At 47.4% G+C, this 288,358-nt stretch overlaps 1 protein-coding gene and 1 non-coding gene across 2 annotated transcripts; one reads left to right on the top strand and one right to left on the bottom strand.

Annotated features, from left to right (window-relative positions):
- Nucleotides 1–15,990: 15,990 nt before the first annotated feature.
- Nucleotides 15,991–16,064, bottom strand: trnan-guu (transfer RNA asparagine (anticodon GUU)). The gene has a single exon. It is a non-coding gene; the product is annotated as a tRNA-Asn (tRNA).
- Nucleotides 16,065–118,016: 101,952 nt separating this feature from the next.
- LOC144485964 (POU domain, class 2, transcription factor 2-like) lies at nt 118,017–278,211 on the top strand. The gene is made up of 16 exons (XM_078204038.1): nt 118,017–118,160; nt 150,809–150,874; nt 153,788–153,822; nt 156,706–156,768; nt 211,047–211,160; nt 217,136–217,327; nt 219,086–219,203; nt 219,574–219,665; nt 221,093–221,278; nt 259,432–259,573; nt 260,523–260,671; nt 261,343–261,522; nt 269,249–269,315; nt 272,215–272,362; nt 274,011–274,084; nt 277,943–278,211. Exons 2-16 carry the CDS (start codon nt 150,817–150,819, stop codon nt 278,209–278,211), a joined length of 1,887 nt encoding a protein of 628 aa, XP_078060164.1. The 5' UTR covers nt 118,017–118,160; nt 150,809–150,816.
- The last annotated feature ends 10,147 nt before the right edge of the window (nt 278,212–288,358 follow it).

Raw genomic sequence — 288,358 nt, 5'->3', positions numbered from 1 at the left:
TCTAAAAATTCCAGATCAACAGCTTCAAAGCCCTGCAAACTTTATCCTTTTTTAAATTACTTCTTTTCCAACCGCCCATCTTCCACAGACCCTATGTTTGTGTCTGTGTGTCTGTCTGTCAGTGTGTGTGTCCGTGTATATGTGTGTGCACGTGCACGCGCGGCCGTGTGTATTTGTGTATGTGTGTGTGCGAGTGCGCGTATATGTGTGTGTGAGACTGAGTGTGTGTTTGTCTGTATGTGTGTGAGTGTATGTGTGTGTGTATGTGAAAGTGTGTGTGTGATGGTATGTGTATATGCATGCTTGTGTGTGTATATGTGTCTGTGTGTGTGTGTGTGTTACTGTGTGGCACAGTGGCTCGTATTGCTGCCTCACTGCGCTATCGACCTGGGTTCGATTCCAGCCTTGGGTGACTGTGTGGAGTTTGCATGTTCTCCTTGTGTCTGCGTGGGTTTTCTCTTGGAGTTCCGGTTTCCTCCCGCACACCTAAGATGTGCAGCTTAGGTGGATTGGCCATGCTAAATTACCCCTTAGTGCCCCAGCAGGTGTAGGTTAAATAGATTAGTCATGGTAAATGTGTGGGGCTACGGGGATAAGATGGGGGAACGGGCATGATTAAGATGCTCTGTCAGAGAGAGTCAACACAGTAAGAAGTTTAACAACACCAGGTTAAAGTCCAACAGGTTTATTTGGTAGCAAAACCCACAAGCCTTCGGAGCGCTGCTCCTTCGTCAGGTGAGTGGGAATTCTGTTCACAAACAGGGCATATAAAGACACAGACTCAATTTACAGAATAATGGTTGGAATGCTGTAAGTATTCGCATTCCAACCATTATTCTGTAAATTGAGTCTGTGTCTTTATATGCCCTGTTTGTGAACAGAATTCCCACTCACCCGACGAAGGAGCAGCGATCCGAACACTTGTGGCTTTTGCTACCAAATAAACCTGTTGGACTTTAACCTGGTGTTGTTAAACTTCTTACTGTGTTTACCCCAGTCCAACGCCGGCATCTCCACATCAGAGAGAGTCAATGCAGACTTGATGGGCCAAATGGCCTCCTTCTGCTCTGTTGCTTTTGTTGGGATTCAATGTGTGTGTGTGTGTCTGAGTGTTTGTGTGTGTGTGTGAGTTTGGCTATGTCTGAGTGTTTGTGTGTGTGTTAGAGTGTTTATGTGTGAGTGTTTGTGTGTGTGTGTGAGTGAGTCAGTGTGAGTATTTCTGTGTGTGTGCATATATGAGTGTTTCTGTGTGTGTGTGTATGTGAGTGTTTGTGTGTATGTCTGTTTGTGTGTATGTCTGTGTATATGAGTATGTGTGTGTATATGTGCTGCGGTATTTTAAAAGTTGTAGGTAGTTATACTTTCAGAATACAAATTGTGTGTTAACCATTTCTTACAACTTGTTTTAAAAATAACATCCCATAAAGCCTGAGTCTGCCGGGACACACACGATGGGCCAAATGGCCTCCTCCTGCGTCATAACAATCTGTGATTGTGTAATAAATCAGTAATTCTGAGATTATTGAAAGCAGCTTGGTTAAAGTCTCCTTTATTTTGCGTCCAACAGCAGCGGAGGTAAATAATTGGCCATTTTGGTGAGTGAATTAAACTTTTAAACCAACGGGGTCTGCTGAGCAGTAGGGGGATGGGAGAGACTGCACACTCCCCCATTCCAGTCTGGTTTATGGTCACTTCAAAATGAGGGTCCCCATACTCTGGGGAATGGTTAGGGGAAAACCTGGGGCTCTTGAGTCTCCCATGCGCTGGTGGTTTGTATCCTCGGAGTGCCTGAGCCACTCTGGGGCTGGATGCAGAGGCCCACCTCAGTATCAGAGCAACGTGCAGCATTGCCATCTATAGAGGAAAGGGCTTGAGCCATCTGCTCCTCTGTCCCTTCAGGACCCTATCTCCCACCTTCTATTCCCCCACCCTCCAATAACGGCCCTGCTTTCCGAGAGTGGTTCAGCTCCAGCCAATGTAAAGTTTGGCCACCATTGCCCAGAGGCCTTAGGGCAGAGGCAATGAAGATACATATACATTAGGAGCAGGAGTAGGCCACTCGGCCCCTTGGGCCTGCTCTGCCATTCAATAAGATCATGGCCATCCAATTGTGGGTTGAACTTCACATTCCCCACACCCCGTCCCGCCCCCTCGGCCTTAAACATACTCCCTGGTCTGCACCCGCTCGGTGCGAAAGAGTTCCACAAACTCAAAGAACAAACAAAGAACAAAGAACAGTACAGCACAGGAAACAGGCCCTTCGGCCCTCCAAGCCTGTGCCGCTCATTGGTCCAACTAGACCATTCGTTTGTATCCCTCCATTCCCAGACTGCTCATGTGACTATCCAGGTGAGTCTTAAACGATGTCAGCGTGCCTGCCTCCACCACCCTACTTGGCAGCGCATTCCAGGCCCCCACCACCCTCTGTGTAAAAAACGTCCCTCTGATATCTGAGTTATACCTCGCCCCTCTCACCTTGAGCCCGTGACTCCTCATGATCGTCACCTCCGACCTGGGAAAAAGCTTCCCACTGTTCACCCTATCTATACCCTTCATAATTTTATACACCTCTATTAGGTCTCCCCTCATTCTCCGTCTTTCCAGGGAGAACAAGCCCAGTTTATCCAATCTCTCCTCATAGCTAAGACCCTCCATACCAGGCAACATCCTGGTAAACCTTCTCTGCACTCTCTCTAAAGCCTCCACGTCCTTCTGGTAGTGCGGCGACCAGAACTGGACGCAGTACTCCAAATGTGGCCGAACCAGCTTCTATACAGCTGCAACATCAGACTCCAGCTTTTATACTCTATACCCCGTCCTATAAAGGCAAGCATACCATATGCCTTCTTCACCACCTTCTCCACCTGTGCTGCCACCTTCAAGGATTTGTGGACTTGCACACCTCGGTCCCTCTGTGTTTCTATACTCTTGATGGCTCTGCCATTTAACTCCCCCCTACATGGGTTCTTCCAAAATGCATCACTTCGCATTTATCTGGATTAAATTCCATCTGCCATTTCTCCACCCAATTTTCCAGCCTATCTATATCCTGCTGTATTGTCCGACAATGTTCATCGCTATCCGCAAGCCCAGCCATCTTCATGTCATCTGCAAACTTGCTGATAACAATAGTTACACCTTCTTCCAAATCATTTATATATATCACAAGTAGCAGAGGTCCCAGTACAGAGCCCTGCGGAACACCACTGGTCACAGACCTCCAGCCGGAAAAAGGCCCTTCGACTGTTACCCTCTGTCTCCTGTGGCCAAGCCAGTTTTCTACCCATCTAGCCACCTCTCCTTGTATCCCATGAGCCTTAACCTTCTTAACCAACCTGCCATGAGGGACTTTGTCAAATGCCTTACTGAAATCCATATAGACGACATCCATGGCCCTTTCTTCGTCAACCGTTTTTGTCACTTCCTCAAAAAACTCCACCAAATTTGTAAGGCACGACCTCCCTCTTACAAAACCCTGCTGTCTGTCACTAATGAGATTGTTCCGTTCTAAATGCGCATACATCCTGTCTCTAAGAATCCTCTCCAACAACTTCCCCACCACGGACGTCAAGCTCACTGGCCTATAATAACCTACGTTATCCCTGGTACCCTTCTTAAATAACGGTACCACATTCACTATCCTCCAATCCTCAGGGACCTCACCTGTGTCCAATGAAGAGACAAAGATTTCCGTCAGAGGCCCAGCAATTACATCTCTTGTCTCCCTGAGCAGTCTGGGATAGATGCCATCAGGCCCTGGGGATTTGTCAGTTTTAATGTTGCCTAAAAAACCTAACACTTCCTCCCTTGTAATGGAGATTCTCTCTAACAGGTCAACACCTCCCTCTGAGACACTCCCAGTCAACAAGTCCCTCTCCTTTGTGAATACCGATGCAAAGTATTCATTTAGGATCTCCCCTATTCCCTTGGATTCTAAGCATAATTCCCCTCCTTTGTCCCTAAGAGGTCGACTTTTTCCCTGACAACTCTTTTGTTCCTAACATATGAATAAAATGCCTTAGGATTCTCCTTAATCCTATCTGCCAAGAACATTTCGTGACCTCTTTTTGCCCTTCTAACTCCCCGTTTGAGTTCTTTCCTACTCTCTCTGTATTCCTCCAGAGCTGCATCTGTTTTCAGTTGCCTGGACCTAACGTACGCCTCTCTTTTCTTTGTGATCAGATCCTCAATTTCCCTGGTTATCCACGGCTCTCGAATCCTTCCTTTCCTATCCTTCCTTTTTACAGGCACATGCCTGTCCTGCAGCCTTATCAACTGTTCCTTAAAAGACTCCCACATGCATGACGCGGACTTACCCCCGAACAGCCTCTCCCAATCAACGGCCACCAATTCCTGCCTAATCCGGCTATAGTTAGCCTTCCCCCAATTTAGCACCCTACCCTTAGGATAACACTCGTCCTTGTCCATTACTATCCTAAAGTTAACAGAGTTGTGGTCACTATTTGCCACATGTTCCCCTACCGAAACTTTGACAACCTGACCGGGCTCATTTCCCAGAACTAGATCCAGTATAGCCCCCTCTCTTGTTGGGCTATCTACATACTGTTCCAAAGAATCTTCGAGTACGCATTTTACAAATTCCTCCCCGTCCAGACCCCCAGTCCTAAGCACTTTCCAGTCTATACCAGGGAAATTGAAGTCTCCCACTACAACAACCCTATTTTTTCTGCACATATCCAGAATCTCCTGACATATCCGTTCCTCCACTTCCCGTGGGCTGTTGGGTGGCCTGTAGTAATACCCCAGCATAGTGATTTCATGGCACGGTAGCACGGTGGTTGGCACTGCTGCTTCACAGCGCCAGGGTTCGATTCCCGGCTTGGGTCACTGTCTGTGTGGAGTTTGCACATTCTCCTCGTGTCTGCGTGGGTTTCCTCCGGGTGCTCCAGTTTCCTCCCACAGTCCAAAGATGTGCGGGTTAGGTTGATTGGCTATGCTAAAAATTGCCCTTAGTGTGCTGAGATGCGTAGGTTAGAGGGATTAGTGGGTAAATATGTAGGGATATGGGGGTAGGGCCTGGGTGGGATTGTGGTCGGTGCAGACTCGATGGGCCGAATGGCCTCTTTCTGTACTGTAGGGTTTCTATGATTTCCCGTTTCTGAGCTCCACCCACAGCAACTCATTACATGACCCCTCTAAATTGTCCACCCTCTGCACCGCTGTAATATGCTCCCTAACTAATACCGCTACTCCCCCACCTTTTTTAGCCCCTCCTCTGTCTCCCCTAAAACACTTATACCCCGGAATATTCAGCTGCCAGTCCTGTCCTTCTTTTAACCATGTCTCCGTCACCACAACCACATTCAAATTCCACGTAAGCATTAAGGCCCTAAGTTCGTCTGTCTTACCCGTTACGCTCCTCGCATTGAAGCAGATGCACTCCAGACCTCCAGGCCCACTCAGGTCATCCTGCTCCAGAATGCTCTTCTTATCTAGCCTTGCCCTGGCCCCCAGCTCGACCCCAGCCTCAGTACTTACTGACTTACTGTTTTGATCCCCACCCCCTGCCACACTAGTTTAAACCCTGCTGAAACACTCTAGCAAAACTCCCAGCCAGGATATTTGTGCCCTTCCAGTTAAGGTGTAACCCATCCTTTCCGTACAGGTGCCATCTCTCATGAAGACTTCCCAATGATCTATGAATTTGAAACCCTCCCTCTTGCACCAGTCCTTTAGCCATGTGTTCAATTGTAGAATCTTCCTGTTCCTGGCCTCACTAGCACTAGGCACTGGGAGCAGTCCAGAGATTACTACCCTAGAGGCCTTATTTTTTAGCCTAGCACCCATCTCCCTGAATTGCTCTCGTATGACCCCCCTGCTCTTTCTACCTACGTCATTTTCACCAATGTGTACAATTGCATCTGTTTGATTACCTTCCCTTTTTAATATGCTTCCTACCCTCTTGGAGACATCCAGTACCCTGGTACCAGGGAGGCAGACTACTGTCCTGGAGTCTCGTTCGCGCCCGCAGAACCGCCTGTCCGTGCCTCTAACCATCGCATCCCCCACCACTATTTCTCTCCTAGTCCCCTTCTTTCCCTTCTGGGCCACTGAGCCTGTCTATGTGCACGCGATCTGGTCTTCGTGGCTTACCCCTGGAGGGTCATCTCCCTCTACAGAATCCAAAACAATATACCTATTTTGGAGGGCAACCACAGGGAATCCCTCCACTGACTGCTCAGTCCCCCTCTCCCATCTGTTGCCCAGCCCTTACTATTATGGGAGACTGCCACTGGGGTACTTTCTGGTACATGACCCTTATGACTTTTACCCTTCCTAACTGTGACCCACTTGTCTTCCTTCTGAGGCCCCGGTGTGACTACCTGCTTATAACTTCTATCTATTATTTTCTCATTTTCCCTGACTAAACTGAGGTCATCGAGCCGCAGCTCCAGCTCCCTTACACGGTCCCTCAGGAGTTGCAGTTCCATGCATCTGGCACAGATATGGACGTCCGGGAGGCAAGTCGTCTCCAGGAACTCCCACATCCCACACCGAATGCAGCGAACTGGCCTCTCACTCATACCTGCCATTTCCTTTATAGTTTTAGGAAAAAAAACAACAACCTTCCTTGCCCCCGCCTGTTTTCACCGAAGCCCTGTGAGCCAAAGCCCTTATAGCTCTCACTCTGCTCCCTGCTCACTCCGCTGCCCGCTACAACGCTGCCTGCTCAAAAGTGCGACCTGCTTTTAAACCCACCAAAAACCTTCCCAGGCCTCTCCTGGGCCTACTTCCGGTTTCAGAAAAAACCTCCGATTTTAAACCCAAAAATCACAGAAAAATAAATAAATCAAGTCTAGAAACAAACTCTCTTACCCTCAGCCTGCTCCTGTGGAACAATGAGGCTGAAACCTCCAAGGTAAGCCCTTTTTAAATCCACCAAAAACCTTCCCAGGCCTCTCCTGAGCCTCACGACGCTCTGTGAGAAATAAGTTCTCCTCATCTGTCTTAAATGGGAGAGCTATTTTGAAGCTGTGTCCCCTGGTTCTGGTCTCTCCTACAGGGGGGACACATCTTCTCAGTTTCCGCCTGTTTTCCAGGCTCTTACCTGTCTCAATATGGTCACCTCTCATTCTCCCAAATTCCAATGGACACAGGCTTAACCTGCTTAACCTATCCTCACATAACCGACGGCGGAGAGATACGATTGGAGCTCCTTCAACCAATCCCTGGTGCCTCTGATGGTCAGCGAGGCGCCCAGTGGTGGTGAATGCCTACCGCAGATGTGGTCCAGGGGATGTTGGCCATCACCATGGCTGCCACGACTGTCTCCTTCTCGATGCCATGACCCATCTGATTCCCCTGCTAAAGGGCAATTTGTCCCACGTCAGTGTGCCGGGATCAGCGGTGGAATTGTGTGTGATGAAGTGAGAGTATCTCCCGCCCTCCACCCAGCCCGCCCCACACAACCGCTGTCTTCAACCTGCCAGAAATTCAGAAGTGGCAGCTGTGCTTGAACTGCTAGCACTAGGCCCTGCCCTCAATGGGCAGGATCCTCCATCCCAGTCACAAGACAGCAGTGTATGGGTCCTTTGACTGTGTATTGTGCTTGCGTACAGCAACCAGCCATGACTAAAGTGGATAATGCCCTAACCCCCTGTACCTCCTCCCCCGTGCCCACCCCCTGCTCCCCCACCATGCCCCCTACCCCCTAGCATCTCGCTATGAAGATGTTTGGGGGGTGTGCTAAGAAGCTGAGACAAATCAATGTCCTGGGGGGTTACCATTGACCAGAAACTGAACTGGACCCAGCCATAAATACTGTGCCTGCCAGAGCAGGTCAGAGGCTAGGAATCCTGTGGAGAGTATCTCACCTCCTGATTCCCCAAAACCTGTTCACCATCTATTAGGCACAACTCAGAAATGTGATGGAATGCTGTCCACTTTCCTGGATGAGTGCAGCTCTAACAACATTCAAGAAGCTCAACACCATCCAGAACAAATCAGTCCTGCTTGATTGACACCCCATTCACAAACATTCACTCTCTCCACCACCAACAGTGGCAGCTGTGTGTATTATCTACAAGACGCATTGCAGCAACTCACCAAGGCTCCTTAGGCAGCACCTTCCAAACCCACAACCACTACCATCTAGAAGGACAAAAGCAGCAGATACCTGGGAACACCATCAACTGGAGGTTCCCCTCCAAAACCACTCAACACCCTGACTTGGAAATATATCGGCAGTTCCTTCACTGTCACTGGTTCAAAATCCTGGAACTCCCTCCCTAACAGCACTGTGGGTGTACCTATACCTCAGGGACTGCCGCAGTTTCAGAAGGCGGCTCACCCATCATCTTTTCAAGGCTCAATGAGGGATGGGGAATAGATTTTGGGCCTAGCCAGTGATGCTCATGTCCCGTCAAAGAATTTTTTGTTAATCAGTGTGGTGAGCTGAGGAACGAAGTGAGGTTGGCAGCGATGGCCATCTGTTCAGCAGGGCACGCTGCCTCGGAATGGCCAATCCTCTCCCTGTCCTGCTCACTCCTCACCAGGCTGACCCTGCCAACTCCCAGAGCTGAGCCACCCATTGCCAGGTCTCACCTCAATCCCGGTGACAAATGGGGAACAGCTGGGAAGGAATCCAGAATTCCTCAGCCAGGATGTAGCTGGTGTGGGGGAAGGTGGGACTGGCGTAGCCTGGTGGGCGGGCGGGTCCCGAGTGATTAAACCGCTGGAGCTGCTGATGAAATGCCAATGCCCAATGGCAATTCCTGTAGGCCATGTCTTTTGGGGATGTGGGCATGGAAAGCTCTATGTGCTGGCCATGGCATTGGAGAGACGGCTGTGGCCCAGCGGAGTGAATCTTCACCTGGGAACTGGATTGTGACTGAAATTGGGAAACCCGCAGGGATTGGCGACAGTGGCAGGAAAGGGAGGTAAATTGGTCAGACTCTTTAATAGAGGCAGTGGTCTAGTGGTCAGTGGGCTGGTAATCCAGAGTCAGGATCCTGGTTTGGGGACCTAGGACACTAATGTCCCCTTTAGGGAAGAAAATCTACCCTCCTTACCTGTAATCTGGTTGATTCTTAACTGCCCCTCTGAAATGGCTGAGAAAGACTCTTGGTTCAAGAGGCAATTAGGGATGAGCAATAAACGCCAGACCAGCCAGAGACACCCACATTGCGTGAAAAAAATATGGAGAGGGAGAAGAGGAACATAGAAACTGGGACTTTACTGTGTAATGGAGAAAGATTGATGTCCATCCAAGTTCAGGATGTGATTGCACTAGAAAGGGTACAAAGGAGATTCACTTGAATGTTGAGTGAGCAGAAGCATTTCAGCTATGAGGAGAGCCTGGTTAGGCTGGGGTTGTTTTCCTTAGAGCAGAGAAGGCTGAGGGGGGTCCTGATCGAGTGTACAAAATTATGCGGGACATTGATAGGGTAGATAAGAAGGAACTGTCCTTTTCTCTCTGGGACTAGGTATCACAGTGTGTTAGATAAACTGTCCTTTCCCTCTCTAGGACTGGGTGTTACAGTGCATCGAATACACTGTCTTTTCCTGCTCTGGGACTGGGTGTCACAGTGCATTGGATTCCGTTCATCCTCTGGGACCGGGTTTCACAGTGTGTTGGATACACACTCCTCTCCCTCCCTGGGACTGGATGTCACAGTGTGTTGGATACACCTAAGATATGTAGGTTAGGTGAATTGGCCATGGTAAAATACCCCTTTTTATTCCAGGATGTGGAGGTTAGGTAGATTAGCGGGGTAAATTCATGGGGTCATGGGGATAGGACCTAGGTGAGATGCTCTGTCAGAGAGTCGGTGCACATTCAGTTGGCCAAATGGCCTCCTTCTGCACTCAAGGGATTCTATAAGGTATGCAATCATGAAGGGAAAGTCATGTTTGACTAATTTACTGGAATGTTTTGAGGATATAACAAGTGCGGTTGACAGAGGGGAACCGGTGGATGTGGTGTATTTAGATTTCCAGAAGGCATTCGATAAGGTGCCTCACAAAAGGTTGCTGCATAAGATAAAGGTACACGGAGTTGGGGGTAAAGTGTTAGCGTGGATTGAGGATTGGCTATCTAACAGAAAGCAGAGAGTCGGAATAAATGGGTGTTTTTCCGGTTGACAATCAGTGACGAGTGGCGTGCTGCAGGGATCGGTGCTGGGGCCTCAACTATTTACCATGTACATAGACGATCTGGAGGAGGGGACCGAGTGTAGGGTAACAAAGTTTGCGGATGACACAAAGATGAGTGGGAAAGCAAATTGCGTGGAGGACACAGAGAGTCCGCAGAGAGATTTGGATAGGCTACGTGAGTGGGCAAGGATCTGGCAGATGGAGTATAACGTGGGTAATTGTGAGGTTATCCACTTTGGAAGGAATAATAGTAAAATGGACTATTATTTAAATGGTGAAAAATTACAACATGCTACTGAGCAGAGGGACCTGGGGGTCCTTGTGCATGAATCACAAAAACTCAGTTTGCAGGTGCAGCAGGTAATCAAGAAGGCAAATGGAATGTTGGCCTTTATCGCGAGAGGGATGGAGTATAAAAGCAGGGAGGTCATGCTGCAACTGTACAGGGTACTGGTTAGGCCGCACCTCGAGTACTGTGTACAATTTTGGTCCCCTTATTTAAGAAAGGATATATTAGCTTTGGAGGGGGTACAGAGAAGGTTCACCAGGTTGATTCCGGAGATGAGGGGCTTAGCTTATGAGGAGAGATTGAGTAGACTGGGCCTGTACTCATTGGAGTTTAAAAGGTTGAGGGGAGATCTTATAGAGACATATAAGATAATGAAGGGGCGAGACAGGGTAGAAGCAGTGAGGTTATTTCCACTTACAATGGAAACAAGAACTAGGGAGCATAGCCTCAAAATACGGGGGAGTCAATTTAGAACAGAGTTGTGGAGGAACTTCACAGTGAATCTTTGGAATTCTCTGCCCAATCAAGCAGTAGAGGCTACCTCGTTAAATCTGTTTAAGTCACAGATAGATAGATTTTTAACCATTAAGGGAATTAAGGGTTATGGGGAGCGGGCGGGTAAGAGGAACTGAACCCACTATCAGATCAGCCATGATCTTATTGAATGGCGAAGCAGGCTTGAGGGGCTAGATGGCCTACTCCTACTCCTATTTCTTATGTTCTTATGCTACCCTGGCCTAGGCGAGAGAAGAGGTAACTGGTATAATCAAGGAATTTAGAGTTGAGAAGGAGGAGGTGTTTGAAAGGATATGTTGATAAGGTACCAGGACTGGATGAGATACATTCATGGATACCGAGGGAGGTGACCTTGGGAATTACAGAGACACTGGTGATTATCGCCCATTCTTCCTCAGACACAGAGCTGGTGCTGGTGGACTGGGGAATTGTGAATGATATCCCTTTTTCCAAAAGGGGGTTCAAGGATAAAGCTGGAGGCTACAGAGCAGTCAATTTGACAGGCAAGGAAACTTCTGGAAACGATAGTTCAGGGCAAAATCAATAGTCACTTACACAAGTGCATGAATTCTAAGGGAAGCCAGCATGAATTCATTAAGGGAGCACCATACTTGAGGATGGGTGTTGGAGGCATTGGAGACAGTACAGAGGAGATTGACAAGAATGATTCCAGGGATAAAGGACTGCAGCTATGAGAATAGATTGGAGAGATTGGGACTGTTTTCCTTGAAGAAAAGAAGGCCAAGAGTAGACTCGATAGAGTTATTGAAGGACCAGAGGGGTATGGAATGGTAAGCAATGAGAAACTTTTCCCTCTTGAGAGCAACAAGATCTAGAGAGCACAGAGCCAAAATAATGGGAAAAATGAGTAGAAGTGTTTGGCTGGAGTCTGGAACAAGCTTCTTGAGAGGGTGACGGAGGCAGGTTCGATCGAGGTTTTCAAAAGGGAACTGGATTGCTATCTGAAAAGAGAGAATGTGCAAGTTATAGGCAGAGGAATGGGATGAGGCAGAATGTTCCTCCAGAGAGTCAGTGCCTACTTGATGGGCCCGATGGCCCCCTTTTGCACTTTAGACGTTCTGTGATTCTGTGAAAGGATTTTAGAGTATAAAAGTTGGCATTTGATGTTGCAGTTATATAGAATGTTGGTTAGGCCACATTTGGAATACTGCATCCAGTTCTGGTCGCCACACTACCAGAAGGACGTGGAGGCTTTGGAGAGAGTGCAGAAAAGGTTTACCAGGATGTTGCCTGGTTTGAAGGGTATTAGCTATGAGATGAGATTGAGTAAACTAGGGTTGTTCTCCCTGAAAAGACGGAGGTTGAGGGGCGACCTAATAGAAGTTTATAAAATTATGAAGGGCATAGATAGGGTGAACAGTTGGAAGCTTTTTCCTAGATTGGAAATGACAAACACAAGGGGTCACAAGTTCAAGGTAAGGGGGGCAAGGTTCAATACAGATATGCGGGGGACGTATTTTACACAGAGGGTGGTGGGGGCCTGGAATGCACTACCAAGCAAGGTGGTTGAGGCAGACATGCTAGGATCATTTAAGACTTATCTAGATAGCCACATGAACAGACTGGGAATAGAGGGATACAAAAGGATGGTCTAGTTAGGAACACATGATCGGTGCAGGCTTGGAGGGCCGAAGGGCCTGTTCCTGTGCTGTATTGTTCCTTGTTCTTTGAGTGGATACAGAGAGAGACTGCTTCCTCTAACAATGGAAGAGCAGAATCAGACATGCCAATATAAGATGGATACCCAGAAACCCAGTGAGAAATTCAGGAGAAACCGCTTCACCCAGAGGGAGAATGTGGACCTCACTCCAACAGGGAGTGGGGAGAATGTGGAGAATGAGGAAATCCATGTCGACACAGAGAGAATGGGCAAACTCCACACAGATTCGAACTGAGGTCCCTGGTGCTGCCAGACAGCAGTGCTAACCACTGCCTGTTTTTGTCCCAGTGCAAACAGCCCTTCCCCCTCAGGGCCATATGTGACTTGTTCTCCAGTTTTGCTTTCATTGAGCATTGACTTTTGTTCTCCTGTTAACGAATTCTGCTACCTTGACTGTCTGCCGCTATTAGCACCTTCTTTAGTCCTTAACACTACAATTAACACTTCCTTTGTCTTGTGTCCATGACATCTCTGTCAATCTCTCCACAGCTTCCACCGATCCCTGACCTGCTATCCTACCCCATCTTCTCCACCTTCCTCTCCAATGGTAGAACCTGTCACATTTCTACCCCTCTCCAGTTCTGTAAAAGAGTCAGACAGTCTCGGAATGTTAACTCTGTTTCTCTCTTTCTGTGCAGTTGCTGCCTGACCGGCTGGGCGCGTCCAGCATTTTCTGTTTTTATTTCAAATTTCTGGCCATATTTCATTTTTATTTCCGTGTTTCACACAGTTCCAGCGGCCAGCTCTCACATTCGAGGGTAAATTATAAATAGAAGGGTTGGGTCTACTCAGCAAGTTAGTTTGAGCGCAGCCGTACAGGCTGTTTCAGGAATTGAGTCTGGGTTTCCCCAAAGGTGTTTGTGGGATTTGAACCCCCTCTCTCCCTTTCTCTGGGGCATTAGTGCGGGGGCCAGGGTGGCTCGCACAATGATGTTGCCGCCATGCTGCTGTACTGCTGTATGGGGGCAGCCCTGCAGTGTCCATTCCTGATGCAGGATCTGCTCCTGTATTGCTGTTCAGCCCCCTGGCCAGCTTCCCCTGCCCCTCCACCCCGCCCTGCCCTGATGTCACCAGCCTATGGTGGGGAGGGTCCGGTGGCATCGAGCCTTCTCCATGACGGAGACCGGAGTTGGAGACAGAGCGCCCACTTCATACTGTTCTCATGGTGAGCTCCGGGCTCGAGTGGGGTGGCCAGGTTCATTCTACAAAGCTGGAGATTTTTTGCTGTTCCTGCGATTCATTTCAGTGCAACAGATGGGGAGTGGGGGGGGGGGAGGGGGGGTAATTGGGGAATGGAGGGAGGGTGGGGGAGTGATTGGGGACTGGGGGTTGATTGGAGAGTGGGGGGGTTATTGGGGGGGGGTGGGTAATGGGGGGTAGGTAGTCGGGGGCGATTGGGGAGTGGGGATTGATTGAGGGTGGGGGGTTGATTGGGAAGAGGGGGGTGATTGGGGAGCGGGGAGGGGTTGATTGGGGAATGGAGGCAGGTTGAGGAGGGACTGGGGAGGCATGTGGAGTGTAGCTGGTTAGGGTGCGTGTTGTGGGCGACTGCCATTGGATGGAGTAATGGAGTGCAGTCGGGTTTGACCCTCAACCTCAGCGCCCCCCCCCCCCCCAACCCCCCAACCCACCTCCCCCAGTTCCCAACTGTTCTAGCACTGTTCCAAGTGACTGTCTCTGTGTGTGATGCAGTCAATTTGTTGAGCTGCCAATATGTGGTTCGTGTTGACCCTGGTGTCTGTGCGTAGCTCTCTCTCTCTCTCTCTCAGCTTGCACACTCTGTGTTATAGAGATTCAGCTCTGAGCTGGCATTTCCTTGAGATGATAGTGAGGGTCCCCCTTGGAACCCTCCCTGTCGCCGGCTGGTACTAATATTGATGTTGTTGTAATGTTGTTGGGATGTTGCGTATTACACGCTCCTAATTGTTTTGACTGCGGATTGGAAAGACGATTAAAGGTCATTGATTTTTCAATCCTAACTGCATTGATTTTTAAATTTGCTATTGACTCCTGCTTTAAATCTCTCGCAACTAGAGCTCAAACCACAGATGACAAGGGCTGATTAAACGTGTTAACTGCGGACACGTGTAGACGATTGAAGCTGGGGATTTGAGTTCGGATTTAACCCCATGCGTGCCGGACGAGAGAGCAGGGCCATCCCCCATGGGAATTGGCTGTTTCTCAGCCTGCCCTGACTGGGCCCTGGCACAGGCATGCTCACCGTTGTGATCTCTGGTTTACCAGCTGTCTGACGGGCATCGCAAGCTGTTCCTGTCAGGCCATCCAAAGAATGGCACGACGGAAATTGGGAGGATGAGGGACAGAGAGAATTGGGTTCTAGCTGGCTCTGCTCTCTGGGCACTGGGATTCCAGCTGCCACTGGCACTGGGATTCCTGCTGTCCCTGCCCACTGGACACTGGGATTCTGGCTGTCTATGCTCTCAACTGCCTGATCACGGGATCTTACTGATAACACGCATTGTAGGGGAGAGAGAGAGACGGCTGGACTCCCAGTGCCCAGTGGGCAGAGACAGTTGGAATCACAATGTCTAGTGCCCAGAGCCAGCTGGAACACCAGTGCCCAGAGCTAGCTGGAATCCCTGTGCCCAGGGACAGCTGGGATTCCAGTGCCCAGGAAGCAGAGACAGCTGGAATCCCAGTGCCCAGAGTCAGCTGGAATCCTGTTGCCCAGAGAGCAGAGGCAACTGGAATCCCAGTGCCCAAAGGCAGCTGGAATCCTAGTGTCCAGAGCGCAGAGGCAGCTTGAACCTAGTGCCCAGTGACAGCTGGAATCCCTGTGCCCAGTGACAGCTGGAGTCCCAGTGCCCAGAGCCAGCTGGAATTCCAATGTCCAGAGAACATGTGTTTCCTCCCTTTTCCATGGCCACTCAGTCCCCCTGTAGTCCTTCTATCTCCCTGTAGTCACTCTATCCCTGTGATCACTGTCCCTGTGGTCACTCTACTTTGTTGTGGAATTAATTCATATTTGTCTTTCCTGTTCGTTTGCAAACATTGAGGTTTGGGTTGTTCTTAGAATCTTAGAAACCCTACAGCACAGAAAGAGGCCATTCGGCCCATCGAGTCTGCACCGACCACAATCCCACCCAGGCTCTACTCCCATGTCCCTACATATTTAACCAACTAATCCCTCTAACCTACGAATCCCAGGACACTAAGGGCAATTTAGCATGGCCAATCAACCTAACCTGCACATCTTTGGACTGTGGGAGGAAACCGGAGCACCCGGAGGAAACCCACGCAGACACAAGGAGAATGTGCAAACTCCACACAGACAGTGACCCAAGCCGGGAATCGAACCCAGGTCCCTGGAGCTGTGAAGCAGCAGTGCTAACCACTGTGCTACCGTGCTGCCCCAAAGCGAAAGCCCCGTCCCTGGATGGTCTTGAACCATCAACCTTTCAGTTAACAGCCGAACGCGCTAACCAATTGCGCCACAGAGACTGTTGTTCGGGGAATTCTGCAGGGAATATTCCCGACCAGTTCCTGTGTGCCTGGGAGTGTAGTCTGGACATCTGGAGTTACATAGGAAGGGAAGCTGTGTGGGAGACACAAAGACACTGCAAAGAGATATAGGGATGGGTTAAGAGAGTGGGCAAAAACGTGGCTGATGGAATATAAAGCGGTGGAGTGTCAAGTTTCCCAATAGAGTTGACCAGAGTGAAAAATAACAAGAATTGTTTTTGAACTCGTGCAAGGCAGGGTTTGTTGACATTGGGAGGGTTCCAGATGTCCTTGTGTCCAAAGCAGAGAAAGTTAACAAGCAAGTTCAACGAGCAATTTGAAAGCTAATGCTCTGTTAATTCACCTTTATGACGAAGGGATTGGTGTATGAAGGAAGGGACATCCTCCGACAATGATATAGCGAGTCCACCCCGGAATACTGTGTACCGTCACGTTACACTAAGGGTATACTTTCCCCGAGAGAGAGGGTGCAAGTATGGTTGACCAACTCCGGGGATGAAGGGGATTGTCCGCTGAAGAGGAATTGAGGAGATTGGGCTTACATTCACTAGTGATATGGTGTCCAGGTCTAGGTGCAGGGTGCTGAAGGCATTGGAGAGAGAATGGGTTCAGGAATGAAGGACATCAGTGACGGGGATAGATTGGAGAATTTGGGACTGTTCTGCTTGGAGGAGAGAAGGGTTGAGAGGAGATTTAATCGCGGTGTTCAAAATCATCCGCCGTTCATTTTTGTTAATTTGAAGGTCACCATCAACCATTGCCTGGATTACTAGCCCAGTGACAATACCATTATGCCACCAATGTCTTCACCGAGGAGAGCGAACTCTCATAAGGAGTCCCACCATTTTGCGCATGAGGGTAAATGTCTTCACTCAAAGTATTGGGAATCTTTGAAATTTACTATCCCAGGAGCAGTTTGATTTAAGTCTGTGAGTGTATTCATCAGTGAGTTGGATAGGGATTTTGGACATTGAGGGTGAAGGATATTGTGAATCGTAGGAACAGGGATTTTTTTATTCTTTCTTGGGATGTAGGCGTCACTGGCTATGCCCAGCATTTATTGCCCATTCCTAATTGGTCCTTGAGAAGATGGTGGGTGAGCTCCCTTCTTGATCCGCTGCATTCCCAGAGACGTGGGATGTTGGGGAGGGAGTTCCAGGATTTTGACCCAGCGACAGTGAAGGAATGGCCGATATATTTCCTAGTCAGGATGGTGTGCAACTTGGAGGGGAACCTCCAGTTGGTGGTGTTCCCAAGTATCTGCTCTTGTCCTTCTAGATGGTTGTGGCCGTGGGTTTGAGAGGTGCTGTCTAAGGAACCTTGGTGAGTTGCTGAAGTGCACCTTGTAGATGGTACACAACTACTGGCATTGTGCATAGTGGTAGAGGGAGTGAATGTTTGTGGATTGGATGGCTAATCAAGTGGGGCTGCCTTGTTCTGGATGGTGTCGAGCTTCTTGAGTGTTGTTGGAGCTGCCCTCATCCAGACAAGTGGAGAGTATTCCATCACACTGCTGCCTTGTGTCCTTGTAGATGGTGGACAGGTTTTGGGGAGTCAGGAGATGTATTACTCACCACAGGATTCCCAACCTCTCACCTGTTCTTGTTGCCACAGTAATTACGTGTTCAGTTTCTGGTCAATGGTAACCCCCAGGTTTTGAAAGTGGGAGATTCAGCAATGGTAATGTTATTGAATGTCAAGGGACCATAGTTCAATTCTCGTTGGAGATGGTCATTGCCTGGCACTTGTGTGGCATGAATGTGACATGCCATTTTTAAAAATTCATTCGTGGGACATGGGTGTTGCTGCCTGGCCAGCATTTATTGCCAGTCCCTAGTTGCCTTTGAGAAGGTGGTGGTGAGCCGCCTTCTTGAATCACTGCAGTCCATGTGCTGTGGGTTGACCCACAATGCCACTAGGGAGGGAATTCCAGGATTTTGACCCAGAGACTGTGAAGGAACAGGGATATAGTTCCAAGTCAGGATGGTGAGTGGCTTGGAGGGGAACTTGCAGGTGGTGGTGTTCCCCATGTACCTGCTGCCCTTGTCCTTTTAGATGGAAGTGGTCGTGGGTTTGGAAGTGCTGTCTAAGGATCTTTGGTGAATTGCTGCAGTGCATCTTGTAGATAGAACACACTGCGGCTACTGAGCGTCGGTAGTGGAGGGAGTGGATGTTCATAGATGCTAATCAGGTGGGCTGCTTTGATCTGGATGGTGTCAAGCTTCTTGAGTGTTGTTGGAGCTGCACCCATCTGGGCAAGTGGGGAGTGAAACTCCTGACTTGTGCCTTGTAGATGGTGGACAGGCTTTGGGAATTCAGGAGGTGAGTTACTCGCCACGATATCCCTAGCCTCTGATCTGCTCTTGCAGCCACTGTGTTAATGTGGTGAGTCCAGTTGAGTGTCTGATCAATGGTAACCCAAGGATGTTGATTTTGGAGGATTCAGTGATGGTAACACAATTGAATGTCAAGGGGCAGTGGTTAGAGCGTCTCTTATTGGTGATGACCGAAGCCTAGATATTGCCTATGTCTTGCTATATTTGGGCATGGACTGCTTCAGTATCTCAGATGTCGCAAATGCTACTGAACATTGTGCAGCCATCAGTGAACATCCACACTTCTGGCCTTATGAGGGACGGGAGGTTATTGATGAAGAAGCTGAAGACGGTTGGGCCTAGGACACTACCCAGAGGAACTCCTGCAGTGATGCCCTGGAGCTGAGATGATTGACCTCCAACCACCACAACCATCTTCCTTTGTGTCAGGTATAACTCCAACCAGTGGAGAGTTTGTCCCCTGACTCCCATTGATCCCAGTTTTGCTAGGGCTCCTTGATGCTACACTCGGTCGAATGTGGCCTTGATGTCAAGGGCTGTCACTCTCAGCTCACCTCTGGAGTTCAACTCTTTTGTCCATGTTTGAACCAAGGCTGCAATGATGTCAGGAGCTGACTGACCCTGACAGAACCCAAACTGGGTGTCACTGAGCAGGTTATTGCTGAGCAGATGCTGCTTGATAGCACTATCGATGACCCCTTCCATCACTTTACTGATGATCGAGTGCAGACTGATGTGGTAATTGGCTGGCTTAGATTTGTTATGCTTTTTTTGTACAGGACACATTTAGGCAGTTTCTCACATTGCTGGGAAGATGCCAGTGTTGTGGCTGTACTGGAACAGCTTCGCTAGGGGCGCGGCAAGTTCTGGAGCAAATGTCTTCACTACTATTGCAGGAATATTGTCAGGGCCCATAGTCTTTGCAGTATTGAGTGCCTCCAACCGTCTCTTGATATCAGGTGGAGTGAAATGACATTGACACTGAAGACTTGTGCTCCAGGACTAACTGCGGTGGAATGTTAGCCATGATTATCGATTTGTGGGGCAGATTCGTAGGGCTGAGTGGCCTACTCGTGTTCTTTCTCATGTGCTGGTAAATGTGACTGTAACACGCCATCTTCTAGCACAGATCCCTTGGCATTGTGGGAGAATGTTTGTATGATCGCCAATCGCCAAGCTGATGCAACCACCAACCCACCACCCCCGCAGCCAGGGAGCTCAATACCCCCACCCTCTCCCCGAACCTCTCCCAGCTCCTCAGAATGAGGCGGTCAGGACCCTGCGCTGTTCTACGCGCTCATTCGCCCAGCGGAGAGAAAAGTTGCCAAGGGCATTCCAATCTGAAATTTCAATTCGAGCCCACAATCCTGGCCTGTCTTTCCCATTCCGTGGATTCTTCGATCTGCAGGAGTGGGCAGTAGAGCACAGGAAAATAACGATTTGTATCTAATGTGAATGCTCTCAAGCTTCCAGCTGATACCCAGCCTATCTCTGCCAGCTGTCCGCTTTGAACACACTTGAGTTCCGGGATCTTTCTCTGTGAAATCTAAATTTGCCACCCATCGATTGAACGGGGATTCCTGTTATACACCAGTTCATCACTTCATCAGGGAGTGCGGGTGTTCTCCAAAAATACTTTCTGCTTTGTGTGACTGTGTGCGTCTGTGTGTGTGTGTGTGTGTGTGTGTGTGTGTGTGTGTGTGTGTGTGTGTGTGTGTGTGTGTGTGTGTGTGTGTGTGTGAGAGTGTGTGTGTGAGAGTGTGTGTGTAAGAGAGAGAGACTGTGTGTGTGTGTGTGAGAGTGTGTGTGAGAGTGTGTGTGAGTATGTGTGTAAGAGAGAGAGACTGTGTGTGTGAGAGAGTGTGTGTGAGAGAAAGTCTGTGTGAGTGTGTATGTGTGTGTGAGAGAGAGTGTGTGTGAGAGAGTGTGAGAGAAAGTGTGTGCATGAGTGTGTCTGAGAGTATGTGTAAGTATGTGTGAGGGAGAGTGTGTGTGCGACAGAGTGTGTGCGTGTGAGTGTCTATATGTGAGTTTGTGTGTGTGTGATTTCCTTTATTTATTTGTGGGTCATGGGTGTCGCTGGCTGGCCAGCATTTAGTCGCCTTGTCCATAGGGCAGTTGAGAGTCAATCACATTGCTGTGGCTCTGGAGCCACATGTAGGCCAGACAGGGTAAGGACAGCAGATTTTCTTCCCTAAGGGACATTAGTGAACCAGATGGGTTTATACGACAATCAACAATGGTTTCATAGTCATCAGTAGATTCATAATTCCAGATATCTTTATCTGCCGTGGTGGGAGTGTGTGCGTGTGTGTGTCCGTGTGTGTCCGTGTGTGTGTGTGTTACACCATATCAAATGTTTTTTGAAAGTCCAAATATACAACATCTCCAGCAAAACCCACGACCACTGCCTGTGTCACCTCATTAAAGAACCCAATTACGTTTGTGAGACATGACTTGCCCTTGACAAAGCCATGTTGATTGTCTAATATTAACTTATTTTTCTCTGAGTGTAAATTTATCTTACCCAGAATTATGGCCTCCATCAGTTTTCTCACGATTGATGTCAAGCTGACAACTCTGTAATTTCCTGGATTATCCTTTGCCCCTTTCTTAAACAATGATGTCACATTTGCAATCCTCTAGTCCCCCGGGAACTAATCCTGTGTTCAGAGAGGCCTGAAAAACTTTCGTCAAATGCTCCGCAATTTGCTTCCTTCGTAATCAAGGATGCATCCCATCCGGGCCTGGCGATTTCTCCACCTGGGGTGCTGCCAGCCTTTTTAGCACCTCTTCTTTATCTATCACTGTACTGCTCCCACATTTTCAACTGAGCCATTACCACCATCTTCTACTTTGGTAAAGACAGAAGCAAAGTACTCATTTAGTACCTCTGCCATCCCCTCCGCTTCAGTGAGCAGTTTACCCTCTTGTCCCTGATTGGGCCCCACCCTACCCATCACTAATCTTTTACCATTAATATGTTTGGATAACATTTTACTTTTTGTTTTAGCACAGCCTGCTATCCGATCCTCATACTTCCTCTTAGACTTCCTTATTCCAGCCTTAGCCTCTCTGTTGCATTTGAGATACTCTTCCTGATTGCTAAGACTATTATTATTCCGGCATGCATCATATGCCTATTTTTTCTTCCTTATTTTTCCATCAATATCCTTAATCATTCAGGGTTCTCAAGCTTTGGACACCCCATATTTATTTCTCACAGGTATGTTACCTGGCTTGCACCCTATTCATCTCTCCTTTGAAAGTCTCCCATTTTGCATCCACTATTTTATCCACCAAAGTGCATTTTCAATCAACCTGCTCCAGTTCAACTTTTAAACCATGCAATTTGCCCTTTTTCAGTCTGGGATCTTAATCCGTGACTGATTTTTAACTTAATATTGAATCGTATTATATTATGATCGCTATTTCCCAGCTGCTCCCCCACTTTGACATTCTCCACCTGGCAAACCTTCCTCCCTGGTAGGACTGGAAGAGTATTGTTCCAGAAAGTTCTGTATGGTGTGTGTGTGTTGTGTGTATATACGTGTGTATCTGTGTGTCTCTGTGAGAGTGTGTGTGGCTATGTAAGTGTGTGTGCTTGTGTGTGTGTACGTGAGTGAATGTGTGATGGTGTGTGTGTGTGATAGTGTGTGTGAGTGTGCATGTGTGAGAGTATGTGTAGTGTGCATGTGTGAGAATGTGTGTGTCTGAGAGTGTGTGATTTTGTCTGTGTGAGAGTGTATGCATCTGAGTTTGAATGTATGTATGAGGGAGAAAGTGTGTGAATGTGTGTGAATGTGTGTATGTGTCTGGATTTGAGTGTGCATCTGTGTAAGAATGTGTGAGAGTTTGTGTGTGTAAGAGTGTGTGTTTTGTCTGTGAGTGTGTGTCTCTGTGAGAATCTGTGTGTGTATGTGTGAGTGTGTCTGAGAGTGTGTGATAGTGTGTGTGTGAGTGTATATGTGCGTGTGAGAATCTGAGTGAATGTGAGTGTGATAGTGTATTTGTGTGTGTCGGTATGTGTGAGTGTGTGAGAATGTGTGAGTCTGGGATAATGTGTGTGTTTGATAGCGTATATGGTGTGTGTGCGTGATTGTGTGTGTGATAGTGTGTGAGATCATGTGTGTGAGTGTATGATAGTGTGATAGTGTGTGTTTGTGTAAGTGTGTGAAATAGTTGTGATAGTGTGGGTGTGTCTGCATAAGTGTGTGTGATAGTGTGTGTGTGATATGTGTGGGTATATGAGTGTGTCTATGTCATTGTGTGTGATAGTGTGTGTCTGTATGTCAGTGTGTGTAATAGTGTGTATGAGTGTGGGTATGTGAGTGTGTGGTGTATGACAATGTGTATGTCAGTGTGTGTGATAGTGTGTGCGTGTGGGTATGAGTGTGTGTATGTATATCAGTGTGTGCATCTGTATGTCAACGTGGGTATGATTGTGTGTGTGTGTGTGTGTGTGTTGTGCCTGGTTCGAGGCAGAGCTGTGGGGAGGCTGGTTGCTATGGGCTGCAGTGTGGGGAGGAGGGGAAGGGGGGAGGTGTGATTTTGGTGTGTTGTGGACGTTGGAACATTGTACCTTCGGAATAATTGCTTTTGTGTGCAAAGGGCTGAGGGGGGGTGTTGTGGTGTGGGGGCTCCTCCGAGGGGGGAGCGAGAGGGGACGGCTAGTGCGTTCCCTGGAAATTGGCCATCAGCTGTCAAACTGGGGAAGAGTATGAAAGAGAGAGGGAGAATGATAGTAGCAGACAATACAGGAAGATTAGGTTGAATGGGGAGGGGGGGAGGGGGGCGCGAGTCTATTGTTCCCAACAGTGATGCCCCGATGCATTTACACCGGGTATGAATTGGTAGTTTAACAGCATTAATCGAAGAGACAAAGGGGATATCCTTGTCCCTCTGTGTGTGTGTGTGTGTGGGGGGTGAGTGTGTGTGTGCGTGTGTGTGTGTCTGTGTGTATTTTAATACATAGACACATAATTCTGTGCACAAATTGCTGTCACTGTCCAAATCATCAGCCCCAACATTTTATTCTCTCGTTGAAGGCACAGAGACACACACTCACACACACTCACACTCACACTCACACACACACACACATACACACGCCAACTTGGGTCCCTGGAATGCAAGCTCCGAAATCTGCCTCTCATCAGCCTTGCTATGTTTGTTCCACTGCCTCTTCCCCTCATATTTCAGCGCAGCACATCTGACAACACATGGACGCTGAAATCGACCCTGGGACTGCGAGCATCTGACGGTAAGCTGACGAGAATGAGAGAGAGGGAGAGAGTGGGAGAGAGAGAGAGAGCGAGAGGGAGAGAAGCCAGGAGAGAGAGAGAGAGGAAAAGGCTTCTTTTTATTCATGCAGTATTGATCTGAATGTCACTATGTGGATCGAGCGGTCGAAGCTGGAAAGCCGGTCGATAGAGCAAAAGGCGTCGGGGATTACTGAGGCTGCTGTTAGGAGGGAGAGGCTGTGTGAGGAGAGAGAGAGAGAGAGAGAATGTAGAGAATAATGTGGAGATAAGCAAAGTGATTGTTTGTCAATAGGTAAATAATTTATGCTTATTAGTTGGAATAAAAGCCAGAGGCTTGTCTGGGTTACCCTTCCTGCTGTGGGATTTATCCAGCGAATTTGTCCAACTGTGTGATATCCAGAGACAGCAGACCCCACAGCCTTATCTTGTCACCAACTGAGGGGCTGCTGGGCCTTTGTGTCCAGTCTCTCTATCTCTTTCTCTCTCTCTCTCTCTCTCTGACTCTCTCTCTCTGTGACTCTCTCTGTCTCTCTATCTCTCTGTCTCTCTCTGTGACTCTTCCTTTCTCTCAGTCTCTCTCTGTCTCTATCTCTCTCTCTTTCTCGCTGTGTCTGCCTCTGTCTCTCCATCTGCCTGTCTCTCTCCCTTGATTGTTTTTTTTGTCCCCTATGTCAACCACTTTCCCCTTGCTGTCACACTATTTAGCACACTCAAACTGCTTTAGCTCTTTATTTTCTCTCATTCTCCAGCTCCTTCATTTCTTCCCCAATTTGTGTTCTGCACCCCCCCCCACCCCGCCCCCCACCCCCCACTCCCTCACTGGTCCCCGCTACCCCCACCAAACCCCACCATCTCCTGTGGATTCCTTTCAGTCCCTTTTTCCACCAGCAATTCTTTGTCTCTGCTTCTGTGCCTGGTGGCAGATACTTTATCTGAACCTGTTTTCTCAACCCCTTCCCAACCGTTCAGCTTTCCCCTCATCCCTCTCTCTCTGACCCCCTCGTCCCTCTTTCTATCCTCCCCTCCAATCCCCTCATCCCTTTCTCTGTCCTTCTCTCTTTCTCTGATCCCCTCATCCCTTTCTTTATCCCTCTTTCTCCAATCCCCTCATCTCTCTCTCTCTCTCGCTTCCTCATCCCTTTCTCTCCCTCTCTCTCTCTCCCTCTCTCTCTGACCACCTCATCCCTCGCTCTGTCCTTTTTCTCTCTCTCCGATCCCTTCATCCCTCTCTCTGTCTCTCTTTCTCCAATCCCTTTATCCCTCTCCTGTTGCTGTGTCCTCCTGTATACCTGTCTTTTCATGGAGTCGGGTTTGTGCCTCTCGACCCCTTCCTGACCCCCTTGGGGTTTCAAATGTCCTGCAGCTTGTGACCCTCCAGACTAACCACCCACCCCCCCCCCACCATCCGCTCGAGCCCCCAATGCAGTCCTTTTGCAGCCCCCCCCCCCCCCCCAGCCCCCCCCCCCCCCCCCAGCGCGCCCCCCCCCCCCCCCCCCCCTCCCCGCAGCCCCCCCAACCCCCCCTGCTGGTCTGGGGGCATTATTCGTATGTCGAGTGTGTTTTATTCTGCTTGAGGGGTAAATGGACCTGGAGGTGATGGATGGGCTATTCCAGTTGTTTGGTGATGGTGGGAGGGCGGGTGATGGGGAGAAGAGGTGAGGGGAGGCAGACGTGAGAGGGGAAGAGGGGGGGGGGGGGGGCAGGAGTAATGGTTCCCAGCTGTGGGGGTTGAGCATTGTGTGATTGTGGGCTTCGACAAACAGAGGAGCTGCCCCTTGCCTCGCCAACAACCCCCACCCTCGCCCTGGTTCTGGGCAGACAGACCTTGCCGTATGGCTATTGTCTGCGATGCCCACACTCGCCGTCTTTTGATGCCCCACGCTGTGACCCGTTGTCAGGTCTCCCCACGGTCACTTGGGTCGAATTCAGCAGTTTTTGAAACATTTCCCACAACTTTCTACCAAAGCCAGCTCAGTGCACATTTCCCAAGCTGCAGTGGTCTGATGAGGGAGTGGGGAGATCACCGATAGTCCTTGCTCGTCCCGTGCTGAACGATCATTTGCCCATCTTTCTCAAGATGTTCTCCCCATTGCTGTGGATGACAGGGACGCTCCCCCTTGGATTAGAGGCTCGCGCGAGCGCGGGAACATTTCAGAACTCCCAGCGGCCTGGATATCCCGACGGCCATCGTGGGTAGACCTCTGGACAATGCACGCCCCTCAATCTGGAGGGTGGTCTTTCTTCCCCAGTCACTAAGCCATTGGTGCGTAGTTCGGGGGTGGTTGGGGCTGTGGGAGGGCTGTGCTACCCAGGTCACTGGTCATCATTGGTGATTCTGCCACCTGCCCCTGTGCGCCCCCACCGGCTTGGAGGCACCTGTGTGGAATTTTGCCGCTGGATGGTCTTTTTGGCCAAATATTTTTAACTGGCCAATCCGATGGGGATTCCTGGGAATCTGGGCCGCCTCCATGCCCGATCGCCAGCGGAGATATCGACGTGCTAGCATCAGCAAAAAGGGAGTTCGGAACATGCATTGGCAGTGAAGTTTTGCCGCACCCAACCCCCCGCCCCCCCTTCCCCACCCCCTCCCCACACCCTCCGCCACCTGTAAAGGTTTGGTAACTGTTGTCTGGAAAGAAGTGTGGTGGCATGGTCGAGCAGTCTAAGGTGTTGGATTAAAGCTCCAGTCCCTGTTGGTGTTCCTACATTTGTGGGGTGGCATGGTGGTACAGTGGTTAGCACTGCTGCCTCATAGTGCCAAGGACAGGGGTTCAATTCCGGGCTCGGGTGACTGCATGAAGTTTGCACATTCTTCCCTTGTCTGTGTGGGCTTTCTCTAGGTGGATGGACCATGGTAAATTGCCCCTTAGTGTCCGAAGTTGTGCAGATTAGGTGGATTGGCCATGGTAAATTGTCCATTAGTGTCAAAAGATGTACAGGTTAGGTGGATTAGCCATGGTAAATTGTCCCTTAGTGTCAAAAGATGTGTAAATTCGGAGAATTGGCCATGATAAATGCGTGAGGGTACATGGATGGAGCTGTGAGTGGACCTGGATAAGGTGCTATGTCAGGAGTTTGTTCAGACTCGATGGGCTGAATGGCCTCCTTCTGCATTGTAGGGATTCCACCATTTTATGATTCTATGAATTGTAATTACCAGTCTGGAGGTTCTGTGAAGGGCCTCTGTGGGCCAGTGCTAACGGTGACAGGAATGACTGCAACCTTCGGGTGCCATATCTGTACAATGTTTCACAGCTGCTCCCCCCTCTCTACCCCCACCTGGGGCCTATGATTTCTATGATTTCTATGATTCTATGGATAAATTTCGGTGGCGTTCTCGCCAAATTCGCCACCTTTACCGAATGGGCTTATTTGCGCACTTGCAAACAGCATCTCAGCTCTGCCCTTTGAACTTTTGGCACCTGACCTTTGGAGCAATTTGAGATCAGCTGTCCCTCTGTCGAAAAAAACCCCTTCTGCTCGGAGTTACATTATTTGGATGCAGGTACTCCACTGCGGAGCTCTTTTGTAGGGTGGATGTGGGGGGCTGGGAGGGAACTAAGTGATACTGCGCTAAGTGTTCACAAGGGTGAGTGAAGGGCTAGGGTTAGAAAGAGAGGAAGGCAGAAAATAGGATACTTTTGACCACTTAGCTTAACGTCCGTTGTTATGAAATTGTTAGAATCCATTACTAAGGAAAAAAAAGCAGGACGTTTAGAAAGTCAAAGCACAATACATCAGAGTCAGCATGGTTTTATGAAGGAGAAATCATGGTTTGACTAACTTACTGGAGTTCTTCAAAGATTTAACAAGCAAGGTGGATAATGGGGTCCTGTAGATATAGTACCAGGAACTACCAGGAACATTTGATATGGTGTCGCACAATAGGTTAATACACAAGGTAAAGTCACGTGGGATTAGGGATAATTTATTAACTTGGATAGAGGATTGACTAACCAACAGAAAGCAGAGAGTTGGGATAAAGGGATCTTTTTCTAAGTTGGCAAGACGTAACTAGTGGGGTGCCACAGGGTTCAGTCCTTGGGCTATTTACAATCTGTCTTAATGACTTGGATGCAGGGTTTGTAGGTATCATTGCCAAATTTGCAGATGACACTAAAGTAGGTGGGATAGTAAGTTGCGATAATGAAATAAGAAATTTACAAATAGATATGGATAGGTTAGGCGAGTGGGCCAGAATGTGGCAAATGGAGTTTGACATTGATAAGTGTGAGATTATCCATTTTGGTATGAAAAATACAAGGCAAATTATTATCAAAATTGAGAGAAACTTCGGAGTGTTTGCAGAGGGATCTGGGTGTCCTCATACATGAATCACAGAAACCAGGCTGCAGCAGGTAACAAGGAAGGCAAAAGAAATCTCGGCATTTATTGCTAAAGGATTAGAATATTAAAGTAGGGAAGTGTTGCTGCAACAGAACAAAGCATTGGTGAGACCACACTTAGAATATTGTTTACAGTTTTGGTCCCCTTACTTGAGGAGGATAAAGTTGCATTGGAGACGATTTAAAGGAGTTTCACTAGATTGATTCCAGAGATGAGGGGTTTGCCTTACGAAGAAAGATGGGCAGTTTAGGCCTGCATTCCCTGAAGTTTAGGAAAATGAGAGCATATCGAATTGAGGTATACAAGATGATAAAGGGGTTGACAGGCTAGACATGAAAAGAAGATATGGGGACATCGAGAATGAGAGGACATAGTTTTAGGATAAGGGCTGGCAGATTTAAAATGGAGATGAAGAGAAATTCTCTCAAAAGGTGTGAATCTGTGGAATTCACTACGTCAGTATATAGTGGATGCTGGGACATTGAGTAAATTTAAGGGGTAGATGGACAGTTTTCTGATGAAGAATGGGTTGAATGGTTGTGGGGAGCAGGCAGGAAGCTGAAGATGAGGCAGAGATTGGATCAGCCATGATCCTATTGAATGGTGGAGCAGGCCTGAGGGACTACTCCGGCTCCTAAATCTGATGCTCTAACCCTGAATTTGACTGAGATAGATCTAGTGAGTCCTGGCCTGGTCTTGGGCTGGACCCTGAGCTGAAATCCATATCCTCTTCCCCCACAACCTCCCATCAACTTTCCCCCACAACCTCCCATCATATTGCCTGCTCCTCCCTGGCTGACTCTGTGTTTATAACCTCCAGACTCAACTCGACCAATGTCCTGCTGGTCACCCTCTCAACCTGCGTGAGTGGTGGGAGACATGGTGGTAATGCCACTAGACCAGAACCCCAGCTTCATAGTCATTGAGATTTACAGCACAGAAGGAGACCCTTCGGCCCATCATGTCTGTGGAGCCATCAAGCACCTACCTCTACTAATCCCATTTCCCAGCACTTGGACCTTAGCCTTTACGCTATGATATTTCAAGTGCTCATTTAAACACTTCAATGTTCTTGGGGGAGGTGTGGAGGGCAGCTGCGTGGAATTGAAATCAATTCATAAAAACTAGAATTAGAAGCTAGGATGATTGATTGTCATACAAACCGCATCTGGGTCACTAATGTCTCCTTTAGGGAAGAAAGTCTGTGGTCCTTAGCTGGTCTGTCCGACATGTGACTCCAGACCCAAAGCAATGTGGGTGACTTTTAATTGCCCCTCCGAAATGGCTGAGCGACACACTCAGTTCAAAGGGCAATTAGGATTAGGATGGATAATAAATGCTGGGCTCAGCCAGAGACACCTACAGCCCATGAAAGAGTAGAGGAAAAACTTACCCAATTCTCAACTGACGCAAAATTTACCTATTTGTGTGTTATCCCCACACTGTCTCCAATTAAGATCTTCATCCCCTTTATTTATATGGGCCAAATGGCCTTCTTCTGCAATGTAGGGATTCTATGATTCCATTGTATCCTTCTTTGTACTTTATCCAGTCTCAATAATGCCCTCGCTCCCTCAACGAAGTCTCTTGTCCTCCCAGGGTTGACTTTTCCTGAACCCTCTAGCTATGTCATGTTTTCCCCAGTCTTCAGTTGCATTGACCAAGTCGCCGTCTGAGTAAAGGCCTCTTGTTGATTTTGAGCGGGGCATTTGAGGGGTGAAGGGAGGGTTGGTTGACAGATTGGATTCTAAGAGGATGTGTCCCTACCTATTGGAAGCACGGGGGGTGGGGGAGTCGGGACCGGAGAAAGGGTACAATTTCAAAATAGGATACAATTTCAAGGGGGTCGAAAGGTTATGAAGGGGGTTGCGGCGGGACACATCAGGAAAGTGGAATTAACACCACAATCAGATCAGCCGGAATCTTGCTAAGTAACGGAGCAGGCTCCAGAGGCTGAATGGCCTCTCCTGCCCCGTATTCTTCTGATCTTGTGTGTTCTCTCCTCCTTTCAGTCCCAGTTTTCATAGAATCATAATATTCCTACAGTGCAGAAGGAGGCCATTTGGTCCATTGAGTCTGCACTGACCACAATCCCACCCAAACCCTATTCCTGTAACACCACACGTTTACCCTGTTAATCCCCTGACACTAGGGTCAATATAGCATGGCCAATCAATCTAACCCGCACATCTCTGGAATGTGGGAGGAAACCGGAGCACATGGAGGAAACCCATACAGGGAGAACGTGCAAACTCTACACAAACAGTGACCCGAGGCTGGAATTGAACCTGGGTCCCTGGCGCTGTGAGGCAGCAGTGCGAACCACTGTGCCACCGTGCCGCCCCTAAAATCAAAGTGGAGAATGTGGGCATTGAATCCACTACCTCTCACATGCAAAGCGAGCGCCCTACCATTTGAGCTAATTCTCCCTGGCAATTTGTCTTATTAATTTCTTCATTCACAAGATATGGATGTCACTGGTTAGACCAGCGTTCATTTTCCTGCCCCTCGAGGGGGGAGGGGATGGGGGTGGGGTAGTTAGGAATTGGCAATAATCGCTGGCCTACCCATCCCCTGAATGAGTAGACAGAAATTAAACCCCACCTGATTGACCCAGACTTTACACAATCTTACCTCATTAACCACCCGTTAGAAATGTTTCTCAAACGTTCTTTGGTAAAACAAATCTAAATTGTTGTAAATCAAAATGTTACTCTCTGTGATCGACTCCGAATGCGCATGGAGATGTTTTGTGCTGTTGTCGACTGCCCACGTTACTCAGAGTATGATTTTCTTTGTGTGTAGTAACCCCTGGATTTGGTCTTCCTGTGATGTGTCTTGCTTCATTGTTAGGGAATAGGCCTCACTGACAAGAGCGGCATTAAGTGCCCATTCCCCATTATAATTTAGCAGGCGGCAAGACCTCTTAACAGGACAGTTAAGTATTAATCATGCATCTCTGGGTCTGGAGTTACATACAAACCCAACAGCTTTCCCTCCCTCAAGAACAACACCGAAATAGAGCATTTAAAAAAAATTCTGTGACATCCGTCAACATCAAAGAACAAAGAACAAAGAAAATTATAGCACAGGAACAGGCCCTTCAGTCCTCCAAGCCTGCACCGACCATGCTGCCCACTTAACTAAAACCCCCGACCCTTCCGGGGACCATATCCCTCTATTCCCATCCTATTCATGTACTTGTCAAGATGCTCTTTAAAAGTCACCAGCGTATCCGCTTCACCTCCTCCCCCGGCAACGAGTTCCAGGCACCCACTACTCTCTGTGTAAAAAATCTGCCTCGTACATCTCCTTTAAACCTTGCCCCTCACACCTTAAACCTATGCCCCTAGTAATTGACTCTTCCACCCTGGGAAAAAGCTTCTGACTATCCACTCTGTCCATGCCTCTCATAATTTTGTAGACTCCTATCAGGTCTCCCCTCAACCTCTGTCACTCCAGTGAGAACAAACCGAGTTTCTCCAACCTCTCCTCATAGCTAATGCTCTCCATACCAGGCAACATCCTGGTAAATCTTTTCTGTACCCTCTCCAAAGCCACCACATCCTTGTGGTAGTGTGGCGACCAGAATTGAACACTATATTTGAAGTGTGGCCTAAGTAAGGTTCTATAAAGCTGCAACATAACTTGCCAATTTTTAAACTCAATACTCCGACCGATGAAGGCAAGCATGCCTTATGCCTTCTTGACTACCTTCTTCACCTGCATTGCCATTTTCAGTGACCTGTGTACCTGTACACACAGATCCCTTTGCCTATCAATACTCTTAAGGGTTCTGCCATTTACTGTATATTTTCTATCTGTATTAGACCTTCCAAAATGCATTACCTCACGTTTGTCCGGATTAAACTCTATCTGCCATCTCTCCGCCCAAGTCTCCAACTGATCTATATCCTGCTGTATCCTCTGATGGTCCTCATCGCTATCTGCAAATCCACCAACCTTTGTGTCATCTGCAAACTTACTAATCAATCCAGTTACATTTTCTTCCAAATCATTTATATATATTACAAACAGCAAAGGTCCCAGCACTGATCCCTGAGAAACACCACTTGTCACAGCCCTCCATTCAGAAACGCACCCTTCCACTGCTACCCTCTGTCTTCTTTGACCGAGCCAGTTTTGTATCCACCTTGCTAGCTCACCTCTGATCCCATGCGTCTTCACCTTCTGCATCAATCTGCCATGAGGGACCTTGTCAAAGGCCTTACTGAAGCCCATGTAGACAACATCTACCCTCATCAACCATCTTCGTCACTTCCTCGAAAAACTTGATCAAATTCGTGAGACACGACCTCCCCTTCACAAAACCATGTTGTCTCTCACTAATACGTCCACTTATTTCCAAGTGGGAATAAATCTTGTCTCGAAGAATCCTCTCCAATAATTTCCCTACCACTGATGTAAGGCTCACCGGCCTGTAATTACCTGGATTATTCTTGCTACCCTTCTTAAACAAAGGAACAACATTGGCTCTTCTCCAATTTCCTCCCTTGCCTCTCTCAGTATTCTGGGGTATATCCCATCAGGCCCTGGGGACTTGTCTACCTATCATTTGGAGTTCCCCAGGTACACACACATCTGGCAAAGACCCCCTCCCCTTCACAGCTGGGATTGTGCTAACAAGTGGCTGGGTAACATATGGACCACACGAACGTCGAGTGGTGACAAAGTGAGTAACTCACCTCCTGACTCTGCTAAAGCCTGTCCACCATCTACAAGGACACAAGTCAGGACTGTAATGGAATAATATCCACTTGCCTGGATGAATGCAGCCCAACAACACCCAAGAAGCTCAACACCATCCAGTACAATGCAGCCCCATTTGATCAGCACCCCCTCCACAAACATTAACTTCCTCCAACACTGATGCACAGTGGCAGCCGTGTGTACCATCTACAAGATGCACGGCAGGGACTCACCAATCTCTTTGCATAGCACTTTCCAAAACCCGAAAGCTACCATCTATAAAGACAAGGGCAGCAGATACCTCGGAACAACACCACCTGGAGGTTCCTCTCCAACAGTAACTGGGATTTACGTGGCATACTTAGTGTAGAAATAGGTGCTTCACAGGAGCTTTTTCACACAAGGTTGAACACAAAGGCAAATGGAGCACAAATATCTAAGATATCGGTGTAAGGATGGTAGAGAGATTTAAGGAGCAAATTTCAGAACTTAGACCAAGATTGCAATGAGCTGATCCTGTGGATGGTATCACTGGTTACAGTGTGAGATTCAGTGAATTGAGTCACTGGTTACAGTGTGAGATTTGGTGATTGGGTCTCTGGTTACAGTGAGATTCAGTGGTTGGATCACTGGTTATAGTGTGAGATTGAGATTCGATGGATTTAATCTCTGGTTACAGTTTGAGTTTGGGAGGATTGAGTCACTGGTTGCAGTGAGTCTTTCAGTGGATTGAGTCACTGGCTACAGTGTCAGATTAGTGGTTTGATGTTCAATGGATTGAGTCACTGGTTACAGTGTGATATTCAATGTGTTGAGTCCATGGTCACAGTGAGATTCTGTGAATTGAGTCACTGGTTACAGTGTGAGATTTGTATGATTGAATCACTGGTTCAGTGTGATATCCACAGGATATCGCCAGTGAAAAATCCATCAAATCTCACACTGTAATCAGTGACCCAATCCACTGAATCTCACTGTAACCAGTGACCCAATCGACCAAATCTTACATTACAACTAGAGATTCAATCCACCGAATCTCACACTGTAATCAGTGGTTCAATCCAGTGAATCTGACGCTGTAACCAGTTTCTAAATCCACTAAATTTCATTGTAACCAGTGAAAAATCCATCAAATCTCACACGAACTACTGGTTACGGTGTGAGATTCAGTGGATTGATTCACTGGTTCCAGTGTGAGATTTGGTGCATTGAATCAATGGTTACAGTGTGAGATTCACTGGATTGAACCACTGATTACAGTGTGGGATTTGGTGGATTGAATCACTGGTTGCAGTGAGGTTTGGTGTTTGGGTCACTGGTTATAGTGAGATTAAATGGATTGAGTCACTGGTTACAGTGTGAGATTTGATGGATTTCTCACTGATTACAGTGAAATTCAGTGGATTGAATCACTGGTTACAGTGTGAGATTCAGTGGATTGAGTCACTGGTCACCGTGTGACATTTGGTGGATTGCGTCACTGGTTACTGCGTGAGTTTAGGTGGATTGAGTCAATGGTTACAGTGTTAAATCCTTTTGTTGAGTTCTTGTTTACAGTGAGATTCAGTGTATTGAGTCACTGATTACAGTGTGAGATTCACTGGAGTGAACCACTGATTAGAGTTTAGATTCAGTGGATTGAATCAGTGGTTGTAATGTGAGATTCAGTCGATTGAGTCACTGGTTACAGTGAGATTCAGTGGATTGTGTCACTGGTTACAGTGAGATTCAGTGGATTGTGTCACTGGTTGCAGTGAGATTTAGTGGATTCAATCACTGGTCACCATTTGTGTATGGTGGATTGAGTCACTGATTATAGTGTGAGATCCGATTGTTGAATCCGTGGTCACAGTGAGGTTCAATGGATTGCATCACTGGTTACAGTGAGATTTTGTGAATTGAGTCACTGGTTACAGTGTGTGATTTGATGGATTTTTCACTAGTTACATGAGATTCACTGGATTGAGTCGCTGGTTACAGTGTGAGTTTTGGCGGATTGAGTCACTGGTTATAGTGTGAGATCCAGTTGTTGAGTCCCTTGTCACAGTGAGGTTCAATGAATTGAGTCACTGGTTACAGTGTGATATTCAATGTATTGAGTCCATAGTCACAGTGAGATTCTGTGGATTGAGTCCTGGTTACAGTGAGATTGAGTGGATTGATTCACTGGTTACAGTGTGGGATTCGGTAGATTGAGTCACTGGTTACAGTGTGAGATTTGAATGATTGAATCACTGGTTGCAGTGTGATATCCACTGGACATCACCAGTGAAAAATCCATCAAATCTCAACTGTAATCAGTGACCCAATCCACTGAATCTCACTGTAACCAGTGACCCAATCCACTGAATCTCACTGTAACCAGTGACTCAATCGACCGTATCTTACATTACAACTAGAGATTCAATCCACTGAATCTCACACTGCAATCAGTGGTTCAATCCAGTGAATCTCACACTGTAACCATTGTAACCAGTGACTCAATCCACCGAGGAGGAAAGGCTGAGGGGCTTGAGGTTTTTTTCATTAGAGAGAAGAAGGTTAAGAGATGACTTAAAAGAGGCATACAAGATGATCAGAGGATTAGATAGGGTGGATAGTGAGAGCCTTTTTCCTCGGATGGTGATGGCTAGCACGAGGGGACATAGCTTTAAATTGAGCGGTGAGAGATATAGGACAGATGTTAGAGGTAGGTTCTTTACTCAGAGAGTAGTAAGGGCGTGGAATGACCTGCCTGCAGCAGTAGTGGATTCGTCAACATTATGAGCATTCAAATGGTTATTGGATAAACATATGGATGATATTGGAATAGTGTAGATTAGAGGGGCTTTAGATTGGTTCCACTGGTCGGCGCAACATCGAGGGCCGAAGGGCCTGTACTGCGCTGTAATGTTCTATGTTCTATGAATCACATACTGTAACCTGTGACTCAATCCACTGAATCTCACAATGTAACCAGTGGCTAAATCCACTAAATTTCACTGTAACCAGTGAAATATCCATCAAATCGCACACCAACTACTGGTTACGGTGTGAGATTCAGTGGATTGATTCACTGGTTACAATGGTTAAAGTGTGAGATTCAGTGAATTGAGTCACTGGTTACAGTGTGAGATTTGGTGGATTGAGTCAATGGTTACCGTGTGAGATTCGATAGACTGAACCACTGATTACAGTGTGAGATTCGCTGGATTGAATCACTGGTTGCAGTGAGTTTCGGTGATTGGGTCACTGGTTACAGTGAGATTCAATGGATTGAGTCACTGGTTACAGTGTGAGATTTGATGGATTTCTCACTGGTTACAGTGAAGTTCAGTGGATTGAGTCACTAGTTACAGTATGCGATTCAGTGGATTGTGTCCCTGGTTACTGTGTGAGATTTGGTGGATTGAGTCCCCGTTTCCCGTGAGATTCAATGGATTGAGTCACTGGTTACAGAGAGATTTAGTGGATTGAATCATTGGTTGTAATGTGAGATTTGGTCGATTGAGTCACTGGTTATAGTGTGAGATCCAGTGTTGAGTTCCTGGTTACAGTGAGATTCAGTGGATTGAATCACTGGTCACCGTTTGTGTTTGGTGGATTGAGTCACTGGTTACAGTGAGATCCAATTGTTGAATCTATGGTCACAAGTGAGGTTCAGTGGCTTGCATCACTGGTTACAGTGAGATTTTGTGAATTGAGTCACTAGTTACAGTGTGTGATTTGATGGATTTTTCACTGGTTACAGTGAGATTCACTGGATTGAGTCGCTGGTTACAGTGTGAGGTTTGGTGGATTGAGTCACTGTTACAGTGTGAGATTCAGTGGATTGAATCACTGGTCACCATTTATGTTTGCTGGATTGAGTCACTGGTTACAGTGTGAGATCCAGTTGTTGAATCCATGGTCACAGTGAGGCTCAGTGGATTGATTCACTGGTTACAGTGTTAGAGTCAGTGGATTGATTCACTGGTTACAGTGTGAGAATTTGTGGATTGAATCAATGGTTACAGTGTGATATTCGCTGGATTGAATCACTGATCACAGTGTGAGATTCGCTGGATTGAATCACTGGTTACAATGAGTTTTGGTGATTGGGTCACTGGTTACAGTGAGATTCAATGGATTGAGTCACTGGTTGCAGTGTGAGATTTGATGGATTTCTCACTAGTTACCATGTGAGATTCAATGGACTGAGTCACTGGTCACCATGTGAGATTTGGTGGATTGTGTCACTGGTTACAGTGTGAGATCCAATTGTTGAGTCTCTGGTTACTGTGAGATTTAGTGGATTGGGTCTCTGGTTACAGTGAGACTCAGTGGATTGAGTCCCTGGTTACAGGGTGAGATTCTGTGGATTATGTCACCGGTTATCGTGTGCGATTTGGTGGATTGAGTCACTGGTTACTATGTGTGTTTAAGTGGATTAAGTCACTGGCGACAGTGTGAGATCCAGCATTGAGTTCTGGTTACAGTGTGGTTCAATGGATTGTGTCACTGGTTACAGTGTGAAATCCTGTTGAGTTCCTGGTTACAGTGTGAGATTCAGTGGATTGAATAACTGGTTGTAATGTGAGATTCGGTCGATTGAGTCACTGGTTACAGTGTGAGATCCAGTTGCTGAGTACCTGGTTACAGTGAGATTCAGTGGATTGAGTCACTGGTTACAGTGTGAGATTTGAATGATTGAATCACTGGTTGCAGTGTGATATCCACTGGACATCACCAGTGAAAAATCCATCAAATCTCAACTGTAATCAGTGACCCAATCCACTGAATCTCACTGTAACCAGTGACCCAATCCACTGAATCTCACTGTAACCAGTGACTCAATCGACCGTATCTTACATTACAACTAGAGATTCAATCCACTGAATCTCACACTGCAATCAGTGGTTCAATCCAGTGAATCTCACACTGTAACCATTGTAACCAGTGACTCAATCCACCGAGGAGGAAAGGCTGAGGGGCTTGAGGTTTTTTTCATTAGAGAGAAGAAGGTTAAGAGATGACTTAAAAGAGGCATACAAGATGATCAGAGGATTAGATAGGGTGGATAGTGAGAGCCTTTTTCCTCGGATGGTGATGGCTAGCACGAGGGGACATAGCTTTAAATTGAGCGGTGAGAGATATAGGACAGATGTTAGAGGTAGGTTCTTTACTCAGAGAGTAGTAAGGGCGTGGAATGACCTGCCTGCAGCAGTAGTGGATTCGTCAACATTATGAGCATTCAAATGGTTATTGGATAAACATATGGATGATATTGGAATAGTGTAGATTAGAGGGGCTTTAGATTGGTTCCACTGGTCGGCGCAACATCGAGGGCCGAAGGGCCTGTACTGCGCTGTAATGTTCTATGTTCTATGAATCACATACTGTAACCTGTGACTCAATCCACTGAATCTCACAATGTAACCAGTGGCTAAATCCACTAAATTTCACTGTAACCAGTGAAATATCCATCAAATCGCACACCAACTACTGGTTACGGTGTGAGATTCAGTGGATTGATTCACTGGTTACAATGGTTAAAGTGTGAGATTCAGTGAATTGAGTCACTGGTTACAGTGTGAGATTTGGTGGATTGAGTCAATGGTTACCGTGTGAGATTCGATAGACTGAACCACTGATTACAGTGTGAGATTCGCTGGATTGAATCACTGGTTGCAGTGAGTTTCGGTGATTGGGTCACTGGTTACAGTGAGATTCAATGGATTGAGTCACTGGTTACAGTGTGAGATTTGATGGATTTCTCACTGGTTACAGTGAAGTTCAGTGGATTGAGTCACTAGTTACAGTATGCGATTCAGTGGATTGTGTCCCTGGTTACTGTGTGAGATTTGGTGGATTGAGTCCCCGTTTCCCGTGAGATTCAATGGATTGAGTCACTGGTTACAGAGAGATTTAGTGGATTGAATCATTGGTTGTAATGTGAGATTTGGTCGATTGAGTCACTGGTTATAGTGTGAGATCCAGTGTTGAGTTCCTGGTTACAGTGAGATTCAGTGGATTGAATCACTGGTCACCGTTTGTGTTTGGTGGATTGAGTCACTGGTTACAGTGAGATCCAATTGTTGAATCTATGGTCACAAGTGAGGTTCAGTGGCTTGCATCACTGGTTACAGTGAGATTTTGTGAATTGAGTCACTAGTTACAGTGTGTGATTTGATGGATTTTTCACTGGTTACAGTGAGATTCACTGGATTGAGTCGCTGGTTACAGTGTGAGGTTTGGTGGATTGAGTCACTGTTACAGTGTGAGATTCAGTGGATTGAATCACTGGTCACCATTTATGTTTGCTGGATTGAGTCACTGGTTACAGTGTGAGATCCAGTTGTTGAATCCATGGTCACAGTGAGGCTCAGTGGATTGATTCACTGGTTACAGTGTTAGAGTCAGTGGATTGATTCACTGGTTACAGTGTGAGAATTTGTGGATTGAATCAATGGTTACAGTGTGATATTCGCTGGATTGAATCACTGATCACAGTGTGAGATTCGCTGGATTGAATCACTGGTTACAATGAGTTTTGGTGATTGGGTCACTGGTTACAGTGAGATTCAATGGATTGAGTCACTGGTTGCAGTGTGAGATTTGATGGATTTCTCACTAGTTACCATGTGAGATTCAATGGACTGAGTCACTGGTCACCATGTGAGATTTGGTGGATTGTGTCACTGGTTACAGTGTGAGATCCAATTGTTGAGTCTCTGGTTACTGTGAGATTTAGTGGATTGGGTCTCTGGTTACAGTGAGACTCAGTGGATTGAGTCCCTGGTTACAGGGTGAGATTCTGTGGATTATGTCACCGGTTATCGTGTGCGATTTGGTGGATTGAGTCACTGGTTACTATGTGTGTTTAAGTGGATTAAGTCACTGGCGACAGTGTGAGATCCAGCATTGAGTTCTGGTTACAGTGTGGTTCAATGGATTGTGTCACTGGTTACAGTGTGAAATCCTGTTGAGTTCCTGGTTACAGTGTGAGATTCAGTGGATTGAATAACTGGTTGTAATGTGAGATTCGGTCGATTGAGTCACTGGTTACAGTGTGAGATCCAGTTGCTGAGTACCTGGTTACAGTGAGATTCAGTGGATTGAGTCACTGGTTACAGTGAGATTCAGTGGATTGAGCCACTGGTCGCAGTGTGAGATACAGTGGATTGAGTCACTGGTTACAGTGTGAGATTTGATGGATTGACTCAATGGTTACAGTGTGAGATTCACTGGATTGAACCACTGTTTACAGTGTGAGATTCGGTTGATTGAGTCACTGGTTACAGTGAGATTCAGTGGATTGGGTCACTGGTTATAGTGTGAGATTCAGTGGATTGAGTCACTGGTTATAGTGTGAGATTCAGCGAATTGAGTCACTGGTTACCGTGTGTGATTTGGTGGATTGAGCCACTGGTTACAGTGAGAGATTTGGTGGATTGAGTCACTGGTCACAGCAAGATACAGTGGAAGAGTCACTGGTTACAGTGTGAGATCCAGTTGTTGAGTCCGTGGTTACCGTGAGGTTCAATGGATTGAGTCACTGGTTACGGTGAGATTCAGTGGGTTGATTCACTGGTTACAGTGAGATTCAGTGGGTTGATTCACTGGTTACAGTGAGATTCAGTGGGTTGATTCGCTGGTTACAGTGAGATTCAGTGGATTGGGTCACAGGTTACAGTGAGATTCAGTGGATTGAGTCACTGGTTACAGTGTGGGATTCAGCGGATTGGGTCACAGGTTACAGTGGGATTCAGGGGATTGGGTCACAGGTTACAGTGAGATTCAGGGGATTGAGTCACTGGTTACAGTGTGGGATTCAGTGGATTGGGTCACTGGTTACAGTGTGAGATTTAGTGGATTGAGTCACTGGTCACAGTGTGGGATTCAGTGGATTGAGTCACAGGTTACAGTGAGATTCAGTGGATTGGGTAACTGGTTACAGTGTGGGATTCAGTGGATTGAGTCACTGGTTACAGTGTGGGATTCAGTGGATTGGGTCACTGGTTACAGTGTGGGATTTAATGGATTGAGTCGCGGGTTACAGTGTGGGATTCAGTAGATTGAGGCACTGGTTACAGTGGGATTCAGTGGATTGAGTTACGGCTTACAGTGTGGGATTCAGTGGATTGGGCCACTGGTTACAGTCAGATTCAGTGGATTGAATCACTGGTTACAGTGTGGGATTCAGTGGATTGGGTCACAGGTTACAGTGGGATTCAGTGGATTGGGTCACAGGTTACTGTGGGATTCAGTGGATTGAGTCACTGGTTACAGTGTGAGATTTAGTGGATTGGGTCACTGGTTACAGTGTGGGATTCAGTGGATTGGGTCACAGGTTACAGTGAGAGTCAGTGGATTGAGTCACTGGTTACAGTGTGGGATTCAGTGGATTGGGTCACAGGTTACAGTGTGGGATTCAGTGGATTGGGTCACAGGTTACAGTGTGGGATTCAGTGGATTGGGTCACTGGTTACAGTGTGGGATTTAATGGATTGAGTCGCGGGTTACAGTGTGGGATTCAGTAGATTGAGGCACTGGTTACAGTGGGATTCAGTGGATTGAGTTACGGGTTACAGTGTGGGATTCAGTGGATTGGGCCACTGGTTACAGTGAGATTCAGTGGATTGAATCACTGGTTACATTGTGGGATTCAGTGGATTGGGTCACTGGTTACAGTTTGGGATTTAATGGATTGAGTCGCGGGTTACAGTGGGATTCAGTGGATTGGGTCACAGGTTACAGTGGGATTCAGTAGATTGAGGCACTGGTTACAGTGAGATTCAGTGGATTGAGTTACGGGTTACAGTGTGGGATTCAGTGGATTGGGTCACTGGTTACAGTGTGAGATTCAGTGGATTGAATCACTGGTTACAGTGATATTTGTTGGATTGAGTCACTGTTTACAGTGTGAGATTCAGTGAATTGAGTCACTGATGTGATGGTAATTGTTGGTATAAATACATATATTATATATATACATACATGTGTTTAAGGAGAATACTTCAAAATGATTTTCCAAGTAGTCAGTATGTTTGTCGGGAATGCAGCTCAGGTGCTGAAAGATCAGGACAATTACCCATTTTAACCATGTAGTTTTTACTTAGGAGAGAGTTAATGGACTTTAGTTTACAAAAAGAATAGGTGCCCTGGGCTTTTCGATTCTCAGCTTAGATCACTGTCTGTGCGGAGTCTGCTTGTATTCCCCGTGTCTGCATGCTCCAGTTTCCCCCCACAGTCTGCAAGACGTGCTTGTTAGGTGCATTGGCCATGCTGCATTTTCCTTCAGTGTACTCGAACAGATTCCCGAGTGTGGCAACTCAGGGATTTTCACAATAACTTCATTGCAGTGTTAATGTAAGTCTACTTGTGATACTAATAACTAAGCTTTAAACTAAAGGAATTGGAGTTGGTTTTAGATTGACTGTCATGTGCTAATGTAGTTAGTGGGAGGAGCTAGGTATGTAGCAGAGAACAAAAAGTTTCCAGTTCGGGCTGGGGTTTGTTTAAAGAGGTTTTTTTAAGCTGCTTTCTCCACAAAATCTCTTGAAAGCTTCAAAGCTGTTTAGACTCATTATAACAAGTATATTTACAGTTGCTAATTGTATTTAAAAGAGTTTTTGAGTTTTTCGGAAGAATGTTACTTATTTGGAACTGAATCAATGATAAGTTAGAAGTGGGAGTTGTTTCTTTTCTTGTCTGATTATTGTTCAATGTGTAATAGCTAGGATGCTTCATTTGTTCGAGTTATAGTTGTATTGTGTTATTAAATAGCATTCCTTTTTATTAGAAATGATCCTTAATTTGTCAGCAGAATTATTTCTGGAGTGAAGTATCCTATCTGCACATTTATGCCAAAATCAAAACATTATTGTGGTGTAGCCTGGCTTCCTATTGTAAGTTGGGGTTCTGGTTCAGAACTATACAGTTACAGTGAGATTCGGTGGATCAAATAATTGGTTACAGTGAAGTACGATGGATTAATCGCTGGCTACAGTGAGATGTGGTGGATTGGGTCACTAGTTACAGTGAGATAGACATAGAAACATAGAAAATTACAGCACAAAACAGGTCCTTCGGCCCCACAAGTTGTGCCGAACATATCTCTACCTTTTAGGCCTACCTATAACTCTCCATCCTATTAAGTCCCATGTAGTCATCCAGGAGTCTCTTAAAAGACCCTATTGAGTTTGCCTCCACCGCCACTGACAGCAGCTGATTCCACTCGCCCACCACCCTCTGTGTGAAAAACTTCCCCCCAACATTTCCCCTGTACCTACACCCCAGCACCTTAAACCTGTGTCCTCTTGGAGCAGCTATTTCCACCCTGGGAAAAAGCCACTGAGAGTCCACCTGATCTATGCCTCTCAACATCTTATATACCTCTATTAGGTCTCCTCTCATCCTACGTCTCTCCAAGGAGAAAAGACCGAGCTCCCTCAGCCTATCCTCATAAGGCATGCCACTCAATCTAGGCAACATCCTTGTAAATTTCCTCTGCACCCTTTCAATCTTTTCCACATCCTTCCTGTAATGAGGCGACCAGAACTCCAAGTGGGGTCTGACGAGGGTCTTATATAGTTGCATCATTATCCCCGGACTCCTAAACTCAATCCCTCGATTGATAAAGGCCAGCACACCATACGCCTTCTTAACCATCTCCTCCACCTGCGGGGCTGATTTTAGAGTCCTATGGACCCGGACCCCAAGGTCCTTCTGATCCTCTACAGTACTAAGAGTCTTTCCCTTTATATTGTACTCCTTCATCCCATTTGACCTGCCAAAATGGACCACTATGCATTTATCTGGGTTGAAGTCCATCTGCCACTTGTCGGCTCAGTCTTGCATCCTATCTATGTCCCTCTGTAGCTTCTGACATCCCTCCAGACTATCCACAATCCCACCAACCTTCGTGTCGTCGGCAAACTTACCAACCCATCCCTCCACTTCCTCATCCAGGTCATTTATGAAAATGTCAAACAGCAAGGGTCCCAGAACAGATCCCTGGGGCACACCACTGGTGACCGACCTCCATTTAGAAAAAGACCTATCTATACACACTCTCTGCCTCCTTTGGGCAAACACAGTAAGAAGTTTAACAACACCAGGTTAAAGTCCAACAGGTTTATTTGGTAGCAAAAGCCACACAAGCTTTCAGAGCTCCAAGCCCCTTCTTCAGGTGAGTGGGAATTCTGTTCACAAACAGGGCATATAAAGACACAGACTCAATTTACATGAATAATGGTTGGAATGCGAATACTTACAGCTAATCAAGTCTTTAAGAAACAAAACAACGTGAGTGGAGAGAGCATCAAGACTGGCTAAAAAGGTGTGTATTGTCTCCAGACAAGACAGCCAGTGAAACTCTGCAGGTCCAGGCAAGCTGTGGGGGTTACAGACAGTGTGACATGAACTCAATATCCCGGTTGAGGCCGTCCTCGTGTGTGCGGAACTTGGCTATCAGTTTCTGCTCAGCGACTCTGCGCCGTCGTGTGACGCGAAGGCCGCCTTGGAGAACGCTTACCTGAATATCAGAGGCCGAATGCCCGTGACTGCTGAAGTGCTCCCCACCAGGAAGAGAACAGTCTTGCCTGGTGATTGTCGAGCGGTGTTCATTCATCTGTTGTCGCAGTGTCTGCATGGTTTCCCCAAAGTAACATGCCTCGGGACATCCTTTCCTGCAGCGTATCAGGTAGACAACGCTGCAGGAAAGGATGCCCCGAGGCATGGTACATTTGGGATACTGCAGACGCTGCGACAACAGATGAATGAACACCGCTCGACAATGACCAGGCAAGACTGTTCTCTTCCTGTTGGGGAGCACTTCAGCAGTCACGGGCATTCGGCCTCTGATATTCGGGTAAGCGTTCTCCAAGGCGGCCTTCGCGTCACACGACGGCGCAGAGTCGCTGAGCAGAAACTGATAGCCAAGTTCCGCACACACGAGGACGGCCTCAACCGGGATATTGGGTTCATGTCACACTATTTGTAACCCCCACAGTTGCCTGGACCTGCAGAGTTTCACTGGCTGTCTTGTCTGGAGACAATACACATCTTTTTAGCCTGTCTTGATGCTCTCTCCACTCACGTTGTTTTGTTTCTTAAAGACTTGATTAGCTGTAAGTATTCGCATTCCAACCATTATTCTGTAAATTGAGTCTGTGTCTTTATATGCCCTGTTGGTGAACAGAATTCCCACTCACCTGAAGAAGGGGCGTGGAGCTCCGAAAGCTTGTGTGGCTTTTGCTACCAAATAAACCTGTTGGACTTTAACCTGGTGTTGTTAAACTTCTTACTGTGTTTACCCCAGTCCAACGCCGGCATCTCCACATCATGACTACCATCCTTTGGGCAAGCCAGTTCTGGATCCACAGGGCAGCAGCCCCTTGGATCCCATGCCCTCTCACTTTTTCTAGAAGCCTTGCATGGGGGACCTTATCGAATGCCTTGCTAAAATCCATATAAACCACATCTACCGCTTTCCCTTTGTCAATGTGTTTCTTCACATTTTCGAAGAACTCCACCAGGCTCGTTAGGCACGATCTGCCTTTGACAAAGCCATGCTGAGTATTCGTGAGCATACTAAACCTCTCTAAATGCTCATAAATCTTGTCCCTCAGGATCTTCTCCATCAGCTTACCAACCACTGAGGTTAGACTCACCGGTTGGTAATTACCTGGGCTATCCCTATTCCCCTTCTTGAAAATAGGAACCACATCCGCAATCCTCCAATCCTCCGGCACCTCTCCCGTCTCCATCGACGACGCAAAGATCATCGCCAGAGGCTCTGCAATCTTTTCCCTCGCCTCCCACAGTAACCTGGGGTACATCCCATCTGGACCCGGCGACTTATCTATCTTGATGCCATTCAAAGATTCCAGCACAACCTCCTTGTTAAAGTCCACATACTCAATCTTTTCAGTCCACCGCAAGCCCACAGTACATCCACCCATGTCCTTCTCCTCTGTGAAAACCGAGGCAAAATACTCATTAAGCACCTCTGCCATTTCTACTGGTTCTGTACTGATTTTCCCGCCTTCACCTTGGTGTGGTGGATTGGACCACTGGTCACAGTGAGATTCATTGAACTGAATCAGCGATGGTAGAAATTGCTATAGGTATAAATATATATCTCGACATATATTTCTGTGTTTGAGGGGAATGTTTGAAAATTCAGCTTTATGCTGCAGATAGTCGGTATGTGTGGAAGAAATACAGCTCAGATGCTGGATGAACAGGATAATTGGAACAAAGAACAATACAACACAGGAACAGGCCCTTCAGCCCATCAAGCCTGCACCCTATGTGGTTTCTATCCCTCTGTTTGTCTCCCATTCATGTGTCTATCAAGATACTCCTTGAATGTTGCTAATGTGCCTGTTTCCACCACCTCCACTGGCAGTGCATTCCAGGTACCCACCACCCTCTTTGTGAAAAACTTTCCCCGCATGTCTCCCCTAAACTTACACCCTCTCGCCTTAAACCTGCGTCCTCTTGTAGTCGAACCTTCCACCCTGGGAAATAGCCTCTGACTGTCCATCCCTATGTATGCCTTTCATAATTTTGTAGATGCCAATCAGGTCACCCCTCAGCCTTTGTCTTACCAGTGAAAACAATCTGAGCTCATCTAATCTCTCCTCATACCCTAAAACCCTCCAGACCAGGCATAATCATTACCCATTTTATTCATGTAGTGTTTATTTGGGATAGAGCTAATGGACCTTTATTTACATAAAGAAAAGGTTGCCTTGTGATTTTGATGAAAGGAATGGAATCTGGGTTTAGATTGACCGAGTCATGTGATAATGTGGTTATTGGGATGAGCTATGTATGTTCCAGAGAAGAAAAAACATTTTCAGTTCTAGCTGGGGCTTGTTTAAAGACAGAGGTATCTGAAAGTTGCTCTCTCCACAAAATCTCTCTGAAAACTTCCCAGCTGCTTACGCTCATTATAGCAAGTATATCCATGGTTGCTAACTGTATTTAAAATAATTTTTAAGGTTGTAAGAGGAATGTTACTTATTCAGAATTGAAGCAGTGACAAGTTAGCAATTAGAGTTGCTTCTTTTCATGTTTAAATATTGTTCAATGCATAATAGTTAAACTGCTTCACTTGTTAAAGTTATATTAAATGGTGTTATTAAATAACCTTCCTTTTTACTAGAAATGATTCTTAATTTGTCAGCGGAATTATTCCTGGAGTGAACCATCCTTTCCGCACTTTTACACCAACCTAGAAAAGTTGCTGGGGCCTTGTCTGGCTTCCTGATGTAAGTGGGGATTCTCGTCCAGTGCCCTAACACTGGTTACTGTGAGATTCAATGGATTGAGTCACTGCTTGCAGTGAGCTGTGGTGCTTTGGATCACTTGTTACAGTGAGATGCGGCGAATTGAGGTCACTGGTTATAATGATATTCGGAGGATTGTGTCACTGGTTACAGTGAGATTCCGTAGATTGAATCACAGGTGAGATTTCATGGGTTGGCATTTTTAAAATTCATTCGTGGAACATGGGCACTGCTGGCTGGCCAGCATTTATTGCCCATCCCTAGTTGCCCTTGAGAAGGTGGTGGTGAGCTGCCTTCTTGAATCGCTACAGTCGACGTGCTGTGGGTTGACCCACAATGCTGTTAGGGAGGGAATTCCAGGATTTTGACCCAGCGACTGTGAAGGAACGGCGATATATTTCCAAGTCAGGATGGCGAGTGGCTTGGAGGGGAAGGTGCAGATGGTGGTGTTCCCATGCATCTGCTGTCCTTGTCCTTCTTGATGGAAGTGGTTGTGGGTTTGAAGGTGCTGTCTAAGGATCTTTGGTGAATTGCTGCAGTGCATCTTATAAATAGTACACACGGCTGCTGCTGAGAGTCAGTGGTGGAAGGATTGGATGTTTGTGGATGTGGTGCTAATCAAGTGGGCTGCTTTGCTTGGATGGTGCCAACCTCTTGAGTGTTGTTGGAGCTGCACCCATTCAGACAAATGGGGAGTATTCCATCACACTCCTGACTTGTGCCGTGTAGATGGTGGACAGGCTTTGTGGAGTCAGGAGGTGAGTTACTCGCCGCATTATTCCTAACCTCTGACTTGCTCTTATAGCTACTGAGTTTATGTGGTGAGTCCAGTTGAATATCTGGTCAATGGTAACCCCAAGGTTGTTGACAGTGGGGGTATTCAGTGATGCTAATACCATGGAATGTCAAGGGGCAGTGGTTAGAGTGTCTCTTATTGGTGATGGTCATTGCCTGGCATTTGTGTGGTGTAGATGTTACCTGTCACTTGTCAGCCCAAGCTTGTTGCATTTGAACATGGACTGCTTCAGTGGCGCCACTGGTTACAGAGTAATTCAGTGGATAGACAGCACTGGTTACAGTGAGATTTGGTGGATTGGGGTCACTGGTTACTGTGTGATTTGGTAGATTGTAGTCACTGGTTCCAGTGAGATTCATTGGATTGTGTCACTGGATAAAGTGAGATTCAGTGGATTGGGGGTCACTGGTTACTGTGAGACTCACTGGATTGAATCACTAGGTACAGTGAGATTCAGCGAATTGGGGTCACTGGTTACAGGGAGATTCACTGGATAGGGGTCATGGTTACTGTGAGATTTGCTGGGTTGGGGGTCACTGGTTGCAGTGAGATTCCCTGGATTATGGTCACTGGTTACAGTGTCAGATTCACTACATTGGCTCACGGGTTACAGTATGATTTACTGGATTGGGATGACTGCTTACAGTGTGAGATTTGCTGGATTGGGGTCACTGGTTACAGTGTGATTTGGTAGATTGTGGTCACTGGTTCAAGTGAGTTTCATTGGATTGTGTCACTGGATAAAGTGAGATTCAGTGGATTGGGGTCACTGGTTACAGGGAGATTCACTGGATAGGGGTCATAGTTACTGTGAGATTTGCTTGGTTGGGGGTCACTGGTTGCAGTGAGATTCCCTGGATTGGGGTCACTAGTCACAGTGTTAGATTCACTGCATTGGGGTCACTGGTTACAGTATGACTCACTGGACTGGGGTGACTGCTTACAGTATGAGATTTTCTGGATTGGGGTCACTAGTTACAGTGAGAGTTGCTGGATTGAGGTCACTGGTTACAGTGCAAGATTTGATAGATTGAGTCAATGGTTACATTGTGATTCACTGGAATGGGGTCACTAGTTACACTGAGATTCACTAGATTGGGAGGTCACTGGTTGCAGTGAAATTCACTGGATTGGGGGTAACTGCTTACTTACAATGTGAGATTTGCTGAATTGGCGTCATGGGTTGCAGTGAGATTTGCTGGATTGGAGTCACTGATTACAGTGTCATATTCACAGGATTGGGGCCACTGGTTACAGTAAGATTTACTAGATTGAGCTCACTGGTTACAGTGTGAGATTTGCTGGATTGGGGTCACTGGTTGTAGTGAGATCCACTGAATTGGGGCCACTGCTTAAAGTGATATTCACTGGATTGTGTTCACTGATTACAGTGAGATTAGTTGGGATGCATTCACTTGTTACAGTGAGATTCACTGGATTGGACTGGAGTCACTGGTTACAGTGAGATTCACTGGATCGGGGTCAATGGTTACAGTGGAATTCTCTGGATCGGGTTCACCAGTTATAGGGAGATTCATTGGATTAGGGTCACTCGTTACAGTGAGATTCATAGGATTGGGGTTGTGGTTCACAGTGAGATTCACTGGATTGGGCTTACTCGTTACAGTCTGAGATTTGGTGGATTGGGGTCATCGGGTGCAGGTTCACTTGATTGGGCTCACCCGTAACATTGTGAATTTGGTGAATTGGGATCACTGGATACAGTGTGTGATTCACTGGATTGGGCTCACTGGATGGGCCTTTGAGGGAAGTGGCCCCCTGTTGCTCCCAATCTGTTTGTCTGTATGTTTATTTACAGGATTATTTACAGTGATACGAGGATTGAGTGGCAGTTGTGACTGATTGGAATGTTCCTCATTCAGCCAGTATGGCATCAATGGGCTGAATGGCCTCCTTGTGTGCAGTGATGACTGCATGAATATAGGATTTTAAGGGCATATGGGGAAAGGAGAAGGAAATGGAAGCTGTAGTGCACAGCTCTAGTTCAAAGCTTGAATGTGCTTTTCTACGTGAATTCCTAATGGGATGAATGGAAGAAATGGACAGTGACTGGTATTAGAGATCCTTCTGTGTCACACAAAAATGTCTGGCCGGGCAGACATTGATTCATTAAGGACATATTTAATCGAGCTGTTCAGAGTGAAAGATAAAGGAAAGTAAATGAGTGTTTTTTTTTATATTACAAAAGCAATTGATGAAGTCTGGCTGACTGATCGAAGTGAAGGTCTATGCCATTGTAGTGCTTCTAGCTTTTGCAGGTGGACTGTAGTTACAGACTGAACAGACTGTAGTTCTCTTCCCTCATACTTGGTGTGTGTGTATCTGTATATGTTATGTGTGCGTGTAGATATGTATGTATATGTTATGCATGTAGGTATGTATGTATGTTATGTAAGTATATACATATATATCATGTGTAGCTATGTGTTATGTGTGTAAATATGTGTGCATATGCTGATTGTGTGTATGTATATATGTTATGTGTGTATGTAGATATATGTAAATGATTGTGCTTAATATGTTCTATTTATAAATACAGAATCATCATAGAATCTCTACAGTGCAGAAGAAGGCCATTCGGCCCTTCGAGTCAGCACTGACAACAATCCCAACCAGGCCCTATCCACGTAATCCCACATATTTACCCTGCTAATCCCCCTAACACTAAGGGGCAATTTAGCATGGCCAATCCACCTAACCTGCACATCTTTGGACTGTGGGAGGAAACCAGAGCACCCAGAGGAAACCAATGCAGACACAGGGAGAACGTGCAAACTCCACGCAGACAGTCATCCGAGGCCGGAATTGAACCTGGCTCCCTGGTGCTGTAAGGTTAATGTAGAATCAGGATTGAGGAAATACACTTTGGGAAGAAGAGTGAGAGGACAGTTACATAAATGGTGAAACTCTAAAAGTGTTTGCTGAAACAGAAGGCATGCACACAGAACAGAAGGGTTCACATGCACAGACCTTTAATCGCGGATGCCAAAGTGCTAAAACACTTTCTTTTCTATAACGTCAAGGATTCCCAATGTATAAAGAAGCTGGCGATCATAATTTTGACAAGTCATGCCACAGACCCCTAATAGAATAGAATCTAGATTGAGTAAGGGGCACCCTAATCGTTAGAATTAGCAACGCGAGAGGCTCAGAGGACTTCCTGCTTTTAGTGCTGCATGAGGCACACAAAGCAGGTGCTGATGTCTATTTGCATAGTTACCTTTTCCTGGAACAGCTCATTGGACTGTCGCCACAGTCTATCGAAAAAACAGAGTACGCTGGATAAACTCAGCAGGTCTACCAGCATCTGTGGAGAGAGAAACAGAGTTAATGGTTTGAGTCCAATATGACTTTCCTGCAGATTTAACTCGAGGGGTGCCATACACAACAAACACAGCAGACCAGGAATCTCTTCCGTTTATTGAGCCTAACATCGTGGGACATTGGAAGGAATTACAGGTTCACGATCAACCTTTTCCGCCATACTGTCCATGGAGTTCAATCCAGATAAATGCGAAGTGATGCATTTCGGTAGAATTAACGTAGGGGGGAGCTATACGATAAATGGCAGAACTATAAAGGGTGTAGATACGCAGAGGGACCTGGGTGTGTAAGTCCACAGATCCTTGAAGGTGACGTCACAGGTGGAGAAGGTAGTGAATAAGGCATATGGCATGCTTGCCTTTATAGGACGGGGCATAAAGTATAAAAGTTGGGGTCTGATGTTGCAGTTGTATAGAATGTTGGTTCGGCCGCATTTGGAATACTGTGCCCAGTGCTGGTCGCCACACTACCAGAAGGACGTGGAGGCTTTAGAGAGAGTGCAGAGGAGGTTTACCAGGATGTTGCCTGGTATGGAGGGGCTTAGTTATGAGGAGAGATTGGGTAAATTGGGGTTGTTCTCACTGGAAAGACGGAGGATGAGGGGTGACCTAATAGACGTGTATAAAATTATGAAAGGCATAGATAGGGTGAACAGTGGGAAGCTTTTTCCCAGGTCAGTGGTGACGTTCATGAGGGGTCATAGGTTCAAGGTGAGGGGGCGGCGGGGGGGGGGGGGGGGGGGGGGGGGTTAACACGGATATCAGAGGCGCGGGCTTGGAGGGCCGAAGGGCCTGTTCCTGTGCTGTATTGTTCTTTGTTCTTTGTACAGCATTGTGTCCAGGTCTGGGCACCACACTTTAGGAAGGATGCGAGTGTCCTTGAGAGGGTGGGGGGCGAGATTGACCAGAATGGGTCCAGGGAGGAGGGGAATTTTAGTTACAAGTTTAGCTTGAAGAAGCTGGTGATGTTCTCCTTGGAGCAAAGGCGATTGGGCAGAGATTTAGTAGTGGTGTACAAGATGATAACAGTTTTAAGGACTGGTGGTGGTGGGGAATGCACATACACAGATTTAAACCATTGTATAAGACATGGGGGGGGAGAAGGGATGTGTGAGATGGGCACTTGCAGGGCCACAGGCAGAGAGCAGGGCAGTGGAACTAACGGGGTTGCTGAACAGAGAGCCAGTATAGATCTGATGGAGTGAATGGCCTCCTATGCCATATGACAATATGGTTCATTGTCTAACCTCTAGCTTCTATGATGATTTGTCTTGTTTCTTTAGTACAGGACATATCTGGGCAGTTTCCCACATTGTCAGTTGGATGCCAGTGTTGTAGCTGTACTAGAACAGCTTAGCTTGCAGCACAGCAAGTTCTGGAGCACAAGTCTTCAGTACTATTGCTGGAATGTTGTCAGGGCCCATATCCTTCGCAGCCTTCAGCTGTTCCTCGATATCACATGGAGTGAATCGAATTGGCTGAAGACTGATGTCTGTGATGCTGGGGACCTTCGGAGGAGGCCAAGATGGATCATTGACTTGGCACTTCTGGCTGAAGATTGTGGCAAATGCTTCAGCATTATCTTCTACACTGAAGTTCTGGGCTCCTCCATCATTGAGGATGGGGATATTTGTGTAGCCTCTTCCCCAAGTCAGTTTTTAACTGTCCACCACCATTAACAGTGAAAGTAGCAGGACTGCGAGCTTGGATCTGATCTGTTTGTTGTGGAATCGCTTGGCTCTGCCTATTGTTGTTGCTTATGCTGTTTGACATGTGAGAAGTCCTGTGTTGCAGCTTCACCAGGTTGACGCCTCATTTTAGGTATGCCTCATGTTGGTCCTGGCATGCCCTCCTGATTCCCTGGCTTGGTGATAATGATAGATTGGAGATATGCCGGGGCATGGGATTACAGGTTGTGTTTGTGTACAATTCTGCTACTGCTGATAGCCCACAGTGTATGACTGTTAATAGCCCTACAGTTACAGGGTATGACTGTTAACAGCCCTACAGTTACAGGGTGTGATGGTTAACCACACTACAGTTACAGGGTGTGACTGCTAATAGCCCTACAGGTACAGGATGTGCCTGTTAACAGCACTACAGTTATACGGTGTGACTGTTAACAGCACTACAGTTGCAGGGTGTGACTGTTAATAGCCCTACAGATACAGGATATGATTATTAATAGCCCTCTATTACAGGGTATGGCTGTTAACAGCACTACAGTTACAGGGTATGAGTGTTAATAGCCCTATGGTTACAGAGTATGATTGTTAATAGCCTTACGGTTACAGGGTATGACTGTTAACAGCACTATAGTTACAGGGTATGACTGTTAACAGCTCTACAGTTACAGGGTATAACTGTTAATGGCCCTACAGTTACAGGGTGTGACTGTTAATAGCCCTATGATTACAGGGTATGACTGTTAATAGCCCTACAATTACAGGGTGTGACTATTAACAGCCCAACAGTTACAGGGTATGACTGTTAATAGCCCTACAGTTACAGGGCATGACTGTTAACAGTTTTAAGGTTACAGGGTATGGCTGTTACTGGGCCTACAGTTACAGGATATCGAGTCTGACTTAATGAGTCTGTAGATGCAGAGTACAACAGTTAATGGGTCTGTAATTCCAGGGTACAACAGTTAATGGGCCTGTAGTTGCAAGGTGTGATTGTAAATGTGTCTGTAGTTAATGGGTCTGTAATTACAAAGCTACACAGTTAATGGGTCAACAATTACAGAGTACAATAGCTAATGGGTCTGTAATGACATAGTACAGCAGTTAATGGGTCTGTAATGACAGAGTACAAAAGTTAATGGGTCTGTAATGACAGAGTACAGCAGTTAATGGGTCTGTAATGACAGAGTACAACAGTTAATGGGTCTGTAATGACAGAGTACAGCAGTTAATGGGTCTGTAATGACAGAGTACAACAGTTAATGGGTCTGTAATGACAGAGTACAACAGTTAATGGGTCTGTAATGACAGAGTACAACAGCTAATGAGTCCATAGGTACAAGATGTGATTGTTAATGTGTCTATAGTTAATGGGTCCGTAATTCCAGAGTTACACAGTTAATGGCAAAGTACATCCGTTAATAGGTCTATAATGACAGGGTACAACAGTTAATGGGTCTGTAATGACAGGGTACAACAGTTAATGGGTCTGTAATTACAAGGCATGACTTAATGTGTCAGTAATGAATGGGTCTATTGTTACAGGCTATGATTCTTAATGGTCTGTGCTTACTGGGTCTGTGGTTAATGAATCTGTAGTTGCAAAGTCCAACATTTAATTATCTGTAGTTACAAGGTCTGATTGGTAATGCTTCTCTAGTTAATGGTTTTATAGTTTAAAGGTATGATTGCTAATGTGTCTGTAATAACAAAACACAACAGATAATGGATCAGTAGTTACAAGATATGCTTGTCAATGGGTCTGTAGTGAATGGATCTATAATTACAAGGAATGATTTTAATGGGTCTGTAGTTAATGGATCTGTAATTACAAGGTATGATTGTTAATGTGTCTGTAATTACAAAGTACAACAGTTGATGGGTCTGTCATTACAAGGTAGGATTGTTAATGTGCCTGTACTTAATGGCTCTGTAATTTCAGAGTACAACAGTTAATGGGTCTGTACTTACAAGGTATGACTGTTAATGTGTCTGTAATTAATGAGTCTGTAGTTACGAAGTACAAAAATTATTGGGTCTACAGTTATAAGGAATGATTTTTCATGTGTCTGAAGTTAATTGGTCTGTAATTCCTGAGTACAACAGTAATGACAGAGTACAACAACATGGTAGCGCAGTGGTTAGCACTGCTGCCTCACAATGCCAAGGGCCTGGGTTTGATTCCGGCTTTGGGTGACGCTCTGTGAGGAGTTTGCACATTGTCCCTGTGTCTCTGTGGGTTTCCTCCGAGTGCTCTGGTTTCCTCTCACACTCCAATGATGTGCGAGTTAGGTTGATTGGTCATGCTAAATTGACCTTTTAGCGTCAGGAGGATTAGCAGGGTAAAAGGTGGGGCTATGGGGATAGGGAATTGGTGGGATTATTGACAGTGCAGCCTCAATGGGCTGAATGGCCTTGTTCTTTACTGTAGGAATTCTATGATTCTAATTCTATGAACAGTTAATGCATCTGTATGATTGTTAATGTGTCTGTAATTACAGAGTAGAAGAGTTAATGGGTCTGTAGTTACAAGATATGCTTGTTAGTGTGCCTGTAGTTAATAGGTCGGCTATTACAGAGTACAACAGTTAATGTGTCTATGGAGAGGCGGTATGATTGTTTCTGTGTCTGTAGTGAATGGGTTTGTAGCTCGAAAGTGTGATTGTTAATGGGTCTGCAGTCAGAGAGTATGAGTGTTAATAGGTTTCTAGTTGTAGATTGTTGCAGTCTGTTTCCTGAAGCCAGTGTTTCTAATGTCCCAGGGCTGCCCATGTAACCACTTCATGTTGTACAAATCCCATCCAGGATCTGCGTGGCACCTCTGGGCAATTGGCTCCATTGGATTTTCACCCTCCCAGAATCTCTGCTGCAAGGTTCAGAAAACTATGGAGAAATTAAGTGGTTGGGAAGCCTGTTGTGTTGTTATGCTGCAAATCAGGAATGATTAACTTGAGGAAGGAAGAACATTTGTAGGCAGGAGAAGGTGTAATGCAAGGGGTAAGAAGAGCAAGGAGGGTGTTTGACGAGATGATTGCAAACATATTAAAAAGAATTTGCTGCAAGTATCTCTGTAAAAATGGATCCCCCTTGAGGAGAGGGAATTTGCAAGGAATTTGACAATCTGTTGAACAGGTACATTAATTCAGTGTTTATAAAACAGAATAGGAAACGAGAGACATTAGACTGAAGAGGAGGAAGTATGGTGACCCTCGTTAGGTAAAGGTCAACAGCCTAATGGCATATTGTCAACATTCCTGAGGGAAAATTGGCAAAGCCCTTGAAACGAAATCTCTCTTGAGTTGTGTCTTTGTGTTGGAGGAGAGGGAGCGGCGATTGACCTGCTAATAATGGAACACAGTCACCCAACTCATTATAGGCCACCCAGAATGTGACTAGGATTATTCCAGAATCTTTGATTCAAGGAAGAAATCACAAAATATTGTTACAGTGTAGAAGGGGGCTGTACTGTCCATTGTATCTCTCCATTTAATGCCATTCTCCTGCCTTTTCCCCAGACCCCTGCACATTGTTGCTGTTCAAATAATCATCTAATGTCCTCTTGAATGCCTCGATTGAAGCTGCCTCCACCACATTTCCAGGCAGAACATTCCAGACCCTAACCACCCGCTGTGTGAAAAAGATTTTCCTCACATCACATTAGCTTCTTTTGAAAATCAATTTAAATCTGTCCACTTTTGTTCTTGATCCTTTTATGAGTCGGAACAGGTTCTCCCTGTCCACTCTGTCTAGCTCCCTGATGATTTTGAACATCTCTATCAAATCTCCTCTTTGCCTTCTTCTCTCCAAGGAGAACAGTCCCAACCTTTCCAATCTATCCTCCTAACTGAAGTTTCTCATCCTTGAACCATTCTTGTAAACCTCTTCTGCACTCTCCAATGTTCCCATCCTTCCTATAATGTGGTGCCCAGAACTGTACACAATACTCCAGCTAGTGTCTTGTATAAGTTCAGCATAACCTCCTTGCTCTTGTACTCTATGCCACTATTAGTAAAGCCCAGAATACCATATACTTTATTAACTGCTATCCACCATCTGTCCTGCCATCTTCAATGATCTATGCACATATATACCCATATATACTCTGCTCATGCACCCCTTTACAAATTTTACCCCATATTTTATACTGTCTCTCCATGTTCTTCCTAACAAAATACATCTCCTCACATTTCTCTGCAATGAACTTCGTCTGCTACCTATCTGCCTGCTGCACCAACTTGTCTATGTCCTTTTGAAGTTCTACATTGTTCTCATGGTTTACAATACTTCCAAGTTTTGTGTCATCTGCAACCTTTGAAACTCTCGTCTGACTGCATGTCTGGATGAAGAGAAAATGTTTCAAGGCAGTGGGTGCGCATAGGGTGAGGGTTCGGGGGTCAAATAGCAGATTTGCTGAGAATTGGCTAGAGGTGGAGAGGGGGATTAGCAGGGTAAATATGTGGGGTTACGCGGATAGGGCTGGGTGGGAGTGTTGTCGCTGCAGGCTTGATGGGCCGAATGGCCTTGTTCGGCACTTCATGATCTGTGCGGAGTCTGCACATTCTCCCAGTGTCTGCGTGGGTTTCCTCTGTATGCTCTGGTTTCCTCCCACAGATTGAAAGGTGCACTGTTTTGGTACATTAGAACATAGAACATAGAACATTACAGCGCAGTACAGGCCCTTCGGCCCTCGATGTTGCGCCGACCAGTGAAACCAATCGAAAGCCCCTCTAATCTACACTATTCCAATATCATCCATATGTTTATCCAATAACCATTTGAATGTTCTCAATGTTGACGAGTCCACTTCTGCTGCAGGCAGGGCATTCCACGCCCTTACTACTCTCTGAGTAAAGAACCTACCTCTAACATCTGTCCTATATCTCTCACCCCTCAATTTAAAGCCATGTCCCCTCATGTTAGCCATCACCATCCGAGGAAAAAGGCTTTCACTATCCACCCTATCTAATCCTCTGATCATCTTGTATGCCTCTATTAAGTCACCTCTTAACCTTCTTCTCTCTAACGAAAACAACCTCAAGTCCCTCAGCCTTTCCTCATACGATTTTCCCACCATACCAGGCAACATCCTGGTAAATCTCCTCTGCACCCTTTCCAACACTTCCACATCTTTCCTATAATGCGGCGACCAGAACTGTACGCAATACTCCAAGTGCAGCCGCACCAGAGTTTTGTACAGTTGCAGCATGACCTCCTGGCTCCGAAACTCAATCCCTCTACCAATAAAAGCTAACACACCGTACGCTTTCTTAACAACCCTATCAACCTGGGTGCCAACTTTCAGGGATCTATGCACATGGACACCCAGATCCCTCTGTTCGTCCACACTACCAAGTATCTTACCATTAGCCCAGTACTCTGTATTCCTGTTACTCCTTCCAAAGTGAATCACCTCACACTTTTCCGCATTAAACTCCATTTGCCACCTCTCAGCCCAGCGCTGCAGCTTATCTATGTCCCTCTGTAACCTGCCACTTCCCTCCGCACTGTCTACAACTCCACCGACTTTAGTGTCATCCACAAATTTACTAATCCATCCTTCCACGCCCTCATCCAGGTCATTAATAAAAATAACAAACAGCAGTGGCCCCAAAACAGATCCTTGCGGTACACCACTAGTAACTGAACTCCAGGATGAATATTTCCCATCAACCACCACCCTCTGTTTTCTTACAGCTAGCCAATTCCTGATCCAAACCACTAAATCACCCTCAATCCCATGTGTCTGTATTTTCTGCAAAAGCTTACCATGGGGAACCTTATCAAACGCTTTGCTGAAATCCATATACACCACATCAACCGCTTTACCCTCATCCACCTCTTTGGTCACCTTCTCAAAGAACTCAATAAGGTTTGTGTGGCACGACCTACCCTTCACAAAACTGTGCTGATTATCCCTAATCAAATTATTCCTTTCTTGGTGATTATAAATCCTATCTCTTATAATCCTTTCCAAAACTCTGCCCACAACAGAAGTAAGGCTCACCGGTCTATAATTACCAGGGTTGTCCCTACTCCCCTTCTTGAACAAAGGGGCAACATTTGGCATCCTCCAGACTTCTGGCACTGTTCCTGTAAACAATGACGACACAAAGATCAAAGCCAAAGGTTCTGCAATCTCCTCTCTAGCCTCCCAGAGAATCCTAGGATAAATCCCATCCGGCCCAGGGGACTTATCTATTTTTACCCTTTCCAGAATTGCTAACACCTCCTCCTTATGAACCTCAATCCCGTCCAGTCCAACAGCCTGCATCTCAGTACTCCCCTCGACAACACTGTCCCTCTCCAGTGTCCATTGGCCATGCTAAATTTCCCCTTAAGGTTCAAAGATGCATAGGTTTGGTGGATTGACAGTGGTAAATGTGTGGGGCTGCAGGAGTCTGTCAGAGAGTTGATGCAGACCCAATGTGCTAAATGGCCTCCTTCTATACTGTAGGAATTCTATAATTCATGTTCCTATCTTCTATGCTGTTACGATAGGAGTGTCTGTTTACCTGGGTGTAATATCCCCGTTGCTACCATGGTGTTTTGCCCTGCTCTGTCTGATGTACGCCACTGGGGTTAGTCACTGCCTAACCTGATCTCCAGGTTGACTGAATATTGTCCTTCCAAGCACACTCCCACCTCTTGCTGTGCAGCCGTGCCCCTCGCAGGCATGTTCAGCAAGTGAGTGGGCAGCCCCTCCTGTTTGCTGGCGTAGAGACACCCCCTTGCCCTACCTGCAGGGACAGTGTCAGGGAAAGATGACCCTTGGGATTGACTGGCACTCTCAGACTCCTGATAAAGTGTAAGGAGGTGTGGCTCCCAGCCAAGGATGGGTTGTTGAATTTGGCAGTGAGTGTTCCCTGTTTGAATCTGGCTCAGTGATATACGTAGAGAGGGATATACGTAGTGATATACGTAGAGGGGGTCACTACAAACTTCGCCTCTATTAGGGTGGAGATAGCAGAGAAGATAATGTCTGGACTTTGGATTATGTCTCATTCGCTGTGTGAACACATGGTTCCATTATTTGTCTTTGATGAATCTATCTATCAATTGTTTTGTGATTGTAGAATCCCAGGACATCATCCTCGTTGACAACTGTGCCAGGAATAAATGAGTCATTTTTCAAATGGCTGGCAGTGACTAGTGGGGTACCACAGGCAGCAGTGCTAGGACCCCAGCTACTCACTTTATATATATTAATGGTTTAGATGAGGGAACTAAATATAATATCTGCAAATCTGTAGATGACACAAAGCTGGGTGAGAGGATGAGCTGTGAGGAGGATGAAGAGATCCTTCAGTGTGATTTGGACAAGTTGACTGAGTGGGCATATGATTGGTAGATGCAGTATAATTTGGATAAATGTGAAGTTATCTACTTTGGTAGTAAGAACAGTAAGGTAGATTACGATCCGAATGGCCACAAGTTAGGAGAGAGAGAGAGAGATGTGCAACAAGACCTGGATGTCCTCGTACACCAGTCGCTGAAGGTAAGCATGCAGGCAGTAAAGAAGGCAAATGGTACGTTGGTCTTCATAGCAAGAGGATCCGAGTACAGGAGCAGGGTTGTCTTGCTGCAATTATACATGGCCTTGGGTAGGCCACACCTGGAATATTGTGTGCAGTTCTGATCTCCTTATCTGAGGAAGTTCTGGCTGCAGAGGGAGTGCAGGGAAGGTTTACCAGACTGGCTCCTGGGATTGCGGGACTGACGTAAGAGGAGAGATTGTGTCGGTTAGGATTATATTCGATGGAGTTCAGAAGAATGAGAGAAACTTATAAAATTCTAACAGGTCTAGACAGGGTAGATGCAAGAAGGGTGTTCCAGATGGTGGGGGTACTTAGAACCAGGGATCATTGTCCAAGGATACAGGGGAAACCTTTTAGGAAATAGATAAGGAGAAATTTCTTCAGTCAGAGTGTCCAGCCTGTGGAATTTGCTACCACAGAAAACAGTTGAGGCCAAAACATTGTATGTTTTCAAGAAGCAGTTTGATATAGCACTTGGGTGAAGGAGACCCAAGGATATGGGGGAAGGTGGGATCAGGCTATTGAGTTGGATGATCAGCCATGATCATTATGAATGGCAGAGTAGGCTAAAGGGCCAAATGGTGTTCTCCTGCTCCTATTTTCCATGTTTCTGTGTTTCTAAATGCAGTTGATTCCCAGTGGTAAATGAGAAGGTTTTAGTGGTGCAGTGGGGTAGTGCCCCTGCCTTTGATTCCGGAGCTCTGGGTTCGAGTCCCACTCTGGGACTTAATAGTCAAGGGAAGGAGCGTTGATAACGTGGTCAAACAGTAAAAGTATCAACTTGCAAATCCTTCCAATATGTGCTGATGGCAGGCAGAAAGAGCGGGAGAGATTCCTGGTCAGACATGTGACGGAAAGGACATTGGAGCCTCTACCATCGCTATCCATAGCTCCAGGCTACTTGCACGGTTACCATAGTGACTGGGTTCCCGAGTGAACCATAACAGCAGCAGCAGCTTGGAGTGTTCGGACATTTTACAAGGCGACTTTAGTAATGAGTGAATGACCTTGAATATACAGCACAGATACAGGCCATTCAGCCCTACTGGTCTATCTGTATACTCACACCTCATCACATCCTATTAACATATCCTTCTATTCCTCCTACCCTCAACTGTCCAGCTAACCCTAAAAGCATCTACAGGCATGCAGAGTAGGAGAAGAAGTTGGCCACTTGGCCCCTTGAGCCTGCTGTCCCATTCAGTAAGATTGTGGCTGATTTGATTGTGGTCTCAGATTCACTTTCCCCAGGCCCCCATCACTTACCCCATTCCCCGCTGAGTGTCACCCCCCACCTCCCCAACCCCACCCTTCAGAATCTTACAGTTAGATTGTCTCTCATGCTTCTAAACTCTGACGGGTACAGGGCTAATCGCACCCAGCCCTTCCTCACAGGATGACATCCTCCTCCCCCCCCCCCCCCCCCCCCCACGCCCTCAATCCTACGCTGCGTTCACCTCAAGCACTCCCTGTGGGAGTCAGATCCACATTCTCCTCACTCTCTGGGTCGACGAGTTTCTCCTGAATTTCCCGATGGATTTATTGGTGACTACTTTGGATTGGTGCTCACTACGTTTTGAACTTCTCCATGGACAGAAGCCTCTTCTCTGCGTCTTGCCCTGTAAAGCTCAGGGAGACGTCCTGACTGCGAGGGGACAGCTCGTGTACTCGGCGGTGGGCGTTTCCTCCAGATTGTACAGGGTGCAGTGCTCTGCAGTAAGGGTGCCCTGGGCCGGGAAGTGTGATTATTAGGAAGTCTGTCTCTCCCCTCTCTCTTCTGAAAACATGTCTGCCACCACCGCCCCCCCCCCCCCCCCCCCCCCCACCACCCCTAGAGCTGTGAGTGATGTGTCTCCTTCCCTTCACTGAACATGCTCTCTCCACATGCCTGCACACACCTCTCCTGCACCTTCTTAATTTGACTGAATTAATTTCCCTTCTGGGCCTTGATTTCACAACGGTAGGTACACTGAATAATCACGCTGTGGAGGAACATCCACACATATACACCCCTTTATTCAGACCACAGACCATAGTTTCAATTGTCCCATCATCTGAGGCACAGAGATCTATTCGATATTCTCTCCTCCCTTTGCCTCTCAGTCTCTGTCTCTCTGTCTATCTCTCTCTCTCCATATCTATGCCTCTGTCTCTATCCTTCTTTCTGTCTCTTTCTCTGTCACTCTCTCTCTGTCTCTCTTTCTCTTTGTCTCTCTCTGTCTTTTTCTGTCTCCCTCTCCATCTCTCTGCCTCTCACTCTCTGTCTCCCTCTCTCTCTCTCCCTCTCCCCTCTCTCTCTGCCTCTCCCCATCTCTCTCTATCTCTCTCTGTCTCTCCCCCTCTCTCTCCCCCCTCTCTTCCTCCCTTCCTCTTGCTCTCAGAGTTTCTGTCTCTCTCACAGTATCTGTGCTTTTCCTAATCTGTTTGTCCCTCTCATTCTGTCCCTGCTCACTGACGCCTTCTGTCTTTCCTTGTATGTGTGTTTTCCTTTGTGTCTCTTTCTCTGCTGTCTCAATCTTCTGTTTCTGTGTCTGTGTATCTACCTTTCACTATCTAATATTGACAGCGAGAATGAAATAGAGAGGCTGCCTGTCATTCATATATTAATTCACCACATGTCAATCTCTGTCTCGGTGTATTTATATTCCTTTTCTTTCTCATGTGGATCTCTGTCCCTCACACTCTCTATCGACACAAGCTCTCTTCTGTCTCACTGTCTCAGTCTATCTCCCTGCCTCACTCTGTCTCTGTCTATCTCCCTGTCTCTCTCTATCTCCCTGTCTCTGTCTGTCTCCCTGTCTCAGTCTGTCTCCCTGTCTCAGTCTGTCTCCCTGTCTCAGTCTGTCTCAGTCTGTCACCCTGTCTCAGTCTGTCTCCCTGCCTCACTCTGTCTCTGTCTATCTCCCTGTCTCTCTCTATCTCCCTGTCTCTGTCTGTCTCCCTGTCTCAGTCTGTCTCCCTGTCTCAGTCTGTCTCCCTGCCTCACTCTGTCTCTGTCTATCTCCCTGTCTCTGTCTGTCTCCCTGTCTCAGTCTGTCTCTGTATGTCTCCCTGTTTCAGTCTGTCTCAGTCTGTCTCCTTGTCTGTCTGCCTCCCTGCCTCAGTTTGTCTCAGTCTGTCTCCCTGTTTCTGTCTGCCTCCGTCTCAGTTTGTCTCCATCTGTATCCCTGTCTCAGTTTGACTTCGTATGTCTCCCTATTTCATTCTGTATCCCTATTTCATTCTGTCTCCCTGTCTCTGTATATCTCAGTCTGTCTCCCTGTCTCGTCTATCTCCATATGTCCCTCTGTTTCAGTCTATCTCCCTGTCTGTCTGCTTCCCTGTCTCAGTTTATCTCTGTCTGTCTCCCTCTCAGTCTGCCTCTGTCTGTTTCCCTTTCTCAGTCTGTCTCCAGCTGTCTCCCTGCCTCAGTCTATCTCCGTATGTCCTTCTGTTTCATTCTATCTCCCTGTCTGTGTCTGCTTCCCTGTCTCAGTTTGTCTCCATCTGTCTCCCTGTTTCAGTCTGTCTCCATGTCTCAGTTGTCTCCGTATGTCTCATTCTGTTTCAGTCTGTCTCCGTCTCTGTGTGTCTCAGTCTGTCTCCCTATCTCCGTATGTCTCAATCTGTCTCCCTGTCTCTGTATGTCTCAGTCTGTCTCCCTGTCTCAGTCTGTCTCCCTGTCTCAGTCTGTCAGTCTGTCTCCCTGTCTCCGTCTGCCTCAGTGTCACTGCAGCTCACTCTCTTTGTTTCAGACCTGTTGATTGTTTTGGGTCTGTCTCTCCCCCTCTCTCTTGCTCCCCTTCTCTCTCCCTCTATCTCATTCTGTCTGCCTCTCTCTTGTCTCCTTCTTTCTCTCTCGCTCTGTACGCCCTCTCTCTCTCCCTCTCTTTCACTCTGTCTGCCTCTCTCACTCTGTCTGCCCTCTCTCTCTTTCTCACTCCTTTTCTCTCTCCCTCTCTAACTCTTTCTTACACACATTCTCTGTCAGACGCATTATCTCTCTGTCTTTCTCCAGCCCTCCAGTTCCACCTGTCCACTCCTGTGGGCGGGGGAGGGTGTTAGATTTTGTTCAAGAAAAACAGGAGATTTTAGCTCCAATACACCCACTGCCTCTATTTTAACTGATTTTTAATTATTGTTGCTCCCTTGTTTTCCTCTTTTGTTGATGAGGACAAATGCAAGAATGTCGAATTTCAAACTCTCACAATTCATGAGAAAAGGGTTGTTTGTCACCAGTCAACATCTGGAGTATGAATTGGTGTGAGATTTTGACATTTGGCATGCTCGTGTTTGTCCTGATGAGTCCAATCCGAAAAGCTTTGACAAGATGTCTCTCTTTTTAGTGAGATTCTGGTCCCTGTGCTCCCCAGTGACTGATATTTAACTTTTAACCCCTGCGGGACGAAGCAATGCAGGCTGGGTCGCCGAGCTCAGTGATTTTAATGCACTACTTGTGGGTCTGGAGGAGGAAGAGTACTTCCCAGTGGTGCAACCGGCTTACATACCCAGCGATTAATTGTTCCCCGGCGCAACGCCTCTGCCAATCAGAGTCTACTTGCCAACATATCAGCACTCTCTTCCCAGTCAGTGTAAATTGTGGTTCCTTTTGAGATTCGGGATTCTTGTGAATCTGTCTCGGGAGGTAACGTTTCGATCGCCTGTCTCAGCAATGTTCATGTTCAGACAGTCAGTCAGTGTGGCTGGAAACATTCTGAGGTCATTTGAAATCCTTACTTCCAAATTTCAGTCAGATCCTCACAGTCCTACCCTTGCAACTGTTCCACACTCCCCCAACCCCTCATGCACACATACACCCCCAACCACACACCCCCACCCACACAAACGTACCACATTAACCTGATGAAACACCGCCCGCCCATTATTCTGATTGGCCTGGAGTTGTGAGAGGCTTCCCCAGAGGAGGCATTGTGGGTCACTCATCAGTTGTCCAGACACCAGATGAGACCCTCACTGTGTGTGAGTGTTTGAGTGTGACTGTGTGTGTGTGTTTGAGTGTGACTGTGTGTGAGTGTGTTTGAGTGTGACTGTGTGTGTGTGTTTGAGTGTGTTTGAGTGTGACTGTGTGTGTGTGTTTGAGTGTGACTGTGTGTGAGTGTGTTTGAGTGTGACTGTGTGTGAGTGTGTTTGAGTGTGACAGTGTGTGAGTGTGTTTGAGTGTGTTTGAGTGTGACTGTGTGTGAGTGTGTTTGAGTGTGACTGTGTGTGAGTGTGTTTGAGTGTGACTGTGTGTGAGTGTGTTTATGTGTGACATAGTGTGGGCAAATCATGTGGGGTAGCTCGCTGAAAAAATCAGAGTCAAACTCTCTGGTCTTTCAGACTTTTATGACGGTTAGAATTGTTTTGCAAAAATTCCACCCTGTGTGTGACAGATTGTGTGTGTGAGATTCTGTGTGAGAGACTTTGTGAGAGATTGTGTGTGAGAGACTCTATGAGAGATTGTGCGTGAGAGACTCTGTGAGAGATTGTTTGTGAGAGAGATTGTGTGTGTGAGACTCTGAGAGATTGCGCGTGAGAGGGATTCTGTGTGTGAGACGATGGACCCGATTTTACCATTTTCATTCTAAGTGCCGAATCTGGGCGTAGTACAGATCCGACTTAGAAATCTGTTTTCAGGCGCCCCCATACGCTCTCAGCCATCTCCAGTCCCATTCGCGCTGTGGGCGGGGCTTAGCGCAGCCGAAACGATCAGAGCTCTGAACTGCGGATGCGCAGTTAGAAAAAAATTGGAAAAAGCGCACCCGTGTCAGATTGCTCCCGGGCTGCTTTCTCCACTTTCTGCGGCTCGAGAGCGAGGGTGTATCTCGGGGGGAGGGGGGGGCAGATGGATCTCTGGTGGGGGGGGCAGATGGGTCTCTGGTGGGGGAGGCAGATGGATCTCTGGTTGGGGGGGGAGGGCAGATGGATCTCTGGTGGGGGGGGGGGGCGGGGGCAGGGGGGTCCGCTGACACTCTACGGGCGATCGGTGGGGGGGGGGGGGAGGGGGGCAGGGGTGGCGATCGTCTGGGTAGTGGGGGTGGTGGATAAGGGGGACACACACATATCACTGTCCCCCATACCCACCCCCCCCACTACCCAGACCAATCGCCACCCCTGCCCCCCCACCCGAGATCCATCTGCCTCCCCCACCCGAGATCCATCTGCCCCCCCCACCAGAGATCCATCTGCCCCCCTCCCGCCAGAGATCCATCTGCCTTCCCCCCCCCCCCGAGATACATCTTACCCGCCTCACCCCCCCCCTCCGCCCCCCCCCCCGCCAAGACGACGATCTGGCCTCACTCCCCCCCCACCCAAGCCCCCTCCCCCGACAACGAACTTGCCTCACTCCCCCCCCCCCCAGAGAATGGTCTGGCCTCACTCCCCCTCCCCTCCAGAGGAACATCTGACCCGCCTCCTCACACGCCCCCCCCACCACCAGACAACGATCAGCTCCCCCCCCCACCAGAGATGCATCTAACCCGCCTCGTCCTCCTACCCCCCCCCAACCAGACAACGATCTGACCTCACTCCCCTCCTCCCCCCTCCAACCAGCGAATGATCTGACCCACCTCCCTCCTCCCCCCCACCACTGATCTGAGTCAGAGAGCCGTTGTAAGCACTGAACGCGCTCTTCGGAGGCTGGAGCACCCGACTCAGACTTTTATTTAGCAGGTCCGTAAAGGCGCGATTCCGGATTGGCAAATGCAGTGGTAAAGGGGGAAATGCTGATAAAGTTGGGCGGGCAGTTCATTAATTCAATTTAAATGCATGCAGATGCATTTAAATCGCCGTTGCGCCCGTTTTGGGCGCAAAGCGGATTGCCACCATTCCCGGGTTTCGGTAAAGTGGCAATCTGCGCGGATGCGGGTGCAGATCGCGATAAAGGCCTCACACCCGACTTTACCACGATTTCGCGCCCGAAAACGGGCGCAAATTGTTGGTAAAATCGGGCCCTATGTGAGAGATTCTGTGTGTGAGATTTTGTGTATGAATGTGTTTCTCTATCTGTGTGTCTTTGTGTGTGAGTGTGTGTGTGTGCATGTGTACCTCATGTGCAGAGATGATGAGGCTGGATAACAGCTCCTCACCTCTGACTGGTCACAGATGTGGAGAATGAGGCCACAGAATTCACTGAATTCCAGTTGTGGTCTGTACATTGTAACAGTCAATAAACCTACAGACCAACCTTGGATATATAATATTGAGACTGTATTATGATCAGATCCACACACCAGAGAAACATATCCCAGAACTGTAACCCCGAATCTTCCTGTCAGAACTATTCAAAAAATGTGTGTACCTAGCTGGTGCTGCACACACACACACACACACACACACTCATCCCTCTAGATGTATACACACATTTACATACATACACGCACACACTCACAGAATCCCTACAGTGCAGAAGGAGGCTATTCGGCCCATTAAGCCTTCACTGCCTCTCCAGCAGAGTATCTTATCCAGGCCCACCCACTACACTGACGCATAACCCCACACATTTATCCCACTAATCTCCCGAGCATCTTTGGCTCGCTAAATAGACGTAAATCAAGGTTTGCACATTGTAATCAGCCTTGTGCGTTCCGTGGTGCAAAGCTGATTATGTCGAAAAAATGGCCTGGGAAGATCGTGACCAGCTGGATGCCAACTGCAATTCCCGTTTTTGGCCTCCCGCTGCCATTTCCTGCCCTGCTAGAAAGCAGTGTAGCAGAGCGGGAAAATCACACCCGTTCTCTCACATGCTCTCACACACGCAGTCATACTCAAGCTCTCTCACACATCCTCTCTCAAGCACACACACACTCACACGGACATTCTGACACACTCATGCACACACTCACAAAAACACAGACTCACACATACGCTCTCACATGCTCTTGCACACACAATCACACACATATGATCACACAACTCATACACAGTTTCACACATGTTCTTACACACACATTCACACACACAAAGTCTCACATATGCTCTGACACAAACGATCTCATACACATGCTTGCACACACACACAGGCACACTCAGGTACAAACACGCAGACAGTCACACATGCTCTTATACACACAAAGACACATACACACACATGCTCACACACTTTTTCCCATACAGTCTCCCATACACACACAAACACATAGATAGTCACATACACTCTCTCACACATACAGGCAGACACACACAGAGACATACACAGCCACACACAAACACACACGGATAGACAGACACACACTCACTTACACATGTATGCACATACACCCACACACTCTGATACACACAGATATATTAACACAAATACACACACTTGTGCGCACATACAAACACACACATTCGAACACACACACATTCCCACACATTCACACTTGCACGTACACAGATACTCACCATACATTCACACCCTTTCATGTGCATAGCCATGTACATATAATTTTTGCGCACACCTATGCACATTCTTACACATACTGTCTTCCTTGCACATATGTGCTCATTGCCATCACATGCATTGCATGTACCTCACCTTGGACACACAGATAAATTCTATCTCATTCCCAAGCTCAGACTCCGCACATTAAAGCTCTTTGTGCTTCACTCCCTTTGCAGTCTTTTTATTCTCTTTGTTCTTTCTCTCTATCTCTGTCTTTCTCTCTGCCACTCTTCCTCTGTCTCTCTTTCTTTCTGTGTCTCCCTCTTTCTCTTTCTCTCTCTCAGTGACTGCAGTCTAATAAAAGATGGGTGAAATATCCGAGTGCTTACCGCATGGTGGAGATGATCGAATCAGGATGCAGGAGAAGGGCTGAGGGGATGACCCCCTCCCCCAGCAGTGTCTGTAGCAGGCACCACTCTCACGCTGCTCCGGGAGGACACCCCTTCCGAAACCCCCCCTCTCCCACCTGCCCAACCCTCTCCGACCTCAGCTCCTAATCCAAGCCAGGTAGGGTGGGGGGGAGGGTGCCGTGAGGAGGGAGGTTGGGGGGGGGTGCGGGGATGGGGTGGGGGGAGGTGGGGGTGGTGAGCTCAGCTCTCACTGCCAGAGCCCAGGAAAGAGGGCCAGCGAGCCGAGCTTCCCAGGCACTGAGAGAGGAATCGATTACAAAGAGCCTGATCAATACATGAAACAGTCCTGGTGGCTGCTCCAGATTCAGGGTGGGGGGGAGAGCATTGCGATGTTTACAGCTTCCCTTTTCCCCCACGCCCACCCTGCTCACTCTCAATGGCACCCTCCGAGGATCATTTGCCACCCCGCACCCCCACCCCCTGCCCCACCTTCCCGGTGACAGACACGAAAATGGGGCAGCAAATGTTCCCCCCCAATCTCATTGCAAGATGTGACAAGTGAAATTGCTCTGCACCTGCTCATGGCATTTCAGAGCTCTCATCGACTTGCCCGCAGGAAGGAGGGGGTTCCGGGCTCTGTGGCACGCTTGGGTCTCCCTCTCTCTCTGACAGTTGTCTCCGCTCCGGCCGAGCTGCTCTCTTGCCAGATTCATTCCCAATCCATCCCCTGTACTTTTCTTTGTGCTTTCAAATCCTGCCGTGGACTCTCCAGCTTGTCCCCGCTCCCCTCCTCACAGTGCGATCCTCCGAAACCTCAAATCCTGCCCTTGGGCGGCACGGTAGCACAGTGGTTAGCACTGCTGCTTCACAGCTCCAGGGACCTGGGTTCGATTCCCGGCTCGGGTCACTGTCTGTGTGGAGTTTGCACATTCTCCTCGTGTCTGCGTGGGTTTCCTCCGGGTGCTCCGGTTTCCTCCCACAGTCCAAAGATGTGCGGGTTAGGTTGATTGGCTCTGCTAAAATTGCCCTTGGTGTCCTGGGATGCGTAGGTTAGAGTGATTAGTGGGTCAATGTGTTGGGATATGGGGATAGGGCCTGGGTGGGATTGTGGTCGGTGCAGACTCGATGGGCCGAATGGCCTCTTTCTGTGATGTAGGGATTCTAAGATTCTAAGATTCTCACAGCTGGCCAGGCCCATCATTTCTTGCCCATCCTAATTGCCCCTTGAGCCTCAAGCAAGTGAAGGGCAACTTGGGTGCGTGGGTGGGCCGCAGGAGAGGCTTTCCTTTAGCTCAGGGAGCGGGGGAGGAGGGGGGGTCACAGGATTGAAATTGGGCCTGTTGACTTTCTGTGACCCCATCGATCGTTTTAAATCCATTGGCACAGTGGTTAGCACTGCTGCCTCACAGCGCCAGGGACCCGGGTTCAATTCCCAGCTTGGATGACTGTGCGGAGTCTTCATGTTCTCCCTGTGTCTGCGTGGGTTTCCTCCGGGTGCTCCAGTTTCCTCCCACAGTCCGAAAGACATGCTCGTTAGGTGAATTGGCCGTGCTAAATTCTCCCTCAGTGTCCCTGAACAGGCGCCGGAGAATGGCGACTCGGGGATTTTCACAGTATCTTCATTGCAATGTTAATATAAGCCTAATTGACTCTAATAAATAAACTTTAATACATGCCAAATATTTCATAATGAACTGGAGAAAATGCTTCCTCATTTATACATCAACGGAATTGTCATCAACTTCCAATGAGAGAAAGTAAAATAAATATTTACGCTTAACTTACAGTAGATTAAAAATGCAGGCTACACCGGTGTTGTATCCGAGATGGTCTCTCGGGATAGGGTGAGGGTGAGGGTCTCTCACAGTTGGGTGACGGTGAGGGTCTCTCAGGGTAAGGTGATGGTGGGGGTCTCTTGGGATAGGGTGATGGTGGGGGTCTCTGGAGGAGGATGAGAGTGAGGGTCTCGGGATAGGGTGAGATGAGGGTCTCTCGGGATACGATGAGGTGAGGGTCTCTCGGGGTAGGTTGACGGTGTGGGTCTCTCAGGGTAGGGTAATGGTGAGGGTCTCTTGGAGTAGGATGAGGGTCTCTCGGGGTAGGGTGAGGGTGGGGGGTCTCCTGTATAGGGTGAGGGTCTTGGGGTAGGGTGAGGTGAGGGTCTCTCAGGGTAAGGTGAGGTGAGGGTCTCTCAGGGTAGGGTGAGGTGAGGGTCTCTTAGAGTAGGTTGAGGGTGCTAACTATGCTGGCATACTTTGTATGTAGCGCTTTGAGTGGTTAGCACTGCTGCCTCACAGCGTCGGGGACCTGGGTTGAATTCTGGCCTGAGTGTCCAAAAATGTGCAGGTTAGATGGATTGGCTATGGTGGAAGTGTAGCGTTATGGAGATACGGTGGAGCAGAGGTGGGTGGGGGGCGGGGGGGGGGGGGGGGGGGGTGGGGCTCGGATCAGATGTTCTTCAGAGAATTGGTACAGATCCGATGGGCTGAATGGCCTCTTTCTGCACTATAGGAATTCTATGACAAAGAATTATCTGTGAATTATCTTTGGATATATTTGCTATAGTTGCACAGGGAGTTGGTGAAACCACATCTGGAGCACTGTGTACAGTTTTGGTCTCTTTATTCAGGAAAGGATGCGAATAATTTTGGAAGCCGGTCAGAAAAGGTTCACCGGGCTGATTCCTGGGATGAGGGCTTTGTCTGACGGGAAAAGATTGGACAGGCGGGGCCCGTACCTGTCAGAGTTTAGAAGATTGAGAGGCCATTTTATTGGAACAGGTGAAATCTTGAGGGGACTTGACCGGGGGAGGCAGAGAGGATGGTTCCCCTTGACTCACTGTTTAAAAATAAGGGGTCCCCCATTTAAGACAGTGTTGAGGAGAATTTCTTTCTGTCAGAGGGTTGTGGGTCTGTGGATCTCTCCCCAGAGACCGGCAGACAGGGTCAGTGAAAGCCACAGCCAGGTAGATTCTGACAAATGGGGCAGTAAAGCGTATGGGGTGCGGGGTGGTGGGGGGGGGGTGGTGGTAACAGTGAGGGTGTGGAGTTGAGACCACAATAGGATCAGCAATGGTATTATTGAAAAATAGAGCAGGCTTGAGGGGCTGGATGGCCTTCTCCTTCTCCTATTTTATATGTTCATACTACTACACAACAGTAATGACATCAATACAGGGTTTGTTTGCAGCAAGCTTTTATCTAGTTTTCCTACCAAGCATGGCTTGGTCTCCACCTTACCCACTACTTAGGCCCTGTAGCTACAATTTCTATAGAGGCATGAGGGAGACAATGCACGCCATTCTCTCCTACCCCCGGCCAATCTTGTTGCCCCTCTCCAGTCCCTGGGTAAGCAGCTGGAGATTTCCTGGGCATAGCCTGGCGCCAGTTCATTTCGGCTTCTTCGCTGCCCTGTGTTAGCTGATGAGCAGGCCATGGACGGCAAGAGGGCAGGTGGCATTGTGTTGCCACCAGATGAGGAGCCAGGCCGAATGACTCCCCTCTTTTGCCGCTCCCCGTTTGGGTCAGGTTTGCCAAGATTTTTCTAAATTTTTTTCACAGCATCTGTGTGTCGCTGGCGGGCCCAACATTTATTGCCCATCACTTATTGACCCTTGAGAAGGTGGCGGTGAGCTGCCTTCTTCACCCACTGCAGTAGCTGACATGTAGGTACATCCACAGTGTTGTTAGGGAGGGAGTTCCAAGATTTTGACCCCGTGAAAGTGAAAGAACGGCTGATATATTTCCAAATCAGGATGGTGAGTAACTTGCAGGGGAACTACTATGTGGTGTTGTTCCCAGGATTACGAGACAGTCTCTGTGTATTCAGGGTAAGGATTACTGTCCAGAGTCTCTGTGTATTCAGGGTAAGGATTACTGTAAAGAGTCTCTGTGTATTCAGGGTAAGGATTACTGTCCAGAGTCTCTGTGTATTCAGGGTAAGGATTACTGTACAGAGTCTCTGTGTATTCAGGGTAAGGATTACTGTACAGTGTCTCTGTGTATTCAGGGTAAGGATTACTGTACAGTGTCTCTGTGTATTCAGGGTATGGATTACTGTACAGAGTCTCTGTGTATTCAGGGTAAGGATTACTGTACAGTGTCTCTGTGTATTCAGGGTAAGGATTACTGTACAGTGTCTCTGTGTATTCAGGGTATGGATTACTGTACAGAGTCTCTGTGTATTCAGGGTAAGGATTACTGTACAGAGTATCTGTGTATTCAGGGTAAGGATTACTGTACAGAGTATGTGTGTATTCAGGGTAAGGATTACTGCACAGAGTATCTGTGTATTGGAGGTAAGGAGCACTGTACAGAGTCTCTGTGTATTCAGGATAAGGATTATTGTGTTAGATTGCTGATACTTCCATTCGTACATGGTCAGAGATTGGTAATAAAAGTGAATGAGTCTGTGAGGATGGACCTGAGGACCTGTTCACTGGCTTGCCTCAGCCCAGGGGCCTGAGCGATGCTGCCACAGAGGAAGGTAATAGGTGATATATGGGGATGGAAACTGTGTTCTCTGGCTGGTCGCACCGTCCACAAAAACTGATTGACTCTCTCCCATCTGTCCTCTCTCCTTCCATAGCTCTCTCTTTCATTCTGTCTCTCTCTGTCTCTCTCTTCCCCCCTGCACCAGCGCCTCCCCCCCCCCCCCCCCCCCCCCGCCCACCGCCGTTCTCCCTCTCTCTCTCCATATTTCTCTCTGTTTCTCTCGCTCCCTCTTCCCCAAATGAAACTGAAAATGATACTTGTGTCCTGTCGCTCACATACTGCGGACTCTCACCCCGTGTCCTCCTCACGCCATTGACAGACCATGCGGGGGAGCGCTAGTGTGGAGCTGCCGCATCTCTGTCCACCAATCGTTGAGTGGCGACATTGTTGAGGGGACTGGGTTTTTGGAGGGGGTGCGGAGCCAGGAGAGATTAGTTATTTGGTGGTGCCTCGGTTATTTAAAAGGGGCTGATATCTCCATGCGGCCAATAGTCGCCCACTTGCTTATTTGCTTTCCTCTGCTCAATTGAACTGCGTGAGGGAAGGGGGGGTGTTTAGAAATCCATTCCTGTGAATGAATCACCTCCTGTTGTCTTCCTTTCTGAAGTAACTGGAGATACATTGTCGCTTTAAATGAGTTAGCAGGCCAGGCCACTTTAAAGAATTGTCAGTGACCCCGCTTTAATTACCGCAATCCTGTGCAGCAAGTCACCAATCCAGTCATTATTTAAATCATTGCAAGGCCGGTTCCAGTAAATTATTGGCATGTCGGCCAGCAAGAAGTAATTTCAGTGCCAGTGGCCCAGTCCCTTTGAATAATTAATGATGCACTGACCATCTTTAAATAATGTAGTGTGGGCTTTCTCCTTTAAATAATTACTGTGCCCGTGATCTGCAGGTTAATGTTACAGTAATAATTTAAAGGCACATATCTCTTTGTCACTCTCTAATTAAGGAGCTGGCCACTGCTGATTCCTCAAGGAACAGGCAAGATTTCCGCATGTTTCCAGAGCAGGCCCCTTTTCATATGTCTCCCTCTCCCTGTGAGGATGTGCAGAATAAGAGTTTTAACAACACCAGGTTAAAGTCCAACAGGTTTATTTGGTAGCAAATTTGGTAGCAAAGGATGTGCAGACACATGGTTAACTGGTTCACGATAATGCGGGAGAGAATTCGACAGGTTCGGGCACTCGGAAAGATTATAGCCGTCAGCGACATGACTCAGAGATTGCTACCCATCCATAAACATTCACTCCGTCCACCACCGACACACAGTGCCAGCCGTGTGTACCATCTACAAGGTGCAATGCAGGAACTCACCAAGGTTCCTTAGGCAGCACCTTCCAAACCCATGACCATTGAGAAGGACAAAGGCAGCAGATACCTGGGAGCACCACGACATCGAGGTTCCCCTCTGAGCCACTAGCCATCCTAACTTGGAAATACTCCTTCACTGTCACCAGGTCAATATCCTGGAATTCCTTCCCTAACAGCATGTGTTGCTGCAGTTATGCAGGGCACTGGTGAGACCACACTGGGAATATTGTGTGCAGTTTTAATCTCCTTACCTGAGGGAGGATGTTCTTGCTCTAGAGGGAGTGCAGCAAATGTTTTCCAGACTGATTCCTGGGATGGTGGGACTGACGTATGAGAAGAGATTGAGTCAGTTAGTATTGCATTCATTAGAATTCAGTGAAGGATGGGGGATCTCATAGGAACCTATAAAATTCTAACAGGACTAGACAGGGTAATGTAGGAAGGATGAACTGGGAGTTAACAGGAATGGATTTGGGTCCATTGGGATTGCATACTGTGGAAGTGAATTGTCAAGGGTTTGGTTCCATTGGGGTTGTGTACAGTGGGAGTGAATGGGAAGGAATATGAACTGAGAAATGAAAATTGAGTCAAACACCTTTTTTAAATTCATTTACAGGGTGTGGGTGTCACTGGCTGGTCCAGCATTTATTGCCCATCCCTAATTGCCCCTTGAGAAGGTGGTGGTGAGCCATCTTCTTGAGCCGCTGGAAGGAATATGAGTCTATTGGGATTGTGTATAGTCGGAGTGAATGGAAGGGGTTTGGGTCCTTTGGGGCTGTGTACAGTGTGAGTGGACGGGAAGAGGTTTGGGTCCTTTGGGACAGTGTACAATGGGAATGAATGGGGATAATTTGCGCCATTGGGAATGAATGGGAAATGATTTGGTCCTCTATGGTGACTGGGCCTTGGTGAGGCTACACTTGGAATAGTGTGTGCATTTTTGGTCCAATGATGTGCGGGTTAGGTTGATTGGCCAGGTTAAAATTGCCCCTGAGATGCGTAGGTTAGAGGGATTAGCGGGTAAATATGTGGGGGTAGGGCCTGGGTGGGATTGTGGTCGGTGCAGACTCGATGGGCCGAATGGCCTCCTTCTGCACTGTAGGGTTTCTATGATTTCTATGATTTCTATGAGATCATAGAAGGTTTACTAGACTGATTCCTGGTATGGCGGGACTGACGTATTAAGGCGAGATTGAGTCAGGATTGTATTCACTGGAGTTCAGAATAATGAGGGGGAAATCTCATAGAAACCTATAAATTTCACAGGACTAGACAAGGTAGATGCAAGAAGGATGTTCCCGATGGCAGGGGAGGCCAGAACGAGTGATCGCAGCCTTAGGATGAGGCATAGGACAAAGCTGAGGAGAAATTTCTTCACTCAGAGTGGCCAGCCTGTGGAATTCGCTACCATGCAAAGTAGTTGAGGTGAAAACATTGTATGTTTTCAAGAAGGAGCTAGATATAGCACTTGGGGCTAAAGGGATCAAAAGATATGGGGAAAGGCGGGATCAGGTTAATGAGTCGGATTACCAGACTTGATTCTAATAAATGGTGGAGCAGTCCCGAAGGGCTGAATGGCCTCCCTCTCCTGTTTTCTGTGTTTCTATGACATTGAAAGTGACATTTCCCAGCGTTGTTGTTGTTAGGAGCTCTGCTCTTTTTGATATGACATGGATATCCTGGTTTGCGATGTGTGTGTGGCTTTATTTCTGGTTAATGCAGATAAAACAAAACGCAGTAAAGAATGACAGGGAGAGTAACAGTATTCAGCAGACTGCTGCTAGCTAAGTTGGACAGACAATGTGCGAGATGAAATGTAATCTGTGCTGTAATGATTCATTCTGTTCCAAGGTATGAGGAGAGCTAATACGAATGAAATGGTTTTGACCGAGTGTGGAGGAGGAGAGAGACCCGGAGTTGGGTGCACGCAGGTCTCTCAATGTTGGCAGGACAGGTTGAGAGACAGTACGATCGGCACCCAGGAACCTGGGATTTTTGGTCCTTTATAGGGTTTTAAACATAGAATGGGGGCTTGTAAAAGCATGGCCATTATTCTATACCTTGCAAAAGGATAGATTAAATACTGTAACAGCTGGAGAATTGAGTCAAACACCTTTTTTAAAATTCATTTACAGGGTGTGGGTGTCACTGACTGGTCCAGCATTTATTGCTCATCCCTAATTGCCCCTTGAGAAGGTGGCAGTGAGCCATCTTCTTGAACCGCTGCGTCCCTGAGGTGTCGGTTAGGTGAGTGCTGTTAGGGAGGGAGTTGCAGGATTTTGACCCAGCGACAGTGAAGGAACGGCCGATATATTTCTAAATCAGGGTGGTGAGCGACTTGGAGGGGAACCTCCAGGTGGTGGTGGTGTTCCCAGGTATCTGCTGCTCTTGTCCTTCTAGATGGTAGTGGTCGTGGGATGGCAGGTGTTGCGTATGGAGCCTTGGTGAGTTCCTGCAGTGCATCTTGTAGATGGTACACACGGCTGCCACTGGGCTTTGGTGTTGGATGGAGTGAATGTTTATGGTGCTGATCAAGCGGGCTGCTTTGTCCTGGATAGTGTCGAGCTTCTTGAGTGTTGTTGGAACTGCACTCATCCAAGTGGAGAGTATTCCATCACACTCCTGACTTGTATCCTGTGGACAGGCTTTGGGGAGTCAGGTGGTGAGTTACTCACTGCAAAATTCCCACCCTCTGCCTGGATACCACATTTTATTATGGAATATCAAAAACCTGTGAGGGCGCAAAAACTATGCAGTGAAAGAGAGCAAAGGGAGCAGAGAGAGACAGAGAGAGAGGGAGGGAGAGAGCCCAGAGAGAGAGAAAGAGAGATAGAGACACAGAGAGCAGAGAGAGACAAAGAGAATGCTAGAGAGACAGAAAAAGAGAGAGCAGAGACTGGGATTGTCTTCCAGAGAGTGGGAAAAAGGTTCAGGGTAAGTTAGATGTAAGGGTTCAAACGTATGTAACGTTTTGATAGATTAAATAAGTAGAAACTGTCTCCAGTGGCTGCAAGGTCAGGGATCAGAGGAACACGGTGTTCGGGGGATGGTGCTAAAATCCAGAGGCAAACATCTGGCAGTGAAAGGTACACAACATGTGGAATTCGCTGACTAGAAGGGTGGGAGAAGCAATCCCTGGAATCATTTTCCAAGGATAATTGGCTGAATATTTGTATAAAGGCATATAAACAGTGGGTGTGGTGGAAATGTCACTGGATTAGTAATCTCGAGGGCCAGCTGAATGTTCTGGAGAGACAGGGGTTCAAATCCCACCCAACAGCGAGTGAAATTTAAATTCAGTGAATAAAATCTGGAATGTAAAGTTGGTCTCAGTAACGGTGACTATAACATCTCTCATCAATTGTTGTTAAAAACCCATCTGGTTCACTAATGTCCTTTAGGGAAGGAAATCTGCCGTCCTTGCTCAGTCTTGCTACTCCAGACCCACAGCACTGTAGTTGACTCTAACCTGCCCCTCTGAAATGTCCGAGCGAGACACTCAGTTCAAGGGGCAATTAGGAATGGCTAATGATTGCGGGGCCCAGCCAGAGACACCCATGAAAGAATTTAGAATAAATGTTTGTGGGGCTGGAAGCAGTACACAGGGGGAGTAACTGGGGTAGTGGGACAAATGGTCAAAGGGTCAGCACGGACCAGGATGGGCTGAACAACTTCATTGCATCGCGCAAGGGAGGCAACATACTTGTTTCACATCCCTGCTTTTCTATTCAACCCCTCCTAGAAATTAAGCCCTTGGATTTTTGGAAGATTTGCTATGATGTTTGTGTGTCTGCAACCTCTTTGTCGATTTATTTGGGAAAAATAACATTCAGCGAGTCGCAGTTGCCTGTGTTGGAATTGAGAAATGTGTTGTGTAAGTTTGATTATCCTGATGTTGTGTGAGGCAGAATCCCAGCTTGTGTGTCTGTTGCTGGGACTGGCAGCACACAGGCATTGATGGGGTTAACTGCTTTTCAAAGCCTCTATTTCCTCGGCTACACAATTCTACAGAGAGTTGGAGCTGAAAGCCGGGTGAGAAATTGGTTTAATATTTTGCCAGTCAGAGATGGGAGAGTGGGGAGTCCCCCCTGGCAGGGCCCCTGTTCCACGGATCGATCGATAGAAAGGAGCTGACAATAAAACATTCTGGCTGGCAGACAGGCTGTGTGCAGAATGGGAAACGAGCTCCATGCTCAGCAATAACTCACCTCCAGCCACACACTCACTGCTCAACACCGCTCTCATCATCCTCAATCAAACCCCCAGACACTGTCCCCCAGACACACTCACACACATACACACTCACACACACACACACAGACACACACACACACATTCTCACACTCACTGCTCAACACCGCTCTCATCATCCTCAATCAAACTTCCAGACACTGTCCCCACACAACACTCACACACATACTGTCTCACACACACACTCACTCTTACACTCCAGACACTGGCCCCACAGACACACACACACAGTCACTCACACACACACATACACTCTCACACACACTCACACACATTCTCACGCTCACTGCTCAACACCGCTCTCATCATCCTCAATCAAATCCCCAGACATTGTCCCCACAGACACACTCACACAGATACACACACACACAGACACACTCACATTCACTGTTGCACACACGCACACTCTCACACTCCAGACACTGTCCCCACAGACACACACTCTGACACATTCATACACATAGACACACAAACACACTCACACACACGCAGACACACACACACATTGTCTCACACACACACTCACACGCTGTCAGACGCACACACACACATATTCTCACACTCACTGCTCAACACCGCTCTCATCACCCTCAACAAAATCCCCAGACACTGCCCATGCAGACACGCACACATACACTCACACACACATGCACACACACACACATTCTTACACTCATTGCTCAACACCGTTCTTATCATCCTCAATCAAACCCCCAGACACTGTCCCCACAGACACACTCACACAGACACACTCACACACAGACACACTCACACACAGACACACTCACATTCACTGTCGCTCTCATGCACACGCACACACACACACCCATACACACATTCACACTCCAGACACTGTCCCCACAGACACACACACACAGACGCACTCACACACAGACACACTCACACACAGACACACTCACATTCACTGTCGCACTCATGCACACGCACACACACACACCCATACACACATTCACACTCCAGACACTGTCCCCACAGACACACCCTCACACACACACACATACACTCACACACTCACACACACACATTCTCACACTCACTGCTCAACACCACTCTCATCATCCTCAGACACTATCCCTACAGACACATACACACACTCACACACACTAGATAATGTGATGAGAACGGTATGTGATTCAGCGAGTCGCAGTTGCCTGTGTTGGAATTGAGAAATGTGTTCTGTAAGTTTGATTATCCTGATGTTGTGTGAGGCAGAATCCCAGCTTGTGTTGCTGGGACTGGCAGCACACAGGCACTGAAGGGGTTAACTGCTTCTGAAAGCCTCTATTTCCTCGGCTACATAGTTCCAACACAGGCAACTACGACTCGCTGAATGTTATTTTTCCCAAGTAAATCGACAAAGAGGTTGCAGACACACAAACGTCATGGTAAACCTTCCAAAGATCCAAGGGCTTAATTTGTAAGAGGATTGAATTGAAAAGCAGGAATGCGAAGCAAGTTGCTCACCTCTCTTACATGTTGCAATGAAGCTCTTCAGTCCATCCTGGTCCATGCTGACCTTCCCATTTGTTCCACTATCCCAATTACTCCCCCCTCACACTCTCACATTCACTGCTCAACACCACTCTCATCATCCTCAATCAAAGCTCCAGACACTGTCCACACAGAGACTCACACACACGCACAACTCACACACTCACACACTTACACACACTGTCACTCACACAGAGACACGCTCTCTCTCACACACGCACACACACACACACACGCACACACACATACACAGACACTCTCTCACACTGATTCACACATACAAACTCATACACACAGACATACACACTCTCACTCACACAGAGACACAATCTCACACTCTTACGCACACTCACACACTCATACTCACTCACAATCACACTCTCACACTCATTCACACATACAGACAGACACACATGCACTGACACACAAACACTCACACACACGCTCTCACGCACACAAAGAGACAACACACACACTTACTCGCACACACACACATAGAGACACACTCACACAGACACACACATAGAGACACACTCACACACACTCACTCACACAGACACATACACATTCTCACTGCTCAACATCACTCTCATTATCAATCAAACCCCCGATCCTGTCGCCACAGAGACACACACACAATCTCTCACACACATACAACCTCTCACACACACTCACATACACATAATCTCACACACACACAGACAGACACACTGCTCAACTTCGCTTTCATTATGTTCAATCTATACCCCCAGACACTGTCCCCATGGCCACACACACTCACAAACTCGCATACACATTCACACACACTCACAATCACACAGGTACACTCACACACACTCACACGCCCGCACACGCACACACGCTCATACACACACACGCTCACACACACTCACCCACACACTTTGGATTGGAGGAAGGCAGATTTTATTAAAATAAGGCAGAATCTGGCTAAAGTTGATTGAGAACAGCTCCTTGCGGGAAAGTCTGCAGCAGAGCAGTGGGGGGGGGGGGGGGGGGGGGGGCATTCTAATAGGAACTGGGGAAGGTACAAGTCCAACATGTTATCTATCTGGGGAAATGTAGGAGCAATAAGTTCAGACAATCCTGGTTGTCCAGGACATAATGTGGAGATGCTGGCGTTGGACTGGGGTAAGCAGAGTAAGAAGTCTCACAACACCAGGTTAAAGTCCAACAGGTTTATTTGGTAGCACAAGCCACAAGCTTTCAGAGCGCTGCTCCTTCATCAGGTGAGTGTCTAGGACCAATCCAGGACTGGATGGGGAAGAAGAGAAATGCTTTTAGCAAGTCCAAATGGAGCAATTCAGTTGCAGCCTAGAGGCATATAGGAATTGCAAGAGGGAACATGCGCGCACACACACACACACACACACTAATAGACACACACATACACATTCACACAAACACTAATAAACACTCTCATACACACACCTACATACACACATTCACTAACTCACACTCATTCACACGCACAGATACACACTAAATCAAATGTACACACTCACTCACATATTCACACTCACACAGAATCACTACTACTGACACATTCACACATGCCCACACGTCCATGCTCACACACACTCACTCATACACTCTAACTCCCACCCATACAACCACTCACATACACTCACAAACACACTGCACACACTGACACATGTTCTCACACAATCGTTCACACTGACACACTAACCCTCACACACATTGCTGACTCTCTCCCTACCCTGAAGGGTGCTGACTCTCTCCCTCCCCTGAAGATGCTGACTCTCTCTCCATCCCCTGAAGGTGCTGACCCTCTCCCTCCTCTGAAGGGGTTGACTCTCTCTCCCTCTCCCCTGAAGTTGCTGAATCTCTAGCCCTCTCCCTTGAAGGTGCTGATTCTCTCCCTCCCCTGAAGGTGCTGACTCTCCCTCTCCCCTAAAGGTGCTGACAGTGTAGAGGGTGCTTTACTCTATATCTAACCCCGTGCTGTACCTGCCCTGCTAGTGTTTGATGGGGACAGTGTAGAGGAAGCTTTACTCTGTATCTAACACCATGCTGTACCTGTCCTGGGAGTATTTGATGGGGACAGTGTAGAGGGTGCCTTACCCTGTGTCTAAGCCTGTGCTGTACCTGTCCTAGGAGTGTTTGATGGGGGACAGTGTAGAGGGAGCTTTACTCTGTATCCAACCCCGTGCTGTACCTGCCCTGGGAGTGCTTGATGGGGACAGTGTAGAGCAGATTTGCTCTGTATCTAACCCGGTGTTCTACCTGTCCTGCAGGTGTTTGATGGAGACAGTGTTGAGGGTGCTTTTCTCCGTATCTAAGCCCATGCTCACCTCTCCTGGGAGTGTTTGATGGGGGCAGTGTAGAGGGAGCTTTACTCTATATCTAACCCCATGCTGTACCTGAACTGCGAATGTTTGATGGGGATAGTGTAGAGGGAGAACTATTCTGTATATAAGTCGGTTCTGTATCTGTACTAGATGTGTTTGAGGGGGACAATGTAGCAGGAGGTTTTCTCTGTATCTTACCCTGTGCTGTACCTGTCCTGGGAGTGTTGGATGTGGACAGTTTAGAGGGAGCTTTACTCGTTATCTAAGCCCTTGCTGTCCTTGTGCTGGGAGTGTTTGATGGAGACAATGTAGATGGAGCTTTACTCTGTATCTAACCCCTTGCTGTCCTTGTGCTGTGAGTGTTTGATGGAGACAATGTAGAGGGAGCTTTACTCTGTATCTAACCCCTTGCTGTCCTTGTACTGGGAATGTTTGATGGAGACCATGTAGAGGGAGCTTTACTCTGTATCTAACCCTGTGCTGTACCTGTCCTGGGAGTGTTTGACGGGGACAGTGTACTGGGAGCATTATTCCCTATATCGAAACCTGTGCTATATCAGCCCTGGGAGTGAGTGTATGATTTGGACAATGTCGAGAGCGCTTTACTCTGTATCTTCTATGCTGTACCTGCCCTGTGACTGTTCGATATGGAAAGCTCTTCTCTTATCTAACTCTGTGCTATACCTGTATTCAGTGTGTTTTATGGGGAAAGTGTAGGGGGATCTTTACTCTGTACAGAACAATATGTTTTACCTGTCTTGTGACTGTTTGATGGATACAGAGAACAGAGACCACTCCATCTGACGAAGGAGCATTGCTCCGAAAGCTTATGGTATTTGCTACCAAATAAAGTGTTGGACTTTAACCTGGTGTTGTGAGACTTCTTACTGTGCTTACCCCAGTCCAACGCCGGCATCTCCACATTGTGACTGTTTGACAGGGACAGTCTCGAGGGAGAATTTCTTTGCATCTCACCTCGTGCTGTTAATGTCCTGGGAGTGTTTGATGGGGACAGTGTAGGGGGAGCTTTACTCTATATCTAACCTCATGCTGTACTTGTCCTGGGAGTGTTTGATGGTGACAGTGTAGATAGAGCTTTACTCTGTGCCTAACCCCATGCTATGTCCTAAGAGAGTTACATGGGCAAACTGTAGAGGTAGATTTACTCTGTATCGAAATCCATTCTGTACCTGTTCTGGGAGTGTTTGGTGGGGACAGTGTAGAGGGCGCTCTACTTTATATCTAACCCCATGCTGTACCTTTTCTAGGAGTATTTGATGGGACAGTGTAGAGGGAGGTTTATTCTGTATCCAACGCCATTGTTAGGACTCTGGACTCTGTACTCGTTGGAGTTTAGAAGGATGGGGGGAGGGATCTTATTGAATCTTACAGGATACTGCAAGGCCTGGATAGAGTGGACGTGGAGAGGATGTTTCCACCAGGAGGAAAAACTAGAAGCAGAGGACACAATCTCAGACTAAAGAGACGATCCTTTAAAACAGAGATGAGGAGGAATTTCTGCAGCCAGAGAATGGTGAATCTGTGGAACTCTTTGCCGCAGAAGGCTGTGGAGGCCAGGTCATTGAGTGTCTTTAAGACAAAGATAGATAGGTTCTTGATTGATAAGGGGATCAGGGGTTATGGGGAAAAGGCAGGAGAATGGGGATGAGAAAAAAATCAGCCATGATTGAATGGCGGAGCAGACTCGATGGGCCGAGTGGATAATTCTGCTCCTATATCTTATGGTCTTATGGTCTTACCATGATTTACCTAGCCTTGGAGTATTTGATGGGGCATTGTTGATGGAGCTTTACTCTGTGCCTAACCCTGCGCTGTAACTTTCCTCGAGTGTTTGATGGGGGACAATGTAGAGGGAGGTTTGCTCTGTATCTATCCCCGTGCTGTACCTGTCCTAGAAGTGTTTGATGGTGACAGTGTTAAGGTACAATTACTCTGTACCACACTCCTTACTGTACCTGTCCTGGGAGTGTTTGATGGGGACAATATAGAAGGAGCTTTACACTGCATCTAACCTTGTGCCATGTCCGTCCATGGTGTGATGATGGGGACAGTGTAGAGGGAGCTTAACTCTGTATCCAAACCCGGGTTGTACCAGCCGTGGGAATATTTGAGGGGAACAGTGTAGCAGGAGCTTTACTCTGTATCTAGCCCCATGCAGTACCTGTCCTAGGAGTATTTGATTGGGACAGTATGGGAGATTTACTCTGTATATAGCCCTGTGCTGTACCTGTACTGTCTGTATCTAACCATAAGTTTTACCTACCTTGTGTGTGCTTGATGGGGACAGTGTAGAGGGAGCTTTACTCTGTATATATCCCTGTGCTGTATCTTTATTGGGAGTGTTTGAAGGGGACAGTGTAGAGGGAGTTTTAGTCTGTATCTAACCCCATGCTGTACCTGTCTTGGGATTGTTTGATGAAGACAGTGTAGAGGAAGCTTTACTCTGTATATAAACCTGTATTATACCTGTACTTGAATGTTTAATGGGAACAGTGCAGAGGAAGCTTTACTCTTTCTCTAACCTGCTGCTGTAACGTACTGGGAATGTTTGATGGGAACAATGTAGAGTGAACCTTACTCTGTGTTGTGGGGTTTTCTGGAGGCTAGGTATCGCCAAAAGGTCAGCCAATACAAAGTCCCATGAAGGCCAGTGTCCCGGTTTAAAGATGTATCTTTATTAACCAACGATCGAAGGTAGAGGTAACATTGGTCAGTCCAATGCCTCTTTACAGAGAAGACTCTGAGCTTTCCAATGTAGCTCTGAATTACAATGCATGGATCGATCAATTATACATTTCTCAAATCAAAAGTTCCCGCCTTCCATTAGTTATGATCAAATCATCTTCAATATAAATCAATCATTAATAACACCTGTCACATACTTTAGCCAATTGCATTCTACACTCTGACATCATGTGATTTCATTGGTCTGCAGAATCTGGACGCTTCCTCCCCCTGTTGCTGATGCTTCCTCCTCTGTTGCTGATGCTTCCTCCTCTGTTGCCTAGTAACTCCTGACGCTTAGCTACAAAGCTCAAAATTTAGGTTCTCACCAATTCCTGCTACACCACTGGCCAAATCAGACAGATGTATGCTCTCACGTCTGAGAAGGAACCTGTCTTATCTGGGTGGTGTGAAAAAGTCTATTCATAAGTAGTCCTGAGAACCTTACTGGAAGCAACTGATAAAAACTTGTACATTCTGAGCTTTCATTGTTTCCTAAGAATGTGGTTCTGTTTGCTAAGGCTTCATCCCATCATCTGTCGCAGCAGCCTGCTCTTGGCTAAAGTGCACAATTATTTTATAAAAGACAGTTAATACATTCAAAATACCAAAATACATGTTTAAATCAGAAATACTTGTTCAAATCTCATTCTTATATGCAGGCAGTTTCTCTGTTAAACCGGTAGTCTGATATGAGGTCATTTCACTTAGTGTTAGTCGTTTGATTAGTGCCTTAAATCCCTAATTATTTAAAATTTCTCTCATCTACTAGGATCTTCTCTCCAACATATCCCCCTTCTGGCCCTTGGCTAGCCCAAAACTAGGCCACTAAATAGATGTGTCTAAGAAAATATTCATAAATCCCAAGGGGTGAGTTGGCCTCTGGGATCCTCTGTTCCTCACTCTGACCGCCATCACTGATGCTGTACCTTGTGTGGACTTAATTACTTGTGCACAGCCGCATTTGAACAAGTTTACAATTACCACTAATGCTAAGATCACAACAAAAAAATAATGCAATCCCATGCAGGATTGTTGTTCCCAAAGAGGCTAGCCAGCCTGAGAACCAACCACCTGAAGTAAATGGTGGGGGTGCTTTAAGTTTCTCCATCTCTTTTTTTGATGTGGGCAACCAGATTGGCTATGTTTTCTGAATGATCTGGTATGTATGTGCGACACTCTGATCCACCCTTGGCTGCTAAGACGTAATCCAATGCCATTCGATGTTGAAGTACCTCAGTATGCATGGCAACCATCTCATCTTAGTAAGGGCAATGGCTGTATCATTGGCAACTTGTTCCAGAATCGAGCGTAGAAGTTCAGCTTCCCACATCACGCTCCCAACTCCATATGAGGGAAACAATATACCAAAAAACAGTTCTGCTTCTATAATAGCTCGTCGATGTCTTGGTAAGAAGGGTGTTTAGGAGTGTGATATAGTATGGAATTACATATCCAAGATAACACGATCCCTTCCATCTGACAGGGAGCCAAGGATATGGCCTATCCCCAAAAACCCAATATGTACCATTGAGAGTTGGGTAAGTGTTGCCTCCCTTAAAACAATAAAAGGTGTTGCAAGACTGGTCATTACTGGGTGGACTCAGGCATAGCCGGCCAGTTCGATCTACCGTGTAGTGACGTTCACTTATGCCTACGTTTTTCCCAGTGCCTTCTATATTCTCTGCACATTTGATCCCTTTTGGTTTTGATGTTGGCTGTTTTAAGACTAAACTAAGAGCTGGTTTTGCTAGGTTATAGATAGGTGTGTATCTCTTCATATGGCTTAACTTCCCTGCACAAGATGCACTACTATGAAATTCCTTCCCTATCTCTCTGCTAAAGAATCCTGGTATTTGGTGTCAATATTCTGTACATATGAACAAAAATGCCTTTCGGCCTTGAAATTAGTATCTTATCTGAATTATTTCTACCTCCTCTCTTCTAATACTCCCCTGATTTTCTTGTGCCATGATCTGGCCTAATCTAGTAGTTTGCCTGCAAATCGAAATTATTCCTATTATCATTAAGGCAGCCATAAAAACCATAATGATCCCTTGTTCGAGAGGATCATTCATCCAGTTGGGCAATTTCATTGTTACTGGATTACTCATTAGGATATGGTTTCAGCTGAGACCAGTGCCACCACCGCTCACTGCATTTTTCATTAACTAGGGTACACTTATCCTGTGAGAACCACTTCATAGGGTCCATCCCACCGAACCCCTAACCCTTTCTTGTCTGTTATGAGATTCACCATTACCTTTTCTCCTGGTTTGAGTAATTTAGGAGTATTTCCCTCTGACATTTTCATCTAGTCTTTGTGCTGCTGCTGAGTGATTACCTGCTTCCTGAGAGAATGTAAACAGTCTACCAAATCCGTCATACATTGAAATACTGCTCCTCGACTAATTTCAAGTTTCCCTCCCCCTGTTGTTGCCTCCTCTGGGAGGCGTATTGCTCTTCCCTTCATTAGTTCAAAAGGGGTTAATCCTGTTCCTCGAGCATGAGTAGCTCTTTGTCGTAGCAATATTGCAGGTAAAGCCTGTATCCAATTGTTTCCTTCTTCTAAAATGGCTTTAGCTAAACTATTCTTCAATGTTCAGTTCATTCGTTCTATCATTCCTGAACTCTGGGGGTGATTATGGTATATGAAGCCTTTGTCTTAGGCCTAACATCCAACAAACTTCTCTCAAGACTCGTCCTGTAATGTGAGTTCCCTGATCTGAGTCTAACTGAAGAGGCATTCCCCACCTTGGTATTATTTCATTTGCCAATATCAAAGCTAGAGCTCTGGCTGTGGCATCTTTACATGGGAATGCTTCAACCCATTGGGTAAACTGATCGATAATTACTAAGCAATAGGTCTTTCCTTTCACTTGGGGCAATGGTCCAGTTAAATCCATTTGCTGGGGTCTTTTGGGTTGTGGCTGAAATCCCATTTTAATCCTGCAGGGGCAATCTGGTTTCCACCAGGGCGCACTGTATGCACTGCTGGCAGAACATTGCCATGTCCCTTCCCATGTTCTTCCATCACCAGTATTCTCTGAGCAGCTTTATCATTGTTTTCTCTCCGTGTATGAGCTAGTCCGTGGTATACTTTTAACAAAGCCTGCTGTATTGCTTCTAGGGCTATTATTTTTCCTTCCTTGGCCCTTCTGTCTTTCTCCCATTTCTGCTTCTCTTCTGCTGATGTCTGTTCTTGGATCTGCTTCACATAATATCTGTGACATCCCGAGTTTGCAATGTTGCTACTCCTGCATTTTGTATCCGTTCCCAAGCCTGTTCTACTAAATCTTCTGTGGCCTTATTGGCCCAGCTGTTTTCTTTCTGTGCTTGACTTTCAATCTTTTCATGAGCCTGAACTTTTATTACATCTACATCTAAGGGACTGTGGGCTGCTTGGATTAAATCTTGAATTAAATTCTCATTCTGTCCTCCAATAGGAGTTATAAAACCCTGTCTACTCCAAGCTGTCATGTAATCATGCACTACTCCAAAGGCATATCTGCTGCCAGTATAGATGTTATCCCACTTCCCTTTGCTTCATTCTAAGGCTTTAGTTAAAGCTAACAATTCTGCTACCTGTGCTGAATTATTCCCAGGGTTTTGCTCTCCTGCAATCATTGTTCCCTCATCATCTACCACCGCCCATGCAGTGCGGGGTTCTCCCTTGACATATCTTCTTGCTCCATCTACGTATAGGTTAATTACCCCTTCTCCTGCAAGTGGTCCTTCTGCTAAACCTTTACTCACTCCTTCAGTCACTTCCGCAACACATTCATGCTCCGTTCCTTGCACTGTCATTCCTGCTGCGGGATTTTCCCTCACATCTCTGCCGATTTCTACATGTCTACCTTCTGGCAAGAGTTTGATTCCCATTTTGAACGTCTTCCATCAGAAACTCCTTTCACCCTCCCAGCTTCCAGGAGTGGGATGATTGTGTGGGGACCACGGAGGATTATTTTTCCCATCAGGGTAAGTGGCTCAGGAATACTTACTGCGTGTTAGTGTTCTCACACATCAATGCATAGCTCTGGTGACTGAATCTATCTGGGTGGAGCAGTACCCCACTAGTCTTAACTTATCCCCATGCCGTTGGGTTACTACAGCAGCTTGTATTCCATCATTTTCTTGGCAGAAAATGTGGAGTTGCTTCGTGAGATCCGGTAATCCTAACGCAGGAGCTTTTGCCATAGCTTGCTTTAAATCGGAGAAAGCCTGCACTTCCTCCTCTCCCCACTCTATCGTTTCATTGCTCGCCCTTCCTCTGATCAAGTCCCATAAGGGTTTTGCAAATATTGCATGATCATCCACAATTCCTGCAGTAATTAAAAAGTCCCAGTACTTTCCTCATCCCTTTTACGGAAAGTGGCTTTTGCAAACAAAGCCTTCTTTCGATCTTCTGGAATCTCTTTCTTACCTTGGGATATGACATGTCCCACGTATGTCACCTATTCCTGCCCAATTGAGCCTTTCTGGGATTTAACTTAAGGCCGGCTTCTTGAATCACTTGAATTACCCTGTGTAGGGCTGAGCAATGTGCTATCCAACAGTCTGATGCTATTAAAATGTTGTCCACATATTGTAAGATGATTGTCCCTGCACAGTCTAAGGGATCTATTTTCTGTGCCATGTATTTATGAAAAATTGCTGGACTATTGTGGAATCCCTGTGGCAGACGAGTCCAAGTATATTGTTGGTTCTCAACTGTAAAGGCAAACTTATACCAGTGTTCCTCAGCTATGGGAATCGACCAAAATCCATTAGCTATTTCTAGTACTGTAAATATTATCTGCTCCTTTCCATTGGTCTTCAGAATGTTAGCTGCATTGGCCACTATGGGATGCTCTTGAGTCGCTTAGCGATTTAAGGCGGTATAATCGATAGTCAATCAATAACTGCCGTCCAGTTCTTTAGCTGGCCAAACGGGTGAATTAGTCTCAGAAGAGTTCTCGGTCACTATTTGTTGCTTTTTTGAGTCTGCAATAATGTTTTTAACTGCTTCCATTGCCTCTGGCTTAATAGGATATTCCTTATGTAGAGGCTGAACTGTCTCGGGGATCGTTATCAGAGGGACAGCTAAGTACCCACAATCTTGTTTCTGTACGGCCTAAACCTGAGAATACTGTGCGACCAAATTTCCCCATACTGTTCCATTTTCCCAATTCGGTTGGAGAGTCACGACCCAAGAAATATTGCAATTGTTCTTCTGACCCCAACAATTCTGCTTGCACAGCTTCATCATGCCTGCCTTGGCACCAATCATAGCTCCTAAATTTTCCAACAAGTCTATTCCTAAAATACTTCCTCCGTTGAAAATATCCAAATCTGGACCTCTTCCTCTCTACCCTCAATCTCTGGTATAGTATGTTCACTTAATAACGTGGTCATAGTTCCCCTGGTTCCTCCTTGCAAATGTATGGTCTGATTAGTTGCCTGTAAATTTAAATCAGTTATAGATATAGTTGCCCCAGTGTCTCCCAGCATGATACAAAGTTGATCTCCTAATACTGCTTCCAAATACATCCGGGGATTTCTATCCATAGTCTCAAGGGCTGCTAATTGTCATTTTTGACTTAACAATTTCTGCAACTGAGTTGCTCCCATCTGAATTACTGTCTGAGGCAGTATCTGCATTTCCACGGGGTTTTGGGATTGAGCCTTGGAGGATGACTTCGCCCTATTGGGACCCTGTTTGTCCATTGTGACTCTGGCTATTTTCTACGGGTTTGCTTTGGTAATCTCTAGCAAAATGCCCTCTCTTTCCACATGCAAGGCACATTTTAGGTTTAGGTTGCAGCTGGTCAACCTGTACCGGGGTTGTTTTGGGATTTTTCTGATGATTGGCTTCTGCTTTCACAGCCCAATTCATCACTTCCTGATAATTATTTCCTATGGGGAGACCCATATCTATAATTTGAGTCAGGGCTGGATTAAATCCATCTTTGAGCAAGTACAAAAACATATCATTTCTCATAGATTCCTCGACCTCTCTGTTACCGACATAAGACCTGAACTTCCTTTCTCCATATTCTTCTACAGATTCCTTGGGACCTTGTTTAATTCAAGTTAACTTAGTGCAATTAGTGTGTCCTCTACCTATAGCTCATCCTATTGCCCATTTAAACTGCTCATATTTTCGGTTGTCATCGCAACCCATTGCAGTTATTCGACTTCTCCCTTTAAAGATATCAGACAATATTTGCCACACTGGTCCAGCTAACTTCCCCTTCACTAATACCCTCACGTCTAGGCAAGGTGGATACAAAACTGGCTCGGTCAAAGAAGACAGAGGGTAGCAGTGGAAGGGTGCGTTTCTGAATGGAGGGCTGTGACAAGTGGTGTTCCTCAGGGATCAGTGCTGGGACCTTTGCTGTTTGTAATATATATAAATGATTTGGAGGAAAATGTAACTGGATTGATTAGTAAGTTTGCGGACGACACAACGGTTGGTGGATTTGCGGATAACGATGAGGACCATCAGAGGATACAGCAGAATATAGATCAGTTGGAGACTTGGGCGGAGAGATGGCAGATGGAGTTTAATCTGGACAAATGTGAGGTAATGCATTTTGGAAGGTCTAATACAGATAGGAAATATACAGTAAATGATAGAACCCTTAAGAGTATTGATAGGCAAAGGGATCTGTGTGTACAGGTACACAAGTCACTGAAAGTGGCAATGCAGGTGGAGAAGGTAGTCAAGAAGGCATATGGCATGCTTGCCTTCATCGGCCGGGGTATTGAGTTTAAAAATTGGCAAATCATGTTGCAGCTTTATAGAATCTTAGTTAGGCCGCACTTGGGATATAGTGTTCAATTCTGGTCGCCACACTACCAGAAGGATGTGGAGGCTTTGGAGAGGGTTCAGAAAAGATTTACCAGGATGTTGTCTGGTATGGAGGGCATTAGCTATGAGGAGAGGTTGGAGAAACTTGGTTTATTCTCACTGGAGCGACAGAGGTTGAAGGGAGACCTGATAGAAGTCTGCAAGATTATGAAAGGCATGGACAGAGTGGATAGTCAGAAGCTTTTTCCCAGAGTGGAAGAGTCAATTACTAGGGGGCACAGGTTTAAGGTGCGAGGGGCAAGGTTTAAAGGAGATGTATGAGGCAGATTTTTTACACAGAGTGTAGTGGGTGCCTGGAACTTGTTGCCGGGGGAGGTAGTGGAAGCAGATACAGTAGTGACTTTTAAGGAGCGTCTTGACAAGTACATGAATAGGATGGGAATAGAGGGAGATGGTCCACGGAAGGGTCGGGGGTTTTAGTTAAGTTGGGCAGCATGGTCGGTGCAGGCTTGGAGGGCCGAAGGGCCTGTTCCTGTGCTGAAAATTTTCTCTGTTCTTTGTTCTTTGTTGTCAGCTAGAGCTAGTAATGAACCTCTTTGAATTTGTCCATGCTTTCCCAAAAACCCGAATTCTGTGGTTGCAGCATAATGGACCGAACTTATCCAAAAACATCTGCTTCTCAGCCACCGTCAGTGTCACTTCTTGAGTAGTTATGGTGGGTATTCTTCTCGCACTTGCAGGAGATTTCACTATGGTTAGGATTGATGCTACAGGAACGGGAGGCACTAGCTTATTATAGGAAGGGGGATTACTATGTCCCTGAATTACTTCATCCGATGACCCTTCCCTATCTACATCCCCTTCATCCAATTCCCCTGGGAGTGAAGGATATAATCGTTTTGTCATCATCCTTCCTGCGGGTGTATTTCTGGTTCCTTCCTGCGCTGCCTTTGCAGCGGCTAACTGCGTGCTACTTGCCTCCCTCTGGAGGCGGTTTCTCATCATAACAGTTAATATAACGGCCGCCATTTCGGGTTATTATTTCACTTGACCTTTCCACCACATTCTGTCGCCTTGGAGGCTTCTGAATCATACCCTTTCTCTATCATCTTCTTTATTAATTTTCCAGGCTCTGTCGCTACTGTTTGTATTAAACTACCTTCTACTCCCTATTGAAAATCCGGATTATCTGCTGCCTTATTCTGCAAGAATCCCCAATGTGCTCCAGACGACACAATCTCACTCTCTCTCTCTGTCTCTTGATCTTGTAACACAGGCAGCCTACGTGTGTGCTATCTTACTGCTGGTATACCATTTTCTTTTGATTCCTGAGTCTCCCTCTCAAGTGACTTCTACATCAGAGCCTTCCATCACTCTACTGGGTACAAGTCCCGTTCCCCATTGGGAACTTCTAGCACCCAGACCAATCATCACTCTGATGTGGCGCTTCAGCCCATTGATGCTCTTTTTAGTGTGCGGCTTTCTTTAGCCCTGCTCCGCAGAGTGTACCAGTGGTCCGTCCCTGGCCTTCTGTATTAAGTGCACCCAACACCTCACGTCATTCTCTACCGCGCAACTTTCTTTGTCCTGCTGACAGGCCAGCTGTGAAATTCCATTATTGCCTCCCCCTGCTTTAAGCTCGGTTTCTTTAGTGACAGTGTTTCTGCAACCCCTAACCCCAATGGCTTGACACGTTACTCCTAACTACTCGGGTGGTAAAGGTAAAATATACTGACCCCATGTTCGGAGACATGTCCTGTCGTCAGATTGCTGTGACTCTATCCTGCTCACACCGCCAAAGTTGTTGCGGTGTTCTCTGGAGGCTAGGTATCGCCAAAATGTCAGCCAGTACAAAGACTCATGAATGCCAGTGTCTTAGTTTAAAGACATATCTTTATTAACCAACGATTGAAGGGAGAGATAATATTTGTCAGTCCAATGCCTCTCTACAGAGAAGGCTCTGAGCTTTCCAATATAACCCTGAAGTTACAATGCATGGATCGATCAATTATACATTTCTCCAATCAAATGTTCCCGCCTTCCGTTGGTTATGATAAAATAATCTCCAATATAAATCAATCATTAATAACACCTGTCACCTATTTCAGCCATTTGCATTCTACACTCTGACATCATGAGATTTCATTAGTCTGTAGAGTCCGGATGCTTCCTCCTCCTATTACTGACATTTCTTCTTCTGTTGCCTAGTAACCCCTGGCCACAAAGGTCAAAGTTACGGCTTCCACCAACTCCTGCTACATTACTGGCCAAACCAGGCAGATGTACATTCTCATGTTCGAGAAGGGACTTGTTTTATCTGGAAAGTGTGAAAAAGTCGATTCATAAATAGTCTTGAGAACCTTACTGGTAGCAACTTTCACTGATAAGAACTTGCCTGTTCTGAGCTTTCATTGTTCCCTAAGAATGTGGTTCTGTTTGCTAAGGCTTCATCCCATCATCTGTCGCAGCAGCCTGCTCTTGGCTAAAGTGCACAATTACTTTATAAAATACAGTTAATACATTCAAAATACCAAAATACATGTGTAAATCAGGAATCTCATTCTTATGTGCCTTTTTGTGGCAGTTTCCCTGTGCCCTTGCTGGGGACAGAGTAGGGGGAGCTTTATTCTGTACCTAACCCCATGCTGTACCTCTCCTGGGACGTTTCTGATGGGGATAATATATTTATTGTCCCCATCTGCAGCTAACCCTATGCTGGACCTGCCTTGTCAGTGTTCAATGGGGACAGTGTAGAAGAAGCTCTACTCCGTATCTAACTCTGTGTTTGCTGGGGGAGTGCTTGCTGGGGACAGTATAGAGTGAGTTTCATTCTATGTCTAACCCCGTGCTGTACATGTCCTGAGAATATCTGATGAGGACAGTATAGAGCGAGCTTTACTCTGTATGTAACCCCGTGTTGTACCTGTCCTGGGTGTGTTTACTGGGGGCAGAGTAGAGGGTTCTTGACTCTGAATATAATTCCATGTTGTACCTGACCTGGGACTGTTTGATGGGGACAGTGATGGGCACAGAGTAGAGGACACTTTACTCTGAATCTTACACTGTGATGTACCTGCCCTGGGAGTGTTTGATAGGGACATTGTAGAAATGCTTTTACTCGATATCTAACCCCATGCTGAACCTGTCCTGGGAGTGTTTGATGGAGAGATTGTAGACGGAGCTTTACTTTGTATCTAACCTCATGCTGTGCCTGGCCTGGGAGTGCTTGGTGGGGACAGTGTAGAGGAAGCTTTTTCTCTATATCTAATCCTTTGCTGTACCTGTCCTGGGAGTGTTTGATATGGACAGTGAAGTGGGAGTTTTATTCTGTATCTAACCCTGTGCTGTACCTGTCCTGGGAGTGTTTGATATGGACAGTGTAGATATCTAACTTTATATCTTAACACCGTGGAGATTATAATTAGGATTATACAATTAGGAAATATGGGTGGTTTCTTCCCAAAAAATTCTAAAGTGTCAAATAAGACTGGGAATAGGAGATTCCCACACTGATCTTTTGGGCGAGTTTGTCACTGCAATCATCCCACACTCTGATAGTTTTTTTGATTGCTGGGAGATTCGCACCGGTTGGGGGAAGCCAGTTTAGCCTAATCAAGCCAGTGAAGCCGGCATCAGAGCACTAGGGCGCCATTGCACAGGGCACACTGATCTCCTAGTGAACTGGGGGACCTCCTTCCAAAATCCCCTCTCACGGACATCACACCCCACCACACCCCTCAATCATCAGCAGCATGTTCTCCCCCCACACTTGCATCAGGGCATCAGGACCCTCCCAATGAGTCCCCTGGTGGAACCCCTCTTCACCCCCCCCAAATGCTGTACACCCCCTTGCATAATCCCTCCTTGATTTGATTTGATTTATTATTGTCACACGTATTGGTATACAGCGAAAGGTATTGTTTCTTGCAAGCTGATACAGACAGAACATATCATTCATAGAGTACATGGGGAGAAGGAAAGAAAGGGAAAGGATGCAGAATATAGCATTAGTCATAGCTAGTGTGTAGAGAGAAAGATCAACTTAATATAAGATAGGCCCATTCATAAGCCTGATGGCAGCAAGGAAGAAGCTGTTCTTGAGTCGGTTAGTACATGATCTAAGAATTTTGTATCTCTTTCACGATGGAAGAAGGTGGGAGAGAGTATGTCCAGGGTGCTTGGGGTCCTTGATTATGCTGGCTGTTTTTCTGAGGCACTGGTAAGTGTAGACAGAGTCAATGGATGGGAGACTGGTTTGCGTGATGAACTGGGCTTTGTTTGCGACCCTTTGTAGTTGCTTGCAGTTTTTGTCAGACCAGGAGTCATATCAAGCTGTAATACATCCGGAAAGGATGCTTTCTATGGTGCATCTGTAAAAAATTGGTGAGAGTCATAGTGGACATGCTGAATTTCCTTAGTTTCCTGAGAAAGTAGAGGAGTTGGTGAGCTTTCTTAACTATAGCGTCCAGGTGGAGGGACCAGGACAGGTTGTTGGTGATCTGGACACCTTGAAACTTGAAACTCTTGATCATTTCCGCCTCATAACCATTGACGTCAACAGGGGCACATCCTCCACAACACTTCCTGAAGTCGATGACTATCTCCTTTGTTTTACTGACATTGAGGGAGAGATTACTGTCATCACATCAGTTCACCAGATTCTCTATCTCATTCCTGTACTCTGTCTCTTCATTGTTTGAGATCCGACCTACTATGGTGGTGTTGTCAGCAAACTTGAAAATTGAGTTGTAGGGGAATTTGGCCACACAGTCATAGGTGTATAAGGAGTATAGTAAGGGGCTGAGGACACAAACTTGTGGGGCACTGGTGTTGAGGATGATCAGGGAGGAGGTGTTATTGCCTATCATTACTGATTGTGGTCTGTGGGTTAGGAAGTCTAGGATCCTGTTGCAGACGGAGGAGCCGAGGCCTAGGCCTGGAGTTTGGAGATGAGTTTTGTTGGCCTAATGGTGTTGAAAGCTGAGCTGTAGTCAGTAAATGGGAGTCTGACGTAAGTGTCCTTGTTATCTAGGTGTTTCAGGTTGAGTGTAGGGGCAGGGAGGTGGTGTCTGCTGTGGACCTGTTGCAGCGATAGGAAAACTGTAGTGGATCCAGGACAGTCATGGCTAGCATCAGCTCTGGTCTCCAATCTGGGAGACCAGGATTGATGCTAGCCATGACTAACCTTTTGAAGCATTTCCAATGAAGTGCTTTCATTGCCCCCCCCCGCCCCCTCCACCTTTGCATAGCCCCTTGCGTAGCCCCAGTGTGAATAGCCCCCCTTACATAGCATCCCCTTGCATAGCCCCCCTTGTATTGTGCCCCCTTGCATTGCCCCCATTGCATTTCCCCCCTTGCATTGCCCCTCCCTTGCATTGCCCCCCCCCCATGCATAGCCCCTCCTTGCAGAGCCCCCTCTGTGCATAGCCCCCCTGTGCATAGCCCCACATTGTCTTGCACTCTTATAGAACACCTCTTGTGCAAAGCTCTCCCTTGCATAGCCCTCCTCCATGTATAGCCCCTCCTTGCTTAGCCCCTGTGCATAGCCCCCCCTCCAGTGCATAGCCTCCCTTGCTTTGCCCCCCTGTGCATGGCTCTCCCCTGTGCATAGTCCTCCCCGGCATAACCCTCCTTTGCATAACCCCATCCCACAGCCCCACTTCCATAGTCCCCTTGCATCGCCCCCCCTTCCATAGCCCCCATTGCATAACCTCATTGTATAATCCCCCCTTGCATCTCTCCCTTGTATATCCCTCCTTTGCATAGCCCCCATTGCATATACCCCATTGCATATCCCACCCTTGCATAGCCCCCTTGCACATTCCACTTTCATAGCCCCCATTGCATAGCCCCCCTTGCATAGCCGCCCCCCCCCATTGCATTGCCCCGCTTGCGTAGTGCCACCTTGCATAGCCCCCTTGCATAGCTCCCCTTTGTATAGGCCCTCTTTGCATACCCCGCTTCACATAGCCCCTCTTTGCATAGCCTCCCCCCCACCCCTTGGATATCCCCTTCCATATCCTTCCCCCTTGCATATCCCCCTTGCATATGCCCCTTAGCCCCCTCCCCATGCATAGCCCCCCCCCCCCTTGCAGAGCTCCCCCCATCTCTGTGTATTTGCATCTCTGTCATAATCCCACCTCCATAGGCCCTACCCCACTCAGGCCCCACCCCCTTGACACTGCCCCAGTACACTAAAGCGGGCACTGCCAGTGTGTCATGTGGGCAGTTCCAGCGTGCCAGGTGGAAATTTCAAGGGTGCCACTGCCCAATGGACTCTGCCCAGCTATGACCTTGACCACCCAGGGGCATCCATGTCCTCTGAGTACCCCCCCCCCCGCCGTTGCCATGATGCCTGGTCTCCGTTGGTGGAGACCAACAGTGATTCTCCTGGCATGACGTCACGCTGGTGAGGGTCATAATTCCAGGAGGCCAGGAGATGCTGTGTGAGTCATTATATGTTCATTGGCTTTGCACCCTTTTTGGGTGTGAAGTCGATCTTGCCATCAAACCAAGGCCGGGAGGATAGCAGACTGATGCAAATCAGTTTTTTATCGTCGCCGGCGATCCTCCCGGTTCGTCACGCTGATTGACCAGCGCAGCAAGCCAGTATGATCGCCCCATGGTTCTTTATCAATTTACTGAAGAAGGTTTAGTGATAAATGTTCCAAGCATCCCTGGTGTCTCTGCGGTGTCAGTAACTGGGAGTGGGTGGTGGGCTCCCTCTGAACACATCCCCAATGTGTCCAGGGGTGGTCAGTAACTGGGAGTGGGTGGTGGGTTGACTGTGAGCAGGCCCCTGTGTGTCTGCGAAGTCTCTCTGCTGTGCCCAGTGTCTGGCTTCCTGCTCCATCTCTCTGCCATTGTCCGCTTTCTGGGTCTGGGACTGGGCCAGGTTACTGAGGGTTAATCCTGGAATCTTCATTTTTTAGCATCAGAATTCCTCGCAGCCTCCCACTCTAGCAGAGCCCCGGGAGACTGCACTAATAATGCGTTTGATCGACTCCTAGACTGTATACAAGCGATTATTGTCTTGTACTCAGTCAAAGGTATTGATTTTAGTAGAAATATGAGGCGAGCAATGGCGGAGCCTTGTCACTTCCAATAACCACACACTCTGGGGAGCTGTATAGCTGAACACAATCAGTCTCCTTTAATTACTGCACTTATGTTATTTGTCTTTGAGGCAGAATGACAGAATTCTGGCCCGCAATGGAGGACATGCTGTTTGGTGGAGGTTGGATGTGCAAAGGTGACCGGCACTGGTTCACATGGCAGTTCCTCAAGCCTGGGACAGGGTCTGTCACTGCAGCACTGCTGGGAACGCATCTGGATCCACATCTGGATTCACTGCTCGATCTGTAGCTCGATCCACATCTGGATCCACATCATGTTCAACATCTGGATCCACTGTTAGATTCAGAGCTGTGTTCACAGCTTGATCCACATCAAGATCAACAGCTGGATGAACATCTGGATTGGCAGCTGGATTCCTGGCTAGGTTGACAGCTGGATGCACAGATGGGTTCTCAATTTGGTGGGTGCAGGTTCAAGTAGGTGGGGGGAGTTTAATCCACAGGGCCACATTGCAGTGTGGGTGAGCTGCACAAATAACTTTAAATCAGACTTTTGTCTCATTCCTCAAACTCACACAGAAATCTCCACTGTCAGTATTCTGCTCACTCTGCACACGACACCCACACTCTCCACACGACACCCACACTCTCCACACGGCACCCACACTCTCCAACGGCACCCACACTCTCCAACGGCACCCACACTCTCCACACGACATTCACACTCTCCAACAGCACCCACACTCTCCACATGGCACCCACACTCTGCACACGACACCCACACTCTCCAACAGCACCCACACTCTCCAACGGCACCAACACTCTCCACACGGCACTCACACTCTCCACACGGCACTCACACTCTCCACACGACACCCACATTCTGCACACGACACCCACACTCTCCAACGGCACCCACACTCTCCACACGGCACCCACACTCTCCACAGGGCACCCACACTCTCCACACGGCACCCACATTCTGCACACGACACCCACACTCTCCAACGGCACCCACACTCTCCACACGGCACCCACACTCTCCACAGGGCACCCACACTCTCCACACGGCACCCACATTCTGCACACGACACCCACACTCTCCACACGGCACCCACACTCTCCAACGGCACCCACACTCTGCACACGACACCCACACTCTCCAACGGCACCCACACTCTCCACACGACACCCACACTCTCCACAGGGCACCCACACTCTCCACACGACACCCACACTCTCCACACGGCACCCACACTCTCCACACGACACCCACACTCTCCACACGACACCCACACTCTCCACACGACACCCACACTCTCCACACGGCACCCACACTCTCCACACGGCACCCACACTCTCCAACGGCACCCACACTCTCCACACGACACCCACACTCTCCAACGGCACCCACACTCTCCACACGACACCCACACTCTCCAACGGCACCCACACTCTCCACACAGCACCCACACTCTCCACACGACACACACACTCTCCACACGACATTCACACTCTCCACACGGCACCCACACTCTCCACACGACACCCACACTCTCCAACAGCACCCACACTCTGCACACGACACCCACACTCTCCACACGACACCCACACTCTCCAACAGCACCCACACTCTCCACACGACATTCACACTCTCCACACGACACCCACACTCTCCACAGGACATTCACACTCTCCACATGGCACCCACACTCTCCACACGACATTCACACTCTCCACACGGCACCCACACTCTCCACACGGCACCCACACTCTCCACACGACACCCACACTCTCCACACGACACCCACACTCTCCACAGGACATTCACACTCTCCACATGGCACCCACACTCTCCACACGACATTCACACTCTCCACACGGCACCCACACTCTCCACACGGCACCCACACTCTCCAACGGCACCCACACTCTGCACACGACACCCACACTCTCCACACGACACCCACACTCTCCAACAGCACCCACACTCTCCACACGACATTCACACTCTCCACACGACACCCACACTCTCCACAGGGCACCCACACTCTCCACACGACATTCACACTCTCCACACGACACCCACACTCTCCACACGGCACCTACACTCTCCACACGGCACCCACACTCTCCACACGACATTCACACTCTCCACACGACACCCACACTCTCCACACGGCACCCACACTCTCCACACGACACCCACACTCTCCACACGGCACCCACACTCTCCACACGACACCCACACTCTCCACACGGCACCCACACTCTCCACACGACATTCACACTCTCCACACGACACCCACACTCTCCACACGGCACCCACACTCTCCACACGGCACCCACACTCTCCACACGGCACCCACACTCTCCACACGGCACCCACACTCTCCACACGACACTCACACTCTCCAACAGCACCCACACTCTCCACATGGCACCCACACTCTCCACAGGGCACCCACACTCTCCACAGGGCACCCACACTCTGCACACGACACCCACACTCTCCACACGACACCCACACTCTCCACAGGGCACCCACACTCTCCACACGACACCCACACTCTCCACACGGCACCCACACTCTCCACACAGCACCCACACTCTCCACACGGCACCCACACTCTCCACACGGCACCCACACTCTCCACACGGCACCCACACTCTCCACACGGCACCCACACTCTGCACACGGCACCCACACTCTCCACACGACACTCACACTCTCCACATGGCACCCACACTCTGCACACGACACCCACACTCTCCACACGGCACCCACACTCTCCACACGACACCCACACTCTCCACACGACACCCACACTCTCCACACGACACCCACACTCTCCACACGGCACCCACACTCTCCACACGGCACCCACACTCTCCACACGACACCCACACTCTCCACACGACACCCACACTCTCCACACGGCACCAACACTCTGCACACGGCACCTACATTCTGCACACGGCACCCACACGCTCCACACGGCACCCACACTCTGCACACGGCACCCACACTCTCCACACGGCACCCACACTCTCCACAGGGCACCCACACTCTCCACACGACACCCATATTCTCCACACGACACTCAGATTCTCCACACGGCACCCACATTCTGCACACAGCACCCACACTCTCCACAGGGCACCCACACTTTTCACACGGCACCCACACTCTCCACAGGGCACCCACACTCTCCACAGGGCACCCACACTTTTCACACGGCACCCACACTCTCCACAGGGCACCCACACTCTCCACAGGGCACCCACACTTTTCACACGGCACCCACACTCTCCACAGGGCACCCACACTTTTCACACGACACCAACACTCTCCACATGACACCCACACTCTCCAACGACACCCACACTCTCCACACGACACCCATACTCTCCAATGGCACCCACACTCTCCACACGACACCCACACTCTCCACACGGCACCCACACTCTGCACACGGCACCCACACTCTCCACACGACACCCACACTCTCCAACGACACCCACACTCTCCACACGACACCCACACTCTCCACACGACACCCACACTCTCCACACGGCACCCACACTCTGCACACGGCACCCACATTCTGCACACGGCACCCGCACTCTCCAACAGCACCCACACTCTCCACACGGCACCCACACTCTCCACACGGCACCCACACTCTCCACACGACACCCACACTCTCCACACGGCACCCACACTCTCCACACGACACCCACACTCTCCACACGACACCCACACTCTCCACACGACACCCACACTCTCCACACGGCACCCACACTCTCCACACGGCACCCACACTCTCCACACGGCACCCACACTCTCCACAGGGCACCCACACTCTCCACACGACACCCACACTCTCCACAGGGCACCCACACTCTCCACACGGCACCCACACTCTCCACAGGGCACCCACACTCTCCACACGACACCCACACTCTCCACACGACACCCATACTCTCCACACGACACCCACACTCTCCACACGGCACCCACACTCTCCACACGACACCCACACTCTCAACACGACACCCACACTCTCCACACGGCACCCACACTCTGCACACGGCACCTACATTCTGCACACGACACCCACACTCTCCACACGGCACCCACACTCTCAACACGACACCCACACTCTCCACATGGCACCCACACTCTGCACACGGCACCTACATTCTGCACACGGCACCCACACTCTCCACACGGCACCCACACTCTGCACACGGCACCCACACTCTCCACACGGCACCCACACTCTGCACACGGCACCCACACTCTCCACACGGCACCCACACTCTGCACTCGGCACCCACACTCTCCACACGGCACCCACACTCTGCACACGGCACCTACATTCTGCACACGGCACCCACACTCTCCACAGGGCACCCACACTCTCCACAGGGCACCCACACTCTCCACACGGCACCCACACTCTCCACACGACACCCACACTCTCCACACGGCACCCACACTCTCCACACGACACCCACACTCTCCACACGACACCCACACTCTCCACACGACACCCACACTCTCCACACAGGATCCGCACTCTCCACACGGGATCTGCACTCTCCACACGGGATCCGCGCTCTCCACACAGGATCCCCACTCTCCACACAGGATCCGCACTCTCCACACGGGATCCGCACTCTCCACACGGGATCCGCACTCTCCACATGGGATCCGCACTCTGCACACAGGATCAACACTCTCCACACAGAATCCACACTCTCCACACGGGGTCCACACACTCCACACAGGATCAACACGCTCCACATAGGATCCACAATCTCTACACGGAGTATAATTTCTCCTCATAGATCCCACTCTATGTCTCCACATTCTCCACATGGGATCCACAATCTCTACACGGGATCCATACTCTCCACACAGGATGAACAATCTCTCCACAGCATCCACACTCTCTACACGGGATTCACATCTCCACATGGGATCCACATCTCCACACGGTACCCACACTCTCCACATTGGATCCACAATCTCCACACAGGATCCACAATCTCCACACAGATCCCACTCTCTCCACACGGAGCCCTCTTTACATCTCTACATTCTCCACAGTCTGTTATTAGTTCTCTACGATGTACTGAGTGCCCATTACAGACAGAAAGCTTGGAGGAGTGAGCCCTCTTCTGGTACATGTATTACAATGGGGAAATCTCCAATTGTGTGATCTTGTCACCACCTGCTGGTGGCTGTCTGCTTCACATGGTGGGCTGGTTACATCTGGATAGGCACTGCAGCCTTCGAGCTAGTATTTATCTGTGTCCGCACTCGGTGTCAGCGACAGGGAACTCAGTGATGTCCTCACTACCACCCCAAATAAGAGACATCCCAGCGTGTTACAGTGAGAAAACCGTTAGAATTGTGGTGACTTGAGAACATAAATAAGGTGGTTGAATGTGTTGTTGAAAAGAAGGAACCTTTTTATCAATAAATAACGAGTTTTAACAATACAATAACTCAGCAGTACAGTAATAACAATGAAAACAGGAGCACTAATTAAACAGGACTTGCGGACAGGTCAACCTCCTGCAGACTGAAACGCCCTCCAAAGCCCGCACACACTCAGCACCATCGGCAGAATCCATAAACCATATTACAGAGGAGAAAAACTCTACTCCAAATGAGAACATGTAGCAAAATGGAAACAGATGGAGCTGGACTGTACTGGGATAGAGAGTCATCTGTACTGGGACACAGAGTGATCTGTAATGTGAAACAGCGTGATCTGTAATGGGACACAGAGTGATCTGTAATGTGAAACAGCGTGATCTGTAATGGGACACAGAGTGATCTGTAATGTGAAACAGCGTGATCTGTAATGGGACGCAGAGTGATCTTTTGATTTGATTTCGATTTGATTTATTATTGTCACATGTATTAACATACAGTGAAAAGTATGGTTTCTTGCGCGCTATACAGACAAAGCATACCGTTCATGGAGAAGGAAACGAGAGAGTGCAGAATATAGTGTTAGTTATAGCTAGGGTATAGAGAAAGATCAATTTGATGCAAGATAGGTCCATTCAAAAGTCTGATGGCAGCAGCGAAGAAGCTGTTCTTGAGTCAGTTGGTATGTGACCTCAGACTTTTGTATCTTTTTCCCGATGGAAGATGGTGGAAGAGAGAATGTCCGGAGTGCGTGGGATCCTTAATTATGCTGGTTGCTTTGCCGAGGCAGCAGGATGTGTAGACAGAGTCAATGGATGGGAGGCTGGTTTGCGTGATGGATTGGGCTACATTCACGACCTTTTGTAGTTTCTTGCGGTCTTGGGCAGAGCAGGAGCCATACCAAGCTGTGATACAACCAGAAAGAATGCTTTCGATGGTGCATCTGTAAAAGTTGGCGAGAGTCGTAGCTGACATGGCAAATTGCCTTAGTCTTCTGAGAAAGTAGAGATATTGGTGGGCTTTCTTAACTATAGTGTCGGCATGGGGGGACCAGGACAGGTTGTTGGTGATCTGGATACCTAAGCACTTGAAGCTCTCGACCCTTTGTACTTCGTCCCCATTGATGTAGACAGGGGCATGTTCTCCTTTGCGCTTCCTGAAGTCGATGACAATCTCCTTCGTTTGATCTGTAATGGGATACAGAGTGACCTGTAATGGGATACAGAGTGATCTGTAATGGGATGCAGTGTGATCTGTAATGGGATACAGGGTGATCTGTAATGGGATATTGAGTGATTCGTAATGGGACACAGTGCTCGGTACTGGGATACAGAGTGCTCGCTACTGGGATACAGAGTAATCTATACTGGGATACAGAGAGATCTATACTGGGATACAGAGAGATCTATACTGGGATACAGAGAGATCTATACTGGGATACAGAGAGATCTGTACTGGGATACAGAGTGCTCGGTACTAGGATACAGAGTGCTCGGTACTGGAATACAGAGTGATCTATACTTGGACACAGACTGATCTATACTGGGATACAGAGTGATCTGTACTGGGACATAGAGTGATCTATACTAGGACACAGATTGCTCCGTACTGGGACACAGAGTGATCTATACTGGGATACAGATGGTCTCTGATGGGAGACAGAGTGTTGTGGATCAAAATAGCAGATGGGCTTCATCCACTTTGTATGACCAAACAGATATTTTGGGAGTTTTATATGGCCCGTTAAACAAAATACTAGATCAATCCTGCTTGTGGACAAATGGGCTAAATTAATCTGAGCATTTCTGACAATTAAGAAGCTTAATATTTTGTAATTCCCCATTCCTGTAAAAAATACAAGTACTCCTTCAGCTGTGAAGAGCTTGAGCTATTTGTAGACAAGAGTTCATTTCTATTTAACAATCTCTCCTTTTAAACTCTTATCCTCAGTAGCGAATTCCAGAATTTTTCTTTTTATTGGGCCAATTGTGTCAACTTAACCCAAGATGAATCTAACAGAGGATTTTTCATAATCATTTCAAATATTCTAAATTTTAGTTAACCCCATCAAATGAAAACTATCTCATTCTCATATGTGTGAATTTGCGTCTGGATTAAAATTCCTACATGTTAATCAAAATATCATGGAGTCATGCCTCTGTAAGAAGTCTCACAACGCCAGTTAAAGTCCAACAGGTTTATTTGGCAGCACAAGCTTTCGGAATGCTGCTCCTTCATCTGGTGAGTGAGGACTTGTGTTCACAAACAGGGCAGTAATAGACACAAATTCAATTTACAAGTTAATGGTTGGAATGCGAGTCTTTACAGGTAATCAAGTCTTAAAGGTACAGACAATGTGAGTGGAGAGAGGGTTAAGCACAAGTTAAAGAGATGTGCATTGACTCCAGCCAGGACACTTAGTGAGATTTTGCAAGCCCAGGCAAGTCATGGGGGTTACACATAGTGTGACATGAACCCAAGATCCTGGTTGAGGCCGACCTCACGTGTGCGGAACTTGGCTATCAGTTTCTGCTCAGCGATTCTGCGTTGTCTTGTGTTGTGAAGGCCGCCTTGGAGCCACCTCATGCCTCTGACCAGTAAACATAAACTCTGGTTCATAACTTTTGAAAAGTCCCTTTTTTTATTTGTTTGACTTAAATCACTTAAATTATGATCACAGAATCACAGTATTAGACAGAAAACAGTGAACTTTGAAACATATAACCTGCAAATCTCAACCATATATATGGGTGACACATGGCTGCCTCACAGTGCCAGAGACCCAGTTTCGATTCCTGGCTTGGGTCACTGTCTGTGTGGAGTTTGCACATTCTCCCTGTGTTTGCGTGGGTTTTCTCCGGGTGCTCCGGTTTCCTCCCACAGTCCAAAGATGTGCGGGTCAGGTTGATTGGCCATGATAAATTAACCCTGGTGTTAGTGAGACTGATGTGGAGATGCCGGCGTTGGACTGGGGTGGGCACAGTAAGAAGTCTTACAACACCAGGTCAAAGTCCAACAGGTTTATTTGGTAGCACAAGCCACAAGCTTTTGGAGCCCCAAGCCCCTTCATCACCTGATGAAGGGGCAGCGCTCCGAAAGCTTGTGGCTTGTGCTACCAAATAAACCTGTTGGACTTTGACCTGGTGTTGTGAGACTTCTTACAGTTAGTGAGACTAGCAGGGTAAATACGTGGGGCTATAGTGATAGGGGCTGAGTGGGATTGTGGTTGGTGCAGACTTGAATGGACTGAACGACCACCTTCTGCACTTTAGGAATTCTATGATATACACGCAGAGAAACATAGTATGTGTTTTGAAGCAACAATAACCAAAATGAATTCAGAACCATTCTTGTGGTTCTGTTTTTAACCTTCCAAAAATGCCTGTAATTAAAACCACAAGATGAGCCTAATTCCCCAGAAAGATATAAGTCAACAAATGTAGCCCCAAACAATGTTAAAACAAACCACCCAACATCCACATCAAACATATGAAACATACTTTTTCTCACAGCTCGCAAATTTCAAACAGTTAATTCTGAGCTTTCTGTCACAACTATAGTTTCTTAAAGTGACAAAGCACTATAAGCTCATAACCCCCTGATTAAAATAAGAAACAATACTCCGTTCTCCTTCATTATGACTGTGGTAAACCACTGTTAGCTTATTACCTGTATATGTGACATGCCTGGACACATCCCTGCCGGCCCTACCTGAGACTCCTCCCCACCCCCCCGGTGCAGGTATAAAGGTGACTGCTCCCCTGCCTCAGTCTGGACCAGTTCATCGGCATGGGTGTGCTCCAATTCTTTTGCTAATAAAAGCCTATTTGTTCTTGCATACAAACTAGCCTTTGCTCGATTGATGGTGCATCAATGACTTAACTTTTCTTTGTGTTCCATTTCAGTCAATTTCCAAGGCCTGTTTTTATGAACATCACCTATTCTTTGTTGATTCAAAATCCCAAACACATTAACACCTGAAAAATCTTTCTTCTTAATCTAGGGTTGAAGTGACAACACAATAAAATTCTCTCACTTATTCCAAGTCTCCTCAGGCTACACTTAACATTTCCACATTTAACTGGTTCCCATGAATTCACAATTACAAACTAACATAGACACATGAGTTTCTGGGCGATTTAAAAACGAATCAACTGTCTGCTCACATGGTTGTCTTTTCTATAGAACCTAAAGGGGCAGGGAGTGAGCTGGGAAATCTTGTCTTGTGCTTACGTCACTTTAGGTAATTTAAAGACTTTTCCTGTTCTATTTTCTACAACGTTGCTCAATTTCTTAAGTTCAAATTGGAAGGCTGCCAAACTGCAGGCATTAACATTAGGGTTTCAGAACAAGTGGTGCAGAAGCTTAAATTAAATGAATTTTAGTTCCAAACTCATTCTGCAGATTTTTCCCAGCAAGCTAAACACAACAACAGAACACTAACTAGGCATCGACTCAAAACACTCATTTGTTACGTTTTATCTTTAACTGACTCAATAATCACAACCATGTCCTATTTACTCCCTACCTTTAATTGTTCCTAGGTCAGCTGCGGCAACTTGCATTGCAGCTAGGGGGAGCTGCCGTCCCCATATACTTCTGAATGAGCCTATTTGGTGTAAGTACAAGCTTGAGATAAACTAAGTGGCTTCCTCAGTTTCTATCACTTGATTGAGCCTTCCAGCACTTTTTGCTGTGTAGTGTGGTGTGTCTGTTGGAATCCAGACCTATTTTTGCAGTTTGCCAATTAATTTATGATGACCCTGGGTGAGGCAGAGGGATATCGATCCATCTCCTCCCCATTCGTAACAAACTCGAGCTCTGCTTTCTTGGCTTTCACCTTTTCAGATTTTCACCATCGCCTATGGCCTTGTTGACCACTTCTCGCATTCTCGGTTCTCACAATCTCTCTTCGCCTCTCCCTTCCTCGCACTCCTTTCATCTGGGCTTAGGTGCTCTCTATAAAATTGGCTGCTGATCTACAACAGTACCCAGTTGGGAGTATAATCAAAAGATAATACTGACCATACTGTAGTCCTGTCTTCAAAGTCAGTCAGCGCGGATCCCATCCTCATTGCCAAATCGCTTTTGGATCAGGTGTTTTTGGACTATGTTCACTTTGAGTGACCAGACCGAGATTTTTAGAGTTTTAAACGGACTTTATTACAAGCTGGAGCAAGGAATCTGGCACTTCAGCTTGTGGTGCACCAGAGTCCTGAATACAACATTACAGAAACAGTTATACTTTTAGTTTCAGCTACAAGTAATATACCAATTAAAGCTGTCCATTTGTACAGAAATTATCTGTATCCACTCACAACTAACAGTTAGGATTACATAATGTTTAACATATGACTATTGTTGTCCAATTACAAGTTGTGAACATCTACTTAATGACAGTATCATTGAGCATGTATTTTCTCTACTTATCTACGAGCTTCCAGACATGAGTATGATAGATATATGTCTGACAAGTCAAACTTCTTTGCCCGTTGTTCCTTGTGTTTATCAGACATGCATATGTTGCAGCTGCATTGTGGTCAATAGGTTTTAGTATTCATACTCTGTGGCCCAGAGCCTCCCCTGTAATTACAAGTTTCATGGTCCTTGACTGTTGTCTGGAGGCTGCCTGATGCTAAGGCGCTTGGTTTCTCAGAGCCTCCTCATCTTTTACTATTTAGCAGCTCGTAGTTTATCTGATTTTTAAACTTGTATGATTTTTAATCCTAACACCTAAATTTGATCCTGCAAAATGCATCACCTCACATTTGTACAGATTAAACTCCATCTGCCATTTCTGTGCCCAAGTCTGCAATCTATCTATATCAAAGAACAAAGAAACGTACAGCACAGGAACGAGCCTTTTGGTCCTCCAAGCCTGCACTGACCATGCTGCCCGACTGAACTAAAACGCCCTACCCGTCTAGGGACCATATCCCTCTATTCCCATCCTATTCATGTATTTATCAAGACACCCCTTATATCCTGTTGGATCCTCTGACAATCCCCGGCACTAACAGCAACTCCACCAATCTTCGTGTCATCCGCAAACTAACTAATCAGATCACCCACATTTTCCTCCAAATCATTTATATATACTACAAACAACAGAGGCCCCAGCACTGGTCTCTGTGGAACTCCACTAGCTACAGATCTCCATTCTGAAAAATACCCTTCCACCGCCTACTGTCTGTCTTCTATGCCCAAGCCAATTGTGTATCCATCCAGCCATTTGATTTTAGTTTTTGTACCAGTCTGCCATTTGGGACCTTGTCAAACGCCTTATGAACGTCCATATGAACTACATCCACAGCCCTTCTCTTATCGATTACCTTTGTCATTGAATGGGTCTTGAATGAGTCTATTTTGGACTGGTTTACTGCCTGTCAGTTACTTTGTATGTAACTCATCTGCACACTTATGCAGTATCCCAATATCATGCCAACACCTTCTTTATTGTCAGGCAACCTTATCATTTGATTTGATTTGATTTATTATTGTCACATGTATTGGTATACAGTGAAAAGTATTGTTTCTTGCGCACTCTCCAGACAAAGCATACCGTTCATAGAGAAAGGAGAGAGTACAGAATGTAGTGTTACAGTCATAGCTATGGTGTAGAGAAAGATCAACTTATTGCGAGGCAGGTCAGTTCAAAAGTCTGATGGCAGCAGAGAAGAAGCTGTTCTTGAGTCGGTTAATGTTGGTTATCACCTTGAGGCTGAGATTGCCTAAGCATCTGAGGCCCACGTAATAACACTATTGCTGTGTGTCAGATATCTCACATTGTATTTTCTCCTGCAAGTGTGGGTATTAGACCGGCTTCACCATCGTCATTGTAACTTGCATATCATTTAGCAATTCTGTTATCATTGCATAAGAAGATTGCATAAGAAATTTGATTTTCTGCTATGTTATTAATTCGTCATTCATTCCTACGTGGATTAAATGTCAGTCCAACTTGATTTTTAGGGATCTTACTCCTTCACATCTTGTCTCGTTACTATTCTTGATCACTTTCTTTCTTTTCTCTAACCATTGAGTGGGGTGATCTGTTCAACAAGAAAATCCACTTCTCTTTTTCTATTTACATTCCAGTTTCCTCTTCATACAATTTGTGTTAAATTCCATTAATATTCCATAAAGTATTGTAACTTGAATGTGACCTCTGAATAATTAGATGGATGCTCCTTTCTCCCCGACACTCCCCACCGCAGATTGTCTCATTCAATATCATTCAAAATAACATTGGGCATTGACTTAAAATATTCTCCAGCTCTCCAGGTATCGTATCCATCTTATGGTTCTTCCTCACCAGGTTTATTTGTGACTAGACCTTTAATTGTTCCCATCCAAATTATTTACCCTCTTACTCTAATTTTGCTCATTTTGACAGGTACTGTTGTGTTTAATTCTGTCCCAATTGTTTTGAAATTAATTTCTCTTATGTAGTATGTGTCAGTGCCTTGATCATTTAATGATGTTGCTTCACTCTATTGGCCCCATTCACCATTTCATGCCATGTTGTTTGTCAAGTAGTGTGCATGTCTGAGACCTGCTGTTCAATGTATAATTGCAAATACTTCCAAACCCTTGAATGTGTGGTTTTTGGACACAGAATGATCTGTATTAGGATACAGAGCGATCTGTACTGGGATATAGAAAGATCTGTACTGGGATAAAGGAGTGATCTGTACTGGTAAACAGGGTGATCTGTACTGGGATACAGAGTGATCTGCACTGAGATACAGATAGATATGTACTGGGACACAGGGTGATCTGTACTAAGACACAGAATGATCTGTACTGGGACACAGAGTGATCTCTACTGGGATACAGACTGATCTATACTGGGAAACAGGGTAATTTATATTGGGACACAGGGCGATCTGTACTGGGATACAGGTGATCTGTGCTGGGATACAGGGTGACCTGTACTGGGATTCAGGGTGGTCTGTACTGGGATTCAGGGTGATTTGTACTGCGATTCAGGGTGATCTGTACTGGGATACAGGGTGGTCTGTACTGGGATTCAGGGTGATTTGTACTGGGATTCAGGGTGATCTGTACTGGGAAACAGGGTGATCTGTACTGGGATGCAGGGTGATCTGTACTGGGATGCAGGGTGATCTGTACTGGGATGCAGGGTGATCTGTACTCAGATACAGGGTGATTTGTACTGGGATACAGGGTGATCTGTACTGGGATACTGGGTGATCTGTACTGGGATACAGGGTGGTCTGTACTGGAATACAGGGTGATCTGTACTGGGAAAGGAATAGGGTGATCGATACTTGTCTGCGGGCAGGGGTGATGTGATCTGCAATGTGTACTGGGATATTGTTTCCTATTTGGATAGTGTGTCTGAACCTATTTAATACTGTGATAACTCAAAGAATAATAGAATCATAGAGCGCAGAAGAGGCTCTTCACCCCATCACAGACACACACGAAACACATGACCTCCCAGTTAATCCCATTTACCAGCACTTGGCCCATACGTTGAATGTTATGACGTGTCAAGTGCTCATCCAGGTACGTTTTAAAGGATGTGAGGCAACTCGCCTCTACCACCCTCCCTGGCAGCACATTCCAGACCGTCACCACCCTCTGCGTAAAATTGTTTTTTCCTCACATTCCCCTAAACCTTCAGCCCCTCACTTTGAACTTGTGTCCCCTTGTGACTGACCTTGCAACTAAAGGGAACACCTGCTATATATCAACTCTTTCCCTCATAATCTTGTACACCTCAATCAGGTCACGCCTCAGTCTTCTCTGCTGCAATGAAAACAACCCAAGCCTATCCAACCTCTCTTCGTAACTTAAATGATCCATCCCAGGCAGCATCCTGGTGAATCTCCTCCACACCTGCTTCCAGTGCAATCACATCCTTTCTATAATGTGTTGACCAGAACTGCACACTGTACTCCCGCTCCCCATTAACTGTTCTCACTAGTGTGGATGAGTGGAATGTTGTCCTGATTTTCTGGGAGGTAGTCAATGGGGTTTTGGTCAATAGGAGTGGCTTGTCAGCCTGTCAGACAGGACAGGCTGAGTTTTGTGTGAGAGAGTCTCAATGTGAGTTGCAGGGAGTTCCCCTGTGACTATCTGTGCATCTAAATTAAGATTTGACCTCCCTTCCTCTTTGCAATTCTAGAAGAAACTGAACATTTGACAACATAGACGCTCCAGGGAGTAAGACAGCCTGAGGGCCCCAGCGGGTGAGGGTCACAGAGTCTGAGGGTTCCAGCTAATGAGGGTCTCAGAGACTAAGGGTCCCTACCAGTGAGGATCACAGAGAGTTAGACAGACTCAGGGTCCCAGCGAGTGAGGGTCCCAGTGAGTGAGGGTCCCAGCGAGTGAGGGTCCTAGCGAGTGAGGGTCCCAGCGAGTGAGGGTCCCAGCGAGTGAGGGTCCCAGCGAGTGAGCGTCCCAGTGAGTGAGAGTCACAGAGACTGAGGTCCCACATAGTTGTTATAATGTAAAAAATGGTAACATGCTGTGAGGATCCAAGTGTTGGAGTAATGAAGTTTCTTTATTAAAAATTTTTAAAATTTACTTACAGAAGTAAGTCCTTTAATAGCTTGCAACTGAAGTATCCTTATTGATGAACAACATTGAGGATCCCAGACAGTGAGGGTTGCAGACAGTGAGGGTCCCTGATGGTCTGGATCCCAGACAGTGAAGGTCCCAGACAGTGAGGGTCGCAGACATGTGAGGGTCCCTGATGGTCAGGATCCCAGACAGTCAGGATCTCAGACAGAGGCGCAGACAGTGAGGGTCCATGATGGTGAGGATCCCAGACAGTGAGGATCCCAGATAGTGAGTTGCTAATCAAAGAAGGTGTTAATCTGGCAGTGTGTTTATCATGTTAACCAGAGAGTGTGTTAATCAGGGAGTGTGTTAATCTGGGAGGGTGTTAATCAGGGAGTCTGTTAATCTGGGAGTCTGTTAATCTGGGAGTCTGTTAATCTGGGAGTCTGTTAATCTGGGAGTGTGTTAATCAGGTAGCGTGTTAAACAGGTAGCGTGTTAATCTGGGAGCGTGTTAATCTGGGAGTGTGTTAATCAGGGAGCGTGTTAATCAGGGAGCGTGTTAATCTGGGAGCGTGTTAACCTGGGAGGGTGTTAATCAGGGAGCGTGTTAATCTGGGACTGTGTTAATCAGGGAGCGTGTTAATCAGGGAGCGTGTTAATCAGGGAGGGTGTTACTCAGGGAGCGTGTTAATCTGCGAGCGTGTTAATCAGGGCGGGTGTTAATCAGGGAGCGTGTTAATCAGGGAGCGTGTTAATCTGGGAGCGTGTTAATCAGGGAGGCTGTTATACAGGGAGCGTGTTAATCTGGGAGCGTGTTAATCTGGGAGGGTGCTAATCTGGGAGTGTGTTAATCAGGGAGCGCGTTAATAAGGGAGCGTGTTAATCAGGGAGCGTGTTAATCTGGGAGGGTGTTAATCAGGGAGCGTGTTAATCTGGGAGCGTATTAATCTGGGAGGGTGTTAATCAGGGAGTGTGTTAATCTGGGAGGGTGTTAATCAGGGAGTGTGTTAATCTGGGAGGGTGTTAATCAGGGAGGGTGTTAATCAGGGAGGGCGTTAATCTGGGAGTGTGTTAATCTGGGAGTGTGTTAATCTGGGAGGGTGTTAATCTGGGAGTGTGTTAATCTGGGAGTGTGTTAATCTGGGAGGGTGTTAATCAGGGAGGGTGTAAATCTGGGAGTGTGTTAATCTGGGAGTGTGTTAATCTGGGAGTGTGTTAATCAGGGAGGGTGTTAATCAGGGAGGGTGTTAATCTGGGAGTGTGTTAATCTGGGAGCGTGTTAGTCTGGGAGGGTGTTAATCTGGGAGCGTGTTAATCTGGGAGTGTGTTAATCTGGGAGTGTGTTAATCAGGGAGGGTGTTAATCAGGGAGGGTGTTAATCTGGGAGGGTGTTAATCTGGGAGCGTGTTAGTCTGGGAGGGTGTTAATCTGGGAGCGTGTTAATCTGGGAGTGTGTTAATCTGGGTGTGTGTTAATCTGGGAGGGTGTTAATCTGGGAGCGTGTTAATCTGGGAGCGTGTTAATCTGGGTGTGTGTTAATCTGGGAGTGTGTTAATCAGGAAGCGTGTTAAATCAGGGAGCGTGTTAATCTGGGAACGTGTTAATCTGGGAGCGTGTTAATCAGGAAGCGTGTTAATCAGGGAGCGTGTTAATCTGGGAACGTGTTAATCTGGGAGCGTGTTAATCAGGAAGGGTGTTAATCTGGGAGGGTGTTAATCTGGGAGGGTGTTAATCTGGGAGCGTGTAAATCAGGAAGCGTATTAAATCAGGGACGTGTTAATCTGGGAATTTGTTAATCTGGGAGCGTGTTAACCAGGAAGCATGTTAACCAGGGAGCGTGTTAATCAGGGAGCGTGTTAATCAGGGAGCGTGTTAATCAGGAAGCGTGTTAATCAGGGAGCGTGTTAATCAGGTAGCATGTTAACCAGGGAGCGTGTTAATCTGGGAGCGTGTTAATCTGGGAGCGTGTTAATCTGGGAACGTGTTAATCTGGGAACGGTGTTAATCTGGGAACGTGTTAACCAGGAAGCATGTTAACCAGGGAGCGTGTTAATCAGGGAGCGTGTTAATCTGGGAGCATGTTAATCTGGGAGCGTGTTAAATCAGGGAGCATGTTAATCAGGGAGCGTGTTAGTCAGGGAACGTGTTAATCTGGGAGCGTATTAATCTGGGAGTGTGTTAACCTGGGAGTGCGTTAACCAGGGAGCGTGTTAATCTGGGAGCATGTTAATCAGGGAGCGTGTTAAATCAGGGAGCGTGGAGAGTGTTAAATCAGGGAGCGTGTTAATCAGGGAGCGTGTTAATCAGGGTGCGTGTTATTCAGGGAGCGTGTTAACCAGGGAGCGTGTTAACCAGGGAGCGTGTTAATCAGGGAGCGTGTTAACCAGGGAGCGTGTTAATCAGGGAGCATGTTAATCAGGGAGCATGTTAATCTGGGAGTGTGTTAATCTGGGAGTTTGTTAATCTGGGAGCGTGTTAACCAGGGAGCGTGTTAACCAGGGAGCGTGTTAATCTGGGAGCGTGTTAACCAGGGAGCGTGTTAATCAGGGAGCGTGTTAATCAGGGAGCGTGTTAATCTGCGAGCGTGTTAATCAGGGAGCGTGTTAGTCAGGGAGCGTGTTAATCAGGGAGCATGTTAATCAGGGAGCGTGTTAATCTGGGAGTGTGTTAATCTGGGAGTGTGTTAACCAGGGAGCGTGTTAATCTGGGAGTGTGCTAATCTGGGAGTGTGCTAATCTGGGAGCGTGCAAATCAAGGAATCTATTAATCAGGGAGTGTTTTAATGAGGGAGCGTGTTACTTAGGGACCAGTTAATTGTGGAGTGCGTTAATCGTGGAGTGCGTTAATCGTGGAGTGCGTTAATCGTGGAGTGCGTTAATCGTGGAGTGCGTTAATCGTGGAATGTGTTCATCGTGGAGTACGTTAATTGTGGAATGCGTTAATCATGGAATGGGTTAATCAGGCGCGGGAGGTTGGCAATGAGTGAAGTCATTCATTGGAATGGTATCAAGCATTGAGACTATCTGCTGCAGTTGGGTGTTGCTGATGAGTGGGTTAGTACTTGAATGGGGTAAAGTTCGAGAGGTAGATGCTGACAGAGTTTGAGAGTGTGTCAGTGGAGCTGGAGAGAGTGATTTTAATATTCCAGCAGTGCTCTGTGCTCTGTGATGTGGCTGGTTTCTCTCTCTCTTGCCTGTCGCTGCCTCCTTACCCACTGCCCCACCATATGCAAATTGAGCTGATTTGCTTAGAGACGCAGCGTGGAGTGGAGGCTGCTGCTTGTGGGATTAGTGAAACACATTTCTTCCAACACACCCCCAGGAGCTGAATCAGGCTGCCCACTCCCACTGTCACAAGCAGCCCAGAGACTACACTCCTCTCACTGAGTGTCCCACCTACAACCCTCCTCGGTAACACAGCGAACCCAGCTCTGGGCAATTCAGACAAGTCTGCACTCGGGAAATTGGATGGTTGTTGTTGGTGCCAGTGAACATCATGGCGTGTGGCTGAGGGTAAAATTCCAGTCTCTGGAGTTCAGGTACTGAACAGTGTGCTATAATTAGTGCAGTGTCACTTCCTTACTCTCTATCTCTGAAACCTCCTCCAGTCCGTGCAACCTCCCTATCTCTGTAACCTCTTCCAGCCCCTACAAGCCTCCCTATTGCTGTAACCTCCAGCCCCTACAACCCTCTTGTCTCTGTAACCTCCTCCAGTCCCTACAACCCTCCCTATAGCTATAACCTTTTCCAGCCCCTACAACCCTCCCTATCGCTGTAACTCCCTCCAGCTCCTACAACCCTCCCTACCTCTGTAACCTCCTCCACTCCCTGCAATCCTCCCTGTCTCTGTAACCTCCTCCAATCCCCTATCACCTTCTGGGAAATCTTCACATTTTTAAAGTGAACCTTTCTCAACCTCTTGATCATTCCGATGTTTTGACCCAACCTCTTCCTTCTGCTGCCCGGACCCCAAACTTTGGAAGGAATACCCACCTTAAACCTGTCTGCCTCTCTCTCTCCCTCCCTCCCTCCTTTATGAGGCTCTTTATAACTGAACTCTTTGATTGAAGTTGCTTGTTAGCTCTCTCAGTGTCTGGTTAGGTATCTCATTGTGTCTTGAAGTTCATTAACCCTCCAGGGAAGTTTGTCAGGCGGTGTGACTGTGTTCCCCATGTTGTGTGAATCTAAACGATGGCAGTTCGAGCTCTGAGGGCACTGTTGGTACATGGTGTGCTGTATGGTTCTGCATTGTGCAGGGGGCACAAGATGGCTTCAGCAGACAGAAGCTCAGGCCCCGGCCTAACCCGGAGAAACACATTTCTGTCATACAATCAGCTCGTCTCCCACATTGCGGGTCTGGGAGCTGCCCTTTGACACTTCCTATGAGGCGATTCCCTCCGCACATTCGAAAAACAGTGGCCAGTTAACTTGGAGTCAAAATGTGGGTGAAGATAGGGAGACAGAAATGTGAGATGTAGGAGCAGATAGGCCCTTCGAGCCTGCTGCGCTATTCAATAAGACCATGACTGATCTGGTTGTGGACCCAACTCCACTTTGCCGCCTGACCACCACCCCCCCGCTCTCAACCCCCGTGTCGATCAAAAATCTGCCTAATCCGGCCTTCAATATCGCCAATGAGCCGCAGCCCCTACTGCTGTCTGAGAGAGGCAATTCCACAGACTAACCACCATCGGAGAGAAGAAACTTCTCATCTCCGACTTAAATAGTGTTTTTTTTAATTCATTCATAGGGTGTGACTGTCGCTGGCTGGACCCAGCATTTATTGCCCATCCTTAGTTGCCCCTTGAGAAGGTGGTGGTCAGCCGCCTTCTTGAACCACTGCGGCCCCTGTGGTGTAGGTGCACCCATGGTTCTGAGCAGTTTGATACCATGGAGTGTCTCCCTCAGCCATTTCAGAGGGTTAAGAGTTGACCACATTCTGTGGGTCCAAAGTCATATGAAGGCCAGACTGGAGTGACCCCCTCACCCCATGACCCCTCCCCACTCTACGAAAACCCCTTCCTCCATCCCGACCTTATGTACCCGTGGCCTGGGTCACTGGACAACTCCAGCGCTCCTGTGCCCAGCAGCCCCCCCCCCCCCCACCCCACCCCCACAGTGGCCCTGCTAATTGATCAGGAGCTTCATTGCATCCGGGGTCTTGTTCCAAGGGAAAGCCTTGCCACTGCCTGATTGGCTTGTGATTAGGTCCGACTTCCCGAAAACAGGCAGCACTGGTCAATCGCTGATCCTCCATCCGTGGGCAAGAAGCCTCAACCCTTAAAAAGATTCTGTCCCGTGTGTGTGTGTGTGTTTGTGCGCGTGTGTTTGTGCATGTGTACGTGTCTGTTTCTGTGCGTGTGTGTCATACAGTGCAGAAAAGGCCCTTTGGCCCATTGAGTCTGCACCGACAATAACTACCACTAAAGCCATGTTAATCCCATTTTCCTGCACTTGTCCCATATCCTTGAATGTTATGATGTTTCAAGTGCTCACCCAAATATTTCTCAAAGCTTGTAAGATTTCCAGCCTCCATTACCTTCCCAGGCAGTGCATTCCTGATTCCCACCACCCTTTGAGTGAAAAAGTTTTTTCTTAATTCCCCTCTGAATCTCGTCGCCCTAAAACTATGACCCTTCGTGATTGCCCCCTCAACCAAGGGGAACAGTTGCTCCCTAGTCACCCTGTCCATACCCCTCATAATCATATACACTTCAGCCATGTTCCCCCTCACCTCCCCCCTCAGCCTTCTCTGTTCTGGAGAAAACAATCCAAGCCTATCCAGTCACCCCTGATAGCTCAAATGCTCCATCCCAGGCAACATCATGGAGAATCTCCTCTGTACCCCATCTAGTGCTATCACATCCTTCCTATATTGTGCTCTGTACAACTCCAACATCACCTCCTTGCTCTTATACTCTATACCACAACTGATGAAAGCGAGTGTCCCACATGCATTCTTAACTATCCTATTCATATGCTTTGCCGCCTTCAGGGATCTTGAACAAGTACCTCAAGATCCCTCTGTTCCTCTGAGCTACCCACTGTCCTGCCATTCATTAAATACACCCTCATCTTGTTTCTTCTTCCAAAGTGCAGCACTTCATACTTATCAGTGTTAAATAGCATCTGCCACTGCTCTGCTCATCTGACCAACCCATCTATGTCTTCCTGTAACCTACAACCATCTTCTTCACTATTAACCACCCTACCAATCTTGGTGTCATCTGCAAACTTGCTTAACTTTCCGCCCTACATTATCATCAATGTCATTCATGCATATAACAAACAATAAGGGTCCCAGTGCTGAACCTTGTGATACACCTTTGGACACCTGACTCCATTCACTCTAACAGCCTTCTACCACCACATTTTGTGTCTTATTACTAAGGCAGTTTCTGATCCATCTTGACAAGTTTCCCTGAATTCCATATACTTTAACCATCTCAATCATGTGGGACCTTGTGAAAAGCTTTGCTAAAATCCACATAAACGAAGTCAACTGAACTTCCCTCATCCACTCACGATCACATTTTCAAAAAATTCTAACAAGTTTGTTTGACAAAGCCATGCTGACTATCTCTAATCTCTAATCCAACAAAACCTGTTGGACTTTAACCTGGTGTTGTGAGACTTCTTACTGTGCTTACCCCAGTTCAACGCCGGCATCTCCACATCATATCTCTAATTAACCCAGGCCTTTCTAAGTGGATATTAATTCTCTCCTTCAGAATTTTCTTCAATGGTTTCCCTACCACTGACATGAGATTCATTGGTCTGTAATTTCCTGGCTCATCTCCACCACCCTTCTTGAAAAGTTGAACCACATTAGCCATTCTCCAGCCCTCTGTCACTTTCCCCATGGCAAGAGGTGAATTAAAAATTTGTGCCAGAGACCCAGCAATTTTCTGCCTCATCGCCCACAGCAGCCTGGGATGCAATTCATCCAAGACTGGGGATTTGTCTGTTTTTAGTCACGTCAGAGCTTCCAGAATCTCCCTATTTCCGGTGTCAAACTGCGCAAGTTCCTCACAGTCCCTTTTCCTGAATTCTGTACATATGTTCTCCTTTTCCTGAATGAATACCAAAGGGAAGTATTCATTTAACACCCTTCTAATATCCTGTGGCTTCACACACAGATTGCCCTCTTTGTCCCTAATGGACCTTACTCTCCCTGGTTAACCTTTTCCCTTTAACATATTTATAAAATAACTTAGGATTCTCCTTAATCCTGTTCACAAGTCCTTTATCATGCCCCCTTTTTGCTCCTCTAATTGCTTTCTTAAGTTCCCTCTTGCTCTTCCCATATTCCTCTAGGGCCACAGCTGAATTGCTCCCTTTGGAGTTGCCAAAAGCCTTCTCTTCTTCCTTATCCAGTCCTGAATTGTCCGAGACATCCAGGGTTCTCTGAACTATTGCTCCTACATTTCTCCCTCAAGGATGTTGGACCTGTATTCTCCCCAGCTCCTTTTTGAATGTCCCACAGTGCTTTGCTCGCTGTAGACTTACCTGCAAGGAGCTATTCCGACTTTAGCCAGATCCTGCCTTATTTTAATAGAATATGCCTTCCCCAAAGCAAAGCCGTCTTTTGCTGACCATCTTTCTCCTTGTCCATAATAAATTTGTATTGTACCATGTTGTGGTCTTTATCGCTAAAATGCTCCCCCACTGCCACATTGAACACTTGTCTGGCTTCGTTCCTCAGAACCAGATCCAGCATTGATCCATTCCTTCTACATATTGACACAAAAACTCCCCTGGACACATTTCAAGAAATCCGCCCCCTCTTAATTCTTAACACAATGATTATACCAATTTATGTTGGGAAAGTTGAAATCCCCCAGAATAATTGGACCCAATATTATAATACCCTAAAGATAAAGTTTAAAGTTTATTCATTAATGTCAGAAGTAGGTTTACATTAACAGTGCAATGAAGTTATTGTGAAAATCTCCTAGTCGCCACGCTCGGGCGCCTGCTAGTATTAATCCTTGATTATTACTCTTACACATCCCTGTGAACTGTCTACATATTTGTTCCTCTATTTCCCACTGACTCTTTGGGGGGGTTATAATATACTCCCATTCATGTGGCTGCCTGCTTTATATACCTAAGTTCTTCTCAGAAAGCCTCGTTTGAAGACCCTTCCAAGGTATCATCATTCCTTATTGCAGTAATTGACTCCTTAATTAATAGTGGTAAACCACCTCTCTTTTTAGCTTCTCCTCTATCACGCCCAAAGATCCTCTACCCCAAAATGTTGAGTTGGAAGTCCTGCCCTCTTCTCAAGCATGTTTTTCTGATGACAACAATATCACACTTCCATATGTCAATCTGCACCCTTAACTCTTCTGCTCTATTTTCGTATTTCTATATTCGCTAGCACATCGCACCAGGAGCAACCCAGAGATTACAATCTTTTGAGCCCCTGCTTTTTAATCTACTGCCTAAATTCTTGATGCAAGACCTCATTCTTCACCTTCCCATATTGTTGGTACCAACATGTACCACGGCCGCTAACCCATCATCCTCCCCTTTCAGGATGCCCTGCAACCATTCAGTGACATTTCTGATCCTGGCACCAGGGAGGCCAGACAACATCCTAGAGTCACGTCTTTGGCTACAGAAACGCCTGTCTTCTCCCCTTACTAAAGAATCCCTATCACGTGTGTGTGTGTGTGTGTGTGTGTGTATATACATGTGTGTACGTATGTGTGTGTAAGAGTATTTCTGTGTATGCATCAGTGTGTGTGTGACTGTGTATGTGTGTGAGTGTATATGAGTGTGTGTGCACATGTGCACTTGGATGTGTGTGAGTGTATTTGTGTGTATGTATGTATGTGAATGAATATGTGTATGCATATGTGTGTGTGTATGAGTGTAGTGTGTGTCTGTATATGTGTGTGCACATATGTGTGTGACTGGGTGTGTGTGCACATGCGCACTTGTATGTGTGTGAGTATATTTGTGTATGTGTGCATGAGTGTATGTTTGTGCGCATGTGTGAGTGTGTGTGTGTTTGAGTACATGTATGTGTGTGAGTATATATGTGTGAGTATATGTGTGTGAGTGTACATGCGTGACATGTCAGAGGGTCAATTAAGAATTGACCACATTGCTGTGGGTCTGGAGTGACATGTAGGCCAGACCATTTCCTTCCCGAAAGAACATTTGTGAACCAGGTGGGTTTTTACAACAACTGATGAAAGTTTCAGGGTCACCATTACTGAAACTAACTTTACATTCCAGATTTTATTCATTGAATTTAAGTTTCACCAGCTGTTGCTGTGGGGTTCGAACCCGTGTCCCCAGAGCATTAGCCTGGTTATGGGAATTACTCATTGAGACATTACCACGACACCACTGTCTCCCCGTTACATGTCTGGTTCTCTCTTTCTTCCAAGTTTGCTTATTTACTAACTCACTAAGTCGGAGCTAGTCCTACTGATTTGAGAATTGCTGAAAAAATAGGCCTGTTGAAGCTTTTCATCTTGCACTCATCAGGCCACTTTGCAAGGCTGCTAATGTAAGGGATGATGTTTCCTCCAGCTGGAGGGTTGGGTGGGGGGTGCGTATAGAACAAGGTGTCACAGTCTGAGGATACAGATGAGGCCATTTAGGACAGAGATGAGGAGAAACCTCTTCACTCAGCGGGTGATGAACCTGTGGAATACTCTACCACTCTACTGAAGCTGTGGAGGTCATATCACTGAATATAAGTAAGAAGCAAACAGATAGATTTCTAGACTCTAAAAGTGTTTGGGGAGAGAGAGTGGGTGTATGGTATTGGGATCAAGGATCAGGAATGAACATACTGAATGGTGGAGCAGGCTCGAAGGGTTGTCTGGCCTGCTCCTGTTTCCTACATTTCTACAAGAGGGAAGGCAACAATTTGTCCTGTTCCAGAATTAAAAGAGCTGATTGGTTGGCTAGTGGACTCTGATGTTGTATGTAGTGAAGGACGTTTTGAGTTATATTTTCATGTCCGCCTTTCGCTCCCTCAGCCCGTCCAAAGCACTTTCCCTCAAATGAAATACTTCTGACATTGGGTCCATGCATAGCAAGATCCCACAAAGGACAAGATGACCATGAGCAGGCGAACCTCTTTCCCTTTTTGAGGGTTTCCTTTTATGGGGGCAGCACAGTGGTTAGCACTGCTGCCACACAGCGCCAGGGACCTGGGTTCAATTCCTGACTTGAATGACTGTTAGACTGCACGTTCTCCCCATGTTTGCGTGGGTTTCCTCCGGGTGCTCCGGTTTCCTCCCACACTCCAAAGATGCACAGGTTAGTTGGATTGGCCATACGAAATATCTCTCAGTGTCCGAACATTTGCAGGCTAGGTGGATTGACCATTGTAAAATGCACAGGATAACGGGGATAGGGAAGGGGTGGGCTAGGTAACATGCCCTTTTGGAGAGTCAGTGTCGAATTGATGGGCTGAATGGCCTCCTTCTGCACTGTAGGGATTCTGTGGTTCTTTGGTGTCGGGGAGGGAGCCTTGAATTTTGTCCTCAGCTTCCGTAGTGTGAGATTTGAACTTGAGAACCTTCTGACTCAGAGGTGGGCTGTGTTACTCACTGAAGCATGCACAACACGTGACCTCAGGGAGTCTATTTTTGGACTGGGCTGTGTATTTCTGATCATATCGCCTCAGGAGACGAAAATGTCTGGTCTAGGTTGAAGCTGAAGAATTCTTTGTTGCGCAACAAAGGAATTCCTGGTTTGCAAAAGGTTGAGGAGTCCTCTCAAAGGATGGGATTGGTCAGATCTTGTCTGAATTTTTGCTACATTTCATGGTGATTCCTATTGAACTGTCACTAACACCTGGCAGATAGTGTCAGACCCGCTGACTGTGAAAAGGGGAAGTTGGCAAGCACGTGAGGACCAAAGGACTGTCGCTGGTTGATTGGCATCCTGCCACCTGCAAGGGGTGATGGGAGCCTCAGGGTTCGACAAGGTTGGATGAGATGTCTGCCGTCCTTCCCGCGATGGCATGAGTGAGCCAGGTTGGAAATGTCCCCCTCCAGTTGAGGTGAGGTGGGGTCGCTCATGCCCCTTACCCAGTATACAGTTCTTCCCCATAACCTGCCATTGTGATTCTACTGGTAAATGGGATTAGGTGGGAGATCAGGTGTTTCTCTCATGTCGGTACAGACTCGATGGGTCGAAGGGTCTCTTCGGCACTGTAGGATTCTATGATTGATTCTCCTCATCCAACTCACCATTGCAAGTTGCAATTGAATCTGTGCTAGACAGTGCATTCCAAATTCCAAGGCTGAGAGAGAGGAATGTACAGCAAGACCAGGGTGTCCTCATGCACATGTGGTGAAATAGGCAAATGGTATGTTGGCCTTCATAGTGAGAGGATTCGAACAGGGATGTCTTGCTGCAGTTATACAGGGCCTTAGTGGAATATTGTGTGCCGTTTTGGGCTCCTTATCTGATGAAGGAAGTTCTTGCTCTAGAGGGAATGGAGAGAAGATTTACCAGACTGATTCCTGGGATGGCGGGACGGACATATGAGGAGGCATTGAGTCGGTTAAGATTGTATTCGCTGGAGTTCAGAAGAATGAGAGCGATCTCATAGAATCTATAAACCTCTAACAGGACTAGACAGGGTAGATGCAGGAAGGATGTTCCCGATGGTGGGGGAGTCCAGAACCAGGGGTCACAGTCTCAGGATAAGGGGTAAGCCATTTGAGAAAGATGAGGAGAAATTTCTTCACCCGGGGGTTGTCAGCCATCACTACCACAGAGCCAAGACATTGTGGCCAGAATTCTCCGACCATTCACGCTGCACCACCGCTGCAAGTGAGGACGGAGAATTAGGCACTCAGCCAAATCTCTGATCACTGCAGTGGAACCAGAGAACCCCGCTGGCATGAATGGCCGGAGAATTCCGGCCAGTATGTTTTCAAGAAGGAATTAGATATAACTAGAATTATAGAGTCCTACAGTGCAGGAGGAGGCCATTTGGCCCATTGAGTCTGCACCGACCACAATCCCATCCAGGCTCTATCCCCCTAACCCCACATATTGTTATTCTGACATTAAGGGGAATATAGCATGGCCAATCAACCTAACCCGCACATCTTTGGAATGTAGGAGGAAACCGGAGCACCCAGAGGAAACCTACAGACATAGGAGAACATGCAAACTCCCAAAGACAGTCCCCCAGGCCTGAATTGAACCCGAATCCCTGGCATTGTGAGGTAGCAGTGCTAACCACTGTGCCACCATGCCTCCCACTTATCCCGTTGCCCGATCACCCCTGTGCTCACTGTCCTGCACCGGCTCCCAATTAATTCACTTCTTGAGTTTGAAATTCTCATTCTTGTTTTCAGATCTTTCCATTGTTCTCATCCCTCCTTATCTCAGTAACCTCCTCCAGTCTCACAACCCTCCCTATCTCTGTAAACTCATCCAGCCCCTACACCCCTCCCTACCTCTATAACCACCCAACCAGTTCCAACATCCCTCCCTATCTCTGTAACCTTCTCCAGCTCCGACAACTCTCCCTAAAAAGCAGACAGCAAATGTTTCTGCAAATGTATGAAACGAAAAAGAGTGGCTAAGGTAAACATTGATCCTTTAGAGGATGAAAAGGGGGATTTAGTGATGGGAAATAAGGAAATGGCCGAAACATTGAACAGGTATTTTGTGCCAATCTTCACAGTGAAAGACACAAATAACATGCCAAAAATTGATGACAAGAATACTATGGCAGGTGAGAACCTAGAAACGAACATCATCACTGAAGAAGTAGTGTTGGGCAAGTTAATGGGGCTAAAGGTAGACACGTCTCCTGACCCTGATGGAATGTATCCCAGGATACTAAAAGGGATAGCGGGGAAAACAGCAAATGCACTAGTGGTAATTTACCAAAATTCACTGGATTCTGAGGCACTTCCGGCAGATTGGAAAACAGCAAATGTGATGCCACTGTTAAAAAAGGGGGTAGACAAAAGGCAGGTAACTATAGGCCGGTTAGCTTAACTTCTGTAGTGGGGAAAATGCTGGAATCTATCATCAACGAAGAAATAGCGAGACACTTGGGACAATAATCGTAGCATGGGTTCATGAAGGGAAGGTCATGTTTACCTAATTTAGTGGAATTCTTTGAGGACATTACAAGCACGGTGGACAACGGGGAACTGGTGGATATGATATATCTGGGTTTCCAGAAGGCATTCAACAAGGTGCTGCATCAGAGGCTGCTGCATAAGATATTGTATTAAAATGGGTAGAGGATTAGTTAACTAACAGAAACCAAAGAGTGGGAGTAAATGGGTGTTTTTCTGGTTGGTGATCAGTGACTAGTGATGTGCCTCAGGGATCAATGTTGGGACTGCGTTTGTTTACAATTTACATAGATGATTTGGAGTTGGGGACTGAGTGTAGTGTGTCCAAGTTCGCAGATGTCACTAAGGTGAGTGGTAGAGAAGAGTGTGCAGAGAACACTGAAGGGATATAGGTAGTCTAAGTGAGGGGGTGAGGGTCTGGCAGATGGAGTACAGTGTTGGTAAATGTGAGGTCATCCATTTTGGTCGGAATAACAGCAAAATGGACTATTATTTAAATGGTAAAAAATTGCAGCATGCTGCTGTGCAGAGAGGCCTGGGTGTCCTTGTGCATGAATCCTAAAAAGTTGGTTTGCAGGTGCAGCAGGTAATTAAGAAGGCAAATGGAATTTAGTCCTTCAACAATCTCATTAGTGACAGACAGCATGGTTTTGTAAGAGGGAGGTCGTGCCTTACAAATTTGGTGGAGTTTTTTGAGGAAGTGACAAAAACGGTTGATGAAGGAAGGGCCGTGGATGTCGTCTATATGGATTTCAGTAAGGCATTTGACAAAGTCCCACATGGCAGGTTGGTTAAGAAGGTTAAGGCTCATGGGATACAAGGAGAAGTGGCTCGATGGGTGGAGAACTGGCTTGGCCATAGGAGACAGAGGGTAGTGGTCGAAGGGTCTTTTTCCGGCTGGAGGTCTGTGACCAGTGGTGTTCCGCAGGGCTCTGTACTGGGACCTCTGCTATTTGTGATATATATAAATGATTTGGAAGAAGGTGTAACTGGTGTAATCAGCAAGTTTGCGGATGACACAAAGATGGCTGGAATTGCGGATAGCGAAGAGCATTGTCGGGCAATACAGCAGGATATAGATAGGCTGGAAAATTGGGCGGAGAGGTGGCAGATGGAATTTAATCCGGATAAATGCGAAGCGATGCATTTTGGAAGAAATAATGTAGGGAGGAGTTATGCAATAAATGGCAGAGTCATCAGGAGTATAGAAACACAGAGGGACCTAGGTGTGCAAGTCCACAAATCCTTGAAGGTGGCAACACAGGTGGAGAAGGTGGTGAAGAAGGCATATGGTATGCTTGCCTTTATAGGACGGGGTATAGAGTATAAAAGCTGGAGTCTGATGATGCAGCTGTATAGAACGCTGGTTAGGCCGCATTTGGAGTACTGCGTCCAGTTCTGGTCGCCGCACTACCAGAAGGACGTGGAGGCATTGGAGAGAGTGCAGAGAAGGTTTACCAGGATGTTGCCTGGTATGGAGGGTCTTAGCTATGAGGAGAGATTGGGTAGACTGGGGTTGTTCTCCTTGGAAAGACGGAGAATGAGGGGAGATCTAATAGAGGTATACAAGATTATGAAGGGTATAGATAGGGTGAACAGTGGGAAGCTTTTTCCCAGGTCGGAGGTGACGATCACGAGGGGTCACGGGCTCAAGCTGAGAGGGGCGAAGTATAACTCAGACATCAGAGGGACGTTTTTTACACAGAGGGTGGTGGGGGCCTGGAATGCGCTGCCAAGTAGGGTGGTGGAGGCAGGCACGCTGACATCGTTTAAGACTTACCTGGATAGTCACATGAGCAGCCTGGGAATGGAGGGATACAAACGATTGGTCTTGTTGGACCAAGGAGCGGCACAGGCTTGGAGGGCCGAAGGGCCTGTTTCCTGTGCTGTACTGTTCTTTGTTCTTTGTTCTTTGTTCATTACTAGAGGGATGGAATTTAAAAACAGGGAGATTATGTTGCAGCTGTATAAGATGCTGGTGGGGCCACACCTGGAGTACTGTGTATAGTTTTGGTCTCCTTATTTGAGAAAGGATATACTGGCACTGGAGGGGGTGCAGAGGTGATCCACTAGGTTGATTCTGGAGTTGAGAGGGTTATGAGGAGAGACTGAGTAGACTAGGACTATGCTCATTGGAATTTAGAAGAATGAGGGGGATCTTAGAGAAAGATATGAGATAATGAAGGGAATAGATAAGATAGAAGCAGGGAGGTTATTTCCACTGGCAGGTGAAACTAGAACATTGTCTCAAAATAAGGGGGCGCAGATTTAGGACTGAGTTGAGGAGGAACTGCTTCACCCAAAGGGTCGTGAATCTGTGGAATTCCCTGCCCAGTGAAGCAGTTGAGGCTACCTATTTACATGTTTTTAAGGCTAGGATAGATCAATTTTTGAACAGTAAAGGAATTAAGGGTTATGGGGAGTGGGTGGGTAAGTGGAGCTGAGTCCACGAAAAGATCAGCCATGATCTTATTGAATGGCGGAGCAGGCTCAGGGGGTCAGATGGCCTACTCCTGCTCCTAGTTCTTATGTGCAGGGATCTGCATTGGGACCTCTGCTGTTTGTGATTTATATAAATGATCTGGAAGAAGGAGTAACTGGGGTGATCAGTAAGTTTGCGGACGACACAAAACTGGCAGGACTTGCAGATAGTGAGGAACATTGTCAGAGGCTACAGAAGGATATAGATAGGCTGGAAATTTGGGCAAGGAAATGGCAGATGGAGTTCAATCCTGATAAATGCGAAGTGATGCATTTTGGTGGGAATAATGTAGGGAGGAGCTACACGATAAATGGAAGAACCATAAAGGGTGTAGAGACGCAGAGGGACCTGGGTGTGCAAGTCCACAGATCTTTGAAGGTGACGTCACAGGTGGAGAAGGTGGTGAAGAAGGCATATGGCATGCTTGCCTTTATAGGACGGGGCATAGAGTATAAAAGTTGGGGTCTGATGTTGCAGATGTATAGAACGTTGGTTCGGCCGCATTTGGAATACTGCGTCCAGTTCTGGTCGCCACACTACCAGAAGGACGTGGAGGCTTTGGAGAGAGTACAGAGGAGGTTTACCAGGATGTTGCCTGGTATGGAGGGGCTTGGTTATGAGGAGAGATTGGGGAAACTGGGGTTGTTCTCCTTGGAAAGACGGAGGATGAGGGGAGACTTAATAGAGGTGTATAAAATTATGAAAGGCATAGATAGGGTGAACGGTGGGAAGCTTTTCCCCGGGTCGGTGGTGACGTTCACGAGGGGTCATAGGTTCAAGGTGAAGGGGGGGAGGTTTAACACAGATATCAGAAGGACATATTTTACACAGAGGGTCGTGGGGGCCTGGAATGTGTTGCCGGGCAAGGTGGTGGAGGCGGACACACTGGGAACGTTTAAGACTTATCTAGACAGCTATATGAACGGAGTGGGAATGGAGGGATACAAAAGAGTGGTTTAGTTTGGACCAGGGAGCGGCGCGGGCTAATTGTTCTTTGTTTCTCGTTTCAAGGCTTCATTCTATGATCAACTTGCTGGTGCCAGTACAGAGCCAGACTGCGGATAGTTGGGAACCTGTCTCGGGGGCAGGGAATTCATATGGTGTTCGTGGAAGTGGAAATGAATAGGGTTGGGAAGCATTTTCCGATCAGGGCCAGTGTGATCTCCTGGACTCGTTTCGATCGCCTCAGGGGGTCGGAGAGGAATTTCCCAGATTTTTTTTCCCCATATTGGCCCTGGGGTTTTCACTCTGGGTTTTCGCCTCTCCCTGGAGATCACATGGTCTGGAATGGGGGGGTGGGGGTGAGTTAATAGGTTGTGATGAACAAAGCATCGTAGCTGTGAGGGACAGCTTGGTGGATAGGATATTAGTATGTAGATAGGCTGGAAAATTGGGCGGGGATCCTGGATTCAGGATTCAATCCTGGACCGGGGAGCGGCGTGGGCTTGGAGGGCCGAAGGGCCTGTTCCTGTGCTGTATTGTTCTTTGTTCTTTGTTGTTTGTGCTTTATGTTCTATCTCTGTAACCTCCTCCAGCGCCTACATCCTCTCTATCTCTGTAACCTCCTCCAGCCCCTACACCCTTCCTATCTCTGTAACTTCCTCCAGCCTCACAACCCTCCCGATTACTGTAACCTCCTCCAGCCCCAACACCCCTCCCTAGCTCTGTATCCTCCTCCAGCCCCTACAATACTCCCTATCTCTGGAAACTCCTTCAGCCCCTACAACCTTCTCTATCTCTGTAATCACCTCCAGTCCCGAAAACCCTCCCTATCTCTGTAACCTCCTCCAATCTTGACAACCGTCCCTATCTCTGTAACCTCCTCCAGTCCAACTACCCTCTGAGAATGCTGCACTCCTCCAATTCCAACCTCTCAAGCATCTCCCGATTCCTATCTTTCACCATTTGTGGCCTTGCCTTCAGCTGCCTGGTGTCCAGAGTTCTGGCATTTCCTCCTTCAATCTCTCTGCCGTTCATCCTCCTTTTTTGATTAAGGCTGTACTTAAAGCTTGTCTGTTTGTCTTTGCTCTGCATAAGTACAATTTTGTTAGGGTGAAGTATGTGCACTGTGTTTGACTGTGAAACAGGCTTGAAGGGCCAAATGGCCTACTCCTACTTCTAGTTTCTATGTTGTTGCTGCACTAAGAAATGGAATGTGAAATGCACTGTAATTATGGAACTGAGCGTGTTGCCTCTACAAGCCTGGCTCTTTGTTGGGTGTGTTAGAGTGAGTTGTGGGCTTTGTGTGTCTCTCTCTGGGTGCTCACTCAATGCCTCTAGCTGTTCCCTCATGAGTCAGCTGCTGAATATGCAAATACCCAGAGAAGATGCAAATAGTTTGCCAACGGTAGTAGTGTGGCTGTGAGTTCACAGTGCTGAGGAAACAAGGCCACATCCAATCCACAGCCCCATCCTCAACACCTCAGCAAAGCTCCCAGGGTGTCTAACTGATCCCTCCCTTTGACATCAGATCACCCTCTCCCTCCCTCGACTCTGGGATAGCTCTCGTTCTCTGTTTCTCTCTCTGTCTATTCTCTGTCTCTCTCTCTCTCTGTCTCTCTCTCTCTCTCTCTTTCTCTCTCTCTCTATCCTTTCACTCTGAGGATACCCAATTCTCGTTGCACATTCCCCTCTCCTAGTTTCTGGCCATTCAGAGAGTAATCTGCCTTTCCATTTTTGCTACCTCACATTTGCTACCTCCAGCTGCCAGTTTTTTGTCCACCCAGTTAACCTGTCTATTTTCCCTTTGCTAATCCTCTGAATCCTCATGATAATTTACCTTCCTATCTATCTTGATGTAATTGGCAAATTTAGCTGCCAAACATTCGCTCCCTTCAGATCATTCATATAGACTGAAGTTGAGGCCCAGCACCTCCTCCCTGTGGCACTCCCCTAGCTATGGCCTGCTGACACAAGAAACACCCATTTTTCTCCATTTGCTGCTTCCTGTCAGCTAACCAATCTGTCAACCTCAATATCATGGCCAGAACTTTCCGCTCTTCAAGCTGGTGAAACCTTCTGGTCCCGCCAATGGCACACTCCCACCATGAGGTGTGACTGGCAGAGCCATCTCAAAGGGCTGAGGTGGCTCCTCCTGCCCTGGAATTCGATGTTCCATTGTTCCCTGCCTTCGTACTCTATCCTCCTTTGCAATAAAGGCCAACTCTCCACTTGCCTTCCTAGTCGCTTGCTGTGCCCACATACTCACTTTTTTCCAAATCATTGCGGGCAGCACAGTGGCACAGTGGCTAGCAATGCTGCCTCACAGTGCCAGGGATCCATGTTCGATTCCCGGCTTGGGTGACTATCTGTGTGGAGTTTGCATGTTCTCCCTGAGTCTGTGTGGGTTTCTCCGGGTGCTCCAGTTTCCTCCCAATGTCCAAAGATGTGCTGGTTTGGTGGACTGGTCATTTACATAGAACATAGAAACCCTACAGTGCAGAAAGAGGCCATTTGGCCCATCGAGTCTGCTCCGACCACAGTCCCACCCAGGCCCTACCCCCTTATCCCCACATATTTACCCGCTAATCCCTCTAACCTACGCATCTAAGGACACTAAGGGGCAATTTTAGCATGGCCAATCAACTTAACCTGCACATCTTTGGACTGTGGGAGGAAACCGAAGCACTCGGAGGAAACCCACGCAGACACGAGGAGAATGTGCAAACTCCACACAGACAGTGACCCAAGCCGGGAATCGAACCCAGGTCCCTGGAGCTGTGAAGCAGCAGTGCTAACCACTGTGCTACCGTGCCGCCCTATTTATATGCACATTTGGAAGAAAATGGACTAGTTAGTGACAGGCAGCATAGTTTTATACGGGGATTGTCATGTCTCACCAAATTGATTGAGTTTTTTGAAGAGGTGACAGATAATTGATGAGGGAAGGGCTATGGATGTAGTTTATATGGACTTTAATAAGGCGTTTGACAAGGTCCCACAATGCAGACTTGTATAAAAACTAAAATCACATGGGATTTGGGGTGGGCTGGCTAGATGGATACAGAACTGGCTTGGTTATAGAAGACAGAGAGTAGTGGTGGAAGAGTGTTTCTCAGAATGGAGATCTGTAGCTGGTGGTGTTCCGCAGGGATCAGTGCTGGGAGCTCTGCTGTTTGTACTATATATAAACGATCGAGAGGAAAATGTGGATGGTCTGGTTAATAAGTTTACGGATGACATGAAAATTGGTCAAGTTGCTGACAGTGCCGGGGGTTGTCAGAGGATATGACAAGATACAGATAGATTGGAAACTTGGGCACAGAAATGGCTGAAGGAGTTTAATCCAGACAAATGTGAGGTGATGCATTTTGGAGGATCACATTTAGGTGTGAATTATGCTGTAAATGGCAGAACCTTTAGGAATATTAACATACAGAGGGATCTGGGCGTGCAGGGCCACAGTTCCCTAAAAGTGGCAACACAGGTAGCCAAGGTGATTATGAAAGCATATGGCATGCTTGCCTTCATCAGCTGGAGCGTTGAGCACAAGAGTTGGGACATTATGTTGCAGCTATATAAAACCTTGGTTAGGCCGTATTTGGAGCATTCTGTGCAGTTCTGGTCATTACACTACCAAAAGGATGTGAAAACTTTAGAGAGAGTGCAAAGAAGGTTCACCAGGATGTTGCCTGGTCTCGAGGGTGTTGGCTAAGAGGAGAGGTTGAATAAACTAAGATTGTTTTCACTGGAAAGACGGACGCTGAGGGGAGACCTGATAGAGGTCTACAAAATTATGAGAGGCATAGACAGGATAGATAGTCAGAGACTTTTTCCTGGAGTGGAAGTATCAATTACAAGATGGCACAGGTTCAAGGTGAGAGGGAGAAAATTTAAGGGAGATGTGCGGGTGAAGTTTTTCACACAGAGAGTGGTGGGTGCTTGGAACGCGCTCCCAGAGGAGGTGGTGGAAGCAGGCACATTAGCATCATTTAATAGGCATCTGAATGGGTACATGAATAGGGACGGAATAGACGGATACAGACCAAATAATGGCAGAAGGCTTTTTTTAGTTTAGTTAGGGGATCATGATCTACACAGCCTTGGATGGCCGAAGGGCCTGTTCCTGTTCAGTACTTTTTTTTCTTTTTCTTTATAAAATTGTCCCTTAGAGTCCAAAGATGTGTATGTTAGGTGGATTGGCCATGGTAAATTGCCCCTTCATGTCGTAAGACGTGTTGGTTCGGGTAGACTAGTGGGGTAAATGCATGAGTTTATGGAGTTAGGGTGGTGTGTGTCACTGGGTAAGATGCTCTTTCGGAGAGTCGGTGTAGACCCGATGGGCCGAATGGCCTCCTTCTGCACTGTCACTATTCTGTGTACAATGCCTCTGTGTCCTGCCGAATTCTGCAGTCTCTTTCTGCTTATTTAATATTCTGCCTTTATATTCTCCCTGTTGAAGTGGAGACATTTTCCCACAATACACTCCACCTGCCCACACACTTATCCCTGTCTATATCCCCTTTGTACCTTCCACAGAACTCCTCTCACATATGCCAGTCTCAGCACATGCAGTGTCAGTCTCAGGACAGTCAGTTTCAGGTCAGTGTCAGTTCCTGCACAGACAGTGTCAGTTTCAGTACAGTCAGTGTCAGTTTCAGTACAGTCAGTGTCAGTTGCAGCACAGATAGTGGAGACCATAAGACATAGGAGCAGAATTAGGCCACTCGGCCCATCGAGTCTGCTCCACCATTCAATCATGGCTGATATTTTTCTCATCCTCATTCTCCTGCCTTTTCCTCATAACCCCTGATCCCCTTATTAATCAAGAACCTATCTATCTCTGTCTTAAAGACACTCAATGGCCTGGCTTCCACAGCTTTCTGCGGCAAAGAGTTCCACAGATTCACCACTCTCTGGCTGAAGAAATTCCTCCTCATCTCTGTTTTAAAGGATCATCCCTTCAAGCTGATGTTGTACCCTCTGGTTCTAGTTTTTCCTACAAGTGGAAACATCCTCTCCACATCCATTCTATCCAGGCCTTGCAGTAACCTGTAAGTTTCAATAATCCCCCAGATCATCCTTTTAAAATCTAGTGAGCACAGACCCAGAGTTCTCAACCTTTCCTCATACGACAAGCTCTTCATTCCAGGGATCATTCTTGTGACCCTCATCAGAACCCTTTCCATGGCCAGTACATCCTTCCTTAGATACGGGGCCCAAAACTGCTCACAATACTCCAAATGGGGTCTGACCAGAGCCTCATACAGCCTCAGAAGTACATCCCTGCTCTTGTATTCTAACCCTCTCGACGTGAATGTTAACATTGCATTTGCCTTCCTAACTGCCGACTGAACCTGCACGTTAACCTTAAGAGAATCTTGAACAAGGACTCCCAAGTCCCTTTGTGTTTCTGATTTCCTAAGCATTTCCCCATTTAGAAAATAGTCTATGCCTCCATTCCTCCTTCCAAAGTGCATAACCTCACACTTTTCCACATTGTATTCCATCTGCCACTTCTTTGCTCACTCTCCTAACCTGTCGAAGTCCTTCTGCAGCCCCCCTGCTTCCTCAATACTACCTGTCCCTCTATATATCTTTGTATCATCTGCAAACTTAGCAACAGTGCCTTCAATTCCTTCTTCCAAATTGTTAATGTATATTGTGAAAAGTTGTGGACCCAGCGCTGACCCCTGAGGCACACCACTAGTCACCAGCTGCAATCCTGAAAAAGACCCCTTTATCCCCACTCTCTGCCTTCTGCCAGTCAGCCAATCCTCTATCCATGCCAGGATCTTACCCTTAATACCATGGGCTCTTAACTTATTTAACAGTCTCCTATGCGGCACCTTGTCAAAGGCCTTGTGGAAATCTAAATAAATCACATCCACTGGTTCTCCTTTATCTAACTTCCTTGTTACCTCCTCAAAGAACTCCAACAGATTTTTCAGACATGACCTCCCCTTGACGAAGCCGTGTTGACTCAGTCCTATTTAATCATGCACTTCCAAGTACCCTGCGATCTCATCTTTAATCATGGACCCTAAAATCTTGCCAATGACTGAAGTCAGGCTAACCGACCTATAATTTCCCGTCTGCTGCCTCCCTCCCTTCTTAAACAGCGGTGTTACATTATCTACATTCCAGTCCTCTGGGATCCTCCCTACTGTAAGAGTTTTAACAACACCAGGTTAAAGTCCAACAGGTTTATTTGGTAGCAAATACCATTAGCTTTCGGAGCGCTGCTCCTTCGTCAGATGGAGTGGAAATGTGCTCTCAAACAGGGCACAGAGACACAAAAATCAAGTTACAGAATACTGATTAGAATGCGAATCCCTACAACCAGCCAGATTTTAAAGATACAGACAATGTGGGTGGAGGGAGCATTAAGCACAGGTTAAAGAGATGTGTATTGTCTCCAGACAGGACAGCCTGCAAGTCCAGGAGGCAAGCTGTGGGGGTTACTGATAATGTGACATAAACCCAACATCCGGGTTTAGGCCGTCCTCATGTGTGCGGAACTTGGCTATCAGTTTCTGCTCAGCGACTCTGCGCTGTCGTGTGTCGTAAGGTAACAAGGAAGTTAGATAAAGGAGAACCAGTGGATGTGATTTATTTAGATTTCCACAAGGCCTTTGACAAGGTGCCGCATAGGAGACTGTTAAATAAGTTAAGATCAGAGGCTGAATGCCCGTGACTGCTGAAGTGCTCCCCCACACGAAGAGAACAGTCTTGCCTGGTGATTGTCGAGCGGTGTTCATTCATCCATTGTCGTAGCATCTGCATAGTTTCCCCAATGTACCATGCCTCGGGACATCCGGGAAACGATGTCCTGAGGCATGGTACATTGGGGAAACCATGCAGATGCTACGACAACGGATGAATGAACACCGCTCGACAATCACCAGGCAAGACTGTTCTCTTCCTGTGGTGGAGCACTTCAGCAGTCACGGGCATTCAGCCTCTGATCTTCAGGTAAGCGTTCTCCAAGGCGGCCTTCACGACACACGACAGCGCAGAGTCGCTGAGCAGAAACTGATAGTCAAGTTCCGCACACATGAGGACGGCCTGAACCGGGATGTTGGATTTATGTCACATTATCAGTAACCCCCACAGCTTGCCTCCTGGACTTGCAGGCTGTCCTGTCTGGAGACAATACACATCTCTTTAACCTGTGCTTAATGCTCCCTCCACCCACATTGTCTGTATCTTTAAGATCTGGCTGGCTGTAGGGATTCGCATTCTAATCAGTATTCTGTAACTTGATTTTTGTGTCTCTGTGCCCTGTTTGAGAGCACATTTCCACTCCATCTGACGAAGAAGCAGCGCTCCGAAAGCTAATGGTATTTGCTACCAAATAAACCTGTTGGACTTTAACCTAGTGTTGTTAAAACTCTTACTGTATTCACCCCAGTCCAACGCCGGCATCTCCACATCACCCTCCCTACCTCCAGTGATTGCTGAAAGATCACCACCATTGCCTCCATTTCCTCAGCTATCTCTTTTAGAACCCTGGGGTGTAGTCCATCCGGTCCAGGTCATTTATCCACCTTCAGACCTTTCAGTTTCCTCAGAACCTTAGTGATGACCACTACACTCACCTGTGCCCCCTGATTCTCCTGGAGCTCTGGTATCTCACTGGTGTCTTCCACCGTGATGACTGATGCAAAGTAACTATTCAGTTCATCTGCCATTTCTTTGTTACCTATTATTACTTCTCCAGCCTCATTTTCCAGTGGTCCAATGTCTATTTTTGCCTCTCTCTTACCTTTTGTATATTGAAAAAGCTCTTCCTATCTTCTTTCATATTACTAGCTAGCTTGCAGTCATATTTCATCTTCTCCCCCCTTATTGCTTTTTTAGTTGTCCCCTGCTCGCCTTTAAAGGCTTCCCAATCCTCTGGCTTCCCACTAATCCTTGCCACTTTGTATGCTTTTTCTTTTGCTTTTATGCTGTCCATGACTTCCCTCGTCAGCCGTGGATGCCTCATCCTCCCCTTAGCATGTTTCCTCGTCCCTGGGATGAATTTCTGTTGTGCCTCCTGAGTAACCCCCAAAAACTCCTGCCATTGCTGTTCCACAGTCTTCCCTGCTAGGTTCCCTTTCCAATCAACTCTGGCCAGTTGCCTTTATTTAATTGTAATACCGTTACATCTGATTCCAGCTCCTCCCTCTCAAACGTAAGGGTAAATTCTATCATATTGTGGTCACTGCTCCCTCTAAGGATTCCTTCGCCTTAGGTTCCCTAATCAAGTCTGTCTCATTACAAATCCAGAATTGCCTGTTCCCGAGTAGATTCTGTCACAAGTGGCTCCAAAAAAATTTCTCTTAGACATTCCACTTATTCCTATTCATGGGATCCACTACAAACCTGATTTTCCCAATCCACCTGCATATTCAAGTCCACCATGATTATTATAATATTGCCTTTGTTATGTACCTTTCCTATCTTCTGATTTATTTTCTGCCCGAGTGTCAGTTTCAGCACAGACAGTGTCAGTTCCTGCACAGAGAGTGTCAGCTCCTGCACCGACAGTGCGAGTTCCTGCTCAGACAGTGTCAGTTCCTGCACAGTGTCAGTTCCTGCACAGACAGTGTCAGTTCCTGCACAGACAGTGTCAGTTCCTGCTCAGACAGTGTCAGTTCCTGCTCAGACAGTGTCAGTTCCTGCACAGTGTCAGTTTCTGCACAGACAGTGTCAGTTCCTGCTCAGACAGTGTCAGTTCCTGCACAGACAGTGTCAGTTCCTGCACAGACAGTGCCAGTTTCTGCACAGACAGTGTCAGTTCCTGCACAGACAGTGTCAGTTTCCTCACAGACAGTGCCAGTTTCTGCACAGACAGTGTCAGTTCCTGCACAGTGTCAGTTCCTGCTCAGACAGTGTCAGTTCCTGCTCAGACAGTGTCAGTTCCTGCACAGACAGTGTCAGTTCCTGCACAGACAGTGCCAGTTTCTGCACAGACAGTGCCAGTTTCTGCACAGACAGTGCCAGTTTCTGCACAGACAGTGCCAGTTTCTGCACAGACAGTGCCAGTTTCTGCACAGACAGTGTCAGTTCCTGCACAGACAGTGTCAGTTCCTGCACAGACAGTGCCAGTTTCTGCACAGACAGTGCCAGTTTCTGCACAGACAGTGCCAGTTTCTGCACAGACAGTGCCAGTTTCTGCACAGACAGTGTCAGTTTCTGCACAGACAGTGTCAGTTCCTGCACAGACAGTGTCAGTTCCTGCACAGACAGTGCCAGTTTCTGCACAGACAGTGTCAGTTCCTGCACAGACAGTGTCAGTTCCTGCACAGACAGTGCCAGTTCCTGCACAGACAGTGTCAGTTGCTGCACAGACAGTGCCAGTTTCTGCACAGACAGTGTCAGTTCCTGCACAGACAGTGTCAGTTGCTGCACAGACAGTGTCAGTTCCTGCACAGTGTCAGTTTCTGCACAGACAGTGTCAGTTCCTGCACAGACAGTGTCAGTTCCTGCACAGACAGTGCCAGTTTCTGCACAGACAGTGTCAGTTCCTGCACAGACAGTGTCAGTTCCTGCACAGACAGTGCCAGTTCCTGCACAGACAGTGTCAGTTGCTGCACAGACAGTGCCAGTTTCTGCACAGACAGTGTCAGTTCCTGCACAGACAGTGTCAGTTGCTGCACAGACAGTGTCAGTTCCTGCACAGTGTCAGTTTCTGCACAGCCAGTGTCAGTTCCTGCACAGACAGTGTCAGTTCCTGCACAGACAGTGCCAGTTTCTGCACAGACAGTGCCAGTTTCTGCACAGACAGTGCCAATTTCTGCACAGACAGTGCGGGTTTCTGCACAGACAGTGTCAGTTTCTGCACAGACGGCGCCAGTTCCTGCACAGACAGTGTCAGTTTCAGCACAGACAGTGTCAGTTTCTGCACAGCGTCAGTTCCTGCACAGACAGTGCCAGTTCCTGCACAGACAGTGTCAGTTTCAGCACAGACAGTGTCAGTTTCAGCACAGACAGTGTCAGGTTCTGCACAGACAGTGTCAGTTTCTGCACAGACAGTGCCAGTTCCTGCACAGACAGTGTCAGTTCCTGCACAGACAGTGCCAGTTCCTGCACAGACAGTGTCAGTTTCAGCACAGACAGTGTCAGTTTCAGCACAGACAGTGTCAGGTTCTGCACAGACAGTGTCAGTTTCTGCACAGACAGTGTCAGTTCCTGCACAGACAGTGTCTGTTCCTGCACAGTGTCTGTTCCTGCACACACAGTGTCAGGTTCAGCTCAGACAGTGTCAGTTTCTGCACAGACAGTGCCAGTTCCTGCACAGCTAGTGTCAGTTTCAGCACAGACAGTGCCAGTTTCTGCACAGACAGTGTCAGTTCCAGCACAGACAGTGTCAGTTCCAGCACAGACAGTGTCAGTTCCAGCACAGACAGTGCCAGTTTCTGCATAGACAGTGCCAGTTTCTGCACAGTGTCAGTTCCTGCACAGACAGTGCCAGTTTCTGCATAGACAGTGTGAGTTCCTGCACAGACAGTGCCAGCTTCTGCACAGACAGTGTCAGTTCCTGCACAGACAGTGCCAGTTTCTGCACAGACAGTGTCAGTTCCTGCACAGACAGTGCCAGTTTCTGCATAGACAGTGCCAGTTTCTGCACAGTGTCAGTTCCTGCACAGACAGTGTGAGTTCCTGCACAGACAGTGCCAGCTTCTGCACAGACAGTGTCAGTTCCTGCACAGACAGTGCCAGTTCCTGCACAGACAGTGCCAGTTTCTGCACAGACAGTGTCAGATTCTCCATAGACAGTGTCAGTTCCTGCGCAGACAGTGTCAGTTCCTGCACAGACAGTGCCAGCTTCTGCACAGACAGTGTCAGTTTCTGCATAGACAGTGCCAGTTCCTGCGCAGACAGTGTCAGTTCCTGCACAGACAGTGTCAGTTCCTGCACAGACGGTGCCAGTTTCTGCACAGACAGTGTCAGTTCCTGCACAGACAGTGCCAGTTCCTGCACAGACAGTGCCAGTTCCTGCACAGACAGTGCCAGTTTCTGCACAGACAGTGCCAGTTCCTGCACAGACAGTGTGAGTTCCTGCACAGACAGTGTCAGTTTCTGCACAGACAGTGTCAGTTTCTGAACAGACAGTGTCAGTTTCTGAACAGACAGTGTGAGTTCCTGCACAGACAGTGTCAGTTCCTGCACAGACAGTGTCAGTTTCTGCACAGACAGTGTCAGTTTCTGAACAGACAGTGTGAGTTCCTGCACAGACAGTGTCAGTTTCTGCACAGACAGTGTCAGTTTCTGCACAGACAGTGCGAGTTCCTGCACATACAGTGCCAGTTCCTGCACAGACAGTGTCAGTTCCTGCACAGACAGTGCCAGTTTCTGCACAGACAGTGTCAGTTTCTGCACAGACAGTGTCAGTTTCAGCACAGACAGTGTCAGTTCCTGCACAGACAGTACCAGTTCCTGCACAGACAGTACCAGTTCCTGCACAGACAGTGCCAGTTCCTGCACAGACAGTGCCAGTTTCTGCACATACAGTGTCAGTTCCTGCACAGCCAGTGTCAGTTCCTGCACAGACAGTGTCAGTTTCCTCACAGACAGTGCCAGTTTCTGCACAGACAGTGTCAGTTCCTGCACAGACAGTGTCAGTTTCAGCACAGACAGTGTCAGTTTCAGCACAGACAGTGTCAGTTCCTGCACAGACAGTGTCAGTTTCTGCACAGACAGTGTCAGTTCCTGCACAGACAGTGTCTGTTCCTGCACAGTGTCTGTTCCTGCACACACAGTGTCAGGTTCAGCTCAGACAGTGTCAGTTTCTGCACAGACAGTGCCAGTTCCTGCACAGCTAGTGTCAGTTTCAGCACAGACAGTGCCAGTTTCTGCACAGACAGTGTCAGTTCCAGCACAGACAGTGTCAGTTCCAGCACAGACAGTGTCAGTTCCAGCACAGACAGTGCCAGTTTCTGCATAGACAGTGCCAGTTTCTGCACAGTGTCAGTTCCTGCACAGACAGTGCCAGTTTCTGCATAGACAGTGTGAGTTCCTGCACAGACAGTGCCAGCTTCTGCACAGACAGTGTCAGTTCCTGCACAGACAGTGCCAGTTTCTGCACAGACAGTGTCAGTTCCTGCACAGACAGTGCCAGTTTCTGCATAGACAGTGCCAGTTTCTGCACAGTGTCAGTTCCTGCACAGACAGTGTGAGTTCCTGCACAGACAGTGCCAGCTTCTGCACAGACAGTGTCAGTTCCTGCACAGACAGTGCCAGTTCCTGCACAGACAGTGCCAGTTTCTGCACAGACAGTGTCAGATTCTCCATAGACAGTGTCAGTTCCTGCGCAGACAGTGTCAGTTCCTGCACAGACAGTGCCAGCTTCTGCACAGACAGTGTCAGTTTCTGCATAGACAGTGCCAGTTCCTGCGCAGACAGTGTCAGTTCCTGCACAGACAGTGTCAGTTCCTGCACAGACGGTGCCAGTTTCTGCACAGACAGTGTCAGTTCCTGCACAGACAGTGCCAGTTCCTGCACAGACAGTGCCAGTTCCTGCACAGACAGTGCCAGTTTCTGCACAGACAGTGCCAGTTCCTGCACAGACAGTGTGAGTTCCTGCACAGACAGTGTCAGTTTCTGCACAGACAGTGTCAGTTTCTGAACAGACAGTGTCAGTTTCTGAACAGACAGTGTGAGTTCCTGCACAGACAGTGTCAGTTCCTGCACAGACAGTGTCAGTTTCTGCACAGACAGTGTCAGTTTCTGAACAGACAGTGTGAGTTCCTGCACAGACAGTGTCAGTTTCTGCACAGACAGTGTCAGTTTCTGCACAGACAGTGCGAGTTCCTGCACATACAGTGCCAGTTCCTGCACAGACAGTGTCAGTTCCTGCACAGACAGTGCCAGTTTCTGCACAGACAGTGTCAGTTTCTGCACAGACAGTGTCAGTTTCAGCACAGACAGTGTCAGTTCCTGCACAGACAGTACCAGTTCCTGCACAGACAGTACCAGTTCCTGCACAGACAGTGCCAGTTCCTGCACAGACAGTGCCAGTTTCTGCATAGACAGTGTCAGTTCCTGCACAGACAGTGTCAGTTCCTGCACAGACAGTACCAGTTCCTGCACAGACAGTGCCAGTTCCTGCACAGACAGTGCCAGTTTCTGCACATACAGTGTCAGTTCCTGCACAGCCAGTGTCAGTTCCTGCACAGACAGTGTCAGTTTCCTCACAGACAGTGCCAGTTTCTGCACAGACAGTGTCAGTTTCTGCACAGACAGTGTCAGTTCCTGCACAGACAGTGTCAGTTCCTGCACAGACGGTGTCACTTCCTGTACAGACAGTGTCACTTCCTGTATAGACAGTGTCAGTTTCTGCACAGACAGTGCCAGTTCCTGCCAGACAGTGCCAGTTCCTGCACAGACAGTGCCAGTTCCTGCACAGACAGTGTCAGTTCCTGCACAGACAGTGTCAGTTCCTGCACAGACAGTGCCAGTTCCTGCACAGACAGTGCCAGTTCCTGCACAGACAGTGTCAGTTCCTGCACAGACAGTGACAGTTCCTGCACAGACGGCGCCAGTTCCTGCACAGACAGTGTCAGTTTCCTCACAGACAGTGACAGTTCCTGCACAGACGGCGCCAGTTCCTGCACAGACAGTGTCAGTTTCCTCACAGACAGTGCCAGTTTCTGCACAGACAGTGTCAGTTTCTGCACAGACAGTGTGAGTTCCTGCACAGACAGTGTCAGTTTCTGCACAGACAGTGTCAGTTTCTGCACAGACAGTGTCAGTTCCTGCACAGACAGTGTGAGTTCCTGCACAGACAGTGTCAGTTCCTGCACAGACAGTGCCAGTTTCTGCACAGACAGTGTCAGTTCCTGCACAGACAGTGTCAGTTCCTGCACAGACAGTGCCAGTTTCTGCACAGACAGTGTCAGTTCCTGCACAGACAGTGTCAGTTCCTGCACAGACAGTGTCAGTTCCTGCACAGACAGTGCCAGTTTCTGCACAGACAGTGTCAGTTCCTGCACAGACAGTGCGAGTTCCTGCACAGACAGTGTCACTTCCTGTACAGACAGTGTCACTTCCTGTATAGACAGTGTCAGTTTCTGCACAGACAGTGCCAGTTTCTGCCAGACAGTGCCAGTTCCTGCACAGACAGTGCGAGTTCCTGCACAGACAGTGTCACTTCCTGTATAGACAGTGCCAGTTTCTGCACAGACAGTGCCAGTTCCTGCACAGACAGTGCCAGTTCCTGCACAGACAATGACAGTTCCTGCACAGACAGTGTCAGTTTCTGCACAGACAGTGACAGTTCCTGCACAGACAGTGACAGTTCCTGCACAGACAATGACAGTTCCTGCACAGACAGTGACAGTTCCTGCACAGACAGTGACAGTTCCTGCACAGACAGTGACAGTTCCTGCACAGACAATGACAGTTCCTGCACAGACAGTGTCAGTTCCTGCACAGACAGTGTCAGTTCCTGCACAGACAGTGTCAGTTCCTGCACAGACAGTGTCAGTTCCTGCACAGACAGTGTGAGTTCCTGCACAGACAGTGTCAGTTTCTGCACAGACAGTGCCAGTTTCTGCACAGACAGTGTCACTTCCTGCACAGACAGTGTCAGTGTCTGCACAGACAGTGTGAGTTCCTGCACAGACAGTGCCAGTTTCTGCACAGACAGTGTCACTTCCTGCACAGACAGTGTCAGTGTCTGCACAGACAGTGTCACTTCCTGCACAGACAGTGTCAGTTCCTGCACAGACAGTGCGAGTTCCTGCACAGACAGTGCCAGTTCCTGCACAGACAGTGTCTGTTCCTGTACAGACAGTGCCAGTTCCTGTACAGACAGTGACAGTTCCTGCACAGACAGTGCCAGTTTCTGCACAGACAGTGTCTGTTCCTGTACAGACAGTGCCAGTTCCTGTACAGACAGTGACAGTTCATGCACAGACAGTGCCAGTTCCTGCACAGACAGTGTCTGTTCCTGTACAGACAGTGACAGTTCCTGCACAGACAGTGCCAGTTCCTGCACAGACAGTGTCTGTTCCTGTACAGACAGTGTCTGTTCCTGTACAGACAGTGCCAGTTCCTGTACAGACAGTGCCAGTTCCTGCACAGACAGTGCCAGTTCCTGCACAGACAGTGTCTGTTCCTGTACAGACAGTGCCAGTTCCTGTACAGACAGTGACAGTTCCTGCACAGACAGTGTCAGTTCCTGCACAGACAGTGTCAGTTCCTGCACAGACAGTGTCAGTTCCTGCACAGACAGTGTCAGTTCCTGCACAGACAGTGTCAGTTCCTGCACAGTGTCAGTTTCAGCACAGTGTGGATTGGAGCTCCTCACACAGAGAAGCAAATGGCCAGGCTCCATTCTCGGGCTCGATTCACTATTGTTGCTAACTGTTGCTTCCCATCCAGACCCCTGTCTCCTTTCAGCATTATCTAGAGGGCTAAGGCTGTGGAAGGAGCCACTAGTGGCTCTGAATCTCAATTCTCCGTCACTATGATGGGGAAGGCGAGATGGAACAACAACAGAAAGAGAGAGTGATGAAACAGCTTAAGAGTGGAGGACATGCAGGATTCACGTTCAAATGTGTGAGTGTTTTGCATTGGGGTTGGGTGGGTGTTGCGGGGGTTGGGAGGGGATCAATGGCTGATGACCTGGGCTTGTTGATGCTCATGATCATTGGCAAGTGCAGGAAACCCAGGGTTTGGCATAGTTTTACTTCCTTCCTCCCCCTCATTCTCAGCGACTAAGCACAAAGCTGCCGCCACCACCTATTTTCCACATGAAACAAGTAAGACATCTCCCCACTGGCAACGACCCCAATGTGGCACTGCCTGTACTGAAACAGACAATGCCTGTGCTGAAACTGACACTGCCAGTGCAAAAACCTGCCCTAGCTGTACTGAAACTGACACACTGCCTGTGCCGAAACTGACACTGTCTGTGATGAAATTGACATTGACTGTTATGAAACTGACACTGACTGTGCTGAAACTGAAACTGTACTGAAACTGACACTGCCTGTGCTGAAACGACACTGCCTGTGCTGAAACTGATACTGACTGTACTGGAACTGACACTGACTGCACTGGAACTGACACTGACTGTGCTGAAACTGATACTGACTGTACTGAAACTGACACCGACTGTACTGAAACTGACACTGCCTGTGCCGAAACTGACACTGCCTGTACTGAAACAAACAATGCCTGTGCTGAAACTGACACTGCCAGTGCAAAAACCTGCCCTAGCTGTACTGAAACTGACATACTGCCTGTGCCGAAACTGACACACTGACTGCGTGAAACTGACACTGTCTGTGCTGAAACTGATACTGACTGTACTGAAACTGACACCGACTGTACTGAAACAGACAATGCCTGTGCTGAAACTGACACTGCCTGTACTGAAACAGACAATGCCTGTGCTGAAACTGACACTGCCTGTACTGAAACAGACAATGCCTGTGCTGAAACTGACACTGCCTGTACTGAAACAGACAATGCCTGTGCTGAAACTGACACTGCCAGTGCAAAAACCTGCCCTAGCTGTACTGAAACTGACACACTGCCTGTGCCGAAACTGACACACTGACTGCGTGAAACTGACACTGTCTGTGCTGAAATTGACATTGACTGTTATGAAACTGACACTGACTGTGCTGAAACTGAAACTGTACTGAAACTGACACTGCCTGTGCTGAAACGACACTGCCTGTGCTGAAACTGATACTGACTGTACTGGAACTGACACTGACTGCACTGGAACTGACACTGACTGTGCTGAAACTGATACTGACTGTACTGGAACTGACACTGACTGTGCTGAAACTGATACTGACTGTACTGAAACTGACACCGACTGTACTGAAACTGACACCGACTGTACTGAAACTGACACTGACTGTGCTGAACCTGATACTGACTACTGAAGCTGAAACTGACTGTACTGGAACTGACACTGACTGTGCTGAAACTGACACTGACTGTACTGAAACTGATACTGACTGTACTGAAACTGAAACTGACTACTGAAACTGACTACTGAAACTTACACTCTGCTGAAACTGACACTGACTGTGCTGCAACTGACACTGACTACTGAAACTGACTGTACTGAAACCTACACTCTGCTGAAACTGACTGCTGAAACTGAAACTGACTGTACTGGAACTGACGCTGACTGTACTGAAACTGATACTGACTGTACTGAAACTGAAACTGACTGTACTGAAACTTACACTCTGCTGAAACTGACACTGACTGTGCTGAAACTGACACTGTTTGTGCAGAAAATGACACTGACTGTACTGAAACTGACTGTACTGGAACTGACACTGACTGTACTGAAACTGATACTGACTGTACTGAAACTGATACTGACTGTACTGAAACTGAAACTGACTGTACTGAAACTTACACTCTGCTGAAACTGACACTGACTGCTGAAACTGACACTGTTTGTGCAGAAACTGACACTGACTGTACTGAAACTGAAACTGACTGTACTGGAACTGACACTGACTGTACTGAAACTGATACTGACTGTACTGAAACTGATACTGACTACTGAAACTGAAACTGACTGTACTAGCACTGACACTGACTGTGCTGAAACTGACACTGACTGTACTGAAACTGATACTGACTGTACTGGAACTGACACTGACTGTACTGGAACTGACACGGACTGTACTGATACTTACACTCTGATGAAACTGACACTGACTGCAGAAACTGACACTGTCTGTGCAGAAACTGACACTGACTGTACTGAAACTGATACTGACTGTACTGAAACTTAAACTCTGATGAAACTGACACTGACTGTGCTGAAACTGACACTGACTGTACTGAAACTGATACTGACTACTGAAACTGATACTGACTGTGCTGAAACTGACACTGTGCAGAAACTGACACTGACTGTACTGAAACTGATACTGACTGTACTGAAACTGAAACTGACTACTGGAACTGACACTGACTGTACTGAAACTGATACTGACTGAACTGACACTGACTACTGGAACTGACACTGACTGTACTGAAACTGATACTGACTGTACTGAAACTGACTGTACTGGAACTGACACTGACTGTACTGAAACTGATACTGACTGTACTGGAACTGACACTGACTGTACTGAAACTTACATTCTGCTGAAACTGACACTCTCTGTGCTGAAACTGACACTGACTGCAGAAACACAAGTGGGTGGAGTGGGGGGGGGGGGGGGGGGGTGGCGCAGTGAATGCAATCATATGGCTGCGGACGGCTCCTGCCTTTCCTACTCTGTGTGTGGGACACCACCAGTCACCTACGCTGGGAGTGAATGTCACCACTAGGCCAAAGATGGAACCTGGGCCTTTCCTGCCTGTGGTTGGGTCTCCCTCAGTCCTCTACACCAGGAGTGAATGCGATCACTGGGCCTAGGATGGAGCCTGGTCCTTTCCTGCCCTGTGTGTGGGTCTCCATCAGTCCACTACACCAGGAATAACGCAATCATTAGGCTGAGAATGGAGCCTAGACCTTTCCAGCTCTATGTGCGAGACTCCAGTCCCCTAGACTGTGAGTGAATGTGATCACTAGGCTGTGGATGGAGCCTGGGCCTTTCCTGCTCTGTGTATGGGTCTTCATCTGTCCCGTAACGAGGAATAAATGTGATCAGTAGGCCAAGGGTGGGGCCTGGGCCTTTCCTGCGCTGTGTAGATCAAACTGCTCACTGTCTTCAATGTGCTGAGCTATTCGAGGAGCCAGGCCACACTCCTTTATGAAGATATGTTGTGCTGCTGCCTTTGTGGTTGAACAAAAATTGAGACACGGAGAGCGTGTGACATTCACATCAGTTATACAGCTTCACAAACAGCAACTACCTACTAGAATAACTTTGATTGAATTGGTGAAAGTTTAACAAGAAATGGGGGATGTGACAATGATCAGTGAGACCTGGATGTGTCAGAGTGACAGACTATCCAGTGCCTAACCCATTGAAAAGGGATCCCTGTCCATTGGGTTAATACACTCAATTCTGTTAGGTTAAACAGGGAGCTTTAATGGGCCTGGATCTGTGTTCAAACCCTCATGTTCTTGGTATACAGGAATAATCTGTCTCTTCTCCCACTTTGTCCTCCCTCTCTCAATCTCTTTCTATTCTGTTTGTCCCCTTTCTGACTCTCAAACTCACGTTCTTTCTGTCTCAATCATTCATTCTGTCCCTCTCTTGCTCTGTCACCGTCTCTCATTCTGTCTCTTCTCTCTATCTCGCTCTCTGTGTCTTTCACTCCCTGCCTCTCGCTGTCTCTTTTTCTCTCGATTGTCTCTCTGTACCTCTGTCACTCTGCCTCTCTGTCTCCGTCACTCTCTCTCTCTCTCTCTGTCACTCTGCCTCTGTCTTTGTCTCTCTCTGTCTGTCTCACTGTCTCCATCTCTGTCTCCGTCTCTCTCTGTCTCTGTCTGCGTCTCTCTCAGTCTCTCTCTCTCTGTCTTCGTCTCTCTTTGTCTGTCTCTCTGTCTCCATCTCTGTCTCCGTCTTCTTCTCTCTGTCTCTCTCCCTCTGTCACTCTGCCTCTCCCTGTCTCCATCTTTCTCTCTCTCTCTCTGTCTACATCGCTCTCTCTCTCTCTCTGCCTGTTTCCTCACTATCTCTCTGCCCCTCTATCTCTCGCACTGGTTTATTCTAAACTATTCTAAGTATCTTATTTTACTCTTTTGCAGAAATAAGAATGAACAAAGGGACAGAATGTGAGAATCCCAGTTTGGATTCAGAGCTGGAGTTGTCAGGTATTGTGGAATGGCTTTGTGGCTTGCTCCTCAGTGCCACCCTCTTCAATCTGCCCTCACCTCCCTCAATGATCCCAGATAGTTGTCTCCCTGTGTCTGTCTCTCTCTCTCTTTCTCCCAGCAGTATTGTGCCTCCCACATTAGTGACATTTCACCTTGTCCAGCTTTTGCAGGGTAGTGGCTGATCAAGCAGGTATCTGCCCCAGCAAATTTCCAGATTTATTTAAGAGCTGGCGATAGTGCAGTGTGGGATGTGGGGACATTCGTGACAAAATCCAACATGATGGCAATGTTAAGGTGGGAGTGATACTTTCTTGGCAGTGGTGGGGTAGGGCATGGCAGTGGGGGGGGGAGAGTTGAGGAGACCTGACCAGCTAATTTAGACGGGGAGCTTGATCCTGGTGAGGTGCAAAAGGACGCTTGACACTGTTTATCTGGGAGAGCTGAATCCACCTCTAACCCACCTTGAAATTCCTGGGAACAGAATTCCTGAACCTCACCCCAATGTCGAGGGTCTGATTTTTAACCACACGTTAAATCGAAGTTGTGTTGCTTGGACTCAGCCCTAGCACGCCCAATTCCCTCCACACCCTCCTTTATCACTGCATCAGTACTTCCTACTGTTTCCCTCCCCCACCAACTCACAGTGACCTCCCACTGAAATGTACCTAAACCATTGCCATTTCAGTCAGGAACTCGCTCCTGAACATAGTTTGGGAATGAGTAGTGACTAGCTAATATCAGAGGTGGGAGTGGTGGGGTGGGGCGGGGAAGGGGTGCGGGGTGGGAGGTGGGGAAAAAGTAGTGGGTCTTCTGGTGCAGTAGGTTAGTGACTCTGCCTCTGAGTCTGCAATTCTGGGTTCGGGACTTAATAGCCAGGGGAAGGTGCAGTCCATAACGCAGTCAGACGGGTTGAGAATCAACCTAGAAATCCTTCCATCAGGTGCCGATGGCAAACGGCAGAAATGAGAGAGATGATGGTCAGCCCTGGGATCGACAGGATGGTGGAGCCTCCACCATGGCTATCCAAACCTGCAGACCGTAATGTGCATGTTTCCATCGCAACTTGGGCTCTCCGGACGGGATTTACCACACAGACTGGCAGCAGAGACTTCTGGTCCCGCCGTTGTCAACGGGGTTTTCCGGTGAATCAACCCGCTTGCGGCGGCGACTGGAAGATCCCGCAAGCATCAACAGCCGGAAATTTCCGGCGCATCAGTGAACTCATCTGGAACTCCTTAACAGCACTGTGGGTGTACCTACGCCTGAGGGAGTGCTGCGGTTCTAAATGGTGACTCATCACTACCTTCTCCAGGGGCAATTAAGGATGGCAATAAATGCTGGGCCTTGGCAGTGATGCCCAGTAGGTTTTTAACCACACGTTAAATCTAAGTTGAGAATGAACAATATATCTACCCTTGTAACTGACACTTAACCCCAACCTTGACCCGTCAAATTAATGCAAAACCCCGAGACTGACCTTTCACACTGACTCCTAACCCCGACACTGACCTCCTAACCACAACACTGACCTTTCATAATGACCTCTAACCCCGACACTGACTCCTGATCCCAACACTGACCCTTCACAATGACCCCTAACCCCACACTGACCCCTAATTCTGACAGACCCGTAACCCCGACATTGACCCCTGACCCTGACCCCTAACCCCAACACTGACCCCCAACCCCGACACTGATCCTTGCTCCCAACACTGACTCTTCACACTGACCCCTAACTCTGACAGACCCCTAACACTGACATTGACCCCTGACCCTGACCCAACACTGACCCCTAACCCCAAAACTGACCCTTCACACTCACCCCTAACCCCGACACTGGCCGCTAACCCCGACACTGACCCCTAACCCCAACGCTGACCCCAAACCACAACAGTGACCCTTCACACTGACCCCTAACCCCAATACTGACTCCTAATCCCAACACTGACCCTAACCCCAAACCTGACCCTTACCCCAACACTGATCCTTCACACTGACCCCGTGATCACTCTTGCCATCTTATTGTGGGGGGAAGGGATTATAGGCAGAATGACCAGCGAGGGCCACACCTCTCACACCGCTTCTCATACACCTCCCACTGGTACAGAGTCAGAATGGCCCAGGCTGCATCCGGGCCTGTGCTGTATAACAATATCACCAGAGCGAGGGGTAGGAGTAGGCCATTCTGCCCGTCAGGCCTGTTCTGCCTCTCAATACAATCAGGGCTGATCTTAGAGATTCAATTCCATTTTCCCACCCAGTCCCTGTATCCCTTAATTCCGCCAAAGACCAAAAATCTTTCTTTCCCACTTCTTAAATGTCTTCAACAATTGAGCATCCCCAACCTCCTGTGGCCAAAAATTCCAAAGATTCCCCAACCCTCTGAGTGAAAGAATTTTTCCTCATTTCAATCTGAAGTGATTGGACCCCCTTATCTTCAGACTGTTTTGGATTCCCCGATCCGTGGACACAACCTCTTGGTGACCGCCCTGTGGAAGCCCCTTCAGAATTCATCAGCCCTGACCCTCTGACAGTGCGGCACTCCCTCAGTATTGACCCTCTGACAGTGCGGCTCTCCCTCAGTCCTGACCCTCTGACAGTTTGGCACTCCCTCAGCACTGACCCTCTGACAATGTAGAACTCTCTCAGTACTGACCCTCTGACAGTGCGGCACTCTCTCAGTACTGACCCTCTGACAGTGCGGCACTCCCTCAGTACTGACCCTCTGACAGTGCGGCACTCCCTCAGTACTGACCCTCTAACACTGCGACACTCCAGTTTGCTAGAGTGAAACGTATCTTTGCAATGACAGGGACTTGGGGTGTAGAATCCATTGCCTCTGTGTGTTATGAGTAAATTTGAGCTATGAATGTTCAGTAATAATCTTCTGTCTCTCTCTCTACATTCCAGACACTGAGAGAAATGGACCAGACACCAATCACCAGGTAGGCACTGCCGCCCGCCCACATTCAGGAAGGAAGCGAAGTGTCAGGGGCTGGGCTCGCGGGGGTAGTGCAGGGCCAACGAGCAAGATGATGGTCCGGAGGAGGGGGTAGATGGGGCGTAGGATAGTACTAGGGAGCAGGAAGGGATAGTGTGAGATAGGGCAGTATGTCAGGGAATGTGGAGGGGTGCATGGGAGGGTGGAGGGGTGGTTAACTGATTCTCTGTAAATCTTTAGCTCCTCACTGTCCATCTGTTGCATGGTGGCACGGTGGTTAGCACTGCTGCCTCACAGTGCCAGGGACCTTCATTTGATTCTGGCCTTGGGTGACTGTGTGGTGTTTGCATGTTCTCCCCGTGTCTGTGTGGGTTTCCTCTGGGTGCTCTGATTTCCTCCCACAGTCCAAACATGTGCACTTTAGGTGGATTGGCCATACTAAATTGCCCCTTAGTGCCCAAAGAACATAAGAACTCGGAGCAGGAGTAGGCCATCTAGCCCCTCGAACCTGCTCCACCATTCAATAAGATCATGGCTGATCTTTGCCTCTTAGTGTCCGAATGTGTGCAGATTAGGTGGATTGACCATGCTAAATTGCTCCTTAGCAATCAAACATGTGCAGGTTATGTGGCCTGGACATGGTAAGTGCGTGGGTTTACGGGGAGTGGGAGGAGAGGGGTGGATCTGGGTGAGATGCTCTGTCAGAGAGTTGGTGCAGTTTCGATCGGCCAAATAGCCTCCTTCTGCACTGTCAGGATTCTATGTTCTGTCACTGGCACTGTGAGGAGGAGGATGATTTGATTTGATTTAATTTGATTTGATTTATTATTGTCAAATCCATTAGTTGACAGTGAAAAGTATTGTTTCTTGCGTACTATACAGACAAAGCATACTGTTCATAGAGAAGGAAAGGAGAGGGTGCAGAATGTAGTGTTACTGTCGTAGCTAGGGTGCAGAGAAAGATCAACTTAATGCAAGATAGTTCCATTCAAAAGTCTGATTGCAGCAGCGAAGAAGCTGTTCTTGAGTCGGTTTGTACGTATCCTCAGACTTCTGTATCTCTTTCCCGATTGAAGTAGGTGGAAGAGAGAATGTCCGGGGTGCATGGGATCCTTAATTATGCTGCTGCTTTTCCGAGCCAGTGGGAAGTGTAGACGGAGTCAGTGGGTGGGAGGCTGGTTTGTGTGATGGACTGGGCTTCGGTCACGACCCTTTGTAGTTTCTTGCAGTCTTGGGCGGAGCAGGAGCCATAGCAAGCTGTGAAACAGCCAGAAAGAATGCTTTCTATGGTGCATCTGTAAAAGTTATTGAGAGTCATAGCAGATATGCCAAATTTCCTTCGTCTTCTGAGAAAGTAGAGGTGGTGGTGGGCTTTCTTAACTATAGCATCGGCATTGAGGGACCAAGACAGGTTGTTGGTGATCTGGACACCTAAAAATTTGAAACTCTTGACCATTTCTACTTCATCCCCATTATGTAGACAGGGGCATGTTCTCCACTACGCTTCCTGAAGTCGATGACTATATGCTTCATTTTTTGATATTGAGGGAGAGATTATTGTCATCGCACCAGATTCTCTATCTCATTCCTGTGCTCTGTCTCGTCGTTGTCTGAGATCTGACCCACTACGGTGATGTCATCAGCAACCTTGAAAATCGAGTTGGAGGGGAATTTGGCCGCACTGTCATAGGTGTATAAGGAGTATAGTAGGGGGCTGAGGACGCAGCCTTGTGGGGCACCGGTGTTGAGGATGATCGTGGAGGAGGTGTTGTTGCCTCTCCTTACTGATTGTGGTCTGTGAGTTAGGAAGTTCAGGATCCAGTCGCAGAGGGAGAAGCCGAGCCCCAGGCTACAGAGTTTGGAGATTAGTTTTGTGGGAATAATGGTGTTGAAGGCTGAGCTGTAGTCGATTAATAGGTGTCTTTATTATCTAGGTGTTCCGGGGTTGAGTGCAGGGCCAGGGAGATGGCATCTGCTGTGGACCTGTTGCGGCAGTAGGCAAACTGTAGTGGATCCAGGCAAAGTGCAAAGGGACTTGGGAGTCCTAGTCCAGGATTCTCTAAAGGTAAACTTGCAGGTTGAGTCCGTAATTAAGAAAGCAAATGTAATGTTGTCATTTATCTCAAGAGGCTTGGAATACAAAAGCAGGGATGTACTTCTGAGGCTTTATAAAGCACTGGTTAGGCCCCATTTGGAGTACTGTGAGCAATTTTGGGCCCCACACCTCAGGAAGGACATACTGGCACTGGAGCGGGTCCAGCGGAGATTCACACGGATGATCCCAGGAATGGTAGGCCTGACATACGATGAACGTCTGAGGATCGTGGGATTATATTCATTGGAGTTTAGGAGGTTGAGGGGAGATCTGATAGAAACTTACAAGATAATGAACGGCTTAGATAGGATGGACGTAGGGAAGTTGTTTCCATTAACAGGGGAGACTAGGACGCGGGGGCACAGCCTTAGAATAAAAGGGAGTCACTTTAGAACAGAGATGAGGAGAAATTTCTTCAGCCAGAGAGTGGTGGGTCTGTGGAATTCATTGCCACAGAGGGCTGTGGAGGCCGAGACGTTGAGCGTCTTCAAGACAGAAATTGATAAATTCTTGATTTCTCGAGGAATTAAGGGCTATGGGGAGAGAGCGGGTAAATGGAGTTGAAATCAACCATGATTGAATGGTGGAGTGGACTCGATGGGCCGAATGGCCTTACTTCCGCTCCTATGTCTTATGGTCTTAATCTGGGAGGCCGGAATTGATTCATGTCATGACTAACCTTTCGAAGCATTTCATAATGATGGAGGTCAGAACCACCGGACGAGAGTCATTAAGTCACAATGCCTGGATTATTCACAGGAGATTAACTCAATTTGTCTGTTTGTCTTTCAGACGCACTCAAATAAAGTCCCATCATTTTCAACATCACCTGCTCCTTCCAATTTCAGTACCAAGGTGAGTATCACTGAAACAAATGCCTCGCAGGTGATTGACAATGGCAACCATGCAATCGCACACAGACTGCACAGACTCCGCCTCCAGGAACAGGCCCAAACACTACCAGATTCAGCGGATCAGATTGTCAAATTCTGTTAACCCAGGCCAGTCTCACACCACATCGTCTCATCCACAGCGAATGTTAGTGATCCATACAAAACACAACCAGGGTTAGTACTGAAAACCCCAAGGACAGGTACAGCACGGGATTAGATACAGAGTTAAAGCTCCCGCTACACTATCCCTATCAAACACTCCAAGGACCGGTACAGCATGGGGTTAGAATCATAGAATCCCTACAGTGCAGAAGGACTCCATTCGGCCCATTGAGTCTGCACTGACCACAAACCCACCCAGGCCCTATTCCCATAGCCCCACATATTTACCCTGCTAATCCCCTGACACTAGTGTCAATTTAGCATGGCCAATCAACCTAACTGGCACATCTTTGGACTGTGGGAAGAAGCCAGAGCACCCGGAGGAAACACACACAGGCACAGGGAGAACGTGCAAATTCCACACAGACTGACCTGAGGCTGGAATTGAACCCAATCCCTGGCGCTGTGAGGCAGCAGTTCTAACCACTGTGCCATTGTGCAGCCCGAGATACAGAGATGAATTGTTAGATACCGAGTAAAGCTCCCTCCACACTGCCCATATCAAACACTCCCAGTACATGCACAGCACAGGATTAGATACAGAGTAAAGCTCCCTCGACACTGTCCCCATCAAACACTCCCAGTACATGCACAGCACAGGTTAGATACCGAGTAAAGCTCCCTCCACACTGTCCACATCAAACACTCCCAGTACATGCACAGCACAGGGTTAGATACAGAGTAAAGCTCCGTCTACACTGTCCCCATCAAACACTCCCAGTACATGCACAGCACAGGGTTAGATACAGAGTAAAGGTCCATCTACACTGTCCCCATCAAACACTCCCAGGACAGGTACAGCATGGAATTAACGACAGAATAAAACTGCCACTACACTGTCCCATCAGACAGTCCCAGGGCAGGTACAGCATGGGGTTAGATACAAAGTAAATCTCTCTCTACACTGTCCCTATCAAACACTCCCAGGATGTGAACAGCATGGGATTAGCTACACGCTTCTCGGCCTTTTGGCTAAGATCAAGTGTAGTATGAAGAGGATGCTGCGCTTGGTTGAGGCCATTGGGTTACATTTAAGCTTCATGTTCATATGAAGCAATTTTTAAAAGCTGCATCTCGGCCCTTTGGCTAAGATGCAAATGAGACCGAGCCTTGGGGGAGGAAACCTCCCCCTCCTCCAATCAGCTTGGCTCATGTAGATCAGGCCCAAGACAGGTGTGAAGGCCCTGTCTTGTCAGCTTGGATCGGAAATGTCTAAACTTGTTGAGACTCTGAATTGGACTTAATTTGATTGAATTGGAAAAGTATTTTAAAAAATAAAGCTCCCGCGACGCTGTCCCCATCAAACTCTCCCAGGAATAGTACAGCATGGGATTAGATACAGAGTAAACCTCCCTCTACAGTGTCCTTATCAAACATTACCAGGACAGGTACAGCGAGGAGTTAGATGGAAGAAAGCTCTGTCCCTATTAAACTCTCCCAGGGCAGGTACAGCACAGGGTTAGATACAGATTAAACTTCGCTCTACACTGTTATGAAAGTGCCTCAGATCTGTGACATTTCCTCCTTCACCACATCAGTTGACTATCTGGGTTACAGGTCAGGGATGATCTGCTCCGACGATGATAGTGATGAAAGTGCACGGGTGGTATTTGCTGTGTTGAAGGAACATTTGTGTATGTTTGTGGCGAGGGGTTTGATGCCAATGAGCTTTCATGTTACAGATTCTGACTATTCCTCCTGCCTTTGTGACTAACATGTTTTTCAAACACTTTCACCTCTGCGGGGTTAATGAGTCAAATCTTTCCCCTCTGAGCGGTGGTGTGGGGAAGCCCCTCTCGCTTCTGATTTGTAGCAAACAGGAAGCATCAGGCTCCTCCTCAGAGACAGTGCTCAACCTGTTAATCCTCCCAGCTCAACACAAGCAGGAAGGATTGACAGTCTGAATTCAACTTGACTGAGAAAAACACAGAAACCTGAACAAGCTCCGCAACTCTGTCACCATCAAACAACATGAGAAAAATTACAGTTCCCCCTTTGAAGGAAATTGTCCCAGAACAGGCACAACAGAGCGACAATATCCCAGTCACTGTACCATGCAGCCAATTAACAGAACAGGCAAAACACAGGAATAGAGTACGGGGAAAATACAGGAACAGAGAACAGGAAAATACAGGAATAGAGAACGGGGAAAATACAGGAATAGAGAATGGGAAAAATACAGGAATGGAGAATGGGAAAATACAGGAATAGACAACGGGGAAAATACAGGAATACAGAATAGGGGAAAATACAGCAATAGAAAATGGGAAAAATACAGGAATAGAGGACAGGGGAAATGCAGGAACAGAGAATAGGGGAAAATACAGGAATAGAGCACGGGAAAATACAGGAATAGAGAACGGGAAAATACAGGAATAGAGAACGGGAAAATACAGGAATAGAAAATAGGGGAAAATACAGGAATAGCGAATAGGGGAAAATACAGGAATGGAGAATAGGGGCAAATACAGGAATAGAGAACGGGAAAATACAGGAATAGGGAATGGGGAAAATACAGGAATAGAGCACGGGAAAAATACAGAGAAAGAGAATGGGGAAAATACAGGAATAGAGAATAGGGGAAAATACAGGAATAGAGAACAGTGGAACATACAGGAATAGAGGACGGGGAAAATACAGGAAAAGCCAATAGGGAAAATACAGGAATATAGAACGGGGAAAATACAGGAATAGAGAATGGGGAAAATACAGGAATAGAGAACGTGGAAAATACAGGAATAGAGAATAGGGGAAAATACAGGATTGGAGAATAGGGGAAAATACAGGAACAGAGAACGGGGAAAATACAGGAATAGAGAATAGGGGAAAATACAGGAATAGAGAACGGGGAAAATATAGGAATAGAGAATGGGGAAAATACTGGAATAGAGAATGGGGATAATACAGGAATAGAGAATGGGAAAATACAGGAATAGAGAACGGGGAAAAAACAGGAATAGAGAATAGGGGAAAATACAGGAATAGAGAATGGGGAAAATACAGGAATAGAGAATAAGGAAAATACAGGAATAGAGAACGGGGAAAATACAGGAATAGAGAACAGTGGAACATACAGGAATAGAGGACGGGGAAAATACAGGAAAAGCCAATAGGGAAAATACAGGAATATAGAACGGGGAAAATACAGGAATAGGAAACGTGGAAAATACAGGAATAGAGAATAGGGGAAAATACAGGATTGGAGAATAGGGGAAAATACAGGAACAGAGAACGGGGAAAATACAGGAAGAGAGAATAGGGGGAAATACAGGAATAGAGAACGGGGAAAATACAGGAATAGAGAATGGGGGAAAATACAGGAATGGAGACTAGGGGAAAATACAGGAATAGAGGACGGGAAAAGTACAGGAATTGAGAATGGGGAAAATACTGGAATAGAGAATGGGGATAATACAGGAATAGAGAATGGGAAAATACAGGAATAGAGAATAGGGGAAAATACAGGAACGGAGAATAGGGGAAAACACAGGAAGAGAGAATCGGGGAACACACAGGAATAGAGAATGGGGTAAATACAGGAATAGAGAATAAGGAAAATACAGGAATAGGGAATGGGGGAAAATACAGGAATGGAGAATAGGGGAAACTACAGGAATAGAGAATAGGGGAAAATACAGGAATAGAGAAAGGGGAAAATACGGGAATAGAGAACAGTGGAACATACAGGAATAGAGAACGGGGAAAATACAGGAATAGAGAATGGAGAAAATACAGGAATGGAGAACGTGGAAAATACAGGAATAGAGAATAGGGGAAAATACAGGATTGGAGAATAGGGGAAAATACAGGAACAGTGAACGGGGAAAATACAGGATTAGAGAATAGGGGAAAATACAGGAATAGAGAACGGGGAAAATACAGGAATAGAGAATAGGGGAAGATACAGGAATAGAGAATAGGGGAAAATACAGGAATAGAGCACGGGAAAAATACAGGGATAGAGAATAGGGAAAATACAGGAATAGAGAATAGGGGAAAATACAGGAGTAGAGAACAGTGGAACATACAGGAATAGAGAACGGGGAAAATACAGGAATAGAGAATGGAGAAAATACAGGAATAGAGAATAGGGGAAAATACAGGAATAGAGAACAGTGGAACATACAGGAATAGAGAACGGGGAAAATACAGGAATAGAGAATGGAGAAAATACAGGAATGGAGAACGTGGAAAATACAGGAATAGAGAATAGGGGAAAATACAGGATTGGAGAATAGGGGAAAATACAGGAACAGAAAACGGGGAAAATACAGGATTAGAGAATAGGGGAAAATACAGGAATAGAGAATAGGGGAAAATACAGGAATAGAGCACGGGAAAAATACAGGGATAGAGAATAGGGAAAATACAGGAAGAGAGAATAGGGGAAAATACAGGAATAGAGAACAGTGGAACATACAGGAATAGAGAACGGGGAAAATACAGGAATAGAGAATGGAGAAAATACAGGAATGGAGAACGTGGAAAATACAGGAATAGAGAATAGGGGAAAATACAGGATTGGAGAATAGGGGAAAATACAGGAACAGAGAACGGGGAAAATACAGGATTAGAGAATAGGGGAAAATACAGGAATAGAGAACGGGGAAAATACAGGAATAGAGAATAGGGGAAGATACAGGAATAGAGAATAGGGGAAAATACAGGAATAGAGAACAGTGGAGCATAGAGGAATAGAGAACGGGGAACATACAGGAAAAGCCAACAGGGAAAATACAGGAATATAGAACGGGGAAAATACAGGAACAGAGAATGGGGAAAATACAGGAATAGAGAACGTGGAAAATACAGGAATAGAGAATAGGGGAAAATACAGGATTGGAGAATAGGGGAAAATACAGGAACAGAGAATGGGGAAAATACAGGAATAGAGAATGGGGAGAATACAGGAATATAGAACGGGGAAAATATAGGAAGAGTGAACAGGTGAAAATAGAGGAATAGAGAACAGGGAAAATACAGGAATAGAAAACGTGGAAAATCCAGGAATAGAGAACGGGGAAATTATAGGAATAGTGAACAGGGGAAAATACAGGAATAGAGAATAGTGGAAAATACAGGAATAGAGAATAGGGAAAATACAGGAATAGAGAATAGGGGAAAATACACGAATAGAGAGTAGGGAAAATGGAGGAATAGAGAACGGGGAAAATACAGGAATAGAGAACAGTAGAAAATACAGAAATGGAGAATAGGGAAAGTACAGGAATAGAGAACAGGGAAAATACTGGAATACATAACAGGGGAAATACAGGAATAGAGAATAGGGGAAAATACAGGAATAGAGAATAGGGGAAAATACAGGATTGGAGAATGGAGAAAATACAGGAATGGAGAACGTGGAAAATACAGGAATAGAGAATAGGGGAAAATACAGGATTGGAGAATAGGGGAAAATACAGGAACAGAAAACGGGGAAAATACAGGATTAGAGAATAGGGGAAAATACAGGAATAGAGAATAGGGGAAAATACAGGAATAGAGCACGGGAAAAATACAGGGATAGAGAATAGGGAAAATACAGGAATAGAGAATAGGGGAAAATACAGGAATAGAGAACAGTGGAACATACAGGAATAGAGAACGGGGAAAATACAGGAATAGAGAATGGAGAAAATACAGGAATGGAGAACGTGGAAAATACAGGAATAGAGAATAGGGGAAAATACAGGATTGGAGAATAGGGGAAAATACAGGAACAGAGAACGGGGAAAATACAGGATTAGAGAATAGGGGAAAATACAGGAATAGAGAACGGGGAAAATACAGGAATAGAGAATAGGGGAAGATACAGGATTAGAGAATAGGGGAAAATACAGGAATAGAGAACAGTGGAGCATAGAGGAATAGAGAACGGGGAACATACAGGAAAAGCCAATAGGGAAAATACAGGAATATAGAACGGGGAAAATACAGGAACAGAGAATGGGGAAAATACAGGAATAGAGAACGTGGAAAATACAGGAATAGAGAATAGGGGAAAATACAGGATTGGAGAATAGGGGAAAATACAGGAACAGAGAACGGGGAAAATACAGGAATAGAGAATGGGGAAAATACAGGAATATAGAACGGGGAAAATATAGGAAGAGTGAACAGGTGAAAATAGAGGAATAGAGAACAGGGAAAATACAGGAATAGAAAACATGGAAAATCCAGGAATAGAGAACGGGGAAATTATAGGAATAGTGAACAGGGGAAAATACAGGAATAGAGAATAGTGGAAAATACAGGAATAGAGAATAGGGAAAATACAGGAATAGAGAATAGGGGAAAATACACGAATAGAGAGTAGGGAAAATACAGGAATAGAGAATAGGGGAAATACAGGAATAGAGAATAGGGGAAAATGGAGGAATAGAGAACGGGGAAAATACAGGAATAGAGAACAGTAGAAAATACAGAAATGGAGAATAGGGAAAATACAGGAATAGAGAACAGGGAAAATACTGGAATACATAACAGGGGAAATACAGGAATAGAGAATAGGGGAAAATAGAGGAATAGAGAATAGGGGAAAATACAGGAATAGAGAACGGGGAAAATACAGGAATAGAGAATAGGGGAAAATACAGAAATGGCGAACAGGGAAAATACAGGAATAGAGAATGGGGAAAATACTGGAATAGAGAATCGCGGAAAATACAGGAATAGAGACTGGAGAAAATACAGGAATAGAGAATAGCGGAAAATACATGAATAGAGGACGGGGAAAATACAGAAATGGAGAACAGGGAAAATACAGGAATAGAGAATGGGGAAAATACAGGAATAGAGAATAGCGGAAAATACAGGAATAGAGAACGGGGAAAATACAGGAATAGAGAATAGGGGAAAATACAGGAATAGAGCACGAGAAAAATACAGAGAAAGAGAATGGGGAAAATACAGGAATAGAGAATAGGGGAAAATACAGGAATAGAGAACAGTGGAACATACAGGAATAGAGAATAGGGGAAAATACAGGAATAGAGAACAGTGGAACATACAGGAATAGAGAATAGGGGAAAATACAGGAATAGAGAACAGTGGAACATACAGGAATAGAGGACGGGGAAAATACAGGAAAAGCCAATAGGGAAAATACAGGAATATAGAACGAGGAAAATACAGGAATAGAGAATGGGGAAAATACAGGAATAGAGAAGGTGGAAAATACAGGAACAGAGAACAGTGGAAAATACAGGATTGGAGAATAGGGGAAAATACAGGAACAGAGAACGGGGAAAATACAGGAATAGAGAATAGGGGAAAATACAGGAATAGAGGACGGGGAAATATAGGAATAGAGAATGGGGAAAATACTGGAATAGAGAATGCGGATAATACAGGAATAGAGAATGGGAAAATACAGGAATAGAGAATAGGGGAAAAAACAGGAATAGAGAATCGGGGAAAATACAGGAATAGAGAATGGGGAAAATACAGGAATAGAGAATAAGGGAAATACAATTATAGAGAACGGGGAAAATACAGGAATAGAGAACAGTGGAACGTACAGGAATAGAGGACGGGGAAAATACAGGAAAAGCCAATAGGGAAAATACAGGAATATAGAACGGGGAAAATACAGGAATAGAGAACGGGGAAAATACAGGAATAGGAAACGTGGAAAATACAGGCATAGAGACTAGGGGAAAATACAGGATTGGAGTATAGGGGAAAATACAGGAATAGAGACCGGGGAAAATACAGGAATAGAGAATGGGGGAAAATACAGGAATGGAGACTAGGGGAAAATACAGGAATAGAGGACGGGAAAAGTACAGGAATAGAGAATGGGGAAAATACTGGAATAGAGAATGGGGATAATACAGGAATAGAGAATGGGAAAATACAGGAATAGAGAATAGGGGGAAAAACAGGAATCGAGAATAGGGGAAAATACAGGAATAGAGAATGGGGAAAATACAGGAATAGAGAATAAGAAAAATACAGGTATAGAGAACGGGGAAAATACAGGAATAGAGAACAGTGGAAAATACAGGAATAGAGAATAGGGGAAAATACAGGAATAGAGAATAGGGGAAAATACAGGAATAGAGAATAAGGAAAATACAGGAATAGAGAACGGGGAAAATACAGGAATAGAGAACAGTGGGAAATACAGGAATAGAGAAGAGGGGAAAATACAGGAATAGAGAATAGGGGAGAATACAGGAATGGAGAATAAGGGAAAATACAGGAATAGAGAATGGGAAAATACAGGAATAGAGAATGGGGAAAATACAGGAATGGAGAATAGGGGTAAATACAGGAATAGAGAATGGGGAAAATACAGGAATAGAGAATAGGGGAAAATACAGGAATAGAACACGGGGATAATACAGCATTAGAGAATGGGGAAAATACAGGAATAGAGAATGGGGAAAATATGGGAATAGAGAATAGGGGAAAATACAGGAATGGAGAATAGGGGTGAATACAGGAATAGAGAATGGGGAAAATACAGGAATAGAGAATAGGGAAAATACAGGAATAGAGAATAGGGGAATATACAGGAATAGAGAACATGGAAAATACAGGAATAGAGAATAGGGGAAAATACAGGAATAGAGAATAGGGGAAAATACAGGAATAGAGAATAAGGAAAATACAGGAATAGAGAACGGGGAAAATACAGGAATAGAGAACAGTGGGAAATACAGGAATAGAGAAGAGGGGAAAATACAGGAATAGAGAATAGGGGAAAATACAGGAATGGAGAATAAGGGAAAATACAGGAATAGAGAACGGGAAAATACAGGAATAGAGAATGGGGAAAATACAGGAATGGAGAATAGGGGTAAATACAGGAATAGAGAATGGGGAAAATACAGGAATAGAGAATAGGGGAAAAAACAGGAATAGAACACGGGGATAATACAGCATTAGAGAATGGGGAAAATATAGGAATAGAGAATGGGGAAAATACAGGAATAGAGAATGGGGAAAATATGGGAATAGAGAATAGGGGAAAATACAGGAATGGAGAATAGGGGTGAATACAGGAATAGAGAATGGGGAAAATACAGGAATAGAGAATAGGGAGAATACAGGAATAGAGAATAGGGGAATATACAGGAATAGAGAACATGGAAAATACAGGAACAGAGAATAGGGGGAAATACAGGAATAGAGAATAGGGGAAAATGCAGGAATAGTGAATGAGGAAAATACAGGAATAGAGAATGGGAAAAGGCAGGAATATAGAATAGGCTTAAAAACAGGAATAGAGAATGGGAAAATACAGGAATAGAGAATAGGGGAAAATACAGGAATAGAGAATAGTGAAAATACAGGAATAGAGAATAGGGGAATATACAGGAATAGAGCACATGGAAAATACAGGAATAGAGAATAGGGAGAAATACAGGAATAGAGAATAGGGGAAAATGCAGGAATAGTGAATGGGGAAAATACAGGAATAGAGAATGGGAAAAGACAGGAATATAGAATAGGGGTAAAAACAGGAATGGAGGATGGGAAAATACAGGAATAGAGAATAGGGGAAAATACAGGAATAGAGACTAGGGGAAAATACAGGAAGAGAGCACGGGAAAAGTACAGGAATAGAGAATGGGGAAAATACTGGAATAGAGAATGGGGATAATACAGGAATAGAGAATGGGAAAATACAGGAATAGAGAATAGGGGGAAAAACAGGAATCGAGAATAGGGGAAAATACAGGAATAGAGAATGGGGAAAATACAGGAATAGAGAATAAGAAAAATACAGGTATAGAGAACGGGGAAAATACAGGAATAGAGAACAGTGGAAAATACAGGAATAGAGAATAGGGGAAAATACAGGAATAGAGAATAGGGGAAAATACAGGAATAGAGAATAAGGAAAACACAGGAATAGAGAACGGGGAAAATACAGGAATAGAGAACAGTGGGAAATACAGGAATAGAGAAGAGGGGAAAATACAGGAATAGAGAATAGGGGAAAATACAGGAATGGAGAATAAGGGAAAATACAGGAATAGAGAACGGGAAAATACAGGAATAGAGAATGGGGAAAATACAGGAATGGAGAATAGGGGTAAATACAGGAATAGAGAATGGGGAAAATACAGGAATAGAGAATAGGGGAAAATACAGGAATAGAACACGGGGATAATACAGCATTAGAGAATGGGGAAAATATAGGAATAGAGAATGGGGAAAATACAGGAATAGAGAATGGGGAAAATATGGGAATAGAGAATAGGGGAAAATACAGGAATGGAGAATAGGGGTAAATACAGGAATAGAGAATGGGGAAAATACAGGAATAGAGAATAGGGAAAATACAGGAATAGAGAATAGGGGAATATACAGGAATAGAGAACATGGAAAATACAGGAATAGAGAATAGGGGGAAATACAGGAATAGAGAATAGGGGAAAATGCAGGAATAGTGAATGGGGAAAATACAGGAATAGAGAATGGGAAAAGACAGGAATATAGAATAGGGGTAAAAACAGGAATAGAGAATGGGAAAATACAGGAATAGAGAATAAGGGAAAATACAGGAATAGAGAATAGGGAAAATACAGGAATAGAGAATAGGGGAATATACAGGAATAGAGCACATGGAAAATACAGGAATAGAGAATAGGGGGAAATACAGGAATAGAGAATAGGGGAAAATGCAGGAATAGTGAATGGGGAAAATACAGGAATAGAGAATGGGAAAAGACAGGAATATAGAATAGGGGTAAAAACAGGAATAGAGAATGGGAAAATACAGGAATAGAGAATAGGGGAAAATACAGGAATAGAGAATAGGGGAAAATACAGGAATAGAGAACGGGTAAAATACAGGAATAGAGAATGGGGAAAATACAGGAATAGAGAATGAGGAAAATACAGGAATAGAGAATAGGGGAAAATACAGGAATAGAGAATAGGTGAAAATACAGGAATAGAACACGGGGATAATACAGGAATAGAGAATAGGGGAAAATACAGGAATGGAGAATAAGGGAAAATACAGGAATAGAGAACGGGGATACTACAGGAATAGAGAATAGGGGAACAAACAGAAATAGAGCATAGGGGAAAATACAGGAATGGAGAACGGGGAAAATACAGGAATAGAAAACGGGAAAATACAGGAATAGAGAATGGGGAAAATACAGGAATAGAGAACGGGGATAATATAGGAATAGAGAAGAGGAGAAAATACAGGAATGGAGAATAGGGGTAAATACAGGAATAGAGAATGGGGAAAATACCGCAATAGAGAATAGAGAAAATACAGGAATAGAGAATAGGGAAAATACAGGAATAGAGAATAGGGGGAAATACAGGAATAGAGAATAGGGGTAAATGCAGGAATAGTGAATGGGGAAAATTTAGGAATAGAGAACGGGGATAATACAGGAATAGAGAATGGGAAAAGACAGGAATATAGAATAGGGGTAAAAACAGGAATAGAGAATGGGAAAATATAGGAATCGAGAATAGGGGAAAATACAGGAATAGAGAATAGGGGAAAATACAGGAATAGAGAACGGGTAAAATACAGGAATAGAGAATGGGGAAAATACAGGAATAGAGAATAAGGAAAATACAGGAATAGAGAATAGGGGAAAATACAGGAATAGAGAATAGGGGAAAATACTTGAATAGAACACGGGGATAAGACAGGAATAGAGAATAGGGGAAAAAACAGGAATGGAGAATAAGGGAAAATACAGGAATAGAGAACGGGGATACTACAGGAATAGAGAATAGGGGAAAAAACAGAAATAGAGCATAGGTGAAAATACAGGAATAGAGAACGGGGAAAATACAGGAATAGAAAAAGGGAAAATACAGGAATAGATAATGGGGAAAATACAGGAATAGAGAACGGGGATAATATAGGAATAGAGAAGAGGGGAAAATAGAGGAATGGAGAATAGGGGTAAATACAGGAACAGAGAATAGGGGAAAATACAGGAATAGAGAATAGGGGAAAATACAGGAATAGAGACAATGGAAAATACAGGAATAGAGAATAGGGGGAAATACAGGACTAGAGAATAGGGGAAAATACAGGAATAGTGAATGGGGAAAATACAGGAATAGAGAACGGGGATAATACAGGAATAGAGAATGGGACAATACAGGAATAGAGAATAGGGGAACATACAGGATTAGAGAATAGGGGAAAATACAGGAATAGAGAACAGTGGAACATACAGGAATAGAGAATAGGGGAAAATACAGGAATAGAGAACAGTGGAACATACAGGAATAGAGGACGGGGAAAATACAGGAATAGAGAATGGGGAAAATACAGGAATAGAGAATAAGGAAAATACAGGAATAGAGAATAGGGGAAAATACAGGAATAGAGAATAGGGGAAAATACTTGAATAGAACACGGGGATAAGACAGGAATAGAGAATAGGGGAAAAAACAGGAATGGAGAATAAGGGAAAATACAGGAATAGAGAACGGGGATACTACAGGAATAGAGAATAGGGGAAAAAACAGAAATAGAGCATAGGTGAAAATACAGGAATAGAGAACGGGGAAAATACAGGAATAGAAAAAGGGAAAATACAGGAATAGATAATGGGGAAAATACAGGAATAGAGAACGGGGATAATATAGGAATAGAGAAGAGGGGAAAATAGAGGAATGGAGAATAGGGGTAAATACAGGAACAGAGAATAGGGGAAAATACAGGAATAGAGAATAGGGGAAAATACAGGAATAGAGACAATGGAAAATACAGGAATAGAGAATAGGGGGAAATACAGGACTAGAGAATAGGGGAAAATACAGGAATAGTGAATGGGGAAAATACAGGAATAGAGAACGGGGATAATACAGGAATAGAGAATGGGACAATACAGGAATAGAGAATAGGGGAACATACAGGATTAGAGAATAGGGGAAAATACAGGAATAGAGAATGGGGAAAATACAGGAATAGAGAACTGCGATAATATAGGAATAGAGAATAGGGGAAAATACAGGAATGGAGAATAGGGGTAAATACAGGAATAGAGAATGGGGAAAATACAGGAATAGAGAATAGGGGGAAATACAGGAATAGGGACGAGCGGAAAATACAGGAATAGTGAATGGGGAAAATACAGGAATAGAGAACGGGGATAATACAGGAATAGAGAATGGGGGAAAATACAGGAATAGAGAATAGGGGAAAATACCGGAATAGAACACGGGAAAAATACAGGAATAGAGAATGGGGAAAATATAGGAATAGAGAATGGGGAAAATACAGGAATAGAGAACTGCGATAATATAGGAGTAGAGAATAGGGGAAAATACAGGAATGGAGAATAGGGGTAAATACAGGAATAGAGAATGGGGAAAATACAGGAATAGAGAATAGGCGGAAATACAGGAATAGAGAGGAGCGGTAAATACAGGAATAGTGAATGGGGAAAATACAGGAATAGAGAACGGGGATAATACAGGAATAGAGAATGGGAAAATACAGGAATATAGAATAGGGGAAAAACAGGAATAGAGAATGGGAAAATACAGGAATAGAGAATAGGGGAAAATACAGGAATAGAGAATAGGGGACAATACAGGAATAGAGAACAGGTAAAATACAGGCATAGAGAATGGGGAAAATTACAGGAATAGAGAATGAGGAAAATACAGGAATAGAGAATAGGGGAAAATACAGGAATAGAGAATAGGGGAAAATACAGGAATAGAACACGGGGATAATACAGGAATAGAGAATGGGGAAAATATAGGAATAGAGAATGGGGAAAATACAGGAATAGAGCACGGGAAAAATACAGATAAAGAGAATGGGGAAAATACAGGAATAGAGAATAGGGGAAAATACAGGATTGGAGAATAGGGGAAAATACAGGAACAAAGAACGTGGAAAATACAGGAATAGAGAATGGGGGAAATGCAGGAATAGAGAACAGTGGAAAATGCAGGAATAGGGAACAGGGGAAAATGCAGGAATGGAGAATAGGGAACATACAGGATTAGAGAACGGGGATAATACAGGAATAGAGAACGGGAAAATACAGGAATAGAGCATAGAGGAAAATACAGGAATATAGAACGGGGAAAATACAGGAATAGATAACAGGGAAAATACAGGAATAGAGAATAGGGGAAAATGCAGGAATCGTGAATGGGGAAAATACAGGAATAGAGAACGGGGATAATACAGGAATAGAGAATGGGAAAATACAGGAATATAGAATAGGGGAAAATACAGGATTGGAGAATAGGGGAAAATACAGGAACAAAGAACGTGGGAAATACAGGAATAGAGAATAGGGGAAAATACAGGAATAGAGAACAGTGGAAAATGCAGGAATAGGGAACAGGGGAAAATCCAGGAATGGAGAATAGGGAACATACAGGATTAGAGAACGGGGATAATACAGGAATAGAGAATGGTAAAATACAGGAATAGAGCATAGAGGAAAATATAGGAATATAGAAAGGGGAAAATACAGGAATAGAGAACGGGGGAAATACAGGAATAGAGAATAGGGGAAAATGCAGGAATAGTGAATGGGGAAAATACAGGAATAGAGAACGGGGATAATACAGGAATAGAGAATGGGAAAATACAGGAATATAGAATAGGGAAAAAACAGGAATAGAGAATGGGAAAATACAGGAATAAAGAATAGGGGAAAATACAGGAATAGAGAATAGGGGAAAATACAGGAATAGAGAATAGGGGAAAATACAGGAATAGAGAATGGGGAAAATACAGGAATAGAGAATAAGGAAAATACAGGAATAGAGAATAGGGGAAAATACAGGAATAGAGGACGGGGATAATACAGGAATAGAGGACGGGGATAATACAGGAAGAGAGTATGGGGAAAATATAGGAATAGAGAATGGGGAAAATACAGGAACAGACAATAGGGGAAAATGCAGGAATAGAGAACAGTGGAACATACAGGAATAGAGAACGGGGAAAATACAGGAAGGGCCAATAGGGAAAATACAGGAATATAGAATGGGGAAAATACAGGAATAGAGAATGGGGAAAATACAGGAATAGAGAATGGGGAACATACAGGAATAGAGAACGTGGAAAATACAGGAATGGAGAATAGGGGAAAATACAGGAATAGAGAATGGGGAAAATACAGGAATAGAGAACGTGGAAAATACAGGATTGGAGAATAGGGGAAAATACAGGAACAGAGAACGGGGAAAATACAGGAATAGAGTACGGGGAAAATACAGGAATAGAGAATGAGGAAAATACAGGAATAGAGAACGTGGAAAATACAAGAATAGAGAATGGGGAAAATACAGGAATATAGAACGGGGAAAATATAGGAATAGTGAACAGCGTGAAATACCGGAATAGAGAATAGGGGAAAATAGATGAATAGAGGACGGGAAAATAGAGGGATAGAGAATAGGAAAAATCCAGGAATAGAGAATAGGGGAAAATACAGGAATTGAGAAAAGGGGAAATACAGGAATAGAGAATAGGGGAAAATGCAGGAATAGTGAATGGGGAAAATACAGGAATAGAGAATGGGAAAAGACAGGAATATAGAATAGGGGTAAAAACAGGAATAGAGAATGGGAAAATACAGGAATAGAGAATAGGGGAAAATACAGGAATAGAGAATAGGGGAAAATACAGGAATAGAGAACGGGTAAAATACAGGAATAGAGAATGGGGAAAATACAGGAATAGAGAATGAGGAAAATACAGGAATAGAGAATAGGGGAAAATACAGGAATAGAGAATAGGTGAAAATACAGGAATAGAACACGGGGATAATACAGGAATAGAGAATAGGGGAAAATACAGGAATGGAGAATAAGGGAAAATACAGGAATAGAGAACGGGGATACTACAGGAATAGAGAATAGGGGAACAAACAGAAATAGAGCATAGGGGAAAATACAGGAATGGAGAACGGGGAAAATACAGGAATAGAAAACGGGAAAATACAGGAATAGAGAATGGGGAAAATACAGGAATAGAGAACGGGGATAATATAGGAATAGAGAAGAGGAGAAAATACAGGAATGGAGAATAGGGGTAAATACAGGAATAGAGAATGGGGAAAATACCGGAATAGAGAATAGAGAAAATACAGGAATAGAGAATAGGGAAAATACAGGAATAGAGAATAGGGGGAAATACAGGAATAGAGAATAGGGGTAAATGCAGGAATAGTGAATGGGGAAAATTTAGGAATAGAGAACGGGGATAATACAGGAATAGAGAATGGGAAAAGACAGGAATATAGAATAGGGGTAAAAACAGGAATAGAGAATGGGAAAATATAGGAATCGAGAATAGGGGAAAATACAGGAATAGAGAATAGGGGAAAATACAGGAATAGAGAACGGGTAAAATACAGGAATAGAGAATGGGGAAAATACAGGAATAGAGAATAAGGAAAATACAGGAATAGAGAATAGGGGAAAATACAGGAATAGAGAATAGGGGAAAATACTTGAATAGAACACGGGGATAAGACAGGAATAGAGAATAGGGGAAAAAACAGGAATGGAGAATAAGGGAAAATACAGGAATAGAGAACGGGGATACTACAGGAATAGAGAATAGGGGAAAAAACAGAAATAGAGCATAGGTGAAAATACAGGAATAGAGAACGGGGAAAATACAGGAATAGAAAAAGGGAAAATACAGGAATAGATAATGGGGAAAATACAGGAATAGAGAACGGGGATAATATAGGAATAGAGAAGAGGGGAAAATAGAGGAATGGAGAATAGGGGTAAATACAGGAACAGAGAATAGGGGAAAATACAGGAATAGAGAATAGGGGAAAATACAGGAATAGAGACAATGGAAAATACAGGAATAGAGAATAGGGGGAAATACAGGACTAGAGAATAGGGGAAAATACAGGAATAGTGAATGGGGAAAATACAGGAATAGAGAACGGGGATAATACAGGAATAGAGAATGGGACAATACAGGAATAGAGAATAGGGGAACATACAGGATTAGAGAATAGGGGAAAATACAGGAATAGAGAACAGTGGAACATACAGGAATAGAGAATAGGGGAAAATACAGGAATAGAGAACAGTGGAACATACAGGAATAGAGGACGGGGAAAATACAGGAATAGAGAATGGGGAAAATACAGGAATAGAGAATAAGGAAAATACAGGAATAGAGAATAGGGGAAAATACAGGAATAGAGAATAGGGGAAAATACTTGAATAGAACACGGGGATAAGACAGGAATAGAGAATAGGGGAAAAAACAGGAATGGAGAATAAGGGAAAATACAGGAATAGAGAACGGGGATACTACAGGAATAGAGAATAGGGGAAAAAACAGAAATAGAGCATAGGTGAAAATACAGGAATAGAGAACGGGGAAAATACAGGAATAGAAAAAGGGAAAATACAGGAATAGATAATGGGGAAAATACAGGAATAGAGAACGGGGATAATATAGGAATAGAGAAGAGGGGAAAATAGAGGAATGGAGAATAGGGGTAAATACAGGAACAGAGAATAGGGGAAAATACAGGAATAGAGAATAGGGGAAAATACAGGAATAGAGACAATGGAAAATACAGGAATAGAGAATAGGGGGAAATACAGGACTAGAGAATAGGGGAAAATACAGGAATAGTGAATGGGGAAAATACAGGAATAGAGAACGGGGATAATACAGGAATAGAGAATGGGACAATACAGGAATAGAGAATAGGGGAACATACAGGATTAGAGAATAGGGGAAAATACAGGAATAGAGAATGGGGAAAATACAGGAATAGAGAACTGCGATAATATAGGAATAGAGAATAGGGGAAAATACAGGAATGGAGAATAGGGGTAAATACAGGAATAGAGAATGGGGAAAATACAGGAATAGAGAATAGGGGGAAATACAGGAATAGGGACGAGCGGAAAATACAGGAATAGTGAATGGGGAAAATACAGGAATAGAGAACGGGGATAATACAGGAATAGAGAATGGGGGAAAATACAGGAATAGAGAATAGGGGAAAATACCGGAATAGAACACGGGAAAAATACAGGAATAGAGAATGGGGAAAATATAGGAATAGAGAATGGGGAAAATACAGGAATAGAGAACTGCGATAATATAGGAGTAGAGAATAGGGGAAAATACAGGAATGGAGAATAGGGGTAAATACAGGAATAGAGAATGGGGAAAATACAGGAATAGAGAATAGGCGGAAATACAGGAATAGAGAGGAGCGGTAAATACAGGAATAGTGAATGGGGAAAATACAGGAATAGAGAACGGGGATAATACAGGAATAGAGAATGGGAAAATACAGGAATATAGAATAGGGGAAAAACAGGAATAGAGAATGGGAAAATACAGGAATAGAGAATAGGGGAAAATACAGGAATAGAGAATAGGGGACAATACAGGAATAGAGAACAGGTAAAATACAGGCATAGAGAATGGGGAAAATTACAGGAATAGAGAATGAGGAAAATACAGGAATAGAGAATAGGGGAAAATACAGGAATAGAGAATAGGGGAAAATACAGGAATAGAACACGGGGATAATACAGGAATAGAGAATGGGGAAAATATAGGAATAGAGAATGGGGAAAATACAGGAATAGAGCACGGGAAAAATACAGATAAAGAGAATGGGGAAAATACAGGAATAGAGAATAGGGGAAAATACAGGATTGGAGAATAGGGGAAAATACAGGAACAAAGAACGTGGAAAATACAGGAATAGAGAATGGGGGAAATGCAGGAATAGAGAACAGTGGAAAATGCAGGAATAGGGAACAGGGGAAAATGCAGGAATGGAGAATAGGGAACATACAGGATTAGAGAACGGGGATAATACAGGAATAGAGAACGGGAAAATACAGGAATAGAGCATAGAGGAAAATACAGGAATATAGAACGGGGAAAATACAGGAATAGATAACAGGGAAAATACAGGAATAGAGAATAGGGGAAAATGCAGGAATCGTGAATGGGGAAAATACAGGAATAGAGAACGGGGATAATACAGGAATAGAGAATGGGAAAATACAGGAATATAGAATAGGGGAAAATACAGGATTGGAGAATAGGGGAAAATACAGGAACAAAGAACGTGGGAAATACAGGAATAGAGAATAGGGGAAAATACAGGAATAGAGAACAGTGGAAAATGCAGGAATAGGGAACAGGGGAAAATCCAGGAATGGAGAATAGGGAACATACAGGATTAGAGAACGGGGATAATACAGGAATAGAGAATGGTAAAATACAGGAATAGAGCATAGAGGAAAATATAGGAATATAGAAAGGGGAAAATACAGGAATAGAGAACGGGGGAAATACAGGAATAGAGAATAGGGGAAAATGCAGGAATAGTGAATGGGGAAAATACAGGAATAGAGAACGGGGATAATACAGGAATAGAGAATGGGAAAATACAGGAATATAGAATAGGGAAAAAACAGGAATAGAGAATGGGAAAATACAGGAATAAAGAATAGGGGAAAATACAGGAATAGAGAATAGGGGAAAATACAGGAATAGAGAATAGGGGAAAATACAGGAATAGAGAATGGGGAAAATACAGGAATAGAGAATAAGGAAAATACAGGAATAGAGAATAGGGGAAAATACAGGAATAGAGGACGGGGATAATACAGGAATAGAGGACGGGGATAATACAGGAAGAGAGTATGGGGAAAATATAGGAATAGAGAATGGGGAAAATACAGGAACAGACAATAGGGGAAAATGCAGGAATAGAGAACAGTGGAACATACAGGAATAGAGAACGGGGAAAATACAGGAAGGGCCAATAGGGAAAATACAGGAATATAGAATGGGGAAAATACAGGAATAGAGAATGGGGAAAATACAGGAATAGAGAATGGGGAACATACAGGAATAGAGAACGTGGAAAATACAGGAATGGAGAATAGGGGAAAATACAGGAATAGAGAATGGGGAAAATACAGGAATAGAGAACGTGGAAAATACAGGATTGGAGAATAGGGGAAAATACAGGAACAGAGAACGGGGAAAATACAGGAATAGAGTACGGGGAAAATACAGGAATAGAGAATGAGGAAAATACAGGAATAGAGAACGTGGAAAATACAAGAATAGAGAATGGGGAAAATACAGGAATATAGAACGGGGAAAATATAGGAATAGTGAACAGCGTGAAATACCGGAATAGAGAATAGGGGAAAATAGATGAATAGAGGACGGGAAAATAGAGGGATAGAGAATAGGAAAAATCCAGGAATAGAGAATAGGGGAAAATACAGGAATTGAGAAAAGGGGAAATACAGGAATAGAGAATAGGGGAAAATGCAGGAATAGAGAACGGGGAAAATACAGGAATAGAGAACAGTGGAAAATACAGGAATAGGGAACAGGGGAAAATGCAGGAATGGAGAATAGGGAAAATACAGGAATAGAGAACGAGGATAATACAGGAATAGAGAACGGGGAAAATACGGGAATAGAGATTAGGGGAAAATACAGGAATAGAGAATAGGGGAAAATACAGGAATGGAGAATAGGGGAAAACACAGGAAGAGAGAATAGGGGAACACACAGGAATGGAGAATGGGGTAAATACAGGAATAGAGAATAAGGAAAATACAGGAATAGGGAATGGGGGAAAATACAGGAATGGAGAATAGGGGAAACGACAGGAATAGAGAATAGGGGAAAATACAGGAATAGAGAAAGGGGAAAATACGGGAATAGAGATTAGGGGAAAATACAGGAATGGAGAATAGGGGAAAATACAGGAATAGAGAATAGGGGAACCCACAGGAATGGAGAATGGGGAAAATATGGGAATAGGGAACGGGGAAAATACAGGAATAGAGAATGGGGAAAATACAGGAATAGAGAATAAGGAAAATTCAGGAATAGGGAACGGGGAAAATACAGGAATAGAGAATAGGGGAAAATACAGGAATGGAGAATAAGGGAAAATACAGGAATAGAGAATAGGGGAAAATACAGGAATGGAGAATAGGGGAAAATACAGGAATAGAGAATGGGGAAAATACAGGAATTGAGAACGTGGAAAATACAGGATTGGAGAATAGGGGAAAATACAGGAACAGAGAATGGGGAAAATACAGGAATTGAGTATGGGGAAAATACAGGAATAGATAACAGGGAAAATACAGGAATAGAGAATAGGGGAAAATGCAGGAATAGTGAATGGGGAAAATACAGGAATAGAGAATAGGGGAAAATACAGGAATAGAGAATAAGGAAAACACAGGAATAGAGAACGGGGAAAATACAGGAATAGAGAACAGTGGGAAATACAGGAATAGAGAAGAGGGGAAAATACAGGAATAGAGAATAGGGGAAAATACAGGAATGGAGAATAAGGGAAAATACAGGAATAGAGAACGGGAAAATACAGGAATAGAGAATGGGGAAAATACAGGAATGGAGAATAGGGGTAAATACAGGAATAGAGAATGGGGAAAATACAGGAATAGAGAATAGGGGAAAATACAGGAATAGAACACGGGGATAATACAGCATTAGAGAATGGGGAAAATATAGGAATAGAGAATGGGGAAAATACAGGAATAGAGAATGGGGAAAATATGGGAATAGAGAATAGGGGAAAATACAGGAATGGAGAATAGGGGTAAATACAGGAATAGAGAATGGGGAAAATACAGGAATAGAGAATAGGGAAAATACAGGAATAGAGAATAGGGGAATATACAGGAATAGAGAACATGGAAAATACAGGAATAGAGAATAGGGGGAAATACAGGAATAGAGAATAGGGGAAAATGCAGGAATAGTGAATGGGGAAAATACAGGAATAGAGAATGGGAAAAGACAGGAATATAGAATAGGGGTAAAAACAGGAATAGAGAATGGGAAAATACAGGAATAGAGAATAAGGGAAAATACAGGAATAGAGAATAGGGAAAATACAGGAATAGAGAATAGGGGAATATACAGGAATAGAGCACATGGAAAATACAGGAATAGAGAATAGGGGGAAATACAGGAATAGAGAATAGGGGAAAATGCAGGAATAGTGAATGGGGAAAATACAGGAATAGAGAATGGGAAAAGACAGGAATATAGAATAGGGGTAAAAACAGGAATAGAGAATGGGAAAATACAGGAATAGAGAATAGGGGAAAATACAGGAATAGAGAATAGGGGAAAATACAGGAATAGAGAACGGGTAAAATACAGGAATAGAGAATGGGGAAAATACAGGAATAGAGAATGAGGAAAATACAGGAATAGAGAATAGGGGAAAATACAGGAATAGAGAATAGGTGAAAATACAGGAATAGAACACGGGGATAATACAGGAATAGAGAATAGGGGAAAATACAGGAATGGAGAATAAGGGAAAATACAGGAATAGAGAACGGGGATACTACAGGAATAGAGAATAGGGGAACAAACAGAAATAGAGCATAGGGGAAAATACAGGAATGGAGAACGGGGAAAATACAGGAATAGAAAACGGGAAAATACAGGAATAGAGAATGGGGAAAATACAGGAATAGAGAACGGGGATAATATAGGAATAGAGAAGAGGAGAAAATACAGGAATGGAGAATAGGGGTAAATACAGGAATAGAGAATGGGGAAAATACCGGAATAGAGAATAGAGAAAATACAGGAATAGAGAATAGGGAAAATACAGGAATAGAGAATAGGGGGAAATACAGGAATAGAGAATAGGGGTAAATGCAGGAATAGTGAATGGGGAAAATTTAGGAATAGAGAACGGGGATAATACAGGAATAGAGAATGGGAAAAGACAGGAATATAGAATAGGGGTAAAAACAGGAATAGAGAATGGGAAAATATAGGAATCGAGAATAGGGGAAAATACAGGAATAGAGAATAGGGGAAAATACAGGAATAGAGAACGGGTAAAATACAGGAATAGAGAATGGGGAAAATACAGGAATAGAGAATAAGGAAAATACAGGAATAGAGAATAGGGGAAAATACAGGAATAGAGAATAGGGGAAAATACTTGAATAGAACACGGGGATAAGACAGGAATAGAGAATAGGGGAAAAAACAGGAATGGAGAATAAGGGAAAATACAGGAATAGAGAACGGGGATACTACAGGAATAGAGAATAGGGGAAAAAACAGAAATAGAGCATAGGTGAAAATACAGGAATAGAGAACGGGGAAAATACAGGAATAGAAAAAGGGAAAATACAGGAATAGATAATGGGGAAAATACAGGAATAGAGAACGGGGATAATATAGGAATAGAGAAGAGGGGAAAATAGAGGAATGGAGAATAGGGGTAAATACAGGAACAGAGAATAGGGGAAAATACAGGAATAGAGAATAGGGGAAAATACAGGAATAGAGACAATGGAAAATACAGGAATAGAGAATAGGGGGAAATACAGGACTAGAGAATAGGGGAAAATACAGGAATAGTGAATGGGGAAAATACAGGAATAGAGAACGGGGATAATACAGGAATAGAGAATGGGACAATACAGGAATAGAGAATAGGGGAACATACAGGATTAGAGAATAGGGGAAAATACAGGAATAGAGAATGGGGAAAATACAGGAATAGAGAACTGCGATAATATAGGAATAGAGAATAGGGGAAAATACAGGAATGGAGAATAGGGGTAAATACAGGAATAGAGAATGGGGAAAATACAGGAATAGAGAATAGGGGGAAATACAGGAATAGGGACGAGCGGAAAATACAGGAATAGTGAATGGGGAAAATACAGGAATAGAGAACGGGGATAATACAGGAATAGAGAATGGGGGAAAATACAGGAATAGAGAATAGGGGAAAATACCGGAATAGAACACGGGAAAAATACAGGAATAGAGAATGGGGAAAATATAGGAATAGAGAATGGGGAAAATACAGGAATAGAGAACTGCGATAATATAGGAGTAGAGAATAGGGGAAAATACAGGAATGGAGAATAGGGGTAAATACAGGAATAGAGAATGGGGAAAATACAGGAATAGAGAATAGGCGGAAATACAGGAATAGAGAGGAGCGGTAAATACAGGAATAGTGAATGGGGAAAATACAGGAATAGAGAACGGGGATAATACAGGAATAGAGAATGGGAAAATACAGGAATATAGAATAGGGGAAAAACAGGAATAGAGAATGGGAAAATACAGGAATAGAGAATAGGGGAAAATACAGGAATAGAGAATAGGGGACAATACAGGAATAGAGAACAGGTAAAATACAGGCATAGAGAATGGGGAAAATTACAGGAATAGAGAATGAGGAAAATACAGGAATAGAGAATAGGGGAAAATACAGGAATAGAGAATAGGGGAAAATACAGGAATAGAACACGGGGATAATACAGGAATAGAGAATGGGGAAAATATAGGAATAGAGAATGGGGAAAATACAGGAATAGAGCACGGGAAAAATACAGATAAAGAGAATGGGGAAAATACAGGAATAGAGAATAGGGGAAAATACAGGATTGGAGAATAGGGGAAAATACAGGAACAAAGAACGTGGAAAATACAGGAATAGAGAATGGGGGAAATGCAGGAATAGAGAACAGTGGAAAATGCAGGAATAGGGAACAGGGGAAAATGCAGGAATGGAGAATAGGGAACATACAGGATTAGAGAACGGGGATAATACAGGAATAGAGAACGGGAAAATACAGGAATAGAGCATAGAGGAAAATACAGGAATATAGAACGGGGAAAATACAGGAATAGATAACAGGGAAAATACAGGAATAGAGAATAGGGGAAAATGCAGGAATCGTGAATGGGGAAAATACAGGAATAGAGAACGGGGATAATACAGGAATAGAGAATGGGAAAATACAGGAATATAGAATAGGGGAAAATACAGGATTGGAGAATAGGGGAAAATACAGGAACAAAGAACGTGGGAAATACAGGAATAGAGAATAGGGGAAAATACAGGAATAGAGAACAGTGGAAAATGCAGGAATAGGGAACAGGGGAAAATCCAGGAATGGAGAATAGGGAACATACAGGATTAGAGAACGGGGATAATACAGGAATAGAGAATGGTAAAATACAGGAATAGAGCATAGAGGAAAATATAGGAATATAGAAAGGGGAAAATACAGGAATAGAGAACGGGGGAAATACAGGAATAGAGAATAGGGGAAAATGCAGGAATAGTGAATGGGGAAAATACAGGAATAGAGAACGGGGATAATACAGGAATAGAGAATGGGAAAATACAGGAATATAGAATAGGGAAAAAACAGGAATAGAGAATGGGAAAATACAGGAATAAAGAATAGGGGAAAATACAGGAATAGAGAATAGGGGAAAATACAGGAATAGAGAATAGGGGAAAATACAGGAATAGAGAATGGGGAAAATACAGGAATAGAGAATAAGGAAAATACAGGAATAGAGAATAGGGGAAAATACAGGAATAGAGGACGGGGATAATACAGGAATAGAGGACGGGGATAATACAGGAAGAGAGTATGGGGAAAATATAGGAATAGAGAATGGGGAAAATACAGGAACAGACAATAGGGGAAAATGCAGGAATAGAGAACAGTGGAACATACAGGAATAGAGAACGGGGAAAATACAGGAAGGGCCAATAGGGAAAATACAGGAATATAGAATGGGGAAAATACAGGAATAGAGAATGGGGAAAATACAGGAATAGAGAATGGGGAACATACAGGAATAGAGAACGTGGAAAATACAGGAATGGAGAATAGGGGAAAATACAGGAATAGAGAATGGGGAAAATACAGGAATAGAGAACGTGGAAAATACAGGATTGGAGAATAGGGGAAAATACAGGAACAGAGAACGGGGAAAATACAGGAATAGAGTACGGGGAAAATACAGGAATAGAGAATGAGGAAAATACAGGAATAGAGAACGTGGAAAATACAAGAATAGAGAATGGGGAAAATACAGGAATATAGAACGGGGAAAATATAGGAATAGTGAACAGCGTGAAATACCGGAATAGAGAATAGGGGAAAATAGATGAATAGAGGACGGGAAAATAGAGGGATAGAGAATAGGAAAAATCCAGGAATAGAGAATAGGGGAAAATACAGGAATTGAGAAAAGGGGAAATACAGGAATAGAGAATAGGGGAAAATGCAGGAATAGAGAACGGGGAAAATACAGGAATAGAGAACAGTGGAAAATACAGGAATAGGGAACAGGGGAAAATGCAGGAATGGAGAATAGGGAAAATACAGGAATAGAGAACGAGGATAATACAGGAATAGAGAACGGGGAAAATACGGGAATAGAGATTAGGGGAAAATACAGGAATAGAGAATAGGGGAAAATACAGGAATGGAGAATAGGGGAAAACACAGGAAGAGAGAATAGGGGAACACACAGGAATGGAGAATGGGGTAAATACAGGAATAGAGAATAAGGAAAATACAGGAATAGGGAATGGGGGAAAATACAGGAATGGAGAATAGGGGAAACGACAGGAATAGAGAATAGGGGAAAATACAGGAATAGAGAAAGGGGAAAATACGGGAATAGAGATTAGGGGAAAATACAGGAATGGAGAATAGGGGAAAATACAGGAATAGAGAATAGGGGAACCCACAGGAATGGAGAATGGGGAAAATATGGGAATAGGGAACGGGGAAAATACAGGAATAGAGAATGGGGAAAATACAGGAATAGAGAATAAGGAAAATTCAGGAATAGGGAACGGGGAAAATACAGGAATAGAGAATAGGGGAAAATACAGGAATGGAGAATAAGGGAAAATACAGGAATAGAGAATAGGGGAAAATACAGGAATGGAGAATAGGGGAAAATACAGGAATAGAGAATGGGGAAAATACAGGAATTGAGAACGTGGAAAATACAGGATTGGAGAATAGGGGAAAATACAGGAACAGAGAATGGGGAAAATACAGGAATTGAGTATGGGGAAAATACAGGAATAGATAACAGGGAAAATACAGGAATAGAGAATAGGGGAAAATGCAGGAATAGTGAATGGGGAAAATACAGGAATAGAGAACGGGGATAATACAGGAATAGAGAATGGGAAAATACAGGAATATAGAATAGGGGAAAATACAGGATTGGAGAATAGGGGAAAACACAGGAACAAAGAACGTGGAAAATACAGGAATAGAGAATAGGGGAAAATACAGGAATAGAGAACAGTGGAAAATGCAGGAATAGGGAACGGGAAAATCCAGGAATGGAGAATAGGGAACATACAGGATTAGAGAACGGGGATAATACAGGAATAGAGAACGGGAAAATACAGGAATAGAGCATAGAGGAAAATACAGGAATATAGAACGGGGAAAATACAGGAATAGATAACAGGGAAAATACAGGAATAGAGAATAGGGGAAAGTGCAGGAATTGTGAATGGGGAAAATACAGGAATAGAGAACGGGGATAATACAGGAATAGAGAATGGGAAAAGACAGGAATATAGAATAGGGGAAAAAACAGGAATAGAGAATGGGAAAATACAGGAATAGAGAATAGGGGAAAATACAGGAATAGAGAATAGGGGAAAATACAGGAATAGAGAACGGGTAAAATACAGGAATAGAGAATGGGGAAAATACAGGAATAGAGAATAAGGAAAATACAGGAATAGAGAATAGGGGAAAATACAGGAATAGAGAATAGGGGAAAATACTTGAATAGAACACGGGGATAAGACAGGAATAGAGAATAGGGGAAAAAACAGGAATGGAGAATGAGGGAAAATACAGGAATAGAGAACGGGGATACTACAGGAATAGAGAATAGGGGAAAAAACAGAAATAGAGCATAGGGGAAAATACAGGAATAGAGAACGGGGAAAATACAGGAATAGAAAAAGGGAAAATACAGGAATAGAAAATGGGGAAAATACAGGAATAGAGAACGGGGATAATATAGGAATAGAGAAGAGGGGAAAATAGAGGAATGGAGAATAGGGGTAAATACAGGAACAGAGAATGGGGAAAATACAGGAATAGAGAATAGGGAAAATACAGGAATAGAGAATAGGGGAAAATACAGGAATAGAGACCATGGAAAATACAGGAATAGAGAATAGGGGGAAATACAGGACTAGAGAATAGGGAAAAATACAGGAATAGTGAATGGGGAAAATACAGGAATAGAGAACGGGGATAATACAGGAATAGAGAATGGGACAATACAGGAATATAGAATCGGGGAAAAAACAGGAATAGAGAATGGGAAAATACAGGAATAGAGAATAGGGGAACATACAGGAATAGAGAATAGGGGAAAATACAGGAATAGTGAATGGGGAAAATACAGGAATATAGAATCGGGGAAAAAACAGGAATAGAGAATGGGAAAATACAGGAATAGAGAATAGGGGAACATACAGGAATAGAGAATAGGGGAAAATACAGGAATAGAGAACGGGTAAAATACAGGAATAGAGAATGGGGAAAATAGAGGAATAGAGAATGAGGAAAATACAGGAATAGAGAATAGGGGAAAATACCGGAATAGAACACGGGGATAATACAGGAATAGAGAATGGGGAAAATATAGGAATAGAGAATGGGGAAAATACAGGAATAGAGAACGGCGATAATAAAGGAATAGAGAATAGGGGAAAATACAGGAATGGAGAATAGGGGTAAATACAGGAATAGAGAATGGGGAAAATACAGGAATAGAGAATAGGGGGAAAGACAGGAATAGAGACTAGCGGAAAATACAGGAATAGTGAATGGGGAAAATACAGGAATAGAGAACGGGGATAATACAGGAATAGAGAATGGGAAAATACAGGAATATAGAATAGTGGAAAAACAGGAATAGAGAATGGGAAAATACAGGAATAGAGAACAGGGGAAAATACAGGAATAGAGAATAGGGGACAATACAGGAATAGAGAACAGGTAAAATACAGGAATAGAGAATGGGGAAAATTACAGGAATAGAGAATGAGGAAAATACAGGAATAGAGAATAGGGGAAAATACAGGAATAGAGAATAGGGGAAAATACAGGAATAGAACACGGGGATAATACAGGAATAGAGCATGGGGAAAATATAGGAATAGAGAATGGGGAAAATACAGGAATAGAGCAGGGGAAAAATACAGATAAAGAGAATGTGGAAAATACAGGAATAGAGAATAGGGGAAAATACAGGAATAGAGAACAGTGGAACATACAGGAATAGAAAATGGGGAAAATACAGGAAAAGACCTAGGGAAAATACAGGAATATAGAATGGGGAAAATACAGGAATAGAGAATGGGGAAAATACAGGAATAGAGAACGTGGAAAATACAGGAATAGAGAATAGGCGAAAATACAGGGTTGGAGAATAGGGGAATATACAGGAACAAAGAACGTGGAAAATACAGGAATAGAGAATAGGGGAAAATACAGGAATAGAGAACAGTGGAAAATGCAGGAATAGGGAACAGGGGAAAATGCAGGAATGGAGAATAGGGAACATACAGGATTAGAGAACGGGGATAATACAGGAATAGAGAACGGGAAAATACAGGAATAGAGCATAGAGGAAAATACAGGAATATAGAACGGGGAAAATACAGGAATAGATAACAGGGAAAATACAGGAATAGAGAATAGGGGAAAATGCAGGAATAGTGAATGGGGAAAATACAGGAATAGAGAACGGGGATAATACAGGAATAGAGAATGGGAAAATACAGGAATATAGAATAGGGGAAAATACAGGATTGGAGAATAGGGGAAAATACAGGAACAAAGAATGTGGAAAATACAGGAATAGAGAATAGGGGAAAATACAGGAATAGAGAACAGTGGAAAATGCAGGAATAGGGAACAGGGGAAAATCCAGGAATGGAGAATAGGGAACATACAGGATTAGAGAACGGGGATAATACAGGAATAGAGAACGGGAAAATACAGGAATAGAGCAGAGAGGAAAATACAGGAATATAGAACGGGGAAAATACAGGAATAGAGAACGTGGAAAATACAGGAATAGAGAATAGGAGAAAATACAGGATTGGAGAATAGGAGAAAATACAGGAACAAAGAACGTGGAAAATACAGGAATAGAGAATAGGGGAAAATACAGGAATAGAGAACAGTGGAAAATGCAGGAATAGGGAACAGGGGAAAATGCAGGAATGGAGAATAGGGAACATACAGGATTAGAGAACGGAGATAATACAGGAATAGAGAACGGGAAAATACAGGAATAGAGCATAGAGGAAAATACAGGAATATAGAACGGGGAAAATACAGGAATAGATAACAGGGAAAATACAGGAATAGAGAATAGGGGAAAATGCAGGAATAGTGAATGGGGAAAATACAGGAATAGAGAACGGGGATAATACAGGAATAGAGAATGGGAAAATACAGGAATATAGAATAGGGGAAAATACAGGAATAGAGAACAGTGGAAAATGCAGGAATAGGGAACAGGGGAAAATCCAGGAATGGAGAATAGGGAACATACAGGATTAGAGAACGGGGATAATACAGGAATAGAGAACGGGAAAATACAGGAATAGAGCATAGAGGAAAATACAGGAATATAGAAAGGGGAAAATACAGGAATAGATAACAGGGAATATACAGGAATAGAGAATATGGAAAATACAGGAATAGAGAATAGGGGAAAATACAGGAATAGAGGACGGGGAAAATACAGGAATAGAGAATAGGGGAAGATACAGGATTGGAGAATAGGGGAAAATACAGGAACAAAGAACGTGGAATAGAGGACGGGGATAATACAGGAATAGAGTATGGGGAAAATATAGGAATAGAGAATGGGAAAATACAGGAATATAGAATAGGGGAAAATACAGGATTGGAGAATAGGGGAAAATACAGGAACAAAGAACGTGGAAAAAACAGGAATAGAGAACGGGGAAAATACGGGAATAGAGAATAGGGGAAAATGCAGGAATAGAGAACAGTGGAACATACAGGAATAGAGAACGGGGAAAATACAGGAAAGGCCAATAGGGAAAATACAGGAATATAGAATGGGGAAAATACAGGAATAGAGAATGGGGAAAATACAGGAATAGAGAATGGGGAAAATACAGGAACAGAGAACGTGGAAAATACAGGATTGGAGAATAGGGGAAAATACAGGAACAGAGAACGGGGAAAATACAGGAATAGAGTACGGGGAAAATACAGGAAGAGAGAATGAGGAAAATACAGGAATAGAGAACGTGGAAAATACAAGAATAGAGAATGGGGAAAATACAGGAATATAGAACGGGGAAAATATAGGAATAGTGAACAGCGTGAAATACCGGAATAGAGAATAGGGGAAAATAGATGAATAGAGGACGGGAAAATAGAGGGATAGAGAATAGGAAAAATCCAGGAATAGAGAATAGGGGAAAATACAGGAATTGAGAAAAGGGGAAATACAGGAATAGAGAATAGGGGAAAATGCAGGAATAGAGAACGGGGAAAATACAGGAATAGAGAACAGTGGAAAATACAGGAATAGGGAACAGGGGAAAATGCAGGAATGGAGAATACGGAAAATACAGGAATAGAGAATAGGATAATACAGGAATAGAGAACGGGGAAAATACGGGAATAGAGATTAGGGGAAAATACAGGAATAGAGAATAGGGGAAAATACAGGAATGGAGAATAGGGGAAAACACAGGAAGAGAGAATAGGGGAACACACAGGAATAGAGAATGGGGTAAATACAGGAATAGAGAATAAGGAAAATACAGGAATAGGGAATGGGGGAAAATACAGGAATGGAGAATAGGGGAAACTACAGGAATAGAGAATTGGGGAAAATACAGGAATATAGAATGGGGAAAATACAGGAATAGAGAATGGGGAAAATACAGGAAGAGCGAACGGGGATAATACAGGAATAGAGAATGGGAAAATACAGGAATATAGAATAGGGGAAAATACAGGATTGGAGAATAGGGGAAAATACAGGAACAAAGAATGTGGAAAATACAGGAATAGAGAATAGGGGAAAATACAGGAATAGAGAACAGTGGAAAATGCAGGAATAGGGAACAGGGGAAAATGCAGGAATGGAGAATAGGGAACATACAGGATTAGAGAACGGGGATAATACAGGAATAGAGAACGGGAAAATACAGGAATAGAGCATAGAGGAAAATACAGGAATATAGAACGGGGAAAATACAGGAATAGAGAACGTGGAAAATACAGGAATAGAGAATAGGAGAAAATACAGGAATAGAGAACAGTGGAAAATGCAGGAATAGGGAACAGGGGAAAATGCAGGAATGGAGAATAGGGAACATACAGGATTAGAGAACGGGGATAATACAGGAATAGAGAACGGGAAAATACAGGAATAGAGCATAGAGGAAAATACAGGAATATAGAACGGGGAAAATACAGGAATAGATAACAGGGAAAATACAGGAATAGAGAATAGGGGAAAATGCAGGAATAGTGAATGGGGAAAATACAGGAATAGAGAACGGGGATAATACAGGAATAGAGAATGGGAAAATACAGGAATATAGAATAGGGGAAAATACAGGATTGGAGAATAGGGGAAAATACAGGAACAAAGAACGTGGAAAATACAGGAATAGAGAATAGGGGAAAATACAGGAATAGAGAACAGTGGAAAATGCAGGAATAGGGAACAGGGGAAAATCCAGGAATGGAGAATAGGGAACATACAGGATTAGAGAACGGGGATAATACAGGAATAGAGAATGGGAAAATACAGGAATAGAGCAGAGAGGAAAATACAGGAATATAGAAAGGGGAAAATACAGGAATAGATAACAGGGAATATACAGGAATAGAGAATATGGAAAATACAGGAATAGAGAACAGGGGAAAATACAGGAATAGAGGACGGGGAAAATACAGGAATAGAAAATAGGGGAAGATACAGGATTGGAGAATAGGGGAAAATACAGGAACAAAGAACGTGGAATAGAGGACGGGGATAATACAGGAATAGAGTATGGGGAAAATATAGGAATAGAGAATGGGGAAAATACAGGAATAGAGCACGGGAAAAATACAGGTAAAGAGAATGGGGAAAATACAGGAATAGAGAATAGGGGAAAATGCAGGAATAGAGAACAGTGGAACATATAGGAATAGAGAACGGGGAAAATACAGGAAAGGCCAACAGGGAAAATACAGGAATATAGAATGGGGAAAATACAGGAATAGAGAATGGGGAAAATACAGGAATAGAGAATGGGGAAAATACAGGAACAGAGAACGGGGAAAATACAGGAATAGAGTACGGGGAAAATACAGGAAGAGAGAATGAGGAAAATACAGGAATAGAGAACGTGGAAAATACAAGAATAGAGAATGGGGAAAATACAGGAATATAGAACGGGGAAAATATAGGAATAGTGAACAGCGTGAAATACCGGAATAGAGAATAGGGGAAAATAGATTAATAGAGGACGGGAAAATAGAGGGATAGAGAATAGGAAAAATCCAGGAATAGAGAATAGGGGAAAATACAGGAATTGAGAAAAGGGGAAATACAGGAATAGAGAATAGGGGAAAATGCAGGAATAGAGAACGGGGAAAATACAGGAATAGAGAACAGTGGAAAATACAGGAATAGGGAACAGGGGAAAATGCAGGAATGGAGAATAGGATAATACAGGAATAGAGAACGGGGAAAATACGGGAATAGAGATTAGGGGAAAATACAGGAATAGAGAATAGGGGAAAATACAGGAATGGAGAATAGGGGAAATACAGGAAGAGAGAATAGGGGAACACACAGGAATAGAGAATGGGGTAAATACAGGAATAGAGAATAAGGAAAATACAGGAATAGGGAATGGGGGAAAATACAGGAATGGAGAATAGGGGAAACTACAGGAATAGAGAATTGGGGAAAATACAGGAATAGAGAAAGGGGAAAAAACGGGAATAGAGATTTGGGGAAAATACAGGAATGGAGAATAGGGGAAAATACAGGAATAGAGAATAGGGGAACACACAGGAATAGAGAATGGGGAAAATACGGGAATAGAGAATAGGGGAAAATACAGGAGTAGAGAACAGGGGAAAATACAGGAATAGAGAATAGGGGAAAATACAGGAATCGAGACTGGGGAAAATACAGGAATAGAGAATAGGGGAAAACATAGGAATAGAGAACGGGGAAAATACAGGAATAGAGAATAGGGGAAAAGACAGGAAGAGAGAATAGGTGAAAATACAGGAATAGAGAATGGGGAAAATACAAGAATAGAGAATAGGGGAAAATACAGGAATAGAGGATAGTGAAAATACAGGAATAGAGAATGGGGAAAATATAGGAATAGAGAATGGGGAAAATACAGGAATAGAGATTAGGGGGAATTACAGGAATAGAGAATGGGGAAAATACAGGAATAGACAATAGGGGAAAATACAGGAATAGAGAATGGGGAAAATATAGGAATAGAGAACGGGGAAAATACTGGAATACAGAATGGGGAAAATATAGGAATAGTGAACGGGAGAAAATACAGGAATAGAGAATGGGGAAAAGCCAGGAATAGAGAATAGGTGAAAATACAGGAATAGAGAACAGGGGAAAATACAGGAATAGAGAACGTGGAAAATACAAGAATAGAGAATGGGGAAAATACAGGAATATAGAACGGGGAAAATATAGGAATAGTGAACAGGGGGAAATACAGGAATAGAGAATAGGGGAAAATACAGGAATCGAGAATGGGGAAAATACTGGAACAGAGAATAGGGGAAAATAGAGGAATAGAGAACGGGAAAATAGAGGGATAGAGTATAGGAATAGAGAACGGGGAAAATATAGGAATAGAGAATGGGGAAATGACAGGAATAGTGAATAGGTGAAAATACATGATTAGAGAATGCGGAAAATACAGGAATAGAGAACAGGGGAAAATACAGGAATAGAGAACTGGGAAAATACAGGAAAAGCCAATAGGGAGAATACAGGAATATAGGACAGGGAAAATACAGGAATTGACACCGTGGAAAATACAGGAATAGAGAATAGGGGAAAATACAGGATTGGAGAACAGAGGAAAATACAGGAATAGAGAACGGGGAAAATACAGGAATAGAGAATAGGGGAAATACAGGAATAGAGAATGGGGAAAAGACAGGAATAGAGAATAGGGGAAAATACAGGATTAGAGAATGCGGAAAATACAGGAATAGAGAACAGGGGAAAATACAGGAATAGAGAACTGGGAAAATACAGGAAAAGACAACAGGGAGAATACAGGAATATAGAATGGGGAAAATACAGGAATTGACACCGTGGAAAATACAGGAATAGAGAATAGGGGAAAATACAGGATTGGAGAATAGAGGAAAATACAGGAACAGAGAATGGGGAAAATACAGGAATAGAGAATGGGGTAAATACAGGAATAGAGAATGGGGAAAATACAGGAATAGAGAACGTGGAAAATACAGGAATAGAGAATGGGGGAAAATATAGGAAGAGAGAACATGGAAAATACAGGAATAGAGAACAGGGGAAAATACAGGAATAGAGAATGTGGTAAATACAGGAAGAGAGATTAGGGGAAAATACAGGAATAGAGAACGGGGAAAATACAGGAATAGAGAATGGGGAGAAATATCAGAATAGAGAATGGGGAAAATACAGGAATAGAGAACAGGGGGAAAATATAGGAATAGAGAACGGGGAAAGTACAGGAATAGAGAATAGGGGGAAATACTGGAATGGAGAATAGGGGAAAATACAGGAATAGAGAATGGGGGAAAATATAGGAATAGAGAACGGGGAAAATACAGGAATAGAGAATAGGGGGAAATACTGGAATGGAGAATAGGGGAAATACAGGAATCGAGAACCGGGAAAATACAGGAAGAGAGACCAGGGGAAAATACAGGAATAGAGCACGGGGAAAATACAGGAACAGAGAACAGGAGAAAATACAGGAATAGAGAATAGGGGAAAATACAGGAATAGAGAACGGGGAAAATACAGGAATAGAGAACGGGGAAAATACAGGAATAGAGAATAGGGGGAAATACTGGAATGGAGAATAGGGGAAATACAGGAATCGATAACGGGGAAAATACAGGAATAGAGCATAGAGGAAAATACAGGAATATAGAACGGGGAAAATACAGGAATAGAGAACGTGGAAAATACAGGAATAGAGAATAGGAGAAAATACAGGAATAGAGAACAGTGGAAAATGCAGGAATAGGGAACAGGGGAAAATGCAGGAATGGAGAATAGGGAACATACAGGATTAGAGAACGGGGATAATACAGGAATAGAGAACGGGAAAATACAGGAATAGAGCATAGAGGAAAATACAGGAATATAGAACGGGGAAAATACAGGAATAGATAACAGGGAAAATACAGGAATAGAGAATAGGGGAAAATGCAGGAATAGTGAATGGGGAAAATACAGGAATAGAGAACGGGGATAATACAGGAATAGAGAATGGGAAAATACAGGAATATAGAATAGGGGAAAATACAGGATTGGAGAATAGGGGAAAATACAGGAACAAAGAACGTGGAAAATACAGGAATAGAGAATAGGGGAAAATACAGGAATAGAGAACAGTGGAAAATGCAGGAATAGGGAACAGGGGAAAATCCAGGAATGGAGAATAGGGAACATACAGGATTAGAGAACGGGGATAATACAGGAATAGAGAATGGGAAAATACAGGAATAGAGCAGAGAGGAAAATACAGGAATATAGAAAGGGGAAAATACAGGAATAGATAACAGGGAATATACAGGAATAGAGAATATGGAAAATACAGGAATAGAGAACAGGGGAAAATACAGGAATAGAGGACGGGGAAAATACAGGAATAGAAAATAGGGGAAGATACAGGATTGGAGAATAGGGGAAAATACAGGAACAAAGAACGTGGAATAGAGGACGGGGATAATACAGGAATAGAGTATGGGGAAAATATAGGAATAGAGAATGGGGAAAATACAGGAATAGAGCACGGGAAAAATACAGGTAAAGAGAATGGGGAAAATACAGGAATAGAGAATAGGGGAAAATGCAGGAATAGAGAACAGTGGAACATATAGGAATAGAGAACGGGGAAAATACAGGAAAGGCCAACAGGGAAAATACAGGAATATAGAATGGGGAAAATACAGGAATAGAGAATGGGGAAAATACAGGAATAGAGAATGGGGAAAATACAGGAACAGAGAACGGGGAAAATACAGGAATAGAGTACGGGGAAAATACAGGAAGAGAGAATGAGGAAAATACAGGAATAGAGAACGTGGAAAATACAAGAATAGAGAATGGGGAAAATACAGGAATATAGAACGGGGAAAATATAGGAATAGTGAACAGCGTGAAATACCGGAATAGAGAATAGGGGAAAATAGATGAATAGAGGACGGGAAAATAGAGGGATAGAGAATAGGAAAAATCCAGGAATAGAGAATAGGGGAAAATACAGGAATTGAGAAAAGGGGAAATACAGGAATAGAGAATAGGGGAAAATGCAGGAATAGAGAACGGGGAAAATACAGGAATAGAGAACAGTGGAAAATACAGGAATAGGGAACAGGGGAAAATGCAGGAATGGAGAATAGGATAATACAGGAATAGAGAACGGGGAAAATACGGGAATAGAGATTAGGGGAAAATACAGGAATAGAGAATAGGGGAAAATACAGGAATGGAGAATAGGGGAAATACAGGAAGAGAGAATAGGGGAACACACAGGAATAGAGAATGGGGTAAATACAGGAATAGAGAATAAGGAAAATACAGGAATAGGGAATGGGGGAAAATACAGGAATGGAGAATAGGGGAAACTACAGGAATAGAGAATTGGGGAAAATACAGGAATAGAGAAAGGGGAAAAAACGGGAATAGAGATTTGGGGAAAATACAGGAATGGAGAATAGGGGAAAATACAGGAATAGAGAATAGGGGAACACACAGGAATAGAGAATGGGGAAAATACGGGAATAGAGAATAGGGGAAAATACAGGAGTAGAGAACAGGGGAAAATACAGGAATAGAGAATAGGGGAAAATACAGGAATCGAGACTGGGGAAAATACAGGAATAGAGAATAGGGGAAAACATAGGAATAGAGAACGGGGAAAATACAGGAATAGAGAATAGGGGAAAAGACAGGAAGAGAGAATAGGTGAAAATACAGGAATAGAGAATGGGGAAAATACAAGAATAGAGAATAGGGGAAAATACAGGAATAGAGGATAGTGAAAATACAGGAATAGAGAATGGGGAAAATATAGGAATAGAGAATGGGGAAAATACAGGAATAGAGATTAGGGGGAATTACAGGAATAGAGAATGGGGAAAATACAGGAATAGAGAATAGGGGAAAATACAGGAATAGAGAATGGGGAAAATATAGGAATAGAGAACGGGGAAAATACTGGAATACAGAATGGGGAAAATATAGGAATAGTGAACGGGAGAAAATACAGGAATAGAGAATGGGGAAAAGCCAGGAATAGAGAATAGGTGAAAATACAGGAATAGAGAACAGGGGAAAATACAGGAATAGAGAACGTGGAAAATACAAGAATAGAGAATGGGGAAAATACAGGAATATAGAACGGGGAAAATATAGGAATAGTGAACAGGGGGAAATACAGGAATAGAGAATAGGGGAAAATACAGGAATCGAGAATGGGGAAAATACTGGAACAGAGAATAGGGGAAAATAGAGGAATAGAGAACGGGAAAATAGAGGGATAGAGTATAGGAATAGAGAACGGGGAAAATATAGGAATAGAGAATGGGGAAATGACAGGAATAGTGAATAGGTGAAAATACATGATTAGAGAATGCGGAAAATACAGGAATAGAGAACAGGGGAAAATACAGGAATAGAGAACTGGGAAAATACAGGAAAAGCCAATAGGGAGAATACAGGAATATAGGACAGGGAAAATACAGGAATTGACACCGTGGAAAATACAGGAATAGAGAATAGGGGAAAATACAGGATTGGAGAACAGAGGAAAATACAGGAATAGAGAACGGGGAAAATACAGGAATAGAGAATAGGGGAAATACAGGAATAGAGAATGGGGAAAAGACAGGAATAGAGAATAGGGGAAAATACAGGATTAGAGAATGCGGAAAATACAGGAATAGAGAACAGGGGAAAATACAGGAATAGAGAACTGGGAAAATACAGGAAAAGACAACAGGGAGAATACAGGAATATAGAATGGGGAAAATACAGGAATTGACACCGTGGAAAATACAGGAATAGAGAATAGGGGAAAATACAGGATTGGAGAATAGAGGAAAATACAGGAACAGAGAATGGGGAAAATACAGGAATAGAGAATGGGGTAAATACAGGAATAGAGAATGGGGAAAATACAGGAATAGAGAACGTGGAAAATACAGGAATAGAGAATGGGGGAAAATATAGGAAGAGAGAACATGGAAAATACAGGAATAGAGAACAGGGGAAAATACAGGAATAGAGAATGTGGTAAATACAGGAAGAGAGATTAGGGGAAAATACAGGAATAGAGAACGGGGAAAATACAGGAATAGAGAATGGGGAGAAATATCAGAATAGAGAATGGGGAAAATACAGGAATAGAGAACAGGGGGAAAATATAGGAATAGAGAACGGGGAAAGTACAGGAATAGAGAATAGGGGGAAATACTGGAATGGAGAATAGGGGAAAATACAGGAATAGAGAATGGGGGAAAATATAGGAATAGAGAACGGGGAAAATACAGGAATAGAGAATAGGGGGAAATACTGGAATGGAGAATAGGGGAAATACAGGAATCGAGAACCGGGAAAATACAGGAAGAGAGACCAGGGGAAAATACAGGAATAGAGCACGGGGAAAATACAGGAACAGAGAACAGGAGAAAATACAGGAATAGAGAATAGGGGAAAATACAGGAATAGAGAACGGGGAAAATACAGGAATAGAGAACGGGGAAAATACAGGAATAGAGAATAGGGGGAAATACTGGAATGGAGAATAGGGGAAATACAGGAATCGATAACGGGGAAAATACAGGAATAGAGACCAGGGGAAAATACAGGAATAGAGAACGGGGAAAATTCAGGAATAGAGAATAGGGGGAAATACTGGAATAGAGAATAGGGGAAAATACAGGAATAGAGAATAGGGGAAAATACAGGAATAGAGAACGGGGAAATAAAGGAATCGAGTACCGGGAAAATACAGGAATAGAGAACAGGGGAAAATATAGGAAGAGAGAACGGGGAAAATACAGGAATAGAGAACCGGGGAAAATACAGGAATAGAGAATACGGGAAAATACGGGAATAGAGAATAGGGGAAAATACAGGAATTGAGAAGGGGGAAAATACAGGAATAGAGAATAGGGGAAAATATAGGAAGAGAGAACGGGGAAAATACAGGAATAGAGAATATGGGAAAATATAGGGAGAGAGACCAGGGGAAAATACAGGAATAGAGAACGGGGGAAAATACAGGAATAGAGAATAAGGGAAAATACAGGAATAGAGAATATGGGAAAATACAGGAATAGAGAACAGGGGAAAATACAGGAATCGAGAATGGGGAAAATACAGGAATAGAGAATAGGGGAAAATATAGGAATAGAAAACGGAGAAAATACAGGAATAGAGAATAGGGGAAAATACAGGAGTAGAGAACAAGGGAAAATACAGGAATAGAGAATGGGGTAAATACAGGAATAGAGAATGGGGAAAAGACAGGAATAGAGAATAGGTGAAAATACAGGAATAGAGAATGGTGAAAATACAAGAATAGAGAATAGGGGAAAATACAGGAATAGAGGATGGTGAAAATACAGGAATAGAGAATGGGGAAAATATAGGAATAGAGAACGGGGAAAATACAGGAATAGAGAATAGGGGAAAATACAGGAATAGAGAATAGGGGGAAATACAGGAATAGAGAATAGGGGGAAATACAGGAATAGAGAATGGGGAAAATACAGGAATAGAGATTAGGGGGAATTACAGGAATAGAGAATGGGGAAAATACAGGAATAGAGAATAGGGGAAAATACAGGAATAGAGAATGGGGCAAATACAGGAATAGAGAATAGGGGGAAATACAGGAATAGAGATTGGGGAAAATATAGGAATAGAGAACGGGGAAAATACTGGAATAGAGAATGGGGAAAATATAGGAATAGAGAACGGGAGAAAATATAGGAATAGAGAATGGGGAAAAGGCAGGAATAGAGAATAGGTGAAAATACAGGAATAGAGAACAGGGGAAAATACAGGAATAGAGAACGTGGAAAATACAAGAATAGAGAATGGGGAAAACACAGGAATATAGAACGGGGAATATATAGGAATAGTGAACAGGGGAAAATACAGGAATAGAGAATAGAGGCAAGACAGGAATAGAGAATGGGGAAAAGACAGGAATCGTGAATTGGGGAAAATACAGGACTAGGGAACAGGGGAAAATGCAGGAATGGAGAATAGGGAAAATACAGGACAAGAGAACGGGGAAAATACAGGACAAGAGAACGGGAAAATACAGGAATAGAGAACGGGAAAATACAGGAATAGAGAACGGGAAAAATACAGGAATCGAGAATAGGGAAAATACAGGAATAGAGAATAGAGGAAAATGCAGGAATAGATCACAGGGAAAATACAGGAATAGAGAATAGGGGGAAATATAGGAATAGAGAACGGGGAAAATATAGGAATAGAGGAAGGGAAAATAGGAGAATAGAGAATAGGGGGAAACATAGGAATAGAGATTGGGGAAAATACAGGAATAGGGAATGGGAATAATATAGGAATTGAGGACGGGGAAAATACAGGAATAGAGAATGGGGGAAAATATAGGAAGAGAGAACATGGAAAATACAGGAATAGAGAACAGGGGAAAATACAGGAATAGAGAATGTGGTAAATACAGGAAGAGAGATTAGGGGCAAATACAGGAATAGAGAACGGGGAAAATACAGGAATAGAGAATAGGGAGAAATATCAGAATAGAGAATGGGGAAAATACAGGAATAGAGAACAGGGGGAAAATATAGGAATAGAGAACGGGGACAATACAGGAATAGAGAATAGGGGGAAATACTGGAATGGAGAATAGGGGAAAATACAGGAATAGAGAATGTGGGAAAATATAGGAATAGAGAACGGGGAAAATACAGGAATAGAGAATAGGGGGAAATACTGGAATGGAGAATAGGGGAAATACAGGAATCGAGAACCGGGAAAATACAGGAAGAGAGACCAGGGGAAAATACAGGAATAGAGAACGGGGAAAATACAGGAATAGAGAATAGGGCGAAATACAGGAATGGAGAATAGGGGAATTACAGGAATCGAGAACGGGGAAAATACAGGAACAGAGAACAGGGGAAAATACAGGAATAGAGAATAGGGGAAAATACAGGAATAGAGAACGGGGAAAATACAGGAATAGAGGACGGGGAAAATACAGGAATAGAGAATAGGGGGAAATACTGGAATGGAGAATAGGGGAAATACAGGAATCGATAACGGGGAAAACACAGGAATAGAGACCAGGGGAAAATACAGGAATAGTGAACGGGGAAAATTCAGGAATAGAGAATAGGGGGAAATACTGGAATAGAGAATAGGGGAAAATACAGGAATAGAGAATGTGGGAAAATATAGGAATAGAGAACGGGGAAAATACAGGAATAGAGAATAGGGGGAAATACTGGAATGGAGAATAGGGGAAATACAGGAATCGAGAACCGGGAAAATACAGGAAGAGAGACCAGGGGAAAATACAGGAATAGAGAACGGGGAAAATACAGGAATAGAGAATAGGGCGAAATACAGGAATGGAGAATAGGGGAATTACAGGAATCGAGAACGGGGAAAATACAGGAACAGAGAACAGGGGAAAATACAGGAATAGAGAATAGGGGAAAATACAGGAATAGAGAACGGGGAAAATACAGGAATAGAGGACGGGGAAAATACAGGAATAGAGAATAGGGGGAAATACTGGAATGGAGAATAGGGGAAATACAGGAATCGATAACGGGGAAAATACAGGAATAGAGACCAGGGGAAAATACAGGAATAGTGAACGGGGAAAATTCAGGAATAGAGAATAGGGGGAAATACTGGAATAGAGAATAGGGGAAAATACAGGAATAGAGAATAGGGGAAAATACAGGAATAGAGAACGGGGTAATAAAGGAATCGAGAACGGGGAAAATACAGGAATAGAGAACAGGGGAAAATATAGGAAGAGAGAACGGGGAAAATACAGGAATAGAGAACCGGGGAAAATACAGGAATAGAGAATAGGGGAAAATACAGGAATAGAGAATAGGGGAAAATACAGGAATAGAGAACGGGGAAATACAGGAATTGAGAACGGGGAAAATACAGGAATAGAGAATAGGGGAAAATATAGGAAGAGAGAACGGGGAAAATACTGGAATAGAGAATATGGGAAAATATAGGGAGAGAGGCCAGGGGAAAATACAGGAATAGAGAACGGGGGAAAATACAGGAATAGAGAATAGGGGAAAATAAAGGAATAGAGACCAGGGGAAAATACAGGAATAGAGAACGGTGAAAATTCAGGAATAGAGAATAGGGGGAAATACTGGAATAGAGAATAGGGGAAAATACAGGAATAGAGAATAGGGGAAAATACAGGAATAGAGAACGGGGAAATAAAGGAATCGAGAACGGGGAAAATACAGGAATAGAGAACAGGGGAAAATATAGGAAGAAAGAACGGGGAAAATACAGGAATAGAGAACCGGGGAAAATACAGGAATAGAGAATAGGGGAAAATACGGGAATAGAGAATAGGGGAAAATACAGGAATGGAGAACGGGGAAATACAGGAATTGAGAACAGGGAAAATACAGGAATAGAGAATAGGGGAAAATATAGGAAGAGAGAACGGGGAAAATACAGGAATAGGGAATATGGGAAAATATAGGGAGAGAGACCAGGGGAAAATACAGGAATAGAGAACGGGGGAAAATACAGGAATAGAGAATAGGGGAAAATACAGGAATAGAGAATAGGGGAAAATACAGGAATAGAGAATATGGGAAAATACAGGAATAGAGAACAGGGGAAAATACAGGAATCGAGAATGGTGAAAATACAGGAATAGAGAATGGGGAAAATATAGGAATAGAGAACGGGGAAAATACAGGAATAGAGAATAGGGGGAAATACAGGAATAGAGATTGGGGAAAATATAGGAATAGGGAACGGGGAAAACACTGGAATAGAGAATGGGGAAAATATAGGAATAGAGAACGGGAGAAAATACAGGAATAGAGAATGGGGAAAAGGCAGGAATAGAGAATAGGTGAAAATACAGGAATAGAGAACAGGGGAAAATACAGGAATAGAGAACGTGGAAAATACAAGAATAGAGAATCGGGAAAATACAGGAATATAGAACGGGGAAAATACAGGAATCGAGAATGGGGAAAAGGCAGGAATAGAGAATAGGTGAAAATACAGGAAAAGAGAACAGGGGAAAATACAGGAATAGAGAACGTGGAAAATACAAGAATAGAGAATCGGGAAAATACAGGAATATAGAACGGGGAAAATACAGGAATCGAGAATGGGGAAAATACAGGAATAGAGAATAGGGGAAAATAGAGGAATAGAGAACGGGAAAATAGAGGGATAGAGTATAGGAAAAATACAGGAATAGAGAATCGGGGAAAATACAGGAATAGAGAATGGGGAAATGACAGGTATAGTGAATAGGTGAAAATACATGATTAGAGAATGCGGAAAGTACAGGAATAGAGAACAGGGGAAAATACAGGAATTGAGAACTGGGAAAATACAGGAAAAGCCAGTAGGGAGAATACAGGAATATAGAACGGGGAAAATACAGGAATTGACACCGTGGAAAGTACAGGAATAGAGAATAGGGGAAAATACAGGATTGGAGAACAGAGGAAAATACAGGAACAGAGAACGGGGAAAATACAGGAATAGAGAACGGGGAAAATACAGGAATAGAGAATGGGGAAAATACAGGAATAGAGAATGGGGAAAATACAGGAATATAGAACGGGGAAAATATAGGAGTAGTGAACAGGGGAAAATACAGGAATAGAGAATAGGGGAAAATAGAGGAATAGAGAACGGGAAAATAGAGGGATAGAGTATAGGAAAAATACAGGAATAGAGAATAGGGGAAAATACAGGAATGGAGAACGGGGAAAATACAGGAAAAGCCAATAGGGAGAATACAGGAATGTAGAACGGGGAAAATACAGGAATTGACACCGTGGAAAATACAGGAATAGAGAATAGGGGAAAATACAGGATTGGAGAATAGAGGAAAATACAGGAACAGAGAATGGGGAAAATACAGGAATAGAGAATGGGGAAAATACAGGAATAGAGAACGTGGAAAATACAAGAGTAGAGAATGGGGAAAATACGGGAATATAGAACGGGGAAAATATAGGAGTAGAGAATAGGGAAAAATCCAGGAATAGAGAATAGGGGAAAATACAGGAATAGAGAATCGGGGAAATACAGGAATAGAGAATGGGGAAAAGACAGGAAGAGAGAATAAGGGGAAAATACAGGATTAGAGAATGCGGAAAATACAGGAATAGTGAACAGGGGAAAATACAGGAATAGAGAATGGGGAAATGATAGGAATAGTGAATAGGTGAAAATACAGGATTAGAGAATGCGGAAAATACAGGAATAGAGAACAGGGGAAAATACAGGAATAGAGAACTGGGAAAATACAGGAAAAGACAACAGGGAGAATACAGGAATATAGAACGGGGAAAATACAGGAATTGACACCGTGGAAAATACAGGAATAGAGAATAGGGGAAAATACAGGATTGGAGAATAGAGGAAAATACAGGAACAGAGAATGGGGAAAATACAGGAATAGAGAATGGGGAAAATACAGGAATAGAGAAGGTGGAAAATACAAGAATAGAGAATAGGGGAAAGTACAGGAATATAGAACGGGGAAAATATAGGAATAGAGAATAGGGAAAAATCCAGGAATAGAGAATAGGGGAAAATACAGGAATAGAGAATAGGGGCAATACAGGAATAGAGAATGGGGAAAAGACAGGAATCGAGAATAGGGGAAAATACAGGAATAGGGAACAGGGGAAAATGCAGGAATGGAGAATAGGGAAAATACAGGAATAGAGAACGGGGAAAATACAGGACTAGAGAACGGGAAAATACAGGAATACGGAACGGGAAAATACAGGTAGAGAACGGGAAAATTACAGGAATTGAGAATAGAGGAAAATGCAGGAATAGATCACAGGGAAAATACAGGAATAGTGAATAGGGGGAAATATAGGAATAGAGAACGGGGAAAATATAGGAATAGAGGAAGGGAAAATACAGGAATAGTGAATAGGGGGAAATATAGGAATAGAGAACGGGGAAAATATAGGAATAGAGGAAGGGAAAATAGGGGAACTGAGAATAGGGGGAAACATAGGAATAAAGATTGGGGAAAATACAGGAATAGGGAATGGGAATAATATAGGAATTGAGGACGGGGAAAATACAGGAATAGAGAATGGGGGAAAATATAGGAGGAGAGAACATGGAAAATACAGGAATAGAGAACAGGGGAAAATACAGGAATAGAGAATGTGGTAAATACAGGTAGAGAGATTAGGGGAAAATACAGGAATAGAGAACGGGGAAGATACAGGAATAGAGAATAGGGAGAAATATCAGAATAGAGAATGGGGAAAATACAGGAATAGAGAATAGGGGGAAAATATAGGAATAGAGAACGGGGAAAATACAGGAATAGAGAATAGGGGGAAATACTGGAATGGAGAATAGGGGAAAATACAGGAATAGAGAATGTGGGAAAATACAGGAATATAGAACGGGGAAAATATAGGAGTAGTGAACAGGGGAAAATACAGGAATAGAGAATAGGGGAAAATAGAGGAATAGAGAACGGGAAAATAGAGGGATAGAGTATAGGAAAAATACAGGAATAGAGAATAGGGGAAAATACAGGAATAGAGAACGGGGAAAATACAGGAAAAGCCAATAGGGAGAATACAGGAATATAGAACGGGGAAAATACAGGAATTGACACCGTGGAAAATACAGGAACAGAGAATAGGGGAAAATACAGGATTGGAGAATAGAGGACAATACAGGAACAGAGAATGGGGAAAATACAAGAATAGAGAATGGGGAAAATACAGGAATAGAGAACGTGGAAAATACAAGAGTCGAAAATGGGGAAAATACAGGAATAGAGAATAGGTGAAAAGACAGGAATAGAGAATGGGGAAAATACAAGAATAGAGAATAGGGGAAAATACAGGAATAGAGGATGGTGAAAATACAGGAATAGAGAATGGGGAAAATATAGGAATAGAGAACGGGGAAAATACAGGAATAGAGAATAGGGGGAAATACAGGAATAGAGATTGGGGAAAATATAGGAATAGGGAATGGGGAAAACACTGGAATAGAGAATGGGGAAAATATAGGAATAGAGAACGGGAGAAAATACAGGAATAGAGAATGGGGAAAAGGCAGGAATAGAGAATAGGTGAAAATACAGGAATAGAGAACAGGGGAAAATACAGGAATAGAGAACGTGGAAAATACAAGAATAGAGAATCGGGAAAATACAGGAATATAGAACGGGGAAAATACAGGAATCGAGAATGGGGAAAAGGCAGGAATAGAGAATAGGTGAAAATACAGGAATAGAGAACAGGGGAAAATACAGGAATAGAGAACGTGGAAAATACAAGAATAGAGAATCGGGAAAATACAGGAATATAGAACGGGGAAAATACAGGAATCGAGAATGGGGAAAATACAGGAATAGAGAATAGGGGAAAATAGAGGAATAGAGAACGGGAAAATAGAGGGATAGAGTATAGGAAAAATACAGGAATAGAGAATCGGGGAAAATACAGGAATAGAGAATGGGGAAATGACAGGTATAGTGAATAGGTGAAAATACATGATTAGAGAATGCGGAAAGTACAGGAATAGAGAACAGGGGAAAATACAGGAATTGAGAACTGGGAAAATACAGGAAAAGCCAGTAGGGAGAATACAGGAATATAGAACGGGGAAAATACAGGAATTGACACCGTGGAAAATACAGGAATATAGAATAGGGGAAAATACAGGATTGGAGAACAGAGGAAAATACAGGAACAGAGAACGGGGAAAATACAGGAATAGAGAACGGGGAAAATACAGGAATAGAGAATGGGGAAAATACAGGAATAGAGAATGGGGAAAATACAGGAATATAGAACGGGGAAAATATAGGAGTAGTGAACAGGGGAAAATACAGGAATAGAGAATAGGGGAAAATGGAGGAATAGAGAACGGGAAAATAGAGGGATAGAGTATAGGAAAAATACAGGAATAGAGAATAGGGGAAAATACAGGAATGGAGAACGGGGAAAATACAGGAAAAGCCAATAGGGAGAATACAGGAATGTAGAACGGGGAAAATACAGGAATTGACACCGTGGAAAATACAGGAATAGAGAATAGGGGAAAATACAGGATTGGAGAATAGAGGAAAATACAGGAACAGAGAATGGGGAAAATACAGGAATAGAGAATGGGGAAAATACAGGAATAGAGAACGTGGAAAATACAAGAGTAGAGAATGGGGAAAATACGGGAATATAGAACGGGGAAAATATAGGAGTAGAGAATAGGGAAAAATCCAGGAATAGAGAATAGGGGAAAATACAGGAATAGAGAATCGGGGAAATACAGGAATAGAGAATGGGGAAAAGACAGGAAGAGAGAATAAGGGGAAAATACAGGATTAGAGAATGCGGAAAATACAGGAATAGAGAATAGGGGAAAATACAGGAATAGAGAATGGGGAAATGATAGGAATAGTGAATAGGTGAAAATACAGGATTAGAGAATGCGGAAAATACAGGAATAGAGAACGGGAAAATACAGGAATAGAGAACTGGGAAAATACAGGAAAAGACAACAGGGAGAATACAGGAATATAGAACGGGGAAAATACAGGAATTGACACCGTGGAAAATACAGGAATAGAGAATAGGGGAAAATACAGGATTGGAGAATAGAGGAAAATACAGGAACAGAGAATGGGGAAAATACAGGAATAGAGAATGGGGAAAATACAGGAATAGAGAAGGTGGAAATACAGGAATAGAGAACAGGGGAAAATACAGGAATAGAGAGCTGGGAAAATACAGGAAAAGACAATAGGGAGAATACAGGAATATAGAACGGGGAAAATACAGGAATTGACACCGTGGAAAATACAGGAATAGAGAATAGGGGAAACTACAGGATTGGAGAATAGAGGAAAATACAGGAACAGAGAATGGGGAAAATACAGGAATAGAGAATGGGGAAAATACAGGAATAGAGAAGGTGGAAAATACAAGAATAGAGAATAGGGGAAAGTACAGGAATATAGAACGGGGAAAATATAGGAATAGAGAATAGGGAAAAATCCAGGAATAGAGAATAGGGGAAAATACAGGAATAGAGAATAGGGGCAATACAGGAATAGAGAATGGGGAAAAGACAGGAATCGAGAATAGGGGAAAATACAGGAATAGGGAACAGGGGAAAATGCAGGAATGGAGAATAGGGAAAATACAGGAATAGAGAACGGGGAAAATACAGGACTAGAGAACGGGAAAATACAGGAATACAGAACGGGAAAATACAGGTAGAGAACGGGAAAATTACAGGAATTGAGAATAGAGGAAAATGCAGGAATAGATCACAGGGAAAATACAGGAATAGTGAATAGGGGGAAATATAGGAATAGAGAACGGGGAAAATATAGGAATAGAGGAAGGGAAAATAGGGGAACTGAGAATAGGGGGAAACATAGGAATAGAGATTGGGGAAAATACAGGAATAGGGAATGGGAATAATATAGGAATTGAGGACGGGGAAAATACAGGAATAGAGAATGGGGGAAAATATAGGAGGAGAGAACATGGAAAATACAGGAATAGAGAACAGGGGAAAATACAGGAATAGAGAATGTGGTAAATACAGGTAGAGAGATTAGGGGAAAATACAGGAATAGAGAACGGGGAAGATACAGGAATAGAGAATAGGGAGAAATATCAGAATAGAGAATGGGGAAAATACAGGAATAGAGAATAGGGGGAAAATATAGGAATAGAGAACGGGGAAAATACAGGAATAGAGAATAGGGGGAAATACTGGAATGGAGAATAGGGGAAAATACAGGAATAGAGAATGTGGGAAAATATAGGAATAGAGAACGGGAAAAATACAGGAATAGAGAATAGGGGGAAAACTGGAATGGAGAATAGGGGAAATACAGGAATCGAGAATAGGGGAAAATACAGGATTGGAGAATAGAGGAAAATACAGGAACAGAGAATGGGGAAAATACGGGAATATAGAACGGGGAAAATATGGGAATAGTGAACAGGGGAAAATACAGGAATAGAGAATAGGGGAAAATACAGGAATAGAGAATGGGGAAAATACAGGAAAAGCCAATAGGGAGAATACAGGAATATAGAACGGGGAAAATACAGGAATTGACACCGTGGAAAATACAGGAATAGAGAATAGGGGAAAATACAGGATTGGAGAATAGAGGAAAATACAGGAACAGAGAATGGGGAAAATACAAGAATAGAGAATGGGGAAAATACAGGAATAGAGAACGTGGAAAATACAAGAGTCGAGAATGGGGAAAATACAGGAATATAGAATGGGGAAAATATAGGAGTAGTGAATAGGGAAAAATCCAGGAATAGAGAATAGGGGAAAATACAGGAATAGAGAATAGGGGAAATACAGGAATAGAGAATGGTGTAAAGACAGGAATAGAGAATAGGGGAAAATACAGGATTAGAGAATGCGGAAAATACAGGAATAGAGAACAGGAGAAAATACAGGAATAGAGAATGGGGAAATGACAGGAATAGTGAATAGGTGAAAATACAGGATTAGAGAATGCGGAAAATACAGGAATAGAGAACAGGGGAAAATACAGGAATAGAGAGCTGGGAAAATACAGGAAAAGACAATAGGGAGAATACAGGAATATAGAACGGGGAAAATACAGGAATTGACACCGTGGAAAATACAGGAATAGAGAATAGGGGAAACTACAGGATTGGAGAATAGAGGAAAATACAGGAACAGAGAATGGGGAAAATACAGGAATAGAGAATGGGGAAAATACAGGAATAGAGAAGGTGGAAAATACAAGAATAGAGAATAGGGGAAAGTACAGGAATATAGAACGGGGAAAATATAGGAATAGAGAATAGGGAAAAATCCAGGAATAGAGAATAGGGGAAAATACAGGAATCGAGAATAGGGGAAAATACAGGAATAGGGAACAGGGGAAAATGCAGGAATGGAGAATAGGGAAAATACAGGAATAGAGAATGGGGAAAATACAGGACTAGAGAACGGGAAAATACAGGAATAGAGAACGGGAAAATACACGAATAGAGAATGGGAGAATACAGGAATATAGAACGGGGAAAATACAGGAATTGACACCGTGGAAAATACAGGAATAGAGAATAGGGGAAACTACAGGATTGGAGAATAGAGGAAAATACAGGAACAGAGAATGGGGAAAATACAGGAATAGAGAACGGGGAAATACAGGAATCGAGAACGGGGAAAATACAGGAATAGAGAATAGGGGAAAATATAGGAAGAGAGAACGGGGATAAATACAGGAATAGAGAAGAGGGGAAAATACAGGAATAGAGAATAGGGGAAAATATAGGAAGAGAGAACGGGGAAAATACAGGAATAGAGAACAGGGGAGAATACAGTAATAGAGAATAGGGGAAAATACAGGAATAGAGAATAGGGGAAAATACAGGAATAGAGAACGGGGAAATACAGGAATTGAGAACGGGGAGAATACAGGAATAGAGAATAGGGGAAAATATAGGAAGAGAGAACGGGGAAAATACAGGAATAGAGAATATGGGAAAATATAGGGAGAGAGACCAGGGGAAAATACAGGAAGAGAGAACGGTGGAAAATACAGGAATAGAGAATAGGGGAAAATACAGGAATAGAGAATAGGGGAAAATACAGGAATAAAGAATATGGGGAAATATAGGGAGACAGAACGGGGGAAATACAGGAATCGAGAACGGGGAAAATACAGGAATAGAGAATATGGGAAAATATAGGGAGAGAGAACGGGGAAAATCCAGGAATAGAGAATATGGGAAAATATAGGGAGAGAGACCAGGGGAAAATACAGGAATAGAGAACGGGGAAAATACAGGAATAGAGAATAGGGGAAAATACAGGAATAGAGAATAGGGGAAAATACAGGAATAGAGAACGTGGAAAATATAGGAATAGAGAATAGGGGAAAATACAGGAATAGAGAACAATGGAAAAGACAGGAATAGAGAACAGTGGAACATACAGGAATAGAGAATGGGGAAAATACGGGAATAGAGAATTGGGGAAAATACAGGAATAGAGAACGGGGAAAATACAGGAATAGAGAATAGGGGGAAATACAGGAATAGAGAATAGGGGAAAATATAGGAAGAGAGAACGGGGAAAATACAGGAATAGAGAACAGGGGAAAATACAGGAATAGAGAATAGGGGAAAATACAGGAATAGAGAATAGGGGAAAATACAGGAATAGAGAACGGGGAAATACAGGAATTGAGAACGGGGAAAATACAGGAATAGAGAATAGGGGAAAATATAGGAAGAGAGAACGGGGAAAATACAGGAATAGAAAATATGGGAAAATATAGGGAGAGAGACCAGGGGAAAATACAGGAATAGAGAACGGGGGAAAATACAGGAATAGAGAATAGGGGAAAATACAGGAATAGAGAATAGGGGAAAATACAGGAATAGAGAATATGGGAAAATATAGGGAGACAGAACGGGGAAAATACAGGAATCGAGAACGGGGAAAATACAGGAATAGAGAATATGGGAAAATATAGGGAGAGAGAACGGGGAAAATACAGGAATAGAGAATATGGGAAAATATAGGGAGAGAGACCAGGGGAAAATACAGGAATAGAGAACGGGGAAAATACAGGAATAGAGAATAGGGAGAAATATAAGAATAGAGAACATGGAAAATACAGGAATAGAGAATAGGGGAAAATACAGGAATAGATAACAGGGGAAAAGACAGGAATAGAGAACAGTGGAACATACAGGAATAGAGAATGGGCAAAATACAGGAGAAGCCAATAGGGAAAATATAGGAATATGGAACGGGGAAAATACAGGAATAGAGAATAGGGGAAAATACTGGAATATAGAATGGGGAAAATACAGGAATAGAGAATGGGGAAAAGACAGGAATAGAGAATAGGTGAAAATACAGGAATAGTGCACGGGGAAAATGCAGGAATAGAGAACGTGGAAAATACAGGAATAGAAAACGGGGAAAATACAGTAATAGAGAACGGGGAAAATACAGGAATGGAGAACGGGGAAAATACAGGAATCAATGATGTGGAAGTTGTACTCGGAAGTTACAGACTGGAATCTAGTCGAGGGATTTGTGGCGATTTATATATAGAATAACAGACTCCCAAACCTGGGTTACAGACTGGAATCTAATCGAGGGGTTCAGGGGGGTTTTTATATATAGAATAACAGCTACTTGAAATGAGTTACAGACTGGAAGCTAATCAAGGGATTTAGGGGGGTTTATATGTAGAATAACAGGTATCCAGGAGTGAGTTATAGACTGGAATCTAAATGAGGGGTTCGGGGTGTTTATATATAGAATAACAGTCAGGAATTATGATTCAATCTTTCGTTCTCTGCTGCACTGGGGCAGCGTAAGGAATCATTCCTCCCCCCGAAGGACATTATTTGACCTGTTGCAACCCATCAGCTTTGAGAGTAGCTTTCTGATTCTAAAATTGAATCCACGAGGTAGAATGGAGATTGAATTGGTGGCGGGTATTGCTCCTGTAACTCCAAGCTGCAGCGCACACAGACTGCATCTGTGTACACCTCACATTAGCATCTCCCTCTCCAGTCCCTGTCCCTTCCATCGCACATTCTGTACCTGCACTCAAAGCTGATCCATATTCCTTATTAATCCGAGAACCATTGTCAACATTTCTTTTGCAGTTTAAGGTAGAGGATGCCAGCGAATCAGCCCAGGCACCCACACAAATGCCTCAACAGCAACAGGGTCACCTCCCTCAAGCCCAGCTTATGTTGGCGAGCACTCAGCTGGCAGGGGTAAGTCAGTGCCCCGTCTCAGAGCTCAGGCACACACACAAGGAAAAAGTCCTCGCCAGGAGCTGTCAGCCTGGTCCACTGACCTTGAGTCCCGCTTGCTTTCCCCTCTGTGTGAGGACTAACTTCTTCCACTCTGTTGACTAGTGACAACATTGGAAAACCAACCTCAGACCTCCAGATGTTCCCCACCTCCAGTCAGCGAGCAGATGTTATGGGCGTCCAGATGTCCTCAGATATCATCGAACAAAACCCTAGCCCCATTAAATCCTCCAAAATTCAAACCTTCCCTCCCCTGTGTACACAGGACCCACCATCGATCATCTATTTTCCTGCCCCCTCCCCGAGTCAATTTTTATCAATCTTTCCCCAACCCCCCCTTGCACCTCCCTCACCATCGCAAGTCCAACCTCACTCCCTATTGCAAGTATCCATTTCCCAAATTGCTTCCAAATACATTTCGACATCCCAGCAAGAACACATCAGAGGCTGGGAATCCTGCAGAGAGCAATTCACCTCCCGACTCCCCAAAGCCTGTCCACCATCTACAAGACACAAGTCAGGACTGCAATGGAATACTTACCACTTGCCTGGCTGAGGGCAATGCCAACAACGCTCAAGAAGCTTGACACCATCCAGGACAAAGCAGCCCTGCTTAATCGGCACCCCATCCACAAAAACTCACTCCCTCCAACATTGACGCTCAGTGGCAGCTATGTGTACAATCTACAAGATGCATTGCAGGAACTCGCCAAGGCTCCTTGGGCAGCATTTTCCAAGCCCACAACCGCTCCCATCTAGAAGGACAAGGGCAGTAGATACATGGAAGCACCACCACCAGGAGGTTCTCCTCCAACTCAGTCACCATCCTGACTTGGAAATATATCCACTGTTCCTTCACTGTCACTGGGCCAAAATCCTGTAACTCCCTCCCTAACAGCACTGTGGGTGTATCTACATCACATGGACTGCAGCGGTTCAAGAAAGCAGCTCACCACCACCACCTTCTACATACACACAAAAAAAGAAATTGGGAACAGGAGTAGGCACTTGGACCCTCAAGCCTGTTCCACCATTCAATAAGATCATGGCTGATCTGATTGTAATCTCCACCCCACCTTCCTGCCGACCCCTGATAACCTTTCAGCCCCTTGCTTACCAAGAAGCTATCTAGCTCTGCCTTAGGAATATTCACAAACTCTGCTTCCGCTGCCTTTTGAGGAAGAGTTCCAGAAACTCACGACACTCAGAAAAAGAACATTTCTTCTCATCTCTCTTAATTGGGTGACCCCTTATTTTTAAACAGTGATCCCTCGTTCTAGATTCTCCCACAAGAGGAAATATCCTCTCCGCATCCACCCTGTCAATACCCCTCAGGAGCTTAAAGATTTTGATCAAGTCTCTTCTTACACTTCTAAACTCCAGTGGATACAATCCTAACCTCTCCAACCTTTCCTCAAAAGACAAGGGGCAATTAGGGATGGGCAAGAAATGCTGGTCAAGCCCCGGTTCGACCCTAGCTGGAGCAGTATATGTAATTTTGGTCCCCTTACCTCAAACAGGATATTATTACCATAGAGGGAATACAACGAAGGTTTACCAGACTAGTTTGAGAATGATGGGACTGTCTTATGAAGAGAGATTGGGCAAACTGGGTCAATATTCTCTAGAGTTTCAAAGAATGAGAGGTGATTTCATTGAAACCTCCAAAGTATTTGAAGGAATAGACAGGGTAGATGCAGGAAAGGTGTTTCCCTTGCTTTGGGGAATTTGGAACCAGGGCTCACAATTTCAAAATAAGGCCACTTAGGGCCGAGATGAGAAATGTGGAAGGAGGCCATTTGGCCCATTTGGTCTGCACCAATTCTCTGACAGAGTATCTTACCCAGACTCTCTCCCGCACTCTAGCCCCATAACCCCACAGATTTACCATGGCTAATTCCACTAATCTACACATTTTGGGATACAAGGTGGTGAATCTTTGGAATTCTCTACCCCAGAGGGCTGTGGAAGCTCAGTCATTGAGTCTGGTTGAAGCAGAGATTGATAGATTTCTGATTGATGATAACGTAAAGGGATATGGGGATAGTGTGGGTGTAAAAGGCCTTGAAGTGTCCAATCAGCCATGATCATGTTGAATGGTGGAACAAGCTTGATGGGCTGAATGGCCTCCTCCTGTTCCTATGTTTCCTAGGCAGCTACGCACACATTTTCTGTGCCTCCAATCACCACAATCCATCTGTGGCAGTCGATGCGCTGCGTGGCTTCCCTCATTTCTGCCACTGACACTCCGAGGGAATTTGTCAGCCATCTTACATCCTGGCTGCCTCCACCCAGGCACCCTCGCTCCTCAAATCCAAGAGGTGTAGAGGTGAATGTGTCTGTTGCACAACTGGTCCCAACGGTCCCCATCTCAGCTGGCTGGACAACATCTGGCTACTCAAGGCTCCAGCTTTCCTTGGCCAACAAACACTTGCTCCCTATTCTGGGAATGTTCCGGAATACGAAGATGATGCCCCGTTCAACACCCACACACCTTTCCCACATAAAACAACCCTTTACCTCTCTGCCTTTCCAAACCAGCGTGCCAACTCCAGCCTCAGTTCTGCAAGGTGTTGTGTCCTCCTGAGTCTATTCCCATCTGTCCCGGATACTTAACTCATCCGATTATTCCTCTAACGAGCGCCTCACCCGTATCCTGTCCTTTAGCGAATTCCCCACTGGTGTCTTCCAGTATCTGTGGTCAAATATTCTTCCTCCCCACTGTCAGATATTTGCATCCGTGAGGCAATCGAGGGTCATGGTGGGGGTTGAGGCCGCAAAGTGGGAGTTGAGGATTATTATCACATCTGGTCTGCAGACCCAATGGGCCGAGTGGCCTCCTTCTGCCCCAACACCTTATGGCCTTTGGCTCTTTGGACAGGTAGCCATTTCTTGGGCAGTACCTGCTTCCTATCTCCCCTCTGGCCTATCTAACCTATCCAATCAGAGCCAGAAATGGCCGCCTTTGCCTTTCCTGTCCTGGGCACCGTTACCCTGGTATTACCACCCCCCTCCCCTTCCCCCCCCCTCCCCTCCCTCCCCTCCCCTTCCCACCCACCCCTCGCAAGAGTTGCCCACTATATAACCCCACCATCGTTATGACATTGGCAAACTTGGGGTCTGCCTCAGTGAACGGGATCCTGGATACCCTCAGCCTTATCCCCCCACCAAGCACACACACATCTACAAGATGCACTGCAACTGTTCACCAAAAATCATTAGCACCCTCCAAACCCACGACCACTGGAAGGACAAGGGCAGCAGATACATGGGAACAACACCATCTGCATGTTCCCCTCCAAGCCACTCACCATCCTGACTTGGAAATATATTGCCGTTCCTTCGCAGTGGTTTGGTCAAAATCCTGGAATTCCCTTCCTAACAGCATTGTGGGTCAACCCACTGCTCAGGGACTGCAGCGATTCAAAATGGCAGCTCAACTCCACCTTCTCAAGGGTAACTAGGATGGGCAATAAATGCTGGCCAACCAATGATGCCCATGTCCCACGAATGAATAAAAGAATACACACACAAACTGGGTATCCTCCAAAATCATCGAAACTCTTGCTGCCTGTTTCCTGCACCGAGTGTCTGATCACTTACCCCCATCCTCCCCGCCCTACACACACGCACATACAAGCGCACGCGCACACACGCACACACAGGCGTGCGCACACAAGCACACGCACACACAAGCGCACGCTCACACACACCAGTGCACACACACAAGTGCACATACACACATGTACACATGCACAGACAGGTTCACGCATGCACACACACATGCACACACATGCACATACACAAGTGCACTCAACCACACACACACGCACGCACACACACACACACGCACGCACATACACAAACCCCTACGATCCTGAAACTCCATCCAGTTTAAGATTCTCACTCTTGGCTTCTAAGCTGTCCCTGACCTCTCCTGCCCTACCTTCCCCTCCTTTCTCAATAACCTTCTCCAGGAAACAACACTCTGAGACCTCAGCGTCCTCTGCAACTCTGGCCACTCGCCTATCCCCTCCCACCACCCCTTCACCCCACTACTTTCACTCTCCACTTGATGACCAGACAGAACACAAACTCTAGAATTCCCTCACTAAATCTCCTCCACCTCTCTCCCTATCTCCCCCACTCTCTCTCTCTCTCTCTCCTCCTGTTAAAGTTCCACGAACCTTTCATATTTAGGGCCAGCTATCAGTCACCTGTTCTAACACCTCCTTCTCCAGCCTAAATGTGGGGTTTTCTCCAATAAAATTCCTCTGGCGGAGCCTGCATTTTCCTTTGAGGTGGAATGTTGGTGTGGATTATTGTTGGAAGGGGTTTAGAAGGGGCTTCAGTTCGTGCTTCGGTGGGAGTTTGAGAAGGTATGGGGTAGGAATTCGGGACAGTTTGAGGATTTTAGGGAGCACAGCAGGATGGATTGAAGGGTGCACGAGGTTATCGTTGACGGATGGTTACAACAGTGTTAGTCACTCAGAATACTGCACAGTTTCTGGTTTGTCAGCTCTCCCTTAGATCTCAGCCAATAGTGAGCATCGGACATTACTTAACATCAATTGTGATTGGTTGCAGGGCGTAGTGGGTGATCAGTAATTGGCTATTGGGAGTGGGGGAGGGGGGGTCAGTGGGTTAGTTCTGGCCTCAGTGATTGGTTGTGGGGGTCATTGGGTTAGTTTCAGCCTCAGTGATTGGCTGAAGGGGTCAATAGGTTAGTTTCAGCCTCAGTGATTGGCTGCGGGGGTCAGTGGGTTAGTTTCAGCCTCAGTGATTGGCTGCGGGGGTCAGTGGGTTAGTTTCAGCCTCAGTGATTGGCTGCGGGGGTCAGTGGGTTAGTTTCAGCCTCAGTGATTGGCTGCGGGGGTCAGTGGGTTAGTTTCAGCGTCAATGATTGGGAGTTGGTTTGGAATTCCCAGTGGGAATGGGTGAGCTGAATCAGGGAGCAGAGTTTTGGGATTATAAAACAAATTGATTTTGCACTATCCTACCTAAACATTGTCTTTTTCCTTTTATCTCCCACTCCCCCAATCTTCACATCACTCAATTATACCCCAAATCCCTCATTTCACACACACACTCCCCTACCCCCTCATCTCACTGAACCTCACACTCTCCAAACCCCCACCCAACACCCCCTCATCATTCCCTTCCCCACGCCCTCTCACCATCCCTTTCCCCCTCCTCACACCCCCTCACCACCCCCTCCCCGTCCTCATCCCCCTCCCTACACCCCCCTCACCGTCCTTCTCCTCACTTCCCTTCACCATCTCTGCCACCTCTTTGCTCACTCCTTCCTCTCTCCCTCATCTCACTCCCTCTCTCCACTCTCTCTCTTTTCTCTTACTCTCTCTGTTTCTCTTTCACCCTCTCCTCACTCTCTCTGCTCTCAATCCCTCTCCTGAATTACTCTGCTCACTCTCTCTCTCTCTCTCTCCCTCTCTCTCACTCTCTCTTCCTCTCTCTCTCTCTCTCTCCCTCTCTCTCTCTGCCCCTCTCTCCTCTTTCTTCTCACATCCTCTCTCTCTCTCTCTTCCTCTCCTTTCTCGCTCCCTTCCCTTTTGTGCTCTCTTTCCTCTCTCCTCCTCTTTTTCCTCTTGCTCTCTCTGCCTCTCCTCTCTCGCTCTCTTTCCTCTCTCCTCTCTCGCTCTCTCTTTCTTGCTCACTCTTTCCTCTCTCCTTCCTTGCTCTCTCTGACACCCTCTCCTCGCTCTCTCCTTTCTCTCTGACCCCTCCCCGCTCTCTCTCTCCCTCTCTCCTTTCCCTCTCTCTGACCTTCTCCTCTCTCTCCTCTCAATCTCACTTTGTCTCTCTGACCCTCTCCCCCCACAATCTTTTTTCTCTCACTCCCTCTCTCTCGCTCTGTGTCTCTCCTCTCTCCCTCTCCATCATTCTCTCTTGTCATTTCCTCTCATTCTGATTCCCAGCTCACAGCTCTGTTACCAGCCCAGCAGCAGTTGCTGCTCCAGCAGGCACAGGCCCAGTTGCTGGCAGCCGCTGTTCAGCAGAGCAACGCAGTGGCAGCGTCCCAGCACTCGGCCCTCGAGTCACAGCAACACAGCGGGCCCCAGCAGGCAGGAGCTTTAGCACTAACCCAACCAATCCAAATCACTGCCCAGGTAAGCAGCAGCACACGGAGGAGCTGGGAACACTGAGAGATCGCACACACGACACGCAAACACACACACACACACACAGTCACACACACACACACACAGACTCACACACACAGTCACACACACACACTCGCACACACACACTCACACACACACACTCACACACACACTCTCACATACACAGACTCACACACACTCAAACTCACACAACACACCGACACACACACAAACTCACACACTCACTCACACACAAACACACCGACACACACAAACTCACACACTCACTCACACACACAAACACACCGACACACACAAACTCACACACACACTCACACACACAAACACACCGACACACACACAAACTCACACACTCACACACACACACAAACACACCGACACACACAAACTCACACACTCACTCACACACACAAACACACCGACACACACAAACTCACACACTCACTCACACACACAAACACACCGACACACACAAACTCACACACTCACTCACACACACAAACACACCGACACACACAAACTCACACACACACTCACACACACACACTCACGCACACACCAACACACAAACTCACACACACACTCACGCACTCACACACACTCACACACACTCACACACACACACACTCACACACACTCACACACACACACACTCACACACACTCACACACACACACACTCACACACACACACACTCACACACACTCACACACACACTCACACGCACACACTCACACACACACACACTCACAAGCACACTCACACTCACATGCACACTCACACGCACACACACACACTCAGACACACACACACTCACACATACACACACTCACAAGCACACTCACACTCACATGCACACTCACATGCACACACACACACTCAGACACACACACACTCACACATACACACACTCACACACACACTCACTCACACACAAAAACACCAACACACACACACACACACTCTCTCACACACACAAACACACCGACACACACACACACACAAGCACACTCACACTCACAGACACACACACACTCACACACATACACACACTCACACACACACTCACACACAAAAACACCAACACGCACACACACACACACACACTCACACACTCTCTCACACACACAAACACACCGACACACACACACACTCACACACACTCATTCACACTCACAAACTAACACACCGATGCACACAAACTCACACACACACTCACTCACACACATACTCACACACACACACTCACAAACTCACACACACACTCACACACACACACACCAACACACACACACACACTCACACACAAACACACCGACACACGCACATTCACTCACACACACACGCACCCACACTCATTCACACACACACACACACTCACAAACAAACACACCGATGCACACAAACTCACACACACCCACACACACACACACACACACTCTCACACACACACACAGTTGCAAAGCAGGGGGCTCACTCTTTCACACACACACACACACACATACACAAACACACACACACAGATGAGGACGCATTAGCTGATTCAGTCGAAGCCTGTGGCACACAACCCTATATTTTCACCTGTACCCTGAGTGTTGAAACAGACTCAATTACAGCTTTTACCCTGCAACCTCTGCCACAGCTATCTGAGATTGAGGACTGTCTGACCAGGAGGCTGCCAGGGCTCTGGATGCTGTGAATGTGCTGGCACAATGTGACTAACAGATTGCTCTTTGTGCGTAGGACCTTCAACAGTTACTGCAGCTTCAGCAGCTGGTGCTGGTACCTGGGCATCACCTTGCTGCCAATCTCCAAGGACCTGCACCCTTCCTCCTACCACAGGCACAGCAAGGACAGCAAGGTAGGAGCAGCGCAACTCGCACTGTGAAAGGGCGGATAGTAATCTACACCGAACCGATTGCCAGACCCTCAATTCGACTAGGCTATTGCTGTTTCACACCTGTATCTAACCCCGTTGTGTACCTGTCCTGGGAGCATTTGACAGGGACAGTGTAGAGAGAACTTTACTCTGTATCTAACCCCGTGTTGTACCTGTCCTGGGAGTGTTTGATGGGGACAGTGTAGAGGGAGCTTTTCTCTGTATCTAACCCCGTGCTGTACCTGTCCTGGGAGTGTTTGATGGGGACATTGTAGAGGGAGATTTACTCTGTATCACATTATCCCTGCCCAGGTGTTATCAGGCTGAGTTGTCATTTTGCTTTACATTTCAGGTCTTCTCTCGACACCAAATCTTCTACAGCTACCTCAGCAAAGCCAAGGGGGACTCCTGCAGGCACAACCCCGCCTGGGGCTCGCTGCACAGGTCAGCCATTCGACTGTAGTTTACAGGCAAACAGCCTTCAATACAAGCTTCGATAGCCTGTACACACACACACTTCCTGTTAGTCTGTACACACACACACACATTCACCCTGTGTTAGACTGTACACCCATACTGTGCTGCGTCAGACAGTACACCCACACTCTGCCTGTGTTAGACTGTACACAACACTCTACCTTGTTAGAGTGTACACATGCACACCCTGCCTGTATTACACTGTACACACAAATCCTGCCTGTATTACACTAAACACACACATCCTGCCTGTATTACATTATACACACAGATCCTGCCTGTATTACATTATACACACACATCCTGCCTATATTACACTATACACACACATCTGCCTGTGTTACACTGTACACACACACACCCTGCCTGTGTTCGACTGTATACACACCCTCTGCCTGTGTTACACTGTACACACACCCTGCCTGTGCTACACTGTGCACACACATCCTGCCTGTGTTACACTGTACACACACTCTGCCTGTGTTACATTGTACACACACACCCTGCCTGTGTTTAACTGTGCACACGCACACTCTGCCTGCGTTGCACTGTACACACAAACCCAACCCATGTGTGTGTGTGTGTGTGTGTATATGAGTGTGAGAGAGAATGTGTGTGTGTCTTTCTGTGCTGTATAAATCATTGTTTTCTGAGATGTGTTATTCTGCGATTCTGTGCTGAGAAATGGCAGACAGAAAAGCTGCCAGTGACTATCCTTCTCTCAACAATAAATCCAATCGGAATTGCAGAGAGGATGGGCTGGTAAGGTTCAAAGGGGCAGGTTGGGAAAAGGCTCAGACCCCATGTCTGTGCTGTAAATAATATTTGTGTGTTTTTTAAATTCATTTGTGGGACATTGGAATCTCTGGCTGCCCAACATTTATTGCTCTTGTCCAGCGGGCAGTTGAAAGTCAACCACATTCTGGAGTCACATGTAGGCCAGACCGGGTAAGGACAGCAGATTTCCTTCCCAAAAGGACATTCGTGAACCAGATGGGTTTTACTGACAATCGACAATGGTTTCATGGTCATCAGTAGCTTCTTAATTCCAGATATTTTTTATTGAATTCAAATTCCACCATCTGCCGTGGTGGGATTTGAATCCGGGTCCCCAGAACATTAATTGAGTTTCTGGATTAATAGTCTAGCGATAATACCACTAGGCCATCGCCTCACTTACATAGTGACATAACACAACACTGCAAGAAGCGGGGGAGAGAGAGAGAAAGTGAGAGAAAGAGAGAGAGAGAGCGAGAGACAGAGAGGGTATATGGGGAAGGAGAAAAGGAGGGAAGAGTTGAATTGATGAGTGAGGTTGAGAATGTGGGTGATTGGACGGTGTTACAGGCTGCTCTCTCCAACCTCACTAACACAGCGTGACTCTTATGTTTCAGGCAGTGACTCGGCCAGGACTCCCCGGGTCCATTGTCCATGAGCCTCACATGCAGGGAAACCCCCAGTCACAGACGACCAAAGGTGTGGAGGCCGCATCACACCCCGAGGAGCCCAGTGACCTGGAGGAGCTCGAACAGTTTGCCCGAACCTTCAAACAGCGGCGCATCAAACTGGGGTTTACTCAGGTAAATACGCACTACCAGCAGGAAATGTTCACACTGTCCTGTAACCATGTCGGGGAGTGTTGACACTGTCCTGTAACCATGTCGGGGAGTGTTGACACTGTCCTGTAACCATGTCGGGGAGTGTTGACACTGTCCTGTGACCATGTTGGGGGTAGCTCACAGTGTCCTGTAACCATGTCAGGGGTAGTTCACGCTGTCCTGTAATCGTGGCGGGGAGTGTTCACGCTGTTGGTCCTAATCAAAAAGAAAAAAGAGGCATACATGGGGTCCAGGCAGCTAAAAACAGATGGAGCACTGGAGGAATACAGAGAAAGTAGAAAAGAACTCAAACAGGGAGTTAGAAGGGCAAAAAGGGGTCACGAAATGTCCTTGGCAGACAGGATTAAGGAGAATCCTAAGGCATTTTATACATACGTTAGGAACAAGAGGGTTGTTAGGGAAAGAATCGGACCTCTCAGGGACAAAGAAGGGGAATTATGCTTAGAACCAAAGGAAGTAGGTGGGATCCTAAACGAATACTTTGCATCAGTATTCACAAAGGAGAGGGACATGTTGACTGTAGTGTAGTGTCTCAGAGAGATCAGTTGACCCGTTAGAAAAAATCTCAATTACAAGGGAGGAAGTGTTAGGTTTTTTAGGAAACATTAAGACAGACAAATCCCCAGGGCCGGATGGCATCTGTCCTAGACTCCTCAGGGAGGCAAGAGATGAAATTGCTGGGCCTCTAACAGAAATCTTTGTCTCTTCACTGGACACAGGTGAGGTCCCAGAGGATTGGAGGATAGCAAATGTGGTCCCGTTATTTAAGAAGGGAAGCAAGGATAACCCGGGTAACTATAGGCCGGTGAGCTTGACGTCTGTGGTAGGGAAATTGTTGGAGAAGATTCTTAGAGATAGGATATATGCGCATTTAGAACTGAATAATCTCATTAGCGATAGACAGCATGGTTTTGTACGAGGGAGGTCATGCCTCACAAATTTGGTTGAGTTTTTTGAGGAGGTGACAAAAATGATTGACGAGGGAAGGGCCGTGGATGTCGTCTATATGGATTTTAGTAAAGCGTTTGACAAGGTCCCTCATGGCAGGCTGGTGCAAAAGGTTAAATCTCACGGAATAAAAGATGAGCTAGCTAGATGGGTGGAGAACTGGCTCAGCCATAGAAGACAGAGGGTAACAGTGGAGGGGTCTTTTTCCGGTTGGAGGTCTGTGATGACTGGAGTTCTGCAGGGCTCTGTACTGGGACCTCTGCCGTTTGTGATATATATAAATGATTTGGAGGAAGATGTAGCTGGTGTGATCAGTAAGTTTGCGGACGACACGAAAATTGCTGGAGTTGCGGATAGTGACGAACATTGTCAGAGAATACAGCAGGATATAGATAGGCTGGAACATTGGGCGGAGAAATGGCAGATGGAGTTTAATCCAGATAAATGCGAAGTGATGCATTTCGGTAGATCTAATGTAAGGGGGAGCTGTACAATAATTGGCAGAACATCAGGAGTACAGACACACACAGGGACCTGGGTGTACAAGTCCACAGATCCTTAAAGGTGGCAGCACAGGTGGAGAGGGTGGTGAAGAAGGCATATGGCATGCTTGCCTTTATTGGACGGGGCACAGAATTTAAAAGTTGGCATATGATGATGCAGCTGTATCGAACGTTGGTTAGGCCACATTTGGAATATTGCGTCCAGTTCTGGTCGCCACACTACCAGAAGGACGTGGAGGCTTTGGAGAGAGTACAGAAAAGGTTTGACAGGATGTTGCCTGGTATGAAGGGTCTTAGCTATGAGGAGAGATTGGGTAAGCTGGGGATGTTCTCCCTGGAAAGACGGAGGATGAGGGGGCGGCCTAATAGAGGTGTAAAAAATTATGAAGGGCATAGATAGGGTGAACAGTGGGAAGCTTTTTCCCAGGCCGGAGATGACGAACACAAGGGGTCACAGGTTCAAGGTGAGGGGGGAAAGATTCAACACAGATGTCAGGGGGACGTATTTTACACAGAGGGTGGTGGGGGCCTGGAATGCACTCCCAAGCAAGGTGATTGAGGCGGACACGCTGGGATCGTTTAAGACTTATCTAGATAGCCAAAGAACAGACTGGGAATAGAGGGATACAAATGAATGGTCTAGCTGGGCCCATGAGCGGCACAGGCTTGGAGGGCCGAAGGGCCTGTTCCTGTGCTGTATTGTTCTTTGTTCTTTTGTTGTTTGTCCTGGAACCATGTCGGGGGGTGTTCACGATGTCTTGTAACCATGTCAGGGAGTGTTCATGCTGTCCTGTAACCGTGTCGGGGAGTGTTCATGCTGTCATGTAAGCATGTCGGGGAGTGTTCACGCTGTCCTGTAACCGTGTCAGGGAATGTTCACGCTGTCCTGTAACCGTGTTGGGGATTGTTCACGCTGTCCTGTAACCGTGTCGGGGAATGTTCACGCAGTCCTGTAACCGTGTTGGGGATTGTTCACGCTGTGCTGTAACCGTGTCAGGGATTGTTCACGCTGTCCTGTAACCGTGTCGGGAAGTGTTCACGCTGTCCTGTAACGGTGTCGGGGTGTGTTCACGCTGTCCTGTAACGGTGTCGGGGTGTGTTCACGCTGTCCTGTAACTGTGTCGGGGAGTGTTCATGCTGTCCTGTAAGTGTGGCAGGGAATGTTCACGCTGTCCTGTAAGTGTGGCAGGGAGTGTTCACGCTGTCCTGTAACCGCGTCAGGGAGTGTTCACGCTGTCCTGTAACCGTGTTGGTTACAATGTTCACACTGTTTCTGTAACCGTGTCGGGGAGTGTTCACGCTGTCCTGTAACCGTGTCGGGGAGTGTTCACGCTGTCCTGTAAGCGTGTCAGGGAGTGTTCACGCTGTCCTGTAAGCGTGTTGGGGAGTGGTCACGCTGTCATGTAAGCGTGTTGGGGAGTGGTCCCGCTGTGCTGTAAACGTGGCGGGGAATGTTGACGCTGTCCTGTAACCGTGTCGGGGAGTTTTCATGCTGTCCTGTAAGCATGTTGGGGAGTGGTCACACTGTCCGGTAAGCTTGTCGGGGAGCGTTGATGCTGACCTGTAACCATGTTGGGGAGTGTTCGCGCTGTCTTGTATCCATGTTGGGGGGGTGTTCACACTGTCCTGTAACCGTATCAGGGAGTGTTCACGTTGTCCTGTAACCGCATCAAGCAGTGTTCATGCTATCCTCTAACTGTGTCAGGGAATGTTCACACTGTCCTGTAAGAGTGTTGGGGAGTGGTCACGCTGCCCTGTAACCCTGTCAGGGAGTGTTCACGCTGTCCTGTAACCATGTTGGGGAATGTTCACGCTGTCCTGTAACCATGTTGGGGAATGTTCACGCTGTCCTGTAAGCGTGTCGAGGAGTGTTCATGCTTCCTGTAAGCGTGTCGGGGAGTGTTCACGCTGTCCTGTAACCGGGTTGGGGAGTGTTCACGCTGTCCTGTAACTGTGTCGGGAAGTGTTCACGCTGTAATGTAACCGTGTTGGCGATTGTTCACGCTGTCCTGTAACCGTGTCGGGGAGTGTTGACGCTGTCCTGTAACCACGTCGGGGAGTGTTCACGCTGTCCTGTAACCGTGTCGGGGAGTGTTCACACTGTCCTGTAACTGTGTCGGGAAGTGTTCACGCTGTAATGTAACCGTGTTGGGGAGTGTTCACGCTATCCTGTAACCGTGTCGGGGAGTGTTGACGCTGTCCTGTAACCGTGTCGGGGAGTGTTCACGCTGTCCTGTAACTGTGTCAGGGTGTGTTCACGCTGTGCTGTAACCATGTCGGGGAGTGTTCACGCTGTCCTGTAACCGTGTCGGGGAGTGTTCACGCTGTGCTGTAACCGTGTCGGGGAGTGTTCACGCTGTCCTGTAACCGTGTCGGGGAGTGTTCACGCTATCCTGTAACTGTGTCGGGGTGTTTTAACGCTGTCCTGTAACTGTGTCGGGGTGTTTTAACGCTGTCGTGTAACTGTGTCGGGGAGTGTTCACTCTGTCCTGTAACCGTGTCGGGGTGTGTTCACACTGTCCTGTAACCGTATCAGGCAGTGTTCACGCTGTCCTGTAACCGTGTCAGGGAGTGTTCACTCTGTCCTGTAACCGTATCAGGCAGTGTCAACGCTGTCCTGTAACCGTATCAGGCAGTGTTCACGCGGTTCTGTAAGCGTGTCGGGGAGTGTCCACTCTGTGCTGTAAGCGTGTTGGGGAGTGTTCACGCTGTCCTGTAAGCGTGTCGGGGAGGGTCCACTCTGTGCTGTAAGCGTGTTGGGGAGTGTTCACGCTGTCCTGTAACCGCGTCAGGGAGTGTTCATGCTTCCTGTAACCGCGTCAGGGAGTGTTCATGCTTCCTGTAACCGCGTCAGGGAGTGTTCACGCTGTCCTGTAACCGTGTCGGGGAGTGTTCACGCTGTCCTGTAAGCGTGACGGGGAGTGTTCACGCTGTCCTGTAACCATGTCGGGGAGTGTTCACAATGTCCTGTAAGCGTGTCACGGAGTGTTCGCGATGTCCTATAACTGTGTCGGGGAGTGTTCACGCTGTCCTGTAACTGTGTCGGGGAGTGTTCACGCTGTCCTGTAACTGTGTCGGGGAGTGTTCACGCTGTCCTGTAACTGTGTCGGGGAGTGTTCACGCTGTCCTGTAACCGTGTCAGGGAGTGTTCACAATGTCCTGTAAGCGTGTCACGGAGTGTTCGCGCTGTCCTGTAACTGTGTCGGGGAGTGTTCACGCTGTCCTGTAACTGTGTCGGGGAGTGTTCACGCTGTCCTGTAACCGTGTCAGAGAGTGTTGACGCTGTCCTGTAAGCGTGTCAGGGAGTGTTCACACTGTCGTGTAACCGTGTCAGGGAGTGTTGACGCTGTCCTGTAAGTGTGTCGGGGAGTGTTGACGCTGTCCTGTAACCGCGTCAGGGAGTGTTGACGCTGTCCCGTAACCGTGTCGGGGAGTGTTCATGCTGTCCTGTAACCATGTCAGGGAGTGTTCACCCTGTCCTATAAGTATGTCGGGAAGTGTTCACGCTGTCCTGGAACCGTGGGTTACAATGTTCACACTGTTTCTGTAACCGTGTCAGGGAGTGTTCACGCTGTCCTGTAACCATGTTGGGGAGTGTTCACGCTGCCCTGTAACCGTGTCAGGGAGTGTTCATGCTGTCCCGTATCCATGTTGGGGGGGTGTTCACACTGTCCTGTAACTGTATCAGGGAGTGTTCACGTCCTGTAACCGTATCAGGAAGTATTCACAATATCCTGTAACCTATCAGGATGTGTTCACACTGTCCTGTAACCGTGACAGGGAGTGTTCACGCTATCCTGTAAGAGTGTCGGGGAGTGTTCACGCTGCCCTGTAACCGTGTCAGGGAGTGTTCACACTGTCCTGTAAGAGTGTCGGGTGGTCATGCTGTCCTGTAACCGTATCGGGGAAAGTTCACGCTGTGCTGTAACCGTGTCAGGGAGTGTTCACGCTGTCCTGTAAGCATGTTGGGGAGTGGTCACGCTGTCCTGTAAGCGTGTCGGGGAGTGTTCACGCTGTCCTGTAAGCATATTGGGGAGTGGTCACGCTGTCCTGTAACCGTGTCAGGGATGTTCACGCTGCCCTGTAAGTGTGTTGGGGTGTGGTCACGCTGCTCTGTAACCGTGTCAGGGAGTGTTCACGCTATCCTGTAATCATGTTGGGGAATGTTCACGCTGTCCTGTAACCATGTTGGGGAATGTTCACGCTGTCCTGTAACCATGTTGGGGAATGTTCACGCTGTCCTGTAAGCGTGATGGGGAGTGTTGACGCTGTCCTGTAACCATGTCGGGGAGTGTTCACGCTGTCCTGTAAGTGTGTTGGGGAGTGGTCACGCTGTCCTGTAAGCGTGTCTGGGTGTGTTCACGCTGTCCTGTAAGAGTGTCTGGGTGTGTTCACGCTGTCCTGTTAGCGTGACGGGGAGTGTTGACGCTGTCCTATAACCATGTCGGGGAGTGTTCACAATGTCCTGTAAGCGTGTCACGGAGTGTTCACGCTGTCCTGTAACCGTGTCGGGGAGTGTTCACGCTGTCCAGTAACTGTGTCGGGGAGTGTTGACGCTGTCCTGTAACCATGTCGGGGAGTGTTGACGCTGTCCTGTAAGTGTGTCGGGGAGTGTTGACGCTGTGCCGTAACCGTGTCGGGGAGTGTTCATGCTGTCCTGTAACCATGTCAGGGAGTGTTCACCCTGTCCTATAAGTATGTCGGGAAGTGTTCACGCTGTCCTGTAACTGTGGGTTACAATGTTCATACCGTTTCTGTAACCGTGTCGGGGAGTGTTCACGCTGCCTGTAACTGTGTTGGGGAGTGTTCACGCTGCCTGTAACCGTGTCGGGGAGTGTTCACGCTGTCCTGTAACCGTGTCGGGGATTGTTCACGCTGTCCTGTAACCGTGTCGGGGAGTGTTCACGCTGTCCTGTAACCATGTCAGGGAGTGTTCACCCTGTCCTATAAGTATGTCGGGAAGTGTTCACGCTGTCCTGTAACTGTGGGTTACAATGTTCATACCGTTTCTGTAACCGTGTCGGGGAGTGTTCACGCTGCCTGTAACTGTGTCGGGGAGTGTTCACGCTGCCTGTAACCGTGTCGGGGAGTGTTCACGCTGTCCTGTAACCGTGTCGGGGATTGTTCACGCTGTCCTGTAACCGTGTCGGGGAGTGTTCATACCGTTTCTGTAACCGTGTCAGGGAGTGTTCACGCTGTCCTGTAACCGCGTCAGGGAGTGTTCACGCTGTCCTGTAACCGTGTCGGGGAGTGTTCACGCTGTCCTGTAACCGCGTCAGGGAGTGTTCATGCTGTCCTGTAACCGCGTCAGGGAGTGTTCACGCTGTCCTGTAAGCGTGTCGGGGAGTGTTCACGCTGTCCTGTAAGCGTGTTGGGGATGGTCACGCTGTCCTGTAAGAGTGGCGGGGAATGTTGACGCTGTCCTGTAACCGCATCGGAAAGTGTTCACGCTGTCCTGTAACCGTGTCGGGGAGTGTTCACACTATCCTGTAACAGTGTCGGGGTATGTTCACGCTGTCCTGTAACTGTGTCGGGGAGTGTTCATGCTGTCCTGTAACTGTGTCGGGGAGTGTTCATGCAGTCCTGTAACTGTGTCGGGGAGTGTTCATGCTGTCCTGTAAGCGTGTTGGGGAGTGGTCACGCTGTCCGGTAAGCTTGTTGGGGAGCGTTGATGCTGACCTGTAACCATGTTGGGGAGTGTTCGCGCTGTCTTGTATCCATGTTGGGGGATGTTCACACTGTCCTGTAACCGTATCAGGGAGTGTTCACGTTGTCCTGTAACCGCATCAAGCAGTGTTCATGCTATCCTCTAACTGTGTCAGGGTGTGTTCACGCTGTCCTGTAACCATGTCAGGGAATGTTCACACTGTCCTGTAACTGTGTCAGGGAATGTTCACACTGTCCTGTAACTGTGTCAGGGAGTGTTCACGCTGCCCTGTAAGTGTGTTGGGGAGTGGTCACGCAGCCCTGTAACCCTGTCAAGGAGTGTTCACGCTGTCCTGTAACCATGTCGGGGAGTGTTCATGCCGTCCTGTAACCGTGTCGGGGAGTGTTCACGCTGCCTGTAACCGTGTCGGGGATTGTTCACGCTGCCTGTAACCGTGTCGGGGAGTGTTCACGCTGTCTTGTAACCGTGTCGGGGATTGTTCACGCTGTGCTGTAACCGTGTCGGGGAGTGTTCACGCTGCCTGTAACCGTGTCGGGGAGTGTTCACGCTGCCTGTAACCGTGTCGGGGAGTGTTCACACTATCCTGTAACAGTGTCGGGGTATGTTCACGCTGTCCTGTAACCGTGTCGGGGAGTGTTCACGCTGTCCTGTAACTGTGTCGGGGAGTGTTCATGCTGTCCTGTAACTGTGTCGGAGAGTGTTCATGCTGTCCTGTAAGCGTGTTGGGGAGTGTTCACGCTGTCCGGTAAACTTGTTGGGGAGCGTTGATGCTGACCTGTAACCATGTTGGGGAGTGTTCGCGCTGTCTTGTATCCATGTTGGGGGATGTTCACACTGTCCTGTAACCGTATCAGGGAGTGTTCACGTTGTCCTGTAACCGCATCAAGCAGTGTTCATGCTATCCTCTAACTGTGTCAGGGTGTGTTCACACTGTCCTGTAACTGTGTCAGGGAGTGTTCACGTTGTCCTGTAACCGCATCAAGCAGTGTTCATGCTATCCTCTAACTGTGTCAGGGAATGTTCACACTGTCCTGTAACTGTGTCAGGGAGTGTTCATGCTGTCCTGTAACCATGTCAGGGAATGTTCACACTGTCCTGTAACTGTGTCAGGGAGTGGTCACGCTGTCCGGTAAGTGTGTTGGGGAGTGGTCACGCTGCCCTGTAACCCTGTCAGGGAGTGTTCACGCTATCCTGTAACCATGTCAGGGTGTGTTCACGCTGTCCTGTAACCATGTTGGGGAATGTTCACGCTGTCCTGTAAGCGTGTCGAGGAGTGTTGACGCTGTCCTGTAACGACGTCGGGGAGTGTTCACGCTGTGCTGGAAGCGTGATGGGGAGTGATGACGCTGTCCTGTAACCATGTCGGGGAGTGATCATGCTGTCCTGGAAGCGTGATGGGGAGTGATGACGCTGTCCTGTAACCATGTCGGGGAGTGTTCTCGCTGTCCTGTAACTGTGTCGGGAAGTGTTCAAGCTGTAATGTAACCGTGTTGGCGATTGTTCACGCTATCCTGTAACCATGTCGGGGAGTGTTCACGTTGTCCTGTAACCGTGTCGGGGAGTGTTCACGTTGTCCTGTAAGTGTGTCGGGGAGTGTTCACGCTGTCCTGTAAGCGTGTCGGGGAGTGTTCACGCTGTCCTGTAAGCGTGTTGGGGAGTGGTCACGCTGTCCTGTAACCGTGTCAGGGAGTGTTCACGCTGCCCTGTAAGTGTGTTGGGGAGTGGTCACGCTGCCCTGTAACCGTGTCAGGGAGTGTTCACGCTATCCTGTAACCATGTTGGGGAGTGTTCACGCTGTCCTGTAACCGTGTCGGGGAGTCTTCACGCTGTCCTGTAACTGTGTTGGGGAGTGGTCACGCTGTCCTGTAACCATGTTGGGGAATGTTCACGCTGTCCTGTAATCATGTTGGGGAGTGTTGACGCTGTCCTGTAAGCGTGTCAGGGTGTGTTCCCGCTATCCTGTAATCATGTTGGGGAGTGTTCACGCTGTCCTGTAACCATGTCGGGGAGTGTTGACGCTGTCCTGTAAGTGTGTCGGGGAGTGTTGACGCTGTGCCGTAACCGTGTCGGGGAGTGTTCATGCTGTCCTGTAACCACGTCAGGGAGTGTTCACCCTGTCCTATAAGTATGTCGGGAAGTGTTCACGCTGTCCTGTAACTGTGGGTTACAATGTTCATATCGTTTCTGTAACCGTGTCGGGGAGCGTTCACGCTGCCTGTAACCGTGTCAGGGATTGTTCACGCTGCCTGTAACCGTGTCGGGGAGTGTTCACGCTGCCTGTAACCGTGTCGGGGAGTGTTCACACTGCCTGTAACCGTGTCGGGGAGTGTTCACGCTGCCTGTAACCGTGTCGGGGAGTGTTCACGCTGCCTGTAACCGTGTCGGGGATTGTTCACGCTGCCTGTAACCGTGTCGGGGAGTGTTCACGCTGCCTGTAACCGTGTCGGGGAGTGTTCACGCTGTGCTGTAACCGTGTCGGGGAGTGTTCTCTCTGCCTGTAACCGTGTCGGGGATTGTTCACGCTGTGCTGTAACCGTGTCGGGAAGTGTTCATGCTGTAATGTAACCGTGTCAGGGAGTGTTCACGCTGTCCTGTAACCATGTCGGGGAGTGTTGACGCTGTTCTGTAACCGTGTCGGGGAGTGTTCACGCTGTCCTGTAACCATGTCGGGGAGTGTTGACGCTGTCCTGTAACCGTGTCAGGGAGTGTTCACGCTGTCCTGTAACCATGTCGGGGAGTGTTGACGCTGTCCTGTAACCGTGTCGGGGAGTGTTCACGCTGTCCTGTAATCGTGTCGGGGAGTGTTCACGCTGTCCTGTAACCGTGTCGGGGAGTGTTAACGCTGTAATGTAACTGCGTCGGGGAGTGTTCACACTATCCTGTAACCGTGTCGGGGTGTATTCACGCTGTCCTGTAACCATGTCGGGGAATATTGACGCTGTCCTGTAACCACCTCGGGGAGTGTTCATGCTGTCCTGTAACCATGTCAGGGAGTGTTCACGCTGCCCTGTAACCGTGTCAGGGACTGTTCACGCTGTCCTGTAAGCGTGGGTTACAATGTTCACACTGTTTCTGTAACCGTGTCGGGGAGTGTTCGCACTGTCCTGTAACCGTGTCGGGGAGTGTTCACACTGTCCTGTATCCGTGTCGGGGAGTGTTAACGCTGTAATGTAACTGCGTCGGGGAGTGTTCACACTATCCTGTAACCGTGTCGGGGTGTATTCACGCTGTCCTGTAACCATGTCGGGGAATATTGACGCTGTCCTGTAACCACCTCGGGGAGTGTTCATGCTGTCCTGTAACCATGTCAGGGAGTGTTCACGCTGCCCTGTAACCGTGTCAGGGAGTGTTCGCACTGTCCTGTAACCGTGTCGGGGAATGTTCACGCTGTCCTGTATCCGTGTCGGGGAGTGTTCACGCTGTCCTGTAACCGTGTCGGGGAGTGTTCACACTGTCCTTGTAAGCATGTCAGGGAGTGTTGACGCTTCCTGTAAGCATGTCAGGGAGTGTTGACGCTTCCTGTAACCATGTCAGGGAGTGTTGACGCTTCCTGTAACCATGTCAGGGAGTGTTGACGCTGTCCTGTATCCGTGTCGGGGAGTGTTCATGCTGTCCTGTAACCATGTCAGGGGGTGTTCACGCTGTCCTGTAACTGTGTCGGGGAGTGTTCATGCTGTCCTGTAACCATGTCAGGGGGTGTTCACGCTGTCCTGTAACTGTGTCGGGGAGTGTTCGCACTATCCTTGTAAGCGTGTCGGGGAGTGTTCACGCTGTCCTGTAACCGTGTCGGGGAGTGTTGACGCTTCCTGTAACCGTGTCGGGCAGTGTTCATGCTTCCTGTAAGCATGTCGGTGAGTGGTCACGCTGTCCTGTAACCGTGTCGGGGTGTATTCACGCTGTCCTGTAACCACGTCGGGGAGTGTTGATGCTGTCCTGTAACCGTGTCAGGGAGTGTTCACGCTGTCCTGTAACCATGTCGGGAAGTGTTCACGCTGTAATGTAACCGTGTCGGGAAGTGTTCACGCTGCCTGTAACCGTGTCAGGGAGTGTTCACGCTGTCCTGTAACCATGTCGGGAAGTGTTCACGCTGTAATGTAACCGTGTCGGGGAGTGTTCATGCTGTCCTGTAACCGTGTCGGGAAGTGTTCACGCTGTAATGTAACCGTGTCGGGGAGTGTTCATGCTGTCCTGTAACCGTGTCGGGGTGTGTTCATGCTGCCCTGTAACCGTGTCGGGGTGTGTTCATGCTGCCCTGTAACCGTGTCGGGGTGTGTTCATGCTGCCCTGTAACCGTGTCGGGGTGTGTTCATGCTGTAATGTAACCGTGTCGGGGAGTGTTCAGGCTGTAATGTAACCGTGTCGGGGAGTGTTCACGCTGTCCTGCGACCGTGTCGGGGAGCGTTGATGCTGTCCTGTAACCGTGTTGGGGAGTGTTCACACTGTCCTGTAACCGTGTCGGGGAGTGTTCACACTGTCCTGTAACCGTGTCGGGGTGTGTTCATGCTGCCCTGTAACCGTGTCGGGGTGTGTTCATGCTGTCCTGTAACCGTGTCGGGGAGTGTTCACACTGTCCTGTAACCGTGTCGGGGTGTGTTCATGCTGCCCTGTAACCGTGTCGGGGAGTGTTCATGCTGCCCTGTAACCGTGTCGGGGTGTGTTCATGCTGTCCTGTAACCGTGTCGGGGAGTGTTCACACTGTCCTGTAACCGTGTCGGGGTGTGTTCATGCTGTCCTGTAACCGTGTCGGGAAGTGTTCACGCTGTCCTGTAACTGTGTCGGGGAGTGTTCACGCTGTCCTGTAACTGTGTCGGGGGGTGTTCACGCTGTCCTGTAAGTGTGTTGGGGAGTGGTCACGTTGCCCTGTAACCCTGTCAGGGAGTGTTCACGCTGTCCTGTAAGTGTGTTGGGGAGTGGTCACGTTGCCCTGTAACCCTGTAAGCGAGTGTTCACGCTGTCCTGTAATCATGTCTGGGTGTGTTCACGCTGTCCTGTAACCATGTCAGGGAGTGTTCACGCTATCCTGTAACCATGTCTGTGTGTGTTCACACTGTCCTGTAAGTGTGACGGGGAGTGTTGACGCTGTCCTGTAACCGTGTCAGGGAGTGTTCACGCTGTCGTGTCACCATGTCAGGGTGTGTTGAAGCTGTCCTGTAAGCGTGTCAGGGAGTGTTTGCACTGTCCTGTTACCGTGGGTTACAATGTTCACACTATTTCTGTAACCGTGTCAGGGAGTGTTCACGCTGTCCTGTAAGCGTGTCGGGGAGCGTTGATGCTGACCCGTAACCATGTTGGGGAGTGTTCACGCTGTCCTGTATCCACGTTGGGGGGGTGTTCACACTGTCCTGTAACCGTATCAGGGAGCGTTCACGTCCTGTAACCGTATCAGGAAGTGTTCACGCTGTCCTGTAACCATTCGGGGAGTGTTCACGCTGTCCTGTAACCATGTCGGGGAGTGTTCACGCTGTCCTGTAACCATGTCGGGGAGTGTTCACGCTGTCCTGTAACTGTGTCGGGGAGTGTTCACGCTGTCCTGTAACCATGTCGGTGAGTGTTCACGCTGTCCTCTAAGTGTGTCGGGGAGTGTTGACGCTGTCCTCTAACCGCGTCAGGGGGTGTTCACGCTGTCCTGTAACCATGTCAGGGAGTGTTCACGCTCTCCTGTAACCATGTCAGGGAGTGTTCACGCTGTCCTATAAGTGTGTCGGGAAGTGTTCACGCTGTCCTATAAGTGTGTCGGGAAGTGTTCACGCTGTCCTGTAACCGTGTTGGTTACAATGTTCACACTGTTTCTGTAACCGTGTCGGGGTGTGTTCACGCTGTCCTGTAACCGTGTCAGGGAGTGTTCACGCTGTCCTGTAACCGTGTCAGGGAGTGTTCGCGCTGTCCTATAAGTGTGTCGGGAAGTGTTCACGCTGTCCTGTAACCGCGTTGGTTACAATGTTCACACTGTTTCTGTAACCGTGTCGGGGAGTGTTCACGCTGTCCTGTAACCGTGTTGGTTACAATGTTCACACTGTTTCTGTAACCGTGTCGGGGAATGTTCACGCTGTCCTGTAACCGTGTCGGGGAATGTTCACGCTGTCCTGTAACCGTGTCGGGGAGTGTTCACGCTGTCCTGTAACCGTGTCGGGGAATGTTCACGCTGTCCTGTAACCGTGTCGGGGAATGTTCACGCTGTCCTGTAACTGTGTCGGGGAATGTTCACGCTGTCCTGTAACTGTGTCGGGGAGTGTTTGTGCCGTCTTGTAAGCATGTCGGGGGGTGGTCACGCTGTCCTGTAAGCTTGTCGGGGAGCGTTGAAGCTGACCTGTAACCATGTTAGGGTGTGTTCACGCTGTCCTGTAACCATGTCAGGGAACGTTTACGCTGTCCTGTAACCGTGTCGGGGAGTGTTCACACTGTCCTGTAACCATGTCAGGGAGTGTTCACGCTCTCCTGTAACCATGTCAGGGAGTGTTCACGCTGTCCTATAAGTGTGTCGGGAAGTGTTCACGCTGTCCTATAAGTGTGTCGGGAAGTGTTCACGCTGTCCTGTAACCGTGTCAGGGAGTGTTCACGCTGTCCTGTAACTGTGTCGGGGAGTGTTCACGCTGTCCTGTAACCGTGTCAGGGAGTGTTCACGCTGTCCTGTAACCGTGTCGGGAAGTGTTCACGCTGTCCTGTAACTGTGTCGGGGAGTGTTCACGCTGTCCTGTAACTGTGTCGGGGGGTGTTCACGCTGTCCTGTAAGTGTGTTGGGGAGTGGTCACGTTGCCCTGTAACCCTGTCAGGGAGTGTTCACGCTGTCCTGTAAGTGTGTTGGGGAGTGGTCACGTTGCCCTGTAACCCTGTAAGCGAGTGTTCACGCTGTCCTGTAATCATGTCTGGGTGTGTTCACGCTGTCCTGTGACCATGTCAGGGAGTGTTCACGCTATCCTGTAACCATGTCTGTGTGTGTTCACACTGTCCTGTAAGTGTGACGGGGAGTGTTGACGCTGTCCTGTAACCGTGTCAGGGAGTGTTCACGCTGTCGTGTCACCATGTCAGGGTGTGTTGAAGCTGTCCTGTAAGCGTGTCAGGGAGTGTTTGCACTGTCCTGTTACCATGGGTTACAATGTTCACACTATTTCTGTAACCGTGTCAGGGAGTGTTCACGCTGTCCTGTAAGCGTGTCGGGGAGCGTTGATGCTGACCCGTAACCATGTTGGGGAGTGTTCACGCTGTCCTGTATCCACGTTGGGGGGGTGTTCACACTGTCCTGTAACCGTATCAGGGAGCGTTCACGTCCTGTAACCGTATCAGGAAGTGTTCACGCTGTCCTGTAACCATTCGGGGAGTGTTCACGCTGTCCTGTAACCATGTCGGGGAGTGTTCACGCTGTCCTGTAACCATGTCGGGGAGTGTTCACGCTGTCCTGTAACTGTGTCGGGGAGTGTTCACGCTGTCCTGTAACCATGTCGGTGAGTGTTCACGCTGTCCTCTAAGTGTGTCGGGGAGTGTTGACGCTGTCCTCTAACCGCGTCAGGGGGTGTTCACGCTGTCCTGTAACCATGTCAGGGAGTGTTCACGCTCTCCTGTAACCATGTCAGGGAGTGTTCACGCTGTCCTATAAGTGTGTCGGGAAGTGTTCACGCTGTCCTATAAGTGTGTCGGGAAGTGTTCACGCTGTCCTGTAACCGTGTTGGTTACAATGTTCACACTGTTTCTGTAACCGTGTCGGGGTGTGTTCACGCTGTCCTGTAACCGTGTCAGGGAGTGTTCACGCTGTCCTGTAACCGTGTCAGGGAGTGTTCGCGCTGTCCTATAAGTGTGTCGGGAAGTGTTCACGCTGTCCTGTAACCGCGTTGGTTACAATGTTCACACTGTTTCTGTAACCGTGTCGGGGAGTGTTCACGCTGTCCTGTAACCGTGTTGGTTACAATGTTCACACTGTTTCTGTAACCGTGTCGGGGAATGTTCACGCTGTCCTGTAACCGTGTCGGGGAATGTTCACGCTGTCCTGTAACCGTGTCGGGGAGTGTTCACGCTGTCCTGTAACCGTGTCGGGGAATGTTCACGCTGTCCTGTAACCGTGTCGGGGAATGTTCACGCTGTCCTGTAACTGTGTCGGGGAGTGTTTGTGCCGCCTTGTAAGCATGTCGGGGGGTGGTCACGCTGTCCTGTAAGCTTGTCGGGGAGCGTTGAAGCTGACCTGTAACCATGTTAGGGTGTGTTCACGCTGTCCTGTAACCATGTCAGGGAACGTTTACGCTGTCCTGTAACCGTGTCGGGGAGTGTTCACACTGTCCTGTAACCATGTCAGGGAGTGTTCACGCTGTCCTATAAGTGTGTCGGGAAGTGTTCACGCTGTCCTGTAACCGTGTTGGTTACAATGTTCACACTGTTTCTGTAACCGTGTCGGGGAGTGTTCACGCTATCCTGTAACCGTGTCGGGGAGTGTTCACGCTGTCCTGTAACCGTGTCAGGGAGTGTTCACGCTGTGCTGTAACCATGTCAGGGAGTGTTCACGCTGTCCTGTAAGTGTGTCGGGAAGTGTTCACGCTGTCCTGTAACCGTGTTGGTTACAATGTTCACACTGTTTCTGTAACCGTGTCGGGGTGTGTTCACGCTGTCCTGTAAGAGTGTCGGGGAGTGGTCACGCTGTCTTGTAAGCGTGTCGGGGAGCGTTGAAGCCGACCTGTAACCATGTCGGGGAGTGTTCACGCTGTCCTGTAACCATGTCATGTAGTGTTCATGCTGTCCTGTAACGGTGTCAGGGAGTGTTCACGCTGTCCTGTAGCTGTGTCAGGGAGTGTTCACGCTATCCTGTAGCTGTGTCAGGGTGTGTTCACGCTGTCCTGTAACCATGTCATGCAGTGTCCACGCGGTCCTGTAAGAGTGTTTAGGTGTGTTCACGCTGTGCTGTAACCGTGTCGGGGAGTGTTCATGCTGTCCTGTAAGCGTGTTGGGGAGTGTTCACGCTGTCCTCTAACCGTGTCGGGGAGTGTTCATGCTGTCCTGTAAGCGTGTTGGGGAGTGTTCACGCTGTCCTCTAACCGTGTCGGGGAGTGTTCCCGCTGTCCTGTAACCGTGTCGGGGAGTGTTCACGCGTTCCTGTAACCGTGTCAGGGAGTGTTCACGCTGTCCTGTAACCATGTCGGGAAGTTTTCATGCTGTCCTGTAACCGTGTCTGTCAGAGTGTTCACACTGTCTCTGTAACTGTGTCGGGGAGCGTTGATGCTGTCCTGTAACCGTGTTGGGGAGCGTTCACACTGTCCTGTAACCATGTCGGGATGTGTTCACACTGTCCTGTAACCGTGTTGGGGTGTGTTCATGGTGTCCTGTAACCATGTCGGGGAGAGTTCACGCTGTCCTGTCACCATGTCAGGGAGTGTTGACGCTGTCCTTGTAAGCGTGTCGGGGATTGTTCACGCTGCCCTGTAACCATGTCGGTGAGTGTTCACACTGCCCTGTAAGTGTGTCGGGAAGTGGTCACGCTATCCTGTAACCGTGTCAGGGAGTGTTCACGCTGTCCTGTAAGCGTGTCATGGAGTGTTCGCACTGTCCTGTAACCGTGTCATGCTGTGTTCACGCGGTCCTGTGAGAGTGTTTAGGAGTGTTCACGTTGTCCTGTAACCATGTCGGGGAGTGTTCATGCTGCCCTGTAACCGTGTCAGGGAGTGTTCACGCTGCCCTGTAACCGTGTCAGGGAGTGTTCACGCTGCCCTGTAACCGTGTCAGGGAGTGTTCACGCTGCCCTGTAACCGTGTCAGGGATGTTCACGCTGCCCTGTAACTGTGTCAGGGAGTGTTCACGCTGCCCTGTAACCGTGTCAGGGAGTGTTCACGCTGCCCTGTAACCGTGTCAGGGAGTGTTCACCCTGTCCTGTAACCATGTCGGGGAATGTTCACGCTGTCCTTGTCAGCATGTCGGGGAGTGTTGACCCTGTCCTGTAAGAGTGTCGGGGAGTATTCACGCTGTCCTGTAACCGTGTTGGTTACAGTGTTCAGACTGTTTCTGCAACCGTGTCGGGGAGTGTTCACGCTGTCCTGTAACCGTGTCGTGGAGTATTCATGCTATCCTGTAACCGTGTCAGGGCGTGTTCACGCAGTCCTGTAACCGTGTCAGGGCGTGTTCACGCTGTCCTGTAACCATGTCGGGAAGTTTTCACGCTGTAATGTAACTGTGTTGGGGAGTGTTCACACTGTCCTGTAACCGTGTCGGGGTGTGTTCATGCTGTCCTGTATCCGTGTTGGGGAGTGTTCACGCTGCCCTGTAACCATGTTGGGGAGTGTTCACACTGCCCTGTAACCGTGTCAGGAAGTGTTCACGCTGTCCTGTAAGCGTGTCAGGCAGTGTTCATGTGGTCCTGTAAGAGTGTCAGAGAGTGTTCACGTTGTCCTGTAACCATGTTGGGGAGTGTTCACGCTGTCCTGTAACCATGTTGGGGAGTGTTCACGCTGCCCTGTAACCATGTTGGGGAGTGTTCACACTGCCCTGTAACCGTGTCAGGAAGTGTTCACGCTGTCCTGTAAGCGTGTCGGGGAGTGTTCACACTGCCTGTAACCGTGTCAGGGTGTGTTCACGCTGTCCTGTAAGCGTGTTGGGGAGTGTTCACACTGCCCTGTAACCGTGTCAGGGTGTGTTCACGCTGTCCTGTAACCATGTTGGGGAGTGTTCACACTGCCCTGTAACCGTGTCAGGGTGTGTTCACGCTGTCCTGTAAGCGTGTTGGGGAGTGTTCACGCTGTCCTGTAACCATGTTGGGGAGTGTTCACGCTGCCCTGTAACCATGTTGGGGAGTGTTCACACTGCCCTGTAACCGTGTCGGGGAGTGTTCGCGCTGTCCTGTAACCATGTCGGGGAGTGTTCACGCTGCCCTGTAACCGTGTCGGGGAGTGTTCACGCTGTCCTGTAACCGTGTCGGGGAGTGTTCACACTGCCCTGTAACTGTGTCAGGCAGTGTTCATGTGGTCCTGTAATCATGTTCGGGAGTGTTCACGCTGTCCTGTAAGCGTGTCGGGGAGTGTTCACGCTGTCCTGTAAGTGTGTCGGGGAGTGTTCACGTTGTCCTGTAAGTGTGTCAGGGAGTGTTCACGCTGTCCTGTAAGTGTGTCGGGGAGTGTTCACGTTGTCCTGTAAGTGTGTCGGGGAGTGTTCACGTTGTCCTGTAAGTGTGTCGGGGAGTGTTCACGCTGTCCTGTAAGTGTGTCGGGGAGTGTTCACGCTGTCCTGTAAGTGTGTCGGGGAGTGTTCACGCTGTCCTGTAAGCGTGTCGGGGAGTGTTCACGCTGTCCTGTAACTGTGTCAGGGAGTGTTCACGCTGTCCTGTAACCGTGTCAGGGAGTGTTCACGCTGTCCTGTAACTGTGTCAGGGAGTGTTCACGCTGTCCTGTAACCGTGTCAGGGAGTGTTCACGCTGTCCTGTAACCATGTCGGGATGTTTTCACGCTGTCCTGTAACCGTGTCAGGGCGTGTTCACGCTGTCCTGTAACCATGTCGGGAAGTTTTCACGCTGTAATGTAACTGTGTTGGGGAGTGTTCACACTGTCCTGTAACCGTGTCGGGGTGTGTTCATGCTGTCCTGTATCCGTGTTGGGGAGTGTTCACGCTGCCCTGTAACCATGTTGGGGAGTGTTCACACTGCCCTGTAACCGTGTCAGGAAGTGTTCACGCTGTCCTGTAAGCGTGTCAGGCAGTGTTCATGTGGTCCTGTAAGAGTGTCAGAGAGTGTTCACGTTGTCCTGTAACCATGTTGGGGAGTGTTCACGCTGTCCTGTAACCATGTTGGGGAGTGTTCACGCTGCCCTGTAACCATGTTGGGGAGTGTTCACACTGCCCTGTAACCGTGTCAGGAAGTGTTCACGCTGTCCTGTAAGCGTGTCGGGGAGTGTTCACACTGCCTGTAACCGTGTCAGGGTGTGTTCACGCTGTCCTGTAAGCGTGTTGGGGAGTGTTCACACTGCCCTGTAACCGTGTCAGGGTGTGTTCACGCTGTCCTGTAACCATGTTGGGGAGTGTTCACACTGCCCTGTAACCGTGTCAGGGTGTGTTCACGCTGTCCTGTAAGCGTGTTGGGGAGTGTTCACGCTGTCCTGTAAGCGTGTTGGGGAGTGTTCACGCTGTCCTGTAACCATGTTGGGGAGTGTTCACGCTGCCCTGTAACCATGTTGGGGAGTGTTCACACTGCCCTGTAACCGTGTCGGGGAGTGTTCGCGCTGTCCTGTAACCATGTCGGGGAGTGTTCACGCTGCCCTGTAACCGTGTCGGGGAGTGTTCACGCTGTCCTGTAACCGTGTCGGGGAGTGTTCACACTGCCCTGTAACTGTGTCAGGCAGTGTTCATGTGGTCCTGTAATCATGTTCGGGAGTGTTCACGCTGTCCTGTAAGCGTGTCGGGGAGTGTTCTCGCTGTCCTGTAAGTGTGTCGGGGAGTGTTCACGTTGTCCTGTAAGTGTGTCAGGGAGTGTTCACGCTGTCCTGTAAGTGTGTCGGGGAGTGTTCACGTTGTCCTGTAAGTGTGTCGGGGAGTGTTCACGTTGTCCTGTAAGTGTGTCGGGGAGTGTTCACGCTGTCCTGTAAGTGTGTCGGGGAGTGTTCACGCTGTCCTGTAAGTGTGTCGGGGAGTGTTCACGCTGTCCTGTAAGCGTGTCGGGGAGTGTTCACGCTGTCCTGTAACTGTGTCAGGGAGTGTTCACGCTGTCCTGTAACCGTGTCAGGGAGTGTTCACGCTGTCCTGTAACTGTGTCAGGGAGTGTTCACGCTGTCCTGTAACCGTGTCAGGGAGTGTTCACGCTGTCCTGTAACCATGTCGGGATGTTTTCACGCTGTCCTGTAACCGTGTCAGGGCGTGTTCACGCTGTCCTGTAACCATGTCGGGAAGTTTTCACGCTGTAATGTAACTGTGTTGGGGAGTGTTCATGCTGTCCTGTAACCGTGTCGGGGTGTGTTCATGCTGTCCTGTATCCGTGTTGGGGGAGTGTTCACATTGTCCTGTAACCGTATCAGGCAGTGTTCACGCTGACCTGTTACCGTGTCAGGCAGTGTTCACGCTGTCCTGTTACCGTGTCAGGCAGTGTTCACGCTGTCCTGTAACCATGTTGGGGAGTGTTCACGCTGCCCTGTAACCGTGTCGGGGAGTGTTCGCGCTGTCCTGTAAGCGTGTCGGGGAGTGTTCACGCTGTCCTGTAACCGTGTCGGGGAGTGTTCACGCTGTCCTGTAACCGTGTCGGGGAGTGTTCACACTGCCCTGTAACCGTGTCGGGGAGTGTTCACACTGCCCTGTAACCGTGTCAGGCAGTGTTCATGTGGTCCTGTAATCATGTTGGGGAGTGTTCACGCTGTCCTGTAAGCGTGTCAGGGAGTGTTCACGCTGTCCTGTAAGCGTGTCAGGGAGTGTTCACGCTGTCCTGTAAGCGTGTCAGGGATTGTTCACGCTGTCCTGTAAGTGTGTCGGGGAGTGTTCACGTTGTCCTGTAAGTGTGTCAGGGAGTGTTCACGCTGTCCTGTAAGTGTGTCGGGGAGTGTTCACGTTGTCCTGTAAGTGTGTCAGGGAGTGTTCACGCTGTCCTGTAAGCGTGTCGGGGAGTGTTCATGCTGTCCTGTAAGTGTGTCGGGGTGTGTTCATGTGGTCCTGTAAGCGTGTCGGGGAGTGTTCACGCTGTCCTGTAAGCGTGTCGGGGAGTGTTCACGCTGTCCTGTAAGTGTGTCGGGGAGTGTTCACGCTGTCCTGTAAGTGTGTTGGGGAGTGTTCACGCTGTCCTGTAAGTGTGTTGGGGAGTGTTCACGTTGTCCTGTAACCGTGTTGGGGAATGTTCACGCTGTCCTGTAAGCGTGATGGGGAGTGTTGACGCTGTCCTGTAAGCGTGTCAGGGAGTGTTCACGCTGTCCTGTAAGTGTGTCGGGGAGTGTTCACGTTGTCCTGTAAGTGTGTCAGGGAGTGTTCACGCTGTCCTGTAAGTGTGTCGGGGAGTGTTCACGTTGTCCTGTAAGTGTGTCAGGGAGTGTTCACGCTGTCCTGTAAGCGTGTCGGGGAGTGTTCACGCTGTCCTGTAAGTGTGTCGGGGTGTGTTCATGTGGTCCTGTAAGCGTGTCGGGGAGTGTTCACGCTGTCCTGTAAGCGTGTCGGGGAGTGTTCACGCTGTCCTGTAAGTGTGTCGGGGAGTGTTCACGCTGTCCTGTAAGTGTGTTGGGGAGTGTTCACGCTGTCCTGTAAGTGTGTCGGGGAGTGTTCACGTTGTCCTGTAACCGTGTTGGGGAATGTTCACGCTGTCCTGTAAGCGTGACGGGGAGTGTTGACGCTGTCCTGTAAGAGTGTCAGGGGGTGTTCACGCTGTCCTGTAACCGTGTCGGGGAGTGTTCACACTGCCCTGTAACTGTGTCGGGGAGTGTTCACGCTGTCCTGTAACCGTGTCGGGGAGTGTTCACACTGCCCTGTAACCGTGTCAGGCAGTGTTCATGTGGTCCTGTAAGAGTGTCAGGGAGTGTTCACGCTGTCCTGTAAGTGTGTTGGGGAGTGTTCACGTTGTCCTGTAACCGTGTTGGGGAATGTTCACGCTGTCCTGTAAGCGTGACGGGGAGTGTTGACGCTGTCCTGTAAGAGTGTCAGGGGGTGTTCACGCTGTCCTGTAACCGTGTCGGGGAGTGTTCACACTGCCCTGTAACTGTGTCGGGGAGTGTTCACGCTGTCCTGTAACCGTGTCGGGGAGTGTTCACACTGCCCTGTAACCGTGTCAGGCAGTGTTCATGTGGTCCTGTAAGAGTGTCAGGGAGTGTTCACGCTGTCCTGTAACCGTGTCAGGGAGTGTTCACGTTGTCCTGTAACCATGTTGGGGAGTGTTCACACTGCCCTGTAACTGTGTCAGGAAGTGTTCACGCTGTCCTGTAAGTGTGTCGGGGAGTGTTCACGCTGTCCTGTAAGCGTGTCGGGGAGTGTTCACGCTGTCCTGTAAGCGTGTCAGGGAGTGTTCACGTTGTCCTGTAACCATGTTGGGGAGTGTTCACGCTGTCCTGTAAGCGTGTCGGGGAGTGTTCACGCTGTCCTGTAAGCGTGTCGGGGAGTGTTCATGCTGTCCTGTAAGCGTGTCACGGAGTGTTCGCGCTGTCCAGTAACCGTGTCAGGGAGTGTTCATGCTATCCTGTAACAGTGTCATGCAGTGTTCACGCGGTTTTGTAAGAGTGTTTAGGAGTGTTCACGCTGTCCTGTAACCGTGTCGGAGTGTGTTCACGCTGTCCTGTAACCGTGTCGGAGTGTGTTCACGCTGTCCTGTAACCGTATCGGGGAGTGTTCATGATTCCTGTAAGCATGTCAGGGTGTGTTCACGCTGTCCTGTAACTGTGTCAGGGTGTGTTCACGCTGTCCTGTAACTGTGTCAGGGTGTGTTCACGCTGTCCTGTAACCGTGTTGGGCAGTGTTCACGCTGTCCTGTAACCGTGTCGGGCAGTGTTCACGCTGTCCTGTAACCGTGTTGGGCAGTGTTCACGCTGTCCTGTAAGAGTGTCAGGGAGTATTCACGCTGTCCTGTAACCGTGTTGGTTACAGTGTTCAGACTGTTTCTGCAACCGTGTCGGGGAGTGTTCAGGCTGTCCTGTAACTGTGTCGGGGAGTGTTCATGCTATATTGTAACCGTGTCGTGGAGTGTTCATGCTATCCTGTAACCGTGTCAGGGAGTGTTCACGCTGTCCTGTAACCATGTCGGGATGTTTTCACGCTGTAATGTAACCGTGTCGGGGAGTGTTCATGCTGTCCTGTAACCGTGTCTGTCAGAGTGTTCACACTGTTTCTGTAACCGTATCGGGGAGCGTTGATGCTGTCCTGTAACCATGTTGGGGAGTGTTCACACTGTCCTGTAACCATGTTGGGATATCTTCACGCTGTCCTGTAACCGTGTCGGGTTGTGTTCATGCTGTCCTGCATCCATGTTGGGGGAGTGTTCACATTGTCCTGTAACCGTATCAGGCAGTGTTGACGCTGTCCTGTAACCGTGTTGGTTACAATGTTCACACTGTTTCTGTAACCGTGTCGGGGAGTGTTCATGCTGTCCTGTAAGCGTGTCACGGAGTGTTCGCGCTGTCCTGTAACTGTGTCAGGGTGTGTTCACGCTGTCCTGTAACAGTGTCATGCAGTGTTCACGCGGTTTTGTAAGAGTGTTTAGGAGTGTTCATGTTGTCCTGTAACCGTATCAGGCAGTGTTGACGCTGTCCTGTAACCGTGTTGGTTACAATGTTCACACTGTTTCTGTAACCGTGTCGGGAAGTGTTCATGCTGTCCTGTAACCGTGTCAGGGAGTGTTCACGCTGTCCTGTAACCATGTCGGGAAGTGTTCATGCTGTCCTGTAACCGTGTCGGGGAGTGTTCACGCTGTCCTGTAAGCATGTCAGGGAGTGTTCACGCTGTTCTGTAACCGTGTTGGTGAGTGTTGACGCTGTCCTGTAACGATGTCGGGGAATGTTCACGCTGTAATGTAACCATGTCAGGGAGTGTTCACGCTGTCCTGTAACCGTGTTGGTGAGTGTTGACGCTGTCCTGTAACCACGTCGGGGAATGTTCACGCTGCAATGTAACCATGTCAGTGAGTGTTCACGCTGTCCTGTAACCGTGTCAGGGAGTGTTCACGCTGTCCTGTAAGCGTGCCAGGGAGTGTTCACGCTGTCCTGTAAGCGTGTCGGGGATTGTTCACGCTGTCCTGTAAGTGTGTCGGGGAGTGTTCACGTTGTCCTGTAAGTGTGTCAGGGAGTGTTCACGCTGTCCTGTAAGTGTGTCGGGGAGTGTTCACGTTGTCCTGTAAGTGTGTCAGGGAGTGTTCACATTGTCCTGTAACCGTATCAGGCAGTGTTCACGCTGTCCTGTTACCGTGTCAGGCAGTGTTCACGCTGTCCTGTTACCGTGTCAGGCAGTGTTCACGCTGTCCTGTAACCATGTTGGGGAGTGTTCACGCTGCCCTGTAACCGTGTCGGGGAGTGTTCGCGCTGTCCTGTAAGCGTGTCGGGGAGTGTTCACGCTGTCCTGTAACCGTGTCGGGGAGTGTTCACGCTGTCCTGTAACCGTGTCGGGGAGTGTTCACACTGCCCTGTAACCGTGTCGGGGAGTGTTCACACTGCCCTGTAACCGTGTCAGGCAGTGTTCATGTGGTCCTGTAATCATGTTGGGGAGTGTTCACGCTGTCCTGTAAGCGTGTCAGGGAGTGTTCACGCTGTCCTGTAAGCGTGTCAGGGAGTGTTCACGCTGTCCTGTAAGCGTGTCAGGGATTGTTCACGCTGTCCTGTAAGTGTGTCGGGGAGTGTTCACGTTGTCCTGTAAGTGTGTCAGGGAGTGTTCACGCTGTCCTGTAAGTGTGTCGGGGAGTGTTCACGTTGTCCTGTAAGTGTGTCAGGGAGTGTTCACGCTGTCCTGTAAGCGTGTCGGGGAGTGTTCATGCTGTCCTGTAAGTGTGTCGGGGTGTGTTCATGTGGTCCTGTAAGCGTGTCGGGGAGTGTTCACGCTGTCCTGTAAGCGTGTCGGGGAGTGTTCACGCTGTCCTGTAAGTGTGTCGGGGAGTGTTCACGCTGTCCTGTAAGTGTGTTGGGGAGTGTTCACGCTGTCCTGTAAGTGTGTTGGGGAGTGTTCACGTTGTCCTGTAACCGTGTTGGGGAATGTTCACGCTGTCCTGTAAGCGTGATGGGGAGTGTTGACGCTGTCCTGTAAGCGTGTCAGGGAGTGTTCACGCTGTCCTGTAAGTGTGTCGGGGAGTGTTCACGTTGTCCTGTAAGTGTGTCAGGGAGTGTTCACGCTGTCCTGTAAGTGTGTCGGGGAGTGTTCACGTTGTCCTGTAAGTGTGTCAGGGAGTGTTCACGCTGTCCTGTAAGCGTGTCGGGGAGTGTTCACGCTGTCCTGTAAGTGTGTCGGGGTGTGTTCATGTGGTCCTGTAAGCGTGTCGGGGAGTGTTCACGCTGTCCTGTAAGCGTGTCGGGGAGTGTTCACGCTGTCCTGTAAGTGTGTCGGGGAGTGTTCACGCTGTCCTGTAAGTGTGTTGGGGAGTGTTCACGCTGTCCTGTAAGTGTGTCGGGGAGTGTTCACGTTGTCCTGTAACCGTGTTGGGGAATGTTCACGCTGTCCTGTAAGCGTGACGGGGAGTGTTGACGCTGTCCTGTAAGAGTGTCAGGGGGTGTTCACGCTGTCCTGTAACCGTGTCGGGGAGTGTTCACACTGCCCTGTAACTGTGTCGGGGAGTGTTCACGCTGTCCTGTAACCGTGTCGGGGAGTGTTCACACTGCCCTGTAACCGTGTCAGGCAGTGTTCATGTGGTCCTGTAAGAGTGTCAGGGAGTGTTCACGCTGTCCTGTAAGTGTGTTGGGGAGTGTTCACGTTGTCCTGTAACCGTGTTGGGGAATGTTCACGCTGTCCTGTAAGCGTGACGGGGAGTGTTGACGCTGTCCTGTAAGAGTGTCAGGGGGTGTTCACGCTGTCCTGTAACCGTGTCGGGGAGTGTTCACACTGCCCTGTAACTGTGTCGGGGAGTGTTCACGCTGTCCTGTAACCGTGTCGGGGAGTGTTCACACTGCCCTGTAACCGTGTCAGGCAGTGTTCATGTGGTCCTGTAAGAGTGTCAGGGAGTGTTCACGCTGTCCTGTAACCGTGTCAGGGAGTGTTCACGTTGTCCTGTAACCATGTTGGGGAGTGTTCACACTGCCCTGTAACTGTGTCAGGAAGTGTTCACGCTGTCCTGTAAGTGTGTCGGGGAGTGTTCACGCTGTCCTGTAAGCGTGTCGGGGAGTGTTCACGCTGTCCTGTAAGCGTGTCAGGGAGTGTTCACGTTGTCCTGTAACCATGTTGGGGAGTGTTCACGCTGTCCTGTAAGCGTGTCGGGGAGTGTTCACGCTGTCCTGTAAGCGTGTCGGGGAGTGTTCATGCTGTCCTGTAAGCGTGTCACGGAGTGTTCGCGCTGTCCAGTAACCGTGTCAGGGAGTGTTCATGCTATCCTGTAACAGTGTCATGCAGTGTTCACGCGGTTTTGTAAGAGTGTTTAGGAGTGTTCACGCTGTCCTGTAACCGTGTCGGAGTGTGTTCACGCTGTCCTGTAACCGTATCGGGGAGTGTTCACGCTGTCCTGTAACCATGTCGGAGTGTGTTCACGCTGTCCTGTAACCGTATCGGGGAGTGTTCATGATTCCTGTAAGCATGTCAGGGTGTGTTCACGCTGTCCTGTAACTGTGTCAGGGTGTGTTCACGCTGTCCTGTAACTGTGTCAGGGTGTGTTCACGCTGTCCTGTAACCGTGTTGGGCAGTGTTCACGCTGTCCTGTAACCGTGTCGGGCAGTGTTCACGCTGTCCTGTAACCGTGTTGGGCAGTGTTCACGCTGTCCTGTAAGAGTGTCAGGGAGTATTCACGCTGTCCTGTAACCGTGTTGGTTACAGTGTTCAGACTGTTTCTGCAACCGTGTCGGGGAGTGTTCAGGCTGTCCTGTAACTGTGTCGGGGAGTGTTCATGCTATATTGTAACCGTGTCGTGGAGTGTTCATGCTATCCTGTAACCGTGTCAGGGAGTGTTCACGCTGTCCTGTAACCATGTCGGGATGTTTTCACGCTGTAATGTAACCGTGTCGGGGAGTGTTCATGCTGTCCTGTAACCGTGTCTGTCAGAGTGTTCACACTGTTTCTGTAACCGTATCGGGGAGCGTTGATGCTGTCCTGTAACCATGTTGGGGAGTGTTCACACTGTCCTGTAACCATGTTGGGATATCTTCACGCTGTCCTGTAACCGTGTCGGGTTGTGTTCATGCTGTCCTGCATCCATGTTGGGGGAGTGTTCACATTGTCCTGTAACCGTATCAGGCAGTGTTGACGCTGTCCTGTAACCGTGTTGGTTACAATGTTCACACTGTTTCTGTAACCGTGTCGGGGAGTGTTCATGCTGTTCTGTAAGCGTGTCACGGAGTGTTCGCGCTGTCCTGTAACTGTGTCAGGGTGTGTTCACGCTGTCCTGTAACAGTGTCATGCAGTGTTCACGCGGTTTTGTAAGAGTGTTTAGGAGTGTTCATGTTGTCCTGTAACCGTATCAGGCAGTGTTGACGCTGTCCTGTAACCGTGTTGGTTACAATGTTCACACTGTTTCTGTAACCGTGTCGGGAAGTGTTCATGCTGTCCTGTAACCGTGTCAGGGAGTGTTCACGCTGTCCTGTAACCATGTCGGGAAGTGTTCATGCTGTCCTGTAACCGTGTCGGGGAGTGTTCACGCTGTCCTGTAAGCATGTCAGGGAGTGTTCACGCTGTTCTGTAACCGTGTTGGTGAGTGTTGACGCTGTCCTGTAACGATGTCGGGGAATGTTCACGCTGTAATGTAACCATGTCAGGGAGTGTTCACGCTGTCCTGTAACCGTGTTGGTGAGTGTTGACGCTGTCCTGTAACCACGTCGGGGAATGTTCACGCTGCAATGTAACCATGTCAGTGAGTGTTCACGCTGTCCTGTAACCGTGTCAGGGAGTGTTCACGCTGTCCTGTAAGCGTGTCAGGGAGTGTTCACGCTGTCCTGTAAGCGTGTCAGGGATTGTTCACGCTGTCCTGTAAGTGTGTCGGGGAGTGTTCACGTTGTCCTGTAAGTGTGTCAGGGAGTGTTCACGCTGTCCTGTAAGTGTGTCGGGGAGTGTTCACGTTGTCCTGTAAGTGTGTCAGGGAGTGTTCACGCTGTCCTGTAAGCGTGTCGGGGAGTGTTCACGCTGTCCTGTAAGTGTGTCGGGGTGTGTTCATGTGGTCCTGTAAGCGTGTCGGGGAGTGTTCACGCTGTCCTGTAAGCGTGTCGGGGAGTGTTCACGCTGTCCTGTAAGTGTGTCGGGGAGTGTTCACGCTGTCCTGTAAGTGTGTTGGGGAGTGTTCACGCTGTCCTGTAAGTGTGTTGGGGAGTGTTCACGTTGTCCTGTAACCGTGTTGGGGAATGTTCACGCTGTCCTGTAAGCGTGATGGGGAGTGTTGACGCTGTCCTGTAAGCGTGTCAGGGAGTGTTCACGCTGTCCTGTAAGTGTGTCGGGGAGTGTTCACGTTGTCCTGTAAGTGTGTCAGGGAGTGTTCACGCTGTCCTGTAAGTGTGTCGGGGAGTGTTCACGTTGTCCTGTAAGTGTGTCAGGGAGTGTTCACGCTGTCCTGTAAGCGTGTCGGGGAGTGTTCACGCTGTCCTGTAAGTGTGTCGGGGTGTGTTCATGTGGTCCTGTAAGCGTGTCGGGGAGTGTTCACGCTGTCCTGTAAGCGTGTCGGGGAGTGTTCACGCTGTCCTGTAAGTGTGTCGGGGAGTGTTCACGCTGTCCTGTAAGTGTGTTGGGGAGTGTTCACGCTGTCCTGTAAGTGTGTCGGGGAGTGTTCACGTTGTCCTGTAACCGTGTTGGGGAATGTTCACGCTGTCCTGTAAGCGTGACGGGGAGTGTTGACGCTGTCCTGTAAGAGTGTCAGGGGGTGTTCACACTGCCCTGTAACTGTGTCGGGGAGTGTTCACGCTGTCCTGTAACCGTGTCGGGGAGTGTTCACACTGCCCTGTAACCGTGTCAGGCAGTGTTCATGTGGTCCTGTAAGAGTGTCAGGGAGTGTTCACGCTGTCCTGTAAGTGTGTTGGGGAGTGTTCACGTTGTCCTGTAACCGTGTTGGGGAATGTTCACGCTGTCCTGTAAGCGTGACGGGGAGTGTTGACGCTGTCCTGTAAGAGTGTCAGGGGGTGTTCACGCTGTCCTGTAACCGTGTCGGGGAGTGTTCACACTGCCCTGTAACTGTGTCGGGGAGTGTTCACGCTGTCCTGTAACCGTGTCGGGGAGTGTTCACACTGCCCTGTAACCGTGTCAGGCAGTGTTCATGTGGTCCTGTAAGAGTGTCAGGGAGTGTTCACGCTGTCCTGTAACCGTGTCAGGGAGTGTTCACGTTGTCCTGTAACCATGTTGGGGAGTGTTCACACTGCCCTGTAACTGTGTCAGGAAGTGTTCACGCTGTCCTGTAAGTGTGTCGGGGAGTGTTCACGCTGTCCTGTAAGCGTGTCGGGGAGTGTTCACGCTGTCCTGTAAGCGTGTCAGGGAGTGTTCACGTTGTCCTGTAACCATGTTGGGGAGTGTTCACGCTGTCCTGTAAGCGTGTCGGGGAGTGTTCACGCTGTCCTGTAAGCGTGTCGGGGAGTGTTCATGCTGTCCTGTAAGCGTGTCACGGAGTGTTCGCACTGTCCAGTAACCGTGTCAGGGAGTGTTCATGCTATCCTGTAACAGTGTCATGCAGTGTTCACGCGGTTTTGTAAGAGTGTTTAGGAGTGTTCACGCTGTCCTGTAACCGTGTCGGAGTGTGTTCACGCTGTCCTGTAACCGTGTCGGAGTGTGTTCACGCTGTCCTGTAACCGTATCGGGGAGTGTTCATGATTCCTGTAAGCATGTCAGGGTGTGTTCACGCTGTCCTGTAACTGTGTCAGGGTGTGTTCACGCTGTCCTGTAACTGTGTCAGGGTGTGTTCACGCTGTCCTGTAACCGTGTTGGGCAGTGTTCACGCTGTCCTGTAACCGTGTCGGGCAGTGTTCACGCTGTCCTGTAACCGTGTTGGGCAGTGTTCACGCTGTCCTGTAAGAGTGTCAGGGAGTATTCACGCTGTCCTGTAACCGTGTTGGTTACAGTGTTCAGACTGTTTCTGCAACCGTGTCGGGGAGTGTTCAGGCTGTCCTGTAACTGTGTCGGGGAGTGTTCATGCTATATTGTAACCGTGTCGTGGAGTGTTCATGCTATCCTGTAACCGTGTCAGGGAGTGTTCACGCTGTCCTGTAACCATGTCGGGATGTTTTCACGCTGTAATGTAACCGTGTCGGGGAGTGTTCATGCTGTCCTGTAACCGTGTCTGTCAGAGTGTTCACACTGTTTCTGTAACCGTATCGGGGAGCGTTGATGCTGTCCTGTAACCATGTTGGGGAGTGTTCACACTGTCCTGTAACCATGTTGGGATATCTTCACGCTGTCCTGTAACCGTGTCGGGTTGTGTTCATGCTGTCCTGCATCCATGTTGGGGGAGTGTTCACATTGTCCTGTAACCGTATCAGGCAGTGTTGACGCTGTCCTGTAACCGTGTTGGTTACAATGTTCACACTGTTTCTGTAACCGTGTCGGGGAGTGTTCATGCTGTCCTGTAAGCGTGTCACGGAGTGTTCACGCTGTCCTGTAACTGTGTCAGGGTGTGTTCACGCTGTCCTGTAACAGTGTCATGCAGTGTTCACGCGGTTTTGTAAGAGTGTTTAGGAGTGTTCATGTTGTCCTGTAACTGTATCAGGCAGTGTTGACGCTGTCCTGTAACCGTGTTGGTTACAATGTTCACACTGTTTCTGTAACCGTGTCGGGAAGTGTTCATGCTGTCCTGTAACCGTGTCAGGGAGTGTTCACGCTGTCCTGTAACCATGTCGGGAAGTGTTCATGCTGTCCTGTAACCGTGTCGGGGAGTGTTCACGCTGTCCTGTAAGCATGTCAGGGAGTGTTCACGCTGTTCTGTAACCGTGTTGGTGAGTGTTGACGCTGTCCTGTAACCATGTCGGGGAATGTTCACGCTGTAATGTAACCATGTCAGGGAGTGTTCACGCTGTCCTGTAACCGTGTTGGTGAGTGTTGACGCTGTCCTGTAACCACGTCGGGGAATGTTCACGCTGCAATGTAACCATGTCAGTGAGTGTTCACGCTGTCCTGTAACCGTGTTGGTGAGTGTTGACGCTGTCCTGTAACCATGTCGGGGAATGTTCACGCTGTAATGTAACCATGTCAGGGAGTGTTCACGCTGTCCTGTAACCGTGTTGGTGAGTGTTGACGCTGTCCTGTAACCATGTCAGGGAATGTTCACGCTGTAATGTAACCATGTCAGGGAGTGTTCACGCTGTTCTGTAACCGTGTTGGTGAGTGTTGACGCTGTCCTGTAACCATGTCGGGGAATGTTCACGCTGTAATGTAACCATGTCAGGCAGTGTTCACGCTGTCCTGTAACCATGTTGGGGAGTGTTCACGCTGCCCTGTAACCGTGTCGGGGAGTGTTCGCGCTGTCCTGTAAGCGTGTCGGGGAGTGTTCACGCTGTCCTGTAACCGTGTCGGGGAGTGTTCACGCTGTCCTGTAACCGTGTCGGGGAGTGTTCACACTGCCCTGTAACCGTGTCGGGGAGTGTTCACACTGCCCTGTAACCGTGTCAGGCAGTGTTCATGTGGTCCTGTAATCATGTTGGGGAGTGTTCACGCTGTCCTGTAAGTGTGTCAGGGAGTGTTCACGCTGTCCTGTAAGCGTGTCAGGGAGTGTTCACGCTGTCCTGTAAGCGTGTCAGGGATTGTTCACGCTGTCCTGTAAGTGTGTCGGGGAGTGTTCACGTTGTCCTGTAAGTGTGTCAGGGAGTGTTCACGCTGTCCTGTAAGTGTGTCGGGGAGTGTTCACGTTGTCCTGTAAGTGTGTCAGGGAGTGTTCACGCTGTCCTGTAAGCGTGTCGGGGAGTGTTCACGCTGTCCTGTAAGTGTGTCGGGGTGTGTTCATGTGGTCCTGTAAGCGTGTCGGGGAGTGTTCACGCTGTCCTGTAAGCGTGTCGGGGAGTGTTCACGCTGTCCTGTAAGTGTGTCGGGGAGTGTTCACGCTGTCCTGTAAGTGTGTTGGGGAGTGTTCACGCTGTCCTGTAAGTGTGTCGGGGAGTGTTCACGTTGTCCTGTAACCGTGTTGGGGAATGTTCACGCTGTCCTGTAAGCGTGACGGGGAGTGTTGACGCTGTCCTGTAAGAGTGTCAGGGGGTGTTCACGCTGTCCTGTAACCGTGTCGGGGAGTGTTCACACTGCCCTGTAACTGTGTCGGGGAGTGTTCACGCTGTCCTGTAACCGTGTCGGGGAGTGTTCACACTGCCCTGTAACCGTGTCAGGCAGTGTTCATGTGGTCCTGTAAGAGTGTCAGGGAGTGTTCACGCTGTCCTGTAAGTGTGTTGGGGAGTGTTCACGTTGTCCTGTAACCGTGTTGGGGAATGTTCCCGCTGTCCTGTAAGCGTGACGGGGAGTGTTGACGCTGTCCTGTAAGAGTGTCAGGGGGTGTTCACGCTGTCCTGTAACCGTGTCGGGGAGTGTTCACACTGCCCTATAACTGCGTCGGGGAGTGTTCACGCTGTCCTGTAACCGTGTCGGGGAGTGTTCACACTGCCCTGTAACCGTGTCAGGCAGTGTTCATGTGGTCCTGTAAGAGTGTCAGGGAGTGTTCACGCTGTCCTGTAACCGTGTCAGGGAGTGTTCACGTTGTCCTGTAACCATGTTGGGGAGTGTTCACACTGCCCTGTAACTGTGTCTGGAAGTGTTCACGCTGTCCTGTAAGTGTGTCGGGGAGTGTTCACGCTGTCCTGTAAGCGTGTCGGGGAGTGTTCACGCTGTCCTGTAAGCGTGTCAGGGAGTGTTCACGTTGTCCTGTAACCATGTTGGGGAGTGTTCACGCTGTCCTGTAAGCGTGTCGGGGAGTGTTCACACTGCCCTATAACTGCGTCGGGGAGTGTTCACGCTGTCCTGTAACCGTGTCGGGGAGTGTTCACACTGCCCTGTAACCGTGTCAGGCAGTGTTCATGTGGTCCTGTAAGAGTGTCAGGGAGTGTTCACGCTGTCCTGTAACCGTGTCAGGGAGTGTTCACGTTGTCCTGTAACCATGTTGGGGAGTGTTCACACTGCCCTGTAACTGTGTCAGGAAGTGTTCACGCTGTCCTGTAAGTGTGTCGGGGAGTGTTCACGCTGTCCTGTAAGCGTGTCGGGGAGTGTTCACGCTGTCCTGTAAGCGTGTCAGGGAGTGTTCACGTTGTCCTGTAACCATGTTGGGGAGTGTTCACGCTGTCCTGTAAGCGTGTCGGGGAGTGTTCACGCTGTCCTGTAAGCGTGTCGGGGAGTGTTCATGCTGTCCTGTAAGCGTGTCACGGAGTGTTCGCACTGTCCAGTAACCGTGTCAGGGAGTGTTCATGCTATCCTGTAACAGTGTCATGCAGTGTTCACGCGGTTTTGTAAGAGTGTTTAGGAGTGTTCACGCTGTCCTGTAACCGTGTCGGAGTGTGTTCACGCTGTCCTGTAACCGTGTCGGAGTGTGTTCACGCTGTCCTGTAACCGTATCGGGGAGTGTTCATGATTCCTGTAAGCATGTCAGGGTGTGTTCACGCTGTCCTGTAACTGTGTCAGGGTGTGTTCACGCTGTCCTGTAACTGTGTCAGGGTGTGTTCACGCTGTCCTGTAACCGTGTTGGGCAGTGTTCACGCTGTCCTGTAACCGTGTCGGGCAGTGTTCACGCTGTCCTGTAACCGTGTTGGGCAGTGTTCACGCTGTCCTGTAAGAGTGTCAGGGAGTATTCACGCTGTCCTGTAACCGTGTTGGTTACAGTGTTCAGACTGTTTCTGCAACCGTGTCGGGGAGTGTTCAGGCTGTCCTGTAACTGTGTCGGGGAGTGTTCATGCTATATTGTAACCGTGTCGTGGAGTGTTCATGCTATCCTGTAACCGTGTCAGGGAGTGTTCACGCTGTCCTGTAACCATGTCGGGATGTTTTCACGCTGTAATGTAACCGTGTCGGGGAGTGTTCATGCTGTCCTGTAACCGTGTCTGTCAGAGTGTTCACACTGTTTCTGTAACCGTATCGGGGAGCGTTGATGCTGTCCTGTAACCATGTTGGGGAGTGTTCACACTGTCCTGTAACCATGTTGGGATATCTTCACGCTGTCCTGTAACCGTGTCGGGTTGTGTTCATGCTGTCCTGCATCCATGTTGGGGGAGTGTTCACATTGTCCTGTAACCGTATCAGGCAGTGTTGACGCTGTCCTGTAACCGTGTTGGTTACAATGTTCACACTGTTTCTATAACCGTGTCGGGGAGTGTTCATGCTGTCCTGTAAGCGTGTCACGGAGTGTTCGCGCTGTCCTGTAACTGTGTCAGGGTGTGTTCACACTGTCCTGTAACAGTGTCATGCAGTGTTCACGCGGTTTTGTAAGAGTGTTTAGGAGTGTTCATGTTGTCCTGTAACCGTATCAGGCAGTGTTGACGCTGTCCTGTAACCGTGTTGGTTACAATGTTCACACTGTTTCTGTAACCGTGTCGGGAAGTGTTCATGCTGTCCTGTAACCGTGTCAGGGAGTGTTCACGCTGTCCTGTAACCATGTCGGGAAGTGTTCATGCTGTCCTGTAACCGTGTCGGGGAGTGTTCACGCTGTCCTGTAAGCATGTCAGGGAGTGTTCACGCTGTTCTGTAACCGTGTTGGTGAGTGTTGACGCTGTCCTGTAACCATGTCGGGGAATGTTCACGCTGTAATGTAACCATGTCAGGGAGTGTTCACGCTGTCCTGTAACCGTGTTGGTGAGTGTTGACGCTGTCCTGTAACCACGTCGGGGAATGTTCACGCTGCAATGTAACCATGTCAGTGAGTGTTCACGCTGTCCTGTAACCGTGTTGGTGATTGTTGACGCTGTCCTGTAACCATGTCGGGGAATGTTCACGCTGTAATGTAACCATGTCAGGGAGTGTTCACGCTGTCCTGTAACCGTGTTGGTGAGTGTTGACGCTGTCCTGTAACCATGTCGGGGAATGTTCACGCTGTAATGTAACCATGTCAGGGAGTGTTCACGCTGTCCTGTAACCGTGTTGGTGAGTGTTGACGCTGTCCTGTAACCATGTCGGGGAATGTTCACGCTGTAATGTAACCATGTCAGGGAGTGTTCACGCTGTTCTGTAACCGTGTTGGTGAGTGTTGACGCTGTCCTGTAACCATGTCGGGGAATGTTCACGCTGTAATGTAACCATGTCAGGGAGTGTTCACGCTGTTCTGTAACCGTGTTGGTGAGTGTTGACGCTGTCCTGTAACCATGTCGGGGAATGTTCACGCTGTAATGTAACCATGTCGGGGAATGTTCACGCTGTCCTGTAACCGTGTCGGGAAGTGTTCACGCTGTCCTGTAACCATGTCGGGAAGTGTTCACGCTGTCCTGTAAACGTTGTTGCGATGCAGATGTTGACCCCACTTTGAGAAGTAATGCCGAATCACCCAAAGAGGAATACCTTGCCTCATAATCGGTTAAAAGTGTGTGGGAAGGTGTGAACTGTTCTTCAGTAACGATTTGTGGTTAACTGACAGAAATACCTGGCACTCACTTGAAAATGAACACTGAACAAATTATTTATTGAACTTAGAGGGATCTTTAACTAAAGAAGTAACATCTTGAATATAATAAGATTCTAATGGAATGCTGTTCAAATAAATATAATACTCCTTCATTAACCAAAAAAACATAGAATTCAGTCACTTTCAAAAAATACAACCAGTTTTGTGGCTTTCAGAATCTTTTGGAGTTCCTCTGTTCAGTCCTCAGTCTGTAAGTTTTTTCTGATTTGGTACCTTTCACTGGTTAGACGGTGCGTTCTCTTCAGAGATTTCTGAAGCTGGCAGAGTTGAGAGCTGCTCTCTCCCTTTCAAGTTTTAAGAGGTGGCAGTTCTTCTGTTACTCTGCCATTCCCCCCCCTCCCCTCGCACTCTCTTTTATACCTGTGATGATCTATCAATTTTCTTACAATATGATTGGTCTGATGTTGTCAACACCATCAAATTCAAATCTTATAGGTTCCTGGTAGCCGAGTGCCTGCTTTAAATTGATTGGGCAAAATTTTTTTTAAAACCAGGTTGTCTTGTTGAGACGACTGCTTGACCTTTTGGTACAAGATTTTCAGCTTGGACTCTGGATGTACTTTGTATTTTAAACCTCAAGGCACTGAAACAAACCCCAGCTTTTTAAGGGACACCACAATTTTTTTTCCCTCTACCATTTTTACAATTTTTTACATCTTTTTGCCAATATCAAATTCCAACTTCACGAACTCAACTTAACAGCATCGTGTCGGATAGTGTTCACTCTGTCCTGTAACCAGCTCCCTTGTCAGGGAGTGTTCACCCTGTCCTGTAACCAGCTCCCTTGTCAGGGAGTGTTCACCCTGTCCTGTAACCAGCTCCCTTGTCAGGGAGTGTTCACTCTGTCCTGTAACCAGCTCCCTTGTCAGGGAGTGTTCATTCTGTCCTGTAACTATGTTGGTGGGTGCTCAGTCTATCCTGTAACCATGTCAGGGAGTACTCACTCTGTCCTATTATCGGATTGGGATCTGTCTAACAAGGCATGTGGCAATGGGGATTGTCACGCTGGCAGTGCTGCAACAGGGATTATCACTTGCCGTGTGCTGTAATGGGGATTGGCACTCTGGCTGTTGAAATGGCGACAATAAGTTGAGCTGTGTTGTAACAGGAATTTTCACTCGGGCTGTGCTGTAATAGGGACTGTAACGCGGGGTGTGTTGTAACAGCGATTGTCATCTGAGCTGTGATTTAATGGGGATTGTCACTCTGGGTATACTATAATGGGGATTGTCTATTTGGCCGTGCTCTAATGGAGACTTTCACTTGAGGCATGCTGTAACAGGAATTGTTTCTCAAACTGTACCGTAATGGAAATTGTCACCCTGGCTGTTCCGTAACTGGGATTGTCACTCAGACTGTTCAGTATCAGGGTTGTCATTCGGGGTGTGCTGTAACAGGGACTGTCACTAGGGGTTTCCTGCAATGGGCACTGTTCCTTGGGGTGTGCTGTAATGGAGACTGTAACTCAGGGTTTGCTGTAACGGGAACTGTCACTCGGGGTGTGTTGTAATGGGGACTGTCACTCAGGGTGTGCTGTAATTGGGACTGTCACTTGAGGAGTGTTGTAATGAGGACTGTTACTTGGGGTGTGCTGTAATGGGGACTATTACTTGAGGTGTGCTGTGATGGGGACTATCACTCGGGGTGTGCTGTAATGGGGACTGTCACACAGGGTGTGCTGTAATGGAGACTGTCACTTGAAATGTGCTGTGATGGGAACTGTGTCTTGCACTGTGCCATAACGTGGATTGTAACTCTGGCTGTGCTGTACTGAGAATTGTCACTTGGGCTGTGTTTTAACAGGGATTGTCACTCGGGATGCGCTGTAACAGGGTCTGTCACTCGGGGTGTGCTGTAACAGGGACTGTCAGCCAGGCCATGTAGTAATGGGGAATATCACTCTGGGTGTTTTGTAATGGGGACTGTACCTCAGGGTGTACTGTAATGGGAATTGTCACTTGGGCTGTGCTGTAATGGGGACTGTCACTTGGAGAGTGCTGTAACAGATACTTTTACTTGGGTTGTGCTGTAATGAGGACAGTAACTCAGGCTGTGCTGTAATGGGATTGTCAGTCTGGGTGCACTGTAAAAGAGAATGTCACTTGGGCTATGCTCTAACAGGGACTGTAACTCATTGTGCACTGTAATGGAGATTGTCATTCGGGCTGTGCTGTAATGGGGGCAGTATCTCAGACTATGTTGTATTGGAGACTGTCACTCGAGCTATGCTGTAACACGAACTGTAACTCAGGGTGTGCTGTAATGATGTGGAAATGCCGGCATTGGACTGGGGTGGGCACAGTAAGAAGTCTCACAACACCAGGTTAAAGTCCAACAGGTTTATTTGGTAGCACAAGCTTTCGGAGCACTGCCCCTTCATCAACTGAGTGGAGTCCAGTCACAGCACTTCACTCACCTGATGAAGGGGCAGTGCTCCGAAACCTCATGCTACCAAATAAACCTGTTGGACTTTAACCTGGTGTTGTGAGACTTCTTACTGTGCTGGAATGGGAGTTGCCACTCAGACTGTTCTGTAACAGGATTAGTCATTCCAGCTGAGCTGTAACTGGGATTGCTGCTCGGGGTGTGCTGTAATCGGGATTGTCACTCAGGGTGTGCTGTAATGAGTACGGTCAATTGGGCTGTGCTGTAACAGGGATTGTCACCTGAGTCTGCTGTAATGTGGTTTGTCATTTGGGCTGTACTGTGATTTTCATTCATGATGCGCTGTAATGAGGACTATCACATGGGGTGCACTGTAATGGGATATGTCACTTGGGCTGTTCTGTAATGGAGATTGTCACTCAGTGCTGTAATGGGTGTGTTGTAATGGGGACAGTAACCCAGGCTGTGCTGTAATTACAGTAACTCAGGCTGTGCTGTAATGGGGACAGTAACCTGGGCTGTTCTATATCCGCAGGGTGATGTGGGACTGGCAATGGGGAAGCTGTACGGAAATGATTTCAGCCAAACAACTATCTCCCGGTTTGAAGCGCTGAATCTCAGCTTTAAGAACATGTGCAAATTAAAACCCTTACTGGAGAAGTGGCTGAACGATGCCGGTATGTGATCATTCATCCTTCACATTCAGTAAGCTAGAGGATGGGCAGAGACTGAGGGGGATGGGCTGAGGGATAGAGACTGAGGGGGAGGGACAAAGGCTGAGGGAGAGGGGCAGAGGCTGAGGGGGAGACGCAGAAGCTGAGGGGGAGAGGCTGAGGGGGAGGGACAAAGGCTGAGGGAGAGGGGCAGAGGCTGAGGGGAAGGGGCAGAGGCTGAGGGATGGGCAGAAGCTGAGGGAGGGGCAGAGGCTGAGGGAGGGGCAGAATTGGGGTGAAGAGGGGGGTTTTCGGACGGGGGAATTGGGTAATGGATCTTTGTTGAGGGTTTGGGTGAGTGGGTGAGGTGTTGGGTCAGCAGCTGATGGATTGGGCAGTGGATGAGGGGTTGGGCAGTGGGTGAGGGATTGGGTCAGTGGGTGAAGGGTTGGGCAGTGGGTGAGGGGTTGAGTCAGTGGGTGAAGGGTTGGGCAGTGGGTGAGGGGTTGAGTCAGTGGGTGAAGGGTTGGGCAGTGGGTGAGGGGTTGAGTCAGTGGGTGAAGGGTTGGGCAGTGGGTGAGAGGTTGAGTCAGTGGGTGAAGGGTTGGGCAGTGGGTGAGGGGTTGAGTCAGTGGGTGAGGGGTTGCGCAGTGTGTGAGGGGTTGGGTGAGGGGTTGGGCAGTGGGTGAGGGGTTGAGTCAGTGGGTGAGGGGTTGCGCAGTGTGTGAGGGGTTGGGTGAGGGGTTCAGCAGTGGGTGAGGGGTTGGGCAGTTAGTGAGGGGTTGGGCAGTTAGTGAGGGGTTGGGTCAGTGGGTGAGGGGTTGGGTCAGTGGGTGAGGGGTTGGGTGAGGGGTCAGGCAGTGGGTGAGGGGTTGGGTCAGTGGGTGAGGGTTTGGGTGAGGGGTTGGGCAGTAGGTGAGGGGCAGGCACCACAGGATGTTTTGGGGATTTATACATCTCTCTTATCTTTTAGAAAATCTCTCCGCGGATGCAACTCTGCCCAGCCCAAACGCAATGAGCAGCCCGCCAATCGGCATCGAGGGAATGGGAGGGCGGAAGAGGAAAAAGCGAACAAGCATCGAGACCAATGTCCGAGTGGCCTTAGAGAAGAGTTTCCTCGCAGTAAGTAATCAGCACAGCAGAGGAGTGGGGGCGGGGGGTTGGAATGCCAATTCTCAGTCAGGCCTAAAAACTGTGACACAGGCTCCAGTCACATTCAGAAAGCAGGGCCCAGGCTCCAGTCACATCCAGAAACCAGGGCCCAGACCCCAGTCACATCCAGAAACCAGGGCCCAGACCCCAGTCACATCCAGAAACCAGGGCCCAGGCCACAGTCACATCCAGGAACCAGGGCCCAGGCCCCAGTCAAATCCAGAAACCAGGGCCCAGGCTCCAGTCACATCCAGAAACCAGGGCCCAGACCCCAGTCACATCCAGAAAGCAGGGCCCAGACCCCAGTCACATCCAGAAACCAGGACTCAGGCTCCAGTCACATTCAGAAAGCAGGTCCCAGGCCCCAGTCACATCCAGAAAGCGGGGCCCAGACCACAGTCACATCCAGAAAGCAGAGCCCAGGCTCCAGTCACATCCAGAAAGCAGGGCCCAGACCACAGTCACATCCAGAAACCAGGGCCCAGACCCCAGTCACATCCAGAAACCAGGGCCCAGGCCCCAGTCCATCCAGAAACCAGGGCCCCAGTCTAAGTCAGTGTGACAGGGAGGATGTGACGGAGATGGTGTGATGGATGCGGTGTGACGGGGAGAGTGTGATGGGGATATCTGTGTTTTTACAGAATCAGAAACCGACCTCAGAAGAGATAGTGTTAATCGCGGAGCAGCTGACCATGGAGAAGGAGGTGATTCGGGTCTGGTTCTGTAATCGGCGGCAGAAAGAAAAACGCATTAACCCAGCCAGTACCATGAGTATCTCCACACACACACACAGCAAACCGTCCATATACAACACTCACCTGGTGAGTACACACCGAGAGAGAGAGATACAGACCCAGAGAGAGAGAGAGAGAAAGATATACAGGCCCAGAGAGAGATACAGACCCAAAGAGAGAGAGGGATACAGACACAGAGAGAGAGAGAGAGATACAGACCCAAAGAGAGAGAGGGATACAGACACAGAGAGAGAGAGAGATACAGACCCAAAGAGAGAGAGAGAGATACAGACACAGAGAGAGAGAGAGATACAGACTTAAAAAGAGAGATAGATACAGACCCAGAGAGAGAGAGAGAGAGAGAGATACAGACCCTGAGAGAGAGAGAGACCCAGAGAGAGAGAGAGATACAGACCCAAAGAGAGAGAGAGAGATACAGAGAGAGAGAGAGATACAGACTTAAAAAGAGAGATAGATACAGACCCAGAGAGAGAGAGAGAGAGAGATACAGACCCTGAGAGAGAGAGAGACCCAGAGAGAGAGAGGGGGGGACATACAGGCCCAGAGAGAGAGAGAGAGATACTGACGGAAAGAGAGAGAGAGAGAGAGAGAGAGAGACTGACCTAGAGAGAGAGAGAGAGTTACTGATCCAAAGAGAGAGAGAGAGAGACTGACCGAGAGAGAGAGAGAGAGAGGGAGAGAGAAGATTGATACTGAGCCAGAGGGGGAGAGATACTGACCCAAAGAGAGAGAGGGAGGGAGAGATACTGACCCAGGAGAGAGAGAGAGATACAGACCAAAAGAGAGAGAGAGATACAGACCCAGAGAGAGAGAGAGATACAGACCCAAAGAGAGAGAGATGGATACAGACCCAGAGAGAGAGCGACAGACCCAGAGGGAGAGAGAGAGATACAGACCCAGAGAGAGAGAGAGAGAAATAAATACTGACCCAGAAAGAGAGAGAGAGAGGGAAAGATACAGACCCAGAGAGAGAGAGAGAGAGAGATACTGACCTCAAAAGAAAGAGAGAGAGAGAGAACGAGAGGGAGAGATGGATACAGACCCAGAGAGAGAACTACAGACCCAGAGAGAGAGAGAGATACAGACTCAGAGAGAGAGAGAGAGAAAGAAATACTGACCCAGAGAGAGAGAGAGTGAGATACTGACCTCGAAAGAAAGAGAGAGAGAGAGCAAGAGAGAGAGAGATACTGACCCAGAGAGAGAGAGAGAGAGACTGACCGGGAGAGAGAGAGATATACAGACCCAAAGATAGAGGCAGAGAGATACTGACCCAGAGAGGGAGAGAGATACAGACCCAGAGAGAGAGAGAGAGAGAGACCCAGAGAGAGAGAGAGAGAGACCCAGTGAGAGAGAGAGGGGGAGATACAGGCCCAAAGAGAGAATACAAATCCAAAGAGAGAGAGAGAGATCTAGACCCAAAGAGGGAGAGAGAGAGTGATACAGACCTAGAGAGACAGAGAGAGAGAGCTACTCACCCAAAATGAGAGAGAGAGAGATACAGACCCAGAGAGAGAGAGAGATACAGACCCAGAGAGAGAGAGAGAGAAAGAAATACTGACCCAGAAAGAGAGAGAGAGGGAAAGATACAGACCCAGAGAGAGAGAGAGATACTGCCCGCGTAAGAAAGAGAGAGTGAGAGAGAGAGATACTGACCCAAAGAGAGAGAGAGAGAGAGAGAGAGATATACAGACCCAGAGAGTGAGAATGAGAGAGAGAGAGAGAGATACAGACTCAGAGAGAGAGAGAGATACAGACCCAGAAAGAGAGAACCAGAGAGAGAGAGTGAGATACAGGCCCAGAAAGAGAGAGAGAGATACAGACCCAGAGAGAGAGAGACTGATCCAAAGAGAGGGAGAGAGAGAGACTAACCTAGAGAGAGAGAGAGACTGACCTGGAAGAGAGAGAGAGAGAGACACTGACCCAGAAGAGAGAGAGAAACAGACCCAAAGAGAGAGAGAGAGAGACTGACCCAGAGAGGGAGAGAGATACAAAACTACAGAGAGAGAGAGAGAGATACAGACCCAAAGAGAGAGAGAGATACAGACCCAGAGGGAGAGAGAGAGAGAGAGAGAGCTATTGACCCAGAAAGAGACAGAAAGATACTGACCCAGAAAGAGAGCGAGAGAGAGATACTGACCCAAAGAGAGAGAGAGAGAGATACAGATACAGAAAGAGAAGGAGGTACAGACCTAGAAAGAGAGGGATGTACAGACCCAGAGAGCAAGAGCGAGAGATACAGACCCAGAGAGAGAGAGAGCTACTGACCCAGAGAGAGAGAGATACTGACCTCGAAAGAAAGAGAGAGAGAGAGAGCAAGAGAGAGAGATACTGACCCAGAGAGAGAGAGAGACTGAGCGGGAGAGAGAGAGAGAAAGATACAGACCCAAAGATAGAGACAGAGAGATACTGACCCAGAGAGGGAGAGTGATACAGACTGAGAGAGAGAGATATACAGACCCAAAGATAGAGGCAGAGAGATACTGATCCAGAGAGAGAGAGAGCTACTGACCCAGAGAGAGAGAGCAAGAGATACAGACCCAGAGAGAGAGAGAGAGAGACACAGACCCAGAAAGAGTGAGAGAGACCCAGTGAGAGAGAGAGAGGGAGATACAGGCCCAAAGAGAGAATACAAATCCAAAGAGAGAGAGATACAGACCCAAAGAGGGAGAGAGAGAGAGAGATACAGACCTAGAGAGAGAGAGAGAGAGCTACTGACCCAAAAAGAGAGAGAGAGAGATACTGACCCAGAAAGAGAGAGAGAGATACAGATCCAAAGAGAGAGAGAGTGAGATACTGACCCAGAGAGAGAGATACAGACCTAAAGAGGAAAAGAAATACAGACTCAGAGAGAGAGAGAGCTACTGACCCAGAGAGAGAAGGAGGGAGAGATACAGAAAGAGAGAGAGAGAGAGAGAGGTACAGACCCAGAAAGAGAGGTACAGATCCAGAGAGAGAGGGCGAGAGATACAGACCCAGAGAGAGAGAGAGAGCGATACAGACCCAAAGACAGAGAGCGAGAGAGAGATACAGACCAAAAGAGAGAGAGAGATACAGACCCAGAGAGAGAGAGAGATACAGACCCAAAGAGAGAGAGATGGATACAGACCCAGAGAGAGAGCGACAGACCCAGAGGGAGAGAGAGAGATACAGACCCAGAGAGAGAGAGAGAGAAATAAATACTGACCCAGAAAGAGAGAGAGAGAGGGAAAGATACAGACCCAGAGAGAGAGAGAGAGAGAGATACTGACCTCAAAAGAAAGAGAGAGAGAGAGAACGAGAGGGAGAGATGGATACAGACCCAGAGAGAGAACTACAGACCCAGAGAGAGAGAGAGATACAGACTCAGAGAGAGAGAGAGAGAAAGAAATACTGACCCAGAGAGAGAGAGAGTGAGATACTGACCTCGAAAGAAAGAGAGAGAGAGAGCAAGAGAGAGAGAGATACTGACCCAGAGAGAGAGAGAGAGAGACTGACCGGGAGAGAGAGAGATATACAGACCCAAAGATAGAGGCAGAGAGATACTGACCCAGAGAGGGAGAGAGATACAGACCCAGAGAGAGAGAGAGAGAGAGACCCAGAGAGAGAGAGAGAGAGACCCAGTGAGAGAGAGAGGGGGAGATACAGGCCCAAAGAGAGAATACAAATCCAAAGAGAGAGAGAGAGATCTAGACCCAAAGAGGGAGAGAGAGAGTGATACAGACCTAGAGAGACAGAGAGAGAGAGCTACTCACCCAAAATGAGAGAGAGAGAGATACAGACCCAGAGAGAGAGAGAGATACAGACCCAGAGAGAGAGAGAGAGAAAGAAATACTGACCCAGAAAGAGAGAGAGAGGGAAAGATACAGACCCAGAGAGAGAGAGAGATACTGCCCGCGTAAGAAAGAGAGAGTGAGAGAGAGAGATACTGACCCAAAGAGAGAGAGAGAGAGAGAGAGAGATATACAGACCCAGAGAGTGAGAATGAGAGAGAGAGAGAGAGATACAGACTCAGAGAGAGAGAGAGATACAGACCCAGAAAGAGAGAACCAGAGAGAGAGAGTGAGATACAGGCCCAGAAAGAGAGAGAGAGATACAGACCCAGAGAGAGAGAGACTGATCCAAAGAGAGGGAGAGAGAGAGACTAACCTAGAGAGAGAGAGAGACTGACCTGGAAGAGAGAGAGAGAGAGACACTGACCCAGAAGAGAGAGAGAAACAGACCCAAAGAGAGAGAGAGAGAGACTGACCCAGAGAGGGAGAGAGATACAAAACTACAGAGAGAGAGAGAGAGATACAGACCCAAAGAGAGAGAGAGATACAGACCCAGAGGGAGAGAGAGAGAGAGAGAGAGCTATTGACCCAGAAAGAGACAGAAAGATACTGACCCAGAAAGAGAGCGAGAGAGAGATACTGACCCAAAGAGAGAGAGAGAGAGATACAGATACAGAAAGAGAAGGAGGTACAGACCTAGAAAGAGAGGGATGTACAGACCCAGAGAGCAAGAGCGAGAGATACAGACCCAGAGAGAGAGAGAGCTACTGACCCAGAGAGAGAGAGATACTGACCTCGAAAGAAAGAGAGAGAGAGAGAGCAAGAGAGAGAGATACTGACCCAGAGAGAGAGAGAGACTGAGCGGGAGAGAGAGAGAGAAAGATACAGACCCAAAGATAGAGACAGAGAGATACTGACCCAGAGAGGGAGAGTGATACAGACTGAGAGAGAGAGATATACAGACCCAAAGATAGAGGCAGAGAGATACTGATCCAGAGAGAGAGAGAGCTACTGACCCAGAGAGAGAGAGCAAGAGATACAGACCCAGAGAGAGAGAGAGAGAGACACAGACCCAGAAAGAGTGAGAGAGACCCAGTGAGAGAGAGAGAGGGAGATACAGGCCCAAAGAGAGAATACAAATCCAAAGAGAGAGAGATACAGACCCAAAGAGGGAGAGAGAGAGAGAGATACAGACCTAGAGAGAGAGAGAGAGAGCTACTGACCCAAAAAGAGAGAGAGAGAGATACTGACCCAGAAAGAGAGAGAGAGATACAGATCCAAAGAGAGAGAGAGTGAGATACTGACCCAGAGAGAGAGATACAGACCTAAAGAGGAAAAGAAATACAGACTCAGAGAGAGAGAGAGCTACTGACCCAGAGAGAGAAGGAGGGAGAGATACAGAAAGAGAGAGAGAGAGAGAGAGGTACAGACCCAGAAAGAGAGGTACAGATCCAGAGAGAGAGGGCGAGAGATACAGACCCAGAGAGAGAGAGAGAGCGATACAGACCCAAAGACAGAGAGCGAGAGAGAGATACAGACCCAGAGAGGGAGAGAACAAGAGAGAGAGAGAGATTACAGACCCAGCGAGAGAGAGAAAGTGAGATACAGGCTCAGAGAGAGAGAGATACAGGCCCAGAGAGAGAGAGTGAGATACAGGCCCAGGGAGAGAGAGAGATACAGACCCAAAGAGAGAGAGAGAGAGAGACTGACCTAGAGAAAGAGAGAGAGACACTGACCCAGAGAGAGAGAGAGAGAGAAAGCGATACTGACCCAGAGAGAGAGAGCGATAGATACTGACCCAGAGAGAGAGAGAGAGAGAGAGAAAGGTACTGACCCAGAGAGAGAGAGAGAGAGAGAGATACTGACCCAGAGAGAGGGAGAGAGAAAGATACTGACCCAGAGAGAGAGAGAGAGATACTGACCCAGAGAGAGAGAGAAAGAGTTACTGACCCAGAGAGAGAGAGCGATAGATACTGACCCAGAGAGAGAGAGATACAAACCCAGAGAGAGAGAGAGAGAGAGAAAGATACTGACCCAGAAAGAGGGAGAGAGAGAGAGATACTGACCCAGAGAGAGAGAGAGCGAGGGAGATACTGACCCAGAGAGGGAGAGATACTGACCCAGAGAGAGGGAGAAAGATACTGACCCAGAGAGAGGGAGAGGGAGAGAGATACTGACCCAGAGAGAGAGAGAGAGAGGGAGATACTGACCCAGAGAGAGAGAGAGAGAGAGAGAGGGAGATACTGACCCAGAGAGAGAGAGAGAGAGGGAGATACTGACCCAGAGAGAGGGAGCGAGAGAGAGATACTGACCCAGAGAGAGAGAGATACTGACCCAGAGAGAGGGAGAAAGATACTGACCCAGAGAGAGGGAGAGGGAGAGAGATACTGACCCAGAGAGAGAGAGAGAGGGAGATACTGACCCAGAGAGAGGGAGCGAGAGAGAGATACTGACCCAGAGAGAGAGAGGGAGATACTGACCCAGAGAGAGGGAGCGAGAGAGAGATACTGACCCAGAGAGAGAAATGGGCTGAGTTTTGAGAGAAAGGGTGGGAGGGTCTTTGGGGTGAGGTGGTTGCAGAGATCGGGAATGGAATTTTCTCCCAAAGGCGGAACTTTCCGCCTTGCTCGAAGGTTGGAAGATCGCAGGTGCCGGGAGAATCCGGTGTTGAATTGGTTAAGGATATTTAAATGCCTTTTTAAATATGCTAATCGGTCTCGTACCCTTTCTACGCGTGATCTGGTTCGCACCATTAGAAAGGATCAGGAAGATTGCAAACTATTTTACGCCAGGCACGAACTGAGTATTGTGGACACTGAAGTAGGTTACAGCGATAGGGAGGGGTGTAGGGGCTGGAGGAGGTTACAGAGATAGGGAGGGTTGTTAGGGGCTGGGGGAGGTTACAGCGATAGGGAGGGGTGTAGGGGCTGGAGGAGGTTACAGCGATAGGGAGGGGTGTAGGGGATGGAGGAGGTTACAGCGATAGGGAGGGTTGTAGGGGCTGGAGGAGGTTATAGTGATAGGGAGGGTTGTAGGGGCTGGAGGAGGTTATAGTGATAGGGAGGGTTGTAGGGGCTGGCGGAGTTTACAGAGATAGGGAGGGTTGTAGGGGCTGGCGGAGTTTACAGAGATAGGGAGGGGTGTAGGGGCTGGAGGAGGTTAGAGAGACAGGGAGGGTTGTAGGGGCTGGCGGAAGTTACAGTGCTAGGGAGGGTTGCTGGGGCTGGAGGAAGTTACAGAGGTAGGGAGGAGTTGTAGGGGCTGGCGGAGTTTACAGTGATAGGGAGGGTTGTAGGGGCTGGGGGAGGTTACCAAGATAGGGAGGGTTGCTGGGGCTGAAGGAGGTTACAGCGATAGGTAGGGTTGTAGGGGCTGGAGGACGTTACAGCGATAGGGAGGGGTGTAGGGGATGGAGGAGGTTACAGCGATAGGGAGGGGTGTAGGGGCTGGAGGAGGTTACAGCGATAGGGAGGGTTGTAGGGGCTGGAGGAGGTTACAGCGATAGGGAGGGGTGTAGGGGATGGAGGAGGTTACAGCGATAGGGAGGGGTGTAGGGGCTGGAGGAGGTTACAGCGATAGGGAGGGTTGTAGGGGCTGGAGGAGGTTACAGCGATAGGGAGGGTTGTAGGGGCTGGAGGAGGTTATAGTGATAGGGAGGGTTGTAGGGGCTGGAGGAGGTTATAGCAATAGGGTGGGGTGTAGGGGCTGGAGGAGGTTACAGCGATAGGGAGGGGTGTAGGGACTGGAGGAGGTTATAGCAATAGGGTGGGATGTAGAGGCTGGAGGAGGTTACAGCGATAGGGAGGGTTGTGGTGAAGGAAGCTAAACTCAATGATGAGATTCGAAAGGGAAGATGGTGTTATAGAGGCAGACAGGTGCTAATGGGAAACTGGCCAATTCACAGAGGTTACCTCGTGTTTCCAGATCTCTATCTGAACCTCAGTGAACAACTGCATTGGCTGTGGGAAACACACTGTCTCTGCACACCTGGCTGTGGGCAATCACTGATGGTGCTGATATCTGCCTCTCTCTCTCTCACTCAGGTATCGCCACAGACACCAGCATTGAACCATCCAATATCACAAGGCACACACAGCCACAGCACAACAGGTAACAGAAACGCGAACAGTCAGTGTCGGATACTGGGAGAGGGACTGCTACAGGGTGTGGGACGGGAACAGGGTTTGGGACGGGTACAGTGTGTGGGACTGGGTACAGGGTGTGGGACGGGTACAGGGTATGGGACTGGGTACAGGGAAAGGACTGGGTACAGGGTGAGGGACAGGGTACAGGGTGTGGGACTGGTACAGGGTGAGGGATGGGTACAGGGTGTGGGACGGGTACAGGATGAGGGACGGGTACAGGGTGTGGGACTGGGTACAGGGTGTGGGACTGGGTACAGGGTGTGGGACTGGGTACAGGGTGTGGGACTGGGTACAGGGTGTGGGACGGGTACAGGGTGTGGGACGGGTACAGGGTGTGGGACTGGGTACAGGGTGTGGGACGAGTACAGGGTGTGGGACTGGGTACAGGGTGTGGGACTGGGTACAGGGCGTGGGACTGGGTACAGGGTGTGGGACGGGTACAGGGTGAGGGATTGGGTACAGGGTGTGGGACTGGGTACAGGGTGTGGGACTGGGTACAGGGCGTGGGACTGGGTACAGGGTGTGGGACGGGTCCAGGGTGAGGGATTGGGTACAGGGTGTGGGACTGGGTACAGGGTGTGGGACTGGGTACAGGGTGTGGGACTGGGTACAGGGTATGGGACGGGTACAGGGTGTGGGACTGGGTACAGGGTGTGGGACTGGGTACAGGGTATGGGACGGGTACAGGGTGAGCGACTCGGTACAGGGTGTGGGACTGGGTACAGGGTGAGGGACTGGGTACAGGGTGAGGGACTGGGTACAGGGTGTGGGACTGGGTACAGGGTATGGGACGGGTACAGGGTGTGGGACTGGGTACAGGGTGTGTGACTGGGTACAGGGTGAGGGACGGGTACAGGGTGTGGGACTGTGTACAGGGTGTGGGACTGTGTACAGGGTGTGGGACGGGTACAGGGTGTGGGACTGTGTACAGGGTGTGGGACGGGTACAGGGTATGGGACTGGGTACAGGGAAAGGACTGGGTACAGGGTGAGGGACAGGGTACAGGGTGTGGGACTGGTACAGGGTGAGGGATGGGTACAGGGTGTGGGACGGGTACAGGGTGAGGGACGGGTACAGGGTGTGGGACTGGGTACAGGGTGTGGGACTGGGTACAGGGTGTGGGACTGGGTACAGGGTGTGGGACTGGGTACAGGGTGTGGGACGGGTACAGGGTGTGGGAGTGGGTACAGGGTGTGGGACTGGGTACAGGGTGTGGGACTGGGTACGGGGCGTGGGACTGGGTACAGGGTGTGGGACGGGTCCAGGGTGAGGGATTGGGTACAGGGTGTGGGACTGGGTACAGGCTGTGGGACTGGGTACAGGGTGTGGGACTGGGTACAGGGTGTGGGACTGGGTACAGGGCGTGGGACTGGGTACAGGGTGTGGGACTGGGTACAGGGTGAGGGACGGGTACAGGGTGAGGGACTCGGTACAGGGTGTGGGACTGGGTACAGGGTGAGGGACGGGTACAGGGTGTGGGACTGGGTACAGGGTGTGGGACTGGGTACAGGGTGTGGGACTGGGTACAGGGTGTGGGACTGGGTACAGGGTGAGGGACTGAGTACAGGGGGAGGGACTGGGTACAGGGTGTGGGACGGGTACAGGGTGTGGGACTGGGTACAGGGTGAGGGACGGGTACAGGGTGAGGGACTGGGTACAGGGTGAGGGACTGGGTACAGGGTGTGGGACTGGGTACAGGGTGTGGGACTGGGTACAGGGTATGGGACGCGTACAGGGTGTGGGACTGGGTACAGGGTGAGGGACGGGTACAGGGTGTGGGACTGGGTACAGGGTGTGGGACTGGGTACAGGGTGTGGGACTGGGTACAGGGGGAGGGACTGGGTACAGGGTGTGGGACTGGGTACAGGGTGTGGGTCTGGGTACAGGGTGTGGGACTGGGTACAGGGTGTGGGACTGGGTACAGGGTGTGGGACTGGGTACAGGGGGAGGGACTGGGTACAGGGTGAGGGACTGAGTACAGGGGGAGGGACTGGGTACAGGGTGTGGGACTGGGTACAGGGTGTGGGACTGGGTACAGGGTGAGGGACTGAGTACAGGGGGAGGGACTGGGTACAGGGTGTGGGACTGGGTACAGGGTGTGGGACTGGGTACAGGGTGTGGGACTGGGTACAGGGTGTGGGACTGGGTACAGGGTGAGGGACTGGGTACAGGCTGTGGGAATGGGTACAGGGTGTGGGACTGGGTACAGGGTGTGTGACGGGTACAGGTTGTGGGACTGGATACTGGGTATGGGACGGGTACAGGGTGTGGGACTGGGTACAGGGTGTGGGACTGGGTACAGCGTGTGGAACTGGGTACAGGGTGAGGGACTGGGTACAGGGTGAGGGACTGGGTACAGGGTGAGGGACTGGGTACAGGGTGAGGGACTGGGTACAGGGTGTGGGACGGGTACAGGGTGTGGGACTGGGTACAGGGTGTGGGACAGGTACAGGGTGTGGGACTGGGTACAGGGTTTGGGACGGGTCCAGGGTGTGGGACGGGTACAGGGTGTGGGACTGGGTACAGGGTGTGGGACTGGGTACAGGGTGTGGGACTGGGTACAGGGTGTGGGACTGGATACAGGGTGTGGGACGGGTACAGGGGGAGGGATTGGGTACAGGGTGTGGGACGGGTACAGGGTGAGGGACTGGGTACAGGGTGAGGGATGGGTACAGGGTGAGGGACTGGGTACAGGGTGTGGGACGGGTACAGGGTGAGGGACTGGGTACAGGGTGAGGGACGGGTACAGGGTGAGGGACTGGGTACAGGGTGTGGGACTGGTACAGGATGTGGGACTGGGTCCAGGGTGTGTGAGGGGTACAGGGTATGAAGTTGGTATTGATGATGTCTCTTTTTCCGGGCAGTGACCACGATGTCTGCAGCTGGTACGATGCACACTCCCAGGTTAACTGGCAGCTCAGTCTCTGCACTGAATACCTCACCCACCTCAGCTCCTAACGGCACAAACAGCAGTCACTCATTGGCACTGTCGAGCATGAGCTCCAGCACAGGGTAAGGATATTCTCCACCAATGAATAAAGCCCAATGTTCACAAATCTTCATCCAACATCACATTGAGACAGCGATTAACTCACAGAGAATATTGATGTCCTTAGAGTGATTAGGGATTGACTCAAAGAGATGGGGGGCTGACTGGGAGAGATTGGGAACCAATTTAGAGAGATCAGCCATCGACTATGAGAGATCACGGACCAGCGGCGAGTTTTTAAAAATTCATTGGACATGGGTATCGCTGGCTGGTCAGCATTTATTGCCCATCTCTCTTTGTTCGAGGGCATTTGATAGTCAACCACATTGCTGTGGCTCTGGAGTCACGTGTAAGACCAGGTACCGTCAGCAGATTTCCTTCCCCAAAGGACATTCGTGAACCAGATGTGTTTTTCCGACAATTATGGTCATCAGTAGATTCTTAATTCCAGATATTTTTTATTGAATTCAAATTCCACCATCTGCCTTAGCGGGATTCAAACCCAGGTCCCCAGATGATTAGCTGAGTTTCTGGATTAATAGTCTTGCAATAATACCTCGAGGTCATCGGTCCTGTCAGTGATCAGGGACCAACTGGTAGGGATCAGGAAACCTGGATAGAGGGAGTAAAGGGGATTGGAGGGAGCATGAGGGAAAATGATGAACAGAATGGGGGAGGGAAAGAAGGCAGAAACCCAGAGAGAAAGGGAGAGATATTGCATTACAAATAGAGGGGTGAAGGTGGGAATGGAAGGGTTTAAAGACTGGAATATCAGCTCGAAGCCTAAGTGTGAGTCAGATGGAGAGGCATCATTGCTCTCTGAGTTCTCACCCCCTCATCTGCCAACACCAGCCCACACTCCCTCACTCATGCCCACCCACACTGCTCCCCGAACCTTATTGTCCCCTCACTCCTCCTGTCCCCTCACTCCTCCTGTCCCCTCACTCCACTCATCCCCTCACTCCACTCATCCCCTCACTCCACTCATCCCCTCGTTCCTCTCTTTCCTCACTGTTCTCTTTCCCTCACTCCTCTCTTTCCCTCACTCCTCTCTTTCCCTCACTCCTCTTTCCCTCACTCCTCTCTTTCCCTCACTCATCTCTCCCTTACTCATCTCTCCCTCACTCATCTCTCCCTCACTCCTCTCATCCCCTCATCCTTTGCTTCCCTCTTCCCCATTCCTTCCCACCTCTCACCTCCCCTCCCCCTCCCATTTCCACTGCACTCACACTCACTCCTACTCTTCACCCACTCCTTCCCTTGATTATCCTCCCTCCTCTACTCCCTCCACACCCACCTCCCCCACTTCACCTCGCTCCTCCCCTCAGTCCTCTCCCCACCTCTCCACACTCCTCCCCTCTCGCTCTTCCCTCACCTAGGCCCTCATTCCTCTCCTCCCAAACGCCTCCCCTCACTCCTTCCCTTCACCCCCCCACACCTCCTGGGCACCCTCATTTCTCCTCTCCCACACCTCCTCCTCCTCACCTCTCTTCTCTCCTCCCCCTCAGAGCTCCTCTCATTCTACCCTACAGCCTCACTCCTCCCTCACTGCTCCCCTCACCCAAAGCCTCAGTCCGCATACACCTCACTTGTGCCCCACTCCTCACATTCATCCCCATATGTCTGGGAAGGCTGAATGGTCTCAATGCCTTTTCTCTGGTTGGATTACAGGAGTTCAGTACTGAGTGTGAACCACGGAATTAATCCCTCTCTTATGGCCAACAATCCCTTAGCCACTATCCAAGGTTTGTTTGTGTCTCTGAATCACACTCATTCCATTCCCACACAGATCCTGTTCTCCATCCATTCACTCATCGTCTCCCTCAACTGGATCCATCCGTGTCCCATTATCGACTCAAACATCCCAAACATTCCCCTCCCTTGAAGGTGCTGACTCTCTCTTCCTACCCTGAAGGTGCTGACTCTCTCTCTTTCTCTCTCTCTCTCTCTCCCCTGAAGGTGCTGACTCTCTCCTCCTCCCCTGAAAGACTGTGTACTCTCCCTGCGCCCTCTCCCTGCGCCCTCTCCCTGCGCCCTCTCCCTGCGCCCTCTCCCTACGCCCTCTCCCTGCGCCCTCTCCCTGCGCCCTCTCCCTGCGCGTTCTCACTGCGCGCTCTCCCTGCGCGCTCTCCCTGCGCGCTCTCACTGCGCCCTCTCCCTGCGTCCTCTCCCTGCGCCCTCTCCCTGCGCCCTCTCCCTGCGCCCTCTCCCTGCGCGCTCTCCCTGCGCGCTCTCCCTGCGCGCTCTCCCTGCGCCCTCTCCCTGCGCCCTCTCCCTGCGCCCTCTCCCTGCGCCCTCTCCCTGCGCCCTCTCCCTGCGCGCTCTCCCTGCGCGCTCTCCCTGCGCACTCTCCCTGTGTCCACTCCCTGCGCGCTCTCCCTGCGCGCTCTCCCTGCGTCCTCTCCCTGCGCTCTCTCCCTGCGCCCTCTCCCTGCGCCCTCTCCCTGCGCCCTCTCCCTGCGTCCTCTCCCTGCGCGCTCTCCCTGCGCCCTCTCCCTGCGCCCTCTCCCTGCGTCCTCTCCCTGCGCGCTCTCCCTGCGCGCTCTCCCTGCGCGTTCTCACTGCGCGCTCTCACTGCGCGCTCTCACTGCGCGCTCTCCCTGCGCGCTCTCACTGCGCGCTCTCCCTGCACGCTCTCCCTGCGCGATCCCACTGCGCGCTCTCCCTGCGCGCTCTCACTGCGCGCTCTCCCTGCGCGCTCTCACTGCGCGCTCTCACTGCGCGCTCTCACTGCGCGCTCTCCCTGCGCGCTCTCCCTGCGCGCTCTCACTGCGCCCTCTCCCTGCGCCCTCTCCCTGCGTCCTCTCCCTGCGCCCTCTCCCTGCGCCCTCTCCCTGCGCCCTCTCCCTGCGCCCTCTCCCTGCGCGCTCTCCCTGCGCGCTCTCCCTGCGCGCTCTCCCTGCGCCCTCTCCCTGCGCCCTCTCCCTGCGCCCTCTCCCTGCGCCCTCTCCCTGCGCGCTCTCCCTGCGCGCTCTCCCTGCGCGCTCTCCCTGTGTCCACTCCCTGCGCGCTCTCCCAGCGCGCTCTCCCTGCGTCCTCTCCCTGCGCGCTCTCCCTGCGCCCTCTCCCTGCGCCCTCTCCCTGCGCCCTCTCCCTGCGCCCTCTCCCTGCGCGCTCTCCCTGCGCCCTCTCCCTGCGCCCTCTCCCTGCGCCCTCTCCCTGCGCGCTCTCCCTGCGCGCTCTCCCTGCGCGTTCTCACTGCGCGCTCTCACTGCGCGCTCTCACTGCGCGCTCTCCCTGCGCGCTCTCACTGCGCGCTCTCCCTGCACGCTCTCCCTGCGCGATCCCACTGCGCGCTCTCCCTGCGCGCTCTCACTGCGCGCTCTCACTGCGCGCTCTCACTGCGCGCTCTCACTGCGTGCTCTCCCTGCGCGCTCTCCCTGCGCGCTCTCCCTGCGCCCTCTCCCTGCGCCCTCTCCCTGCGTCCTCCCCCTGCGCGCTCTCCCTGCGCGCTCTCCCTGCGCCCTCTCCCTGCGCCCTCTCCCTGCGTCCTCTCCCTGCGCGCTCTCCCTGCGTGCTCTCCCTGCGCGTTCTCACTGCGCGCTCTCACTGCGCGCTCTCACTGCGCGCTCTCCCTGCGCACTCTCACTGCGCGCTCTCCCTGCACGCTCTCCCTGCGCGATCTCACTGCGCGCTCTCCCTGCGCGCTCTCACTGCGCGCTCTCCCTGCGCACTCTCACTGCGCGCTCTCACTGCGCGCTCTCACTGCGCGCTCTCCCTGCGCGCTCTCCCTGCGCGCTCTCCCTGCGCGCTCTCCCTCTGGCTTCTCACTGTCTACCCTCTCTGTATTCTCACTCTACTTTCCCTGTGTATTCTCACTGCATATTCCCATAGAATCATACTGTGCGGAAGAGGCCCTTCGGCCCATCAATTCTGCACTGACACATTAGCAATGCCTGTACTCCCACCTAATCCCATTTACCAGCACTTGGCCCATAGTCCTGAATGTTTTGACGTGCCAAGTGCTCATCCAGGTACTTTTTAAAGGGTGTGAGGCAATCCGCCTCTACCACCCTCCCAGGCAGTGCATTCCACACCATCACCACCCTCAGGGTAAAAGAGTTTGCCCTCACATCTCCCCTAAAACTCCTGCCTCTCACCTTGAACCCATGTCTCCTCATGACTGGTCCTTCAACTAAGGGGAACAGCTTATTCTCTCTGTCCATGCCCCTCATAATCTTGTACACCTCGATCAGGTCGCCTCTCTGTCTTCTCTGCTCCAACGAAAACACTCCAAGCCTACGCAGCCTCGCTTCATAACTTAAATGCTCCATCGCAGGCAGCATCCTGGTGAATCTCCTCTGCACCCCCTCCAGTGCAATCACATCCTTCCTATAATGTGGCAACCAGAACTGCACACAGTTCTCCAGCTATGGTCTCACCAAAGCTCTATACAACTCCAACATGACTTCCCTGCTTTTATAATCTATGCCTCGATTGATAAAGGCAAGTGTCCCATATGCCTTTTTCACCATCCTACTAACATGCCCTTGCACCTTCAGAGATCTGTGGACAAACACGCCAAGGCCCCTTTATTCCCTTGTGTGCTGCCATTCATTGAATACTTTCTTGTCAAATTACTCCTTCCAAAGTGTATCAACTCTCACTTTTCAGGGTTAAATTCCATGTGCCACTTATCTGCCCATTTGCCCATTCTGTCTATATCTTCTTGTAGCCCAAGACACTCGGCTTCCAGTCACTAAAGCAACCTTCTGTCATCACCCTCTGTCTCCTACAACTGAGCCAATTTTGTGTGCTCTCCCTGTGTCCCCTCCCTGTGTCCCCTCCCTGTGTCCCCTCCCTGTGTGCTCGCCCTGTGTGCTCTCCCTGTGTGCTCTCCCTGTGTGCTCTCCCTGTGTGCTCGCCCTGTGTGCTCTCCCTGTGTGCTCTCCCTGTGTGCTCTCCCTGTGTGCTCTCCCTGTGTGCTCTCCCTGTGTCCTCTCCCTGTGTGCTCTCCCTGTGTGCTCTCCCTGTGTGCTCGCCCTGTGTGCTCTCCCTGTGTGCTCGCCCTGTGTGCTCGCCCTGTGTACTCTCCCTGTGTACACTCCCTGTGTGCTCGCCCTGTGTACTCGCCCTGTGTGCTCTCCCTGTGTGCTCTCCCTGTGTGCTCTCCCTGTGTGCTCTCCCTGTGTCCTCTCCCTGTGTGCTCTCCCTGTGTGCTCTCCCTGTGTGCTCTCCCTGTGTGCTCTCCCTGTGTGCTCTCCCTGTGTCCTCTCCCTGTGTGCTCTCCCTGTGTGCTCTCCCTGTGTGCTCGCCCTGTGTGCTCGCCCTGTGTACTCTCCGTGTACACTCCCTGTGTGCTCGCCCTGTGTACTCGCCCTGTGTACTCTCTCTGTGTCCTCTCCCTGTGTGCTCGCCCTGTGTACTCTCCCTGTGTACACTCCCTGTGTGTTCTCCCTGTGTGCTCGCCCTGTGTACTCTCCCTGTGTACTCTCCCTGTGTACTCTCCCTGTGTCCCCTCCCTGTGTCCTCTCCCTGTGCCCCCTCCCTGTGTCCCCTCCCTGTGTCCCCTCACTGTGTCCTCTCCCTGTGTCCCCTCCCTGTGCCCTCTCCCTGTGCCCTCTCTCTGCTTGTGCTTCATATTGTGCCCTCTTCTCTTGCAGCTCTCGCGAGTGGTGGAACCATACCTGTTACCAGCCTTGATGCCAGTGGGAACCTGGTGCTGTCGAGTGGCGCAGGCAGCGCAGGGACACAGAGCATTGTTACCTCACCCCTCTTTCTGACCCCGCCGGGCCTTCCCCTGCTGCCCAGCCACCCAGCTGCTGTCAGCCTGGCCTCGGTCAGCTCTCTGCACAGCAGGGTGCCCGGCAGCTGCAGTGAGGCCGAGGGGCCAGCAGCCGGCGTCGACCCAGCGCGATCCAGTGCCGAGTGACCCCGCCAAGGGGCCGGGGGAGGAATCCTCCCTCTGACTCCACTGTCATCAGCTCCCTTACGGACCCCGTGGAGGATGAACCCTGGAGAGGTGACCCGCACCCTGACAACCTCTTCACCTGCACGTCCTGGCGGGGGGAGGGGAGGCGAGGGGAGGGGGGGAGGAATTCGCAGCCTGACACATGACCCGTGTTGTTTTTTTCCAGATTGTATTCTGCAATGATTTCAGTTTGGTTTGTTTTAAGTTATGTTTTCTCTGGGATTCGAGGGTTTTGATATCATTTGTATGGTTTGTTTTGTATTGTGACCCAGTGGGGAGGGACTTTGCTCTATTTATTTACTGAAATATTTAATTCAGATACAAGCACGTCCCCAAAGCCACCAAGACCAACACAGAGGATTATCCCACATTGTTACAAACCAGTGCCTGAACTCCCGGTTAGAACACCCTCACCAAAACACACTCAGTCACTCACACACACATCAAAACGCACCTTTGCACACACACACGCACTCACACACGTACACTCACACACACTCTCTCACTCACTTACACACCCTCTCCAAAACACAGTCTCTCATGTACACACACTCATGCTCACACACACACAAACACTATCACACACACGCTCTCAGTCACTCTCACACACAGTCGGGCTCACTTACACACACTCTCTCACACTCATGCTTACACACTCTCTCACACACACACCTTCACACACACTTACACTCTCTCACACACACTCATGCTTACACACTCTCTCACACACACACCTTCACACACACTTACACACTCTCACACACACACTCTCTCACCTTTTTAAATCCTTCCCCCTGTGTTTAAATAATTAAAATGAAGCAACAGTGGATTTTAGTGAGAAGTTAAGTGGCAGACGACTCAGTCACTGCTCCAATATACCTCATAGCCAGGGCAGGTCACAATGGGAGACCCGGATCCTCATCTCTCTCTCTACTGCCGGGGTCTTCCCGTCTCCCCAAAAAAAAGAGCCCTGGCTTTCCTCCTAAATATATTTAATAGTGTTCAAAAAAAACCAAAGTACTGTTGAGAGATGGAGTGGGCCATTTCAGTGCATGGGACTAAACGGCGGGGGCTGCTGGGAGGAAGGGCGACCAGCTCCCATCCTGATCCCCCAATCTCTGACCTCAGTTTCGCTTTTTGCTTCCCAATTTCTGATTTCAGGTGTTTAATTCTAGACTGTGAACCATTGTGCACACGAGTGTGTGAACCATTGTTGTGGGCACATTGTGCACAGGAGTGTGCAAACCATTGTGCACACGAATGTGCAAAACAGGGTGCACACAAATGTATGAAACAAGGTGCACGTGAGTGTGTGAAAGTGTGCATGCGAGTGTGTGAACTATTGTGCACACGAGTGTGCAAACCAGGGTGCACGAGTGTGCAAACCAGGGTGCACGAGTGTGCAAACCAGGGTGCACATGAGTGTGCGAACCAGGGTGCACATGAGTGTGCGAACCAGGGTGCACATGAGTGTGCGAACCAGGGTGCACATGAGTGTGTGAACCAGGGTGCACATGTGTGTAAACCAGTGTGCACACAAGTGTTGGAACCAATGTGTATATGTGTGTGAACCAGTGTGCACACAAGTATTGGAACCAATGTGTACATGAGTGTGTGAACCAGTGTGCACGAGTGTGTGAACCAGTGTGCACACACGTGTTGGAACCAGTGTGCACACGAGTGTGTGAGCCAGTGTGTACACAGGACTGAAGCAGTGTGTACATGAGTACAGCTTTAGGAGAGTGTGTGTGCAGGAGTCAGAGGCAGTCCCAGCCTTCTCTTCACTGCCTCCCCTTTTAAAGAAAAAAACCCTTCAAATCCTGGAACTGAAGTAAATTTCACCAACTTTAGATGGAATGTAACTGTTTAGCTAAATAGTTTTTATAGAAGAAATCTATGTTTGGCTTTTATTGCATATGTATAAAGAAAAAAATCAAAAGAAACTTGACTTTAGACCAAAAATTCAGCTATCTCCACATTAACCGGCTGATGGTTGACAGCATAATCTGATTCACAGAGAGAAAAACATACCAAAAAATTTAAACCCCATCAGGGTCAGGGGTCGGGGGTCAGGCTGTGACCCCCACAGCACTTGACCCCGGCCCAAAGTCACTCAGTGCTGATCTCCAGCCAGTCACCCAGCTAGTCCCATTCACCCGACAACAGCCAACATTGATAATCATCAGAATCGTTAGTGTCCATTAATTAGTGCCATTAATTACGGTCAAGCATGTTCAAACCCAACCCTGATGTTTATTGTTAACGTTGGGACTGTTATTGTTCAATGATACTGGGTTGGACTGTGCTGAAGGTTCCCCTGGGGCAGAATGTGGTCTACCTTGAGATTATGCCTGGGGTTTGGAGGGGTCTATCCTGATTTGGGAGGTCTATCCCGATTTGGGGGAGTCTGTCCCGGTCTGGTGGGCGATCTATCCCGGTTTGGGGGGGGCTTTATCCCAGTTTGGGAAGGGCTTTATCCCAGTTTGGGGGGTCCTCCTGGTTTGGGGGGTCTGTCCCGGTTTGGAGGGGCTTTATCCCAGTTTGGGAGGTCTATCCCAGTTTGCGGAGGTCTATCCCGGTTTGAGGAGGTCTATCCCGGTTTGGGGGGAGGGTTTATCCCATTTTGGGGGGTTTATCCCGGTTTGGGGAGGACTATCCTGGTTTGGGGGGTCTATTCTATTTTGGGGGTCTCTCCTGGTTTGGGGAGGTCTCTCCTGGTTTGGGGGGTGGGGTCTATCCCATTTTGGGGGTTTATCCCGGTTTGGAGGGTTTGTCCCAGTTTGGGGGGGTCTGTCACATTTTGTGGGGGTCTATCCCAGTTTGGGAGGGTCTGTCCCGGTTTGGGAGGGTCTGTCTCGGTTTGAGGGGGGGTCTGTCTCGGTCTGAGGGGGGGGTCTATCCCGGTTTTGGGGGTCTATCCCAATTTGGGGAGGTCTATCCCAGTTTGGCAGGGTCTGTCCCGGTCTGGGGGGGTCTGTCCTGATTTGGGGGGTCTATCCCAGTTTGGGAGGATCTATCTCAGTTTGGGAGGATCTATCCCAGTTTGGGAGGATCTATCTCAGTTTGGGGGTCTATCCCGGTTTTGGGGAAGTCTATCCCGGTTTGGGGAAGGTCTATCCCGGTTTGGGGGAGGTCTATCCCGGTTTTGGGGAGATCTATCCAGGTTTTGGGGAGGTCTTTCCCGGTTTTGGGGAGGTCTATCCCGGTTTTGGGGGTTTATCCGGGTTTCGTGGGTCTATCCCACGTCAAGAATGGGCATAATCTCCCAGGACACATTCTAACCAGCACTGAGTGACGCTGCCTGGACGGAGTCTGTGCACATAAAGAGCTTTACACAAACAGAAAACCAAATAAACCACATCTACCTTGTTGAATGAGTATGCTGTCAAACCTCCCGGGGCTAGGGAGATAGCCCGTCATATACCTCATATACTTTGATGAACCAAATAAAAAGGCTTTCGCGGTACACGAGACAGCACACGTCCCGGCACAGCACGGCACAGCTCAAGACCCTTTGCTCTGACGGAGAGGCTGAACCCAGGGATTCTCTGCAGCCAAGGGTGGGCTGGGGATGGGAGAGCGCGGCCTGAGTGACGCACACAGGCATGGACTCAGTCTGCTCTGAGATCCTCTGGCAGCAGTGAGAGTGGTTCTCGGCTCCTTTCCTGCATCTCGAACCACTGTCTGGCTGCGGTCAGAGGATGACTAATGCTGACTGGGGCCTGTAGTGTGGCCAGGCTCAAGGCCTGATAAATGTCACTGGCTGAATCCACCCTGACCATCTGCTGGGTGCGGGAGGATGTTGGTATGGGGATGCTGGGATCAAACATAGTGGCGACAGTCAGACATCCTCTTTAGTTCCACAGCCCCCACTGCTTACCCCAGAACAAAAAACTTGAAAACATTCCCATACAATGAGCAGTGCTATCTGGAGAGAACAGAAACTCCAGTGCAACCCAGAGGAAACAGAAACTCCAGTGCAACCCAGAGGGAACAGAGCATCCAGTGCCACTCAGAGGGAACAGAAACTCCAGGGCAGCCCAGAGAAAACAGAAGCTCCAGTGCAATCCAGAGGGAACAGAGCATTCAGTGCTGCTCAGAGGGAACAGAAACTCCAGTACAACCCAGAGGGCACAGAGCATCCAGTGCAGCCCAGAGAGAACAGAAACTCCAGTGCAACCCAGAGAGAACAGAAACTCCAGTGCAACCCAGAGGGAACAGAGCATCCAGTGCAACCCAGAGAGAACAGAAACTCCAGTGCAACCCAGAGAGAACAGAAATTCCAGTGCAAACCAGAGAGAACAGAAACTCCAGTGCAACCCAGAGAGAACAGAACCTCCGGTGCAACCCAGAGAGAACAGAAACTCCAGTGCAACCCAGAGGCAACAGAGCATCCAGTGCAACCCAAAGAGAGCAAACAGAATCCAATGCAAGAGAGAGGACCGAGCATCGAGCTGGAGAGGACTTAGTGTAACCTGGGTGGGACACAAGAATGGAGAAGCCACTGGATCTTACGGAGGGAAAGCAGTGAGGATGGGGAGCTGGCAAGGAACCCGAGGTGTGGACTACGAGGACAGCTTGCCATTGACGCGGGTACGGAGCAGGCATTGGGGCTGCTGTGCTCGCTGATCCCCACCTCCCCCGCCCCTCTGTGGACTGTTCAGGGGAGGGAGTGGGCTGCCTGCTGTTGTCCCACAGGGGTTGTCGGATTGACTGAGCTGGACTCACTGAGACACCCACACCCCCACGTGGCTGTTTTTATTGGTGGAGGGTTGGGGAGTGGGTCTGGGAGATGGCAGAGAGGGTGAATGCACTCCGAGCGGGTCCCTGACTGGATGCTGTGTTGAGCTTTCACTCTGTGCTGTCACTAGTGATTTCTGGACATTACGAAACTCCTCCAGTTGAAAATGGGCAGCAGTCACACTGCAGCTGTCTGGGTGCTTCCCTCCAATCCATTTAACCTAGTGAAAGAAACGCTCTTTACAAAACAGCAATTTAATCAACCAAATCTCGCAAGGAACAATACCAAAGGTTACGCATCACCAGTGTCCCTGGACAAAGACTTGTGCTTCTCAGTAGCCTCTACTCGTGGTGGGGTGAGAACAAATATATCAAAATACAACAGACTGGACAACCAAAGACTGTGGTACCTGGTTGTGGGGCGTGTGTGTGTGTGTGAGTGTGCATGTGTGTTGGCGGGCAGGCAGACAGGCGGCAGGAGAGGGTGATGTGGAGACAGTGGCACCCAGCTCACGACCCAGGCACTCTGGGCCTGCAGAAGAGAGTCACGGTGAGACCTCGAAGAGAGGGCCGAAGGGCCTGTTTCCTGTGCTGTAGAGAGAGAGAGACAAAAAAAGCCAGCTTCCAAACTTGGCGAAGATCTCCATGCCCAGTGCCAACTCGATTGGCACGAACAAGGGGGAGCCAGAGATCCAGAGCTGGGAGAGGGAACGATTCACCACCTGCGGAGGGGGGGGTGTGGGCGCGGAGTAGTGAGGGAGGAGGAGTGGGGGGGTTTGAGGGAGGGAGGGGGCAGTTGAGGGAGGGGGGATTTATTGGGGGGGGGGGGCTATGCCCTCTCACAGTGGTCCCATTCTTGAGGCGAAGTGTGTCGGCAATGTGGAGCGAGCTCTGCATCTCTCTCTCTCTCTCTCTCCAGACCTGGTGTTTCCACCCTCCCATCTCCCTATACCCCCCTCACCCCAGCCCGCGTCCACACGACTCCCCTTGGCATTGCCAGCTGAGACAGAGCTGCCCTTGGGTGACAGCCTGCATGTGAGGGTAATGCGGCGAGTGTAAGCTGGAAGGCCGACGTGAGTGATTGCTGGCACCTACACTGTTGAGGAGGGCATCACTCGTTGCTGGGTGGTTCGTATTTATGCACTCCAGGGTGTGGGTCCCCCTGAATGATGGGCATCAGTTGTGTCTCTGCCACTCTCTCTCTCTCTCTCTCTCCCCTCCACACACACATGCTTTATCCCACTGCTCCCTCACACGGGGTGGGGGGGAGGTGGAATGTGGGGCTGGGTGAAAGGCGACTGTGCTCAATGGAATTGTGCCAGCCCATCCTAGAAACGTCAGCCAGAGAGTGTGCAGCTCCTTCAGGTCCCTCTGCCTGAATACCTGGAGCCAGCTGTTCATCGATCCCGGTCTGAGGGAGGGGTGAGGGGGACCGGTACATGGGTGGGGTGGGGGGCGGGGGGTCTTTGCTGTTGACTGAGTCCTTTGCCCCTGGCGCTGCCCCCGCTGCTTCCCGAACTCTGTCCCAAGGTGAAAAACAAATCTCCGGGACAGGTGAGGAACCAGTCAGAGAGGTCCCTCGAGAGAGACGCCTCCCATCACTCTCCCCGGCAGAGCTACGGAGTGGATCAGGACATGAGAGAAAGTGAGAGTGCATGGGAGGGGAGAGAGAGAGAGAGAGTGGAGGCAGAAGAGAGGTTGTGGGGAAGAGAGAGAGCACGGGGAGAGTGTGTGGAGGAGGGAGAGAGTTCAATGAGGAGAGATAGAGAAGAATGAGAGCACGTGAAGGGAGCAAGAGAGAGAGGACAGGGTAGGGGGAGAGGTCTCAATCAACGCAGCATGGGATGTGAGAGAGGGGAGAGAGCTTGGGAAGCATCTGAAGAGCAAGCAAGGAACAAAGAACACCGAGAGGAAGGAGACAGAGAGAAAGAGGATATATCACATGTTACAGAGCATCAGAGAGTGGGGAGAGAACCAGATGCAGAGAGACCTCAAGAGGAAGCGAAATCCACGTGGGGAGAGACTGTGGGGAAGAGAGATTGTGTGTGGGGGAGGCTGTGTGTGAGAAGGGATTGTGTGTGGGGGAGGCTGTGTGTGAGGAGGGATTGTGTGTGGGGGAGACTGTGTGTGAGGAGGGATTGTGTGTGGGGGAGACTGTGTGTGGGGGAGGCTGTGTGTGGGGGGAGACAGCGTGGGGAAAGGTTACACTGAGATGCCCCTTTATGCCATTCAGTGGGACCACTGACCCTGTTTAACAGCTCTAACCCAAAGCTAGAAACCAAGTATTAAAGAGATGAAAATGTAATGAAAACGCTTTCCTCGCGGAATAAAACCAAAGAAATGACAAAGTCCACAACTCCACTACCTTCAGTGTTTAAATCTAATTACCCAGCCAAAGTGAACTTTAACCTTTGACCTCAGCTATCCAAAGTGAAATTGTATATTTTATTCTTATATTGTTCTTTAGCTTTGTAATGTTCTGTATCTTGTTTAATCTCTTGTACCAATAGCACACTCTGTGCTGGAGACATCACTAGATGTAGATGAGAAACTGTTTGTCTGTAAAATCCTGTGTGTCGATAAACAAATCCTTCCTCCTGCTCTCTGTGAACCTGTCCCAGTGTACCCCAATACCCGATACCCTTTACCCCAATATCCCTTACCCCGATATCCCTTTACCCCGATACCCCTTACCCCAATATTCCTTTACCCCGATACCTCCTTTACTCCGACACCCCTTTACCCCGACACCCCCTTCCCCTGATTTCCCCTTTACCCTGATATTCCTTTACCTCTGATACACCTTACCCTGATACTCAGTATCCCCCTTACCCTGATATATCCATACCCCTGAAACCTCCCCTTTACCCCAATATCCCCTTCCTCTGTACCCCCCATATCACACCATACCCAATAACTCCCATACCCCATGACCCCAATAACCTGCATACCACTGCTACCCCCTTACCCCATACCCTGATTCTTTACCCTGATACTCCTTTACCCTGATACCCCCTTTATGCCGATGCCCCTTTACCCTATATCCCCTTTACCCCATACCCTCTTACCCACCATATCCCCTTACCCTGATACTTCTTACCCCCATATCCCCTTTCCCTAATACCCACCTTAACTCTGGTACTCCCTTACCCCTGATACCACCTTACCCCCTTACTCCCTATGTCCCTGATACCCCTTTACTTTTCAATACCCTTTAACCCCTGTACCCACCTTTGCCCCCATCCTCCTTACCCCTATACCTCAATACCCCTGATATCCCATAATGCACTGATACCACCATCATTCCCCCGATATCCCCTCACCCCATACCCTCCCTACATCAATCCCCCTTCCTTATCCTCCAACTTCCCCACTCCCTTGTCCTCCATCTGACCCGTACCCCATCCGTCTTCCTCCTCATCCCCAGACCCCCTCCTTCCCCCACCCCCTTTCACATCGCAAATATGCTGAGAGTGCCATCCCTGTTCCTCCCATACCCCTAATTTCTTGTTCTCCTCATTCCCACAATCTCCTCCACCTTCCTTTACTCCCTGTTCTCTCCTCCACTTCCCCTGTTTTTCCTGACTCCCATATCTCCCACTGATTCACTGCCCTCCTCCCCCAGCCCTGCTTTCAATCATCTCCACCCACCCCCAGTCAGTGATGGAGAGAGAATTCAGGGTCAGACTGCCCTCTTCCATCCAGCAGATGGCTGGGCCTCTACCAGGTGTGGTCCCTTTCCTCACTGGCCTTCACCAACGGGGGTCAGAGTTGCAAAGTCCAGAGCCAGTGTATCTCATTGCCTACCCTGTGCCCCCCCCCAGCCTTATCCGACACTGGCCCTCACAGCACAGACAGGGCTCCTGCCACAAGTTAGGTACCTCGGTGAGTAGCCAAGAGCCCCTCCTGTTTGCCCCTCCGCTGGCGCTTCACCCTCGGGCACAGCTGGCTGTGACAACACTGCACAGTATGGACAGCACGGTAGCACAGTGGGCGGCACGGTAGCACAGTGGTTAGCACTGCTGCTTCACAGCTCCAGGGACCTGGGTTCGATTCCCAGCTTGGGTCACTGTCTGTGTGGAGTTTGCACATTCTCCTCGTGTCTGTGTGGGTTTCCTCCGGGTACTCCGGTTTCCTCCCACAGTCCAAAGATGTGCGGGTTAGGTTGATTGGCCATGCTAAAAATTGCCCTTAGTGTCCTGAGATGCGTAGGTTAGAGGGATTAGTGGGTAAATATGTAGGGATATGGGGGTAGGGCGTGGGTGGGATTGTGGTCGGTCCAGACTTGATGGGCCGAATGGCCTCCTTCTGCACTGTAGGATTTCTATGAGGCGCGCTGACCCTTTCTCACTCTGTTTCTCCTTTGCACTCACTGGCCAGTGGCAACCTCAACCTGTGTGGAATCTCAATCAGTGTGGATTCTGAATCCAGTGGGATCCTGAGCCAATGGCACCCTCAGCCAGTGTGGATGAGCCCAGAGCGATCTTCAGCCAATGCGGACTCTCAGCCAGTGCGGACTCTCAGCCAGTGTGGATTCGGAGTCCAGTGGGATCTTGAGCCAGTGGGATGGAGGGAGGGTAGGTATGGGGTAAGAACCAATGCAATCCACAGCCAGAGGGATCGCGAGCCAGCAGGAACTGAAGAAAAACAAGTTTGAAAAGTTTGATTCTGAAGCTAGCAGAGCTGCGTGAGTGAGTTTACAATCCCAGGGCGGTCTTACTTGCTGAGCAACTCTGACCAACAGCGCCAGTTCTCAGGCCTGGAGGAGCTGAGGGGAGGCAGACTCCGACTCCCACTGTGCGTCTTTCACAGAGAGAAGCCCCCCTCTCCCGCCAGCCCCGAATAAACTGAGTAGAGGCACACCCAGCCCCTCGGAAGGAGCATTGTGAAGGGAAAGGCCACTCACTGGGTCTGGGATATAGCCTGCAGTCACACACATGGCCTGAGGGTAACCTGACAGAGACTGCGCATAGAGAGAGATCACCAAGAAGGTGAAGCTTGTATGTGTGAGGATTACGGAGCATGATCGAAGGGCCAAATGGCCTCCTGTTCCTATTTTCTACATTTCTGCTGCACTGAGGGGACCCTGGGAGCCCAAAGAAGCAGTGAGGCCCACTGTCTGGCAACAAGCCACTCTGGCGGAGTGAGTGATAGCTGCTGTCTGGCCTCTGCTCCAGTGACCCACCTCCTGGCTGCAGCTGAAGGGGATCCTGATGTCTGGCCTCTCTCTCTCTTTCTCTTCCTCCCTCTCTTGCTCACTCCCTCCCCACCTCCTGCCCTCCCTCCCTAGCTACCTTTCTCATTCCTTCCCTCCCTCCCAACTTCACTCCTGCCCTCTTTCCCTCTCTCCATCCCTCCCTATCTCCCC

This window comes from Mustelus asterias, unplaced genomic scaffold (genome assembly GCF_964213995.1).
Source record: "Mustelus asterias unplaced genomic scaffold, sMusAst1.hap1.1 HAP1_SCAFFOLD_255, whole genome shotgun sequence".
Lineage (NCBI taxonomy): Eukaryota > Metazoa > Chordata > Chondrichthyes > Carcharhiniformes > Triakidae > Mustelus > Mustelus asterias.
This window is presented reverse-complemented; position numbering and strand designations above follow the sequence as displayed.

Excerpts from the sequence above, each read along its gene's own strand:
- LOC144485964 (XM_078204038.1), top strand. The coding sequence starts at position 150,817 with ATGAACAAAGGGACAGAATGTGAGAATCCCAGTTTGGATTCAGAGCTG. Across the intron at positions 221,279-259,431 it reads TCAAACTGGGGTTTACTCAG|GGTGATGTGGGACTGGCAAT; the intron begins GTAAATACGCAC and ends CTATATCCGCAG. Across the intron at positions 272,363-274,010 it reads AGCATGAGCTCCAGCACAGG|GAGTTCAGTACTGAGTGTGA; the intron begins GTAAGGATATTC and ends GTTGGATTACAG.